Source organism: Haemaphysalis longicornis, unplaced genomic scaffold (genome assembly GCF_048455015.1).
Source record: "Haemaphysalis longicornis isolate Haplotype H1 unplaced genomic scaffold, Haemaphysalis longicornis Haplotype H1 scaffold_1, whole genome shotgun sequence".
Taxonomy (NCBI): Eukaryota; Metazoa; Arthropoda; class Arachnida; order Ixodida; family Ixodidae; genus Haemaphysalis; species Haemaphysalis longicornis.
In genome coordinates, this window is record NW_027526203.1 from 131,064,607 (window position 1) to 131,351,371 (window position 286,765).

At 48.1% G+C, this 286,765-nt stretch overlaps 2 protein-coding genes and 1 long non-coding RNA gene across 3 annotated transcripts; all 3 read left to right on the forward strand.

The window, feature by feature from the left end:
• Positions 1-47,610: 47,610 nt before the first annotated feature.
• On the forward strand, positions 47,611-188,320 carry LOC144165882 (uncharacterized). Its single transcript, XM_077695637.1, has 2 exons — positions 47,611-47,696; positions 187,334-188,320. The coding sequence occupies exon 2, from the start codon at positions 187,366-187,368 to the stop codon at positions 188,299-188,301; it is 936 nt and encodes a 311-aa protein (XP_077551763.1). The 5' UTR covers positions 47,611-47,696; positions 187,334-187,365; the 3' UTR covers positions 188,302-188,320.
• Positions 188,321-194,500: 6,180 nt separating this feature from the next.
• On the forward strand, positions 194,501-223,450 carry LOC144165894 (uncharacterized). Its single transcript, XM_077695639.1, has 2 exons — positions 194,501-194,958; positions 223,354-223,450. Exon 1 carries the CDS (start codon positions 194,504-194,506, stop codon positions 194,936-194,938), a length of 435 nt encoding a protein of 144 aa, XP_077551765.1. The 5' UTR covers positions 194,501-194,503; the 3' UTR covers positions 194,939-194,958; positions 223,354-223,450.
• A 14,008-nt stretch (positions 223,451-237,458) lies between these two features.
• On the forward strand, positions 237,459-238,156 carry LOC144165910 (uncharacterized). Its single transcript, XR_013321536.1, has 3 exons — positions 237,459-237,583; positions 237,665-237,739; positions 237,939-238,156. It is a non-coding gene; the product is annotated as an uncharacterized LOC144165910 (long non-coding RNA).
• Positions 238,157-286,765: the final 48,609 nt, after the last annotated feature.

Sequence of the window (286,765 nt, forward strand, 5' to 3'; positions counted from 1 at the left end):
GCGAACAAAATCTTGCACGCGCGCGGAGCATTAAATTTGTATTCTAGTGACGTTATGAAATTGCCCCTGGCACGGGCCCGGGGCAATATTTTATTGTAGTGACGCTATGGGAAGTTGATGCAATTTGTTGATTTCAGAAGAGCAGCGTGCCCCTAAAGGGCGGCGGAGGGAACAGCCCAGAACGCAACCTGATGTGAAAGGCGACCTGGGCAGCGGGTGCGGGACACTCCTGTAATTGTCGCCGTTGGCTGCAAAGTGTACGCCTGCAACCCAGTCAAGAAGCGGTCGGTTGACATTGGGTTGGAGGAGTGGTTCGCACCAGTCGTGCGTACACTTGACCATTACCCCGAAATGAGCAGCCATTTCTCTCCGGGTGCTGGACAAGCACAGGAAAGGGTACATGTGTTTATCGTACCAGCTGGTAATAGCGACGACAGGTGCACGATTATTAGAGGCCGGGTTTTTAGGCGTTAAAAAGCCCGTTTTAGGCTCACAAAATAGGCAGGACAAGCAAGCTTTTGGACTTTAACGTCGTGATATAGGGAACAAATTTTTATAAATTCATATTATTTCAAATGAAGACGTGCGCGAACTCTATCTACAACCGAAAACTCAGAAATGTTATTGTTTATGATGACGCAAAGGCGCTAGAAGTTAAGCGCAGTCATTGAATTGTCCCATAAAACTGCTGGACTAATGCAATCCATTGGCTTAATTCACCAAAAAGCACTGTCCACATTCGTGTTGAATGGCCTCAGTCGCTTTCTTGAGCGTCGCCTATAGTGAAACATGCATGAATACGAATACTTGAGAGCTTGGAATACTGATTAAAAAGGGGCTACTTTATCTCTGCCTCACGCAATTTAGGTACGGCACAACAAAAACAGACAAAAGTAATGAACAAGAAAGGCGATGATTTATCAAGAAATTAACAGGCTCTTACATGAGGACTTTCGGGTACAAGTCTAGCAGTTTTATAATACAGTGATATTATCCGAATTTTTCAGGCAACACATCCCAGCACTGCCAAATACACATCCACACATTTGAAGAGCCTTTTCAAGAAGGTGTTCAGCAGCCTAACATATTTTTGATGGAAAAGCGTGCTTTAGAGCCTGTCTCCGAAGAAGTGTGAATTTCAAGGCGTAGGGAAATGCAGCTGCACAGTTACGTTTAGTCGTTGGCTCTTCAGTACACGGGTCTTTCCATGCCAAACGTTCCAGCCGTAAAGCCGACTATCGCGGATTTCTTCAGCAAAAAGTTTCACTTATCCTTGCATAGCCCACAATGTTCCCTTAAAGTATTTTTGTCGCATAACATCTATTTCTTTTTGTAGCCGCTCTTTTGCCCCAGCATTTAAAGCAAACTTAGGTCGGCCAAAAAGTTCATAAAAAATCGCTTCTTTTTTTCAATTGCCACCATTTTTTGAGGATATCATGTTGAGGCCCTGTGCTGCCCTATGCCGCATTTTGAAGTATTTTTGCTTTTTGTTGCTCTAGTTACGCCATGCTGAAAATACACGAGGTTGCGAATTCTCAAGCTATTTTAATAAATACAAGCGGACTCTGTCGGCCAAGGAAGCATATTTTTCTGAATGTCACCATTGTGGAAAATTCGCAAAAAATATGTTGACACTCAAAAAAAAGGAGAAATGTGCGAGAAAACATTTGTCAAATTTGAAAATTTCTGCTTTCCGGCCCTTATGCACCCCTAAATTGCGCATTGCTGTGCTGGTAGTAAAAATGTCACATACAAGGCATTCACTAGTACAAATAATCGCAGTTTATTTCAAGAAGTTTAATTTGAACAGTTTTTGTTTCACCAGAGAAAAAAAATTCAGAATTTGTACACTGGCAGTTCACCATGTTGTCCCACAGAGCGTCTTCTCTGCACGGCATGAGCCTGTCTTCATAAAAGACGCGCGAGCCAGCGGCTTCGCGCTGCAAGATTACCTTTCCCTGCAATTGCATTTCGTATCATCAGAACGGGAAAAAGACATAGTTCGCGTGTTGGCGGGAAAAGTGCAACGTGGAGATAGTGGTGGTGCGCCCATTCTATGAGTACTGTCGGACTACTGTCGAGCCGACTCTTGACCGCATCGACCGGCGCCCCCTAAGGCGGTCTGCGCCCGCTCTGACAATTGCTGCCTGTGGCAAAAGCCCAATAGCAGAAGCGGAGCGTCCGTTTGATCAAGACGGGTGGTTGACAAAGAACGGGCACCAATGTTACGGACAGAGACCAAAGAAGGCGCTGCACATTGCTAAAGCCTTGGCGCCGGGTGCCATTTGCATGCGTTCAAAAGTCCGCGCAGGCATTTCTTGGGACAGCCGAAGCCAACAGCACTTGCGCTGTTGATTGACAGACCATTGTTTTTAATTAATTGTCTACTCAGCGGCGTGATAACGGACCCCCGCTGAATTCTTACGTCACGCCTGTGCCTGAGAACCCTAAAGCCTGCACGAGAAAGGGCGCCGAGGGACGAATGAACGACGTGAAAGAGGCGGTTGTGTCGGACGTCGGACATCTCGGGTTGGACATCTCAACTGTAACCAATTGGACTTGCGACGGAGGGGAATTTCGACACGCTGGGAATAGCAGCGGAGTAGACGCATTAAACGCAGTGCAGTCTTATGATGCCGGAGCTGCCGCCACTTCAAGGTGCCAGCGGATAGAAAGAGGTGGTCTTGGATCGTAATGCTGCAGCATTCAACCCGTGCGCCTCCTGTAGCAAGGCGACGGACCCGATGTTCTGACGGGCAGCAGCATGCCGCGATCTGCTACAGACGGCAGAGACACGAGTCACTCAGCAGTCTTTGCCCGAATGACCTCGGTGCAGGAACCCACCTGGTCCCATCAATCGCCGGACACAGTTTCGTCCTCTGTGGCGTAACAACAGGGAAGGCGAATTCTACAGCAGCGCTGAAAGAAACGCGGCGTTTTTTTCCCGCGCCGCCAAGACGAAGCCGCGTAGAATGGGTGTGAAGAGGGTGACATCATCTGGCTCCTGCAGAGCGCTGCCAGAGCAGGCCAAACGGGGGGCACCTCGGTTCGTGAGAGCGTGGGCGCTGCCAACTGTTGCTGGCCCCTCAGGGCTTCGAAAATAACCAGGGAGCACGCACGCGTGAGCAAAAATGAGAAAAAGGCAAGAAGGGCAGGAGCCAGCTGCATCCGCTCCCGTTTGAACGAGGCTGACTGCCGCGACCCCCGTTAGGTAACAAAGCCCGGCGAGTCTCTTCCCGCCGTCAGTGTTTCACTAGTCCCCTGTGTAATTTAGTTACCTGCTATTCGTTATTGATTCCGCCGTAGCAGGCCGTGGGTGGCCCAAGCAGGAGTGGTTTACATCAATGAGGTGAACCAGTTGAAAGCAAGAAAAAAAGAAGGGAAGAATTGAAAACAACAATATTTAAGCAATAAACAATCGAAGGAAACAAAAGAGCAAACTAGAACAGGCCTATCAGTCAATAATTCAAATATAATGCGAATAAGATAGGAAACAAGACGCAAAAAAGCGACTCAATGAAGCACCGATCTTAACAACGGAAGTTTACGCAGTCACAGAGAACATGGGTCTACAGTAGCCCAGCGCGGAATGTTGGCGAGTTGCATTTTGTTCGAGGAGCTCATTTTCTGAAATAACTGAAGAACATTATTTGTGAAGGTTTCAGCCGGCAAGGCATTCCGTGCACTTATTGTACGGGGGAAGAAAGAATATTTCATGTTGTTCTTGCTTGCCAAAATCAGACCAACTTTAAGAGGGTGATAGTTCCTCGCAGGTCCGCGAGTCAACAGTTGCAGATAAGGTGCAGGGTCAAGTGCAAGTTTACGGTTCCAAGTTGATGTAGAAATTTCAGCCCAGTTATTTTTCGGTGGTTCTGTAATGGTATGACGTTGTTGGCGAGTCATGTCGGCGATAATGATTATATATGAACCGGACGGGCAGTCTCTGAATTTGTTGAATTTGTTAATGGCGTTTTTAGTGGGGGGATCCCAAAAGATTCACACGTATTCTAGACGAGGCCTGATTGGCGTATTATATGCAAAAAGTTTAATACGAGAGGGGAATTTTTTTAAGTTTGCGTTCTAAAAGTCAGAGTTGACGCGCAAATTTTATCGATATGCGATGACCAGGTTAGTGCATTTGTGAAAATTATGCCGATATGTTTAAACCTAATGGTGCGCAAAATTTCCACACCCTTTACTGTGCAACTGAACACAAGTAGACATTTTTTATTATGGGCATACACACTGTTTTGGTTCGGTTAATCTGCATTACCGTACGTTGCACCAATTAGATATAGAATTTAGACTGCCATTGACGGTAATTTGGTCATCAGTTGATTCAATAGCTCTGTACAAAAGACAATCATCCACAAATGGGCGGATACCAACACTTTCATGGTCGTAAGAAGTAATGTCACTGATGTATACAAGAAATAATAAGGGCCCCAGGACACTTCCTTGAGGCACCCCGGAGATAACAGATCCAAGATCTGAAACGTGACCACCTACATCAACAAATTGTTTGCTATGCTGAAGATAGGAGGCAATACACTTTACCAGTACACGTGGAACATTGAGTGCATTGAGTTTAAAAAGAAGACCTGAATGTGATACGCTGTCGAATGCTTTGCTGAGATCTAATACTGCATCAACATGGCCCGACTTTTCAAGAACTGAAGAAAATGTATGCACAATAGAAATGAGTCGGGTGGTAGTGGATAGACCCACACGGGAATCGCGCTGGAAAGGTGTTCAAATATTACGGGAATGTAAAAAGTCGACCAACTAGTTTGAATAATTATGGTCCATGAGATTTCTGCATGGGTTGAGAACCAAAATTTGGCGATAGTTGGTAACCATGGCTCGATGTCCAATTCTAAAGATAAGAACTGTACGTGCTATACGCCACTTAGCGTGGGCAACCCCTTCAGAAAAGGATAGGCGAAATATAACAACGAGAAATTTAGCTATGGATTCGGCGTACCAATAAAGAAGCATTTTGGGAATCTTATGAGCACCTGCGGAGGATTTCAGTTTAAGATTAAGTTACATAGAAACGATTCCTTCCTAAACGATGAAATCAGAGTTCACTTCTGTGGGACTGCGTATCTCCGATGTTATGACGAGGAACTGAACCAGAATAAACGGATTGGAAGAAACAATTAAATTTAGTGGCAATCACCTGCTTATCGGTTATGGTTTACCTCTTTATGCTACTAGTGCCGTGACATCCCCTCGCATTCCGGCACCGCCAAAACTTTGAAGGATTAGTTTTAATAAAAGTAGACATGGTGGTGCAGTATGCACTGGTGGTAGATTTTTCTTTTGAGTCACAGAAGTAGCTTACTTTTCATTATTTGGGAGTGCTTGCCGAGTGCTCCCCAACCTATGACAATTCTGCGCCCAATTTCTCTCTCCCGGTTGGGGTCAGCACTAACCATTTGTTACAGGCGGGTATATTCTTTTACTACTTCTAGCGTTTCGCTTCCTAAGCTGAAGAGGACGTTTTTGGCAGGCTTATCCCACATTACTTTTAATTTATTCATGTCTATTTTTATCCCCACGGCCGTGCGTTCTGATCCTAGTTCCTCAAGCATTGTTTGAAGGTGTTCTGCAGTCTTTACTCCGCAATACTATGTCGTCCGCGAACCTCGATCAAATGGCTGAAGTATTGCCCGTTTATCCTCAATCCTATGTTTTCCCAGTGAAGCTTTCTAAATACCCCCCTCCAGACATGCCGTGAATGGTTTTGGAGAGATGGTATCGCCCTCTCTTGCTCCCTTCCGAATCGGGAATTAATCGCTTTGCTTCTGGAAGGTTATCCTGCCCGCGCATCCCTTATATATCGATACGGTCTTTTAGAAGTCTTATGTAGGTCTTCTCTACTGCCTGGTCTTGTAGGCTGCGGTGTATGAGTACGGAATCGAACGCTTTCGCGTAGTGCCACGCAAAGGAGTTTAGTGTATACTCTGCGGATTTTTCTACCACTTCATTGACGACATGAATATGATCCATAGTAGAGTATCCTTTTGTAAATCCAGATTGCTCTATGGGTTGTTATACTCCAGGCTGTCCCCTATGCGGCTAACTATTACCTTGGTAAACAGCTTGTAAACAACTGAGAGTAGGCTGATGGGTCTGTAATTCTTGAGGTCTTTTGGTCTACTTGAGGTCTACTTATGAATTCTTGAGGTCTACTTATGAATCAGAATAATGTTGGCGTTTTTCCAGTCTATGGGCACTTTTTGAGTGTTCAAGCATTCCGAAAAAAGTACTGCAAGCGTACTTGACACTTTCATGTTCTTCTCCTTCCTTCAATGGTCTACGATGATGCCGTCGTCACCAGCAGCTTTTCATATTTTCATGCCTTTGAGAGCCTTTCGAACTTCCTCTTTCGTTACTAGTGAGACATCTCAACTTCAGCTTTTACTCTGAGTAGTTCGCCCTGGTATAAGGTCGCTGGCATACAGCCTGGTGTAGAATCGTTCTGCTACCTTTATTATCTTGTCCAAGTTGTTCGTAATGTTACCCTGATCGTCTTCGTCTACGTACGACCTGCCTTTTCCGATTGCCAGCTTTGTCTTAGTTTCTTTCAAGTTTCCCTTTTTTTGCAGCGTTTCTTTGATGTCTGCCATGTTATATGCACGAATGTCGTTTGTTTTACTTCTGGTAATCAGTTTCGACAGCTCGGCTAGTTCAATTCGATCCGCCTTACTTAACACTTTCATGTTCTTGCGTTTGGCAATTAGTTCCTTCGTTTTCTCAGCTTTTCAGTTTGTTCTTAGATGTTGCTTTTCCCACAGCTGCGGCTGATTCACTGAGTGCCAATGTTAGGTTGACATTTAGTCTTTATGCACTGAACTCGTTCTGCTTGTCTGTATATCAGCGCGATTTTGTTTGGAACAGTTATTTTAAACTCGTGTGATGTGGCTCTGAATGATTTCATGCTGTCGTGATTTCCTTCGTGATTTCCGGTCTTAGGTTTCAAGAGTTTCCTCCTTTCTATTTTGAGATTCAGCCTTAGCTTACATTTAACCATCTTATGATTGCTGCTCTGAATCTTACTTAGCACCTGTACGTTTTGGAAAATACCTGGGTTGTCACTTAAAGGGAAGCTGAAGCGCTTTCCGAAAAAATTGAGTTAGAGGCCCGTTTATATAGTTTCTTGCACACTGAATCTGAATATCACATTGGATTTTATCGCACATGAGCCCAACCAGCATATATTTTGATTTTGATTGATTGTAGGGTTTAACGCGCCGACGCAACGTAGGCGATGAGGCGCGCCGTAGTGGAGGCCTCCGGATTAATTTTGACCACCTGGGGATCTTTAACGTGCGTCGAAATCTCTAACACAAGGGCGCTTTTGCTTTTCGCCTCCATCAGAAAAGCGGCCGCAGCGGCCGGGAATCGAACCCACGACCTCGTGCTCAGCAGCTCAACGCCTTAGCCACTGAGCCACCGCGGCGGGTAGCATTTATTTTGCAAAACGCGCGGTCCTGTTTGAAAGACGCGCGCTTTTTGTCTTTTGATGCCCCTGATTGGTTGCGCCCGTCATGAGTCAAAGGAGGACACCCTTCGGTCGCGCTGGTTGTCGGAAGCATTGGGAACGATCGCAGGGCAGCGGCGCTTGCCTTTTTGCCAATTTAGCTTGCAGTTTAGTGATCGCACATGACTGCAAGTTTATTTTCCAACTTCCCGTGCTGTTGGTTCAATTATTTTGTAGCTTAAATTTGCTTTACACGACCGAGAAGCCCAAAGCAGTGACTGTGGCATCGGCTAGAGGGTTCCGTAAAAATATCTATGAATTAGGCAACCAGCATAGGGGGTTTCTATTCCTTATGTTAATATTAGGTACTGGCTGAACTGTTTGTTACTATATACGAAACCATTTATGCCAAAGATTAAGTGGCGTTTTATAAACAATCTACCAGCAAAAAGCACGTACGTGCACTGCGCGAAAAAATAGCGTTCATGCGCTGTAAACACATATGCGAGACATATGTTGCCTGTACACGCACAAACCAACAAGCGGACTTTACTTCCGAATTTCCTTTGTTCGTTGTCGCCCACCCCAGCCCCGTTGCTCATCCCCATACGCAGACCCACATGCGCGCGCGCGCGCGCGTGCCATTTGGGCAGCGGCGCTAAGGAGCCTCCGCGATCGTAGCTGCATTTCGATGAGTGGTGTCTTACTGCTTGAGTTCCATTTATTCTGAAAACATTGTAGCATACTGGTGCCTCCGCAGCATTATCGGCTTGGGTTTTTGAACACTGTTCTAAGCCCATAGGGAAAGAAAACCAACGCGTTTAACAAAACAGGTATTTCCTGAACAAATGTGACTTGGGTTCTGGAACTGAACGAAACAGAAACATCCCGGGACAAATTACAGCAGTATTCACCATCCTTCCTAAATCTAGCATCTAATTTGAACAGTCACTTCCATCGCATAAAAAAAGAGAAGAAAAGAATAAGAAACATGCACTGGAGCGTTTTACAAAGTATCTAACGTAGTGTATACATATAGTATATTCTCTGTCATCAAGCACAGCCATCTCGGTTGTCGCTTCCGTGTGTTATCAAACATCCCGGCGTGGCATTATCCTGCTTAGGAATACGGCATGGTAACGTATGCCTCGTTTGGCGTTCGTGTATACTTTTTGAACACGAAAGTTCTACAAATAAGTGCTATCAAGTTCAACCACACCAACAACAAGTATCATTCACAAGGAAACACGGCGAAAAGAGCATGGCAGAGGCGGCCGATCCGGCCGGAAGTCCAGGTATGACGTTTTTCAGCCGGTTTTCGCCCGCTTCTTCGGTCTTCCGGCATCGCGCGGCGAGATGGGGGCGGGGCATCGGGCCACTTTTGTTTGCGCGTTGCGCCGCTTCTATTGCATGTATTGCGAAAATATTTCGTACACGGGAACTATTCCATGTGTACTTGCTACTAGTCAACTTTTCTTTTAATTCTAAAATCGCTTCACCTTCACTTTAAAATAAAGTCAGTTTCGGTATTTGCTGTACCATAGGGACTTTTTCATGTCCCTTTCATATTATTTCGTTAGTGGAAGAATGTGCTCATCGACCTAAGGTAACGCGAAGCCATAGCTTTCATGCCCTGACTGATGACTGTACGTTGTGCTGGTGGTAGGCTTACACGTGGACGTCGACCAGACGAATGCGACCTTTCCGGTGTCCTCAACGGTAAAGCTGATTTGTGTGGTGTGCTTGATAGTAAGATGCCTACGACGCGTGAGGGCAACAGCCAGCCCCATGCTCGTTCGCTTGAACATAGCTCGCGTTCTTCCATGTTTCATTCAGATTTAGGGCTAGTAAGTATGATCAATCGGAAATTAAAAACAAACCTGGTTTGTTTCGTGCACTCCGTCGACTGCGTCCAGCTTCGCAGGTCATCCATCTTCACAGAATGGAAGGGCAATAATTTTTTTACACAACTGCTTCCCCACTAACAGTAACTCTAGCCGTAAGTTTCCCTGAATGCTGACGCTGTCATCGTTAATCTCCAGTCCCTCAACCCAAGCCTCACAAGACGCGGCAGCGCTGTAAGCATGCGGATCAATATTCCGGTCATCTTTTTTGTCCAAATTATCGTCGCCTTGCTACCGTTACCAATGAACTACGGATGACCTTAGCAGGCACAAAAAGTCAACCCGAAAGGGCTGATTTACGATTACTGCGGAAATGCCACTTCGTAACTGGGAACCTTCGACAACTGCTGGCTTCACCAACCTACTAGGACAACACGGCATGCTTGCGCGGGTTACAACGCTACCCTGGGGGCCTTCCGGGCGCATACGGGCATAAAGCCAGGACCTAGCCACCAAAGCTTGAAAGGACTCGCCAGCACTGTAAGCATGTAGACCAATAATCCACCCATTTTTTTCGTAAAGGTGAACTTACGCGCAAATGTTTCCGATTTGGAGATCTTTGATTGTTGTGCTGCCGTGCGCAAAGCTGCTTTGTCCTATGCTTTCCGACATGGCCTTGTGCGCTTTCGATTTACTGCTTTTATGTGGTGACGCATATGCTAACCAAGGACCGGAATTAGTTAAGATTGCGAAGCAGCTACAATTTATAGCTGATGACATAAAACAGATGGAGGAGGAACGGTTCAGTTCTATTGATTCGATGTTGAAAAACCGGACCGTTCTTGACAGCAATATAACAAGTTTTACATACCAAGTATCTTATATACAGAAGGAAATCACAACTCTTGAATTAAAATTAGACCCCATTGTAAAACTGCTGGAGCAGATCTAATCTCATATTGGACTGACTTGAGGAGGACAAAAAATAACGAGTCTTTTGAGCAAATATTAATGAAAAAATTCTGAAGGATGTTCTGTAGGTAGACCCTGCAGCCATCGAACCAATACACCGTTTGGGATGAGCCACCGAAGGAAAAAAAAGAGACCCGTAATTGTGAACTTTTAAGTTCCCCACATAAGGCGAAGGTGTTTAAAACTGGCACAAATTTAAAGGAACGCACTGTTAAGGGAAGCAGAAGTGGACACTGGCACATAGCTCAGGGGACCCACGCTGACGTCGATGAAGCATTGGGTGGCACGGTCTCAGCTCGAGCTCCCACGGTTGCATTGTAAATAGATTCTGTCTCTTTGTGAATAGATTGTTCACCAATAATCATTGCTCGTCTTGTTAGTCCTGCCGCCACGTAACATCTTTGGAGGAAGGTGCGGTCTTCATCCCCTCCTCACTTGGCGTGCGCCTCGTGAGGAGCTCGCAAAAGCAGCAAGGAAAAATGCTGGTAAGTTGAAGGAGCACGCATAATGAAAAATACGACGTAAGTACGCCATCAGTTTTTTATCTCCCCGGATGGTAGACGATAAACTGAAGCCACCAGTTTGTTAGGCACTTCACAGCAATTGACTCATAATGTGTACAGAGGTATCAAATCTACGGGCATAAAGCCAGGACCGAGCCACCAAAGCTTGACAAGACACGCCATCACTGCAAGCAGGTAGACCAATAATCCACCCATTTTTTTCGTAAAGGTGAACATACGCGCAAATGTTTACGATCTGGAGATCTTTGCTTGTTTGTGCTGCCGTGCGCAAAGCGGCTTTGTCCCATGCTTTCCGACATGGCCTTGTGCGCTTTGGATTTACTGCTTTTATGTGCTGACGCATATGCTAACCAAGGACCAGAATTAGTTAAGATTGCGAAGCAGCTACAATTTATAGCTGGTGACGTAAAAGAGATGGAGGAGGAACGGTTCGCTTCTATTGACGCGAAGTTGGCAAACCTGACCGTTTCTTCTTTCCTTCTACACCGTTTCATCCTCCGTCACGGAGCACCACGTGAACTTCTGACAGAGGGCGTGTCATTGTCCGAAGTGATGGAAGCTCTCCTGAAAGAATGCAACGGGACTCAGCGCACCACTACTGCCTACCACCCGCAGACGAATGGGCTGACGGAGAAGTTTAACCGCACTCTTGGCGACATGCTCACCAAATACATCTGTTCCGACTACTCCAACTGGGACACAATTCTTCCCTTTGTGACGTACGCATATAACACCGTGGCGCAGTCCACCACGGGATTCTCTCCTTTTTTCCTCCTCTACGGTCGTGAACCATCCTGCCCTCTGGACACAATTCTCCCGCATCGACCTGACGTTTCTGAGCACACGACCATTTCTCGACTCTGCAGCAACGCCGAAGAATGCCGCCAGGTTGCATGCGCTTTCACTTCTGAAGACCAGTCCCACCAAAAACATCGTCGTGATGGTGACCGCCCAAAAGAGACTTTTTCTCCCGGCTCCCTGGTATGGCTTTGTATACTGACTACTAGCCTTGGTCTCTCCAGCAAGCTGAAATCCAAGAGCCCCGGCACATACCGCGTCGTAGAACGCACGTCACCTGTCAATTACGTTGTCGAGCCGCTGACCCCGTCATCAGACCTCCGCCGTCGAGGCCGCGAGACAGTCCACGTGCAGCGCCTCAAGCGTTATTATGACCCTGTTGTTGTAGCGTGCCCATAAGTCGCCAGGGTGGCTCCCTTCGCCGCGGGGGAAGGGGGGTGATTGTAGTGCGGAAGAGATACAAGTACACCGTAGCCGCCAGGCCAGCCATCCGTCCATACTTGCACTCGTGGTAACAGCGGTCAACAGTTCTTTATTAACTATTTCCTATCCACTGAAGGAGATTGACCAACAACAAAGGATGACAACAAAGGAAAACGAAGAACCAATGGACCGGACAGGGATGATCATCGGCGTGGATCACGAGAAGAGCGCGTAGAGCCGGCTGTGTGTTCCTCTTGCTTTGGACTGCCTTCGCTGAGGATCCTGCTGCATTTTCTTCGGCAATAAACGCACGTAAGCGTGCGCCTCGTGAGGAGCAGATGGCGTCGGCCAGCTCAATCTTCCAGAACACTCTGCCCAGCGTTTGTGACGTGATCTCTGGCGTGCTGTGCTTGCCAATTCACGTGCGTGCGCATCTGAAGTGGGGAGCACAGACGCCGAGTTCGCGCTACAGACGCCGAGTTCGCGAAGCCTGTTGGAGCGAGTTCTAGCGCGTGCTAATAAAGTCCACTTAGAGAGAGATGTGAAAGCCTACGGACCTTTTAAAATGATCCAGCGCTGCCAGTCGTGCAGAACGTTAAGCGACAAGTTCGGAAGTCCATGTAAATTGCAACAACAGCCGGGTCTTCGACGAAGGGAGAGGGGCCTCTACCTCTGCCATTTCTCCAGCCTTACACCAATAGTGAAAGCTGCGGTAATATTTTTTCTTCTTAAGATATGGTGAAAAAAATAGACATTGGGCTTTAGAGAATAACAGGAGCCCTTGCATGTATTCCCATTAATTTCATTTCATTTCATTTCATTTATTTAAACAAACCATGTCTCGGGAGGAGAGGCAAAAGGCAGATTAACTCTGCCTGACGGCGGCCATCAACCCCGGACATGTAAAATTGCAACATTGCGCAGCACCGGTAAGAAACAAAACATGACAACTAGCTATACAAAGGTGATGTAGAAAAAACAAGATTATACATTTTTTTTAAATAATATAGTAGCAATTACAATAGGCGCAGAACACAAATAATTACGAACTACACAGCGTAACGCTACACAATTCCACACTTACTTCCAATAAAATACAGGACAAGCCAAAGTTGTACATTTATCAAAAGATTTATAGCAGCAAGCACAACAGGCGCACAACAAAAATTATAACAAACTACGCAGAGTAGCGCTATACAAACTACACGGAGTAGCGCTGCAGAATTCCCGACATTAAGAATTGTTTAATTTTTTTCTTTAGCGCGAGCCAAGACGTGGTGTGTTGCAGTAATTCTACAACAGCTGGGCTTTTATTTAGATAGGTGGGAATTTGGTGGTGTAATTTTTGCATACCATAGTTTTTTCGGATCATTGCGTTCTAAAACAAACTCGGCCGAAGATCGTAATGCACATTCACTGGTATATATTGTTCTAAAAATAATAAGTTTTTTTTATATTTCCCTACGAATATAAAGACTAAGCTTAAGGTCAAACAACTGATGTGTTGTCAGAATACCGTGCTGCAAAAATAACGGGGCAGAGTGGTGCGTACTAGGTACATTCTCAATGCAGGGAAGAGCTCTTTTTTGTAGTACTAGAAGTCTGTTTAAATTAGTTGCCGTCGTGCTTCCCCATACTAAAAGACAGTAATGAAGATGAGACTGCACTAGCGCGTAGAACATTTGGCGCATGAGCCAGATCGGGACCAGACGTCTAATTTTATAAAGCAAACCAACAGACAGTTACACAACGGCGTGTACCTTACTAATATGAAGAGTCCAACTGAGGTTTTCATCAAAAAGAATTCCTAGAAATTTAAAAGCGGGCACCCGTTCGATAGAATCAAGGCAATGTGTGTCTAAAGTGGTACTCATTGCCAGTAAAGCCCCACAGGCGAGACCACTTGGTCCTGAACACCTAGCACAGCGGACACGGACCATGCAACACTGTGGGCGACTGCTGCTGAGCAAAGTGGGTAGCAGAGGCTTTTGAGGAGTTGGAGCCATTCAGCCAGCACGAGATGGGCTGCAACCCAAAGTGAAAGGGTAATCATATCTTACTGATGACCACAGATGGCAAAAATAATCCTTATTGTTTAGCTTCCTGGTGAGTGCATGGCAATGTAAGTGTGGAAAATTGTTTTTAAACACTCATCTTGTATAGTTTGCTGTACATTTCGAAGCACAAAAAAGGTTTAATATTACAACCTAAATAAGTTGCTCTCAAGCACCATTGTACTCGGGTTCCAAAATGATTAGATACCCCCAAGGAGGTAGTACATGGCACAAATTGCATTGGCAAACAATTTCTAATTTAAAACATCATACACCTTTTGTAAACCTGTGCACGGCTTTTCTGCACTTGCATTCTTGTGCGAAAAGCTGCTGTTCGCCTTCCCCTTGCCCTGGCATGACGTTATATACACGCCGATAAAAGGACGAAGACCGGCTGGAGTGGACGCATTTGACCATCGGCGGTGGTGGCAGACAGCGGCCTGCAAGTAACCCTTACATACAAAATTTCAGGTTGGTTGTAGTTAGGTATCTGTCCTCACTGTCTCTGTCAGTTGACACCACCACCACCACCTCCACCGCTGCTGTTGTTATTGTTGCTAAAGCCGGTTTGGGATTGCTGAGAATGTTCGCAATCAGTGACAGTGAACCATGTTGGGCTTGTAACTAACCCATTCCTGACAAAAGCGGATGTCCAACTTGCTTAGAATTTCACTATTACCCTCATTTCAGCACATGTTCGGGAATCACGCAGACGGCTTAAGGCAATGCGGTAGAAAATTCTGGAAGGGCAAAACCTGCACTGTTTCTGCAGCTCGAGGGTCAGAAGCTCCGAACATGCGAAAGGAGGAACACGAAACTGCATTCGAGTCCGTGTTGATCGAAATCAACAAACAGGAACTCGCAGCAATACCTGGAATTATGAGCTAAGTCGATGACATTATTCTGGTAAAGCAGACGGTTGAAAAAGTAGCGCACTCGGTTCAGCGCCTCTAGGACCAGGAAATGCTACGTCAGTCCCACGAAATGGACACCTTGAAAAAATATGACAGAAGATGAAGCACACAGGTGGGGCAAAGCCTGCAGCGGCAAGTCAGCAACCTTGAGGAGTAGATGCGGTGACAGAACTTGTAAATTCATGGGCTCTCGCAAGTCGCGAACGAAAACTTGCAAGTACATTGCATGAGTTTGCGGGTAAAGTTAAATTGCCATAAGTGAAGGAAACAGACATTGACAATTCACCGGCTTGCTCCGAAACCCGGGAATATTCCTGCTGTATTGTTTGATCTGTGTCGCGGAGACCAACTGAAAGCTAACAATTCTGAAGCGTACTTTCCAGATAATCTAACCCCTCAAACAAAAAAAAAAAAAGAACTGCTGTGGATGATGGAAGCTATAGCCGCCGATAGGCGTTACGAACACGTCTGGGAAAGAAATAGAAAGCTGTTAGGGCTAGAGGCAGACAGCGAGCCGGTCATTTGAGTTGAATCCGACCTTGATAAGATCTTCTGGAATGGCACCGTGTGCTAACGATTTTGTTGCTCCTTTTTTTTTTTGGCTTGATGGCAGAGCCTCATGCAATTAAGTGCTACAACAAAGTGTAGATTAATAACCTTGTTTGCAATTCCTCCTTAAGTGCGAACAATACTATGCCTATTTTTTTACGTAAATATCAGAATTATGCAAAATAAATTGTTTGAGATTGATGCCGCTTTGAAATTCCTTAATCGCAAATTTGACGTTTTAACTTTTACTATAACTTGAAAATCGTGTGAACAAGACTTAGTTGCTCCATTCGGTTATAAGACGGAGGGTGGTTACCGATCACAAAAGAAAGGACGCGGTACTTCTCTTTACTTAAAGGGAAGGTGAAGCGGTTTCAGAAATAAAAGAAAAGTTGACTAGCAGCAAGTACACATTCAAAAGCTCCCGTGTACGAAATATTTTCGCAATACATGCAATAGAAGCGGCGCAATGCGCAAACAAATGTGGCCCGATGCCCCGCCCCCATCTCGCCGCGTGATGCCGGAAGACCAAAAAGCGCGGGCGAAAACCGGCTGAAAAACGTCATACCTAGACTTCCGGCCGCATCGGCCGCCTCTGCCATGCTCTTTTCGCCGTGTTTCCTTGTGAATGATACTTGTTGTTGGTGTGGTTGAACTTGATAGCACTTATTTGTAGAACTTTCGTGTTCAAAAAGTATACACGAACGCCAAACGAGGCATACGTTATTATGCCGTATTCCTAAGCAGGATAATGCCACGCCGGGATGTTTAATAACATACGGAAGCGACAACCGAGATGGCTGTGCTTGGTGACAGAGAATATACTACACTACGTTAGATACTTTGTAAAACGCTCCAGTGCGTTTTTCTTATTTTTTCTTCTCTTTTTTTCATGCGACGGACGTGAATGTTCAAATTAGATGCTAGATTTAGGAAGGATGGTGAATACTGCTGTAATTTGTCCCGGGATGTTTCTGTTTCGTTCAGTTCCAGAACCAAAGTCACATTTGTTCAGGAAATACCTGTTTTGTTAAACGCGTTGGTTTTCTTTCCCTATGGGCTTAGAACAGTGTTCAAAAACCCAAGCCGATAATGCTGCGGATGCACCAGTATGCTACGATGTTTTCAGAATAAATGCAACTCAAGCAGTAAGACGCCACTCATCGAAATGCAGCTACGATCGCGGAGGCGCCTTATCGCCGCTGCCCAAATGGCGCGCGCGCGCGCGGGCGCGCATGTGGGTCTGTGTATGGGTATGAGTAACGGGGCTGGGGTGGGCGACAACGAACAAAAGAAATTCGGAAGCAGAGTCCGCTTGTTGGTTTATGCGTGTACCGGCAACATATGTCTCGCGTATACGTTTACAGCGCATGAACGCTATTTTTTCGCGCAGTGCACGTACGTGCTTTTTGCTGGTAGATTGTTTATAAAACGCCGCTTATTCTTCGGCATAAATGGTTTTGTATATAGTAACAAACAGTTCAGGCAGTACCTAATATTAACCTAAGGAATAGAAACCCCCTATGCTGGTTGCCTAATTCTTAAATATTTTACAGAACCCTCTAGCCGACGCCATAGTCACTGCTTCGGGGTTCTCAGTCGTGTAAAGCAAATTTAAGCTACAAGATAATTCGACCAACAGCACGGGAAGTTATAAAATAAACTTGCAGTCATGTGCGAACATTAAAATGTAAGATAAATTGGCGAAAAGGCAAGCACCGCTGCCGTGCGATCGTTCCCAATGCTTCCGACGACCCGCGCGGCCGAAGGATGTCCTCCTTTGACGTCATGACGGGCGCAACCATTCAGGGGCGTCAAAAGACAAAAAGCGCGCGTCTTTCAAACGGGACCGCGCGTTTTGCCAAATAAATGCTGGTTGGACTCATGTGAGGTAAAATTCAATGTGATATTCGGATTCAGCGCGCAAGAAACTATATAAACGTGCCTCTAACTCAATTTTTTTGGAAAGTGCTTCAGTTTCCCTTTAAAATATAATTTCCCATATGATGTGTTATCAGACATTTCATACCTCTGTACACATTATGAGTCAATTGCTGTGAAGTGCCTAACACACTGGTGGCTTCAGTTTATCGTCCGCCATACGGTGAGGTAAAAAAATGATGGCGTACTTACGTGGTATTTTCCTTCAACTTACTAGTTGTCTTAGTCGGAGGTGTTATATTGATGTCTTTTCACCCAACACACAACACCAAGGTTCTTATGATGTTTTTGAATTTTTTCCTCTAGGAATGTTATCCACTCCCCAACCCGGATAACGACGAATCTATCTATGTATCACTAGCCATGATGTAAATGATATGGTTTCTGGTACTTCGACATTCAACCTTAGTAATTCCTTGACCATATTTTGTTTTGTCCCCACAGCTAAACAGAAAATGACATATCCCCAAATGCACCAAGCATTCCATCGCACAATCAGCGAAAACGCCTTGACTAATTTTCGGTCCTTCATCAAATCCACAGGTTGTGATGATGGGTATACCGAAACAGTTGCTTGTCTAGCATTCTACGTATGCTTTCGGGTGATGTTGAGTGAAACCCCGGGCCGATGGGCAAAACCAAGGCTTTTTCTGCAGCTCTGGAGGCTACCCGCAGGCTGGAAGAGACAAATGATACCATCACCGCTGAACTTAGTCAAATGCATCCTAGCTGGCATTCATAAAACCTCGACGCTGAAAGCGAAATTTGTATTACCCGAATCGAACGTTGCATCCCACAGTACAGCTGACACTACGACAGCCGAAAAGCAATTCTTGAACTTTCCGATGAAACAAAACATATTTTGAACTCATGCATCGATTAGGCAAATACACAGAAGAAATAACCGGGCCCGTAACAGCAAAATGTTCATTCTTCAAAAACAAACAGCAAGTACCCTCGTCACTGCGAAAATTATAATGAACAGGATTTTCTACCAGTAAAGACTTCTCTTTAGCTACCAGACAAATAAGGAAAAAGTTATAGACTTTGCTAGCGCCCATGGAACACCAAATTCTACCTACCCGTCGGCACTTTACGCACGGACAAAAAACTAATGCCGTCGATAGTGCTAAAAACCAAGTGGTACTGTCCACGAAATAGCTCTTGCGTGCCCCTTAAGAAGCGTGCTATCACCAGTCGTAGCAACACGTGCGTTCCCGAGCGCCCCATGGTAAGCTCCTTTCTAACCTAACTCCATTATTATTTACTTTACAAACATACGTAGCCCACTGACTAAGAGAGATGAAATAGGTTCCCGGCTTGATGACAACGAATCTGACGTCCTCGCGCTTATCGAGCGTGACACTGAAAATGTCTTTTTTGTAGTCTTGAACTTCCGTAGATTGATTGGAACCTTTTATTCTCCAATTGTAACACATCAGCCCATTTTGTTAGCCTAAGTCTTGACTTAAATTTTGTGCACGTCGTCAACGAGCCCACCCATGGAAACACTATTTTAGATTTAATACTTACCTCAGCTCCTGAAACTGTCGAGGAAGTTATTTACCAAGCAGGTCTTAGCGAACAGAGACTTCTTGAAGTATAACTTTTGTTCTTCCTATAACTTTTTCCGGGAGAACTACCAAAACATCTTGTAACTATATTGAAGCCAACTATGCTGAAATCAACAATGAACTTAAGATATTCTTTAGCCAGCTCCTCTTGCCCTCCTTTAATAACCCTTCGGTTCACAACAGCGGGGTACTTTTCCATGACAAAACAACAGTCCTGATTAATCAATGCATTGCATTGATTCCCATCTTCAAAAGCGAATTCAATGCCTGGTTCTCTCAATCCCTTATCCAACTCAAAAATATGAAGACTCGTCTCTACTGAAAAGCTAAGCCCCTACGCAGCGCCAGTGCTTGGGAGAAGTATAAGGCGCATTTAGGTGCGCACTTGCCCTCTATAGGTTCTGCTAAACTTAAATATTATTCAGCCGACCTGGGTTCCCTTCTAAAAACTAATTGAAGAATAATGGCGTCAAATATCTTGTAATTGTGATGATAACCGCATTATTTACACGATAAAAATCCCTAACCCCTTTTTGATTGATTGTAGGGTTTAACGCGCCGACGCAGCGCAGGCGATGAGACGCGCCGTAGTGGAGGGCTACGGATTCATTTTGACCACCTGGGGCTCTTTACCGTGCGCTGAAATCTCGTACACATGGGTGTTTTTGCTTTTCGCCTCCAACAGAAACGCGGCCGGCGCGGCCGGGAATCGAACCCGCGTCCTCGTGCTCAGCAGGACAACGCCTTAGCCATTGAGCCACTGCGGCGGGTCTAACCACTTTTTAACAGCCAGTGTTGTTCTGCATTGAATACGTTTTTTGCCTTAATATTATTTCGGGAAGACAAATGCACTACACCTAACGTGCCAGAGTATGATTACCAGTATATACAACTCATTTAAGTTACGGCCGAAGGTATTGCATGCCTCATAACCAAGATGAAGTTGCCCAGCTAAGCTGGCGCTGATAATATTAATTCAAAAGTACTAATACATTCCATTTCCATTATAAGTAGAATTATATGCTATATTTTTTTAACAATCTTTTGAATCTGGAAAATTACCAGTTACTTCATTGTTTAAATCAGGAGACAAACATTTACCCCAAAATTACGTCCAATCACACTTACATTGATTTGCTGCATACTTCTGAACATACTATCGCTTCCCAAATTTACAACCGTCTTGATTCTAGCCAGTTCGTTTCCGCAACCAACATGGTTTGAGGAAAGGTTGGTCATGTGAGACGCAACTGCTAGAGTTGACGACTGACCTTCACCCGAACATGTACAATAATCTTCAAACAGAATACAATTTTCTAGAGTTTTCGAAAGCCTTTGACCCTGTGCCCCACTAATATCAAAATTATGTGGTTTTCAATTACACGAACTAATTTTATCTTGGCTTTGAAATTTTTCTTCCCTCCGGCAACAATTCACTATGATCTAAAATGATTCGTCACCAATGTGTCATCTATCTTCCGGGGTGCGGGAAGACAGCGTGCTCGCCCCGCTGCTATTTCTTATTAATTATGACTTGACACAAGGCATTACGTTATTCATACCAATATTTGCCTACGACTGTATATTCTACAATCCCACCAAAAGCGTTAACGATTATTATGCACTGAAGCAGCTCTGTATTGTTTTCCAACCCTTCCAAGCGTAAAGATCAAATCCTGGACTACTCGGGATGGCGTTCTATGAATTGAAGTAAATTACTCTTATTCTCTTGTCCTAGACTAAGAAACCGGCCCACTAATGAGCTAGATTTTACTGTTAAATCCTTACTCAGAGCAATAGGCGTATACGTACTAGAGAGTGGTCTCTACAAAGCAGTACAGAGCGGGCCTGACCATGTGTTTTTTAGGCGGCACACAAGAACGAAGACGCCCAAGGAGGAACCTCTGATCCCACAATGAACTTTAGTGGTGGCCCCCATCATATCCTCCATTCTTTCCTCCGCCCCCTCCAAAGGGCTTCGTGCCCCCATTATAATAAAGCATACTCAATCATTCATTCCTCCTACTACTCCTCCGCCTCGTCGTCCTCCTCCTCCTCTTGAGTGCAGTTTTCCTATAACGCATATCTGAATCACGGCCCCTCGATCGAGCGCACGCAAGGTGCGCTTGATCGAGGGCCGTGTCTGAATAGTGGGAAGATATGACTGCGGGAAATGCACCGAAATATCCCTCCCGGTCTGAACAAACATAGTGTTACTGTATGTTTACCGTAGACGTGACTCGTTTTGTTCAATAAACCTCCATACTGGTTAGAAGCCTGGTATAAACTAGCACGCGCCTGTACACACTGTGGGTTATTTGGAACTCAACCTACAGTTTTTGCAGCCCATAGTGCATGTCGGCCTACTTTCACGCCATGACAACGTAGAGTGATGTGATATAATACTTTCGAGCGTTCGGCAAGGTTGCAAAAACTGTTTTGCCTTACATATGATTATCCGGAATCGTAATGCCTTCTGCCAAAGCCGACAGCCCCGAAGGTCTGGAATTCGTTTTGGTCTGTATTTTCGCGTTGTCGGTTACTAGCAGCTGGCTGTTGCCTTCGTTCGAAAGATTGCTTAATACAGACGCTGACGCCTGGCTCCGACTCTTCGCGCTCCGCACAGGACCGGCTTCGCAAGTAATGGGGCGACGCCGGCAGTGTTTCTCCCGTAGCGGTATCAAAAACTGTACTTCAACTTACGCCTTGAGCTAGCGTATGCGCTACGCACACCAAAGTTCCGCACACCAAAAATCTGGTGCGGACAAGCATCAGACATCAACCGAGCGCAAAGAAACAGCAGGGGGAGCGAGCCCGAGTTAAGCAGACGACAAATGCGAGAATCCCAAAGGCGACGTCACGGAGGGGTACGGAGGGGCGCTTCGCAGCGCCGCCCGTGGTCGCGCTCACCGCCAATAGTCGGCAGTACGCAAAACGAAACGCACACAGCAAGAAAAAACACAGAACCTATGCGTAAGCGCAAAAAAAAAAAAACATTTTCAGTATACAACATTCATAATCGGGCACAAAATGCGACACTGAAAAAAGGAAAGAAAAACAAATAAAAAAGCACATGCTGTGGTATAGAGACGACAGGTTATTATGGTGTACAAGCAAAAAAAAATCAGAAATACATAAGAGGTATACAGGACATGGCAGAAGAAAAAAAATGAGGGAAACAGGGGTAAGATCTTATTGCGAAAAGAGAGTGCGCAGAAATTGACCGAAAGTATTATTGAATGATAGAGATTCGATGTTGTCTGAAAGATTATTCCTATACTTTTGGCGCGAGGAATAGCAGACAAGTTGAATGCATCACAAGACCCATATAACCGCGTGAAACTGGAGTGAGGATGCAACCTACGTGAACTAATGGAAGCAACGTCAAGGTACAGTGGGAAAGGTCTGTTGCTGCACACGTATTTATGAAAGAGGCAAAGAAGGGAAATGTCGCGACGGGTAATAAGGGGTTGAAGCGTAATGCTGTGCTTAATTTGCCTTACGCTGCAGTGATAGCCACGACCGCGTGAAATGAAACGGGCCGCCCTATTTGAATCGCTTCAAGCATGGTTGTGGTAAGGGGACCAGATAGGATTGATTGATTTGATTGATTGATTGATTGTAGGGTTTAACGCGCCGACGCAACGCAGGCGACGAGGCCCGCCGTAGTGGAGGGCTCCGGATTAATGTTGGCCACCTGGGGATCTTTAACGTGCGCCGAAATCTCGTACACACGGGCGTTCTTGCTTTTCGCCTCCATCAGAAAAGCGGCCGCCGCGGCGGAGAATCGAACCCCCGTTCTCGTGCTCAGCAGCACAACGCCTTAGCCACTGAGCCACCGCGGCGCGAGGCTAGATAGGAGCCGAAAATTCAAGCTTTGGGCGAACGAAGGTTGGATAAGCTTTTTTAAGGACGTGAGTGGGGCAGCTATGTAAATTGCGGCGGAGAAAGATTTTGAAGCTTTCGCGCTTGTGGTGGCAATGTGGGGAGAGCAGGAGACACTGGGTGTAAAATCCATTCAGAGGTACTTATAGGAAGATGTTTGTAGCCGCGGGGAGTTATTGATAGTTCAGCGATAGGTGTAAACTTTTGTAAATGTTTCATTTAATGCCTCAAATACGTCTATATTGTATGTGTCTCCGGAGTTCCCCAGGGTTCGGTCGGGCCACTTTCGGGCTTATTATGCATAAATGATCTGCCGAATTGCCCGGATGGGGCGACAGCTTTTACGATGGAGGAGAAAAGCAAAAACGACCGTGTGTAGGACATTTCGGCGCACATTAAAGATCTCAACTTGGTCAAAATTACTCTGGATGCCTCTGATACGGCTCACCTCATGGCCTGATTTGCGTCGATGCGTTAAACCCTACAATCAATCTAAAATATGCCTCCTTGCGTCTTCCCAAAAATCCGCCTCTATGCAGACGATTAGGGACGTAATTAACACTGATGAGGACCATATATCACTAAATGATTATTTTGTCCAATTTTACAGGAGGTGCGACAAATGGCAAATGAATATTAACTTCACAAAAGCCCAAAAGCAGTCACTGTATGTTCCAGTATGCGCAGTTCTGTTTCTTTGTTTAATTATTCGTTTAACGGCCCTTCCCTACAGCGCATGTCTGAAAATAAGTTCCTGGACGTCATCTTCACTCGTACCTTGTCGTGGTCAGAGGACAGTAAATATACACGCAAAAAAGCACTAAAAAAATGAGGCTACTTAAATTGTACATTGCGAGCAGCTCCACTCGAAACAAAAGTGCTTACGTATAAATCGCTCATCACACCCATCCTAGAATGCGCCTGTACAATATGGAACCCTTACAAAGTATCCGAAATTCACAAGCTTGAATCGGTTTAGAAGAAATCAATTCGTTCCATTTTCTCCCTTTTCGAACGATCTTTGCACCGTAATCCCACCTGGCTACACTAGAATTACAACCTTTGTCCGAGCACCGTGATCGCGAATGCATCAAAAGTTTGCATCTTCTTACGAATATTCCACGCTACTCCTCAGAGAACGACTCTTTGTCAGCTCATAAACTGAAATCCACTAGAAATAGCCACAAACTTAACCTTGCACATTTTCATCCACGTACTAGTCTATTCAAGTACAGCTCCTTCCCCGAAATAATTGAGAAATAGAATTTACTACCAGAAGAAATTAGGTCATTGCCTTTGGAAATTTTTTGTATAATTTAAATAGACTGTGTAGAGTGAATGTTTGCATCATTTCATTGTTTTTGCTGTATTTAGTATTACCTGCTATGTCTAAACTTCGCGAAACGTACGTGAGTTTCACTGTATCGTTAATTATCTTGGTGTTATTCTGTGAAGAAGTGTATTTTTGCATTTTGTGTACTACCGCAATGAATTGAAATACGAACAACTATGTGCATGGTTTTAAGTATACATACTGCCCTCCTCCCTGGCGACGGGCCGTGTATGCACAGCACGCATAAGGTTGGGAAAGCCCTCTCATTACTTATTGATACTGCGCAGGCGCAGCCCCTCGCTTAGAAGGCGGATCATATACTAAAAACCCCGCGCACCGTTGTTCGTATTTAAATTTATCTCGATTGTAGCTACCCGCTCCGGCGATAGCACAATTTGGCTGAAGTAAGTAGAAATAAATAAATAATAAATAAACGTCACCCGATGCACCCTGCACGGAAGTGACTCCTTCATCCAGACTGCCATCATCAACATCATCGCCTAAATAATCTTGCATAGAGTTGAATCGTGCGAAGATGGCACCCCGAAACAGAAACGATGACTCGCAAGAACTTGATTAAAATTGGCCTCGTATCTGCTCGTTTCGCGGTGAATATCGTTGAAAGACGATAACCTTCTTCCGCCCCTACCGCGTAACTTCCTCTCCTCTCGATCCCGCCCACCTCTCCCGCTGTTCTCCGTTCTGTTCCGGTCCTCCCGTGATCAATACAATAAAAGTTTGCGCATTTAATTCAATTTTTCAGCTTTTGCACTACGGCCGCGCCATCTGCTGGCTCCTATGTTACTATTGTCAGCCATGAGCCCGAGGCTGCAGTATTAGAACTTTTGTATTTTGGTTAAAGGATGATTTTACTTAAAATCACATTTTTATATAACTTATGTATTACTGTTTGGCCTCACGTACCCCCGATGGTTTCTTTTTGCTGAACAATGTTGACAAGCATGAATTAATATTGTAAACGTAGTTCGGAAATTGTACTTCCTATATAAACGTATTGTACAAAATGTCTGTCAACTTTTGGCCGGCCGGCTGAATCGAGAGGCGGACGGACGGGCGGACGGATGGACGGAACTACAGGCAGACAGGCCAAAATTTTTGCGTTCATGTACCCCAAGAAAGACTCACTTGAAGCGTAGCAGGGAGAAGTGATTTGATCCAAGGCTATCGAGCTGCAAAAGCCAGTATTGAGATCACGTGGCTACGAGCATCGCGCTGGCGGCGAGCCGCTCCCAACGTGCACACTGGTGAAACGGGCACGGGGACAGTACACAGGGGATAAAATAAGGTCAAACGACGACGGGCCTCCTAGACATCGCAACACTTCGCAACGGGAGGCAATGCTGACGAGGCAACAGGGGCCGACGCTCACAACAAACCCGCTGCGAACACGAGCCTGCCGTAGAGGGACAAGTCAACGCTGACAGGACAGTCACGGGTGGGCCCACTCAGCGACTAGCTTTTGGTAACACCGGCATAGGGGTCCCCAACAAAAGCATCCCGCCGACCCTACTGGGAGTGCAGAAACGTGAGCCATCCCCACCTACAACTTCCTTCGCCTCAACACTCGACGTGTTCTTGATATTTCCGGGAACCATGCATTCCGTTTGCACACTTCTGTTTTGTTTTCACCATCCCCCGGCGTCTGGCTGGGCTATCAGTGTTTCAATCAAAGTTCATGTATCCTTTCCTTTCTTGTTAATGCCGCGAGGGCTATCCTATTTAGATAGGGACAGTGTTTGGCCCTGACGTAACTAGCCTACAATAATCTTCTGCATCTCCTGTGTTCCCGTTGTAATTGAACGTTTCGAGAAACAATCGCGGCGAAAGATAAATACTCCCAATGAAGCCGCCGCGGCATTCGATTCACTGATTCTTGCCTGCGCACGTTACTTTGTTGAGTGCTGCTTCGGCGCCTGTGTATTCTTTGAGTTATTAGGGGAACACAATTTCGCTCCAATAAACTTGTTTTTCCTTCAAGACAGCTGCGTCATCGTTGGCTATGTGACATCTGACAGGGTGCGCGGTACATGCATCCTAAACCCTCTACAAGTCGCCAAGGAAGCCCAGATCGTACCAGCCGCCAACAGCAAGGCCTCCCACCCGAGTTCTGTCTACTACCGAAGAAAGTGAAGAAAAAAGACGTCGCAACCAGCACCATGGTCGTCCTAGCCAATTAATCCTCCCGTCGTTCTGCAGCAACCTCGGGAGCCCCCATCCTTCCGAGGATCCAATGGTGAAGACCCATAAGAATGGCTAGAGAAGCTGGAGCACGTACAAATTTTCAACCGGTGGGATGACGAAGAAACCCTGACGAAATGTTTTATGGTTGAAGCCCCTTCGGCGCCCGGGCTGTCGGTGTCTCCTGTCGTCGTCGTCATTTTATGTAGTCATGGCACTAAAACACCATGACACTCGTTTTCCAACGTTTCGCGCTAGAACGCTTCGTGATTCAGAGACACGAGTCTTTTACAGCAAAGCAGTATACTACCCCCAACGGTTACATCTCCGGGGTCCAAAACGCCCAGGCACCACGAATACCCTTGTACATTGCATGATTCGATCTTCCCCAGCCTTCACGTTAGTGAAGATGGCCCGGTTTTTTCTTCCTCGAGGGTTCGGCTCGAGGCTGTTTTGAAAATCGCGAGACTTCGTTAGCATCATGGAGCATCTTCAACACAGAATGTTTGAAAACGTTCACATCTGTCGTGCGTAAAGAATGAGCTATGGTGTTGTTGCAGACGCAAATCCAACACCCAAACGAAGGTGTTGTAGTGTTCGTTGAAAAGATGAAGATAATGTTCCGACGAGCTAACCCCGAAATGGCAGAAGAAAAGAAGTTGCGGTTTCTGATGCGGTGCCTTAAACATGAGCTCTTCGATGGAATCATTCGGAACCCCCCGAAAACCGTCGCTGAATTCGTGACCGAGGCTTGCATGGTCGAGAGGACCCTCGACATGCGCTCGAGGAAGTGATGATCGACCACTCAACGCGTTTTTACTGAACCCCGTCAACGCCCTTGATTTCGCGACGGGAGACTTACGGGAAACACCCTCGCCGTCGTTCGCGAAGAACTGCACAAACCCAACAGCGCCGCAACTCTAAGTCCTGACCAACGTGATCCGAGATGAACTTCAACACGCAGCGGGAACTTGTACGCCATCGTAAGCGCCCAGTGAGCCACAAGCTATGGCCTACCCGGAAGCTGTTCGTCGACCCCGCCAGGCTCCAAATCGTCGTCAGGTGGCTCCGCTATACCGCCGTCCACGGCCGCCCGCCCGACCCCCTGTACCCCAAAACCGGACGCCGAGGAAGACAGACGTATGGTGGACCCCCGATAATCTGATGATGATGATGATGATTGGTGCTTAATGGCGCAAGGCAAAGAGCGCCAAAGAAGTTACTGAATTTTTGATGAGACCGTAAATACTAAAACATGTGAGTAAAAGTAAAAGTGACGCAAAACAAAAGACAAGGTAGATGGCTGGTGTATAGGCCCAGGATGATTACAGGTGATATGACAAGGGCTGCGGAAATTTTACCTCAGCTAAAAACTTAAAAACACGTTGACTAGAAAACATTGGTTCGTCGACTAAAAAGTATGATGGGAGCAGTGGAATGTGTCGTCTGTATAATTCAGGGAAATGTTTATGTCGTGATGTGTCAATTGCCTTGCATGTGATTAGTATGTGGGCTATGGATAGGCCCTTTCCACACCTGCTACACATGGGTCCTGAAGTTCCAGTGAGCAGGTGGGAGTGCGTTACATGTGTGTGGCCTATCCGCAGCCTAGAAAGGGCGACCTCAATGTATCTGTTGTCTGAATCAGTTGTGTAGCCTCCCAATTGTGGTTTTATTACATGTAATTTGTTGTCTGTTTGTTGATTCCAGTGTAATTGCCATGTGTTACGAAGCTGTCGTCTGATGTGTGTCTTTAGGTCGGTGTAAGGTACTATTGTAATGTCAACTGTACTCATGAGAGCAGCAGCACCAGCCATTTGATCGGCGGCCTATTGCATGGAATTCCGTAGTGCCCTGGTACCCAGCATGTAGTTATTTGAAGATTTGAGGCAATGCAGTCATTAGTACCTTGAAAAGAGCATTGATAACATAGTTTTTAGATGATCTTCCTGATGACAGTGCCTGTAAAAAGCTTAGGGAATCCGTGTACACGAAGGACTTGGGTATTTTATGTTTGATGATGTGATTTGAAACGAGTAAGATGTCATACGCTTCTGCCGTGTAAATACTGTTATGAAAATTCAGTGTTTTTCTAACTCTAAAATTTGGTTCATGCGCTGCATAAGAGACAGTAGAAGCAGCTTTGGACGCGTCGCTGAAGAATTCTGCGCACCTGTACTTGTCCTGCAGGAACAGGAAGGGCTGCAAAATCGCCCTCCTGGGTACCCTATTTTTTTCTGCTAGTACTATTCTAGCCACTGTACTACTTGTGTGAATGACAGGTCGCATAGTTTAGGACGTAGATTCCATGGTGGAATTACATCATGGGTGGGTGTCTTGTGCGTGTCTGACAGAGGGACGTTGAATGCAGAAGCTTCCTCCCTAATTCTGAGAGAGAAAGATAAGGAGATAGATGGCCGGTTTAAAAAGAGTTGTAATTGTAAACTTGATGTAGCGTTCATGATAAGATTAAAAGAGTGGTTGGTGATAATCACCCGATAATCGCCCGTTATGCGAACACTTCGGAGAGGCCGACCACATGTACCATCTCTGCCCCTACAAGAAGCTGGGTTTGCGAAGTCTCTCCGTCGACGCACCACGCCCTCTTCCCGGCCAGTGCCCTACGGAGATCGAAAAATGCCTGTCCAACATCATTCGAGGCTCAGCGTGCTCAACCTTTCTCCGTCGCCCTACCCATACCGATCGCCAAGCCGTCGAAGAAACGCAGACTTCTTGCGTGGGAGATCCCCCAGCTCACGTAGGGGAAACTAAAACAGCAACTCCTGGAGTCGAAGTTGCTCTACGGCGAAAAACCGGAAACACTCCAAAGGCACATATCACCGCAATTCACAAGATGGCCTCAGCCCGAAAACCCCACCTAACCTTGACGTGACTCGCGAACACGACGAAAGCTACACGGAGCGACGCGTTTCCGATATGACCCAGCCTTGCGCCGAGAAGATGACGACAACGACGACGCATAGTTCCCGACTGACAATACGCACAAGCCGAGATGCGACTCTCCGCCGCACCCGCAACTCGAGGAACGCAGCATCCGACGTCCAGTTGTTCATCGATGGCTTTGATGTAGTCGCCGTCATAGACACGGGAACCGACTACTCAGTAATGAGCGGATCCTTCGCGTCTGAGCTGAAGAACGTCACGTTCAGATGAGATGGTCCGCACATACGTACAGAAGGAGGCCACCTCGTAACCCCAAGTGGAACGTGCACATCGCGCGTCACAATTAGACGGCGCGAAGTACACCCCTGCGTTCGCCATTTTGCGGAACCGCTCCCGCGAAGTTATTCTTGGAATGTATTTCTTGACGGACAACGGCGCAATAATTGATCTTCAAAGCAAGTGCATAATTTTTTTCTCCGATCACTCCATGACGCCGGGACCGAACCCCGCACACCCTGCTGCTGTAAGGATCGCCGATCATCATGTCACCCTGCCACATCGCGCAAGCTTGATGATCACCGTTTACTGTGAAGAGGATGTCTTGACGTTGACGCTATCGTAGAGAATGTGCAAAGTTTGCTTCTCCACCGCGGGGTCTCCGTCGCCAAAGGCATCGCGCGTTTAAAGCAACGCAAATCCCACGTTTTGGTCATTGATTTCCCCGAGGAGTACCAGCATTTAAACACGGGCGCTGCAATTCGAAGGCACGCAAGAAGCAAGTGACGTGTTCGCGGTCGCCGACTTTGAACGCGCAGCTGAAGATGCCTTCAAGCTTCCGCATCCCTTCGACGTGTACCCGGCGCTACCACAAAAAAAAAAAAAAAAAAACGAAGAAATTATTGGCTTTGCTGCGTCCCTACATAGACCATTCTCCGTCGAAATCAAAATTACGGCAGACACCTATAGCGAAGCACCAAATTATAACCAGAGATAGAGCCCGATCTACCCGACAGTCAGCGTACCGCGTGTCTTCACATGAGCGAGAAGCCATCCGCACGCAAGTCGAAGACATACTCAGCGACTACATTAGAAAGCCATCAAAACCCCCTTGGCTGCGCCGTGCGTATTCGTGAAAAAAAAAAAATAGTGCCCTTCACCTCTATGAAGAAGTTATGACCTGCGAAGCTTGACGACGTCCACGGAGTGCACGAAAGGAAACACGTTTGTTCGTAATTTGCGATTGAGCATACTTCCTAGCCAATTGGCTGAATGAAACTTGGAAGGACCCGAGCTTGAGTCTCGCGGGCAAACGTGGAGCTGTCTGTTTTACCCCCGCGTGGTAGGCATCTTAGTGTTTGTGTCACGCAGCCACCCAGTCCGCTCGACCACTGAGAGGGCACCGGACAAGTTGCAGTGGGCCGTTTGACGTCTACGTTTAAATCCCCCGCGCGCACAACGGACATGTCATCAGTAAGGGCATGAAAGCGATAGCTCCGTGTGCACGCCCCCGCTCGCAACCGGTGCATGCCGGAAATCGGTCATGTGCGGGGGCATAGAAGGGAAAGAAACCGTCAAAAATGTAGCTCTAAAAGCCCTTTAATCTGAACAAGTAATATTACCCCACGTCAGTGTTCCAAGCGCGCAAGCTGCCATTCATCCGCGAGGGATTCGAAGCTACTCGACGGGCTAGAACTAAGAGGCCGCAACGGCGGAGGCAGCGGGTTTCTATTGTTTTCGCGCCTATTCGCGCTTCTGTTCGGGCCGATGCTTCTTCAATTCCCGCTCTTCCAAGCGAACGCAATGCGTCCGTCCCATAGCGAGTTAAAGCTTGAAGGTCTCGAGCTTTATTCTAGCGGACAAACTTGTGGCTGTCAGTTTCCATTCCCCTTCGTAGACATCTTACTGTCTGCGTAACACACCAACCCTGACCCTAACCGCTCGATTACGGAGGACAGCTGACAGGATGCATTGAGCCATGAGAATGCCAGGTTTAAATCTCTAAACAGCACAACGGGCATTATCGGTAGCGGCATGGAGCCCAGCTGTGCGTGCACGCCCAACTTTTCTCCACGCCCCGCAACCCGTGCACGCATATAAACCGGCAACCAAGGATGGGCGCGTACTTAGGCGTGAACTATCCGGTGAAAATGTCGATCGGAAAGTCCTTCAAGTCTAAAAATAATTATGGGCTCACGGCGGCGTTCCATCGGGACAAATGGCTTTTCAATTCACACCTATTATAAAGTCGGCGAGGTGGAATTCGAGGTGGCCTCGGCGGCGGCGGCTTTCGGTCATCTTTACGCCCATTCGCGCTTCTGTGTGTTGTCCGCAATAATCTGATCACAGCGCCACCGCCGTTGTCAGACGATAGCGCAATTTGTGAGAGAGGCATTGTAGGTGGAGACTGGCTTAACAGTTGTGAAAGAGGGTTCGAGGAGGAGCCCCGGACCGGCGCCGAGTAAAGCAGCTTTACCGGAATGAAAGGTGGGGGAGGAGGGGGGAGGGGCTAGACATATACTGCTTGGCATAACATTGATCAACCGGTATGTGCAGGCGCTGAGCTATGGCTGACCGCATATGCATGCGCCTGCAGAATTCACGCGAAACAGCACGCCGTCGTCTGCTATTCTGGCGTTCACGAGCAGTTGTCGCTACCTTAGTTTAGAATGCGTTGTTTTGTCAGCAGCCCCTCGCGCCGGCATGCTCACTGAGCCGAGGTCACGGTGCAAGATGTTCTCTTTGACGTGGCCGCTTTCTGAGCAGCAAGAGAATCTGCTGTGCTAAGGCCTCCGCTTATAACTTTGGATTGCCAGCGCAGCAGGGACGCTTCGAATAAAAATTTGACGGAAAAAACAAAACTCTATCGATTCATTTGAGTTACTTTGGATCTGGATGCGGAACTGCGATAAAACCGTTTTTTTTGCGATTTCCACTGGTGCATAGCGCTGCAGGGGAGCGGTTTAAATATCAACTTCATAATTTTTTTATGCTAAGCATCTGCCAACGGACTTTGCGCCACCCGTGAAGCCGTACCCACGTTCGTGGTGTTTCGACCCTGAAGCTACTGTTCGCGTTTGTCGACAACTCAACTTTCCACTCTGTCTGTGTTGTACCCTGCGTGGTACAAAATGTTACAACTTGTATCTAGGCCAGCGGTAGCCACTTCTGGATTGTTGTTTTTGTGTGTTTCCCTTTTGAAATGTGTATTTGTTACCTGATGCATAGTTCCATCGAGGCGTGTTATGTATCTGCTTCGATGGACAAATAAACCCTTCACCCCCCCCTCCCCCCCCCCTCCATCGAGGCATGTTATGTATCTGCTTCGACGAACAAATAAACCTCTTCACCGGGCTGCCAAGCAGCAGTAGCAGCGTTTTTCATAGCCGTTCCACATGGTCCTCACGTGGCTGCGTGTGGCAGACTTTGGGTGCTGCTGCCTGCTACTGCTGCAACATCGCAATCACCTGAATCAGACATCTTTACTCACCGTCCTACAAGGGAAACAACATATGCTCGATGCTGCGTGGTCTCAACCACTCAGGAATTCCCTCCGAAAAGTGGTGCAGAGAAAAGACGGGTGTGGGATTTTCCGAAAGAATGCCTGCCTCGTTTAGGAGCAAGGTACAGTGTAACCATGCAGCTAGTGTACGCTGTTCCTTTCAGTCTTTTGAACTCAACATTCGCAGTACGCAACGCTGGTTTAGGGCACAGCGAGCGTGTGACCGGCGCACGCTATTAAAGGCGAAGATGCGGGTCCTGTGCGGGACTATTTCCAAGAGGCCGTAATCTCCTTCATTGAAGTTGTAAAGGCACAAGTTGATGAACCAGAGTGGTTGTAATAGGTGGAAAAGCTAACACAGATGAAAATATTTTAGCCACTAGCGATATGCCTCAAAGTGGGTATTGTGATATTATAATTTAGTTCTACTTTGTTTCATTTGTACTCTGCTGCTTTTGTTTGTACCATCGGGACATGTTTGGAAATGAAGAAAAAAAAGCGAAGCTCTTCAGCAAATCGTAACTTTTGGTGTCCGCAGTTAAAAATAGCAAGAAATAGCCAAGCGTGCGCCCGTGAGAGCGGCCTCGCGGCGATCGCCCATCGTCCCCTCCGCATGTTTCTCAAGCCGACCATACCAACTTATGGAGATCGGCCAAGATAAGAAAAAAAAAAAAAAAAAAAACTCCAGCGTTCGCCGTAATCGGGGCAACACTGGCTCGGAATGAAAACGACACTTCATAGTATACGCCCCTAAAATGAAAAAAAGCTGAAGCGTAGACAAACAATTAAAAAGTGAAGGTCGTTGCGGCAGCGAAGATGAAGCAAAATCGGCGGAAATCATGGACAAACCAGGGGCCGGACGCTTCGGCTAGTTTCGGTATCGCAAAGTAAAGTGCCGCCATGACGCTGGTAGCCAAGCGAAAATTCAGCAACTTTTGCATATGTGGCTTTATCTTTTCAACATACGCAGCACTGAAGTAAAGTGATTCCATTATGTGTAGAAATAAAATGTGTTCTTGGCTGTTTCCTTTTCTGGCGCCCTATTTATTTATTTAGTCGCTTTATTCGTTGCGCCGACGAACGGCGCTTTCGCTCTTATCTCTTCTGCTGCCATCCTGTTCGTCTGCTTCTGCCTATGACAGTATGTGCACGTGAAGAAGTTTTGTAGTATGCCTTGAACCATCGCCTCCTGTATTTTTACAATGCCAAACGCATCAGCCCGGACCGGCCAACCAAACCCACTCCTTCTACTCCGGCCACTCTCCCCCACCAGATAAAAGCTTGGAAATTATGTTCGCCTAATGTGCCTAAATGCTTCTTCGACGAACTGGTTTGGCTTTAGATCGTTCCCACGATCAGTTTCTTACAGTGCATTACCACCTTTGAATGCTTATTAACACGAAAGAAGTCCCCAAAATTATTCACGTGGCAGCTCACCGCTTGTATTCCGTGTTACGAGAAGTTCGAGCTACCTGCGCGACGGCCGAGCTGCGCTTCCCATTTCTACCTGTGCTAGGACACATTTTTGATACCTTTTGTACTTTCAATATTTGTTTCGGTTTTACGTGTTTATTGGTATCCATGGTTGTATTTCTACCATTTACTAGGTGGGACGTATGGCGAAATTACGCAGAAAATTCGCTAGCTATAAAAGGTTTTTTGGGCTAGTAAGTTTACGAGAATAAGAATATGGAGCGGTTGTTAATGGTGGCAAAATGAGCTGGTAACCTCACTTCATAATCATTTTATTATTCACAAACGCGTGCTTTATGAAACATCGTTTCAGTAGAATTGTATTGTGTACAGCAGATGAACGTGGTGACCTCTCCAGCAATTTTCTGTATACGATGAATTAATTGTACGAATGTTCTTTATGTTTGTGTAACCTATGTTCTGTATTTACTATTTACTGTATTTACTGTATGTTCTGTATTTACTATACGAGAGTGACCGCTCTGTGCTAATGTGGCATGTATTGAACTTCGCTTCCGATACATTGCTAATAAAATCAGTGAATAAACCACATTTCCCGCCTACTACTTTTTCTGCCCCAATCAAAATTGTCGCGCTTCAGGGCGTTCTGGCTCGTGCGTATTCAACTAAGAAAGATTTCCGAACAAATGTTTTGTGCATGTGCTGAGAGTCCAAGTAAATTAGCAACTGAAAGCTGTCGAAAACAAGATGTGCAGCAGCAACACAATCTGAAAAGCAAAATTGTCACAAACTGCAGGCCAGACCCTCCATTTTTTTTATTTTCGGACGGCCTCCCGGACGGAGTCGGCCATTTTGCGCCGCGCGAGGGAATTCGGGGTACCCCCTTCAGCTTTGTGCGCACCTCCTTTGTTTCGTCCTGCCTGCTACCAGGACAATGCGAGCTGCCGCATTCCAGCGCTGTTGTCCGAGGGTGACGTCACGGTCGCTGGCGTGGACGTGCGCTTGCGATCGTAGCGAAGGAAGCAAGGGCCCCCAGGAGGGGGAAAAGAGGAACAATGGGAATACTTCGAAGTGGGGCTACGGGACGGCCGGCGGAGGTTATTTAAGCGGACGCAAGCGATTGCTTGGGGCAGTCGGCGAAGATTTCAGAACGTGCTACGCGGGGAAAGGCCCGGGGGTGACGCGCTTTAGCAGAAGCACATCGGTAGGCTCGCGACGGACCGGTCCACGCCTCGGCTCAGCGCTCGAGTTCGCCCGTCGCCGCGAGTCCCATGGCCGACCAGCTTCTGCACCCCGGAGCCCCGAAACACGTGAGCTGCTGCCCGGCGAGGCCGTCTCCACCTCGCCGTGACTTTCTGCCGTTCAGCCGGCGGGTTCTACTTGCCTCGTAGAGACTTTCTCTTCCCGCGCCCCCTCCTTCGTAATTGTTTGTCGTATCGGACTAAGATATCCGCCTTCGGTTTTTTTTTTCTTTCTAGCGTCACTCGTAACTAACAATGTTTGTCCCCTAGAGGGTTTTGCGTGTTGTGAATTTGTTAGTATTTTTTTGGTAGTTGCGTTGTTGAGGGTTAAACAAGTGTTTGCCTCTAGAGTGTTTTGCGTACTTGTTAGTACTTTTGTTGTAGTTGCGTTGTCGAGGTTAAAACAAGTGTTTGCCTCTAGAGTGTGTCGCGTACGGCTGTCTGAGTATGTTTTCGAGGTAGAAGGTTAAGTCGTAGGCCACGGCGGATTAGTGCCTGCGCGCACAGGCCGATGGCATTGTGAAGGTTTTTTTTCTCTTCTTGTGTCGGGCGTTGCCCTGTAGTCTTTTTGTTTGTACAGTAAACCTATATAGTTCAAAACTTAGCCGAGCCTCTCCGTTGTGATTTCCTTCACCCCAGCAATCTCGGCACACGTGAAAACTCACGGGCCGGCCACCCTGCTAAAATATAAATAACTGTTGTCTCGCGCCCCTCCTTTGGTATTTGCAAGCGGACGCAATTACTCGGGGGAGGAGTTTGTGACAAAAATGCAAGCGGTGTCTGTTCACGTTTGCGGCACACACAGAAAGTCGCGCTCGTTCAGTCCATAGCAGACGATAAGCGGCACGGCGTTTCTTCCTCGCGCATCAACGAAAGCATTGCCATAGCAGCATCAGTGGTTTTTTGTTGTTTTTTGGTTTGACAGTTTGCACGACCAAGCACCAGAGGACAAATTGGCGCCAGTGGCGCAATTATCGGTTACCTGGGGGGTATATCAGCTGACCTAGTCGTGCTTAAACCGTCGTGATGGTCGTGAAGGTTGTCGATAGCTTCACTACCTTCGCCTCACGTGCTAGTGTGAGCTTCCTTCATTTCTTTTTATCAAAGTAGCATGTCTGCGCTTGAGTGCCGGAATACCTTTCTGCTTACAACATCGCGGCAATCAGCAATGTGTCCCTCCAAGCTTCTGAACTTCTGTGGACAGCAATTTGTATTTCGTCTTTTAAAGCAATTGCTTCTTACCTCAGCCCCCCAAGGGTTCTTTCGTGACCGTTAGTGTCAACAGAAAACTCCCGCGAACAAATAAAAGAAGTTACTGGCACCGCCAGGATTCGAACCTTGAACTAATAGAGCAGCAAAGCGAGAGCCCGTTGTCTTACAAGATGGAGCTTCGAGCCCACGCGGAGACGGGAAGACGGGTGGTGTACTCACCAAGCACATCTCCGAGTTTACACCATGCATTCTCGCTGAATGCCACGTGGTAGCGTCACGCGACCTCTCGCGCCGATGTGCGCTCCGCGCACGGCACGTGTAGCGGCCGTGTGCACGCCTTGCACATGCGCAAGGAGTTACAAAAAAATCGCGCCAATCCACGCTTCGATCGGGGTTGAAAAGCAAAGCTGTAAACGGCACCCACAACGATTACCCATGCGCCGTCACTTAAATTCACTCTCGTGGCTCTACAAATACTGAAACCAGAGACAAGTGAAATGCACTTAATTACACCCTTCATTACTTCAAAGAGATATTCTTTGCTAAGGTTAAATCAATGCATGATGCACGAACGGTGGTTGGTTGAGTTGTATTGGCGTAGCACGAGTGGAAACGTTTTTATATAAAATTAAAGGAAGCTCAAACCCGCTGTTACACGATGTCACTTCTAGGTCTCAGCCGCCGCCGACGGAAGCGACGAGATTCGGCGCCACAGACGGGGGAGGAGGAGGAGGAGGAGGACGAGAAATACTTTTATTCCGATTTCTGAACGGCCCAGAGGGCGGCGTAGGGGACTGGTTCCTTCACTGGAGCCCATATGCAGACCGCGCCGCTTGTGCTCTGTCCACCAGCTGAAGCTGGGTAGGAAGAGAGGGACTGGACAGCAGCCTTTCCCATTGCTCTTGTTGGGTAGCTGACGGGAAGAGAGGAGGGTGCTATGGGCTAAAGTCGCACATCCCGATTATGTGGCGGAGTGTTCCTACTTTTGAGCAAAATTTACATTCGGCGTCGTAGCAATTCGGGTGCATTAACTAAAGACGCGTCGGGTGTGGGAAGGAGCCGCGTTGTGTGAGCCGTAAGGTGGGTAGTTGTTCTCTGGAAAGGTCAGGGTAAGGCGAAGGTAGGGTCTGTCTCTGAAGGCGATAATGCTGGGTTATGTCTCTGAACGTAACAAGCGGTTGACTGTCTTCGTGCAGCTCCATAGCCTTGGGGGTAAAAGCGCTGGCTCCTTGGTGGGCGTATTCATTCGTTGCCCTACATGGAAGCGTGAGAGGGCGTCCAGATGAGCTGACTGGAACCGGTTGGGGAGGGTTTTTTTAGCACACGCAGTGCAGCTCAGGGACACCCACCCCGACTTGTAATTCCGGCAGGATTGTTGGAAGCGGTGACTACTTTTCGAACCCCTAGTTGAGTGAGAGCCAAGGCGACGGGTGTCCCTTCTACTGCTGTTATGTCTTGGGTCTTGAGTGAGGCACACTCAAGGAGGTTGGTTCTGGAGGTAGCCACGATGATAGCCTATTGCTACCCTCGATGTTGGGAGGCGTCTGTGTAGATAACTGCATGATCCCCACCTAGGGTGGTGTTGATCGCTGGAGCCCGTGCTTGTCGGCCACCCTCGCTGTGTGACGGGTTCATATTTCGAAGCAAAAGGAGCCTCTTTAGTTCTTGTCGCCAAGAGTTCGGGAGTAGATCACGCGGTGTCACATTCTGTGCTGCCCAGCCAATCTGGTGAAGGATACCGCGACCCACTACAGGTCTGCTTAATCGGAGCTTTTGGTTAGAAAGATGGCCCTCTATCAGCTCTTCCACCGTGTTGTGAAGCCCCATCCTAAGCAGCCGCTTCGTTGACGCACTCATGGGAAGACCAATGGCCTGGTCAACCGCCTTTCTAATCATTATATCAAGCATCTTTAGGTCCTTCTTGCCGAGAAGAAGACAGGGGGTTGACGTAAGTGATTCTCAAGAGGACAAAAGCTTGAATTATTCGTAATGTATCTGCTTCCTTGAGGACTCGCTTCTTGGTGGCAACTCGCCTGATCATGTGTATGATTTGATTAATGCTGTGTTTAAGACGCTGCAAGGATACGTTACTCTTGGTGTTGGCGTGGAGATGTAGGGCCAGGATCTTGATGCTGGGGCTTGGAATGATGGCCTGGACATCAAGGAGTATTTGAATGTCTTCCTTGATGTGACATTTGGCGTAAGGGAGGACGACAAGGATCTCTGGTTTTTGTGAACACTGGAGGCCATAGGCTTTAGCACATTGGCGTGCTAGAAGTGATATGCCATGAGTTGGTGTGAGCTTCCTTTAATTTTTGTAACTCCTTGTGCATGCGCCAGGCGTGCGCACGGCCGCTACACGTGCCGGGGGTGGAGCGCACAGCGGCGCGAAAGGTCGCGTTACGCTATCACGTGGCATTCAGCGAGAATGCATGGGGTAAACCCGGAGATGTGCTTGGTGAGTACACCACCCGTTTTCCCCGTCTCCGCGTGGCCTCGAAGCTCCATCGGTAAGACAACGGGCTCTCGCTTTGCTGCTCTATTAGTTCCAGGTTCGATTCCTGGCGGTGCCAGTAGCTTCTTTTATTTGTTCATGGGAGTTTTCTGTTGACACCCACGGTCACGAAAGAATCCTTGGGGGGTAGAGGTAAAAATCTTTGCTTTAAAATTAAATGAAGCTCACACCAACGCATGGCATCTCACTTCTTGTACGCGAATGTGCTAAAGCTTGTGGCCTCCAGTGTTCACAAAAATCAGAGATCCTTGTCGTCCGCCCTCACGCCAAATGTTTGATTGATTGACTGTAGGGTTTAACGCGCCGACGCAACGCAGACGATGAGGCGCGCCGTAGTGGAGGGCTCCGGATTAATTTTGACCACCTGGGTTATCTTTAACGTGCGCGGAAATCTCGTACACACGGGCGATTTTGCTTTTCGCCTCCATCAGAAATCACGCCAAATGTGACTGAAGGAAGACATTCAAATACTCCTTGATGGCCAGGCCATCATTCCAAGCCCCAGCATCAAGATCCTGGGCCCACATCTCCAGGCCAACACCAAGAGTGACGTATCCTTGCAGCGCCTCAAACAAAGCATCAATCAAATCACACATGATCAGGCGAGTTGCCACCAAGAAGCGAGTCCTCAAATAAGCAGATACCTTCCGAATAATTTAAGCTTTTGTCCTCTCGAGAATGACTTACGTCACCCCCTGTCTTCTTCTCGGTAAGGAGGACATAAAGATGATTGATATAATGATTAGAAAGGCGGTTGAGCAGGCCACTGGTCTTCGCATGAGTGCGTCCATGGAGTGGCTGCTTAGGATGGGGCTCCACAACACGGTGGAAGAGATGATAGAGGGCCATCTTTCTAACCAAAAGCTCCGATTGAGCAGACCTGCAGTGGGTCGCGGCATCGTTCACCAGATTGGCTGGGCAGCACAGAATGTCACACCGCGTGATGTACTCCCGAACTCTTGGCGATAAGAACTAAAGAGGCTCCTTTTGCTTAGAAATATGAACCCGTCACATGACGAGGGTGGCCGACAGGCACGAGCTCAAGTGGTCAACACCACCCTCGGCGGGGATCATGCAGTTATCTACACAGACGCCTCCCAACATCGAGGGTAGCAATAGGCCATCCTCGTGGCTACCTCCAGAACCAACCTCCTTGACTGTGCCTCACTCAAGACCCAAGACATGACGGCAGCCAAAGATGCAGCCATCGCCTTGGCTCTCACTCAACTAGGGGTTCCAAATGTAGTCACTGATTCCCAACAATCACCCGCCGCGGTGGCTCAGTGGCTAAGGCGTTGCGCTGCTGAGCCCGGGGTCGCGGGTTCGATTCCCGGCCGCGGTGGCCGCTTTTCTGATGGAGGCGAAAAGCAAAAACGCCCGTGTGTACGAGATTTCGGCGCACGATAAAGATCCCCAGGTGGTCAAAATTAATCCGGAGCCCTCCACTACGGCGCGCCTCATCGCCTGCGTTGCGTCGGCGCGTTAAACCCCACAATCAGAATCAGATTCCCAACAATCCTACCGGAATTACCAGTCGGGGTGGGTGTCCCTGAGCTGCACTGCGTGTGCTAAAAAAACCCTCCCCAACCGGTTCCAGTCAGCTCATCTGGACGCCCTCTCACGCTTACATGTAGGGCAACGAATACGCCCACCAAGAAGCCAGCGCTTTTACCCCCAAGGCTATGGAGCTGCACGTAGACAGTCGACAGCTCGTCACGTTCAGAGACATAACGCAGCATTATCGCCTTCAGAGACAGACCCTACCCTCGCCTTACCCTGACCTTTCCAGAGAACAACTACCTTACGGCTCATACAACGCGGCTCCTTCCCACACCCGACGCGTCTTTAGTTAATGCACCCGAATCGCTACGACGCTGAATGCAAATTTTGCTCAGAAGTAGGAACACTGCGCCACATAATCGGGGTGTGCGACTTTAGCCAAGCGCACCCTCCTCTCTTCCCGTCAGCTACCCAACAAAAGCAATGGGAAAGGCTGCTGTCCAGTCCCTCTCTTCCTACCCAGTTCAGCTGGTCGACAGAGCACAGGCGGCGCGGTCTAGATATGGGCTCCAGGGAAGTAATCAGTCCCTTGCGTCGCCCTCTGGGCCGTTCAAAAATCTGAGAAGTATTTCCCCTCCTCCTTATACCCCTCCTCCTCTTCCGTCTGTGCCGCTGAATCTCGTCGCTTCCGTCGGCGGCGGCAGAGACCGAGAAGTGACATTGTGTAACAGCGGGTTTGAGCTTCCTTTAATTTTATATAAAAAACGTTTCCACTCATGTGCTACGCCAATACAACTCAACCAACCACCCTTCATGCATCAAGCATTGATTTAACCTTAGCAAAGAATATCTCTTTGAAGTAATGAAGGGTGTAATTAAGTGCATTTTACTTGTCTCTGGTTTCTCTATTTGTAGAGCCACGAGAGTGAATTTAAGTGACGTCGCATGGGCAATCGTTGTGGGTGCCGTTTACAGCTTTGCTTTCCAACCACATTCGCAGGGTGGATTGGCGCGATTTTCTCTTTGCTCCTATCTTTTTAAATACGTCGCGTGGCGTGACCTGCATACGGGCGGGACATCTATGGTGGCATAGCCGGAACAAAGCCTTTGCAGCCGGACCAAAGCGGTGTGCGATGTGGACACATTCGCTTCACGACAATGCGTTTTGGGGGGAGGAGTGTGCTTATCGCATTTGGAATAAATTTTCGTAAGTGGTGACTCAACCCCGTAGGGGAATTCTACAGCGCGCAAGCTAAAAGAATTCTAGGCTAGCGGCGGCTGCCACTTTTCCTGCTAGTGCGCAATTTTCAAGTGAAGTATATTTATATGGCTAGGGTTCCATGTATGAAGAGCCATGGAACCAGCTAGGGTTCCATGGCCCTTCAATTCACACCTACTCGGCGAGGTGGACTTTATGGCGGCCAGGGCGGCAGCGGCTTTCGGTCAGTTTTACGCCCATTCGCGCTTCTCTGTGTTCTCCGCAATCATCTGATAACGGCCCTACCGCCGTGTTCAGCCGATAGCACAACTTGTGAAAGAGGATTCGGAGGTGGCGAGCATAGAGTTTCCTAGTAAGTATAAACTAGAGAGGAAACTGCGCCTCAATCCATGTCGTCGTGGGAGTGTATGGGAAGATCCCCCCTTTTGGCTTGGGCTTGGCATGACAATACGATTCTTAAGCGGTTTTTTGGATTTGCTTTCTTCACTGTGCACAACACGTCTACGAGAGACGAGGCAGCCGAAATCCTCTCTCTTCTGTGGTAGCCGTGTTAGGTAAAACAGCGGGCAGTGCGTGATCGTACCTGACGTTTGTGATGCCGTAATCGAAGGACGTATGACTCAGCGGGCAATATGCCGCCGCGAAATTTGTAGCTGACGAAAAAAACAAAAAACAAAACGTACATACTTCTATGAAGACAAGATACGACAGATACGGGCGCCTATATCCGTCCTATCTTGTCATCGCCGCCCACGACTGTTTAACGCCACGTTTTCTTTTTCTTGTTAAACTGTAGCTGACGGTCGGTACACCGGTTCACCACGAAGGCGACGTTTTCAAAGGCACGCTCAAAAAACTGTCCAAACTCTTCAAACAATTCATTATCTGAAATATAGGTAAAATAATAAAATGAGTCTTTAATGAGTTTACCTCCAAATATTAACATTGTTCGTAGCTACCACCTTGGCCTGTAGAATAGCAGGCACAACTGTTCCGGCAAAAATACGGTTTACTTCTTTTTCCTTAGTTTGAAAACAGCCTGTTGTATTTTCCATGTACATAATTGCACACGATTCTTCGCGTTCTTGCGGCACTTTGTTTAAATTTGCAGTCACTAAAACGTTTCGATCCAAGCCAATGATGAAACTAAGGCGAGCGCATGATGTAAGGACCGCCCATGACGACACAAACGGCCTTGATGTGAGCCGCATGCTGCTATGTATAATCGTAGTGTTGGTAGGGGGATTGGTGGGGAAGGGGAAAGTGGGAAAGGATAATTATTATGCCATTTACTGCATTAGCAGCGTGGATGCAACACTGTGGTCGCCTGGAGTCGTAGCCGTCGTATAGTGTCCTGCGCGTCGCCGCAAAGCCGGCCACCAACGACTGGTGCTGCGGGGTCCAAGAGAGAAAGCAGCAGCGCGGGCCAGAAGCTAGTAGCGTACCCAGCATGAGCTTTCGGCGGTGGACAGGACCAGGACTGGAGAGACGTGTGCCACGGTCCAAGTGGCCTGTTGGTGAGGACATGGTACCGAGGAATACTGTAGCGGGGGCAGCACCACACTAGATGTTGTAGGTCTGCCATGGTATGGAAAGTGCCAGCATACTGCAGCTGCCTCGAAAAGGAGATAGTGCACCGACTAGAACGCGCGCATTTACTCTCCGACTCACTCGGAGCCCTTCCCCAGACGTGACGGCGGCGTTCTTGCCAGTCCCTCAAGAAGCCGACCCCACCATAGAGTTTCATACTGTAAGAAACTCTATGGACCCCACGGCTGAACGACAGCTAAGTCAAGCCCGCCGGACATCTCGCGGCGGGAACCTGGTCGTTCGGCGGGTTCAGACGGGAATACTGCTCACAATGTTTTTGCTTCACCGTTTTCAGAGACGGGGGAGACAGACGGTGTACTCATTAAGCACATCTGCGGGTTTTACCCCTGCATTTTCACGGAAAGCCACATGATAGCATCACGCTACCTCGCGCCGCTGTGCGCTCCGACCACGACAGGTGTGGCGGCCGTGTGCGCGCCTTGCGCGTTCGCTAGAGGTCAGTAAAAATAAAACTAAGCTAACACCTACGCATGGCATCGAACTGCTCCTCCGTCTCTTCCGCCGATCTTGTCGCCTTCGAAGAGACGGAGAAGTGGGTAGCGATGGAAGAGAAGTGAGATCGTCTATCACCGGGTTTGAACTTCCTTTAATTTTACAAAAAGCGTTTCCCTTCATGTCTTGACGGATACAACTCAACCAACCCCACATTCTTGCTTGGATAATGCATTGATATAAGCTTAGCAAAGAATATATCTTTGAAGTAATAAGGGGTGTGGCTAAGTGCATTTCAATTGCCTCTGGTTTTACTCTTCGTGGAGCCACGTGTGTGAATTCAAGTGACTTCGTATGGGTAATCGTGGGTGTCGTTCACAGCTTCGCTTTCCAATCACCTTCACAGGGTGGATTGGTCCGCATTTTTTTTTTTTGGACTGTCGTTTTCTTTAGTATTGGGTCGATGCACTCTGAAGAAGGGGGGGGGGTAATGCCGCGAACCATGCATTCTATTTGTATACTACTGTTTTGTTTTCACCATCTGGCGGCACGTGCTAGGTTATCAGTGTTTCAAGCAAAGTGTATGTCTCCTTTCCTTCCTTTTGGATGCCGCACAGGCTATGTTATTTTTAGATAGATTCAAATTAGATATGTCTGTTCTAGGGCATCACGCGGTTTAGGGTTTTTGCGGCGCAAAACCAAACATTTTCAGTTAGACAGAAAGGCATTGTTATACAAGACTTACATCCGCCCTATTCTCGAATACGCGTGCACAGTCTGGGACCCTTGGGCGGCCACAGATACAGAGCGGATTGAAAGGATTCAAAATTTGTATGTTCCTTTTGTTTGCAATGATTATTCTAGGAATTTCAGTGTGTCCCTGGCAAAAAGTTCTCTGGGATGGCAATCTTTGCATGGCCGCAGAAAAATGCTCCGATTGAAGCTTTTTCACAGCATATTTCACTCAAAAACTGGAATAAACCGCGACAATTACTTACAAAATCCAGATTACATCTCGTCCAGAAGGGATCATTCACTCAAAGTAAAAGAAATTTCATGCAGAACAAATCTGGTTAAAATGTCCTTTTTTCCGAGGTCTATATCGGAGTGGAATAGTCTAACTCAGCAGGAGGTGTCTTTTACGTCGAGTGAAACTTTCGCCGCATGCCTGCAGATGAGGTGATTCATTTCAATTGTATGCTGTCTTTGCTCGCCGTTGTACAATCACTTTGTGTTGTTTTGGTTGTTACTGTTCGATTTTGCTTTGTAAAAACCTGTACTCAGTATTTTCTTTGATTGTATGTCCCCCCCCCCCCACTGTAATGCCAACATTGGCGCTGTGGGTATCATGATAAATAAATAAATAAATAGGGAGAGTGTTTGGCCCGGACCTCACTACCCCAGAAAAATCTTCTTTGATCTCCAGTGTTCTCGCTGTAATTCGACGTTTCGAGAAACCATCGCGGCAAAATATAATTACTCCCAAGGCAGCCGCTGCGGTATTCGATTTTCTGACACTCGCCGGCGCACGTCCCTTTGTTAAGTGCTGCTTCGCCGCCTGTGTATTCTTTGAGTTGTTAGGGGATCAGAAGTTCCCTGCAATAAACTTGTTTTTCCTTCAAAAAAGGAGCGTCGTGTTTGGCTACTTTAAAATATCTAAAACTCGCTTCACTGTTAAAAGAACTTGCGAACCGCCCATGGTTGCAGGTAGGGTGCACACAAAGGAACAAGCGATCCGTTGCCATAGATTAGCGATTCATCTTTCGCTCTTTAGAATGCAGAGGTGAGTTTTTCGAAGGGCTCATGGAGAGAAGCGCCGTTTTCAAGACAGGCCCGTCTTGCTCTTGAGGCAAGGTGCTCCCTTCGGCCACTGGGCGCATCCACACTGAATGCCTCTGCGAACTGGAACAGCTTTGTTCTAGGTTGTGTTGCGTTATCGGCGCTACAGTGCAGGCTGTGCGCCTTGTTGCGGGAAAGTGCCAGCCCTCCTTGCTGACGCCACGCACAGGTCGATGAGACAGGGTGAGTGGGCGGGCAGAGGGAAGGTGCTGCTATTTTGGGCCAACCGGGGGAAGGCGACTAACGACAACAATGCGGAGAGCCTATTTTCTCCACCCGCCTCACCGGAAGTGCACATCCGCTGCACTTTTTCCTCGCACGAAGGGCTGTCCCGCCTGCGACATCGTCAAGCCTTTCACCCATGGAGGAAAAAGAAAGTTAGGAAACAGCATGATGTCATGCAGCCAGCCTTGGCAAGTCCACCTCCGTTGAAGCTGCTCCGTCGCTGTTTCCCTCCCCCGCGCCGTCCGAGTCCGCACTAGCACGTGACCAAGGATACGTCTTTGCTTGTAGCTTCACGCCGGCGTTTGTTCGGTTGGAGCCGGCGCGCTCTCACACTGCAGGGTCACGTGGCACAGTGATGCCCGCGGCTGAATTCGATTTTACTTTTTATGACTAGGCTACACGCTCCTCCAGTGGCGCCGTCTCCTAACTTGTTTCTTCCTCTATACTTTCCCCGATTTATGGGTACTCCCGGCATCGATGAGCAATTAATGGCTCAAGGTTCACTTGTCATAAAGCTAATGTCTGTCTTGTTCATTGACAACTGGTATTAATTATTGGTTAACTGATTCGGTTAATTGGTTAATTAATTCGTTCTCGGCCAAAGCCTCCCGGGGGAATGGGTCATGTACTGAGAAGCACGGGATGACCTGTGCCCTGTTGACACCAGCTACCTGCGCGCATGTAGCCAATTCCCCCTACAAGTATGTATCTTGCGGGAGGATTGAACGTAAGCTTTTTAATGGGAGATTTTAGACGTTCTGGTTTCAGTGGAACCAAATTCTAAGCCGCATTGTGAATTATTCTTCAGAAAGCAAATGGGGAATTTCGTTCTGAGGCGTCTTCCTCCGCTGTGCCCAAAGGGAATATGTGCCGCGTGAAAGCGGGCATTCTATTAAAGGGACACTGAAGAAAAAAAAACGAAGTCGGCCTAGATAGATTGACATACGCAGAAAACGAACACACCAATCTTGAGGCAGTACCTTGAAAACAATCGCGTAAATAATTGTAAAATGAATCTATCAGCCGCCCAGTAGAGATGACGCAAACAGCGACTGAGCGAACGTGCCAAGAGTCACGTGACGAACAACAGAACGACTCCGCGCACACAAGCCCTCAAAGAAACACAAAACCTTTCTTCACAGGTTAACCTTCATAAGACATAAACAATTATCCATGTACAGGCATAAGTCAAGCCGTGGCGACGTCCACAAGCTGCCAAGCAGCGCCTCCAGTGGCGTTTGCTATGGTTGTTATTGCAGGTTCAGCACAGTCACATGCCTGTTATCTCGTTGTTTACATCATGGCGGCAAATAGTGCGTCGGCCTTCCAGTGTTCCACACTTCCGTGGACAGTGGCGAAGAGCATCTTCCGCCAGCGAGCGCCACGTAATCTCAATATTTGCTTTTGGCAGCTCGGACGCCTTGGATCAAATCACTTCTCGCTGCTACGCTTCAATTGAGTCTTTCTTGGGGTACATAAACGCAAAGCATTTGGGCTGTCTGCCTGTATGTCCGTCCCTCCGTCTGTCCGCCCGTCCGCCCCTCGATCCAGCTGCCCGGCCAAAAGGTAAGAGAAATTTTGAACAAGACGTTTATATAGACACTACAAGTTCCTAACTACTACATCTGGAGGAATACTTCAGGTATGGAACATTGTTCGGCAAAAAGAAACCATTAGGGGTACGTGAGGCCAAACAGTAATACACAACTTATATAAAAGTGTTATTTTAAAAAATTATTCCTTAACCAAAATACAAAAACGCTAACACTGCAGCCTCGGGCTCATGGCTGACAATAGTAACATAGGAGCCAGCAGATGGCGCGGCCACAGTGCAAAAGCTGAAAAAATGAAATTAAATCCGCAAACTTTTATTGTGTTGATCACGGGAGGACCGGAACAGAAAGGAGAACAGCGGGAGAGGTGGGCGGGATCGAGAGGAGAGGAAGTTACGCGGTGCGAATAAACTGTAATAACACGGATAGGCGGGCTAGTTGGTTTGACGTCTTAACGGTAACTTTTGCGCACTCGATACGGGGACACAGAAAAAGGTGACACGAAGACAAGGGCAGTTTTTTTTTTACCACAATGCAAATAGCGAGCTATCGAAACAACACCAGTTGCTTCTTACACCTGCCCTTGGCATTGGCTACTACTTCCACACAGTCTTTGATGCAAAAATCGCTCTCCTCTTCACTCACCTTCCTTGCCAGAGTCAGTCTCTCCGGCTTCTGAAGCAGCGGTTCAACGCAGAACTTAGGTCCCAGTCGTACGATCTTTTTCCGATCTTCATCCCCAAGGGTGTCACCGAGAATCAACACCTTCCCCGGCTCAGCGTTTGTCTTCTCTTTCCTTGGTAGAGAGGCCCACACCTGACGGTGTGGGCCTCTGCGCTTGTCTCCGTGGAAGACTGCGCTTGTCTTCGTGTCACCTTTTTCTGTGTCCCCGTATCGAGTGCGCAAAAGTTACCGTTAATACGCGGTAGGGGCGGAAGAAGGTTATCGTCTTTCAACGATATTCACCGTGAAGCGACCAGATACGAGGCCAATTTTGATCAAGTTCTTGCGAGTCATCGTTTCTGTTTCGGGGTGCCATCTTTAATCGCACGATTTAAGTCTATGCAAGATTATTTAGACGATGATGTCGATGATGGCAGTCTGGATGAAGGAGTCGCTTCCGTGCAGGGTGCATCGGGTGACATTTATTTATTATTAGATGCAGAGCATCTGATTCACTCGCCTTGTCCCTCCGGCGTCGTCGTCGTCGTCGTCGTCGGCGTTGTCCACCCCTCCCCCATTCTCCTCGCCGCGCCAGCTGCGCTCTCCGCCGCTCACCCCCTCTCCTCTCCGATAGCGAACACTCTCTCGCGAGGGGCATTGGATTCGATTGGCTTGGCTTGGCTTGGCTTGGCTTGACTTGGCTTGGATTTGGATTGGATTAAAGTGGATTGTGTTGGATTGTGTTGCGTCATAGCCGCGGCAGACGCGCTGGGGCCGGCGCATGTGCAGTACTCTCTCGTCCGCGGTTTCCTCTCCTTCGGGCGCGCTGCGCATATAACCGGTGTGCCGTTCTCCGGCGAAGCAACATCCACGCTTGGCTCAAACACTTAGAGTCCACGCCGCTTTACAAGTACGCCAACGTCGTCATCGACTGGGACCTGCTTACGCAGTCCCCTCAACGTTATGCGCGCTATAAAACGCGGTCCCTTCGCCGCTCCGCCTATGCGTCGCATCTACACAGGGGTTCCCGCGAGGGGAGGTGGGAGTTTCTATTTATTTTTACTTACTGCAGCCAAATTGGGCTATCGCCGGAGCGGGTAGCTACAATCGAGATAAATTTAAATACGAACAGCGGTGCGCGGGGTTTTTAGTATATGACCCGCCTTCTAAGCGAGGGGCTGCGCCTGCGCAGTATCAATAAGTTATGAGAGGGCTTTCCCAACCTTATGCGTGCTGTGCATACACGGCCCGTCGCCAGGGAGGAGGGCAGTATGTATACTTAAAACCATGCACATAGTTGTTCGTATTTCAATTCATTGCGATAGTACACAAAATGCAAAAACACACTTCTTCACAGAATAACACCGACATAATTAACGATACAGTGAAACTCACGTACGTTTCGCGAAGTTTAGACATAGCAGGTAATACTAAATACAGCAAAGACAATGAAATTATGCAAACATTTACTCTACACAGTCTATTTAAATTATACAAAAAATTTCTAAAGGCAATGACCTTATTTCTTCTGGTAGTAAATTCCATCTTTCAATTATTTCGGGGAAGGAAGGAGCTGTACTTGAATAGACTAGTACGTGGATGAAAAGGTGCAAGGTTAAGTTTGTGGCTATTTCTAGTGGATTTCAGTTTATGAGCTGACAAAGAGTCGTTCTCTGAGGAGTAGCGCAGAGTATTCGTAAGAAGATGCAAACGTTTGATGCATTCGCGATCACGGTGCTGGGACAAAGGTTGTAATTCTAGTGTAGCCAGGTGGGATTACGGTGAAAAGCTCCAGTCGAAACGGCGGAAAATGAAACGGATTGATTTGTTCTTAACCGATTCAAGCGTGTTAATTTCAGATACTTTATAGGATTCCAGATTGTACAGGCGTATTCTAGGATGGGTCTGATGAGCGATTTATATGTAAGCACTTTTTTTCGAGTGGAGCTTCTCGCAATGTACAATTTAAGTGGCCTAGTTTTTTAGTGATTTTTTGAATTTACCTTTATTAACCTTTGACCTCGACAAGGTAGGAGTGAAGACGACGCCCAGGTACTTATATTCAGGCATGCGCTGTAGGGAAGGGCCGTTAAACGAATTATTATGCAAAGAAACGGAACTGCGCATACTGAAACATAAAGTGACTGCTTTCGTGAAGTTAATATTCCTTCCCATTGGTCGCACCTCCTGCGAAATCGTGCAAAAGAATTATTTAGGGAAATAGGATCCTCATACATGCTCTCTCCTTGCGTCTCTTCGCGAAACGGGGGTTAATCTATACCTGTGACGTAGTATTTACGCCAACGCGCATACTATCGCAATAAAAAAAATGTTAATTATGTTTGATAATACACAGTCGCTAGCATCCAAGCGGATTTCTGCGGATACGCAATTAGGCAGATCATATCAGGGTTCGCACAGGTCCTTGAAAACCTTGAAAAGCCTTGAATTTAGAAGTGTCAATTTCAAGGCCTGGAAAGTCCTGGAATTTTTAAATGGTCCTTGAAAACCCTTGATTTTTCCGGAGAGAACCAATGGCCCTGTCTTTTCACAAGAATTTAAACTGTTTGTCGTGGATTTTAGGTGTTAAAAATGTAAAGAAACATTGTAACAATCAAGTTTCAGTGTATTGCGTGAAATTACAAGTTTGGTGGATTTTCATTATTACAAGACAACATTGGGAGCTGGCACTTGTCAATCCAATCCATATCACGATACAATCCAGTGAAAGCCTTTTCTCTATTTGGCATCTTCCATCTAGTCTGTGCCTCATACGCTCCATCTACGTTTGCTTTTACGTACAAATGGTAGACGTGCACATAGTTCCTCCTGCCTTGAAGCAACACTTGCTCGACTTAATTCCAGCTGATTCTCTTGCTGACAAAGCAGGAGATGCAGGCAACATGAACTAAGTTTTGAAAATCAAACAGCCTCAGAAAAACACAAAGAAAAAAGAAAAACCTGTAAATACCTGCCATGAAATACAAAAAAAATAAAGCTGGGGGAGCATTTACGAACACTTTAGCCCCTATCTAAATGTGCACTAATGTGATTAGGTATTGTGCAATAAAAACGTTTGCATTGTGTTGGAAAGGTTATAAATAATCCCAGATAAAACATTAGATGGAGACCTTGAAAATGTGTTTTCTGGTCCTTGAAAGTCCTTGAATTTTTGCTTTTGGAACCTGTACGAACCCTGCATATATATATATATATATATATATATATATATATATATATATATATATATATATATATATATATATATATATATATATATATATATATATATATATAATATAAACAAAAGTGGCCCCAGGACCGAACCCGGGATGACTCATTCACTATAGAAGAATTTCAGGAATTAAACGAAACATTTACACAAGGTTTACAAAAGATTTAAAGACTTTATTGTTACCAAGGCTTCCGTGTGGAAGCCGAAACATTATTTTCCTTTAAACTCGAAATAACTTGTGGTCGGCGTGCTGGCCTTTCTTCTTCAAAATGTATCCCGACCAGACAGGCTTCCTTGATTTCAACCACCGATCGCTACACTATCAATAATTCCGAATGGTCACATGCACCTTTCTATAAGTACCTTGGAATCTATTTCACACCCAATCTCTGCTGGTCTCACCATATCGCCTCCACAAGCACGAAAGATTTCATCGAAAGCACGAAATCGAACCTGGAACTGAAAGAGTACCAAAGCGAGAGCCCGTTGTCTTACCGATTTAGCTACGAGCCCAAGCGAAAACGGGGAAGGCAGGTGGTGTACTCACCGAGCGCATATACGGGTCTACCACCTGCATTCTCGCTGAATTCCACGTGATAGCGTCACGCGACCTCTCGCGCTGCTGTGCGCTCCACCCACGGCACGTCTAGCGGCCCTGCGCGTGCCTTGCGGGTGGGCTAGAAATTACAAAAATTAAAGGACGCTCTCACCAACCCACGTCAGCTCACTTCTAGTACGCCAATTTCCTAAAGCCTGTGGCCTTCAGTGTTCACGCAAGAAATCACAGCTCCTTGTCGTCCGCCCTCACACCTAACGACACATCAAGGAACACATTCAAATACTCCTTGATGGCCAGCACAGAATGTAACTCCGCGTGATGTACTCCCGGACTCTTGGCGATGAGAACTAAAGATTCTCCCTTTGCTTAAAGGAGCCATGAAGAGAAAATGCAAGTTGGTTTTATTCGAAAGATTTCGTGTTTTATAGTGCCCCCAGCGCTTGTCCGGATACAAACGGTGCTTTATTCACTGAGAAATTAAACAATTTAGGTTAAAATTTTAATTTTCCCGCTCAATCGTGCGTTTTCGTGGTCCCAAATGACATCACAGGAACCGACCGCTCTGCAGCCTAGAGTACCTTCATTCACGCATCCGCCGTACAGGGTAGACACGTATACGCTGGCGCCGCCATTTTCGGTTGCTCGCTCGCCGCCGAAGCAAGTCATTGTGTCAAAACCGCGCTAAAATTATCGCCGCAACGCGGTTTACTGAAGAAGTTTGAATCATATTGTCTGTTTCGCGTTGCTAGGTCTCGTGGGAAACGAAAAGAATACGCTTTGAGCCCGTTGGCCCATTTGCGGCGGCACGGGACCGTTCAAAGGTTGTCTCCACCCTGTACAGCGGTGTTGGTTTGTTCCCACGTTTCTTTACGTTACCCGAACCTAGATGGCGCCACCATACCGTGGCAAGCGTTTGGTTTGTTTTTGCCCGTATTTAAACCTGGCTTGTTTTTGTTCTGGGAGAAAATATTCGTTCCCTGAAACAGTGCTCGCTCGACAAATGTGGTCACGTAAGACACCGTTGCTTGCGTCAATCGGCCAGTGTCGTCTGAGACAACCCCAAGCCCCGTAGTGCCGTGCAGCTAAACCAAGCGTGCTGTGCGCAGTACGAACAGCAGTACGCATAAGTACTTCTATGTTTACATGTGCTTTCGTAACTTCCACTGTTTGTCCCATCATTCTTATTGCTTTGTAAAGAATGTGCCCTAAATTTAAGCGCAAATCGCTCGTTCGTCTAGTTTGTAAGCTCTACCTAATTTGCGTCTGCTTCTGCCAGCCTCCGCCAATTGCAGAGCTTAGCTCATGTGAAATCATAGGTTCTGTTGCGGGAAATGAGCTGGTGGGTCACATGACCATTCCCGTTTTCCCTAATTATGTAGCTTATTTGAGCGTAGTTTACGTTAAAAGTGGTGTCAGTATGATTCTAACGAGACAATCTTTTGAATGAACCAAACTTGTGTTTTCTCTTCATGGCTCCTTTAAAAATATGAACCCCTCACACGACGGGGGTCGCCAACAAGGACGGGCTCATGCGCTCGACCCCATCCAGGGTTGCGATCATGAAGTCGTCTACACAGACGGCTCCCAACATCGAGAGCAGCAGTACGCCATCATCGTGGCTACCTCCAGAACTAACCTCCATGCGTGTGCCTCACTCAAGAACCAAGACATGACGGCAGCAGAAGAGGCAGCCATCGCCTTGGCTTTCACTCAACCAGGGGATCGGAAGGTAGTCACCGCTTCCCAAAGCCAACCAAACTTGCCAGTCGGGTTGGGTGTCCCGACCTGCACTGCGAGTACTAGAAAAACACTCTCCAAATGGTTCCATTCAGCTCATCTGGACACGCGCTCACGCTCCAATGGAGGGCACCGAACACGCCCAACGCCAAGCCTGCGCTTTAACCCCCCCCCCCCCCCCCCCCTCCCCGGCTATGGAGCTGCACGAGGACAGTCACCCGCTCGCCACGTTCAGGGACAGAACCCAGCATTATCGCCTTCAGAGACAGACCCTACCTTCGCCTTACCCTGACCTTTCCAGAGAACAACAAACTACCCTAGGGCTCATATATTCCGGCTCCTTCCCACACCCGACGTGTCTTCCCTTAATGCACCCGAATCGCTGCGACGCTGAATGTAAATTTTGCTCAGCAGTAGGAACACCCCGCCACATACGCTGGGTGTACGAGTTTAGCCCTGAGCACCCTCCTCTCTTTCCGTCAACAACCCAACAAAAGAGATGCTGCGGCCCAGCCCCTCTCCGCCTACCCAGCTTCAGCTGGTGGACAGGCGGCGCGCACTGTGGAGAAGGAACCACTCCCCTGGACCCCACTCGGGGCCGTTCAGAAATCTGAATACGTAGAAGTATTTCTTCCTCCTCATCCTGCTCCTCCTTTATACTATGCCGCCGACCTCTTCGCCTCCGTCTGCGGCGGCAGAAACGGAGAAGTGAGATCGTCTAACACCGGGTTTGAGCTTCCTTTAGTTTTGTAAAAAAAGTTTCCGCTCATGTGCTACACCAATACAACTCAACCAACCACCGTTCATACACCATGCATTGATTTAATACTTCCCAAGAACATGTCTTTGAAGTAACAACGGGTGTGGATAAGTGCATTTCACTTCTCTCTGGTTTCACTATTTGTAGAGCGACGTGAGGGAATATAAGTGACGCCTCATGGGTAATCGTTGTGGGTGCCGTTTACAGCTTTGCTTTCGAACCACATTCACATGGTGGATTGGCCTGAATTTGTTTTCTTGCTGTGTGCTTTTTCATTGGGCTTACTGCAGACCATAGCAACTGATTGGTGCGCATCAAATCCGTATAGCTGGCTATCCTTGGTTGTCACCTTTCGTCGCTGCCCTGATTGTATTCCGTACACTTTCTAATTTTTGTGTGCACATCACGTGTGTGCGTTATGCTATCTACTTTTATTTTTTCTTGTTATCGTCTTCCGAACTTGTATTGCAAACCTCGCCGCCATTAGTAGTTCTTCTATGTTTTGTAACTGGCAAATTTGTGCTGTATGATCTGTAAGACCTGCCTTTATTACCCCCCTTACTCAATGCCCTCTAAAGGGGCCTTAAGGCATTTTACACAAATAAATATATAAATACTAGGAGCGGCCATGTAATAAACTAGTATACAATCAACAATGGAAGAATAATAAAGTATAGCGCGAAGTTTATGAAGAACTTTTGAGTGGGCAACCATGTCGAACGCGTTAGATAAGTCTATAAAATTGCATTAATTTGGTTTCCTTGGTCAAGATCGTGAGCAGTGTCGTGATAAAATTAAATAAGCTGAGTGATTGTACGAAAAGCGTGAGGGCAGCCATGCGGGACATCACACAAATTAATATTACATCCTAGAAACTTCATAATATGACTAAACATTGTATGTTCAAGAAATTTACATGATTGACACGTTGGTGAAATCGGACGACAGTTCAATGGTGTCTGCTTGCTACCGGATTTAAACATGGGAAACGTTTTGCCAATTTCCACACTAACGGGACTGTCGAAGTGAATAAGAATTTTTATAAACTACGGTCAAGTAGCGGCTGGTACAAACGCAATAGGTAACCAAAAAAGCATGGTTAATTCCACCAGGACCACAGGATTTCTCATTACCCAAATGCAAAGCAAATTCAGGACCCCCTCTTGAGATACGGCTATCGCCAGTTGAGTAAAGCGACTCGCGTTGAAAATCTGGTATTTTGAAGTTGGCAGCTATGAATACTGACTGAAAGTACTCATTGAAGGCAGAGTCGATATTTATTGGGTCACTAGAAGGGTCATTGCTTACTAAGATAGTGTTAGTAGAGGCCGAAGAGGGTAAAAGGGAACTTTAAAATTTTTAAGGGTTACTTTTCAGTAAACCTCGTAACGTAACCTTAAAGTAGAACTCTTCAGATGAATTCATTTGGAGGCAGACCTCTTCTGTAGCATCATTAAATTCGGCTTTTTTAAGGGGTTCGCCATTTCGTTTGGCGTGCCTTGCCATCGCAACACGATGCGACAGATGAAGTATATACCACGCGAGATCCAATTGGAGGCGAGGATATTCCTTTTGATTTTAAGGGGGATAGAGCGGTGGAGACAAATTGCAACAAAATTTTCGAAAGGAGCCACCAAGGAATTGACGTCATGCAATTCACTAAGTTGTCCGAAATCGTCAAGAGAATCGCTGAAATAATCGATAATGGAAGAATCGTCGGCGAGTGAAAAATTAGGAAATGAAGAGTAAACAAACCGATTATTGCGAACAGGATCCGGTATGGTAACCAGAAGGGCCTTGTTATCTGAAATGCTATCAGTAACCTTGCATTCGTAGCCGTTATCTAATAAATGGGGACTAACATAAATCCAAAACTTCGGCACCTCTTGTATTTGCATCGACGATTTTTTTCAACCAAACGATAATGAGAAATTAACAGCATTTTGCTTGGCTCTACATCATAGTCGGTGAGCGATAAAAAAGGCCACAGAATACCGGGAGCGTTGAAATCACAGAGGCAGATCAAATTTGAAGAAGTCAAGATACGCTCGGGCATGAATGTAGTTGAAGCGAGTAGCTGAGATATGTTCGATGCCGGCGGACGGCAGATGACGCCAAATACAATGGAGATGTTTCATAAAAAATATTAGTGCCCTTCCACTCTGTGAAGAAGGATGACCTGCAAAGATGGAAGCACACACAACATACGAAACAAAACACGTTTGTTTGTAATTTGGATGGAGCAATTAGAACTTAGCCCGCTGAAATGTTGAAGGACGCAAGTTTTATTGTAACGGACAAACACGAAGCTGCTTGTTTCCCTCTCGCATCGCCGGCATCTTACTGTCTGCCTAGCACCCCAACCCAATCCGCTCGACCACTGAGGACACTGGACAGTTCGCATTGGGCGGTGGACGCACGCGTTTAAAACTCCCGCCAGCAGACCGGCCAGGTCATTAGTGAGGGCATGAAACCTATATCTGCGGATGCACGTCCCCCCCCCCCCCCCCCCCCCGTTCTCTCCGCCCCCAAATCGTGCCTGATGAACCGGCAGCCAGTTATGTGCGCGTGCTTAGAAGTGAAAGGCACCGCCAAAATTGTCCTTTCAAAAGCCCTTCAAGCTGAACTAGAAATATTGGCTCAATTAGACGTTGCTGTTAATGAGGGAGAGATTCCCAGGTACTCGGCGAGCTGGAACCTGCTCTTGAAACGGCGGCGGGAGCAGCTTTTTGTTGTTTTGGCACCCATTCGTGCTTCTCTTCCGGCGAATTCTCCTTCGATTCCCGCTGTTATTCCTCCCATCGAACGCCACGCGTCTGTCCATAGGAAGTTAAAACCTGGAAGGACTCGAGGTTTATTGCAGTGGGCACGTATGTGGCTGTCCATTCCTGTCCCGCGTCGTGGGCATATCACTGTCTCTAACACACCGATTAAAACGCTAACCGCTCGATCATTGAGGACAGCTGACAGGTCGCATTGACCCGTGAGACTCCAATGTTTAAATTTCCCGTCAGCTCAACGCGCATGCCATCGGTAGCAGCATGAAGACTAGTTATGCGTGAACGCCTCCCTACTTCCACCCCCAACCAGTGCACGCATAAACCGGCAGCGGCTGATGGGCGCGTGCTTAGGCGTGGTATACACGGGCGAAGATGTCGCGCACAAAGCCTTTCATGCTGGAAAAAAACTATAGGCTCACGTCGGTGTTCAAAGCGGGCAAGTTGCTATGGTAACGCCTGATAAGGGCGCTACCGCCGTTATCAGCCGATTGCTCAGTTTGTGAAAACTTAGTGCCCTTGCACACTGTGAAGAAGGAGGACGTGCGAAGCTGCACACAGTCGACGTTGTCCACGAAACAAAACAAGTTTGTACGTTTCCATTGAGCACACTTTCTAGCCAATTAACCGAATTAAACTTGGAATGACCCGATCTTTACTCTAGCGGACAAACCCGGAGCTGTCTCTTTTCCTCCCGTGTCATCGGTGTAATACACCAGGCTAACACACTCGACCACTGAGGACACCGGTGAAATCGGTCGCATTGGGGCGAACTGTCCAATCAAGGTGATCAAGGAGAAGCGTCGTCACGCGCTTCACCCGCTCAATTAGCGGCGGCGGCAGCAGGGAGGACGCGCGTGCGCGCGAGAAATGCATTCCTGTGCGCCACTTTCTCTTTCTCAGACGCGCGTGCGGGTCTAGGTGCTTGCCCTTCGTCGATAACGATGCGGTTTCTGGATCGACATATGAGCCGTAGCGGACAAGGAAGGAACGAAAGTCAGGCGTTACAGGCTGCCACACACTCCCCCGTGCGGAAGCAAAACTTGAATGCACTGCAACGGATTACGATATTTCGAGAACTTTCAACCTGTCTCTCTTCGCCGCGTGCAAGCTCGTCTGCTTAACAGAACAAAGGTTAAAAGGTCAACAGCGCGGCTAACATACTACACTTTTGTTGTCGCGGGGTTTTAGAAAGCGCGGCGGTATGCGGCAAGAAACAAGTTGGATACTCTCAACACGCGCGTAAAATGACTCGACCAAAGAAAAACATAAATACAGTGCAAAGGATTACGATATTTCGAGAACTTTCCACCTGTCTCCCTTCGTCTACTTTTACAAGATCGTCTGCATCAATGTAATCATTAGTAGCAGTCCCAAATGCGTGTGGTGTTAGATGACAAGTGCGTTCTCCCTTTCCCACCAGTCGGTGGGGTCATGGCAATCTCATCTGCGACCTTGTGTGGGCGGAGGGACAAAACTATCAAGGCGTGACAGCGTCAAAGGGCGATGGAAGTGGGCGCACCCAGAGCTCTCCATCCCGGCCTGGCCCAGCTATACCTGGCCCCTGCCCGCGAACGCCGTGACACGGGCGCACGTGTTTGCCGAGCACGGTGGAGCTGGCAGTTCGCACGGGAGAAGGGTGCGAACAGCTGGCGGTGGCAGCGCCCTCCTTCTGCGCGGGGGTGCATCTATATTTATAAACGCCACCCCAGAGACACGCTGTCGGCAACCTGGCTGAAGGAGAACAGATCACGGGCCACATTTGGGCGCAGCCTCCGCGGGAAATGCCTAAAGCCGTAATTTAGTATGTCGAAACCTTCAAAAAGTGCAACACTGAAAACGAGACACAAACAGAACCACAGGACGAGCGCTTATCCTGTCGTTCAAGCGCTCGTCCTGTGGCTCTGTTTGTGTCACGTTTTCAGTGTTTCGCTTTTTGAAGGCTTCGACATGAGATTTTACCAACTATCCCAACTCGCCATCCTGCTGCAGCGATAAATTCGACTTACAAAGAAATCCAGTTCTTGCAACCGAAGATGATATTATCGTGGCGTCATGCGCTGCCGGTCGGAAATAGTTACTCACGAGTTCGTTAACAACTTGCAGTAAGAGACGATGGTACTTATGTCGACACATTTCTATGTTGAAGCCTTTCTCTGCAGTTGTCAGATGTCGAGTCGTGGCTATAACAGACCATATGCTTGCCACCAGCGACTCATCATAATCGTCATCATCATCAACCCATTAGAACCCCTGAAGGACGGCGGCCTCACCCATCCACCTCCACCCGCTCCTATTTGCGCTGCCCGAGTACATCCCTCGCGTCGACAATTCGCTGCCTTCCTCTGTTTCCAGACCCGCCTCTCGGTAGCCACTTGCTGTCCCTGTGGTCCACCGGTTGTCATTTCGTCTCACTGCATGGCCAGCCAGAGTCCCGTTTTTTTCTTATTTTGCGCTATGATATTTTCTACTTGAGCTTTCTCCCACTTCCAGGATGCTTGTTTCCCGTTCCTGAGCGTTACTGCTATCATCCTTCGTTCCATGGTTTGTTGAGCCGACCTACGTTTTCTCGCCGGTTGTTTCGTAAGGCTAAAAAATGCAGGTCAGGTGTCCTGTTTGCACGAAACAAAGGCAACTAAACGCGAGGTATGTGACCGATACATGTGGGATGCACGTGCAGGCACAACGTAAGTTCGCTTTCAGCTATGGACAATGAGGGACCAAAAAAAAAAACATGTACACAAAAGGGTTATCAACGGGAGACAGGTGTCGGCTGGCACGTCCAGGCAATAAAAGAAGTTTGGAGTATGTGTGCGCTCCTCCGGGAGCAATGTGAAAGAAAAGGTAGATGTCAGCAGCAGGGATGCCAGGTTGGGCTATAAATAACCAAAGTGGGCTACTTGTTTTTATGGTTGGCTGAGGAATTTGCTGGTGGGCTATTTTTGGGCTCTTCTGTATTTTTGTTTGAGAGATCCTTAAGATCTAGACAAAATGCCACTTTTAGGCTGGCTCGCAAAAAAATAAATGAATCAATCAAAATTTTATGTTGTAACCATAACAATGGAAAAAAGCTCAAGAAGATGTGAAGCTTTGAATGGTTCGTAGTAGCTATTACGCTGAGCAGCAAGTTAAAAAAAAAACGTCCGAAAATTTTATCTCTTTGTCGAACATTGACAGTGCCGGTGGGAGCCGACGACTTTCAGTACGCAGCAATTTAGGAGGCCACGTGGTTGATATAAATCTGTGGTGTAGGCTAAAAAATGAAAAGAAACGTTACCTAACAGGCTCGGATAAGAGCGAGAATGAGATTATAGCCATTTAATGCATGTTCGAGCCTGCCAACTGAATCAGCGGGGACATCAGTGGGAAACCGGCATTGGCGCTATCCTCCCGCAGCGTGATGATCACTTAAGGGAGTGTCCCGTTGATGATGCCAGTCGATCTCTCACGCCAGCCGAAAGAACTGTGTGTGCCCTGAGGTAGTTAGGGCTGTCCAAAAATTTCGTCTATATTTATACGGCCGCCATTTCACGATTGTGACAGACTCCCACGCCCTGTGTTGGTTGTCGACTTGAAAGAACATTTCTGGGCGCCTTGGGCGATTAATTCTTTGTTTTTAAGAATACGACTTCTCTGTCGCATACGAGTCGGGAAATAAGAACCTTGATGTCGACGCTCTATTACCTTGCCCGCTATCACATTCATATACCGCTTGCCTAACGGTACGTGTGCACTTACATTGAGCTTTCCGTGCGGCGTGGCAGCGCGCCTTTGGTGGAGGGCACATCCACTTGCCGTCACGGTGGTCGCGTGGTACACCCGAGGAGGTTGTATAAAACTTCCTCGGTACACCCGTTCTGCGGGCATGTGCAGCTTTCCCGCTCATGGCAGTCCTTTCAACAGTGATTACTCTGCAATTTCTTAGCGAAATGAAATCTTGTTTTGCACAGCTCATATTTGGGGTGAATACTTGCTTTGTGCACAGTTTCAAGTCGCGCACGTTGCGCGACTGGGTTCCTGAGCCATGGGAACTATCCCATAGAAATGCATGGCGAGTTAGATTTGACAGCGAATTACACAAAAAAAATATTCAGAAACCTGAAATCTTCTTTTAGCGTTTTCATCTGAACGTTGATTGATTGATTGTGGGGTTTAACGCGCCGACGCAACGCAGGCGATGAGGCGCGCCGTAGTGGAGGGCTCCGGATTAATTTTGACCACCTGGGGATCTTTATCGTGCGCCGAAATCTCGTACACACGGGCGTTTTGGCTTTTCGCCTCCATCAGAAAAGCGGCCGCCGCGGCCGGGAATCGAACCCGCGAACTCGTGCTCAGCAGCGCAACGCCTTAGCCACTGAGCCACCGCGGCGGGTAATCTGAACGTTGACTTCTAGCTTTATGCCAAATATCATTTTCCTAAAGTGGTTTTTCTAGGTTCCCGAGAGGTTGTAATTTTGAGCGAGAAAGCTGGGTATGAGTGTTCTCGAGCCAGAGTCCTCCCCCACCCCCTCCCCCCGCTTTTCTGGGCAGCTCTCAGAAGAAATGCATTCTTGTCGAGACGGCGCGCGCTGGCGGAAGCGGCGACGGACGAGGAAGCGGGAACCGGTTGGCACGCCCGTGACCAGCGCGTCATCCCCTCCCTATCGCTCTTTGGCCTTTCCGCTCTGCGGCACGGCAGAAATGGGTCTCGGATCCATTTGCTCTGCGGCAAGAAAAACGCACCGTTCTCCGCGAAAAGAGGTTCCCACCGGCTGCCGACGTCGGCAAACGGCGCGCGGCACGGCACGGCGCCGCTAGTGTGCACGTACCTTAAATCCACCGGCAAACATTTTTCGGCTCGCACCTGTCGGCCCCATTGCGGCCGGCGACCGCTCTGAACTTGAGAAACTCCAACGAGAAGATCAGTACTGCAAAAGCATACAAAAGCACCGACTAGCCGGCACAACACAGCCCCCAAGCAGTCGCCTACGTCGCCAGCAAAACAAATTTCCGCTTGTAGATAGAGTGTTGTATCACCCCAATTACCAGCCTACTGAAAATGAGTGAGTTCCCGTTGCACCCCGGGCATTGCAGCGGCAAATTTTAGAAGCCTTTCATGACGATGCGACCACTGGCCACCTCAGATATCAGATATCAGATACCTATGACCGCATACGAGCCTGTTTTTTTTTTTTTTTTGGCCTGGTATATCCACAAGTGTCTCCAAGTACGTTGCGTCCAGTACCACGTGCCAGCGTCGAAAGTGCCCTACATAACCTTCTGCTGGACAGCTACAGCCAATCCCGTGCCCGTTACCTCCTACTCCTACCGGTTACCGCTGGATTACGACAGCTGTAGACAATTAGACACGCTATGCTCAAACGGCTCCTCTAGGTACTTGATGTGCTGAAAAGGTCGCCAGCTTCTTCTTGCATAGCATCGTCTTCCGGCACAACACCCCTCGTGTTCTGTTCAGTGACCTTGGGAGAATGTTTCTATCGAACATCGTTCCACGATTCCTGAATGCCTCGCGAACTGTACACAAAGTGACCACCGCATGTCATCCTCAGACGGACCCAATCACTGAGAGATTCCATCGCACGCTTGCAGGCATGATTTCAATGCACATCACACCTGATCATAGTAATTGGAACCACATACTTCCATTCGTAACATTCGCTAGCAATTCAACTACAGTGGTTATTCGGGTACAGTGGTTATTCCCCATTCTTCCTGGTATACGGCCGCCAACCGCCTTCTCCCGTCAATACCTGTTTCATTGCCAGCCCTGAGTCACTCCCTGCGTAGAGCACTGAACAGTTCATCTCTCGCCCAAGCACTGCCACCAGCTTTCCCCTGAACACACTACTGAGTGTCAATAGAACCGAAAAGAGCGTTGCGACGCATCACACAGCACCGTTCATTTCCGTCCCGGCGATGAAGTCATGCTATGGGCTCCTATCCGTGTTCCTGGACTTTGCGAAAGTTATCTTACCGTTTTAACAAAACTTGTTGCTGAGCTAGTTGGTACATACTTAAAGAAGTATTTCAAGGTCTTCTTGGACCATACACCGTCCTAGAGCAGACCGTACACCGTCCTAGAGCAAACCCCACTGGTCAACTTTCGCATAACCCCCGTTACTCCACCTGCGGATCGCTGGTTCCGACTAAAGCCGCTCTACCGTCGCTCATCCCTGTGATTGAGCGTGAATCTACGAAGCCCGGAAATTCATTTATTTCAGTTCCACATTATCTTCACCATCAAACTCTGGTACGGCGGAACACTTCATCTACTTCCTCGGCTGATCGTTATCATCGTCGCTTCTTGGATCGGTGCTCGGACATAACTGCATCGCATAATCAACGTCTTGCTTCACCAGTTACTCAAGGGCCTCACAATATTAGGATAATATGAGGATTACGACAGATTGAGGATGGTAAAATAGCGTGGCTTCTGTGTCGGCGGGTAGACATATATATAAAAGACAACCTCTCATAATAGCACTCAAGGCTCTCGCCTGCAAGAGAGATTTTTATCGAAGTCTTGTGCGCGATGTCTGCAGTCTTCCCAGAGAAAAAGTATATCGTGAATTGGAATGTCGAATTCAGAAGTTGATTTTAGTGCGAAGCTGTTGGTGGCTAGGCTTCCGTCCAATTTAGTTCTGCTTGTGCAAAAACTCAGGTCCCGAATTCCATGCAAAGTCATTTGATTATTGACAAAGTTTATGTGTCTCACCATTTGGATATGCATTATCAATAGACACTTTCAATTTTGACTTTTCAATTCAAATTTCATCAATTTTTTTTCAAATTAGCAGTATCTCCAACCCGCCGCGGTGGCTCAGTGGCTAAGGCGTTGCGCTGCTGAGCACGAGGTCGCGGGTTCGATTCCCGGCCGCGGCGGCCGCTTTTCTGATGGAGGCGAAAAGCAAAAACGCCCGTGTGTGCGAGATTTCGGCGCACGATAAAGATCCCCAGGTGGTCAAAATTAATCCGGCGCCATCCACTACGGCGCGCCTCATCGCCTGCGTTGCGTCGGCGCGTTAAACCCCACAATCAATCAATCAATCAATCAATCAATCAATCAATCAATCAATCAATCAATCAATCAATCAATCAATCAATCAATCAATCAATCAATCAATCAATCAGCAGTATCTCCAGCAGATAATAAAGGTTTCTCAGAGGCTAGCCGCTGGGCGACTGCCGTTGGCCATATCTTCGTTCGCACCACCCTGTATAACGGTAGTCCAAGTGCATGCATATCCAGTTTCCTCTGGCTCCTCGGAGCGGCAGTCTACGTTCGCAACGCCCGCTTTTTGTTGAAGACAAGTTGCGTTCTTCATTTCAAAATTCACTTTTTGTGTGTGTAATCGCAATGGGGAAGCCGCTTAGTCCGGATTCCAGTTTGGCCGGTCACGCGCAGCTTAGGAACCTTTATTTCATCGTAAAAAGTAATTTCGACAAAAAACGCCATGCTTCTTCTTCCCTGAAACAAATTCGTAAGGTGCCGCCAGTTGTATTGGGGCTGATGGGCCACAGCAGCTCTGCAAGAGCTGCGGGTGCGACAAAACGAGTTCCTTCTGCGAACTTAAAAAGACTGCTGTATAAAACCGTGGTCTTCAAGAGGCACCCACAGAAATTAGGCGAAGTGCTATTTAGAGCTGAATTGGGCTGTTCAACCCATGTGATTCACTATTTGACGATTAGGCGCAAACGTCGAGCCTTGGATTATATGGCGGGCATCAGGCGGTGTTTGCATCTGTAGCGATGTCAAACGTCATTGCGGCTCTGCGGACTTGGCAGTGTGCGCTCGTAGCGCACCTAAGCCCATCGGCGGGGAGGGAAAGGCGCATTTTCCCCCACGCAATGGCCGCTAAACATTGGCCCGAAAAATAGCTCAGTGTTCCTTAGATTGCACCTCTTGGCGCTAGCACGAAACTAACCGTATAAAGGGGCACTGAAGTGAATTTGTCAAGCTCCCGTTTTTGCTTGCACTGCGTAGACTGGCTCAAATTAGCACACTTTTCATCGTTTTTCCGGCTGACAAATCGGTAATTATTTTACAAAGCGCGAAAGAAGAAAAACTACCATGCGCGGTTCGCGGCGGCCGCACCAACTAAGGCTGTGACGTTGGGAGGAGGGGCACCGTGATTGGACGATACCCAAGGTTAGCAATCAAACAAGTTTCGGTTTTGGTTTCGGTTTCGTAAAACACAACCGATGGCGTTGTTGGATGGACATTCTCAATATCTCAGTAATCATCGTACCGCGCTTCTGCCATGTTGTCGGCTGTAAAATGCATAAGATAAGCCTCCCAGAACGGCTTGGAATCGTAGCATTCACTAGCCGAGGCCTACGCAGTGCATGAACGCCCTCCGCGTCCCCGCAGACGCTCAAATGCCATGCGCTTTTCCCCCATATTTGGAGCTTGCCTCGCTCATGCCTGTATCGTAAAAAGCGTGTTCGCACCAGGCCAAGGGTCTGTTGATTCTGGCCTGTGCCCACTGCCCGCATCCAGTCGGTGCTTATGGCAACAGCACGCCAACGAGAACTCGCTAGCGCGCCAGTGCCAGCCTGCGCGCGTTCTGTGAACTAGTTCGTGAAGCAATGGACGTTGCGGCCCAAAAAAAGGTGAACTCAGTATAGAAAACATAGGCGGAAAACGAAAAAGTTAACTTATAAAAAAAAAGCAGGTATCCGCGGAGATTCGAACTTGTGATTTGCAAAACACTTGCGATGACATACTAGCGCTCCAACCTACTCAGCCACAAGCGAGCGCGACCGGCCTTCGAAATATAAGGTATATAATGTATAACCAATTTACACTTTTATTTAGTTTTAGCATTCCAAGCAGCTTAGGTGACTATTTGTTGTTTTGCGCTCGTGCAGTAAGCATCCCCCAAGTTTCCACAATATCTCACGTCTAGCAATTGCATTTCTTAGACGGAAAAGCGTTCGCAGATGCGTAGTCGTGCTGCTGGCCGCTGCGCGTGTTCGCCCAGCGCAAAAAAGTGCTTCCCGCACCCTAGTTTTACGCTTTACGGTAAAAATATCAGTTGATTTTATTTCCTTAGTACCTATATTGACTTCGCTGACTCCTCTCCCGCCTTCAAGAGGCCTTATATTTTCCTACTGGCGTACCAGTCAGCGAAGCGTCGTGCGCTTGTGCAGCGCTTGTGTGAAGCGACCTTGACTTGGAGCTAGATACAGTATACAAACTAACCAAGTAAAGAAAGGCACATTCTTCCATTCACAAACGTGTCCTGGCTTCGTTTCAACTGAGCGAACGAATTGCGACGACCCGTCGGCGGCCGGCGGACGTAACGCTGGGCTGACTGACTCTGTCTGAAGGCCGGGGAGCCGTGCAGTAGCGCAGCCAATTGCGAGCTCGGCTCCTCCCGACGTCACACGAAAACGCCACAGAAAATGGGCGAGCGTAAAGAGAGGAGGACAGCATTTTCGAATTAATTTTTCTAGTAAATAAAATCGCGTAAACGCGCCCAGAGTGGTCGAAACATGGCCTGGGGACTCCGGACTACAGTTTGCGCTAGTAATCCCGCATTGTTTACATATCACTTCAGTGTCTTAACATGATCGGCTGCAGCATCTTTCTGGGGTCGTCACTCTAGCGGTCCCTGAGAGTCAGCCGTGGTTCCACAAATGATCCCTGTTGGTGGGGGTGTTCGCACTGCGAATTTTGCTTTCGAAGCGAATAATGATTTAATTCGAATAGTTGCGAACTGAAGGTAGTATTTTTGAACCGAGGCAAACATTAGCGATTTCTGATAAGAAAAGTGAAATTTACAATTTTCTTCACCATGCTTCAGTAACTATACTCTGAAGAAATTTAAGTGGATCATTTCAAAGTTTTAAAAGCACGAAGAAGCTACCGTGCTGCTTTTAGTTTCGTTTATGAGCTATATTCTATATGGTAGAACGTTAACCTCGTATGGTGACATTAACAAGTGTCTCAGTGCAATTAGAGCATACCTCTACATTCTGACCAGCTATACGATTAGCAAAACTCCATTGTGTAAAAATATAGATGGCAGTTTCATGCACCTCCATATGAGCTGTAGAAAAGAAAACTCACTCAGTGTATCTCGCATCAAAATTTAGTTGGATTTACCATAAACCCTGCTGGCTCTCCGACCCTCTTCGCTTTCTCAAGCTTTCGCTCACGTGTTCTACTATCAACGCATGAATTCTACTTTCAAATCAGACGTGCACCTTCCCCACAGGGGTTCCTGGAATTAAGGCCTGCCATTTTATGCCTTGCATAAACGCAGGCAAGGTGTTCAAACCAAAATTGACCCAAGTGCGTAATAATAGGCCCTTACTGTTCGCAAATTCTCTTAGCCAGTGCACAGTGTCAAAGCCATTTTGTTAAAGGGGTCCTGAAATACCTTCCGCCGATGCACGGATGTACATGTACCCAAATAAAGCAATGTATTTGCAATCTCCTCCCGCAAGAATTTTGTTAAAGCGATGAGTATTAGCTGAGAAATCGTAAATAAAAAACCGCGCATTATCGTCGCTCCGCGTTTCCTCCTCCTTTCGACTTACTCTCCGCTGTTGACGGCGCGCGAGCCTTGCCTCCCATGATGCTGCGCTCCGCAGCGGTGACGTACTTCCGCTATTGCTCTGCTACGGGCAAGCTTTGTTGACTCCATGAATCCCTCAAGGCTGAAAAAGCGAACGAAAAATCTGGCCGCATGTATGCGGCGGCCTGGCCTTGCCCTTTTGCGGTGTACGTTGCTGGCGGCACATGACTTTTTGGCGGCCTGGCCTTGCCCTTTTGCGGTGTACGTTGCTGGCGGCACATGACTTTTTATCGCCGGCGAACTCGCAGCCGCACGGGGAGGGTCGTGCGCTCGTTCCCTTGATGCACCGCGCACTGTTTATCCAAAAAGCGCCGTATCATATGTGGCCCCGCTGGTGCCGGGTCTTATTTTGCGGCGGTGGTAATTCCTGCCGGCGGCATGTGAAAAAGAAATATTAAACCGATACAGAACCCGTGCACAAAACGCTTCAATCATGTGACCAGTTTAAGGTCCCTGAAATTAGACCAGTTCAGCTTGGGGCGACGCGTGGTGGAGAGCGGCAACGTTGGCAAAACATGCTCCGCCGTGGCTCTGAGCTTTCTAGCGCTGGAGCGAGCGCCATTTCTTTGACAATCTTAAACATCGGTTGCCTTGGCAACAAGGCACAAACCGCTCCAGAAGTCAGTTATGGTTGCGCGATCCCGGTTCAGCTTGGGGCCCCACTTCGCGACATGTGGGCACTGCAGGCGTACCACTCACTCCCATTAGGAAGTGCGAGATGCGTTTGGCATTACAGGAGGCGGTGGTGTGTGTGTTGTGGACGCCTTTGTTTCGCGGTGAAATGCGACGTTGTGCTTCTGCGGGTGGATAGTGCTTCCCATGGTCTGAATTATCTTTCTCGAGCGACGTGCGACTCAACCTCGCATGGGGTATGTGCAGTGTGCGTGGCTAAAAGCCATCGGCTTGTGCGCCATAGTTAAGTGACTTGCTGTTCGTCCCCGCAAAGCGCGCGCGAGGTGAGTACCGAATTTACGACGGGCAGGAGGCAACCCATCCTCTGTCAATCGTGGTTCAGACTTTCAACGCATGTTGTGACGTTGTGTTCGTTAGAAACGCATCTCTGGATTGTTTTGAAGTTGAATAAAATGTATGCGTCAATTTAAACCAGGGCATTCGGCTCAGGGCGTTCTCTGCGATTGCACGAAAGAAGTGCCACGGGGTTTCAACGCTTTCTTTATGGAACGTACTCAGGTAACAGAATATCCATATCGTGTTATGGCCGTATTGCATTCAATACAAACAGTTAGCGTTTGTTTTACACTTGTTTCGTTTGTCGTAAAATGCACAAGCACTCCGGCACTCCGCTGGCAGTTCAGCCGGCGAGCCGACTCTGAGCAGACGACTCATCTCTTTGCCGGAAGTGCATGAAAAAGCCGCCCAATAGCAGGATGTCTAGCTCATGACGAACATCTGGGAATCGATGATGTAGACATGTGAAGATGGCGGCGTCCAAAAACACGAAGGAAAGGGTGAGAAAAAAACGACAAACATTGCAACAAAAGTGTGAGCTTTCCGCAGCGCGTAAAAGTGTAATACTCGGCACAGAGGACGTTGACGACCCAATCTAACGGTTGCGCTAGTTCATTTAGTGTGCTCAAAATGCCTTTCAGGGCCCCTTTAAAGCTATGATCGCTGTTTCTCGGGGTAGCGATCCGTCCTGCTTCTTGAGAATCCTAGTAACATCACCGCGCTGAGGTTTCGCCAGTGTTACTTTTCTTTGGTGTCATTGAACGGACACGTTTACCCAAACAGTATATCTCTGTTTCTTTGGTCAACCGCGTGATGGCGCTGTGCTAGACCGCTTTTGGGCTTTCCCTCATTTATTCCCGGTTTTTATGCTTATATTTTTTGTTCACGCGCGTGAGGGTGATGGATTATTATAATACTGCATGTGAATTAAATTCTTTACTTCTATGGTCCAACTTCATTTTCGATTTCATCTTTTGACCCGCCGCAGTGGCTCAGTGGCTAAGGCGTTGTGCTGCTGAGCACGAGCTCGTGGGTTCGATTCCCGGCCGCGGCGGCCGCTTTTCTGATGGAGGCGAAAATCAAAAATGCCCGTGTGTTCGAGATTTCGGCGCACGTTAAAGATCCCCAGGCGGTCAAAATTAATGCGGAGCCCTCTACTACGGCGCGCCTCATCGCCTGCGTTGCGTCGGCGCGTTAAACTCTACAATGAATCAATCAATTTCGTCTTTTGGAAGGCCTCTTGTATTTTTTTTTCGTTTTCTGGTTAGTCGCGGGAGGGCGGTGGATTAAGTACCCTCTTGCTACTTGATTACTTTATTTTCAGTTTTTGATTTTTAATTTCGTATTTAACGAAGTTTTTATGAGAGTTAGCTTTCAATAGCCAAATTACCGAAAAGCAAAATAGGCCCCTTTGTTTCAGAATGAGTAATGTTCACTATTACAGGGATTAAACGTTCCCAATTACCTATATATGTCCAGTTATAAGGCGTTACTCTGCTCGAGTTGTGTAAGCGGAAAACAACGCTTACGAATTAATATGCAAAAAATCAAAATGGTCAACGGGAAACTTTCTGTGCGGGGATCGAAGCGGGCAGGCCGAAGCGCCGCGAAGGGACACTGGCCTTGGGAGAACGTCGCCATCTGTTGGATAAGCAATGAAACAGGCACGCACGACCCTTCTGGAGCGCTGGCGGGGGGAGGGGTAGCCGTGTAAGGGGAAAGTCTTGCAGGTCTCGTCGTTCAGCCTACCTTAGAGAAGAACGGTCGCTACCACTCGCATAAAAAAAATTTGGTGAGGTATACTGGTAGTTAGAGAGGACCAAAGCTTGAATGGGCATGCGTGGATAACACAGTGAATTAAGGAGGATTTCAAATTGATTAAAAATTTATGAAAGGGAATAGACAGGAAAAACACATTAAGACGAATCGAAGTGACTTTAGCGTAATCGAAGGGAATAAAAGTGGATAACTAAGATATAAACGTATACATAAGGCGGCTCAAAGTGAATTTACGCGAATTCATCATGATTTTTACCATAATCATCCACAGTGCATTAGTGTGACGCGTCCACTGCAAAGCAAAGGCAGAAAATCTCCACCAGAGATTTTAAACCTCTCCTGTCGCGTGCCTTCTGTGTCACTGCATGCCCCACATTTCTCTATTCCATCCCCCAATCGGGCCTTCTGTCTTCCCCTATTGCGTTTGTCGTCTCTAGGTATCCACTGCGTTATACGAATGGTAGGCTGGTCGTTTGTCATTCGCATCACACGGCCTGCACAGTCCCACTTTCCAAGCTTAATTTGAGCTAAAATGTTTTCTCCCGCATTAGTTGCACAACCCATGACCTAGTTTTTTTGCGCACCAGTGTTAATGCCATCACCCTTTTTGTATGGCTCATTGGGCCGACCTAAGCTTAGTTTCAACTTCCCTAGTAAGACCCCAATTTTCTGCCTCATATATGCCATCAACGGGAGCGCGCAATGACTGCACACCGATATTTTAATCCATAGCATTCTTTGCCGAGTACCCCCACAGGCAGCACCGTGTAACGCCCTGCATTTCCACAATAATGCAGATATCGCGGAAGTTCTACTTCTACTCGTTATAATAGCTTAAATGGAGATAACTGGTCGTAAAAAATTTCGTAAAACTTAAAAATAACAAAAATATAAAAAAATTACGGAAAAGGAGAAAACGTGTAACGCCCTGCATTTCCACAATAATGCAGATTTTCCGGAAGTTACTCCTGTAATTATAGGCATAAATGAGATGATTGGTCGAAATAAATTATGAAACACCAGAAAACAAGAAGAATTTAAAGAAATTAATGAAAACAGCTCACCGTGTAGCGCCCTGCATTTGCACAGTAATTCCAATTTCGCGAAAGTTAAAATAGGAAAAATACAAAAAAATACGGAAAATGGCAAACCGTACAACGCACTGCATTTGCACAATAATGCAGATTTTGCAGAAGTTCCACCTGTAGTCGTTGTATTAGCGTAAATGGAGATATTTGGTCGAGCAAAATTTTGCACAGTAAAAGTAAGAAAAATACCCAAAGATTACGAAAAATGGCGAACCGTGTAACGCCCTGCATTTCCACAATAATGCAGATGTCGCGAAAGTTCCAAATTCAATGTTCATAATAGCGAAAATGGAAATAATTGGTCGAACGCAATTTTGCAAATAAAAAATAACAGATACAAAAAATACGGAAGATGGGAAACCGCATAACGCCCTGCATTTCCACAATAATGCGGATTTCACGAAAGTTCCACTTGTGACCATTTAAGTAGCGTAAATGGAGACAATTGTTCGACCTAAATTTATAAATAAAAAAAATAAGAAAAATATAAAACGCAACTACAGAAATTGGCGAACCGTGTTACGCCCTGCATGCTCACAATAATGCAGATTCCGCGAAAGTTCCAAATGTAATCGTTATAACAGCGTAAATGGAGATAATTGGTTGAACAAAATTTTGAAAAACTAAAAAATAGGAAAAATATTAAAAAGACCGTACCACCGCAAACCATACAACGCCCTGCATTTTACAATAATGCAGACTGTGTGGAAGTTCCACCTGTAATCGTTATATAATCGTAAATGGAGATAATTAGTGGAACGAAATTTTGAAACGCGCAAAATAAAGACAAATATAAGAAAAAATTACGGAAATTGGCGATTCGTGCAACGCCCTGCATTTCCACAATAATATAGATTTCGCGAAACTTGTAAATGTAATCGTTATAGTAGCGTAAATGGAGATAATTGGCCTGCCATGAGTTAGAAAAACTGAATATCTTGGCAGTAAAGAAATCACGCTCAAGACCATCGACATAAGAATGCTACGCATTATTGGACAATTCTCTGAATTTCTGCGGAATATTTTTTGACAGAGGTAGCCCAGTAAAGCTTGATGTTGGGCTAGTTGGTGTAACATGCTTTTGAAGGTAAGTTGCGCTTGTTGTGAACACAGAGACTGACACAGGGAAAAAAACGTAGACTTTCACGAGAAGACGGCGCCTTCTTCTCGTGAAAGTCTACGTTTTTTTCCCGTGTCACTCGCTGTGTTCACAACAAGCGCAACTTACCTTCAAAAGAGGCAGCCCATAATTTCTGAATGCTTCCCCTATGCAATTTTGCCCATTCATATTCTGCATTTACACCATAGAAATTCCGAATATATCATAACAATAGCGAGTACAACACAAAAAATAAACAGCGGGCGTAAAACACCTTTCCACATTGTCATAGCAATGCGCTGGAAATTTCGCAAAATCTAACCTCGACGAGCTTCTACGCCAAGAAGGAATATGCTAGATTCTGATTTGAAGTGTCTAGCCCCGATCTGTTATCTACTATTTGCCCTTAAAATGGAACACACGAAGAAGGCACACAAAGAACACTGCTGTTTATTCAGAAGAACCCTCACGTTTACATACTTTTTCCACACGCGCGCACACTTTGGCGGCGTGAAGAAAGGAACGGACAAAACTAAAAACTGGTATTATTTGTTGGTTGAGACCGCCGAAGGTTCGCTTACACAAACCTGTGTTTTTTATTAAAAGCGCATCCAGCAGCTCGCGCATACACGTTGATTTTCTGCTACCAGTAGTGCTAATGAGATAAAACCGGAGTACACAATTCTGGAAATCTCTTTCATGCAAAGCTAAATTGCTTTCAGTGCCCAAGCCCAAAGTTGCATTCTCTTCTTGTCCTGTGTCCTTTTCGCTGGTTCTATTGTAAGTACTATGAACAAAGTAGCACAGCAATTTACATTGCCTTACACATCTGTACTATGTGAATATTTATTTCTATGCGTCTATTACCTCACTTGGTGTGTTTTGTGCATTGTGGGAGTAGCCGCACAACTATATACATTGACATGCCGCTTAAGCCCGCTTGGCTGCTTTGCAGATTCTGCCGCCCATCGTCAGCAGTGCGGTGCCGGGTTCGGCAGCGATTTCCGATCCCTGAGTCAGCCAATGCAATCTTGCAGCATATGCGCGATATCGGTAGCGGGCACGAAGTCGAAACCTATATATACGACGAGAGTGCAAAGTTGGGCTTGTTGGTGATGCATTCTTGTAGGCAAAGCGCAAGGCAGACACAGGACGAGAGCGTGGAGTTAGAGCCATCGTTGAACCTTCTGCTCTTCAAAGGGACTGTCGGTGACGACGGTGCGTAGCAGCTAATGGCTGGCTTTCCAGGTTGGTTATTTTCTCGCGTATCGCCACTGTGGTCGAATTGCTCGTTTCTTGCAAGGCGTTTCAAGCCTTAGCAGGCGGGAATCTGGTGGGAAGACATGCTTTCCCGCGGCGTGGGAACAAACCCTGGCCCACCTATGGAAGTATTTCGTGAAACTGCAGCTCCGAACGCAAATTCAGGTTGTCGGTACAAATTTGTCACACAACCGGAGTCGCATTGTCAGCGACTCTTGGCGGAGAGGGCAAGCGACGCCGACGGTGTCCGCACTGGATCCAGTAATACATGTTGTCGCTGGCGAGCTGGAGGCCTTTCTTTTTGTGTTAGCGGCTGTGATTTTGAGATCTTCCGCAGGTTTAGCTCCATCTGGAATTAAACAGCAAGGTTTACATAGATCTGTCATAACTTGGCAATCTTTAAGCCTCAGATTTCTATTGAACCCAAAGATGTGATGTACAGGCACGTCCAAAGCGGATACCCGCAGTCAAAAATGCCGGCCGCCTGGAAATTCACCACGTAACATATATTCGAAGTGCAGCACTACGAGGCAAAACCGACTGACTTGATGTATGATCTGGGTATGATGTGAGTAGGAGTGTGAATTGTGTCTGACCTTAATATAGAATCCATTTCCACGCTTTCCAGCGTCTCCAGCCAGTCAATAAAATCCCCAAGAAGCTGAAGTAGCCTGTGAGTCACCTCTAACTGACCTTAAAATTATGTCCTTGATCGGCCACCCGGGCCTTTGACCTCGCTTTTCCATTCACGATGCGCCACCCATGGTGAATTAACTCGATGAAGCGTAAATTAACTTAAGCTCTGTTCCAAGCGCTCTTAACGCGTCCGCAACAAATGGACGTATTGCCTCTAGTGCCAGGTCCATGTTTCGTCCTTCAAGATTCGAGGAGTTTAATGTTTCGAACGTCAACCCGTGCTCAAACCTTCAAAACCTGTTTTGTTCTGGCGTGTGGGCGTCTTTGAGTGTTAGAGAATGAAGCTTCGTTCATGCCAACCGCTTAACTAGTGCTGTTGAATTGAGGTGAGGATAGAAAATGCAGGTCTCCAGGTTATGTCACTGCGCCAATAATTCTGACCTACATTAATAAGGGTACCAATCTACAACGTAACAGGGGTTGTGAACAGTCTGGGATACACTACATCTACTGTTCTTGCTTTGAAAAGTGAAACGTTACCTTTCTTTTCACAGAACTGTCAGTACTAACTGCCCTCACATGATGTTTAGAAGTACTTCGTGCAACTAGTTGGCATCAATGCCGAATACACTAAGAATGTGGGTTACACCCTTGTCTGCTGACAGTAGGCACCGAGTCATGAACGCGTGGGCCGTTTTGGCTGCATTCGAGGAGTGCAATGACAGGCCAGTAAGTGAGCCGTATTTGAATGTAAAATACTACGGAATGTGGGTTTCACCTATCATCAGCGTAATATATCTTTCGTGTGGCTTCAAACAGCATTGCTTGTTTATGTATGTTTGTTAAGAAGCTTTCATCATTTTATTCATATATGAGACTTGTATTGTGCTCAATGCAAAGCCGCATAATTGGACACTGAAGAGGCAAGGTCAACTTCCCAGTACAAATTTGTAATCAAAAGGTGAGATCGTATATAACAAGCTGCCAAGGGCTGTAAGGTCTGGTAATACCTTAAGACTCCTCCTTCCACCCAGTACGCCTTAACTACACCTCCACCGGCAGGGCATTTTTACCCATCTGTTCCTGCGCGCACCGCTTCAACACCCCCCCCCCCCTTCCCCCCAGGCCGATGCTACTCAGCTTCGGCATGAGATTCGCCAGTTGGCCCCACTGCCCCGCAACATGCATCCGACACACCACCAGGACCGCACAGACGCCACAGCGAGAGCAATCTTCAACCAGTACAGCCACACCACAGTATACACGGACGCAGCCTCCTATCCTGGTAGGAGAGCTATGACCGCTGTTTTCACTACAACTCAAGCCCTATTCACAAGCGCATTCATTCCTACCCCCCATGCACTACTGGAAGACGTGGCCATCGCCGTTGCAATTGCACTAACCCCGGCGGAGTTTATTATCGCGGACTGCCAACAAGCATGTAGAACATTCTCGAGCGGCTTCATCTCACAGCCCTCCACAAAAATTAGTATGACGTCACAGAAGTAGTCAGTATGACGTCGCAGTGGTAGTTAGTGGGGTGTTTCCTCTTCCTGCTAGCCGCTGAAAGTTCCACAGGGAAATGCCGAACAGTGCGGCCAGACTCGATCACGGGATTAACGTAGATGTACGCGTATCACTCTTTGGCCCCATTTCAAACACAAGTCCGCTAGAAAAACCTCAATGGCGAGGCACCGGAGTTTTTAAGGATGCTTCAATGCTATACAATGTTCCTGATTCATATGCACCATGCAGTCTAATTCTGGCTTCCCTTTACAGGCTCACCTTGGGGACCAAACGAATTTCCCCCCTATTCATTGCTTCCCTGTAAACGGAGTCACCTCTAGATATCGGTGGATAGCCCGCCGCGGATGCTCAGTGACTGAGCCCAAACACGTGGGCTCTATCCTGGCCACAGCGGGGATTGTCTCATGGAGGTGACAAACAAAATGTGGCGTGTGTCGAGATTTCAGCGCGCGTTAGAGAGACCCCACGTGGTATAAATTAATCCGGATCCTCCCCTACGGCACGCATCGCAGCCCAGGTGTACCTTCGACGCGTAAAACCACCTGAATTCTGAAATGTGCGGTTAGCTGTGCGTACGCTTTCTTTACTTTAATTAAAGACCTAATTATCTCCCTATACGCCGGTGATGTATGCGGCGCTACAGGCATGTATGTGAGCAACGTTCGACAAACGTCTTGACACATGCAGCTATTTCTCCGGACAATTCCAATATATTAAGGCTGAAAACAAGCAAAAACGACAGTGGGGCCGTTTAAAAATCCGAGTTTGAAGTCGAGGTCACATTCTTGCCAGCTGTTTTAACTCGTAGCCCAGAATTCTGCGCATGCTGTGGCGTCTCGAAGGCCCGTGTTTATTTGGGCTGCTCGAGAACCATTGCCGCAACACCATCAACAAACCGGAACACTCAAATGACTTGGCAAGCGGGGTTTACGGTACGGCCCATTGCCCTAGTTCTCAAAGCAGCCGCCATGGCTGCTGATATGGCCGATGCAGCGCAACCCCTGCCGACGGCAGGAGCTGGCTTTCTGAAATCCCCGCGTTAGGAAATGAATTCTTCACTAGTGGAGAGGGAGTGTACGGGCAAAATAATTCCGGTAGTTTGAGTCATCATCTTGGATGGCTCCCTTTGAACGAAGCTGCAAAAAAGAATAGAAAGAAACCTCCCTCCCTAAAGTGCGCTATGAGCACGGGCCATGCAACGTGTTCTGCGGAAATTAAAGGTAGCGTGGATGGGGGAGAGATCGCCGTGTGCACCTCTGTCAGGTACGCGATGTTTGCAGTTTCCCTTTGGCGTTCATCAGCAGCCGTACAGAGCGTCAATGTGCACCGATTGAACTAAACGAGACTTGCATGTTCGCCAGTTTCCGTGATTCTATCTCTGGCCTACCGAATATTGCGGTAGTCGCCACCTTGATGCGAACAAAGTACTATATGCTATATCCCTCCGATTATCAATCAATTGGCGCGTAACGGTGCTTGCCGTGGGTGTGAGGAAGCGAGTCTGATTCCACCGGCAGGTGGAAAGCGGGGCGTCAAACGAACCCGGCCGAAGCCACAAGGCCGGCGAATGCTGGCACGTACTACTGGGCGCGTCCAAGCAAAGCCGAAGAAGCCCCTCTTCTGTAATCTTTGTTTCGCAAGCTGTGCCGGCCACACGTATACGAACGTCAAAGGGCGTACGTGGCCGCGCTTCCCTGTTTTCTGTTACGGCAGAGTCGTTTTTGCAGAAGTATACCTACCCTCAACCAGATAAGAGAAAAATGCTTTGAGTATAATAATATATCCCTATAAGGCAGGCAGTCAGGCAAGGAGACACAATATTATCGCAATGGACCTCCCCGGGGTACGTCACTCGGCGGCCGTGACGTCCGGCGAGCGCACGTGCTGGGGGTGGCCGGGAGGGTGGTTGGACCGGCGCGCGAAGCGTATGCAATGAGGCTGCATTAGACGCGCGCAAAAATGGAGTTTTTGTTTATGTGTTGGCTTTTCTGATGCCGGTGGGCTCCTGTGCTCTCGGCTACGCAAATGGTGCGATCAAAATCAGCAGCATCAGACTTTTCCGAGTCCCCAAAGGGGTAAATTCGGCGTGTATTGCATGGGGATGCGCGCAATGTGCCAAAGAGGCTGGCAGCCAAAGCAGCGACATGGTCTGCTCTTACACATAGCAACATTTCCCATTCTCGAACGTCTGCTGTTCTTCAAAGCGCAGTCATACCGTCCACATTGGCAGTCCGCGCTGATTCGTGCCATGAAATGATGCTGTTTATCAACCATCTGCTATCATGCAGCACCAGCAGAAATTTGGTCTAGTGAAATAGTGCTGGGGTAGAAGGGGGGGGGGGGGGGGGGGCGGGGGCAGCGGGAAATTTTCTTGCTGCGAAATATTGTCATGTTTCGACGAGTTAGAGTAATGTATTAAAAAGACAATGAACGCCTAACCTGCGTAGGCGACGAGAAATAAATGTTTCGAAGGGGGATCCGCGATAGCCGCCTGCCGCCAGATCGACGACGACAAGTTTGGTCGTATGGAGGTATCTGTTCAAAACGAACGAAATTCATTGCTTGTAAGTGCAATAAATTTTTACCTTGATCAATTATAATATGCCTTGAGGATGCGACAAAACAAAGATGGTTGCCGTGCTTAAATGTAGCATCGTGCCTTCGGCGCGAGATGGGCCGCTCACGAAACTCCAAAAATCTGTTTTCCCTAAGCGAACGACTCAGTGAGTGTATTCTTTTGTTGCACACTCCCGACGCTGACGTATGCAGCGGGCGTACAAGGACACTAACTTTAACTATCATGAAATAATGACGACCGATAATTATTTCAGTGCCCCTGTCGCAAGCTATACGCACTAACCATATGTGGCTGCTATGTTACTTTCGAAATGACGATGAACCGTTTCGCGATTTCACTGGGGAAAAAGGTAACAAAGCAATCGGTCGATTTACGTAGAGCACGACATCATCGCGATATTTTTATTGGAATGATTTTTGGCTTTTGCTCTTTATATTTTTGTTTCGTTGCTGCTTATTTTACTTTTTAATCCTGTCATGCTTTACCTTTCCTTTTTCCCCTTCACATGAAATCGTGCGTACGCCTGTCTCCGGACGACGCAAGGAAGCCAAGAACAAGGAGCGTATGCGCTGCCTGAGGCATCGCTCTCGGCTTAAGTGGACGTCGAAAGCAACAATGAATGTGCTTTCCTTGGTATGTGATCGAATACAAAGCACCCTAATAAAAAACTTTCTTGGAATGCGTCGCAACAGCACCAACCTTCAGAATGCCTCGTTTAGGCTGCTCTGTCGCGCACTGATTATCCGAAAGCGTCACCCGTCAGTTGACCGTAGGGTCAGTTGACCGTAGGGAAAGTGTTGCAGAGGTTGTAGATGCGGAAAGCTACATGAAGGTGCGGCGGCCGCAGCTAGGATAGCTAGACCCCCACCTGCAATGTAGGCGGCCAGTAACGGCCCGAACCAACGGCAAATCATTCCTTTCGGGCGCCGCGCGGCCAGGCCGGGTGGTCGACGCAGGCGCGTTCTGGCAACCGCCGCCGCACTTCGCTGCCGCCAGCAGGCGCCACCCGTCGCGCACGTGCCCTTCGTGACGTCACAGTGTTTACATACAGGGAGAGGTCCATTATCAGTTTCAGCCTGTCTGGACGGTGTGTTCAGGAAGCTTAAAGGGGGGGGGGGGGGGCAGGGATACGAATAAACGAAGAATATCTGACCCACGTAACGTTTGCGGACGACATTGTCTTATACTGCCAAACGAGCTGTAAATTACAGAACACGCTTCGACAATTGCGCTCAATAAGTTTCGTTGCAGGGTTAAAAATGAACAAAAAAAATCAACAGTATATATGCTTAATAAGCACACCGACGAACGAGCCATCAAGGTGGGTAAAGAAATCATGGAAAGAGTGAGCGATTACGTCAAAATTGGGTAATGTGCACATAAGTGCTGATCCCACTCACTAGTGCTAAGGGTGATCCCACTCCTGAAAAGGAAATTAAACGGAGAATACGTATACGGTGCGCTGCGTTCTGTAGAAACAATGATTTGCTGAATAGTAAACTTCCTCTGTCACTTAAAAAGCTGGTGTACAACTAAGGCCGGGTTCAGACTGTTGCCGCAACTGTCATAACATCTTTAAAGAATGACGTCATTTGACGTCCAGCCAACCGAACTGCGGGAAACGCCATTTTTTTACGTCCACAGCGCACGATATGGCTGCTATGTCGGTAGTCGGAACATAGCCAAATGCGTTCTTCCAGTAATGACGTACGAGACAGGAACTAGCGCTCTCATTACGCCATTTGAAAGGAAGCTTACATCGGTCCAACAGGCTATGGAAAAAAGAATTCTAGTGTTCACACTTACAGATAATGAATGACTTTATCTCTCGCAAAGTTTACAAAAACAGTACGACGGACAATTTGGGAAAAAGTTGCTCGCAGGCAACTTGACCAGCCCAAAAGCCCGGTAGGCACACAGGGCCGCAAGACAGCGGGACGAGAGAGAAAAAGAAAGAAGAAAAGAGGAAAAAGAAAAGATAATTAAAATACAAACAATAATCACCACAACAATCTAATGAAAACCAATTGACGAATTTGTCACCACGGAAATAAAATGCAAACAAGCATCTATAGTACAAGGTAGTCAAATAAAATTGACATCTTTGTCACCACATAACACAGGAAAAAGTGAAAAAGTGTGAGATATCAAGAAATACACATGAAAAAATACAATCGCAGGCGCAGTATGCATCATTGCTGAAGGTAAAATGCCAGTAGGTTTGATTACGATGCAGGATTTACGTTTTGATCAAGGAGGAGAAATAAACATTTAATTGAGCAGTCAATGTTGGGTTGACCGACAGGTGGGGGACCTCCTTAGTCCAGGAAGCCCTGGGTCTTGGCGGCCTGTCTCACCCGGTCTACCAGATCTTGTTGGTGATCCGGGTCAACCGACCCTCCCACTGCTCAGCTGAGGGATTTGAATATGGAGAAAGGGATGGTGTGTGGCGGCACTTCCATACCATGTGGTAGAGAGTGCATGGCTCCATGCAGAATTTACAAGTGTATGTGTACAATGTCGGATGCATTGAGTGTAGTAATGTACCATGTGGAAATGTGTTAGCTGTCTGTAGATGACCGTGTCTTCGCGAAACATGTTGAGATGTGGAGGTGGAAAGGTTCTTCGTCCCAAGCGGTAGTGGGCCAGGATGTCACTGTACCTTCTGGAGATTATTTCTCTTGTTGGGCTTTTGGAAGGGACTGGCTGACATCCCAGAAGGAGGCACCCGGAGAGTATGAGCTCGGGCTGCGGCATGACACGCCTCATTCCCCTCCAGTGATGGATGAGCCGGTGTCCATACGATGGAAATTTCGGGTAAATCAGGGTAGGTCGAGATAATTTTTGCTACTGTCGATGAAATGCGTCCTATTTGGAGGTTTCGACACGCTTTCTGGGAGTGTGATGTGATGGTGACATGTTCTTTGCCAGTGTTAGCTGCTAGGGTAACGGCTGCTTCTTCGGCGGTGTCAATGTTCTTGGCAGGTATAGAAGCAGAAGCTAGCTCCAGTCCCTGATTACTGACTATGCTGATGGCGTGGGCTGATCGACTGGTGTATAGTGATGCGTTTGCGTACCTAACGTCACGCCGTTTCCCGTATGCAGTTCGAAGAGCTTGAAGTCTTGCCTTGGGTTTGGCTTTGTTGTGGATCGTACGTATATTTCTTGGGACCGGGGCGACATTGATGTTCTGTCTGACATATAGTGGAATGTAGATAATTTAACAAGGCTGGTAATCTGTGGCGTAGCATTTGTACTCCATAGTTAGTTTTGAATGGGGTATTTGCCAGAAGTCAGGAGATGGCGTGTCGTAGCAAGTATTATGACGTTCCAGGGAAGCTGTATTGCAAATATAATTTAGATTATTCTTTTGTTCCCTATTGTACAGTAATGTCAAAAGACAAAAAAAAACTAGGCGTAGAATTTTTAATGCCCTGAGCTCATTGAAAAGTTTTAGATGCAAAGCATCTCTTAGTCGACCCTCCGTCATCCGTCGTCCAGCGTCCGCACCTCTCCTCCTCTCCACGCCACCTGTGATAACACCACTCTCTCCCCTCCTCCTGTCCAAATCACCTGTGCGCTAGCGCGCGCTGCTCCTCCTCTCCACACCACCTGTGCGCTACGCGCGCTGCTCCTCCTCTCCCCTCTCCACACCCACTGTCCAATCACGCGCGTGCGCGCTGCTCCTCCTCTCCACTCCCTCTGCTCTGAAAATAAACCCGGTCCGCGCTCCGCTCAGTTGCTTCTGCGGTACTGCGCCGTCCATTAACTGGAAATGGAAGCCAACGATTCCGTCAGCGAACTGGCTGGCACACCTTCAACTAGTGCCAGCCAGCACACTGTCAGAACCGCGAGCACTTCCGAAGACAAGGCTGCACAGAGGAGAGCTCACGACGCCGCACGTAAACGGCAGCGTCGAGCAGCGGATTCCTCGCTTCGAGAACGAGAAGCCGCTTTGAAACGCCAGCGGCGAGAAGCTGATCCAGATTGCATGGCTTTGCATCCCCTCAGGATTCCCCCGTGGGAAGATGGGGTAATTTTTTTCTGTAGGGCAATCGTAGGGCTCATCGCAAATTATTCGAATTGTTTTTTTCAGAAGTAGGAAGAGACAATTTAAGTTTGTTGCTGATGATGTACCCCATACAAGTTTGCAGCAACTTAGTGAACTGAAAATAAAGGGATTTTAATTGAGTAGTTTGATTTTGCGACAGAGGTATCGAAGACCAAAAACTGTGCCCACAATGTGGGAAAGGCAGTGTACGTGATGACTTCAGGTCACATGTTCATCAAACCAAACGCCTAATGTTTTCACTGAACTCACGATTTCAATTTTTGAGGAGGCCAAAGTTACACCTGCTTCAATTGTGATGATTTTGTTTGAAATAATACTGCAGTAGTTTTGTCTGTGTTTATTTTCAAGCCATTTTCAGCACGCTATTCATCGATGCTCTTTAACAGAGAGTTAGCATTTTGTATTACGGTAATCACATTGTTTGATAAATTACACAGTTGTTTCATCTGCATAAATAACGTATTTAGTGTCACAATCTATGATGTATATGTTAAAAAGAAGAGGGCCTAATATACGTCTTTGACGAACAACTGCGTGGATTAGGCCACAGACTCGTGTGGAAGACAGACTAGTTCACATTAAGCGATAGAAGTGTGCACGGCCGCGCACGTCCGGCAAATGAGCGACAACAGACGGACCATTCGTTCAACAAGGCGGCTGCCAGCAGACCGTAAGGGCAATAGAGGTTGACCGAGGACTCGATTGAGCTAAAAAAAAAAAAACTGTATGTGTGGACGCAATCAAACTGTATTGGAATTAATCCTCAGAAAGTAGAAATAATATTTTCCGCGCCAGGAATAAGGAAGTTCGGCTTGATAAAAATTTTAGCTATGCTGTAGAGTAATATTGTTGTAGACGCACAAAACATGTTTGGGCTTACATTTTCTTTCCCATTTTGTGTGGATCTGATCGACAAACTTGGTTGTAAGCTCTCCGCAGCCACCGGTGTCCTTTCGCGTTGCCGATGTTTACTTTAAGTGCAACTGTAACTTGCTGTTTAATATGCTTTGTTTGCTTCCTATATTAACTAGTGCAGTTTGGTTTGGATGGCTACAGCAAAAAAAAAAAAACACTTACAAAATGTTCCTTCTGCAAGAGAAAATCATTCGCCACATTCATTCGTCCCCCACCCATAAGTTCTTTCCCTTATATAATAATGTTAACGTCCAAAACTTGTACAACTTCCGCTTACTGCGCATGTTTAGTTTTTCACCCAGTACGCATAAATGTTTTTTGTCTTGAGTTGCCTCCTTGACAGCCAATATCAAATGTGTTTGAGAACCGATTTCAAGATTAAAATGCGGCACCACAATCATCCATTCAATCTAAATAGTGTGAGAACAATGTTGCGAGAACTTATCCGTCCAGCCCCCGGGTCGTCTTCTGCATTCTGTGCGCATACTAATCACCATTGCACGCATTAGTAGATTCTTAATCCGGTATCATCATCATCGTGGATTGTCTTGGCTTCTCTGTCGGGGAAACTAGATTAAAACCGTTCTCTGCCTTAGCCTGCCTTTGTCTCTCAATGGCTAAAATTTCCCGACATTCAAAGAAATGCAAAAATATTTTGTCAACCGGTAAGTTGCTCTTGCTCGCGTTTGTAGCTGGTGTAATATGATCGTTTTCTTGCTTATACATCTGTGTGCGTTGTCTTAGTTCTATTTGCAGCAAGTATGGTTCATACAAATAAACTTGTTCCTTAGTTTTCTTTACCATGGGTGTGTATGAAAACCGCAGCCGCACACGAGGTAACCCGAAGCTGGTAGGTGTGCCGACGACCATGAGTCAACAGGTTTGTCCATGGAGATGCAAGAATCGATAAACATGCACAGTGTGTGTTGCGGCGCAGCAGCGGTTGTCCCGGCCGACGATTGCGTCTCGGTGGACACAAGGTCCTTGTTTGCTCTGGCCTGACAACTGACGACTACGACATCGTGTAAGCCATCATAGAGAAAGGGACACCACAAATGATCAAGTGAGCAGTGATGAAGCGCTTGCAGAGAAGCCAATCGTTATGACTACCCGCGTAGCTGACGCGCTGCAGGTTTTAGCAAATCTCTCTCTTACCGAATCACGGCCTGTTACTCGCCAGCATCAGGTCAAAGGTGGTTACGTATTCAGTACGGCGTAAATTGTAGACTTTTTTCGCCTACTGCAGTTTAAATGTGATGATTGTTTCTCTCGGTATGCTTATATGCTTTATAAGGGTCAGTGAGGAGCATGACGGATATAACAAAGTGACGTGTATAACGAACAATTGTCACGGTCCCACACGCTTCGTTATACAGGCGGTTGACAGCCACTGTAAACAAGGTAATCTGCTTTTACAAATTCCTTCCGTAGACTTCACAGCTACCAGGTAGGAAAGGTCTGCGCCTTGGTAGCCACGAAAGCTGGCCTGCAAAACGTGACGATGTGCTTGATGCGACTAATGACGCTTGGAGAAACGTGCGCGCGAGAACGTTGCTGAATCATCCATACTTCAAGCACAGCAGCGGAATCGCCAGGGCCGTTGATAAGGCCCACAAAGTGTCGGATCATGCGAATAGAGATGAGTTCAGTCCACGGAGAAGTTTTTATGGCACAAAAACCATACACCACTTTCTTCTATAAGATTCTAAGACGCATTTAATATATGCATTTTCAATAGCATGTGAGATGTCGCGTGCTTTCTCGCTCACGTGTCTCGAACTGTTGCTCTCATGTGTACGCAGTACACCCGTTGCTACGTAATTTTATTCCCAGGGCAGGTACGGAGTGCAACAACACTCCGCACATGGCATACCAGAGCAGCTAGATAAAACGGAGCTTCAGGACATTCGCAGCAATCATCGTGCACTTATTATTTAGCACCTACACATAGCCTCCTCTGCTATACGTGCACGAAGTACGATCAAGGGTGACAACGGCAAGTCATTGAAGGGGTGGGATTGGGACTACGGGACCGATAGACTTCAAACTTGACTATCTGGAATGAGAGGTAGGAGCGGCGGGGTAAGGGGCGGCGTTCGTATTCGTTCCCCCATTTCTGTGCCAGGTACCAGGAACGCCTCCGAGTACATTCCATGACTTCGCCCCTGCTTCTAATGGTAACTAAATTCGTCTCATGGAAGCTGTGTTCGTTGCGCTGCAAATAGACTCCACCAGTGCTTATTTAAACAACGTTTTCATTGAACAGGGAAGCAGAGTGTTAAAATATTTTGGCACTATTAAGGCACATCGTGTTGTCCAACTTTCGTCAGCATGTGTTTCTTTAATTGTCCCATTGTCGTGGATTAGAGTTGATTTTAATATCGTGAAGAAACTTTATTTCTTGTGGCAACAAGAACTTTTCATGGGTTTTACGAGGTCAAACGAAGTGCGAAAAAGCCCTGTCTGAAATTAACGGTGTCTGCCTTGCAGCGGAAGACGAGGATATCGAAAATTTCCGCGATGGAGGATTTTTTTTTTTTGTTCAGGGGGGGGGAGTGCGGGGTAATGACTTTTTTTAACGCCAAAACAGCCGCCTTGGGGATCGCGCATGAACACCCCTTCCCTCGCCTTCGCTTGCGTTTCCAGAGATGATGAATGTAGAAGGTATATATACTGGTTTATTTTCTGCACCGAACAGGACAGAGCAGAGTGTTGCCCTCATAAGCGCATTTGCACATCTGCGGTTAGCATGTGAGGGTTAGTAACCAATCCAGATGTGGGATAATAAAAAATATAGATGGCAAGTAACATAAATAATAGTAAGGCCGGGTTCAGACTGTTGCCGCAACAATCGCAATAACCTTAAAGAATGACGTCATTTCACGTCTCAGCCAAACGAACTGCGTGACACGCCGTTTTTTTACGTCCATAGATCCCGATACGGCTTTTGCGTCGGTAGTCTGAACAATAGCATAAGTGTTACTTAGTCATTTTAGAGGCAAATTCAATTAGTTTTTACCCAGAGTGTGATATCTGCCCAGCAAATACGTCACAAAAAATTCCTCGGCCCACTTCAGTCTGATTACGTGCTTTGACGGCAAAACTTGGCCATAGTTATTGCAACTGCTTACTACTTCATCGTATTTGCATCGCCTCGCTTTCATTGCGCTGTGTTCTGGCGCGCGCTAATTCGACCGACTTCTCTCCTGCTACATCAACTACGAGTACATTTCTTCGCTATCGTTTCTTTGTCTTACGGCGCGAATGACGTTAGCAAGCTGGCTGGAACACTCCCCAGCAGGGATCTGCGCGGCTGGTGACTTCATTTTATTTAATTTATTATCACCTTAAAAGCCCGAAGGCATTACATAAGGGGGGGCAATAATAACAGGTTGAATAAAGCACACAGTGAACACCGACGAATACAAGGCACACCAAAAATGGCAACAAAATTTCAAAAGAAAACAACAACAAAAAAAAATCCGCGTGCAGGGTACACAGAGGCGAGCTGAAAGACAAAGTAAGCATACACAAAGGCGAACATATACAATAAAAGAGGAGCTAGGGCAGCAGGGCAGACACATATGCATTCGTTCACTAGATTGAGTAACAGAAGGATAATTTACGGAGTCCATAATTTTGGATGGCGGAGTGTCGAGGTGATTGGCGAGTGATGAAATAAGGAAAGGAATTACTGTATGTAGAGATTAAGTTTTTCGCGAAAAGTTGAGCGGTTTGAACAGGTAGCGACTTCATTAGGCAACGTGTTTCAAACTATGATAGAATGTGGAACAAAGGAGTTATTCATAGCTGAAGTGCGACCAGAAATGCGTGCTATTGGATGGCTGTGGTTTAGGCGGGATGCCGTACTCGGTGGAGGTTTTAGCAAAGGGTCCATCAGTCGTGGGTGATAAAAGAAACAATGGAGGAAGCAAAGACGGGAGGTGTTTCGACGCGAAGCTAGCGAAGGGAGGTATAATGAGTGTGTAAGGGCACTCACTCTAATGTTGCTAGAATATTGATTACATATAAAGCGGGCAGCTCGGTTCTGGACAGCTTCTAATTTGTTTGTAAGGTTGGCTTGTGAAGGGTTCCAAATGGAAGAAGCGTATTCGAGCTTGGGTCTGATGAATGTGAGGTAAGCTAGTTTTTTTATGTCCGGAGATGCCGGTTTTAAGTTCCTACGTAAGTAGCCGAGAGCCCTTGTGGCGTCTGCGCAGAGTGTTTCCACATGTGTAGTACAGGACAGAGGGGAGGTCATGTGGACACCGAGATATTTGTAAGTTGAGGTCCGGTCGACAGGAAAAGAATTAATTTTGTAAGGGTAAGAAGAAAGGCTCTTTTTGTGTGTGAATGACAATAGCCTGCATTTAGCTAAATTTAGAGGCACGAGTGAGGATTCGCACCAAGATGGAATCGTATTAAGATCTTGCTGGAGGTTTTCGCACTCTTCCGGGCTGTCGATGGCCGAATAAACAACGCAGCCGTCCGCAAAAAGCCCTAATTTTATTATTCTGTTACGTGGAAGGTAATATATGTAGACAAGGAAGAGGAGAGGGGATAGACATGCACCCTGGGGGACGCCCGACAAAACATCGGCGAGTGGAGAGTGGCAGTTATTGGCGGTGGTTAATTGTTTCCTGTTTTCTAAGAAATGTTTGATCCAAGAGATAAGGTTAGGGGGGAGACCCAGGACGGATAGCTTAGCTAGTAGTAGATCATATGGGACACGGTCAAATGCTTTGGCGAAGTCCAGAAAGATGGCATCCACTTGGAGATTGCATTTGTTATCCATTTTGTAGAGCACGTCATGGGTGAACTCTGCTAGCTGGGTTTCGCAAGTTAGTAGTTTGCGGAAGCCATGTTGATGCGGGTAAAAGAAGTTAATAGAGTCTAGGTGAGTCATAATACTAGTTGCTATGATATGCTCAAGTGGCTTGCATGGAATGCATGTCAGTGAATTCGGACGATAATTTGAGGGAATTGCACGATCACCTGATTTGTAGATAGGTATAATTTGGGCTTTTGTCCAGTCTGGTATGTCACCTGTTTTTAATGATTGAGTGAATAGTATCAGAGGATCTCGCTAGACAATACTATGGTATACTCACGTGTCATCACACTCAGGTGTCATGCAGACATACAGAAGAGCGACCCAAGAGACACATAGTCACACTGTTTAGCGACGCCCGCACAGAACATGAGCACATCGCACACGAAACATTCTCCTAAGGCGAATAATTTAGTGATCACTTAGCCAGCTAAATCTTTTAACCAGCACATTTGTGCGGTTGTTACGTCGGCTGTACAAAAGTTGCAGGTCACATCTGCGTCTAGTAAGATGTATGACGCGAAAGCGTTACTTCAGCGACGACGGAGCGTTTAAGACGGGGGTTGCTGCATTTAGCATTTATGCTTTCCAAGCACTGAAGTGTAGTGATGGAGCCTGGCTAGCCGCAACTGTCTTCAATCCCCGCGGCATAGAGGAGGCTAATGCCATCTACGCTTCTGAGGCTTAAGATCCGGGCGTGAAAACTTTAATTGATATGAGGTTTACCTCGCGGACGCTGCACAGGCGATGAGGCGCGACGTAGTGAAGGGCTCCAGATTAATTTCCCCCCCCTGGGTATCTTTAACGTGCGCCTAAATCTTGAACACACGGGCGTCTTCTCTTTTTGCCTCCGTCAGAATAGCGGCCGCCGCGGCCGGGAATCGAACCCCCGTCCTGGGGCTCAGTATCACAAGGCGTGAAAAGTTGCGGCTGCGTGCTATTGGCCGGTTTGAGCGAGAGAAGGCCAGTGGGCCAGTTCTTAAAAGTGTGTATTAAATCAAAGCTTTAGTGTTATCACTGATGAATCTGTAGCGCAAGAACGCCCTGCAGAAAAGCCAACTTTCTCTGACGATGATGATGAATGTTGGCGGGTGAAGTGAAAGAAAAAATTGACCACGTATCTGCTCCTTTCGTTGCAAATGCCGTCAAAAGACGATAGTCTTTATCGGCTTTTGCGAAGTAAATGCCTCCCTTCGCTTTCCCGCTCACCTCTCATGTTGTTCCTTTTGCGTCGTGATCCTCCCAAGGTAAAGACGCCAAAGGTTTGCTTAAATCATTTTAAATTTCCCGCGTTCCACTGCTACCAACCGGGTGTCTCGATGCGAACACTGCCGCACGGCGAAGACGCGCGTTAATCAAGGCGCCCTACTTCAACGTTTATAGAACCGCGTTTCCCTACTCCACGTGCGTTGCAAGCAAGCAGAATGTGGAACCTATCTAGTGGAACCTTGTGTAACTGTTGCCGGTTGATTTATTAAAATGACCCGCCGCGGTGGCTCAGTGGCGAAGGCGTTGCGCTGCTGAGCACGAGGTCGCGGGTTCGATTCCCGGCCGCGGCGGCCCCTTTTCTGATGGAGGCGTAAAGCAAAAACGCCCGTGTGTACGAGATTTCGGCGCACGATAAAGATCCCCAGGTGGTCAAAATTAATCCGGAGCCCTCCACTACGGCACGCCTCATCGCCTGCGTTGCGTCGGCGCGTTAAACCCTACAATCAATCAATTTATTAAAATGGCGCCAGAAGCTATAGTGGCGCGGGCGACAGCAGGCGACGGCGGAGTGAATTCTTTTTCTGCAGTTGATGAAGTATTTAATTTCGCAAAAGTCAAGCATGTTTGATTTTTTTTATAAAGGAACACTGCAAATATCACTTCTGTATTGATTTGTTATCTCATATTTGCGTAATGTCTTGTTCTTCTTCAACAATGTTGACAAGTATGAACATTACACCGGACATAGACGGGTAGATTTAGCTGTGACTATATAAGATTATTGCGCAGGCATTGTTTCGCTTTGGCCGGGTGGCTGAATCGAGTCACAGAAAGACAGACGGACAGACAGACAGACAGACAGACAGACATACAGACAGACCAAAATTTCGGGGTTTAAGTAGCCCAAGAAAGACTATCGTCTTTAAAAAAACGCTTGCGGTGGCCGGAATGAAACCTGGTGTCCCTTGCCTTATGAATCCGGCGTCTATCCCATCGCTCTATTTCGACATGGTCGAAACGGTATCGGAAACTCAGATGACAATCAAAGAACACGTCACGAGAAAGCTTCGCGTTCAACCATCGTCGCCGTTAGACTGAGGGGTGCATGATTTTATTGAGCGTCGTGGCCGGACTGAACGTTTTGGTATTGTAGCGCAAGCTACACTACGCTACCTCGGGCAGTCTTCGCGGGGTGACCAGTTTTGCCTTTAAGACGTAGTGGTCAAACCACACCCCTTCCGCAAGCACCCGGCACGGCGCAGCGGCCCAATGTGACGGAGGAAGGCGAGGAGGCCGCCGCCGGAGCGACAAGCGCGCGCAACGAATGAAGGTCACGAGGCCACGTGCGGCGGAGAACCGTGTGCGATAGAGGAAGACGAACATCCAGCTGTAGTCCCTCGTACAGCGGCAAGGCTTAGACAACGCATTGAGGCGAAAAAGAGGAAAAACGTTACTGTTGCGTACAGCTTCGCTACCTTCCAGCCTTAGGCATTAGTGTAAGCTTCCTCCATTTCTTTATAAGACAGCGCGAGACAAACACCCTTGTTGAGAATGATTTGATGAAAGTTTGGAAAGGGGTATAAAGAGATGGTAGCCCCGAACTGTGAATCCGGAGTCCAAGGCACGAAGTCCAGGAATTATCTCACGCTGACATTAAGTTCACAAGCTAGACAAGGCAGCCTGCCATGGATTGATATAATTGGAATATGTAATGTTTGAATTCTTCCCCGTAGATAGGATGAGCTTTCGTAGGAGAGAGTGGCACTTCCCGGAATTTAGCACAGCTTTAAGTTCTGGTCGATTAACACCTGTCCTTCACTTCGAGTTGTTGATCAGTTCGCTCGCACGCTACAAACGACTAGCCTCCTGCTTAGTTCAGTTGGTAGAGCGACTGCTCCGGTTAAGCGGTGGTCCTGGGTTCGAATCCTGGGCCAGGACGAATTTTTCTTCAACTGCGAAGTTTCCGAGAAAGCTGTATAGCTTTCTTTTGTAGCCGTTCGGCTGTATTCAGGTGGATGTCACACTTTCCTCTGCAGAAACTTACGCCACCTTGGGGATTTCCCCTAAATCTGGTCGATTAGCTTTTAGTTAATTTCAGACGTTTTCTACCAAACGTTTTCGCTTATCTAGATTTTGGTTTGTATGCGGCGCAAAATTACCGATTCTTGGGTGGTGAGACTCCAGTGTGCAACGAGGAGAGAGAGAGAGAGAAAAAAACATTATTAGGAACAGATGGGTTTTGGAGACGGGGTAGCGACCAGGCTGGTGGCTACGAAAGCAGTTCGTTCAACCAAGAGCTCTTGGGTGGCCAAATCGGAGCGGTCCAGCACCTCCTCCCTCTGCTCGCTGCTGGTGATTCGGAGGAAAGCATCTTGAGGACATTCCCACATGCAATGGGTGAGTGTTGCATAGGCACCACAAAGGGGACATTCAGGAGAGGGGAATTCTGACGGATGAATGTGATGGAGAAGGGATCTCGTTGGGAAGGCTCCCGTTTGAAGGAGTCTCCATGTTCGTTCTTTATGACTTGGAAGAGATGCATGGGCCAGTGGGTAGAGACGACGGGAGAGACTGTAGTGCTCTGTGATGTCGTTAAAAGTTATTAGTTCGTCTCTGGTTGACCTGGCGCCATGGTGGGCGAAGGGGTTCTAGCCGGCCCGGTGTGTAAGCTCTCGGACAGCCATGTGTGCCGCCTCATTCCCCTCTAGCCCTGCATGGGCAGGGGCCCAGACGAGTTCCACCGACATAGTGGCTGGATTTTTATGGAGAATTCGGAGTGCATCCGAGGCGATATTGTCTCGTGCAAAATTGCGAATGGCCAGTTTCGAATCTGAGATTATGATTCAAGGTTGTAGCCGACAAATAAGAGCCAGAGCGATTGCCATCTCTTCCGCCTTAGTGGGGGAGTCAGTGCGAATGGTGAGTGCATTAACTGGGGTAGAGTGCAGGTGGTTGATAACTGCACCGCGTAAGCATTTTGATGCCTATATTCTGCAGCATCTGTGTAGACGATATCGGGCCGGATGGGTAGCTGTCGGTCGAGGGCTCGAGCCCTTGAGAGTCGTCGTGGTGCGTTGTATATCGGATGCATTAGCCTGGGCAGAGGCCGAACGATAAGTTGTTCTCGGATATTTGTCGGGATGGAACATGCCTCCTGCACCAGGTCTGAGAGAGGGATATTCTGCGTCTTCAGTACTTCTCGACCTGATGGTGAATGCTCTAGGCGTTTTCGCTGTGAGGAGAGGTGCGCATCGATGAGCTCCTGAGCAGTATTGTAGACATCAAGAAAATTAGGCCGGGCAGTGTAAGCATGCTGAGGTAGCTGCAGAGCCACCCTATATGCTTTCCGAATGAGGCACTTGATTTTACAGAGCTCCAGTTTGCTTGCGCGAACATTGGGCAAGGTAAACAGGAGCCTACTAATGAAACATGCATGTACGAGGCTGAGTCTGTCTTTGTCGCCCAGACCTCGGTTTTTATTGGACACTCTTCTGATGAGTGCTGTCCGTAGGTCTACTTGGGAACTTAATTGTCTGATGAGTTCCGAATTGGTTCGATTCTGTTGAATAATAAGGCCTAACACCTTGAGTTTTGGGACCTGAAGAACGGGGTGACCTTGTACCAGAATTTCGAACTTAGGGGATGCGGAGGCCATTTTTTGGGAGGGAGAAGTAGAAGCCCTGATTTTGTGGGCGAGCACATGAGACATGCTTTATTAGCCTGAGTTGAGACCACGTCTGCTCCAGCCTGAAGGGTGCTGTCGATGTGCGCGTCGCTACCCCCCGCGACGTCGAGCGTAATGTCGTCGGCATACAGACTAAAACAGAGATTCGAGTTTTGTTTCAATCCGTGTGCTAGTGGAAGGAGAGAAAGATTGAAAAGGAGGGGTGCTATAACAGCTCCTTGAGGCATGCCTGTGTTCGCGAGATTAAGTGGACCATCCTCACTGTGACCTATCCGTATTGTAGCGGTACGCGCCGTCAAAAATGCTTTGACATAGTTATACGTTCTGTGTCCAGGACTAATAGACGCCAGTCCAGTAAGGATAGCAACATGTGTCACTGTGTCGAAGGCCTTTTTTAGGTCTAAAGCCAGCAGTGCTGTAGTGTCTACCTTGCTAGTCGGCTGGATGACCTCGTTCGATAACTGCAGCAAGATATCTTGAGTAGAAAGTTCTGGGCGAAACCCTACCACTTCACACGATAGCGCAATGGTTTATATGTTGAGTAATGCGAGCTAATATGATATGTTCGGGCACTTTGTCAACACAGGATGTTAATGAAATTGGCCTAAGGTTTTCTCAGGCGACGGGCTTGCGTGGTAGAGGGATAAAAAAGATTCTTGCTGACTTGCATTCAGAATGCCAGGAATGTCTTCTTTTGGTAGTTCGCCCTAAGATGTTGTTTCTATAGGCGTACAATGAGGAGACGTTCTCATTTTTTTAGGAAGGGTACTGTGGTAGTGGTGGTCAACAGGCAGTACAGTATGCGAGTTCGCGTATACCGTGGTCAGCTGCATCGTTCTTTTCCAGACCCTTGTTGTGTCCGAGTGCAATGTAATGCTAACTTTCATCATTGTCGTTTCTACTATCTTTCTCAGGCGTTTAAGTACTTCAGGTAGCCTGCCTGCAGCCAAAACACTAATGGCTTTTTGAGCGTGTGTAATGATGGTTAAGCATCTATTTTTTTTTTGTTCCGGTAGGCGGATCGCCACAAGGATGGGTCATATTTAACTTTCTTTTTCGTTCCTATGTGTAGGAGGGTAATGACGTCAGAGCCATTGCCATGGTAGTCCACTACATTATTGCCTTCGTACTTTCGAACGTACCGGCTTCGGCATGTGCTGTATTTTCACGATTTTGGAATTTTCCTAGAAATACTGGCTTGTCGCCTGTCTTTGCGTGCGTTTGTATCTATGTTTATCGGTAGGGGTAGGGCTTTAATGGAAAGGCACTGGATCGGCGTTATATGTCATAGCGTCCAGCTGTTTTAGGGGCGAAGCCCCTTAGGGGCTTGGGCTGTTGGAGTATCCTGTTGTCGTCGTCATCGTAATCGTCGCCGGAACCGTCGTCTCATGTAGTCACGGTACTAAAACACCGGGAAACGTTTACGCCTCGCACTAGAACGCAACGCGTGCTAAAAAAACACCGGAACACTCGGTTACTCCCCGCGCTGCAGCGCTTCGTAACGCTTACTAAAAAAACACCACGGCGCTCGTTTACGCCTCGTGCTACAGAGTTTCGTGCTTCAAAGACAAGATACTTTTACAGCAAAGCTGTATACCTGTACCCCGAACGTTTTTATCTCTGTTGGCAAAAACGCCAAGGCGCCAAGAATATTTATACACTGCATGCTTCGCTCCTCCCCAGCTTTCACTTGAGTGGAGATGGCTCGGGATTTTGTAATTCCACGAGGATAGCTCTGCTGCAAAATCTTCATTTTTTTTCGAATTCCTGCGTGTCCAAATACTCACACGCAGTTTTACGTACCCCAACAAGTTCATACATTCGCAAGCGCTTTCCAAAAGAGTTTAAGATTTGTGTGGGTCACAGAATTCACACAATGTTGTGCAGCAAAACACTTAGAGTAGCTTTATTTTTGCAGAGTATACACGATACTATTGGTTACCCCTTCTTTCTGCTCGTAACCTGGCGGCCGTCGCGAGAATCGCTCTAATGAGGTCCGGTTGTGGAGTTCCCCGTGGCGCAGCACGCTTGTTCAGAGTCGCAACTGCGTAGTTGTTCTGATAGCGCCGAAAGTAAACCCGAATACGAAAAAGCTGAGGTGTAAGGAGCTTTATTTCGTCCACTTCGGTGGGACGGCAGGATTGAAGTTCAGCAGTGCATATTTTTACTGCTTCCCGCGAGAAGCAGACGACGCGTCTCGCAAGGCGTTGTGGACATGGAACTAACGGATTGGAAGAAAAGTGGCGCCCAACATGCAGGTTTGCCCAAAGCACTTCGCTCAAAACGACTACTGCCTTCCTGGTCAGCAGCCACTTGTTTCTTCATTGTGATGAAGCAGCCTTGCATGTGCGCGGCGTACCTTCTGTCGGCGCGCTTCCGCCGTCTGTAAAGTTAAGATATCTGTTAAGTGCTGATTGTGTCAGGAGACATGTTTGATATGAAGCCTTGGTTTTATTTAGCTTGTAACATCGTTTTTCACTACGCGCTTGAAGCCGTGCCTCAAATGCGCATCTTCGCGGCCGCCCCGCCCGCAGCTCGGCGTACTTGATGCTCAAGTCGGTGAATGGCAGGACTCCCGCAGCTTCGGCTGCTCCAAGCAGAGAGCGCACGACGTTATGTTATCGGCGCACGCTGTGTTGCCTTTTTGTTTTCGGTTATATTCTAGTTGAGTCGTTTCCGGGAAGCAAGTTGTGCATTTTCCAAACACCCGCAGTGATCCTCGCGCCTGTTAGCCAACTAGTACCTAGTACGACTTTGTACTTATTATTAATTAGCAAACGTCACGGGCGGCTGCGAATCACAATAGTGAAAATTGGATCTCAAAGCGGAGAATCACGAAATTGCGAAAAAAAATGTACCGAAAATTCAACGTCCGCCCCGAATGTAGAACCCGGCCGCGGCGGCCGCTTTTCTGATGGAGGCGAAAAGCAAAAACGCCCGTGTGTACGAGATTTCGGCGCACGTTAAAGATCCCCAGGTGGTCAAAATTAATCCGGAGCCCTCCACTACGGCGCGCCTCATCGCCTGCGTTGCGTCGGCGCGTTAAACCCTACAATCAATCAATCAATCAACCGAATGTAGAACAATTTAAAACAAAGCCTGATTGTATAGAACCTGACTTCACCCGCAGCTATCCAACGCCCTAGGCATTACACCACGGGGTAAGATGTTCGCTTTACAAGTTTACCCAGCACCTGTAAGTTGCATGCTGTCATCGCTGACATGACAAGCCAAATATTGCGTGTGTGCGCGCGTGTGTGCGCGTGTGTGTGCGTGTGCGCGTGTGTGCGCGTGTGTGCGTGTGTGTGCGCGCGTGTGCGTGCGTGTGTGCGTGTGTGTGTGTGTGTGTGTGTGTGTGTGTGTGTGTGTGTGTGTGTGTGTGTGTGTGTGTGTGTGTGTGTGTGTGTGTGTGTGTGTGTGTGTGTGTGTGTGTGTGTGTGTGTAAAGAATAGCGAAAAAAATAATGAAAGCTCCACTGGTGGCTTGAGACTTCAGACTTGGCCCGATGCGCACTCCATGCTCCGGTTTCAGGAGTCCGTTACGCATCGCTTCTCGTACGCCCCTCGTACAACATGCCAACCGTGCTTCGCGTAATAACCACCTTAGTGATCACGTTTTCTAGCTTTAACAACCGCAATGACTGTCGCTCCTTTTGTTGTCCACCAGTAATGACCTTTCGTCGCTGTCGTTCCCATTCGTTCACCTTTCACCGCCCTGCACTGGCTGCACACTCCATGTTACAACGTACGCACTGAAAAAGAGGCGGGAGTCACGGGGCCCGCCGAAACAGCGAGCGATGAGAGCGTCGGCAGAGGCAGGTGGCGAGCCCCGCTTCCACTCGGCGTCTCCGCAGCAACCAGGGCTGAGGTAGCGACACTGCAGCCACGCAATCTCTCTTTCTCTGTTCTCTATTTCGAAGGATTGACGGCTAACACTTCTGCTTACACTACTGTCCTGGCAATAATACTTGTGGAAGACTGAGCAGGTTGAACTTTACGATTAACTGAGGCATAACGGCTAATTGTAGGCAACTATATTTTCACCGAAAGGTGGTAGGGAGCTTGTAGAAATTGACTTAGCACAAACTCATTCCGGACGGTACGAGTAATGGGCAATGAGAGGTGGTACATGGCAGGAGGCCCTAATAAGAGTGTGAATCTCACTTTGGAATTTCAATAGGAAATGCGAACACATCACTGAAAAAAGAATTTATTACAAAACCACATATCAGCGCGCAGCGACTAGTGGTAACAACGCTTCCTTAAAAAATAGAAAAAACCCAATCAGTTTCCAAGTACTCCGGACAATCAATTGCACTTCGCACAACAAATGTCTGTCGGGAAAAAAACAAGCTACTTCAAATTAACTCACAAAAGCTCGCATCACTCTTCAAGAAGATTTATTAATCGCCGATACAAAGACGCGCTGTGCTAAATACTACACGGGTCGCCTAAACCATACACACTGCATGTATCACTTCACTCACTACACCACTCACTACACACACAGTTCACTCCACAGTTCTCCATAGTTCACCAGTACACACACTATTAAAAGCACAAGTACTCTGAAACGTCACTGTAGATCACATCATCGAAAGTTCAGGACAATACGTCAAGATCAATACAACAGTCAATAGGGTAGAATAAACACTTCTATTTGTTTGTTTACCACACGGATAAACTGAGTGGACCACCGCTGAAGGAACTGCTCTTCCCCCAGAGCGGCGAGCTCAGCCTCCAGGTGATCGAATAGACACGAGCGCATTTTTGGAAGGATTGGAAACATGTACTTTTGTGGCCGCGCTCTGAGAGCCGCAAAACCGCGCCTTTTCCAGATGATCTGGGCACCAACGCACAGTAAAAACAGAACAAATGCGTCGCCCGCCTTTGTGCGTGCGTAGAGTTTGTGTCCAAACATCCGAGATAACAATTTCCAGTAGGTCTTTACAAGCTGGCAATCGAACATCGCATGCTGCATGGTTTCACGCTGCCCGCACTGTGGGCACCTGTTGGAGGGCGCCACACCCCATGCTGCGATGCGGTCTGCCGTGGGCAGGACCCCCCAGCCGCGTTGCCAGCTGAAAGGAGCCATGAAGAGAAAACACATGTTTGGTTCATTCGAAAGATGCCTCGTTAGAACCATACTGACACCACTTTTAACACAAACTTCGCTCAAATAAGCTACATAATTAGGAAAAAAGGGAATGACCATGCGACCCACCAGCTCATTTCCCGCAACAGAACCTATGATGTCACACGAGAATGTTCTGCGATTGGCGGAGGCCGGCAAAAGCAAACGCAAGTTAGGCAGGGCTTACCAGTTTGCATAGTGAGCTATATGCCCGTTAAACATACTGCACATTCTTTTTATGACACTAAGAACGGTGGAGTCAACGGTTGAAGTTCCGAATAAAAACGCAAGCGTGTGTGCCAATGCGTACGAAACTACCGCCAGCCGAACTCGACATCTGGCCGTCGCCACCGTCGCGCGGACGAATTTTCGGGTTCGAGGCTCTTCGGGGCCAACGAACCGTTCCAGCACGTACAGCCGCGATATTGCTTGGTATCGTAATCCCTTCACAGGAGGTATCGCCAGCCAGCAAAGGTAAAAATAGAAACGAGGGGAGTAAGGAACAGCAAGCAGCGACGAGATAGTGACAGTCGTCGCAGAAGTTTCGGAATGGTGTTGGCTTGCTGCTGTTGTTAGGAGCTCGTTTCCAGTTTACAACCACTGAAAACTTCCGTTTGTTCGAGTACATTACAATAAAATTTTGTTGCTGCGTTTTGAAATGCCCATGTAGTACGGGCAAATCGTCGAGGGAGTGCGACATCCCCGCCGGTGAGGAGATCTCCTTTCATGTGCTGCCCAACGACGAACCTCGGCGAAGCAAGTGGCTACGTTTTGTGAACTTTGCAAACGGAGGAGAAAGAGAGCTAAAGGAAGTACGAGTGTGCTCGCTTCATTCCCAAGGAAGTGATCACGGCAGGGGCTCTTACGTTAGCTCACTCCTGGGACATGCTGGCGCTCGTAGCCGACTTCGTCAAATCGCCGTCGAAGCGCTCTGACCTTGGGGGAAAAAATTGCCGTACACACCGCGCATTGACGCTCGTATCTTTCTGGTCGGAGCAGAGAGCTCGTGCGAACGGCTTTCCATACACGACACCGGCCAACTGGCATAAGCGATAGTGCTACTGAAATTGAAATATTATTAACCGTAATAAAAATACGGCACATACGTACCAGTCTGTATTCGTCCGTCGCGACGGGGCTGACGAGGCAGCGGTGCCGACGGCTGGGCGTTCGTCTGTTGTGGCTATCACGGAATGGTCGCTTTCCGGTCCATCCGCGTATCCCACAACTCCTGCCGCTGGTGCACTTAGAAGCATTGAGCGCTCAAGTGGTGTGAGGTTGTTAAATGCAAGCCCGAGCTTCTCGGAGAGAGTTTTGTTCTCCTGATCAGGCGATTCCATTACTAGGGCTGCGGGTGCACTAGGTTTTACTAGTATTTTTAAAACGGCCGCCGTCTCGGTTTCGGCACGAGTTCCGGTTCTTGTTTGATTCCCGCGTGTGGGTGCTATATGGAGTCGACATACTAAGTATCGGTTTCATGGACCGGCTCGTATGACACCATTGTTCACGTCACGAAATGTGCAATTTAGCGGGAGATTTAAAAATTTTGGCTTAAATTGCCTTATTTCTCAGTGAATAAAGCATCATTTGCTTCCGGGAAAGCGCTTAGGGTACTATGAAACACCTAATCTTTCGAATAAAACCAACTTTTGTTTTCTCTTCATGGCTCCTTGAAATCTCTGACGTCGGCCGGTAAAAATGAGGCCGTCAGCTGCTTCCACCTTACCGCCCTGCTCTTTCGGAGCTGGTCCTGAGTGAGCTGCGTCACTGCGAGGATTTCGCATATTTTACTCGGCGGTGTGTTGAGGACGTCAATGTCAGGGAGTTGCGTTCTCAAATTTCTGAACGACTTTATGACGTGCTTATAAAACGGGGGTGGCTGCTCGGCTGACGGTCCTACCCGCACACCATCGAAAAACAATGCTCGGTCAGTGCCAAGGAAGAACTCACAGAGCTTTGCCCCGGGTATTCCGCATCACTTGCTACGTTGAACAAGTTCCTTATTGCGAGGAGACTACTCATAGTTTCTAAACAGGGGATACTGAAACCGCCCATGCTGCTTGGAAGTCGCAAGCATGTGCGGGCCACTTTTTCAGTTTTCCCACCCCAGAAAAAGGAGCCGAACATAGTTCCCAGTTTCCTGAGTACATGCCGTGGGGGCCGTGCCACCCTCGCCACGTAGTAGTAGGCTGCCGACACACAGGCTTTTATCACATAGCTGCGCTCCTGCAAACAAAGGTCGAAGGATGCAGCTACCGCTCACACTAAACTTTTTTACACCCTTTTCGACCGAAAAGGGTGTAAAAATCTTGTCCCATGGCTAACACCCTTAAAAGGTGTTTTGGCAAAAAAAGGGTGTACAGATGAAAAAAGGGTGTTGATCTCAACACCCTTAAAGGGTGTTGAGGACGCTCAACGCCCTATAAAAAGGGTGTTCAGCATCCGGCATGCGCAGTGGCAATGTGAATCGGCGAAGCGCGCAGCATTCAACACAAACAGTCAATACGCACAAGTTACAGTTTGAACACAAATGAATTGAGCAAGAAAACCAACGGGATGCAAGCGGTACAGGGAGACCATACTTACTTAGTAATACATGTGCTGTTCTTGCTTTTATATCCAGCAGAGGAAAATCCCCCAATCGAGTCGGTGGGCTTGTCGCAAAAAACAGATATTTTAGCGCTAATTTTGGAAGTATGGATTTTACTATCAGAATAAACAAATCAACACGCGGATTTGCAGAAACGTTTTAATTACGACGTGGTTTTTGTGTTCCATAACTTATAGAATTTAATTAAATACCAAACAAATCTTCCCCACCACCTCAACACCCTTCAAAAAGGGTGTTCGTTATTTCAACACCCTTTTTCCCAGCAGGGCGTAAAGCTACAAATTAGGGTGTTCGAAACTAAGAAAAAGGGCGTGAAGAAAAAGGGTGTAAGAAAAAGGGTGGAAGAAAAGACCACCAACTAAGAAAAAAGGTGAAGAGACCTCCAACTTTGGAGGCCCTTTGTACCTGTTTACATGGGTGGACTGAACATTTTCTACAAGCGGTGGGTGTTTTGTACCTCACGATGTTTAAAGCAATATGAATTGGCATAATCTATAACCAGTGGAGCTCTTTAAGCTTGAGCTATTTTCGGTGGCGTTAGCAAAAAAATACAAAGGAAAAGAACTGCAGCACCTGTAAATGATGCACCACCACAGATAGGGTATTATAAGAGTGAAGTCGGCTTTCGAGCTTGTTAGAGTGTGAGCACAAGGGGCGTATGGGTATGCGCACCTCTTACTATACCATTTCAAAGGTACTAGTCCTTTTTGGATTCTAAAATGCAAACAAATTGGCGCAGCTTGCAGTAGTGGTGCAAGGCTGGAGAAACAGCATAGCTGGGGGCCGACCTAGCTTGTTTCCCCCTTGGATCCCCTGCAGTGGGGGGGGGGGACACACTGGAACAGCCTTGTAAAATCCAGTTAAACTTGGCCTCACCCCTCAGCGGTCTTCCTAGCTTAGCAAGACCATTGCAAAGCTTAGCAAAAGCAAACATAACAAAACTTAGCAACACCGGAAGAAACAAGGCCGACCCCCAGCTTCGCTGTTCTTTTTTTGCAACTGAACACCTATTTCACACCCTTTCAACAACCTACATTAAGCCAAGCGTGTTGCATTCGGTAAACACCCTTTTCGTCACACGACTATAGTCTTTTTTAATTGTGAAGGTAGAAATTGGTGTTTCACGGGCCAAAGCTAAACTTGAGGAATGAGGTTCACCGCATATAGAAACGAGCGATAATTGCATACGAGCAATTATTTTTTTTGCGTTTAAACATTTTTTGCGAGTAGAGGAGTATATGAGGGGATGTCTTGTTTTTTACAGTGCTGTTATGCATCCAAGCATGGACTTATTAAATGAACAGCTGAACACCTTTTCCACACCCTTTCAACACCCTAAGAAAAACCAAGAGTGTTGAAGTTTATCAACACCCTTTTTTTCACACAAAAAGGGTGTAGAGCTAGGAAAAGGTTTTGATATTCAAGAAAAATGGTGTACAGGCCTCCCAACACCCTTTTTCCACTTATGCTACACCCTTTTTTCGCTAAAAGGGTGTAAAAAAGTTTAGTGTGCTAGCCGCGCCTCCGCCTTTCCTTTCAACTGCCTCCATGTCTCATTCGCTACTTCGCTCAACGCGCGAAAGACAACCCCCAACACTTCCACTCGTGCAACCCAATCAATGCCGCACGTCTGACGCGAACGCGCCAAAGCGGAGCGCTTTGCTTTCCCCCCTGTTCAGCTGGGCAACAGACAACTCGCTGTACTCCGTGAAAAGCCGTAAAAACGCTGCTTAACTGTCGTCGTCTCTTAAGAACAGGGAAACGTCGTCCGCGTACGCCAAGACCTTGACCTGGCCCTGGCAAGGCAACGGGAAGCCGCATATTGTAGGGGAGTCAATTATTTGACGCAAAAGCGAACCAAGGCATAGGGCGAAGAGGAGGGGCAACAGCAGGCAACCCTGTGGAAGGGTTCAGTGAGCTGCCCGTTCACAAAAAGCTGCGATGTCACGTCCGTGTACAGTGCCCCCAACCTTGCCACGCAGTCCCGAGGAAAGCCGAAGTTTTCCAGAACGGCGAGTAAGTACTGGTGCTCGACCCGATCGAAGGCTTTCGCGTGATCAACCGAGACAAAACAGCCGGAGATGCCCGTCCGCGTGGCGAAGGTGAAGAGGTCTCAGGTAGTGTCAGCACCGAGAATATAGTGCGGCCGGGGACGCTACACGTCTGCGCTAAGCTAACTATTTCCGGGAGCGCCATGCCGATGCGTTTAACCAGCACGGACGCTACCAGCTTGTAGTCCGCATTAAGCAGAGTTAATGGCCGGTAGGCATGCGGTTCTGAAGGATCGCCGCCGGGCTTAGCTATTAGAACTACCCTCCCCGCACGAAACGAGTCGGGTTTCCTTCCTTCGGTCAAGAATGCGTTCACCATTCTTAGCATCTGCTCTTTGAGGACCGGGAAAAACACTTTGTAAAACCCCGCCGGGATTCCGTCAGGACCAGGAGCGGAAGAGTCACGCATATCTTTCAGTACTTTCCATAGCTCCTTCGCCGTGACCGGGCTCGCATCACATTGCGTCGAAATTTTTAGGAAGAGCGGATTGCATATATTGAATAAAGAATGACTTGAGAACGTTCCTCTCCCCAGGTCATCGTTAAGCGACAATGGTAGGTTTAAATAAGATAACTTCAATATGCTTGAGTTTGACAAATTTCAATATACTTTATAATGGCGCACTGTACTGTTATTTTACTTATGCTAAAAATTGTGTTCAAACGCCTTTTTATAGATATTTATATACGATTTCAAATGCCCTGACACCGCTTGGTACACGTGGAAATGCTTGAAGCAACGCGGGCAGACCAGAGTGCGAGCGCCTCAACCCTAGAATATGGGTATAGTTCAGTCAACCGCAGAACGCGCGCAACTGGCCTAACAACATGCAAAATAAACCGAGTAAACTGGGCGCGCTTTCTGAACACCCACTGACCAGTTCGACCGCTACGACGCTATTCGCTGAGCTGAACGATCAATTAGATGAACGTGGAACAACCATATACCTGATTAGCGTGTTTATCTTGGAATATTGATCTTGCTATTGATCTTGGTCTGTTTGAAAGTTATGTTGGGCGTCGTGGCGATATCCGCGAACGTCAGTTTTCCAGTTATCACCAATAGCGTTAAAAATTGTGTTGTCAAGTGTACAGTTTCCTACGTACGCACTTAACGCTTCGCTAACATATTACCATGCCACATCTTTGGATTTGGACTAGTGTTTTGGATAATGCTTTAGTGATGTATCCTGACTACTTTTTTCCCTAGGGGCACGTTTTGTTCATTGCAGGTGACGTTTAATGAGACCTTCTAAAACTACTTGTAGGAGATTTCTTCTCATCCAAGGCCACGGGGGCGTTTGCCCACTTCCCGCAAGCAGTTGATGCTTATGGCAACAGCACGCCAACGAGAACTCGCTAGCGCGTCAGTGTCAGTCTGCGCAAGTTCCGCGAACTCACTCGTGCATGGAGCTGTGGAGATTACGGCCCAAAAATGGTAAACTCAGTATACAAAACATCCACCGAAAACAAAAAAAACTTAAAAAAGAAAAAAATGTACCCTCGGGGATTCGAACTTGCGACTTGCAAAACAACATACCTAGCACTCCAGACCACTCGGCCACGGATCTGCTTTTTTTTCTTTAATGCATGGAAATTTTGGAAAAAATCTCAGACAAGACAATTAACACACAATATAAACACTAACAGACAGCAAAGGGTAAGCACGTCAGTCTAACAAAGGTCGTCACCATTTCAAAACTCAGGCAAGCAAACGCACGCATCCGAAAGATGCAGCGACTCCAGTGGATCACTCTGCGCCGCATAAACGCTCCGTACCAACGCCGCCTGTTCCCGAAAAATGCACTTGGTCGGCCTGGGGGGTTCAGCATGCCGGTCAGTCATGCGGCACTTCCACAAGCTAAACAATCCTAAGTTAACAAAAACGTCATATGGCACCCGATTAACGTCCTCAAATGGCAAGAAGTGAATGGTGTAGGGGGTGACGTCAATGTCCTTTTTTAGTGTCCGTTGCAAAACGCCCAGAAAAATACCGCGTCCCGGCACAGCACAAAACAATCGTCATGGTTGCACAAGCGGCAATTGTCTGACCACGGCATCGACATTCCTTTTTCGCGAAGCCATGTTTTAACTGGAACCGTTTGCGAATGAAGCTTAAAGAAAAACGTTTTGGTATTTGGCGGCACGCACATACGCTTGACACGGTCTAAAACATTATTATTCTTATGGTCCCGCATGTATGGCTGGCGATAAAGAGGCACGGGGAATAGATTATGAATTAAAGTGTTCGTCATAGCCTTTCTTGAAAGACGAAACAGGTACTCCAGAGAAAACCGCACAGTAAGGAAATGAAAAGTATCCACAACTTCTTTTAGAAAACCCCATGGCGGCTTCTTGTTCACCAGTAGAAACAAGGAGAAACGGTAAATGGTAACTTATGCGCTCTTGAAGTATAGTAAGTAAAAGGGGATTCTCCGCCAACTTGTAGAAGAAAAACCGAGGCACAAGTTGGTGCACAAACAAATGAATTAACCCAACACCACCAGACCATAAAGGAAGAAACACATTATCCCTGCGCATTGGCTCCCATTCAGATCCCCACACGAAGGTAGCAAATACTCTGTGTAGAGCCTGGACTTTCGCCCGCGCACAGTGCAGTACCTGAAGCACATAAACAAGCTTTGCTACCAGGAAGACATTGCAGACTTGCGCACGGGCAAATACAGAAAGTTCTCGGCCAATCCATGCCTGCGAGGCGCGCTTGACATGCGTGAGTGCTGAAGACCAGTGTGGCCCTGAGTTCCTTATTTGGTGCAAAGGCACGCCAAGGTACTCAAGCGGCGTGTTGTCGCAATTAATACCTGCAAATATGGAAGGTTTGGTTCCCCACTGGCCAAACCAAAACCCCTTAGTTTTCTCCATATTCATAGCCGCTCTAGACACGTCACAAAACTCCTTAGTCAATATAAGGGCTTCATGAACACTACGCTTGTCAGCACAAAAATAGGCGATGTCATCAGCATACGCAAAGTTCACATGGCGCTAACGAGAAACGACGTACCATTTGGCTCTGTTGTATGCTAAGGCAAAGACGCTCTATGTACAGTGCAAACAGTAGAGGCCGTAGAGGACAGCCCTGTCTAACAGACGACCTGATCTGAACTGGCTTCAAAAGAACGTGATTGACGGCAAATTGTGTAGTACAATTCTTGTAGCAAAGCTGAATGCCTCGATACAGCATATCACCCACATTAGCCGCTTCCAAAAGTGCGAATAAAAAATCGTGCGACACCCGATCAAACGCTTTAGCAAGGTCAATTTGGATAAGGGTCACCTGTTCAACCGAATCAGACACACATTCCAATATAGAACGAGCAATGTGTATATTCTTTTGAATACTTCTGTTCCGAATACCGCACGTTTGATGAGGCCGAGGCCGAGACCGTTCGTTCTCGGCCACGGATCAGCGCTAGATACGTTGGAAATATAAGGTATATGATGTATAACAAGTTTACACCTTTATTTAGTTTTAGCATTTCAAGCAGCTTAGGGGACTATTTGTTTTATAGCGCTCGTGCAGTTAGCGTCCCCCAAATTTTCATCATATCTCACGTCAGCAATTGCATTTCTTAGACGGAAAAGCGTTCGCAGATGTGTGGTCGTGTTGCTGACCGCAGTGCGTGTTAACCCAGCGCAAAAAAGTGCTTCCTGCACCCTAGTTTTACGCTGTAAGGTAAAAGTTTCAGTTGATTTTATTTCCTTAGTACCTATATTGACTTCGCTGACTCTTCTCCCGCCTTCAATTGGCCTTAGATTTTCATACTATACTTAGATACAACTCAAGAAAAATGCGGCTTTTCCTCATCAAAGGACCCCATCCAGCCAATGTTGTCGCTGTATCAACGTGACGTCGCGGTAGACCGCATCCACGCCGCGCTCAAGGAACAAATCACAGAGCGTTTCCTTCCGCGCTTACGGACTTCTACCAAAATGGCCGCCTCCGCTGATCGCGTCAATCCATCGGCGTTGTCGGGCTCTCTGAGGGCGATTTTTAGTGCCTTTCAGTAGTATTCCTTGTTTTCGTGTTGTGTGCAGTGTCCTTAACATGCTCGGTAACGACAATCACTATATATGGTGTTATTTCTTCTGCTTTGTGAGCGCTCGGCGTTGCCGGGAAACAGCCGCCGCTGCAGGTACTGGAATGTGTGTACGCTGTGTGATAAAAAGCGGTCGTCATCATCCTGTGCGGGCGTTTGATCTTGAGCGTGAAGTGCTTCTCGTTTTACCGTTTAGTCCCTCCTGTGTCTGTGCTAACGTTATCGCACCAGTGACTGCGACTGCTACAGGGGCCGATAACTCCTTGTTAATTTCTCGAAGATTATGCCAGTTTTAAATATTACTGTTGTGCCTAGGGCTCCAGCGCTGGAGTTTTGGGGTATGCAGCGCCCCCTCGTGTCCAATGCGTCTGGGTAGTACAAAAGCAGACGACCCTCTCCGCCCTCCATGTGTTTTCAATAACTACCCAGGGTGAAAGTTGGTTGTAATTATTTTAGTCACCTTGCGGCGCGTTTACATGACTACATACTGAATAGAACAGCACTTAAAGTAGTTGCAGAGGCTAAACAAAATAATATCCGCGACAACGAGCCGATTTATCGGCGTTTTTTTGAGCGAGCTGTCGCGATCGTCGCCGCGTGGGGCCGTATCGCTGAGTCGGGTGGTCTAACTTCCTGACAATAATTATCGTTCGTTCCTCGTGCGTGCGGACGACAAAGGAAAGTTCACAAGTAGCATAGCCAGAACGTTGCTGATCCTGAGGTAACTGCAAATGGTTGCTCCAGCGGGATCATGCCAGCGGACGCGAGGAGCGCAGCCGATTCAGCGGACGCTGCTGGCCTGGCAACGCCTTGAAAACGAGTAGAAAATGTGTTTTGTATTTTGGCAAAATAAATGATTCTTTCTTAACATTTTACGCCACAAGGTTTACGAACGGCAGGGTACACGTATACTAGTGAGTAGGGGAGACAATACCGTCAAATAAACAAATTGAGCGCAATTAAAGGACGCGAATCAAGCACCGGATCGCAAGCCCGTTCCTGCTTAGATGTGTAACATAACGCAGCTTCATACACGGTGCATGGCCCAAATATTTACATAAGATCGTCACTGACTGTGTTGGTTATCTTCTAGGGCAGGGGTCGTCGCTAACAATATGAATGCCGACACGCCAGTTTTGTCCTCATAGGGGGTTTGACGGGGAGACAAGAACAGATCAGAATTCATCGCTTCCAGTTGCATTGTCCCCCATCTTCACACTACGCCAGATTGTCAAATATTATTGGCAATTCGCTGAATTTTTTCTCGTTGCCTTCAAAGCCACCCCCCCTCCTCCCACCCGAGTATCCGTCCAGCCCTCCGCCGTGTCGGCTTCATGCAACTCGGACCTTCACCTGAAAATGTTGCTGAACCTTAGCTAGTCTATTAAGTGCGAACTTGGCATATATGATGCAAGAGCATAATTAAATAAAGTGAGAGTATCAAGGAAACGGAACGGGAACTCAGTTCGCCCGATCCCTTTGTTTTACGGCCACTACTTTCGGAATCACATACATATTTCACGCTTCTGAAGCTCGCTGCATTTTGTGACTGAGCCACGGAAAAAACGGCAAGCTAGCGCTGCAGTATGTATTCGTAACGATGACGCAAATCAGCAGTGTTTATTGAAAATGCACGCATGACTGCGCAGGTGCGCAAAAGTACGGCTCACCGGAGCGGACGAGCCTGCGGTGGGCGAGACTCGCTGGCTTTTAGGCGCGATCATCGCCGATTGCATTACTCTTCTTGTTTGATCGGCTGTTGCTGAAAAGTCCTTGTGACTAAGTGTATTCGTATAAACAAGAAGCTTTCACTTCAAATTTAACTTCATACGACTATCGATCGGTGAATCTGCGAGTGGCAGAGCGCCGTCATTATCCCAGAACTTTCGTCGACGCTGCACGTATTTAGCGCTGCAAAGCTTTTTTCCCTAATGCCAAGTTGATCGCCGGACGAGATCGGACGAGACGGGAAAGGGCTGGAGACCGTGTAGCAAAACAATCGGGAGTATCGAGCTCATTTTGCTTCTGTCAACACGGGTTCCTGGGGGACCTCCGCAGCTTTGTACTACCCGGAAGTACGGCCCAGAAGCCGGTTTCGCAGCTCCCCTTGGACAGCGCAGGAGCCCTATAGCGCACGACATTAACGCCAAGGAGAGTTCTGCACGGGGCGAAACGCAAACAGAGCGACGTCGCGCGCTGCATATTGTTAGAGCATATGTCGAGCCGTGGGTCCCAAGTCCATGCCGGGCGCAAGCGCATTCGCCCAAATTGTGATCAAGTCGCCAAATATAGGAAGCTGAATTTTCGCGTTTTTTGACCGTGAATGCGTACGAGCTGTGGGTTACCTGCGTGATGTGATTTAATATGCCACATTTTTTATTTGGATTTTCGTTTACGCTGAGATTACATTGTTAAATGTATTATTTGCAACTGGTATGTTTTCGTCGCCTGTTTCTTGTTGGAGTGCTTTAAGTTGTTTTTGCGGACGAAAACCTTTGTCAATTAAATACGAACAGCGATCTGCGTTGAGTTTGCGTTGTCTATGATAATAACAAAGATTGCACATGAGTATTACCACTGTAAGTTCAATTTCATTGTCCCGCTTATGCTTCGTGAATGAGCTATGCTTCGCAATTGTGACATTTCATGAGCTAGATTTCACCGATATGACCAGGTGCAACAATGCATGTGAAGACGTGAAACGCAGCACTGAAATGAAATAAACCCCCAGTCAGCTTTTCCTACACATGCGCATGCATATTGTTTGCTAAATCAAATTCTTGCCTCAGAGATGTGCATTATTGAAGCTATACAGGCACTGCTCGCCTTGTGTTTATGTCCTTAAGAAGCTGCTGCTGCAATGGTCATCTGCATGCATGTGCTGTAAATTCGAAATAGAACATTCAGGATGGAAAACACGTCAGCATTTCACCCATTCTCGCTGTTGCGTCAGCAGTGCTCAACATCGTGGATGAAAAGTCGAATAGTAAGCTGCTGCTTGCCGCAGCTCTGTTTACAACTAAACACGTGCACTGTCTACACATATATTAGGAGTGTAAATCACAATGACAGCACATCAACTGATACCCAATTGATAACACAGACGATGAAGTATATTTGAAGGGTTACTTAGCGATCTGTAGCATAAAAAGTTATCTGCACTGGTTGATGCATGATATATTGGTAGAGTGGATGCATGGAAACACGTGGCACACATCGCTGCGCTGAAACTTGTCAATGCATGTTATACTTTTCTTGTTACGCAAGATCCAGAATCGGATCATATGTTCAGGAAGAAATTTATTATTATGTCAAAGATGCACTACATGAAATTATTCCCATACATGGGAGGATAGATTGCAGCCAACATTGTTTTTCCTTCCCAAAGCTTTGGGAATTGTTTGTATTAACGTTGTGCTTCTACATTTGATCCAGTGGAGTAGAGAACAGATAAAACCTATTTATCCAAATTCCTGCGTAAGACAGCAGATAGCCAGGTAGAAGCTAAACAGAATTAAATTAGAAATAAAACACTGAAGCAACTTTTCTTGTCCTCACTGCTGTTATAAATCAGATTTGGCTCAGACAGCTAAACAGACACACTGTTAAATTATGCAGAGCGAATGAAATGAGCAATGAGACAGTGAAGCAGATTCATTTGTTCTTAACGCTCTATAACAAGACAACTTGCTCAGCCAGCCACAAGGGCACACAATGTTCAGTTACATGCTTTAACGTAGGCATTTAATTTGCAAATTTGTTTCTGCATTCCATACGTGTATAAGTGTCCAAGCAATGCAAAAAGCTTGCGGTGAAAACTCAAACTAGCGTCTTGTCCTGTAGGTGAAACTTGCCTTTATCGCCATTTACATAGTGTCGCATAAGAAAACCTAGCACCACACACGGGAGAAGTGATTCTGCTCGAAGTGAATTTGTGAACTCGCTTGAGTCGGCTTGCACACATCTCATGCTATACAAGCGAATAGTCATCCTCGACGTGCAGCGAAAAACCATCGCGCAATGCAAGCGTGGCCTTGCTTCCAGAAAATAGTTTGGAACAGTGCGGGCTTTCTCTTGCTCGCGATGTAAGATTTCCTTTTATGGATACATCTGCCACGCATTGCCCTGTCAGGACTGCATTCATTCGGCTTAATTTCTGCCCCACACTTGCAAGAAATGAGATCAGAAACCAAGCACTGCAACAGCCTTTTCTAATTCTCATAGCTACATATCAAAGCAATCAACCCTTGGCCAGCACCACACAACACACCGCTCGGTTCACCACAGCAAATGAGATCATATATCGATTGTTGAAGTAACTTCTGCAACCCTCGCTCTTATAGTGGAAGATCCTTGTTGACTCTACGACACAGCGCACAACATTCACTTATGGCAAATAAAATAACAAACCAAACACTGCAATGGCCTCTTCTGATTTTCACAGCTACATATGAAAGCAATCAACCATGAGCAAGTTACGCACCATACACAGTTAACTCCAGAAATAAGTCTTAATAAAGCACACAAACAGCATGTCTGGTCTGCGGACTTCTTGCCCAGACGTCATCCCAAATGTAACTCTCCACCCAAGTCTCTGTCATCACAATCTACTCCACATTTCTATCGCGTAACCTCTAATAAAGAAAACACGAAGAAATAGTTCGGAATGCAAAAGTGAAAATTTTGAAGCAATAAATACGGAGCTTGCTCACATTTTTGGAGAACTTCAAAACATGAACTTAATCCACTCTGTCAACGCTAATTGGCAGCTTTGCAACACCAGGCGGATTAACGTTAAGAATCGTTGAGAATTAACGTTAAGAATCCTTAAGAATACCTGCCATACTCATTTCAAAAGATTCCAAAAACGCATGGTTAAGAAAACCCCTGACATCCCTGCTTAACTGAAAGACATTTTTATAGGCGAGCCAAATGTAATAACCGTCCTTAATAATGATATAAATTCGAGACTTGTTCTAAACAATACCTTAACAAAATGCCTGCTGCCAGACGCGTTTTTTTCCCCAAAGGCCCGATCTCAATGCTCCAGCATAATCCAAAGAAATTTTGGCGTACCTTGTCCTCAAAATCTCAACCCATCCAAGTCGAACTAATCAATTCAGATGGCAATTTAGTAGACCCCGACCACTTTGTTTCAAATTTTAAGAACTATTTCGCATCGATTGTCTCGGACCATCATACCGTTACCCCTTTACCAGTATTGAACCATTTATTCCAACCAATGCCTCGAATACTAATCATTACAGAGGGCATACCCAAATTTATTAACTCTCTCAAGCTCTCCTTCGGCGGTTGTGACCTTATAAAAAACAAACTACTGGAGGGTACTACTTTATTGTCTATTAAAATCCTATGCGTAATATTTAATCAGTCATCAAGAACTGGTGATCCCACATGACTGCAAAAATGCCTAAATTATTCCCTCCTTTAAATCCGGTAATCACGCATTTCCATTTAACTATCGCCAAACTTCAGTAAACCGCATTCAGTGCAATTTACTTGAATCCGTCATAGCCACTAGTATTATGTCACAACTACAATTTACTAACTTCTTTTACGCTCATCAACATGTCTTTCGCAAACTAGTATCATGTGAAGCACAACTGGCCGAGTTCACCTACGACGTCCTGCACGGAATAGATGACAACCTTCAAGTAGATGCCATCTTTCTACACTTTGCCAAAGCATTTGACCGCGTCCCACATAATCTACTACTAGCTATTCTATCCGCACTGGGCCTCCGTCCTAAAGGAATCACCTGGATAAAATATTTCCTAGAAAACCACAAACAATTCACCAGCGCCAATAACTGCCACTCTCCGCTCGTCAATGTAGCTTCAGGCGTCCCCCGGGGCGCGTGTTTATCCCTCATTCGGTTCCTGATCTTTATAACGTAAAACAAAAACTACTTTAAAGCTTGTTGACAATGGCCACGTAATTTATTTATTTTTAATTTATTTATTTATTTATTTATTTATTTATTTATTTATTTTTATTTATTTATTTATTTATTTATTTATTTATTTATTTATTTATTTATTTATTTATTTATTTATTTATTGCGCTTAATATCAATCGCTCATGCATTGTAGAGAGGAGCGGTGTTACAGAGTATAGAAAAAAGGACAAATGCGGCAAAACACCCGCAATCTCTTATAAAGCATGATTTGTAAAGGCAAATATATGCACATAAAAAAGGCAAAAATGCAAAGGTATATACATCGTAAAGGGAACAAAAAACGCAAGGTGGCATAACTACATATCACAAAGGAAACTCCTAAAAAACGCAGAGCGGTATATACGTAGCAAAGCATAGAAACTAAAGAAAAGAACGCACATACAAAAATGCAGCTGTGCACCGGAATCAAAAGCAGTGATTATTGACGGTTCATCTCGAACCAAACACGCATATAATGAACGTCGAAAAAGTACACGATCTGTTATTGAAACTAGGTTTACTAGATGGTGCTTTTAATAGTTTGATGTGCTGGGTAGTAACGAGTAAAAAAAAAAATGTGTTAGATTGGCAATAAGCAATTCCAACTTTATGCATGTGATCAGCACACAATGAGCGATAAAATGGCTGTGAAACGCCAACATTGCGTAGGAAGTTATGATTGCATATGTTGTGGAACAGCCAATCACGGAAAAGCCTTCTGCAGAGGTAGAGAAGTGGCAATGGTAAACATTCGGCCGCCCATAGCCCGAAAGATTGTGAAGACCTGTAGCGCGACTTTAATAAGATTTCACCCTGTTGAGAAGCTTCATTCATGACTCTAAATATAAAAAAATGCAAGCTTTTATCCTAAAGGGACAGCCAACCGATGTTTGTGAAGTGCATGTCCTCTAGCTCATATGAAAGCCAGCATTTTATATACTGGGGTAACCGTTAGGCATTTCTAAATAAACAGGCGGATATACTTTCATTTTGCACTAAAATTTCTGAAGTCTGAAAGGTGGCTCCACGTAGTGTCTAAATGTGACGTGACACTACCGTACGTGTCCGCACAACTCCGTCTGTCTCGGGCGTCTTTCAAAAACCCCATACAGGAATAGGACATGTTGCACACAGGAATAGGACAGGTTGTTGTTTCAACCGGAGACAAGTTGTTACATACCTCTGTAAATCTCATATGCAGTTACATGTATGTTGCCGCACGGCTCACTGTCATATTTGCCAGCATTCTTTTCGGCAGCCGACGCATAGTTGGTACATCTAAGAACTTCGATTTCCAAAGTTCTCGAGCACTATCAGCAAACACGTTTTGGGTTAAGGTGTTTCAAGTGATGCCCTTTCATTTGGGATACATAATATATAGTCTAAAAAATAGGTTCCCTGTGCCTTCAAGAAGAACTTGCTCTTGCTGCTGGATGATTTAGTGTAAGCTTTGCGACATGATTGAAGTGCTAAACAATGAGCGGACACAAGACAGATGACAGAACAGGCGCTATTAACTGGCTTAATTTCCATGACGCGCAACGACATATATAGGAAATGAAAGAAGAGAGATCCGCAGGTGAGCTGTGCTCTGAACTTCACTAGACAATTTACGAGGCTACGGGCGGGCGGTGTCAAACCACCTCGTTTCGCCGACGTGAAGAGACATAGACGTGTCGCTGGCACAATCCCGTTCTTTTTAACTCGATAACACTATGGAGTTCGTTTTCCCATTTTTCCGCGGCGGCTAGCTGTCCGCTTTCACCTGTGCTCATCAAGCCTCCCATCAAATGCTTTATCCCTGCCATATGGAAGTTATTACTGAGGAAGCCACATCCGAGGGCACGCCTGAAACTCGAATATGATGCAGTAGAAACTGAAGTGTGGAAAGGGCGCTAACGATACCACGCCTGAGACTGAAGAAAGGATGCGCATTTTCAGCATGTGCCGCGCTGCGCAGTGAAGTTCGTTCTAAGCCCTGTCAGTGGGGGCATGCTCGGCAGACACGGTCGCCAGCGGGGCCCGCTTCTAACGCCGTCACACCGAAGTGCCTCTCCAGCGGAAGGCAACAAATTAAATTAAAATTAAAGCCATCACTTAGCTATTAGGCAAGCCTACTCTCGGGCCCCGGAATAATTTCGACCAAGTAGGGATCTTTGTAGGGCGCCGAGATCTCCACACACGGGCGTTTTCGCTTTCTGCTTACATCAAGAAAACGGCAGCCACGGTGGGAATCGGTCCGCGTCCTTCGGCTCCGCCGCGCAGCGCCATGCCCACAGAGCCACCACGGCATGCTTTCCACCGAAACTGATGCCGGCCCCAAACACTGAGTCGCCAGACAAAACAGGGGCAAGAGATTAACGCCAGTCTTAAAAATCAAGAAAGGCATAGATCATGGGCCGCAACGAAATAAATAAATCCCAGTATATATAATCTAATTGCACAAAATTTAAAACAACTTTTCAATATTACCGCTGTTCTGCCCCCGCCGCAAGCTCTGTTTAGCAAACGATGGATGCCGCCACACGGCCAAGTTAAAAATCAAATAGGCTCGAATTTGCTCTTCGAGAACAGTCACGTAAAAATGCTCGGCATGGCTCTGGGGTCAATCGGCAGAGTATATCTCACAATCACCATAATAGGGAAAATCTTTAACCAATTGGCTGCATTATAGAACGAACAACGAAGAGAAGAGCAGGGATGAAAGAGGAAGAAAGGAGAAGACACGTGCAGCCACCAATTATGAGCCGGGTATCGCAGAGCCTAGCCTACCGCTAACTTAAGCACGGAAGCAAGAAAAAAAAAACACCATCAAAAGGACCCCATATAACGCAGCCCTCAATAACCTCACAACTTTTACAGTGAGACAAACTGACAACCGTTGGGCCACCAGGGTAACAACAGAGATACCGAGAGTCGGGTCTAGAACAAGGAAAGGGCCATTAAGTCGATGTAGGGACGAAAAAGGAAAATTTGGAGGCAAACAATGTACTCGGTCAGCGCTGGACAGGAGAGAGGTCAATGGGCGGGCCCTTCGTGCTACAGTGTAACTATATAGGCTGATAATGGTGATGATCACGAAAAGGTCCTCAAATTTGGTCTTAGAACGCGTTTGAAGACATCAGAGAAATCACTCGCTTGGCACCAACGCAGCGGCTGGTAAAAGAAAGTCGGGATGGTCACACCCCCGCCCCCCATCCCCTCCCCCTCTTCCCCCAGAGAAAGAATGACTGGACTTCATAATGGAGGACATGTCACCAATCCAGCGACTCCACATAAACGTTCTCCCCTAACAAAAACATGGGTCCAAACTTACACGAGGACAGGTGATGTGGCAGGATTAAGTGCGTTCGAGGAAAGTTCCAAAATCATGGTGACACAGTATACACCGATTACAAGATGTACGAATGTACGAAACATCAATTGTCGTAGTTAACTAATCTGACAATCTTTGGGACTGAATGACACTGCTGCATACAGGAACGCAGAAGCCGACGTTGCAGCCACTTTCTTGGCAATCCGACTAGCGGTAGTGCCGAATAGAAGCGTGAACATCATTACATACTCTCAAAGGGCATCAGCCTGTTGGCTGCAAGCAGGGTACGCAAACACTTTGCTAAGATACTCCCATCAACTACGAACAAAGTTGACAGCGTCACCTGGTCCCGCGGGCACAAGGGTGTGGAAGAGAACGAGGCACAAACGAAGAGGAACGTGAACTCACATGCCACGCTCCTTGCGACCACGGCTAGCGCTCTATACTCCCGAAAAACGTTATGAACGTCTCGTCATTTCTGCCCAGGAACACGATTCCTCCACGTGCCACAAGAGGTCTCAATGCCGAAGAATCGCAAACTCTGCGGAGGATAAGACAACACAAGTAACTACAAATCTGTTTGGGCGTAGGTGTTTAGTGGGAACAGCAGACGTTAACTTGGGCTAAATTGGGCGAACATCCACCGTCTTCCACGCAGCCTAGCCATGTTCAAGATACTCTGAGGGGAGAACAACTCAATCACTGCGTATTCCACTTCTATGGAGACATGAGAGGCAGCTTTGACCAGCTCATTACCTCAAGATAAGGTGAGCTGATTGAGATGGAAAGGAAAGCAGCTTCTGCTTCTGGGGCCCCAGACTTCAGGTGTTTACCCCGTTTTCCTGAACACCAATTACTTCTTTATCAACCAAAATCTTCTCTCTCTCTCTCCTTCTCTCTCTCTCTCTCTTACAAAAGAGCATAAACATTCAGTCCGACAAAGACAGAATGAACACTTTGAAACAATGAAACGGCCTTTTTCTGGCTCAATGAGACCAACACTCCGCAGGCTGCACCTTTCCCGGTCACATTTCAAGCCAGATAAGCGCAGAGGGCCTCCTCAGCCAGGGCGATTAAAAAATATTGCTGCGTAGTCTTTCATCTCTGACCTTCAGTGATCGTGAAGCATAGATCCTAAATGCGGCAACTACGTTCCAAAACACTCCCTGGGCGTCTAGTAACGTTTTTTTTTCAATCGCAACTTTTTATTTATTGAATATTATTTATAGTGCAATACGCTATTGGGATACATATACCTTTATTCCAGGTTACGATTCTTACGAGAAGGATGTGCCGACGAGTGGATTGTCGACTCCACAAAGGCCTTTGTAGGAGCAAATGCCTTTCCGGACGAGGATATAAAACAAGTGAAATGTCAATACAAATATATGACCCCTCATACAGAAAGCGGGTTCGCTAACCAGAAATTCATATAATTTGAGCGCGATCGTCAGAATTCTGCAAAGGGTTACTGTAACCAGGCGGCGTTTGTTCGGACGCATAGCGTATGGTGCGCGGCGAGAAATGTCTTCGCCGTAGCAGGTGACTGCGAGCTCCTGTCGTAAACAGAAATATCTCGTTCAGAACTGAACAGTCTTCGATCACTGCAGAATTTTCCCTCCCATAACTGAGGCATCGACAACCCATAGAGGTATCCCCATGAACAGAAAACCTCCTCAGCTGAATGGTGCTGGCCTTGACAATGAGCGTCCGCGCGCGGCATTCCTCCTTGTAGGCATTCTTTCCTTTGTTTATTCGTTGGTTACTTCGTCCCCAAAATAACCTCGAGCGCTCGAAGGGAGCATCCTCAAAAAAAAAAAAAAAAGACAGAAACGATGGTTGATTTGCAAGTAAGAGGGGTACGTACAAAAGTAGATCGTACCATTTAGCATAGAAGGAGTGCCCTATATTTAGGCGTAAATAGGGCGCTTCCTCGGGAATAAAGGAAATGATTTCTTTCAACTTATTTCTTCTCATTTAAGTCCTTATATGTAGCGAGTTACACATGTTTAGCAAAGCATTCCGATACACTTCATTCATCATAAAACGGTTTAATTGCAGATATCTTTTCAAAAACGTATTTGGACGCAGGAATGCAGATGGTGAAAAGTATCTTGAAGATAGCGATGCTGCTCGATGCACCCACACATTCGACTAGCGTCGGAATACGTTTCTACTACTCACCGACAACTGAACTGCGCGGAACAGTGTAAATAGTTTCGACCAAGAAGTACCCGCTTATCAATCCGTTCAAAAGTTTAGGGTCTAACGGTTACATTTGGGGGGCTTTTCCGTAGAGGCGTCGGCAGCGCCCCCTCCCGTCTTGCAGGCACGATTTGGGAACTATCATCTCTCGAGGCCTGCGTTTACCTTGCTGGTGTTCTCGGCGAAAGTACAGACGGGCGTTGGCTGCTATGGGTGGCTTCCGGTTCTTAAGCCGCGTACGCTCGTATCAGCAGTAAATAAAACATAGTCAAGCTGCTGTGAATCCTGGGGAGGGTAGAGAACTAGGAACCAAGCATTCGCCAAGCGGCGCTTCAGGCGACGACGGCGTCCTCTTACGAGTGACGAGGCGTACGTGCGAGTCTTTATGCGCGTTCTCGGACAACTAGCTCCGGTGGTTGTCCGAGCACACGTCTGCGATCGTCCGTTGCCTGGTAGGGCGACGGGGAGAAAGCGGATGTGTCTAAAGAACTTGCCTTGCGAAGCTCGTCCCGCTCGATGGCCTAGTCGAGGGGTAATCCGCTCGTTGGACGACGGGGTCAGTACAGGGCAGATGCACGTGAGCGCACACTGGCGATACTCGGCGGACACTTGTGCCGTCGGTGAGCGGCGTCTGCAAAAGCGGGCGAAAGGAGAGCCTTCTGGAAATCGTCGCTTGCCGCTCAGTCGAGAAAGGGGCAGTCGCAGCCGTGGGCGCGAGCAAGTTTGCGTCACGGTTTCGAAAGAGACCTCCCGACCCCGTTCTCGGAGGCTGTTTTGGCGTGGCGTGGCCCAGGCCGCGGGTGCAGCCGCCTTGGCCCAATGCCCGAACCGGGCCGGGCCGCGTGCAGCGCTCGCTTGGACCGCCATCCGGTTGCCGTTGACAGCTCTCGGCTCAGGCATGTTGTGCACGCCACTTGTTTACACAGACATTTCGGCCGTTCGGGTAAACGCAAAGGAAGGCCGGCCTGCCTCGAAATCCTTTTACGATCGCAAACAGTCGAGGGTCAATCAACCGACCTTACAAAACTGACCAACTCGAAAAGTCTGGATTGTTGTTGAGTTGTTTTGTCGCGCCACGATGTATGCCAATGAAGTTGCCAACATTTTGATATCGGTACAGAAGAAAGGCGTGCGTAGGTCGAGAAGCTGAAGCTTGTCAATCACCGTTGGCAGCCGGTTCAGTAAGCGACATTGTGCACATGGCCTGGAAAGAGTAACGCGGTGTATTCTGTTCTTCGAATGAAACAGTGCAAAACACCGGACAAGGTGAAGAAAAGACGTACACATGCGTGAATAAAAACTGTTTACTTCATCAGAAAGAACGAAACATATAGGCAAAATGTTTTAAAGGAGCCGTGCGCATGAGCAGTGAACAAATTAAGTTATTTGCAAACACAGGCAATGTTAAAATCAACGGAAGAGTCTGTCTCGGCAAGTAGGCTATTTCTTTTTCCAGGAGCGCTAATTCTGTTCCCCGTCCGCACAGCTGCCACCACGAACCTATTTCCTTGCAAGTGCTTTTTTTGAACAAGGAGAAACAATATATTTAGTGAATCCGCGTGCGCACACTTCTCACAGATTGTAACAGCTCCATCCCACCGTTTCAACTGAACCGATGAGCGTTAAAGGAATGCGCGGTGTTTCGGGTGTTGATATACTCCTTGCTTCGTTTTATGAAAGTATTAAGTATGTCAAAGCTTTAAAAAGTGCCATTCGTTTAATTTGTACAAACATTTCTGTTGACGCGTAGCGCGAAATAGGTCGCCGCCATTTGTTTATACAGCTGCCAAAACAACAGTAATGACAACTTAACAAAGCCATTTACAAAGTCATTGCACAGTGCCCCACGACGGTGCGCACGGGCACGGAGCGTTGATTGAGGACAAACTGAGCGGTTCTACCCAAGCGCCATCTCTCGGTCTATGAGAGCAACTTATAAAAGACACCGTAAGTGACACTAGCCACCTACAGGCTGCTCATCTTCTGAGAGCACGGAGGAATCACAGCCACACAACGCGCGTGCCTATGACTATACGTTCCGCCTTTCCGCTAGGTTCATGTTCATATTCGAGACACTTAAGGGACTGTTCCTGATAATTCAATTAAACAAAACGAATGCAATGCAGCTTTGTTTCCAGTAAGCGAAATTCCTCACATTATGTTTGCGCGCTCATTTGCAATCTCTGGCCGTATACTGGCGCCCGTTCTGAGCCCGTCGCGTCGGCGTGTGATGAATACGCAAGCAACTCGTGCTTGTCAGCAACAATACGCAGCCGTTTCTGCCTTCACGCGAGTGCACCGATGCGCCGTCGCTGCAGCACACGGAGGAGAAAGCCGCTTCTCCGGCGCTGTTCGCGGTGCATCTTGAGATAGCACCCCGGCCATAGTCGGTTATACAGGAGGCTATGCCCCGGCGCTCCGTCCCCCCTATTCGTGCGCGACGGGGCAACTAAAAATTGCCCTGCAACAGTGCGCCTTGGTTTATCGAGGACAGGTGGTGCGCACCGGTGCGGTTTGTCGAGGATACTAATATAAACATACCGGACATGACGGCAAGGCGGTCACGTGGTGTGCGTCTAGACGGTGTTACACCGTGGCCTCCGCGATCGCGGAGGCCACGGTTACACATAGAGTTTCCTACTAATATACGCTAGAGGAGATACTGGCGCTAGTGTATATGCGAGCCACCGAATGGCGGCTTCGACCCCACAGGAGGCAGCCATGCCTGGAGGATGCGTGATTTTCGAACTTGGCTTGACCCAGCCGTCATATTCACTTAACTCAAACTACTTCTTGGAAATACAAAAGCTATAACTACTGTTGATTACTGTATAAGTTATAAATTGTGAAAACAAATTGTTCTTCCTGTTCATTTTATATTGAGGTTTAAAAGGTTGGGGTTAAAGATATTGTTTAAAAGATATTGAGGTTAACGCGTTTTCAGCCGAAAACGCGTTAACTTTAATTTTTCGTACTTCCTAAACAACCATTTAATTACTGACGCTTTAAATTATAAATACCTAGGCGTGCTCTTAACGGCTAACCTTTCGTGGTCCACCCACATTAACGCCGTATGCGCAAAAGCTTCGCGATCACTGGCATACTTACGTCGAAATCTGCATGCTGCGCCCTCTAACATTCGTCAACTAGCCTATAAAACTTATGTACTACCACAGTTAGAGTTCACTTCTTCCGTTTGGTACCCCTACCAAAATTACTTAATTGAAAAAATAGAAGCAGTGCAGAATCAGGCTGCATGGTTTATAACCAAGTCATATAACTTCAGCTCTAGCATAACAAAAATAAAACACGATCTTTCACTAGAAACACTGCATATGCGCCGGCAAATCGCTCTCCTGTGCATTTTTCACAAATACATTCATAGCACCAGATATTCCCCTTTGCGCATTATAACCCCTGTTTCCACATCACACAGATTATTTAATCAACGTAGCTTCGCACACATGTACGGCACCACCAACGCATTTAATTCATCCGCTCTTCCACGTGCTATCCGCTTGTGGAATGATCTTCCTGATACCATCGCGTCACTGACTAACCCGGAAACATTCCGTCATCACTTGCAGATCCATTTTTCAGATTGAACAGGAATGATTCCGTTCGCATCGGTTTTTTCTTAGTTTCGCATTGTGTTTTACTTGCTCATGTTCTTATTTTTTGTATAATTCTTTTGCCGTTTTGACGATGATGTGATGAAGCTCTTTTTTTTTTACTGCTTACTTGATTTGTTGATATCTGTATATGACATGACTAATTATTGTATAACTTTTGTTCGTTATTTTGGTGTGATTTCCTCCACAAGCCCCCCTTACTCAATGCCCTGCTGGGCCTGTAAGGTACCTTGAATAAATAAATAAAAAGTAATGTATATACATGGCTGAGCTTAGCGAAGCCGACGATCAGGCCGATTAGGCGGCAAAGCGTTTGTTTTTTTTTTGCGTGCGAGCCGGCGATGGCGGGCTTCTGAAGCAGGGCGGTTGTACTGTATTCCACAAGTTCGCATTGTTACTGGTGGTCACAGGGATTGTGCGTGCGCCTTGTTCACGCCAATAATTACGGGCAGCTAGCTGATTACCGGCGGAAAACGGCAGCCTAGCAGGTGACGTTTGAATTGGCGGAATATTTCTGTGCATGCGACATACCCTCGCTGTTTCACCGCTTTCTACGTGATAAGATGCGAACCACGATCAACTTGGTGGTGACCCGCCCGCCGGACGAAGCTCTGTCAATATTGTTTTGAGAAGAAAAATTATGCGGCTGCACGTGTACTTACTGCTGGTAAAGTTTTTTATTTGGCTTAACCACTGCCGCACTCGTTTTGTTCTCGCAAGCGTCGTCATGAACGGGACTATAGGATGGAACAGCGTGTTCTTACCATCTACCTTGTGCGTAATCTCGAGTTCGCGTCCGTTTTCGGAAATGCCGTAGAACATGACGAGTTCTAGCGTAGGGGCTACACGGCGATGCTACTGCTTTCCGCATCCACTCTATTCCAGCCGAGCAGTGTTTGATAATTGCAGCCACTGGGAATCGGGCGTCAACAGCAATTCTGCCCCGGAACGAGCTCTCGACGTTTTCGACGCCGAAACCGACCCGGCACTGATGGCGCGGAAGAATCAGAAGCCAAATGCACATAACAACCGCCAAGCCTGAAGTTAAGTCAAGTTCGAAAATCATGAGTGTACGTCCCACAATGGTAGGGTGTAAGGAAGGAACGGCTGGAAACGCTGATTGGTGGACAGAAATAATCGCTCAAGAAGATGATCCGTCTCCCTAGGCGACCCAGGGTGCCTAGAGAACCAAAGAAGATCCCCTGAAAAATCCCTGGACGTACGATGGCGCCACTGGCGCCACCGCGCTACAACCATGGAGGAAGCTACAGCAGTAGGTTGTAAGGGAAGGAACGGCTCTAAACGCTGATTGGTTAAAAATCAACGCTCAAGAAGGCGGTCCGTCTCCCTAGGCGACCCAGGGTGCCTAGGGAACCAAAAAAAAGGTCCCCAGAAAGGTCCCTGGCCGTACGACGGCGCCACCGCGCTGGGGCCGAGCGGCCGAGCCTGCCGGTTCATTCATTCAGCTCCGGTGCTTGCGGCGGTTGGTTGCACGGCGTGCTGCTCGCCGGTGCCCCATTTTTTGGCGCGAAAATTGCTTTGTTATCGCCCGTCGGAACGAAATTATGGTTCTGCAGGAAACACAACAATCTCAAGGTATGCAGTACATCTTCCCAGTGAAAGGGTTTTGCCACTTTTATGTGTTTCTCTTTTCTTATTTTCAGCTGCAGCAGAACGTGCCATAATGGCACGCCGTGACGGTTTTCGCACGCTGAGCCTGAGCTGCAAGGACGGAGGTAAAGTAAAGCCTGCGCAGCAACGATCTGCTTAAAAATGGACGCTGTGCGTAAAGTTGGTAACGGTGATCTTTTGTTCTTTTCAAGGTGTAGCACGTGGCGTTCCATCGGCGGCCCCAGGGGACCGCAAGAATCTAAAAACCAAGGTAAGGCACGCTAGCGGTCCATGCTGCTGCAAACTGTCCATGGCATTGTGAACGAAGCATTTTTTTTGCGTGTGGAGCTGGTGGCGGTGATGGTTTTGTTCTTTTCAAGGTATCGCACGTGGCGTTCCCTGGGCAGCCCCAGCAGGGCCCGCAAAATCTGAAAATCAAGTTAAGCCACACAGCAGCCCGCGCTGCTGGAAACTGTCCTATGTGTACGAAATATTGTTTTTGTTTTATTGCTTTTCTTCCCTTTCAAGGTGCCACCTGGAGAAGGGCTAGCACCCCAGCGACTGGTAATACGCGTGACAAAATTCTGGAAAACAGGCCGAAAACTGGCGATTTGCGCGAAGTGGCACTTTTGTTTGGGGCGACCACCGAACAATTTGCGTTGTTGTTGTCCGGCCTGGCAAAATTTGGACCTGAAGAAAATCTGCAACAATTTTAGCAGGCAGCTAAAAGCCAGCGATTTACGTAAAGTGGCACCTCCTTTTGGCGCGATCACAGAACAAAAATTTGCTTTGTTTTTGCCCGTCGAGTAAAAATAATTGCATAACACGAGAATGTACGAACACGGTGTGCTGGCACAGGTCGAAATGAATTTTTGTGTTGGCTTGTTTGGTGTAGTTGAGAACAATAAATCTGTCAAGTGCTTATCTGTGGTCTTTCCTTCGTGGTATGGAGAGCCCCAGTGGGCAGTTCACTCCTGCAAAAACTTATGAGCTGCTGATATGCTTTTGTTTTTTTTTGTCTGGTATTTTATCTTATCACCAAACGAGCTATTGCACTTCCATTTCTGTCCCATGGCCACCGGCCGGCTTTATACGGGATAAACATGTCAAGGAAAAATAATACCAGCTGCACTTTATTCTGGCACAGAAGGATGTCGGCAGGCATGCTGTTATCGTGTGAACTTCACGCTAGCATTAAAGCAGAGCTATCAAATGAAACTAGATGCCCCACTGCAATCATGCAATCACTTTTGTTAGTGGTTTGCAACTTTACCTAGTCCCTGTGGTGTCCCGAACAGAGCATAAAAAAGTAGCTGGCAAGCCTCCCCTTTTTTATTTAAATTTTTATCTTGTTTAATAAGAGGTTTTCGTTGAACATGGCAATTCTCTTTAAAGACCTAAAAACATCATCTTGGTGCACAGCCTTGCGATACTTCAGTCGCAACACATACCTGATCGTACAAAGTGCATGCCACACAACCTCATAGCATTGGCGGCTTAAACACAACACAAACCCTTGGATCAATTAATTTAGCCAACTTTGATCAATACAAAATTGGCAATGTTTCATGACAGCACTGTTTGACATTGAGTTTGCAAGCTTTGTGTCATAACAAGCCTTTTTGGGAAGCTTTCCATTAATTGACCTACCATCAGATAAAAAAGTGCACGATGGTCTAGGAGAACTCGTCATAGGTGAGCTCATCATAGGCCATCTTGCACCAGGGAAACTCGTAATTTAGGGCAACTGGACGCTTGGCCAACTCGTCACAGTTTACCTCATCATCCAATTTACCTGCGACTTGGCCAACTCGTCACCTATATATGGGAGCGAAAGTCAAAGCTGGACTAAAAATTTGACCACGTCCACACACATACATGAAGAATATTTTTTTGGAAGGAGAAGAAAAGTAAAAAACGGAATTTGTGTTAAAACTGAAAATCAACTTTCAACCACCACCTGCAAACAAACAAGAGGCCTACACGGGAACCACGAGAGGTCAATGTGGGTCAAACTCTCAGGTTGAAGCCAGTCAACAGCCCCTCTCCCGTCCCCTCCGCGATATCCATCAAAACGGAACCACAGAAAATAAAGTGAAGTAAGAAAATAGGATCTCTGGGTCAAAAAACTACAACAATGAAAGCAGCGAAACTGAAGACCACACATTGCCTCGGATTGCCCATGGACAGGGCCAACTGCCCCCTTGGTGTGGTTTTCCTGAAGCATGTGGCTTCACACTGGCACGTCTTCAGGAGGGGCAGACAGCGCAAGAACGTGTTTTGCAGGAGTTTTTGGCACTGGACGAAAAATACAAGGACTGCACCTAGTTTTGCAAAGACAGTTCCGGGGCATCATGCTGTGTCGGGAGTGCAGTGGTGCGGGGGAGGAGGGGGTGATCGGGCTGCCCCAGTGCGCTTCGGTTTGCGCAGCTGAATGTTGTGCCATTGCTTTGGCGGTGGAGGGGATGGTGAGGAGTAGAACTTAACGCAGTATTGTGTATACAGACTCTCTCGGCGCAGTCGCGGCGGTGCATTGCGGGAATGCAGCTCGGCCTCTGGTAGGAGGGGTAGTGCACGGTTTGGTGGCGGTCGCGGCTGGGTTGTGCTGGGTCCCTGGCCATGTGGGGGTCGGGGGGGGGGGGGCGACGTGTGTGCCGCGCAGGCGGGTGGCGGAGCGGTGGAGGCAGTGCAGGTTCCTCGCAGCGACTGCATGAGATTTGTACAGGGCGGGCTGAGGGAGGCTTGGCAGTCCTCGTGGGATGGGGAGGTCGACAACGGGCTCCACCTTGTTGGACCCACGATGGAGGGGTGGGAGTCGGGCAGACGTGGGGAGCGCCTCGGGAAAGTGATTTTGTGCGGTCTCCGCGTTGGACACGCACATCTTGCGCATGGCTTTCTTCTTGTGAAGCGGGACAGGCCGGGATGTGAGGATTGTGACCAGGAACTTGCAGTAGGTCACATCTTGCTCTCGTGTACGAAATTTGGGGCAATGAGGAAGGGGCATTTTGGGCTGTTCTGCAGCGAGCAAATTCCATTTCGCCCGGCCTACTTCTGGGAGAGAGTGCTGTTGTCAAGCTTTCCTCTGTCTTTGGTTTTTTGGAAGAAGCTGCACTTCTAGACGGGCTGGGGCGAGATGGCGCAATCTGTTGTTATCTACAAAAAACACGAAACCTTTTGTTTGGCGCATGATAGCCTTAGTTGCTTATGTGCCATAAAACGCAAAACAACACGAAACTGAAGACAGTACAAAAAAGGTGGCCCCCTACCCCGTAAAAAAACTGAGATTTTTCTTTACGGCAAGAAGGGAAATGAGAAAGGGACAGAGGAACTTGTGTTAAAAAGCAAGAACCATTTCAACCACGACATGCAAGCAAACAAAAGGAGAGGACCCCGCAACCACTGCGAGGTCAACATTGGAGTAATTATCAGGGTCGAAGCCACTAACTTCCTCCCCGCTTCTGCTCGACATCTGCCAAAAACGTGACTGCGAGACTACACTTCCTTGAACGAGAAAGTCAGTGCGACCACTTTTCCTAGTACGGGATCACCTAGAACGAGATGCCCTCTTCGACCAGTTTCCCTATGACCAGTTTTCCTAGGGCGAGTTGGCTGCGACGAGTGGGCCTGTTCCCAATGCACGACTCAGTATGCAATAATTGCAGAGGAGCATTTCTAGCCAAAATGCTTGCACCTGCACCCTAACCTCAGACCTCCTCTTCGTTGTCATTCGTTTTTAATGCTAAGTAGTCAGCACTCTCCTTCATGTGTTGTGTTTTCATTCCTGCTGGCACATTGCCAGGCACCGTGCCCCAACAAGGGCAGATTCATGTTATCTTGCACACTCTGAAAAGGCCAACCTGTTACATTTACCGGCTCCACTATGAGAACTGAATGCTAGGCATCAATGTAAATTTTTTGCGGTATCACAAATTGGCTTCCTCGAACATTCACGGTTGAGCACTGCCTGCTGTTGGATGGTACTTTTAACAAAGCTAATAATAATGCATACTGAAACACAATGCTCCAGTTCTGCAGTAATTATTGAACAAGTAAGATGAGTTTTGGGTGATACAGAACGCCCAGGCTGACTCATCTTGTCACTGACAGTACAGTCATCTCTCAATAATTTGAAGTCACTTAATTGGAATTTTCAGTTAATTTGAAGTAATGTGCTGGTTTTGGCAATTTTACGTGCAATTCAACGGAAGAAATTGCTTGATAATTTGAAAATAGAACCCATTATATCGGGTAATTGGAAGTTATTTTGAATAAAAACATCAAGGTGACTCATTTATCGATAAAATTCAAAATTTTCAAGTGCCGAAACAGCGCCCTTATTGTTCTGTACTGATGTCGGTGCCATCAGTGCACTGTTGATAAAGCAACAGGCCAGTTCAGACTCACGCCAATGTACACATCTCTCTCTTGTTAGGCCCTCAACCTTTTTTGTTTCTCACAGCACTGTGTGAGCAGTTTGGTGAACATTTGAGGCTTTGATTTTAGTGATAAGTCTGCAGTATCACGACAACCCATGACATATAAGCTCGATTTACGACAAAAGTCAAGATTCGGAACGAAATGAAAAAGAGAACGAGTTGCAGACTAATGTCAATGCTGTGTGTGTTCTGGTGCTTTTTGTTCAATTTAAAGTTCAGTTGATTCAGTGTTCTTGTGGTCCCTGTGGACTTCGTATTATTGAGAGTCGACTGTACATTCAAGCGTGAAAGCAGTACTGAAGCTGGATGTTTGCTTCTAAATGTGCTCAGACAATAAAACATACAACAGATGCATTGTAAGAGACATATATATGCTCCTGGACTAGAGCTTCTTGAGTTGAATTATCAAATCTATGCTTTATAGGAGTGAAAGTGAGGGAACAGGAATCACGAGAAGGCACATTGACTTCTAATTTTTGTTCATGTCACAAGTATGTGATGCTTTCATCGTCAAGTTATTGGACATGCATTTTATGTGCATTTCTTTTTTTTCTGCATCTTGAACTGTGAGGAGACTGCATGACTGCTGTCTATGAGAACAAGAGTCACACACCCCTCAAGCCATCAATGAATGGGTTTTTTGCTTGGCTCCCTTTGTTTATATAGGGATGAACAAGTACAGAAGTGAAAGGAAATCCAGTTTTGGCCACGTAGACAGGAATCTTCGCATTTGTCTTTTACATCCTTTCAAGTCAATACAGCTGATTCTGGAACTTCCCCCGTGGAATCGTATGCCGGTAAAAAAAAACGCCTTCTCACACAGCTATCGACAGCTGAAACAGTCGAAGAGGCTTAAATGCCTAGTCTCAATGTAGCATACACAACTTAAAGGGGCCCTGAAAGGCATTTTGAGCACACTAAATGAAGTAACGCAATCGTTAGATTGGGTCGTCAAGGTCATCTGGGCCAAGTATTACTCTTTTACGCGCAGCGGAAAGCTCACACTTTTGTTTCAAAGTTTGTCGCTTTTTTCTCACCATTTCCTTCGTGTTTTTGGACGCCGCCATCTTCACATGTCTACATCATCGATTCCCAGATGTTCGTCACGAGCTAGACATCCTGCTATTGGGCGGCTTTTTCACGCACTTCCGGCAGAGATGAGTCGTCTGCTCAGCGTCGACTCGCCGGCTGATCTGCCAGGGGAGTGTCGGAGTGCTTGAACATTTTACGACAAACGAAACAAGTGTAAACAAACGCTTAACCGTTCGTATTGAATGCAACACGGCCATAGCACGACATGGATATTCTCTTACCGGAGTACGTTCCATAAAGAAAGCGTTGAAGCCCCGTGGCACTTCTTTCGTGCAATCGCAGAGAACGCCCTGAGCCGAATGCCCGGGTTTGACGGATACATTTTTTTCCACTTCAAAACAATCCAGAGATGCGTTTCGAACGAACACAACGTCATAACATGCGTTGCAAGTCTGAACCGCGATTGACAGACGATGGGTTGCCTCCTCCTGCCCGTCGTAAATTCGGCACTCACCTCGCGCGCGGTTTGCGGGGACGAACAGCAAGTCACTTAACTCTGGCGCGCAAGCAGAGATGGCTTTTAGCCACGCACACTGCACATACCCCATGCGAGGTTGAGTCGTACGTCGCTCGAGAAAGATAATCCAGACCATGGGAAGCACTATCCACCCGCAGAAGCACAACGTCGCATTTCATCGCGAAACAAAGGCGTCCACAACACACACACCATCGCCTCCTGTAATGCCAAACGCATCTCACACTTCCTAATGAGAGTGAGTGGTACGCCTGCAGTGCCCACATGTCGCGAGGTGGGGCCCCGAGCTGAACCGGGATCACGCAACCGTAACTGACTTCTGGGGCGGTTTGTGCCTTGTTGCCAAGGCAACCGATGTTTGAGATCGTCCAAGAAAGGCGCTCGCTCCAGCGCTAGAAAGCTCAGAGCCGCGCCGGAGTATGTTTTGCCAACGTTGCCGCTCTCCACCACGCGTCGCCCCAAGCTGAACTGGTCACATTTGAAGCGTTTTGTGCACGGGTTTATCGGTTTAAAATGTCTTTTTCGCATGGCGCCGGCAGGAATTACCACCACCGCAAAATAAGACCCGGCACCAGCGGGGCCACATCTGATACGGCGCTTTTTGGATAAACAGTGCGCGGTGCATGAAAGGGACCGAGCGCAAGATCCTCCCCAGCGGCTGCGAGTTCGCCGCCGATTAAAAGTCACGTGCTGCACTGCAGCAACGCACACCGCGAAAGGGCAAGGCCAGGCGACCGCACACATGCGGCCAGATTTTTCGTTCGCTTATCCATCCTTGAGCGGAGTGCGGAATTCACGGTGTCAACAAAACTTGCCCGTAGCAGACGGCAGTCGGAGGAGCGTTATGCGGAAGTACGTCACCGCTGACTAGCGCAGCATCATGGGAGGGAGTGCTCCCGCGCCGTCGACAGTTGAAAAGAGAAGGAAACGCGGCGCGACGATAATGCGCGGTTTTTGATTTACGATTTCTCAGCTAATACTCATCGCTTTAACAAAATTCTTGCGGGAGGAGATTGCTAATACATTGTCTTATTTGGTTACATGTACATCCATGCATCGGCGGAAGGTATTTCAGGACCCCTTTAAGGCTGTTTTTTCTTCCCTCTTGTGACGCTGAAGAATTTCTGGGTATCGTACTTATCAAAAGGTGAAATTTATGCCTCTGCATCCGCATGTATCTCTTGGTACCAAATCAGAAGGAAGATCATCCCATTCTTTACATGAGTATTCCACTCCACACCGAATGATCTTTGTGCCTCATAAGAGAAGGGTCATGATCTCTCTGCTCATTCAGTTCTTCACACTACCGATGAGCAATATCAAGAGAATTCCACTGTTCACATAAGTGAGGGACAAGATGAAGCACCATTGTCTACCACAAAAAGCAAGATCCTGCTCCTCAATTTTTTGCTTGATCATACTAGCAAGGAGCTGGGTAAAATGCAAAGTACATCATGAGGAGCAGTTCAACTCTTCAATGGTGAGCCTCGAATAACAAACACAAGGCAAGGAAATGAAGGGATGGTATGCACCAGGTCAACACCGTGCACTGAGTCTTCGGGCTGACTGTCGTAGAATTCAACGCGTAACAACTGGCTCAGATTGTTCCTATTTGATGTTGAGAAAGGAATCTCACTCATCACACGATAAATCATTGTTAAACACCACTGTTCGTCACATGAGAGTAGCATTATGATCCTGCTTTTTTATTATGGTCCTCAAGTTTTAATGTGCAGTAGTATGACACACGAATCTCAGAGCAACTAAAGATGTTCCTTACCTTCCTGCCTTTGTTTTATCCTTTATATATTACAATTTCTTATTTTTACCACCTAGTTCATTATACAATTGCTATGGTCCAAGACATGGTGCTTCACATAATTGAGTGGTTGCAGCTGTGGAACCATGCATCATTCACAATAAAAAATTCTTTGACAGAAGTGGAGTAAGAAAGTGGCGCAAGGTGTGCAAATGCTGTTTAATTGCCTATTGTGCGAGTGCTGCAAAGGTGCCTTCTGTTTGAACTCAAACTGGCTGGAAGTTTGTAATCTCACTGTTTCGAATTACTTCTAATGGATATAAGAATTAAAAAAAAATGTAAATATGCTAACAATGCTGGTAAAAAAATAGCCTGCTTTGTCTGAGCATGGCAATTCCTAAAGCTAATATTCGCAAAATTAAGAGGCCAGATTTTATCCCCCCAGCAAAATCTATCTGCTGGGACCACTTAAAACAAAACTAGTTCCAATTTAGGCCCATGTCCAGGGTGTCAAACCGGAACCGGAACCGAACCGAAAACCGGAACCGAACCCGAATTTTGGCCCGGAACCGGAACTGAACCGGAACCGTACTTTTTCCGCCATTTTGGAACTGAATCCGAACCGGAACGAATTGAAGGAACCGTTCCGAACTGGTTCCGGGGCTCATAACTGTAATTTCTAGTTTTCCATCCCGGTACCCTACCTTGCATCGGAAGATATTTTTACCATTCGCCAGACGGCACCACGCAATATTTTGCATAGTCTGCAGTTCCCAAGGCCCATGAGGTTCTCATCTTATTATTCCCCTAAATTTATTGTAAAGTCCGTATCCACTATTAGTTTGCTTCAGGTATTGCCCATCTCCCCAAATTATCTTTTTGCATTTACGATAACCTACGTTAGAACGCATATTCCGTGGCAACATATCATGGTGTATTCTTTATGGTTTCTATCTGCAGTGTGTTTAAAATCGTGTGAAGTTTTCATGTTGTTAATTCGAATGCACCCGTGTCCGCTTCGGAAGGCCTTCAGGGACACCATCAACAATAAATCAGTATCTTCCACTTATTTTAGTTTGAGTGGGCACTTATATAAAAACAGCACTGAGACACAAACACTCACAGTTCTCTACGTCGCCATCACTTTTTCTTGTACAGTGCCGTTGTGTCCTTTGGTTACTGCCCTAGGAGAACATGAGAATTAAAAAAAAATTGGGGCCTCATTTTCACTTTTAAAGTAAATGCGATAGCATTTCGATGCATGGATTTAAGTCGATTAACGCGGATTAGCGGGTAGTCTAGGGTGGTTTAGTGAGATGAGTGAATGAACTAATGTGAATTAGTGGGACTGCGGTGTTGATTAATATGGATTAGAGGAATTAGCGGGTCAGTTAAGGCGGATTAGAGGGTTGGACCAAACATGATAGATTTGGGGTCCTTGGCATTTGTAAATTTTGCAGCGTTCTCTTTCTCGACCAATCAGGAAATTTAGCACAAAATAGCCGGAAAGTTATGTGTCGACCACCTGAATGCTATAAAAGGCCTTTTTTATGCACGTATTACGCCCTAATGTTATTTCTCGCGTAAGAGTTACATCTCACAATGAAGTTAAAAACTAATTGCCTAATGCATGTCTTATATTCACCTAAAGGTTCTCAAAATGTGTATATATATGAGGTAAGACTAGGAAGCAACTAAACTGAAAGAAAAAAAAAGGAACGGTCAACTGGTTTGATGCGAAAGACATCAGATAGCATTCTCCGATACCTTCTCTTTCTTCGTGCTACCGTTCTGCAGCCTTCCACAGGTGTAGCATCTCAACCCCCGAACATAGCCCCTTCCAAGCTGAGGAAGAGGCGATAGCACGTGCGCTTAGCGAAAGGGCCGCCAAAAGTGTAATAACAGACTCTTATCAGGCGTGGCGTACTTTGCCAACAGTCTATTGCATGTTACATCACTTCGAATGAACAAGTAGAGACCACCAACGAGACCAGCCAGGATTGTATGGGCACTAGCTCATACTGGCATCGCCGGCAGACAAGATCACCAACCTCGTGGCTGGACATTTGACCCGCTTAGCCAGCGCTGATGAAGCCGAGCCCGAGCGCATGCATCCTGTATACATTCCAGGAAATTAATTAGCACTATAGGCTCTCCCGTAGAACGTATTCCTTCCCGCACAAATCGCTAGCGAATAGCCAGGAAAGATTATTCCGTGGACTGCGGATTAACACCTTCCCACACATCACCAGTCTTCACCTCTTTGACGGGACACAATTCTCCCCATTTCGTCGCTTCTGTGCAGAATCTGGGAACCTCATACACATAGTAGGCTGCGACAAGTCCACCCTAGATCCACCCGACCTACACGTTCCCATAGAGAATTGGGAGAAAGCCTTGGCCAGCTCCGGCCTGGAAGATCAGTTTCTCTTGATGGAAACGACTGTCGACTCTACCCCTTGAATGAGGACGCCTCTCTGAAACTTTTCCTCGATTTATTTAAAGTTCATTTTCCCTCTCTCTGCGAGGGATAATTACTGCTGCTTGTGACTTCACTCAGCTATTATCTTTCGTAGAGCCCAACCGCTCACCTGTCGCTGAAGTGCCATTTAGCAAGTTCCTATCTCCGGTGGTTCCCTATCCAATGCCGTCCTGTACACGGCGTCCAATGAGTCATTGAAGCCGTGCTTTCTTTCTAACTGGTACATTAGAATATGAAAGATGAGCAGAAGGAAATCGCTTTAAACGCCACCAGCCACGCTTGACAGTCGGAGGTTGACGCCGACGCGGGACTGTTTTCGACTTCTAGCAGTGCTCATGATTTCGTGTTAAAGCTAGAGCGCCGTTGAAACAAAGGGGTACACGAAAAGCGCAGCAGACCAATCGATTTATTTAATTGCAAAATTATTTGCCTCATTGTGCGAAAACAGGGGTGCATGCACGCGTGCGTGCCTAGACATTTGCTGGAACCAAAAAAGATGTTGGGCGCTCAGGCTCTCCTGCGCGCCAAAAAGACTTCCCGCTCGCCAGTAAACTACCTGCCTGCCTGGCTGACGGCCAGGCAGGCGATTCCTGCGAGGATGCGTGATTTCGGGACGAGGGGCGGCCCGCCACGAGACGCCCGGGCGGAGGGTGGAGGAGGCGGAGGCGCAAAAGACTGCCCCATAGCGGCACTCCAGGGTACTAAAAAAATTCTGCAGAAATTCAAACAATTATCTACTAATGCGTAGCATTCCTATGCCGCTTGTCCTCAGTGTGAGTTTCTACAGCCAATTTTTCGGTTTTTATAAATCCTGTCCGACCAATTATCTCAATTGACGCTGCTATAATTACAAATGGAATATTCGCGAAATCTCTATTATTGTGGAAATGCAGGCAGTTATACGGTTTCCCATTTTCCTTAATTGCTTAATATTTTTCTTATTTTATAGTTTTTCAAAATTTCGTTCGACCAATTATTTCCATTTGCGCTATGGGTGCTACACGGTTCGCCAGTTTCCGCAATTATTTTAGATTTTTTTTTTATTTTTTACATTTATAAATTTTGTTCGACTAATTATCTCCATTTACCCTATATAACGATTACAGGTGGAAATTTCCCGAAATCCTCATTATTGTGGAAATGCAGGGTGTCACACGGTTTGCCAGTTTCGGTGATTACTTTTTTTATTTTTTAGTTTTTCAGAAATTTTGTGCGACCAGTTATCTCCATTTACGCTATTATAGCGATTACAGGTGGAACTCCCGCGAAATCGGTATTTTTGTAGAAATGAAGGGGGTTACACGGTCCTTGCTCTGAGCAAAGAATGGTACGCATTACAACGATTGTGGACGGACGGGTCGTCTGCTTAGTAAGACGGGGCAATAGGCAGTCTAAAGGAAGGCTGCCCATTACCAGAAGATTCTGGCGAAGATGCACCGAGGGGGAGGCGTAGGAGGCACCCGTGTGCTCCCCACTGGTCAGGAGGCTACCTGTTTGCCTTCCAGAAGACTGTGGCGAGAACGCATTATTTGGAGACGATGTGCGGCCCGTCACTTGTCGGCGAAGGGAGTGGATCACATGGCTGCACAGCGGCTACGTAGAGCCATGCGTTAGAACGCAGCCCTTAAGCACCCGCTCCTGTAATTTCGCGTAGTCCCTCAGCGTTGGACTCGTTGTAACCGAGAGAACGAAGACGCCACTGAAGATAGAGCTGGCAGGAAAACGGAGGTTGCAAGTATGACGAAAGTGCAAGGGGGAGGACGTAATTCCGTGACCGTGCGAGACGTGCTTCACATGGTGACCCCTTACGAGATAACGACAGAGTATGCCGCGCGCTGTCGTGCATTAGCTGATGACACGATCACTTTCTGAGGCACAGCATCTATGAGCCGTCGCCGAGAAGACTACAGTTCGCGCTGCACTCAAATTTCGCATTAGCGAGTGTCGTAATCGTCCGTCATTTTCTACCTTAAGCAAACAACTGCGGGGTATAAAACTGCAGGGTTATGATCCAAGAATAAATTAAATTAAATTATAAAAATGAAAGAAACTAAATCAATAAAAATAAACTTGCGGCCATAAAAAGCAGGGCTTTCAAATTCATACAAATACGCAGTCTTATGTGTCCGAGCGAATTTTTCATTTCGCTTCAGTTAATGTTGTAATCGTGGACCTACTATAGACAACATTTTGCAGTACATTTTGCAGTTAAAGGAAATCTTCAACACTTTAGATCAACGCTCTCACTCTTATCTTCGCATCTGGAAGCACTGCAAAAGTTATAGCTATTGCCAGCACAGAGGAGCAGTGCGGGATTTGCTCGTCCCAGCAGATACGCCTTCCGTTTCTGCTTCGCTGTTGTGGTTTCATTTTAATGTCGCAACTTAAGGAAAGCCGGCAAATAGCCGCTGCATCGCTGTAATGACGTCATTCCAGCGGTAGAAGAACGCCAAGACTGGGGAAGAGAGAAAAATATTTCAAGCAAGTTTGTAAGTGGGGACAGAACAGTACTGATGGGGACAGAACAGTACTTTTTGTCTGAGGGACTTTCCGACTCCCTGATCTAAGTACTGCATGTGTTGGTTCACTACTTTCTGCAAGCATTCAAGATTTCGAACAAAGTATAAAAAAGTGTTGTGGGGTTGCTTATTTGTGGCCAAAACAAAACATTTGCACAAATAAACCTACATTATGGCTTCGTTTTTGACAAGGAAACCTGACAAGGAAACGAAAACCGAGGAGGAGGAGGAGGAGGAGGAAAACGCTTATTCAGAAAAAGGGAGAGGGGAGGGGGAGAAAAAGAGTTAGGAGCGGTGGGTGGCCATCCTATTCCGGTAGGCCGCGCAGGGTCGCCGCCGCCTTCGCCCGAGAACAGAAAAAAAATTAACAGAAAAAACACGCTTGCTTTTTTTTTTCTCCGAACCCGTTCGAACCTGTTTGAACCGGTTCGAACCGGTTGGAACCGGAACGGAATAGTGCGCCGGAACTGAACCCGAACCGAACCCGAAAGGCTTGAACTCGAACCCGAACCGAACCCGAAAAAATTTCGGTTCGACACCCTGCCCATGTCATTCAGAGGCTTGTTACTTTGACCTGGTGCCTGGACTCCCAGACGGGGCCACCTTTAGATGAAAAGAGAGCCGATGACTCCTAAATAGTTCGGACATCGAAAGAACCGAGAACAGGGACAGTTGGTAGCATACAACGATCACCGCTCCCACCAATTTTCATAAAGTCGGCTTCGCGTCATCCCCGAATGCATTGCTCGGAAGCTACCGCTCACTCATCGATCGCAACACTTATATGAATTAATAATGACACTGTAACCCACCAACCTAGCCTCCCCCGTCTCCCCTAGTCTGAACAGTGTGCAATGCAAGCTTTTTTAGAAATTTACAACGCGTTTTGACAGGATGATCGAGTTTCCTTTGTTCAGTTTACACTTCCTTGACTTCTTTTGAAACCCATGACCTTCACTGATCACCGTGCATCATAATTTCGAGAAGTATAAACAGTGTACAGAATACCGCCTTCATTCCTAGCTATTAGGTGAAGCAATAAACTATCGCCTCATACATTCTGTCAGGTACTGGAGGCGCTGGGTAAACACACGTGTTTTAAGACTAATGCAAAAAATAACTAATAACATTTCCGTTTCTGCATACATCCCACCCCAAAGGAGCGTCAAGCATGCTCTGCACATCGCTTTCCAAGTTTTGAAGTTGCTATGAGCTGACACGATACTTTTCATCAGCATTTCCGACTTTTTGTTCACAAGCACGGAGCTCACACGTGTTTGCTTTGTAATTCTTCAGTTGCATTTATTCGATTTCCTCAGCAAAAGAAGCCGCAGTTCTGCATAACATAATTAATCTATTTTTGGGGCGAAAGATGAGCCCGTACTACCGGCCGAACGTTATGAAAGGGCCACATGACGAAACATCAGCATTTCAAAACATACCTCAGTTACCAGAGTACATGGATGGTTGCGTATATATTCCTTAAAATCATGATACGAGAGTTGGTCCCATGATGCGCATAGTGGACTCAAGTGCAGTAAATAGAACTGCAGCAAAAAGAAAGCTCCGAAATCTTCTAGTCTTAAAAAGAAGGGCAAATACTGAACGGTAAGAGCTTAAAGATGCGTAGCCTGCATTCGGCGTTATGTTGGAAAATGAGTAGATTAATTGGCAAGCTACAACTTAAAAAGTATGCAATATATGCTTCTCGGAAGCTATTTTATAAGAGAATTCAGTTTCAGGCACAATCTGTGTGCTTTGTGGATGTGTATTGGACTGTTACCTCATCCTGTTTATCCCACTGATGTCAGCAAAATGTGATTCTCTATACATATGGAAAACAATGCAAACAATGTATGGCAAGGACGATTACATTACAATTCTTGCAAGATAAGTATAATTAAAAGCACCACAATGTAATTTGCTATATTATAGACAAGAGCAGCTACGTGCAAACGCTGCTGCTCTATGGAGGGAACCATCATAACCTGGGTCTCTCTCCACAGTAAATTGATCTCTGTCACCTATAGATACTTTGGATGCGAGTGAAAAAAGTGTGCAGGGGGGGGGGGCAAACCGAGAGGCACCAAACCCACCGCGTTACCAAAAATAAGACATGTAATAACATAAATTGCTTTCCTCTTCCCAGGGAACTGATACAGGTGCTCTGTACCACGAAAGCTACCACATTACATTTAAACAACACTACAGTTATCGCAATATTTTGCTTTTATTTAGAGGTTTACTCATTTAGACACCATTTATTTGAGGTAATATACATGTTCACATATGATGACATGCACGACCAGGTAATGCGTATGAAAATGTGATCGCAGTTTCGGGATCAAACTAACGGAGTTTTACGCGCTGAAGCCAGGTGCAGGCTACGAGGCATGCCACAGTAAAGTGCTAGAGATATCTCAGTATTGGATGACAACTGTACTGTTGACCATCATGCGTTGATTATGTCTTTGCTAAAATAGGTTCGCACTTTTTGCTGAGGTACTTTCAATTAGTCCATTAACTTTCAATTGGTCCGTTATCTGATCAGTCAACCGAACAAAAACTCAGGAGTTTACTGCCTTGAACATATAAGTAAACTGCAGAGATTTATTTTAAGTGTGTTACTTCACGCAGTATTTTTGATCAGGCCACTGCGTTCCTTTTGCGCAGATGTAAAATATACATTGAGATCATGACCTATGGAGCCACTCATGATGAAGTGTGCTATGAAACTGCACTGTTAAAATACGCCTTATATTTTATTTGCATACATTTTCCAATACGGGTACTCACAGCATCTGTACTTCTTTGGAGTATGCATTTGTTTGATATAGAAGCCATAATTTACAATTTGCCTTGTAAAGTCCCAAAGAAATTGGAACGCCGCCGATTTTCCTTAAAAATTCTTACAATCTCCTAGGAAGGCTATAACCACCATCATGGGGGTATTCTCAGTCACAGTAAGACCCCCAAAAATGGTACACCACAGAGTTTCCTTTAAAATTCTTACACTCTCTTAGGAAGGCCATGACCAGCATCACGGGGGTATTCTCAAAGGCAGTAAGACGTTTCTGCAGGGCAGTGCTATTTCTGAAGAATGCAACAGTACAGCAAAACTAGAAAAACAATAGTGCTACTTTAGAAAATACAAAGCTCACAATGCTTTTTATGGAAGTTTCCCTGAAGATGGCACTCCGTCAGCAGTTATGTTCTTTTAATTTTTCTCGACGACCTAAACTCTTCTGTGAAGCTGCAGTAAAACTTTTATGAAGTTACAGTTCAGCTTCCTCTCAGCAGGACATTTTACAATATCAAGCCCCCCTACTTTGAAGTGAAGCCAATTGCACTTTCCTTCTGGTCAGGCATGAAGAGAAAAGTATATAGTCATACACTTTTCATAATCAAGTGTGAAATACACTGCTATCTATTGTGTGTAAAAATGTGATTGTGGTCTTCGGATAAAAAGCCAAGGTAGTTTTACACATTGAAACTCGACATGGCTACAAGAATTGCCATAGTGGATGCTGGGAAACTGGACTCTTTGATGAGCTCCTTCTGACCATGTGTTGACGATGTCTTTGCTAAAATAGGTTTGCATTTTTTCTGCCAAGGTTTCAAGTTACTTTCACTTACACCATTTAGGTGTCAATGATGCTATTCAGAGTGTTCAAACAGTAAAAAATTCTGTATGAAGTTTTCCACTTGTGGCACACCATTCTTCAGTTGAATGCTTCCAAGGACACCGCAGGTCTTTTTCTAACCAATCAGTTGCAGTTGGCATTTTATTTTCACTTAGGCCAACAGAAACTTGAATAAAAGAATTCTATTTGTTCCAAGGGCTTGGCTTAAACACGTGTATCACCAGCCATTTATAGCATGGCGCAAACTGAAATTAATAACGAAAGTCAGCAGGTTCTTTAGAAGGAACAGTGCACTGAAAATTGCACTTAATAATGGGAACGAGCTGTGCGTCTTTTAGTCACAGTCATTTTCAGTGTAGTTTTCTTTTTTTGCTTCCATGCATGGCTACATATTCAGTGGTCGCAGGTTTGCACGAAAAGTAAACAGACACAGCTGTCAAAAGATGTCGACACACTTTATTTTGAGGGTACATAGGTGCTGGGTTCAGACCTTGAAATTTATTTATACTCTATAAAAAAGAATGATTTTGCGTGGTGTCATCCTCTTGCAGGCAATAGTTCATTGTACCCTTGTTTGCAAAACGCCAGCAATTGCAGCATAGGCCTCTCTGCACTTCTTCCCGTCATGCTGAAAACCTGTAATCTTGAAAGGAAACAAAATACAGGGTACCCACAAATGTTTTGTAACGACAAGCTTACCATTCATTGACAAGGAAACAGCGTGGGTTCCTAAGGCATTTTGCTACAAAAGGCACTGAAACAGGGCAGTTTTCATGCAGTATTATTGTGAACCATAGAGAACCTTTCCTAAGAAGAGCTCAGTAGTCGTGTATACGATGTACACCAACGGTGGGACCTGTCTGTGTACTCTTTCCAGACATGCCAGGCAGACAGGCCGAGGGATAATCGAAGCGTTTAACATTAGAAAACTGGGAGGCTATTGTGTTAGCCAAACGTCGCTAGCACTTTGTGACAAAGAGTTTACCTGCTTAATCTGTACTTGCCGCCAAACACAAGTGCGACATCGAACTTGATGTTCCTCCTTTATGCAACTCAGTTATCAGCTCGGCATTGGTCCGTAGTTAAACCATCGTGTGTCAAGTAAAAGGCTTTACCAGTGTTCGCTATGTGAGGGGTTGGAGGGGCAAGGAAGTACGTTCGAGTGGAATGCGCTCTCTCTCTTTTCTTCTGTTGATGCCAAAGTTTATGTTCAGTGCGCATTCCACAAATAAACTAGTTGTGAGTCAGCACTCATCTTGTCTGCTTCCTTCGTCCCTGTCTTTCTCGCTGGCACATACCAACTCACCCAGCTCACCACTGTGGATATGCTACGGTTGGCTATGCTACAGCTCGTAAAATGTGAGCAACCACATGTAAAGCCATACGATAAAAAAACTTTCAAGGTAGGACTTACTGCAATAACTTCTTGTGCAAGAAGTACTGCGGTAAACACTCAGAATGATAAAAACCAACTTTATGTTGTTAAGCTGAGTCCTATCGTAGTGCTGTTGCACGGGAAAAAGGGGTTTGGCAGGAGGCGCTCGGAATTGCAGAAACAAGGAATACATGTACAGTCAGGATCAATTTGAAGGTTATCGCGGGAGCAGCGACCAAGCAAGACGAAAGCGCCGTTCCATGGCAATTTTTTTCATTCGCGAAGACGAGATTATGCTACCCGCCCTCACCCTTGGCTGTTGCGTAAAAATCGCTCACCCCCTTCTGCAAAGGCCGACTGCCACATTATTTTTCTTCATTCCTTTTTGGATGACGTATCCGCGTTTCGTTTCTCGTCGATTTGATTACCTCGACATTTGCGGCATTGCGGAAGCAAATTACAATTTTATTTATACTAGAATGCTCCGTCATGCCGACATAGTTGCCCTGAGAAAGCTGCGTATCAGTGGGAGGTATATCGATTACGTGAGGAAAGAATAAAGAAAAAAGAAAAATTCCCGCGCCTTCCCGCGAGGGGAACACGAGTAAATGCAGAGCATTGGGGCCTCAGTACTGATTGAAGGCAGTGTTGCTTCCATCGCTTCTTCCGTGATGCTGGAGTAGCAGACACGAGTAAACGTGGGCACGAGCGTCAACCAAGGAAGGAAGGAGCAACGCAGTGACTGAAACACGAGCGTCCGCTAGCCGCTTTATATTTGCAGCGCGCGCAGTAGAGGGAGAGCTGTACGGGGGGAGAGCGCGCATGCGCAAGCAGCGCGCGCCCTTCCACGCGCCACCGCGCTGCTATCACGCACCTGTTACGCAGAGACCGCGACGGAGCGAACGGGCTGACTACGACGCATGCGCGCACCTGCTGCGGACGCGGAGCTGTGGACGCCGTCCGACGCAGGAACAGGCGAGGCTAAGAAATGCTCTGCATTTAAAATAAACGAGCGCGCCCGTTATGGCTTCTGATGGCAGTGCGCGCACTGCATGGAACAGCTAAGGGAGAAGCAAACGTAACATAATCTCGTTGTGGCTTATGCTAAAAAGTGTCACGTAACGGCACTGTCGTCTCGATCGGTCGGCGCTCCCGCGATAACCTTCAAATTGATCCCGACTGTACATCTCAGAGCAGCTCACGGGCTTCTGGCGGCACCAGGCTGCGATGGACTCCGTTTGCCGACATAATGACAGAGCTAGAGCACGCCCAGACTTCCAGGCAGGGGGCAGCCCATGTGCTACTTGATGTCAAGGGTGCCTTCAACAACTTCCAGCACCCTTCATTCTCCCTGGCCATGGAGGAGGTCGGCATTCCGGGCAAGCTGCGGGGCTCTGTCGAGGCATTGCTGACGGGCCTCATGGCACAAATGCAGGTGGGCGACGCCCTGTCGGTGCCTCAACCAGTAGATATGGGCACCCTGTAGGGCACAGTCATCAGCCCCTTTTTATTCTACATGGTCACAGCGGCACTATCAGACTGCCTGCCACCCCCCCCCCCCCGCACGGGACACCTTGAGCAATCTTGGTGACGGTATTGGCGACACCGCGGACCCCGAGCCCCCATACTCACGCTGTAACCGACCGTGGTAATGAGTCGTAAGGTGAAGAGCAGAAACCACAAACGGTGGCCGTCGGAGCCCAGGTCAAGCTCCGGCGGATGGGCTCCCAGTCTGTTTACCAGGCACGGAGCTCCGGGACCTCTTTAGCTATCAGGGTAAGGCTGACGAAGAAAGTACCCCAGTCCCTTGCTTTTATACATGCTGTATGTTTTTTTTTCTAAATTCCCCAAACCCAATGATCGAGTATCTTTTCCGCCCCTTCCGACCATGACAATCCGAAAACCTGATAACTACCCCCCTTCTTGGTAATTGAATCCCTTGAACTAGCCAGGACTATTGATTCACAGTCCATGTTCTTGATTTCGAAGTTTCTGGAAAGTATTGTAGGTGAATCATATAAAGCTATGAAACAAAGAACAGGTGAAATCTTGGTCGAGGTACATAGTGAGCTGCAGGCCTCAAAACTCTTGAAGCAGACCCGTATTGCCGATGTTGACATCAAGGTCACGCCCCACCATAGCCTCAAAAGCTCTCAGGGCGTGATCTCGGAGCCAGATCTTGCAAATGAGCAGAGGCCGATCTTCTTGAAGGCCTGAGAACTCAAGGTGTGACGGCAGTCAAGCGCATCACCATTAGGAGAGACGATAAGGTAGAACCAACTAGACATATCATCTTGACATTTGACCGTTCCATTCTTCCTGACCACATCAATGCCGGTTGCGTCCGGTGCTCCGTCCGAGCGTACATCCCGAATCCGCGGCGCTGTTTCAAGTGCCAATGGTTGGGGCATGGTACGAACTCGTGTCAGGGCCAAATAACCTGTGCCAAGTGCACCCAACACAACCATCCCACAGATAATTGTAGTTGACAACAACTCCTCTGCATTAACTGTCAGGGCCCACACGCGACATACTCCAGGAAATGGGAAACGTTCCAACTTCAAAAGAAAATAATAAACATCAAGGTCACAGAAAACATCACCTTCTCAGAAGCGCGGAAGAGGTTTGCCTCTTTCCCCCTGGGTAGGTACGCCGACGCAGTTCGCCGGGGGGCGGAGCGGCTTCTGGTTTCGGCGGGGACCCAGTACCGCGAGGCAGACTTGGTCCCGCCCTCGCCCCCCCCCCCCAGGGTTGCCCTGAGCAGCCCAACCCGCCTCTGTACCGCTCGCTCCGCCAGCAGCGGCTGTGGTGGCCACCACGTCTGTTGGGGATGCCGCTGCACCCACTGCTTCCTCTCCACTGGCCCAAAGCACACGCAAGGGCACGGAGGAGATGGAGACGGAGGCAGTCGCAGTGACCCCCTCTCCCGCCTCATTGCCTGTGCCATCTGTGGGGCTCCCCACCCCTTCGGCGCTGGCAGCGCAGGCACAGAACACCCGAAAGGGTACCAAGTCAAGGGGGCCCAGTCCGCTGTGCACCCCCTTGCCTTCAGATGGCGACATAGACGTCGAGCCCTTCCGGTTTTCATCGCAGCGAAAGGAACGGGCTGCGACGTCCAAGTCACTAGAGGAGGTCAAAAAACCCATTCTAAGAGTTCATGCCCTGAAAGCCTACACATAAACACGCACATATTCCAGTCGCTCTAAATTTATAATGGTAAGAGAAAATATTCTGCAATGGAACTGCAGAGGACTTAAAAATCTTGATGTCTATGAGTTATTGCACTCCAATCAGCCAAGTGTGATGTGTCTCCAAGACACCCATTTAAACTTCAGGCACACAAATTTCTTGAATAGTTACATTGTATTTAGGAAGGAATGAGATGGTGGTGGCACATCCTCAGGTGGTGTGGCCATCATTGCCCGAAAATCCTTGGCATGCCACACTGTCCAACTACAGACCATCCTAGAGGCTGTGGCTATTCTAACCACAATTTTTAATTGGCTTATAACGCTATGCTCTCTTTACATCCCTCCTGACTTCCAGCTCTCGAGCTCAGATTTCGAGGTTCTTTTAGATCATACCTGAACCTTTCATTCTAATAGGCGACCTTAATGCGCAGAGTTGTCTTTGGGGCTCTTCTCGTACGAATGCCCGAGGTCGCCTGATAGAGAAATTCCTAACATCTTCGGGAGCATGTCTGCTCAACAAAAATAGCCTACATAGGACACTTAGGACAAAATACATACTGAAATCTTGACTTGGCTATTGGTTCTGCAATTCTCTTTCCATGTCTTGAGTGGGGTGTGGGCACGGACCCATATTGTAGTGACCACTTCCCCACCTCACTAACATATATAGGTAAAGGCCCCAGCAGTCCATCTTCCCAGAACAGGTACAATAAAGCAAGAGCAAACTGGAGTACATTTACCTAGACATCCAAACTACACAACACATCCATAACACACCTACACGTAGATGAAGCCGCCCAACTCCTCACGGCGCACATCCTCGACGCTGCCGAGAAGTCCATTCCCCACACGTCTGGTGCCCCGCGCAACCAGAGGAGGCCGTGTTGGAATGAGGACTGTAGGCGAGCACGAGAGGCCCAGAACAAGGCGTGGGGTATCCTTCGTCGGTACCGAACGTCGGGTAACCTTATTTTGTTCAAACGGGTCAAGGCGTTCAGAAAACGTGTGCGCCGTGAGGCAAAAAGAGATAGGTGGCGCTCAGTCATAACATCCATAAACTTATACACACACACACGCAAGTTATAGAACCGTGTACGCAAATTCAAAGGACAACAGACACACAGCCTGCCCCTGGTCAGTACAACAGGGGACACACTGGAAGACCAGGGTAACACACTCGCACAACACTTCCAAAACGTGTCCAGTTCAGCACACCACACGAACACTTTCCTGAAGTATAAAGACTCTAGTGAAAAGAAGTCCCTACATGACAACAACAAATCACAGACTCCTTACTAAAGACTCTAGTGAAAAGAAGTCCCTACATGACAACAACAAATCACAGACTTCTTACAACTCCTTGTTTTCACTACATGAGCTGAGGGCTGCTCTGAGCACGTGTACACCCTCAGCTCCAGGCCCAGACAACATCACATACACAATGTTACAACATTTACGCACAGACACACTTGAAACACTTCTACATCTATATAATAAAATATGGCTTTCGGGGCACATTCAAAGTCTTGGAGGGAGGCCATAGTAGTGGCTTTCTTGAAGGAGGGAAAGGACTCCTCGTCCCCCTCAAGTTACCGTCCTATAGCCCTGACGAGCTGCCTGTCCAAGCTCTTCGAGACGATGATCAATCGCAGGCTCGTGTACTTCCTTGAGTACAACGGTCTTCTCGAGAGCTGCCAGGCAGGCTTCAGAGTGGGGCGATCGACGAACGATCAACTGGTAGCACTTGACTCGTACATCAAGGATGCCTTCGTGCATGAGCAGTATTGTTTAACTGTGTTTTTCGACCTCTAGAAGGCCTACGACACCGCTTGGCGTTATGGGATCCTCAGTGACCTTAAGTCATTCGGTGTTTCGGGTAACATGTTAAACACTCTTGTTAGTTACTTGTCAGACAGAACGTTTCGAGTGAAAGTTGGTTGTGCACTCTCCAAGGTTCACGTGCAAAAAAATGGCGTGCCGCAAGGTAGAGTGCTGAGCTGCACTCTCTTTATAATAGGATGAACTCTCTTGGAAAGGCATTGCCACCTACAATTTCTTATTCTATGTATGTAGATGACGTCCAGATATCCTATAAATCATGCAATATGTCAATCTGCGAACGTCAAGTCCAGCTTGGTGTCAACAAACTTGCCGGCTGGGCAGACAAGAATGGTTTTAAATTAAATCCTGCAAAAAGTTCCTGAGTTGTATTCAGGAAGCGCGGGGTCCATCCGGACCCAGACATTACTCTTAATGGCGTGTCGCTTCGTGTGAACAAGGTGCACAAGTTCTTGGGTGTTGTGTTTGACCACAAATTCACATTCATTCCCCACATCAAGGAACTTAAGCATAAATGTCTCGAAACAATGAATATCCTTAAGGTTATCTCCCACCGATCCTATGGTTCCGACAAAGAACTCCTGCTGCGCTTGTATACTGCTTTGGTTGGGTCTCGTTTGGACTATGGCAGTGTGGTGTATGGTTCGGCGACTACAACAGCGCTGCGAATGCTTGATCCAGTGATACACGTGGGGCTTCGTCTTGCATCGGGTGCTATGGTGTCGTGCGCTGCTTATGGTCCGAATGTCAATGCAGCCAAAACCATGAGTGTGCACACGACAATTTTTCAGCAGAAGTGTATGGAATTTTACTGATTGTGCGACATATTCTTGAAAATCAAATTCTCAATTCCATCATCTATACAGATTCCTTGAGGGTTGTTCGTACACTATCATCGCACAAGCCCCCCCAAAACCACAGTTAATCTTGCATTCAACACTATCATGTCTGTGTATGCGCAAAAGCATGAGCTGCCCCTCTGCTGGGTCCCAGGACACGCTGGGATCACTGGGAACGAGTTGGCAGACGAGAGGGCCGCTGCTGCTGCACTCAGGAACACTGTAGACATAACAACCGTGACATATACAGACCTCAAGCCACACATGACAACACTTGTGTAGAACATGGCAAACACATTGGAGTGAACTGACAGATAATAAGTTACGCGTTATAAAACCACGCTTTGGACCATAGACCACTGACACACGCAACAGACACGCGGAAGTCACTTTGGCTATAGGCTACGGATAGGGCCACCCATGCAACACACTCTTATCTGCTGACGGGATCTTTAAGACCCCAGTGCAGCAGGTGCGGAGAGGCCCTATCACTAGTTCACATACTCATTCAATGCACCGCACTTCACACAACGCGACGCAAACACTTCCCACAACTATACAGACTACACGTCCCACTACACCCATCGTTTTTCTTGTCTGACGATCCCATGTTTCCTATCAAGTGTGTTTTTAAATATTTAGAAGTTAAATTTTTAGACATCATTTCATACCACGCATGATCACTCCCTGGCTCTATACACCAGCCATGCGCATTGTCGTTTTCTGATTTTTCTTGGGGTTTCTACTGACTTATCTTAATGTTTACGGTTTCACCTCTGATATATAACCATTGTTTTTTGGCGATCTTAGCCCCAGTTGGCCTTGCGCCATTAACATACAACCATCATCATCATCAGACTGCCTGCCCAGTAGAGGGGCGCGCAGGGTGTACATATCTGTGTACGCCGACGATGCGGCCCTGTAGGCACTAGGCCCGAAGGCGGGTTGCCGAGGTGTCGTGCTGCAGCTGCAGGCAGCCCCGGATGCAGTGCGGACCAAGCTTGCCAATGTCAGCCTGCAGCTGTCGGGCACCGAGATGGAGGCGATGCTTGCTCACTGGGACACCCAGGCCTGCTGCAGGGTCACATTCCTGCATATCGACAGCGAGCAGCTCGTGTGGAAGACCAGGGTGCGCTACTTGGGGCTCATGCTGGACCACCGAGATGACTTCCGCCAGGCCGCCAAGCAGCTCCGTGCCAGGGCCAGGATGGCCACCTCGGCTGTGAGGAAGGTGGCCGCCCAAGACGGCGGCTGCTCCCAACAGACAGCCTTCGGCTCTGGGGATGCTGATGCATGCGCTGCCACTGGTCACCTTGTGGAAACCAAATTGGCGGAAGGTGGACGGTGACCACCGGATGGTGGTCACTGTCCGGTGGTCACCGGACGGTGGACCTGTACCTGCCTGGTCTTGCTTTGGAGGTCATAGTGCCACAAGTCACTGGCCAAGGCGGGGGTGTGGACGCTCGGGATGGCGGCAGAGCAGCAGGCCCTGGGTCACATCGACTGGCTGCAGCGCGCCGAAGGGGGAGGCCCCCTCTGCAGTGGCTGCGCATCCACCGGCACTCGTTCACTGCTCCACCACACCGCCTCAATTAAGGACTGTTGACACAACCAACGTGCTCCACCGCAAGGAATGGACAACGAAACTGGCCTGGAGGAACTTTCCATTGGTTGCCACATTTGATGAGCTCATGGCAAAAATGTCTGCATACAGCGCTGCAAACCACGTGCAGCCTTGGAAGAGAGACACTAGAACTATCACAGGAGCGAAAAAGCGTGATGGAAAGATTGCCAGCAGGATGCCCGAGACCCTGAAGTATTACCAGATACGTTAGTGCTGCATCCATGGGGGCATGAAGTTCGTGAGCAGCGACAAAGGCGGCGTGCACTTAAATTATCGCAAGTCCCTCCTTGAAAACGTTTTTGTCACATTTACCTGCGGCGTCTCATTCCTTGCTAGCCGTAACATAGCCAATCTCCAGGCTCGAGCCTTACTAGTTCACTATGCACATTGTTGTTCGGCTTGCCTGAGCACATTATCACAGAATGCGATGTATGCCTGGCTCCATTGAAACATAGTTTTATCGTTTGTGCATCAAGCAGGGCAGGTCTATCTGCCCTGCTGGAGGAAAAATCTCACTCTAGACAGCCAATGGGAGCCGACGGAAATTTTTAAAAGTAATTTTCACGGATGCCAGAAGAGTGGGTTCAAAAGAAATTATTTATTAATTTGTTGTCATGCGGTCCCATTCAGCCAACGGGAGACAACTGCCGCGAAAATTTTATACAAGTTATTATCACGGATGCAATGAGAATAGCCGCAGCTATAAAGTTTTGTGCTATGCCAGGTAATTAGGCAAGGCTTACGAGTTACTCTTGCCGTATTTGCTAGGAGCCTTGCACTTACCACCTGGCAGATGTACTATTAGGCAGGCTCTGTGAGGAACAAAAAACCATTCCGGCAAAGCCACAAGTAATCGTTTACTGCAACAGGGTTTTCCAAAGGCGCACGAAAATAGGAAGGTGTCATACATTTGCTCCATGTAAGCCCCTGCCGATTAGGTTCAGTTTTTGAATACAGCTCATTTTATTAGGCATAAAACATTGCATTTCATGGTGAATACAGGACAATTACATGACCTACATGTGTTTCTGGTGGGACGATGGTAGGCCCGTTCACACTTGCGACTGGAGCGGTAGAAGCGATGAGATTTGTGCCGCTTTCCTTTGTCGTTTGGTCTCGACCAATTTTTGTCGCCGCGGACAGAACTCTCGTCGCTTCCATCGCTCCAGTCGCAAGTGCGAACGGGCCTTCACACTTACGCTGCGTAGCCACGCCACATCGCAATCTAAACCCATTTTTCATGATTCACGCCGCCGTTAAAGCATGCACTGCCCATGTCAACACACATTTCAATCTGCTGTCAGGAATTTTCACGATAGGCACGCGCTTATTATATTGTGGAATGTTGGAAGCGGTCTCGAAATGTTACAGCAAATCCCGCTTATATTTAACACGGATATATCCAATTATTGCCTATATCGAACCCTTGTATAATTCTAATAAAAATTATAGCATTTTAAATTTTTTATATCGAACGCGATTTTGCTCACAATGGATATATCGATCTCTCCCGCGCCAAATTTTTCGCTCTCCTTAGGCATGCGGCAGGCTTTCCCGCAATACATCGGTGCTCAGCGGTGGCGCGGGTGCCGCTTGCGACTCCCGTGTTAGCTCGAGCGCGTCTAAACCGGCCGTGGCAGAGTGGACCAGCTCCACGCATGCATGCCGTTGGAGCCGAAAGCGCCACATTGGGCGCTGCGGGAGGTGTCACCGATCTTGAAGACCGCGCCACTCGCTGCCCGCACCTGCTCTGTTCGCTGGTTTCGCCGTTATTCGCTTGTATCCATGCTTGACTCCGCTCTGTCGAAGACGCCGATGACTCCGTACCGCTTCCGAGCACGAGCGAAGCCGTCGCTGCCATGGCCCTGCTACAGCGATACTGCAGTGTCATTGAGGGCAGCGGTCTTGTGTTTGTCGACTGTTTAGATACCGTGGAGCAAGCAGTCACCAGCAACGCACTCCGCTCAAAGAAGTAGGCTACACTCACGCAGTTCTTCCGCCCCAATAAATGTTTGTTTTCTTTCCGAGAAAGTGTCGTATCAATAGCGAACTGCAGGGTGGTAAGAGCTCAGCGTTAGTCCATGACTCCGTCGGCAGGTTTGCTCTCATGTAAGTTTTTTTTTTTTTGCTTCACTTTCTATATCGAATTTTTTGCTAATCGAACTACAGTAATCCCTCATTATAATGAAGTCAGCGGGACGGCGAAATATTTCGTTATAAGCGGTATGTCGATATAAGCGAACACTCGGAAAAAGCTAAAGTAGTTGAGCTTTAATGCTCCCACAACTGCAAGGAATCAAAAGAGAATGTATTCAGTGAAGCAAAGCTTTATTCCGGTGCAACAAAGGCAGCTAGCTTTGGCTGTTTCAAGTTCTTGCCGGGCGCGAGCATTCCTTGCTCCAATTTGACCAAGCATTGCATGAGGCTGTGGCCACGATCATAAAAGTGGCAGTGGATGTGGCCAATTTACAGGGGGGCGTGCGGACGTCACCGAACGCTACGCGAATTTCGCACTGGAAAGCAGCGCAAATGCCGTCGCTCGAGTCTGAGGTTGTGTTTGTTGCGCTAAAAAGACGCTTAACTGCTCATTTTGGGTGCACAGTGCAATCATGAAAACTGGCTGGTTTTTCACTAGTGGCTTTGGGGAAATTTTTCCTGGGAAATTTTTCCGAGGTGTGCAGCAGCGAAGTTTGCAAAACAAGAGTTTTTCGGCTCCCCGTTGTCGACGACACTGCTAATTATAAGGTTCGAGTGTGGGTTTTGGCGCAGCGTCGCGTCTAGTTTATTGACCAATGTCTAGGAACAAAAGTCAATTTCCATACCACGCATTCGGACCATTGGTGTAAAGTCGGATGGCGCGAATCGCGCATGACCGGCTCGAGAAAATCGCCAAGGAATGACCAGCTTGCGTTGACCCGCCATGTTGGAAGGATGTGCCGCCGCTGGGTCGCCGCCGCTCGGCGACGCCTTCGCTCGCCACTTTGCTCTAAGCGGGTCAAGCTCTTCCTGTACTTCGAGTAATGCGGCCTAAGATGCGTGGGTTTGGGTTGGGACCAGAATAAATTTCGAATTGAGCGATATTTCGAATAAAGCGATTATGTTATAACGAGGGATTACTGTATTTTACAACCCTTGCGCTGTTCGATATTGCCACGAACCATGCACTGGCTTGTTTATTTGTGTTTTGCTTTTGCGGCCCGGCTGGGCCGGTCTGTGTTATCGGTGTTGTCTGTGGGCCAAGGAAAGAGCGTGTTCCGTTCTTTCTGTGCCGCATGTGTTATCTCTTCTGATAGGGAGAGCGTTCCGAACTAACGTGAACCGCCTAGAATAATCTTCATTGATCTACAGTGTTCTGGATACGATTCGACGATTCGAGAAACCCTAGCGCCGAGTGATAAATTCCCGCAGAGCAGATGCCCCGGCATTCGAATAGTCGACGCTCGACTTCGCATGTCACTTTGTTGACTGCTGCTCCGCCACCTGTATTCTTTGAGTTGTTAGTGGAGCACAATTTCGCTCCAATAAACTTGTTTTCCTTGAAGACAACCGTTTCATTTTTGGCCACGTGACAATATAAGCGGGTTTACTGTAGTAAGTACGCCTTGCTGCCAAGGTTGAGGCTCTGAACAGGGTGGACAAAGGGCGATCGTCATTTCCTCAGGGTCGGTCGTCATTTCAGTGCACAGGCGTAACAATGTCTGCGCACGACACGCAGGAAAAATATGGAATACAATGCGATCGCTCCACGAACAAATCTGTCGTCAAAACTTGTTTTATCTCCCTTTTTTTCCCCTGAACACCGAGTTCATGGAATGACGCCCTAAGAGGGTGCAACTTCTGCGGAAGCAAAGCAACCGGGCCCAAAAAGTTTACCTAAAAGGAATGTTTAAAGTAAACAAGAAAGGCTAAATAAAAATAAGAGACCACTAATAACAGAGAGCATATGGATGCCTCACCTTTTCCACTGCGGCCAGTGGCATGTGCAGTGTGCTGAAACTCAGCACACCACACCATGATGAATAACCAGATTCTTCTCGCGTGAAAGCGACGATTGCATCGTTCGCATTTTAAGGTATATGCATGTCTAACACACATTTTCCCTTCCGTAGCTAACTTCTGAAACCGCAACACCAAAAAGCCCGCCTGAACAGCTGTCCGCCATTACTTGGCCAAGAGCGGGGACTAAGGGGACATTCTAGAGCTTTAGCAAAGACTAGGGAAAAATTTCTGGGGAGAAAAAACAACTAAACAAAATCTAACGCCAAACAGGCCGTCATAATTACTTTTGATGACGTCACACACGTTGACCAATCAGCGTTTCCAGCCATTTCTCCCCCTAAACGGATGTCACACAATCAGCCCCATGGTGGTTGAGCGATTGCAGCGCCAGTGTCCCCTCTAGCGTATATTAGTATGAAACTCTATGGCGTTACATTAGCGAAGGCGTCCCCGTACTCAGCTCCGTCGCGTCCGTTATGTAGTGGTAGCGTTTGGCGAGCAGGTGGCCAGCTGGAGAACTACCTTGGTGTTGAAGACAAAGAGCCGAGAGCAAAACTTAAGTGCTTTACTGCATGGCGAGACGTGAACAGCGACGGCACACGAACAGCTGCGGGCTTACAGCATGACTCGTGCCGGTGGACTTTCCTTGCGTAGGCCCGAAGCCATCCCACACGGATCACTGAAAGCGCGCGATACCACCTGGGCCGTGTTCTGCTGTGCGCCGGAAGGTCACCGGAAAAGATCCTGCGGCCTTCCCGCGAGGTTGCTCTCCGGTGGGGTCTCACGCGATTGGCTCGGAGCGAAAACGTCAGCCGGCCTGTGTCACACGGCTATATTTTGGCTATATTTTATTGACGTCACGTAGCCAAATGGCTCCCGCGAAAGAGGGGTGAAAGCCGGCGCGGTTGAGAGCCCACCGGAAAGCAAGACGGCTGAGCTTATGCCGCCTGTTGCAAGTTTAGCGTTGCCGACAGTTTTAGACGCGTAAGCGACCGTCAACAGTTTGCCCGAGTGACCGCGAGTTTAGGCGCTCATTACAACGCAGCAAGACCGCTGTGCGTATTTTGTGCCATGAATTGGAAGCCCTTATCGGCGATCCAGGTGCAGCGAAGTGTCAGCAGCAGATACGAAGGTGCTGTGCGTGCTGTGCCCTCTTCGCAACTACACTACAGTTTGCAAAGCGTTTTCTGCCACGATGAAACACTGTCGCACCCCGCCACCAGTCGCAGCGTTCACACTGTGGTGTCGGCACTGACGGAGCTCCGACATATGAGGGGTTTGGAAAGCACGGCGACGTAAGCACGGTGGTAAGTACTGACGTAAGCACGGTGGTAAGTACTGTAAAATCACGCCATATCCACGGAATGAATGATGATAAGTGGGGCGAAGCTCGAGAGGCGGAGATCATCGGTAACCGTAACTCTCCCTTGAAAGTTCGCCCATTACATCATTAAGAAAGCCGTTAGACTGTGTGCGTACATTGTACAAATCAACTTTTATTTTCGGAGTCAATGCTCCCAGGCCTAGACCTGGAGAAAGACCCCGCGCCATCGAGGACTACCCCGCACCTCCACCACAATTTGTCACATAGGATGGGACACAACGGTAAAGAAAGAACTTTTATTTAAGGCGAACTTGTGCCCGAACAAGACGAGAGGAAACGAGCAAAGGTCCTTGCGTCTCGTTCGATCTCCGAGAACGACTGCCTGCGTTCGTGGCGTGATCTCTTGCGTGATCTCCCCCTCACAGTGCACGTGCGCTCGCGCCTCCGTTGGCGAACACAGACAAGCTCGCGCTCCCGGTGCCGAGTTTGCGCTGCCGGTTGCAGCCGGTTCTTACGCGTGCAACGCGGCCCACTTTGCGACATCTCCGAAAGCATGCGGCGGTCACGTACCACGAGACACAAGGGATGGACAGACCCATGACTTAAGGAGCTTCGCCCCTAAAATGATGTAGCCCCATTGTTTTGATTCGAAGGGAAAAGAAGCGCGATGTCTGAAAAGCAGTCACACAAATGCGTTTGTTTTGAGCGGTGTCGTGTGGTGGCAGTGATCTCCCATAAAAGTACGCAATTGTGGATGATCAAATGGTATGTATGTAACTTAGCAGATGCATATGTAAATAAGCTTATAAAACTCCGGCGTATGTTCGCTTAAGTGAAATAACATCGAAAAGGTATGTCAGTAAATGTAGCTAAAATGAAAACGTTCAGCGGAATCACAATTGGGCGGAATCTCTAAAGAAAAAAGCTTATAAAGAAAGATAAACAGGTGTATCGTGTTCGGCGTGTAACTGACTTCATAACGAACCGTGTAATATACGCGTAGCGTATATCTCCCTCGTCCCCCCGCCTCATCGTGTGTCAACTGCTTCGGCGCCTTGCCATTTCGGCTGACATGTTTTCCCCTCCTTGAACACAGTGAGAAGGTGACAAGTTCAGCTTGTCGGCCCGTTTTAGTGGTTTATCGACTTTGAAATGCGGGGTGGGGAGGGGGTGTTGTGTTCCGCAGCTGTACCGCATAGATGGGTGGGAGGGCCCTTATGACTAGTTGTAAGTCCCCAATTTTCCTCTCAGGTCGCCTGCATGCTCTAATTCCCCTGCTACACGAAACAACGAAGATTAAAGGAAATGAACATACCACACGGCGACGTAGTTCATCGTTGCATGCAGTTGAGGAATGAATCAGTTCCAAGTAACCCAGTTCATTGTATTCTTGCTCTTGTTTGTTACCTGTTCCTTTCTTCAAACTGTGTACTTGTTCAATGCTTTAGTACATATTTCTGTTATGTATTTCTTTCAGGTGTTCGACACCAATATCATGGCCCTGGCCGTGACTGCCGACTACAGTGCCTTTGTGTGGCAGGCTGTTCACTATTGCCCGCCCTCTTGTCCACGTGTAAAGCCTGGTGAGTTCTGGGGTTGATAATGGCCACCTGCTCGAGTCGTGGCTCATGACACCCACTGCTCGTCTTGCTCGGCCCCAAACACCTGAAGAAAAGTACAATGCTGCACATGCTTCGATGTGGTCTGTCGTGAAGTGCAACATTGCAGTTCTCAAGAGCTCTTTTCCTTGCCTGCAGTAGCACCAGCTTTTTCTCACAGGCCTCTCCTGGCAGCCAACGTTGTCAGAGTGTGTTGTGTGGTGCCAACATCTGCCTGTTAGAACGACTGACGACAACAGCTGCTGCAGCAGCAAGTGGACGAGGGCAGTGAAACAGACGACGCGACTGATGCGATTCCTACTCCCGACACGTTGATTCTTGCTCCTGAATGACAGTCAGGTGCAGAGCACGGCAACCAACGCATCTTCAGGCAGCTTGGCGGCACCGAACATGTCATTTTTACTTTCGTTTCTGATTCCGTGTGGTGTGCGGTGTTTGTTTTGTCGGGAGAAAGTTGTTTTGTTGTTGTTTCAAGCAGCATATACTATGCCCTGACGCGGCATTCTTTGCTGTAGAGAAGCTTCTTGTGGTTTTGTGTTTGACATGGTTGTGTGAGGATAACATAGAAAGCTGCTTTTCTTTCGACCACTATATACTATGTCCTGACACTGTGTTGCTTGATCTGGGATAGCCAGTGACTACTGTTTTCATTTGTAGTCAGGCCTTCTTGTGAATATAGAGACCGGTCAAGATTCTCTTCGGAAAATTCTGTTTCTTACACTGTAACCGTCATTCTGCTATGAAGCAAAGAATGATGATGCATGTACCACACACAAACAAATAATGAGTGTACTGCGGACTCTTTTGGACGCATTTAGTTCAACACTGTCAAGAGGTATACTATGACCTAGAACAACCATTGCACGGGGACTTTGTTTGGCGATCTCTGATAGGTCATTTTACTTAAAAGAACACGATATGCAAGTATGTATCTCCACTGTTGATGCAAAACAATAAACATGCTTAAAATGTTGGAGGCTGTCTCTTATTAACACAGAGTTCACTGTCATGGCCAACTAATTTACTCTGACATTCTCATGATAAGTGGCAAAATGGTCACAAAAGTTTCATTTACCCCACCGTTGCCTAAATTGTAGCACTCAGTGCTTTGCTGACTTCTTGCTTAGATTTTTGAAGAGTGACGATGCTATTTTTTCCATCATAAAGGACGTCTGCTTGTAAAAAATAATTATAATGTGCCAACAGCAGCATCTACCCACGTGTATTGCATATTTCCTCAATAAATCAGAGTGCCACAAGTTATATTTAACTGTATCCTTTTCCCCGTGCATGCAGCAGCACCGTCCAAGAGTAACCAACACGGGAAAAAAATAATCATGGCAAAATCAACGATAGCATTTCTGTAGTGATGGTACGCAGCCTTATTTAAAGTGTACAGAAACCAATGCTATCTTCATTGCAAAAATAAGGAAGGTCACATTGATGTTTGTGAGGCAATGCCAAAGCTGCTTTCTCTACTCCAGTATGTTAAAGTGCTCCTAGTCAGCACTTATTCTTGCTGAGGCTCACAGTACTGCTTGTTCCGACGAGGTTCAACGTTCAGGGCCTTCCACGTCCAGCAGTTCTCCAGATACAGTGCATCTAAAAATGTGTGCATTATGAGCATAACGGCCAAAAAAACAACAAAAGGTTAAAAATGCGTTCTCTATGTTGGTTAACGAAGCGTATTGCGAGACTATTTAACCCTCAAGGATAGAGGCCTTAAAGGAGCCATGAAGAGAAAATACAACTTTGTTTAATTTGAAAGAACTAGGATTCATTATCTCACTCAGCTCCATTACAGCCACAAAATATGTTTTTTAACAAAAAAAAAGCAAGTATTTAAAAACTTTCAAAGTTTGCGCCACAGGGATGTGTTATGACCAAGAATGACGTCATACGGGCCAACAATAAAACATAATTTTCAGTACGTTAACTGCACGTTAGCATTCAAGTGATGCGGTCAAATGGAACTAGAGGCCCCATTACAGACGTCCAGTCATGTGTCGTCGCGACAGGTCAGTTAGGCGGCCGCCAATCGCACAAACAAGGTTCTGTGACGTCATAGAAAAGTTGCGGGAAATGGGCTAGGTGGTCGTGACTGCTTCCCACGTTTTCTTTCATATCTCCGTTATTTGTTCGAAGATTGCGATGATATTGGTATCATTGTTATTGGGACTAAGCAGTCTTTCTAATAAACCCAACTTGCATTTTGTGTTCATGACTCCTTTAAAGAGGGAAGCGGAATTACGAAATACGCTAACAATACAGTGCAGGTGCTGAATTCCAAAATTACATTTCATTGCACAGCTCTACCTATGCATTATCGCGGATGGAAATAGTATCTGCGGGAAGGCGGTTTGATTCTCGGGATGTTTTAAGCAAAGATTGAGCAAAGTGCTTCAGGTTACATTATTAAACGCCAAATTTGTGGGCGTGGTCAATGTGATGTGATACGTGCTGAGGCTGTTAGAGCAGCTTGTCACGCAGAGTAGCATGTTAATACAGCTCATGAAACAAAGCTAGGCGGGAAGCGTATCCTCGGGACGCAAAAGATTGGAGGTCAGTACAATTTTTAATTTTATTTATTTATTCAGGTACCCCTAAAGGCCCTCCGTAGGAGGGTAATACATAGGGGGGAGCATGCGCACACATCGAACATAACATGAATGAGTGCTAACAGAATGATAAATTACAAATGTAGCAAAAAATACAAGCAATAAGAATTTTCGAAACACATAACTGCAAAAATATATAACTACAAGGCAAGCACATCACAACAAAAATAAAAAATAAATAATAAAAAGGTCATTATAGGCAAGCAAGAAAAGAATTAGGTCACTTCATTTTTTAAAAAGTCTTGAAATTTCTTTAGGTTAGCTTCTGTGGCAATGTGCTGTGGTAGATTACTCCAGTGTATTATTGTGCGCGGAATGAATGAGTGTGCGAACGCAAATGAATGGCAATTGATGCGCTTAACTTGACAAGAATGATCGCGCCATGGAAATGTAACAGTGGGTGAGAGAAAAAAGTCGTCACGAAGACGCTCATGGTGATACAGTTTATTAAAAAGTGTTAGGCGAGCATGTCGGCGGCGAAGTGATAATGAAGCCAACTCGGCCCGATTCTTCAGCGCTGTGACAGCTGTGACGCTTGCGTATGGGGAATAATCAGAAAGAATAAAACGAACAGCACAGTTTTGCAGGAATTCAATATCACGCATAATGTATTCTTGACTTGGATCACAGATGGCAGATGGGTATTCAATTTTAGGGCGAATGAGAGTAAGATATGCAAGTTTTCTAATGTGTGGTGGTGCCTGCTTTAGGTTATGTTTTATTACGCTTAGTGTACGATTGGCAGATGCGATCGTTTGATTAATATGGTTATGCCATGTTAAATTTGATTGAAAATGCACTCCAAGGTATTTGTAAGTAGAAATCAGTTCAAGTGCATTGTTGTTCAGGAAATATGTAGTTGAAATACTAGTTGAGGAACGGGTGAATGACATGCACTTTGTTTTAAAAAGGTTAAGACTCATTAGCCAATTAGAACACCATGCGTTTAATGTGTCAAGATCAGCCTGAAGAGCCTGGCGGTCAGTGTCACTTGAAATGTTACGATATATTACGCAGTCATCGGCAAAGAGCCTTACTCTAGATGTTAGGCCGTTAGGTAAGTCATTAATATAAACTAGAAAGAGCAAAGGGCCAAGCACACTGCCCTGGGGACGGTGCACTTGCAGTCCTGCTTTCATTAGAAAATTAAAACGAGCCTACCATGATATAAGTACACGATCTAAGCATGCGCAAAACACGCACAGATACGTTTTGCAAAACGATTTTAATTCACTGCACAAGGGAGTGTGGCCCAACAATGACATCGTGTTAGAAAATCGATGAAAATATCATACTCCCGTCCCAGTCCTCTTATATTGTCATGAATCAAGCACAATCCCCGCAACTACGCCGAAGGAGATCAAGGAAGAGGAGGAGGAAAAAGAGAGATCGAGGTAGGGCGGAGGAAGACACCGGGCTCCTGAAGAGCGAAGTCTGGGGTGACCTCGACCCAAGGCACCGACGTCGCCACACAAGCCTCGGCGGGAGCGGGCCGACGACCCATCGGCTGCAGTCTCCCGACACTCCGCCAACCCACGCGTTGGCGGCTCCAGCGGTGACGGGCACGTACATTCGGGAAGCAGCATCCCATCGTCCTCCTGCGACACGACGGTAGGATGCCTCCACAACGGCGACGCTACCGAAACGAGTCGCACTACGCCAGTCCACCAACATCGTGACGACAGAACGCGGACGCCAGTTCTTCCCGGCCGTGCGGCGATTTCCGCCTGTTGTACCTATGACTTAAGTATAGCCTTACATTTAGTAGAACTTCTTCCTAGGACATCGTGAGGCTGTAAAGCAGACTCGTCTTAGGACATTGTATATATTCTTTTGGCGAGACTTTGATAGTTTGTTAGGGCGTGCGGTTTTCTTTACTGTGGTTTTGTATCGACGTACGTTTGCTGTGATAAATGTCGTTTACTAAGCTTGCCTCGCTTTCCCATGTCCTTCTTTGCCGGTCAGGACGCATGACATACATAACTCCCGCTTTGACAACAGCTTTTTCTCCCACTCTGGAGTGGGCGCTGAAGTATCGAAAAACAATGGAATGATCCTCTACGAGCTGCACGAGTAAGTGCACTACCGTTTACGTCGCTTTTGGTCCCAAGAGAACACCCTTGTGGGACGACATCTTTGTCCAGTGACTGTACTCAGCGTTCAAATATCCCTCCTTTAAAAATAGCGGCACCGCGCGCAGCGCTCCCTGGCGCCTCATTACTGAGCAAGAAAAAAAATAAATGCGTGTAAACACATTCAACTAGCATTAACAACGACGGCACTGCCTGTGGAAATACATAATCAGAAAAGGTTTTGTTATATTCAAACAATTTTATTATTGTAGCTCTAGCAGCATTTCAAAGTTATAAGATTGTTCCGGGAGGCGTTTAACACGTGCTTCTGGTAGAGTGAACTAGAATACTTCTGGGATGAGGGCCGCTTCATATTGGCTGGCTTCTCCATGACGTCCTACCCGCGATTTCCGAGGGCAGGGCGGGGCGGTGGCAATTTTTCACGTCATTTTGACGTCACAATCATTCGAAGCGCTTCGGATCAGCATTATACGGCCCCAGTACTGCCAGATGGCGAAAAGGGGCGCAGCCCAAATACAAGAGAATTGTAGCCATACATCGCCAACCATGCAGTGAACCGCAAAAATAAGCAGCCATATGTAGCCAACGGCTGCGTTTGGCTATTTGAATTGATACAAGAACATTTATATACACTGATATACACATGGAGGAAAGAATGATATACAGAAACATTGATATCCTACATTGCTATTGGCTGTAGGACATACTGTGGCGCCACCTACGAGTGACGTCACTTATTGTAGCACGCCGGGTTATGCAGTTGTCTGCTAGAACACATTTCCTGCAGCTTATGCGACCACACGTTTTTTGTTGTGGCCACCCTGTGCCCCCTCCTCGCGATTGTGATGCAAATTATAGAAGAAGGTTGTCTACAGACCAAATAATCTGGGCAAGAAATCAACGGCTCGCTCGTTCCCGACGATACCGGCGCGGCTGGGTAGTTGTTACCATCGCCGCCGACAGCTCGACGATACAATTGGTGCCGAGAAAAGTACGCTGTTAATTCATTATGAAATACTTGCAACGTGACATGTACGTGACTGTGTGTGCAAGAAAATAGACCTTGCAACAGCGACAGAAACGTGCCGCTCAGTTTTGATCTCACCACGCGTACTGCGCGCATTACCTGGTCAATGAATGACTACGTGAAAGTGGTGAGCGGATTGCTTCGCCGCACAGGCTTAAAAGTGATGGTACGTTCTGCACTTTGGCTTAAGCAGTGCCTATTTCCCCTCCAGCGTTTTTTTTATATATATAAATATTTATGCCCTGATTTGATTAACGATCACTTCTAGTACTGTGTACAGCTGATATGTTTACTTTTCGCGACAACTTGTCCGCAATGTGCGAATGGTATCAACGCGATTTTTTAACGCCTTCGAGCGGGTTTAGACGTGGATATATGGGTGTTTTTAATTAAGACGTCTGCAACACGGGCTTTTGTCTGTTTACAATGAGCCTCTGCCTTTATCCAGCATCAAGTTCGAGAACAAACGATCGCTCACAGAAGGCGCGGTTGAAGCGTTGAAGGCTCCCTAGAAGTTCGGGGAGCCTAATGCAACACGCTTGCGCGCGGCGAGTTTTAGAAGAGGGTCTTCTCCAACAGCTAGCTCGCTGCCGGTTTCGGATGTGCGGAGTCCGATGTTGGGAAATTTAGGCTTAGCGTCGCGGCAGATATTTCATCGCCGTTACCGTTACAGTCGCGAATGACAGTGCCCAACACAACTTTTCACCGCGCTGTCACCCCCTTTCTCGTATGTGGAAGTTTGTATCCGTGGTGACTGCCATTTAAGGGATCGATGATCAAGATACGTGCCACGGCCTCGGCCGATCGCCACCCTTCGGCCGCTCGCCGCACCGTGCGCGAACGGGCCGGCGGCGCGGGGCCCGACATCCGCGACAGGTCAGCGTAGATCGCGGCAGATATTTGAGCATCACCTTGAAAATCACAGCTGATGACACTACATAGCACAATTTTTTACCACACTAACATCCACTTTCACGAATGTGGAACTCCTTTTCCGCGATCAATGTGATTTTAAAAAGCGGGGTGTTGCTGTCGCGACCTACGTCGGTTCGAGCCGCTGGCGGGCAGGCACGGCGGACGTGTGTGCGGAGCGTTTCTGCGAGCAGTAAACGCTTCATGATTTCGTGCTTCACTTATTTCTTGAGAACGACAACCGAAATCTAGAAATTTAGCTCGGTGATCGTCGTAGCCGAGCTAAATCTTCATCGGGGAAACGAGCAGCAGCTTACGCTTACACCGGGTTCGGTCGCATACGTCCGTATACACCACCAGGCTGAAGTCGTTTGGGGGCAGCCTGCCGCGGTTATAAAGTCCCCATGAGGTCAAAATACGCTTCATGCACTGATTATTAAGGCCAAACGCCAAAAATTCGCGCGAAAATGCACTTAGAAGCGCGTCCTAAACGAAATGTCACGCGGTGCAAGCCAACTACGCAGCTTGGTAGGAACGGGGATCCTACAAGTGACGTCAAAACGATCGCAGCGCCGGCCTCTCCAGTGGTGGCCCTCGCGGCCAATACAGGAAGAATGCACTGCAAAGCGGCACAAACATTTTTTTTATTTACAAGAATTACTGTGACCCAGAAACATGTATTAGCAGGCTACGTATTCTGCTAATCATGGGCACTCACCTTTGAAAACTGCGTTCTTTTCCGTTCTTTCTGGAAATTTTCTAGCGTATTTCACCAACTTGCCCACGATGATCACAGTACTGCCAGCCCAGCAAGTACGGGGCAATTCATATGACTACCCCGCAAGGGTCACCTTGAGCATTCATGGTGACGGTATTGGCGACACCGTGGACCCCGGGCCCCCAAACATAAGCTGTAACCAATCGTAGCGATGTGTTTATAGGTGGAGGGTGAGAAACCACGAACAGTGGCAGTCGGAGCCTTCGTCAAGCTCCGGCCGCTGGGCTCCCTGTCTGTTTATCCAACAGGGAGCTCCGGGACATTCCTCGGTATCAGGGTAACCCGAGCGAAGAAATAGCCCCAGCCCCTGCTCTATACTATAGCGTATGGTATTTCCTTACCCAAAAAAAAAAAAAAAACACGATGGGCCCCTGGCAACGGGCCGCACCAAAGTATCTTTTCTTCCTTTGCCAACCCTGAGCTTACCTGAACCGGGCAATCATTCTTGATGTCTTGTTATGAAATCCCTCAATACGGCCCATCCTCTTGCATCGTAATCAGTTTTCTTGATCGCAAAATATTTTGACGCTATAATTGGAACATCTTACAATCTTACAAAAGCTCAAAAAAATCGCGCCAATCCACCCCGTGAATGTGGTTGGAAAGCAAAGCTGTAAACGGGACCTCTAACGATTACCCATGCGACGTCACTTAAATTCGCTCACATCGCTCTACAAACAGCAAAACCAGAGAGAAGTGAAATGCACTTGACCACACAATTTATTACTTTAAAGAGATATTCTTGGTAAGGTTAAATCAATGCATGATGCATGAACGGTGTTTGGTTGAGAATTGGTGTAGCACAAGAGTGGAAACTTTTTATATAAAATTAAAGTAAGCTCCAACCCGCTGTTAGACGATCTGACTTCTCCGTCTCTGCGCCACGGATGGAGGCGACGAGAGATTTGCGGCAGAGAAGGAGGAGGAGGAGGAAGAAATACTTCTGTTCAGATTTCTGAACGGCCCAGAGTGCAGCCCTGGGGAGTGATTCCTTCTTCTGTGGCGCCCATATGCAGTCCGCGCGGCCTGTGTTTGTCCACCCGCTGAAGCTGGGTATGTAGAGAGGGCCTGGACAGCAGCATCTCCCATTGCTCTTGTTGGGTAATCGACGGAAAGAGAGGAGGGTGCTCAGGGCTAAAGTCGCACACCCCGATTACGGGGCGGAGTGTTCCTACTTCTGAGCAAAATTTACATTCAACGTCGTAGCGATTCGGATACATTAAGTGAAGACGCGTAGGCTGTGGGAAGGAGCCCGGATTGTAGGAGCCGTAGGGTAGTTTGTTGTTCTCTGGAAAGGTCAGGGTAAGGCGAAGGAAAGGTCTGTCACAGAAGGCGATAATGCTGGGTTATCTATCTGAACGTGACAAGCGGGTGACTGTCCTCGTGCAGCTCCATAGCACGGGAGGTAAAAGCGCAGGCTTTTTGGGTGGGCGTATTTGTTGCCCTCCATTGAAGCGTGAGGGGGTGTCCAGATGAGCTGAATGGAACCGTTTGGGGAGTGGTTTTTTAGCATGCGCCGTGCAGGTCAGGACACCCAACCCGACTGGTAATTCCAGTAGGCTTGCTGGGAATCGGTGACTACCCTCCGAACCCCTGGTTGAGCGAGAGCCAAGGTGATGGCTGCTTCTTCTGCTGCCGCCATTTCTTGGGTCCAAAGCGAGGTACACGCAAGGAGGTTGGTTCTGGAGGTAGTCACGATGATGGCGTATTGCTGCCCTCGATGTTTGGAGGCGTCTGTGTAGATAACTGCATGACTCCACCGAGGATGGTGTTTAGCGCTTGAGCCCGTGCTTTTCGGTGACCCTCGTCAAGTGAGGGGTTCATATTTCTAAGCAAAGGGAGCATCTTTAGTTTTAGTCGCCAAGAGTGTGGGAGTACGTCAAGCGGAGTGACATTCTGGGCTGCCCAACCAATCTGGTGAAGCATGCGGTTACCCACCGCAGTTCTGAGTCGGACCTTCTGGTTAGAAATATGGCCTTCTATCAGTTCTTCCACCGTGTTGTGGAGCCCCGTGCTAAGCAGCCTCTGTGTGGACGCACTCATGAGAAGACCAATGGCCTGCTCGACCGCCTTTCTAATCATTATATAAAGCATCTCTATGTCTTCTTTGTCGAGAAGAAGACAGGGGGTTGACGTAAGTGACTCTCGAGAGGACAAAACCTTTAATTAATCGAAAGGTACCGGATTCCTTCAGGCCTCGCTTCTTAGTGGCAACTCGCCTGATTATGTGTATGATTTGATTAATGCTGTTTTTGAGGCGTTGCAAGGAGACGTCACTCTTGGTGTTAGCCTCAAGATGTAGGCCCAGGATCTTGATGCTGGGGCTTGGAGTGATGGCCTGGCCATCAAGGAGTATTTGAATGTATTCCTTGGTTTGGCGTGAGGGCGGACGACAAGGAGCAGTGATTGTTTACGTGAACGCTGGAGGCCACAGGCTTTAGCACATTGGCGTACTAGAAGTGAGATGCCATGCATTGGTGTGAGCTTCCTTTAATTGTTGTAACTCGTAGCACATGAGCAAGGTGCGCATAGGGCCGCTAGACGGGCGTGAGTGGTCGCGTGACGCTTTCACGTGGCATTCAGCGAGAACGCTGGGGGTACACCCGTAGATGTGCTTGGTGAGTACACCACCTGTCTTCCCCGTCTTCGCGTGGGCTCGTAGCTAGATCGGTAGGACAAAGGGCTCTCGCTTTGTTAGTCTATTAGTTCCAGGTTCGATTCCCGGCGGTGCCAGTAAATTCTTTTATTTGTTCGCTGGAGTTTTCTGGTGACACCAACGGTCGCGAAAGAACCTTTGGGGGGTAGAGGTAAAAAGCTTTGCTTTAAAACGAAGGACTGGTAAAGTCCGTGTCGAGGAAAACAACAATCAGCAGGGCACAAAGCCTCTAGCTCAGACTCCAATGGTTGATGTGGGCTTCAGGGTCACGCCCCACCGGAGCCTCAATAGCTAGCAGGGCGTGGTCTCTAAGCCCGATCTGCTGATTGAAACTGTGGATCTCCTTGAGGGCCTGAAGGATCAGAACGTCACGGCCGTGAGGCGCATCACCATCCGAAGACACAGTAAGGAACTTCCTACCCAGCACATCATCCGGACCTTTGAGCACTCGGCACTGCCACAATAAATAAATGCAGGCTTTATACGCTGCTTCACCCCTCCTTACATCCCGAACCCACGGGGCTGTTTTAAGCGCCAGCGGTTGGGGCATGCAACCAACCCTTGCAGTGGTCGACGTATATGTTCACTCAACCACTCAACCGAAACCTGGAAAAAGACAGAATTCACCTGCAACAACTGCCCGGGTCCGCACATGGCGTATTCCCTCACCTGCGAAAAATTTCAACTTGAGAAGAAGATAATAAACGTCAAAATCACAGAGAACATTTCCTTCCCAGAGGGTCGAAAGAGGTTCACCACTTTCCTCGTGGGGAGGAGCGCCGACGCAGCTCGCCGTGGGGCAGAGCGGCGTCTGGTGTCGGCAGCGACGCAGTAGGCGTTTCGTCATAGGTTGATTGATTGATCGCCTGCGCCGACGCAGCGCAGGCGATGAGGCGCGCCGTAGTGGAGGGCTCCGGATTAATTTTGACCACCTCGGGATCTTTAACGTGCGCCGAAATCTCGTACACACGGGTGTTTTTGCTTTTCGCCTCCATCAGAAAAGCGGCCGCCACGACCGGGAATCGAACCCGCGACCTCGTGCTCAGCAGCAGAACGCCTTAGCCACTGAGCCACCACGGCGGGTCCGTTTTGTCATAGGCCAGTTCGTAATACGCCGTTTGGTCACATAGAATCATTCGTCATAGGACATTTTGTCACTTAGGAAAGTTCGTCCCAGGAACGGTGCAACAAAATTTGCGGTGTGTTTTTAGACGTAAGTGGTGATAAGGCACCACTCATCATCGTTTGTACATGTTGCATAATGGTTGCTGAGTATGAAAGTGTACTTATAAATAATTTGCACACTTTTTTCTCACAAACTACGTGATTCTCGCAATCCTTTTTCAGCAATGTGGAGGTAAGAAGATTTTTGTACTATATCTTTCCCCACCCGTGTTATACATTTCTTTTGGAAGGAGAAGTAAGACAAAAAAGAGACAGCGTGTAAAACCAACAAATTAATTTCAACCACCACCTGCAAAACAGCAAAAGGAAAGGCCAACCCACCAACTGGAAAAGGTTCAACCTGGTACGAATTATCAGAGTTGAAGCCAATAACATCCCCCCCCCCTTCTCGACATCCGCCCAAAATGAAACTTCCAGACGAAATTTCCAAGAAAGAGAAGGACCACTTTTTCTATGACGGGACTACTTAGAACCAGATGCCTCTTTGACCAGTTTTCCCATGACGAGACAGCTGTGACGAGTGGGCCTGTTCCCATGGAGGGTGCCCAAGCCGTCCGCAACACTGAAATGGGGGGCGCGCGTTCTTCTTTGTAGCCGATCTTCCCAAAACTTTATTGGGCTACGTCCCTAGCTCAGTTTTCTGTCTAGGGTTGTTGAACTGGTTTCGATGTTCTTGATCAACCCTGGTCACCCTACTTTCCCGCTCTGGCTTGCTTTCTTTGCTGAACTTTCCCAGATGTACAGCCGAAAAGAGAAAAAAAGAAAACATGTGCCTCGCTTCTCTCTTTTGAGTCGAACCATCCTACCTACTTCACTGAGACCCACGTGCGTACAAAAAAGAGGCACGTGGACATTCGTTTTGTGCACCTATGACGAACTTTCCCATTTGTCGAACCGGCCTACGACGAATGACCCTATGCGACCAAACGGCCTATTACGAACCGGCCAATAACGAAACGCCATGAGACGAACGGGCCGTATCCCGTTGAGCGTAAAGAAAAAGTACTATAAGGTCAGATGAACCAATCACAATACGTGATTCAAGTGACGTGTTTGGCCCCACACTGCTGTCGGGGTCCTGCTCCCGAATGCAAAAGAAAACTATCGCCCGACACGGCCTCGCGTGTCGGCCCGACATGTTTGAGTCGACTTGTCGGACGAAGAAGAACCCTTTCTTGGTGACCGCGGGCTAAAAGTCAAGTGCGATTCTGGCGTGTGACACGCGCTCGCGCTTGGGCTGGCACTTCGTCGTCTTCTGCATGTTCCAACAAAGGAAGAATGATTCTGACCTTTTCATGCCACAATATTTTATTTTAGAGAACGCAATCGTCAAAAAAATTATTTTTTCGTGTGTTTGGGAAGTTGTAGGCAAACGTTGAGGTATCCATTTTCTGCGTGTTTTGTACGCTGGCCTCTAGCTGAATGCGTCTGAATTAGAAAGTTAATTATTTTTATTATTACCATCACTACTATCGAACACCGGTTCGCTAAGGAGATGGCCGGTTCATCAAGCAGTGTATTTTTTAACTATGTTTTAACACGCGCTTTATTTACCTTTTCGTAGAGCTAAACCGCATGTTTCCATTTCATAATGTTTTTCTTGTCATTCTGCACTGCACAAGTGTCTTTTCGTACCGGTGAATGCACCCGCTTACTTTTTTTCTGTTCGCACTTTGTGTTTTTCGAGGAGTTTTTTGTTTTGGTGTTTCGTTTCTTGCTTTCCTTCTATCGCTTCGTATCCATGTATCCAAACTGTTGTTCACCAGCTGCTAGTTTTCGCCACCTAGTTTTCGCCTGTATAATATCCGAAGCTTTATAATGTTTGTAATGTTTATTTGACAGCACACATATATATACACGACATAATAGGGACCTTACGACATAACAGATAACAGCGCCATCTCTGATGGAGTCACTGAACCAATCCGAATATACAACACTGTGTTCTCAGCAAAAACGCAAACTGCAAGTTAGCATTTTCCCCTCCAGCCAGTAAACAATTATGCGTTCCTCTTTTTTCTTTGCTGCTTTCCTTATTGTTTGATGTGTTTAGCGAACGCTGGAACATGTACGCAACGAAGATAACCTCTTATGCGGTCAATGTCCAGTGAAAACGAAACTGGAGCAGAAAGAGTCACGATTTTTTTTTTCTTGCCAGAGTTTTAGTCGCATACCCGAAGTGCACATTGCAAAAGCTACTCCCGGCTGCAAAGGGTAGGTATTTTCGGTTCAGGGCTTTTCGGCACGGTCTTTGCGGTACACGGGCCTTTCGGTACTGGACATGTCGGTACAGGGCGGTTCGGTACAGATTGGTTCGGTACAACAAGAATTCGGGCAAGCGTTTGAGGCAGCAAAATTCACGCGGATTGTTAACATTGGAGTTGCAATCACGCAAATCGAACCTGTTTATTACAACTGTTGTTGCTGGCATTTCTGCGTTATTTTAGGACACTAAACATTTATGCGGCCTTGCCAAAAAATGCCTATTTTTATCATGAACGAGAATTTTATACAAGCAAAACCTTTGTTAAACTACTCAATCTGTAAACACACTTCATATTTCTCAATATTGTAGAGCAAAAAGAAAGTACTAGGTATATTTGCGACAATACATCAAAACATAATAGGTAGTGAAAGTGTCCTTTTAATTGAACGTAGATGTTCAAGCTCAAGTTTATTTCATTTTTTTGTATAACATAGGCCAGTACAGAAACAAAAGAGGTTCCGAAGTTGAGAACTGTCGGAGGGACCTCGTAACAACAGCCAGAAAATGTATAGCTTCTTCATTACTTCGTTTCTTTAGCTACCAACCGTCACCAGTATTTTAAAAAACAGAACAGCGGCAGTGTCATCATGTCTTTTCTCTCGTTTTTTATCAAAATTCAGCGACAGTTAACTATTTTTTTCCACTTTACAGAAACTACAATAACAGCTGCGTAATTGAGCGCCACCGCAGGGGCAAAGGAACCTGTGTCTTTCTAACGTAATCACCCGCCGCGGTGGCTCAGTGGCTAAGGCGTTGCGCTGCTGAGCACAAGGTTGCGGGTTCAATTCCCGGCCGCGGCGGCCGCTTTTCTGATGGAGGCGAAAAGCAAAAACGCCCATGTGTACGAGATTTCGGCGCACGTGAAAGATCCCAAGATGTTCAAAATTAATCCGGAGCCCTCCACTACGGAGCGCCTCATCGCCTGCGTTGCGTCGGCGCGTTAAACCCTAAAATCAATCTATGGTAATGGCGAAGAAGATCTTGTAATATTTTGGCATTCTGTATTTGTGGGCGCTGCCTTCTCCGGATAACACAGTACACATACCGCGGCATCATCAATGCAACCGAAGGCGCCTGTTGTACCCTGTCGCACGCTTCCGTCCATATATGGTCGTTAGCGGTTACTATGCTGGGTTTACTGGGTTTGCGAATTGGAGGAGTCATTCAACCAGGCCTCCCAAGCTTGGACGTTCCCTGGTTTCCCTATAGGCGGCGTAAAAATCGACGCCCCACGTGACCAACCTACAGCGTAGTTTTCGATCATCAAGTCCACCAGACGGCGCAACCGAGAGGCTACTTTTGGTAGAGAATACAAAACATTCATTCCGTGACTCAGAGAGCCAGCAAAGTTCGCTTACAATGTGTTGTTTAAAAAGATTATTAGCAAGTTCCGCATCAAACATCTGTTGAGCAAAATGTACGCAATTTTTGCGAACAGCCGACTGGTGCACCACCTCGCTTCTGAATTCGCAACCACAAAGCCGCCAATTCGCAACCACAAAGCCAAGCCAAGCCAAGCTGGATTGCGGTTAACTTATTCTATGTGGTCTTGTCAAATCTAGTTTTCTTGAGTATTTCTGCGCTGTGAACATGCAGGAAGTGTGATACGGGCCACCGGGAAAGCTCAGCGACCCGCGTGAGCCTGTTGGAGCCCGTGTTAGCGGGGCCGCTGTACCGCCGCATCGACTTGTTGTGATGGCGCATCTAGGCCTATAGCCAGGCTGCGACTCATCTTGCTATTGGCATCACTCTTCGTTTTACGGACTCGCCTCGGTCCAGACCTCGCCAAACGTACGTGTTGCTCCTCACGACGGATGCGCCCGTCCGAACGTGCTCGCCACTACAAGTCTGTCTCGCGCGCTGTGCACGGAGTTGGTTCCCACCACCTCGCTGAAGCATCGCCCCAAGGTATGCCGCCACATGTGCGCACCCCTTCCTGGCCACCCGACAGTCACGTTGTGCCTCTTGCTCGCCGGAGACATTGCGATCAATCCCGGCCCCAAGCGCACGTCGTCACGTCCTACTTGCAGCCGCTGCGAAAAGGTTGTGTATGACAACGTAGCCGCTCTCCAATGTGATGGATGCGGAAGGTGGGCACATCGCACGTGCGAACTTATGACGCTCGCTGTATACCGCCGCCTTTCATCGTCGACTGAGTGCTGGTTGTGTGCCCTTCGTTCGAAATCTTAGCGCAAGTGAACGAGTTGTTATGGCAAAAAAAAATGTCACGAAAGCGACGTACAATTCTCAAGGGGCACGCCCTATAGGAGGCGCGCAAAGCGATCCAAGATGGCTGTCCTAAGGAGGAGCGGGTGTTCCCTCTACCGCTTGTGTGCGCATTGAAATCAAAGGGGTTAGCTCTACTTTTAAACGTCGTTAGGTGGCGGTGACGCCAGATTTTAATGGATGTCCTTAACTAAGATATTACGCGCCCATTAGAACTAAAGACGAACATTTCGCCCCACAAGCCAAGGTGAAGAGATACGGCAAAAGCCGCTCAAGTCGCTTGCTGCGGTGGTAGGGCTGCCAGCGCTCGATCTGTGACGCTACAACGTTAAGTTTCTGTCTACAAATATCGCTGGTTCACTAGCCACCACCACAATTAGTAGAGTTCGCTCATTAGCGGTTCAGATTTATCAGAGTACGCGCGCTTAATTACTTGACAAATCCTGCCTGTGTAAGGCATTTTCATAGTATACCGCTCGGAAGTACGTTGTGTCGCTCCGTGCAGAACACGCAAGTCAATCGCCTGGCCATCGTGAATAGTAATAGTTTCCCACTAGGTCTGTTTTACCACCAGCGAAGGCAAGGATATAAACGTTTCCAATCAAACTACCTAAATGTGACATGTTCTTTCTGTTTAAAACAATACCGAGCGGTCGACGCCGTGGCAGTCTTAGTCGCATTGCTCCCTACTAAAACCAATACTTTGATAAGATGCACCATTAGTAGAGCGTTGGATGCTGCTTACAACAAAGAAAACACTCCCAAACCAGCCAAACAATTTTGTGGCTCCAGATTGGAGCTGATTAAACGCTTGAAGCTTCTATGCAGAATGTTAACCTGCAAACCAGCTTGAGCTGCTTTCTTACTATCACCTAACGTTTTCTGCATTGCTAGAAGCGGCTCCCTGAAACAAGGACAATCAAAGAAGAAACACAAAGCTATTCACACGTAAATCATTAATTGTAATATGCTGGTTCTAAACTATCGCGCCTGGGCAAGCCTGTTGTCTGTGAAATGTGAGGTGATGGCCAAGGTGTCCCCAAATTAAAAACTGCCTCGCGGTGTCGTACGTGCAAACAGCTTTGTTAATATGAGCCTATATCTAAAAACGCGTCCGCACAACGCACGATGCGCAAAGCAAACAAACGGTCAACAGCCGTTGGTTTTGAAAACAGATTATGGTTCAGCGTAACATCTCACTTGTAAAATGTGTCATGCCTGCACTCTCACACCCTTGCTTTTCTATGTAAGCACATGATCACGAAGAAAAAAAATTATAGCAACGCATTGTTATCGTGCCTTGCACGATTAGGGTGACGGACATATCGGCGACCTGGATCGAACTTGTCATCTGCATACAAGCGTCAAGTAAGGGCGACGGAAACTAAAGGCGTCCACCCTGTAACAGCAGAGTTGTTGCTTAGACGAGTTGGTACATAATTGCAAGGATTGAAAAGCATTGCACGAAGATGAGGGACTAAAACATCCCAATACACACCATGCGCACTGTGTTCGGTTCGTGTTTCGGTTCCTAGTTTTCGTGCAGCGCGTCGTAATCTCTTGCACGCGGTATATCAAGCACGAGACCTTTTAAAACATAACATGCATCCGGTGAATGCTGTGCTTGTTATCACGTGAAAAGGCGTCAAAATCCACGTCATAATACGCTGCGGGCCAACGTGCGGGCGTGCGGGCTCCGACGTTTCCGTCGCTCGCCGATCCTCCATGGAGTGATTTCTCCTCCTGCCACCGCGCGCCGCCACCGTCTGTGCGCCTTGCGGATGTCCTGGCCTCTGTAAACTTGCGGATGTCAATAAACGATTTGTTCTCACTTGCTGCTCACTGTGGTCTGTGCCAGTCGTGGCCATCTGGTCACCTGGCGTAACACCACTTCACTAGCGCGGCGCAAGTAAACGCACGGCCAGCGTGCCAGCCAGGAACCAGTAGGAGCAGCGAGCCGGCGGCCGCCGTGCGAGGGCAGCCATGTTATTAAGGAGCTCAAGCGGCCTGTGCAAAAAGCATCCGCCATGTTTACAAAGCCTTGTTTACAGCGCCACCAAGCGGGCGTCCTCGGTAGTTCACGACGGCGCCACTACGCTTTTTCAGGCAGTACAGGCAAAGCTAGACTAAGCTAGACCCTTGCTTCTCTAAATTCCGCCCTGTTCTGTGATTCAACTTCCGGGCGCCGCTGTGAAGGGTCGTGTAATCATGAGCTCGCACTGAGCGGTGATAGCGGCCGAAGCCAGCCGCGGAAACAGGAGCGAGGGAAATGAAGAACACGACTATCAGATTATCTTGCCGATGCTGCCTATCAGATTATCTTGCCGACGCTGCCTACCGGAAGCATTGTGTTAAACACAGTTTTAAAGCAAAGCTTTTTACCTCTATCCCCCAAGGGGTCTTTCGCGACCGTTGGTGTCACCAGAAAACTCCAGCGAACAAATAAAAGAATTCACTGGCACCGCCCGGAATCGAACCTGGAACTAATAGACTAACAAAGCGAGAGCCCGTTGTCTTACCGATTTAGCCACGAGCCCACGTGAAGACAGGAAGACAGGTGGTGTACTCACCAAGCACATCTACGGGTTTACCCCCTGCGTTCTCGCTGAATGCCAAGTGAAAGTGTCACGCGACCACTCATGCCCGTCTAGCGGCCCTGTGCGCACCTTGCTCATGTGCTAAGAGTTACAAAAATTAAAGGAAGCTCACACCAATGCATCGCATCTCACTTCTAGTACGCCAATGTGCTAAAGCCTGTGGCCTCCAGTGTTCACGTAAACAATCGCAGCTCCTTGTCGTCCGCCCTCATGCCAAACCAAGGAATACATTCAAATACTCTTTGATGGCGAGGCCATCACTCCAAGCCCCAGCATCAAGATACTGGGCCTACATGTCGAGGCTAACACCAAGAGTGACGTCTCCTTGCAGCACGTCAAACACAGCATCAATCAAATCGTACACATGATCAGGCGAGTTGCCACGAAGAAGCAAGGCCTCAAGGAATCCGATACCTTTCGATCAATTGAAGTTTTTGTACTCTCGAGAATCACTTACGTCAGCCCCTTTCTTCTTCTCGACAAGGAAGACATAGAGATGCTTTATATAATGATTAGAAAGGCGGTCGAGCAGGCCATTGATCTTCCCATGAGTGCGTTCATACAGAGGCTGCTTAGCACGCGGCTCCACAACACGGTGCAAGAGCTGATAGAAGGCCATCTTTCTAAACAGAAGGTCCAACTCAGAACTGCGATGGGTAACCGCATGCATCACCAGATTGGCTGGGCAGCCCAGAATGTCACTCCGCTTGACGTACTCCCAGACTCTTGGCGACTAAAACTAAAGATGCTCCCTTTGCTTAGAAATATGAACCCCTCACATGACGAGGGTCACCAAAAAGCACGGGCTCAAGCGCTAAACACCACCCTCGGTGGGGATCATGCAGTTATCTACACAGACGCCTCCAAACATCGAGGGCAGCAATACGCCATCATCGTGGCTTCTTCCAGAATCAACCTCCTTGCGTGTACCTCGCTTAGGACCCAAGAAATGACGGCTGCAGAAAAGGCAGCCATCACCTTGGCTCTCGCTCAACCAGGGGTTCGGAGGGTACTCATCGATTCCCAGCAAGCCTACTGGAATTACCAGTAGGGTTGGGTGCCCTGACCTGCACTGCGTGTCCGAAAAAGCCATTCTCCAAACGGTTCCATTCAGCTCATCTGGACACCCCCTCACGCTTCAATGGAGGGCAAAAAATACGCCCACCCAACAGGCCTGCGCTTTTACCTCCCGTGCTATGCAGCTGCACGAGTACAGTCACCCACTTGTCACGTTCAGGGAGATAACCCAGCATTATAGCCTTCTGAAACAGACCATACCTTCGCCTTACCCTGACCTTTCCATAGAACAACAACCGACCCTACGGCTCATACAATCCGGGCTCCTTTCCACGGTTTACGCGTCTTCACATAATGTATCCGAATCGCTACGACGCTGAATCTAAATTTTGCTCAGAAGTAGGAACACTCCGCCCCGTAATCGGGGTGTGCGACTTTAGCCCTGAGCACACTCCTCTCTTTCCGTCAACTACCCAACAAGAGCAATGGGAGATGCTGCTGTCCAGGCCCTCTTCACCTACCCAGCTTCAGCGGGTGGACAGAACACAGGCCGCGCGGACTGCATATGGGCCCCACAGAAGAAGGAATCAATCTCCAGGGCTGCACTCTGGGCCGTTCAGAAATCTGGTTGGTTGGTTGGTTGGTTGGATCCGGAACGAGAATGGCGCGTACCCACTCTGGGGGATTGGCCAAGTCTTATTGTGATTTCACTGCTAAATAAGAATCAATCTCCAGGGCTGCACTCTGGGCCGTTCAGAAATCTGAAAATAAGTATTTCTTCCTCCTCCTCCTTCTCTGCCGCAAATCTCGTCGATTGTCCGCGGCGCAGAGCGGGAGAAGACAGATCGTCTAACACCGGGTTGGAGCTTAATTTAATTTTATAAAAAAAGTTTCCACTCTTGTGCTACACGAATACAACTCAACCAAACACCGTTCATGCTTCATGCATTGATTTAACCTTAACAAGAATATCTCTTTGAAGTAATGATCCCCAGGTGGTCAAAATTAATCCGGAGCCCTCCACTACGGCGCGCCTCATCGCCTGCGTTGCGTCGGCGCGTTAAACCCTACAATCAATCAATCAAAAATCTTTGAAGTAATAAATGGTGTGGTTAAGTGAATTTCACTTCTCTCTAATTTTGCTATATGTAGAGCGATGTGAGTGAATATTAGTGACGTCGCATGGGTAATCGTTATGGGTGCCGTTTACAGCTTTGCTTTCGAACCACATTCACGGGGTGGATTGGCGCGATTTTTTTTCTTCAAGCCGACGTAAAGCGAAGACCATACCGCGTCGAAGACTTCAGGGACGCCCTGGCCCAGCATGGTGCGCTGCCCGAGATTTTTGGCTGACCGTCTTTCACGGTCCGCTCCGCTCCGATAGCAAGCAGAAGCGCCCTTGCGCATGCATGGCGCGCTTGGCCGCGAACGGCATTGGCTTCGGTTGCGCTGAGCGGGCCGCCGATATCGGAGCGGAGCGTCGAAAACGGTCAGCTAAAACTCTCTAATTTCCTTGGAAGCGTACCAAATCAATCACGTCTGGGCAGTCACCTTCAAGAGCGCCGCCGCAACTAGGAAGATGCTGGCCGCTACCGAGATGGTGGTGAAGGGGCGTCGCTGCCTTGTGATTGACCCGCAGAACCAGGAGGTGAAGCTCAACCTACACTGGCTGTTGCACGGGGTGGCGGACGAAGACATTCGCTCCGCGATTTCACCCTATGGCTGTGTCAGCGATGTGACCAGAGAGCGGTGGCGTGTTGCGGGTGTCAACGAGAAAACGTCGACGACGAGGATTGTGCTATTCAAGCTCAAGTCCGGGCTCAAACTAGGGGACCTGCCCCACCAAATTCGCGTCGCCGGGGAGCTAGCCCTCTTCGTGGCACCCGGGCGGCCTTTGCAGTGCCTTCGCTGTCACGGTGAAGGCCCCGTCAGACGTGAATGTAAGGTGCCGAGGTGCTCCCGGTGTAGACGGTTCGGCCACACTGACACCCACTGTGAGCGCTCGTACAGTGGTGATCTCGCTAAGGGCGAAGACGGGAGCGCGTGGCCACCGTTACTCTCAGAGCAGCCTACCGTGCCCATCGCGAACCATCACGCATGCGCTATGCGTGCAGAGCGAGACTGCTTTCAGCCCGCGCACAGCGTCATCGGACCGTCTGCTATGTTTATTGCGCGTGTAGCGGTGGAGCTATCAGCCACTGTATGAATGAGTGGAAACTAGAATCCACATGAAAAATGTTTCCGTGTGAGCGTGTGGGGATCCCTGTGCCCCCATGCCTTGTCCGCACACGTGGTGGGTCGAGCTGATAGCCGCCATTTTGGGTAGCCGGCGCGTCACGTAGGTCGTGCTCTCTTCACGACTCCGCGCGACGCGCCGAACCGGCTCGCCGCGAACGTGTGCGGGGGGCGAGGGGGAGGGACGACCGGTTCGTCGCCTTCTCCCTCGCCGCCCTCTTCTCGATCACCGGAGGAGACCTCCTCTCCTCCACCCAAGCTGACGAGCGGCCCGCGAGAGCGTGCCGCGGGGACTCTGCCGAGAGATTCTGCCCTGATCGGTCGCCTCGGGATGCCTCCCCTGCTCCCGCGGCCGTGATGACGGATATCGAGGTCTGAGCCCAGCGGCTTGAGCGAGCGACAGGAGCCACTGTCTCCCCGCGAGCGATAGTCGTGTTGTCTGGTGTATGCACTGTATCTGCCAGGCAATAAAGCCTCACTTTGGATTGCCGGAGCCTGTCTACCGCATGTGAGTACTCGAACCCGTGCGTGAGTCTTCGGATTCCGCAGGGCTAGTGTACGGCGCGTAGCGTTCTCTAGCAAAGCTAGCCGGGGTCCTCTGCTATCCCGTACGTTAGCCCACATTGGCGCCCAACCAAGGTTTTTTGCGATGACAGGGCGGCACCCCCGCTTCTCGTTGCTTGATTCCGAAGTTGAAGGCTGGTTGTCGGACGAGATTGCTCGTGGTAACGGCTTGCGGGACGCCTCTGTCGACCCGCTGCTGCCCGCCACCGCGCTTACGCCAGAGCTTTGTCGAGGCGGCGCCGATCTCCCCGATAACCGACGCGCCGCGCAGGAGAGTTACGGGAGCCATCCCACTTCTGCCGGCGTGAGGCATTCCGACAGCCCGAGGGATGATTACCTAGTCCCGCGCCTGTCGGCCGCCACCACTACGCCCAGGCCCCTCAGGGGCCCATGCAGCGCTATCCTAGCAGGCAACCAAAGCGCCGCGCGGGAGAGTCACTGGAGCTATCATCCCACTCCTGCCGGCGTGCCGCACGGTGTCGGCGGGCGGAACGCTTCTTGCGACCACCTGCCGTAACCACGGGCCGCAACGAGATCATGCCCTCCGGGCCTTGGTCGTAGCAACCTAGCGGATATGTTTGCAAAGGAGGAGCTGCGCCGCAGCTCTAGCGCACCCGACCCCGCCGTGTACGAGCCTGACGGCTCTAGCGGTGCGGCGGTCGCATCGTTCGCCGGCGCGTTTGCGCCACGAACGTACCCCACCACGCAGACCTCGCAAGCGGTTACGGCTAGGGCGCACGTCGCCTGCCTTACGCCAGCGTTGTCTCGCGAGGAACCACCCCTGCCTTCGGCAGCAGTCGATCTCGCACAAGCCCTGATCAACGCGGTGCGCGCACAACCGAGCGTCAGGCCTAACAGCTCGCTAATAGGCCTCCTGCGCTGGAGTTTTGGCGACATGCAGCGCCCCTAGCGGCCGACGCCTCTGGGTAGTACAAAAGCAGACGACCCTCGCCGCCCTCCATGTGTTTTCAATTACAAGCCAGAGTGAAAGTTGGTTGTGACGCTTTGCGGCGTGTTTAAATGACTGCATACTGTATGAAATAGCCTTTAAAGTAGCTGCAGAGGCTAAACAAAATAATATCCGCTAAAAGAAGCCGATTTGTCGGCTTTCTTTTGAGCGAGCTGACGCGGTGGTCGCGGCGTGGGACAGTATCGCTAGGTCGGTGGTTTAACTGTTTGACGACAGTTAATTTTTTTCTTCTTGCGTGCGGTCGACAAAGGAAAGTTCACGAGTAGCATAAACACGGAACGCTGCTCATCTTACATCCTGAGGTAACTGCAAAAGGTTGCTTCATCGGGAGCTTTAAGCGAACGCAAGAATTGCGCAGACGACTCAGTTGACACTGCTGGCCTGGCACCACCTCTGAAACGAGCGGAAATTTTGTTTCGTATTTTCGCAAACTAAATGATTCTTGCGTAACGTTTTACGCCACACGATTTACGAACGGCAGGGTTCATGTATACTAGCGAGTAGGTGGCGGCAATAGCGCCAAATAAATAAACAAATTAAGCGCTATTAAAGGACGCAAAACACGCACCAAATCACGCGCACAGCTTAACATAACACAGCCGCATACACGGCGCGGGGCCCCGAATATTTACATACGATCATCCCTGACTGTGTTGGTTTTCTAGTGCAGGGGTCGTCGAATCTGAACGCCGACACGACAGTTTTGACTTCAAATGGATGTTAGACAGCGAGACAAGAACAGAGAATTGGCGTCCTCCAGTTGAATTGCCCCCATCCCCCGATGTTCACACTTCGCCAGAATATTGTCAAATGTTATTAGAAATTCGCTGAATTTTTTCTCTTTGCATTCAAAGCCCCCTCCTCCTCCTCCCCCCCCCCCCCCCCCGATTTGCCGTCCAGCCCTCCGCCGTTGCTGACCCTCATTCTAGGCTATTAAGTGCGAACTGGGAATGTATGCTGCAAGAGCATAATTAAGTAAAGTGAGAGCAAACAAGGAAAGCGAGCGGCCTCTTAGTTCGCCCGACCACTTTGTTTTACGGCCACTAATTTCGTAATCGCAAAACAGATTTCACGCTTCTGACGGTCGCGGCAATTTGTCACTGAGACACGCAACAAAACGGCAAGCTAACGCTGCACCATGTATTCGTAACGGCGACGCAAACGAGCACTGTTTAATTATAGCGCACGCATAGCAGGTACGCAAAAGAGCGGCGCACCGCAGCAGGCGAGCCCTGCGGTCCACCGGACTCGCTGGCTTTTTAAAGCGCGATCATCGCCGATTGCGGCACTCTTGTTTTTTGATCGGCTGTTTTTGAGAAGTCTTTGTCACCTAGAGTATTAGTTTAAACTAGAAATTTCACTTAAAATTTCACTTCGAACGACCATCGATCGGTGAACCTGCGAGTTGCAGACGCCGTCACGGTACCGGCACTTTCGTCGGCGCTGTAAACGTGTTTAGCGCTGGAAAGCTTTTTCCCCTAATGCCAAGTTGATCGCTGAAATTGATCGGACGCGTCGGGGATGAGCTGGTGACCACGTCGCAAAATAATCGGGAGCGTCGAGCTCATTTTGCTTCTGTCAACACGGGATCCTATGGGACCCACGCAGCTTTGTACTACCCGGAAGTACTGCCCGGAAGCCGCTTGCGCAGCGCCCCCTGGGCAGCGCAGGAGGCCTATACCCGAGTACGGCGGTTACTCTGACCGCATGAGTGCTACGGAGTACCTCGAGGCGCTGCACCGCTATCAGGAGGCGTCGGGTATGGACGACAGCGTGATTAAACGACGTGTTCTGCCTATATCGCTGACCGCCCAGGCTGCACGGTGGTACCGGCTGGTGGGGCGCGACGCTCGTACGATGGGCGAATTTGAAGCGCTCTTTCGCAGCGAATTCCTGCCCCCAGATTACGAGCGCCGCATGTTGAACGAGCTAGAGATGCGAACTCAACACCGAGATGAGTCTCTGCTCGAATACGTCAGGGCAATGCAGGAGTTGTTTTTGCTTGCAAAGCCCATGGCGTCTGAGGCGGAAAAAGTTGAGAGGATGACGAGACTAGGGTGCCTCGATGCGCTCCCGCTCCGGGCGCGCATCGAGGCACCCTAGACGAGACAAGCCCACCCAACTTTTGCAGCGTACCTTCGAGGCAGTCAGTTTGCCAACATCAACGAACTGGCCAGCGAAGCAAAACGCATCCAAGCCGATATTCTAGCTGCTCGCAGCTATCGGCCGCCTCCCCCAGCCCACGCCACGCTGGAGCCAAGGTGCGCATGGCAGGGTGCGTCCCCACCGCCCATGCCGCGCGCCGCGGCAACAGCAGCGTACGCGGAGAGCACGGAAATAGAGCCGCGCGATGTGTCGGAGCGCGCCTCGACCCGTACTCGTACGCCATGCGGGCGCGTTCTGACGCCCAGCAAGGCATGCCGCGGCGCGGCTACGGCCGGGGACAAAACGCGCATGAGGAACCCAACAGCTACGCCCGTGTGGAAAGCTCGAGGGGACCGAACGCGCAGCGCGACTGTCAGGGAGCAGTAGCGCACTCGGAACCCAACCGCTACGCCCGTGTGGCAAGCCAAGGGAACCCGCCAGCGTTGCGCGGACAGCGGCCTCCGGCTGCGCAGTCGCATCGCGGCATCGTCTGCTACAAGTGCCGCGCAACGGGCCACTATGCCCGCGCGTGCACCGCTCCCTGCCCGGCGCCGGAAAGGCAGCGCAATTCGGGAAACGCCAGCCGCCGTCGGTGAGCACTTCGTCGCCGACGGCTATGGCTACATTAGGTGGTGAGCCTGAGCCCCTAATCCCGATGGCGTGCAGGGTGAAACGCCCCAACGCACTAGCGCCTTCCATCGCCCTTACGATCGCTGGTCGAAAGTGTGCGGCGTTGTTGGACAGCGGAGCGTCTGCTACGCTGTTCGGCGATGATGTCCTCGCTCATTTGCATCGGAGAGCTATTCGATTGCGAGCTTGCGACATCACTTTCCACCTAGCGAGCGGGAAAGCCAACTCAGGCGGCTCGGCGAGGTTGGCGGTCCGATGGGAGAAACGAGTGCGACGCCACAGATTCGTACATCTCCCGGACCTCACAGTGCCTGTAATTCTCGGCCGTGATTTTCTGGCTCGTACAGGCATTGTGATTGACATTGCCAACGGCGGGTATAGGCAAGGCGTTCATGCAGCCCTGCTCCCGTTTGCAAAACTTGCCGATGTATCGGAAGCGCCCCCCGCTCCGAATACCTCGAGCGAGCGCGGCAACAACGCAACGCTGTCGGAGACGCTTTGCGCTCCTGAAGCTGCGCGAGCGGGCAGGGAAGCCATGTCTCCCAACCGCGCAGCCGCCGCCGCGACGGCAGCCCCCCGAGCGCCTCGAGCTTCCGGGAACGCGCGCGGGCGCTCACCGCATCTTGCGGCGCCCCGCGCGCCTCCCGAGCGGCGCGCGCGCGGCCTTCACCCGAAAGGGACGTTAGGCCGCCCGCGTCCCGCGCCGTCCGGCAGCCCCCTGCTGCCCGGCGAAGCGCTCGAACGCTGGAGCGGAGAAAGCGATTATGAACCCGATGATCGCTACTGCTTCTGGCGACACGAACCACAGTTTGCCGCCCCTGTCGGCCGATCTGTCGGAACGTGAGCAGGTGTGCATATTGGCGTTGTTGAATCGGTTCAGCGCCATGTTCACCGAGAAACCGAGTTGTACGAACTTAGTACAGCATCGGATTGATACTGGTGATGCACTGCCCTGGAAATGCAATCCTCGGCCGGTCAGTGAGGCCAAAAGGAGAGCAATCGACCTCGCAGTGGATGAGTTGCTCGAGACTGGTGCAATCCAGCGCTCCGACAGTCCATGGGGGTTCCCAGTCGTGCTAGTCGAAAAGAAAGATGGCACCTTCCGTCTTTGTGTTGACTATCGCCGGCTGAATGAGCTTACTCGGAAGGACGCCTATCCCATGCCGAGTATTGACTCTATCGTGGCTAGCCTAGGTGGTTCTCGATACTTTACCATCCTAGACGCTAGTCGCGGGTGCCTGCAGGTACAGATGAGTGCGGGTGACGTAGCCAAAACTGCGTTCACCTGCCACCGCGGGCTGTTTGAGTTCACTCGAATGCCTTTCGGTTGTTCTGGAGCTGCAGCTACCTTTCAGAGGTTGATCGATCGTGTTCTCGGGGAGGCAAAGTGGCGACATGCCATGGCGTACCTTGACGACATTGTCGTCTATTCTCGCACCTTTGAGGAACACATTCGACATCTGGAGGATGTTCTCACTAGGTTGCAGGATGCGGGTATTACCCTCAATCCAAAGAAAGCTCAGATTGCGGAGACTCGCGTCTCTTTGCTGGGCTTCACCATCGACAGTGGTCGCGTATTGCCGTGCGAGGAAAAGGTCCGAGCTTTGCTCGAGTATCCCTCGCCGACAGACATTAAGGCGTTGAGACGCTTCTTGGGAATGGTAAACTACTACCGGCAGTTTATCCCCAATTGCGCGGCTCTGCAGGCGCCTCTGACCGCACTGGTGAGGAAAAATGCTCGTTGGAGCTGGGGTCAGGAGCAGGAGGAGGCCGTTCGCACCCTCATTAAAGCTCTCGTTGACACAGCCGAGCTGCGGCTGCCCGACCTGAACAAAGAGTTCGTGATTCAGTCTGATGCGAGCGATCTCGGTTTGGGCGCGGTGCTGCTGCAGGAGCATGAAGGTGTTCTTCGGCCGGTCGCCTTTGTCAGCCGGTCGTTGACACCCGCAGAGCGAAACTACTTCGTGACGGAAAGGGAGTGTCTCGCGATAGTTTTCGCTCTGCGCAAGTTCGACTTATACGTCGACGGTGTTGGGTTCGTGGTGGAGACGGACCATATGGCGCTAACCTGGCTGAAGCGCCTGGGCGAGCCGTCTGGCCGCCTGGCGCGCTGGGCTCTGACGCTGCAGCGCTACAACTTCACTGTGCGCTACCGGAAGGGAAGCACGAACGTGGTGGCGGACGCTCTGTCACGAGCCCCCGTTTCTGCTCCACATACTTCCGAAGCAACGCACGCGTGCGAGCACGGAGCTTTTTGCGCCGACCGCTCAAACGAAACCAGCCCCGAAGGGACGGCTGCCGTTTTGCAGCAAAACCCGGGCGATTCCGCATACCTGGTAGCCCCTGTCTACTCATCCGGTATTGGGTTCAGCAGAGAAGAGCTCCTCGAAGCTCAGCAGAACGATCCATTTTGTCAGTCAGTCATTGACGGGCTCAGGGAAGAGCCGTGTCTGAGATGGAGCAAGGTGGCGCGGCCACCGGGCGTCCGGTAACAGCTGGTATTGCTGTCGGCGCCGAGCACAATGCAGCTGGTACTGCTGCTGGTGCGTTGGATACGTATCTGCTTGATGCGGACGGACTCCTGCTGCGATACATACCATCGGAGGAGGCCTCTGACCCCTTCAAGGTGGTTATCCCGCGCAGTCTGCGAAGAGCGACTCTGAGCTATTTCCATGACTCGCGGATGGCCGGTCACGCGTGCGGCCCTAAGACTTATTTTAAGTTGTGCAACTCCGTGACCTGGCCAGGCATGAAACGGGACGCTCTCCACTTTGCCCGCTCATGCCGCGTGTGCCAAAGCGTGAAGCCCAGGGGTGGCAAAGCCCCGGGCCTCGTGCAGTCGATCAACAGCCAGCAACCCTGGCAGATCGCGGCCTGTGACGTGATGGGCCCCTTTCCGAGGTCCAGCAGAGGTCATACGTATCTCTTAGCCGTCACAGACCACTTTACGAAATGGGGCAAGTTGTTTCCCCTACGTAAACTCACGGCACGCGCAATATGGGACAAGTTGTCGGAAGTATTCACTCGGTTTGGCTACCCCGCCGAGTTGATAACTGACAACGCGTCCTATTTCACGGCTAAGGTGTTCGTCGAAGCCTGTGCGGCCCTGGGCATTAAGCACCGAAAAACGACGACGTATCACCGCACAAGCCAACCCCACCGAGCGGTTGAATCGGAACGTGAAGCATATGCTAGCGGCGTTTGCCGAACAGCACCGGGACTGGGATGCATATCTCCCCGAGCTGAGCTGAGCTTTGCGTACAACCGTTAACCGCTCGACTGGGTTCACGCCCGCATTTCTCACTTTCGGGAGAGAGCTGCCCAACCCACTGGAAACCGTTCTGCGGGCTGGTGGGGGGGGCGGCCGCCGCTTCCTCGGCCCCGAGTCAGTACGCGGCGCAACTGAGCTCTAGGATGGAGCAGGCGATTTCGTTAGCCCGCAGAAACCTAGGCAAAGCGCGCGCTGGACAGAAGGCCCAGTACGACAAGGCACACAGGGAGGTCCGCTACAAAGCGGGTGACCTGGTCCTCAGACGCAAACACGTCTTGAGCGACGCAATCAAGGGCATCTCTGCTTCCCTGTCGGCCAAGTGGTCGGGCCCGTACCGAGTCGGGGATGCGCTCACCCCGCTCGTGTATCAGCTGGTAGATCCGAAAGGGAAACCAGTTGGCGGTCCAGTCAACGTCGCAGATCTGAAACCTTTCGTTGCGCGCAGCGACGATTGGAATGATGAGGAGGCAGCTCCCAGTCTGCGAAAGCAGCCGAAGCGCGGGGCGGCGGCCCAACGGCCGAACACCTATCGCTACTGGTTGCGCAAGCGCGCGTAACCACCTCCGCAACCCCTCCGAGGTAAACAACGCTCTGCCTCTGGCACCTTCCCCGCGAGGAGAAGCGCAGGTGGTTCGCTTTCCTCGCTACTCGCGCGGTCCGGCGGAGGGTCCTCGCCCTCCATTTGCCTCCGAAGCGGTAGGGGGAAAGGGGTATCTGCACGACAGGGAGAAGGGAGAACGGGGGAACCTTCTTGACCCCTTCACCTACTTGCGGTCAGCCGATTCCCCAGCGGGAAGTGGGGCGCCACTGCGCCTCCGCCAGGTAGCGTACGCTCGTTTTTGTTGCGTGGCCCTTCCTCGAGGTTAAATTAAGGTGGGAACGCGGGGTAGGCCATTCCGTATCTTAAAAATCCAACTGCGCGCAAATTAACGAGGACGTGAACACCCTGACGACACCACAAGCGCAGACTCACAACTGGTTTATTGTTAGAAAAATCAGAACATTAAATACCCAGGCGCCCCACATACGTCACATTCTCAGCGCTATCGGCTGCACACACAAATAAATAAAAATAAATCAAAACTCAGAAGCACACGACTGTGCTTCTGAGTTTTTATTTATTTTTATTTATTTCGAAAGAAAAACGGGACCTGAGCCACATGTCTTCCCATTGCCGCGCATGCGTTCCTGAATGTACCCCTGAATGTACCCCTGTGTTTGAGCGCACAACCATTTTATTCAGGCATAAGAATCAGCAGACAAGAGAAATTGTCGTGGCCAGACACATTTTAAAAGCTGGTTCAGATTGTATTAGTCACCCATCTATTGTCTTGCTTAGTCGCGAAGTCGCCTACATAGATGGACACTAAACATGAATTTGAAGCCTCTTCAGGGCATGCGTGGTGAAGAGGGGGAGGATATTTCATGTGTGATGGTGTTATCGTCGCGGAATTATCTGTCATTCGTGTGCTTCTGAGTTTTTTATTTATTTTTATTTATTTGTGTGTGCAGCCGATAGCGCTGAGAATGTGACGTATGTGGGGCGCCTGGGTATTTAATGTTCTGATTTTTCTAACAATAAACCAGTTGTGAGTCTGCGCTTGTGGTGTCTTCAGGGTGGTCACGTCCTCGTTAATTTGCGCGCAGTTGGATTTTTAAGATGCGTCAATACCAACTTGCCCAACTTTCGACTCTTTTACAGGCCATTCCGTCCTGCGCCTCCGACCCACCGACATGGCCCCTGCTCAACCTCCTGCTCGCCCGGACCGGCCGGCACCCAAGAAGCTGCGCCCGGTCGTGTCGTCGGCGAAGCCCTCAAGACCGGCCGGCGTCCCGGGCGATCCCGGCTCCTCCTCGAGGCCTTCCTCACAGCCCGGGCCTTCCCTCCTGCCCGGGGCCTCTACCCAGCCTGGCGTTCCGGCGAGGTCCGGGGCTGCCAGACCGAAGCCGACGAAGAGAACGGTAACCACCTGGACGTTCCAGGAGGGCAAGGAGCCGCTGGTCAGCTTTTTCTCCGCCCGCCCTTGGAAGCGGCAGCGGCGGCCGCCGGTACGGCAGTCCCGCTCCCTCGGCATGTTCGAGGGGCGGACGGTATCCGCGGCGGCGGCGGCGGCGGGCGGCGCGTCCCTGGCACCGTCTCCAGGGGCGCAGTACTGCGCGGGCTGCGGCGGGCTACGCCTGACGGGCAGCCACGACCAGTCCAAGTTCCACCAAGTTCACGCCCCGCCGCCGCCCTCGAGCTCCGCTCCCTGCAAGGCGGCACCGGAGGCTCCCCCGGGGCCCCTCCAACCTGGTCCTGCGGCGACTTCGGTCCCGGCGGCGCCTCCTGCCCTGTTCCCGGCTCCTGTGGTGGCCGCTCCACTGCCAGCGGCCCCCCAAGGTCCCTCCTGCTACTTTGGCCCCGGCGTTGGCCGAACAGGTCGTGAGGGCCGCCCTGCCGAGCCTGATGAACTCGGTGGTGGAGGCCCTTGCGACCGACCTGTCCTTCACCACGGCCATCACGGCGGAGGTCCGGAGGACGACATCCAGGGTGGCCGAGGCGGTGTTGTTCGGAGAGGACGTACCTCTGCCCCCGGCCCTCTGCGCAACCCTAGAAGCGGCCGCGGCGGGAACGCCGGAATACATGGAGGTGGCCGACGACGCCACTTCCAGTTCGAGCGCCGACAGTGAGAACCTCCTAAAGTTCTAAATAAAAAAGGTCAGAGGAAGCGGCCGCGTACGCCTTTATTTTTTTGGGTGGGTTGTCCGTCGGCGGGCTCGGTCGTGAGGAGGGGGGGGGGGGGTTGTGGGGATCCCTGTGCCCCCATGCCTTGTCCGCACACGTGGTGGGGCGAGCTGGTAGCCGCCATTTTGGGTAACCAGCGCGTCACGTTGGTCGTGCTCTCTTCACGACTCCGCGCGACGCGCCGAACCGGCTCGCCGCGAACGTGTGCGGGGGGCGAGGGGGAGGGACGACCGGTTCGTCGCCTTCTCCCTCGCCGCCCTCTTCTCGATCGCCGGAGGAGACCTCCTCTCCTCCACCCATGCTGACGAGCGGCCCGCGAGAGCGTGCCGCGGGGACTCTGCCGAGAGATTCTGCCCTGATCGGTCGCCTCGGGATGCCTCCCCTGCTCCCGCGGCCGTTATGACGGATATCGAGGTCTGAGCCCAGCGGCTTGAGCGAGCGACAGGAGCCACTGTCTCCCCGCGAGCGATAGTCGTGTTGTCTGGTGTATGCACTGTATCTGCCAGGCAATAAAGCCTCACTTTGGATTGCCGGAGCCTGTCTACCGCATGTGAGTACTCGAACCCGTGCGTGAGTCTTCGGATTCCGCAGGGCTAGTGTACGACGCGTAGCGTTCTCTAGCAAAGCTAGCCGGGGTCCTCTGCTATCCCGTACGTTAGCCCACAAGCGGTAATTCCTCCTTTAGTTCAAATGCAATGATTTCGGCACAGCAGCGTAACTCGCCCACTTTTTTCAAACCGACCCAATCAAAATATCACGCAGATTTTAACAGCACTTTATTTTTGCAAGTGCTTACAAAAAGTATTTTAAATGCACGTAGAAGCACGCAATTCAAGGCTTCGAATTCCTGCATGCAGGTTGGGATACAGGACAGCATTGTTCTCAGTATAGGGTCATCTCCCCGTCCCCGACATTGACTGCTTCTATGCGAGATGGCAAGGACTGGTAGAGGGCCGAAACAAAAGCCTGATCAGCCCAAAGTTGCTCCCACTCGTCACTAATCGCGGTCCACATCTGGCCTGCAGTGGCCCGATGAGTCGGCCTGCGCACCATGGCAGCTGTGAGACGATGCCCCACATTTTCGATATGTTAAGGTCCGCCCCTTTTGGACACCATTCCGTTAGCGGTATTTGTTGCTGTACCAAGTAATCATTTACCGCCCTGGAGGAGTGAAGCGGTGAAAGGTCCTGCTGAAACTGGTAATTGCCATCGGGGAACAAACCTTGGGCATAAGGTGACAGAACACCGCCAAGGATGTTGCAGCACTGCACGAAGTCAGTGTGCCTGTAATACGGCAGAGCGGACCAAGGCCATGTCGTGACAGCGCGCCCCATACGCTGACGCTTGCTCTACCGCTGGCCGAGACACGTTTCACGTTGTCTGGATGGCTACTGCATGATAAAAATATAATAATCAGTCAGTGCACCTCTTACACGACAACGAATGCATGAGTAAATATTTCTTACCGAAATCCTTGGAGTCGCCAAACGCGCTCTATTTGGTCCAGTCGAGTGCAGAACGTGGACTCGTCGGAAAAAATCCCTCTGCCCCAGTCCTCTGTGGTCCAGGAGGCATGCTGTGTTGCGAAGTGCAGCCTGGCGTTCTTGTTCCCAGTTGTGAGAAGTAGCTTCTGCGATGCAATACGACTGCGGAGGCCTGCGCTTCTGAGCCGACGGCGAACACTAATGTCGGAAACATCCAGATCGAACGTATGTCTGATGGCTCCCTTCTGATTGGACTGCTGCGGCGATGATGCAGGCATCTTCGTCCTCTGTAGTTACTTGAGGCGGAGGCGCCCTGGGGGCATCGCGGGCGCTACCTTCCTACTTAAAGGCTTGTATTATTCGGTTCAGTTTTTAAAGGTCTCCTACTAAAGAACCAATATGCCGTTGTTGCGAGCTGAATGCGAGCCGAATAATTTCTCGTCGTTGGTCCTCCGGCACTCGTGCCATGACGATCTGCAGCAGTCTGGCATGCTTTACCAAGACGGCTCACCTTTATTACAGCCCCTTCCGATGGGCATGCTGGGAACCAGTAATCTGTTGATAGAATTATATGCCAACTAGCGCAACACGTATGTGACGTACTTCCAGTTGTTACAACCCTGAAATCATTTTGCTTATGGCCAGTGAAACTGAAGGAGCACATATGCGCAAAGTTTATCAGGAATAACTTTGTCACTCGAAGTTGGCGCAGGCGCTACGACCTTCATTCAATATACGGGAGAAAACTATCATCCTTTACATTTTTATATTTGGCCGTTTTCATCCAAGAATCCAGGAACCGCGGATCAAAGCAAGGTACCATTAGCAGACGAGACGAAACATAGCAGACGACACGGAGACGCTCCGATGACGCGATGCGCGCGCTGAAGGCAAAACATCGCTCGGCACGCACAGCGCATGTGTGATGTTTTGCGCTGGGCACGGTAGTCTGCTCTGATAGTACCGGCAGCCACGCGCTCCCGTGTTCACTCTCAGCGAGATCACCACTGTACGCGAGCGTTGTGGGACCCGCTGGCACTGATGCGGTCACCGAGTACAGTCATGGACAATTCAAATACGAACCGCGGATACCGGTGCCGTCACATGGCAGCGGCCGTGAAAAACGCACGATGCGCAGTTGAGAGCCACCTTAGTTGAGATGAAGGGAGCGAAGCTGCGTGTCCCGCTGCGATACGTTGCCCTCTGATCGCTCGCGTGCTTTTGTCACCGCGCCGCAAGAGCGCTGAAAGCTGAGCCAACTGAGCTGTTAGCGAGGCGGCGCGAGATAGTAGCCAACTGCAGGCCACTCAGCGCTCGGCGCCCACGCTCGGCCGCTCCCCGTCTGTGCCGGCGTCACATAGCTGTGCGTGCGTGGCGGATCGACTCGAACAAACGACGACCACATGGGACTGGCCCAAAGCCATGTTTAGTGGTCAGGGGTTGATCCTGAGACATCGCATGCATGCCACAAGACCAAAAGAAAATAAATTAGCCCCTTGGCAACGACGTCGTAACTTATTTCGGCCAGGTAGCAGCCGCAGAGTACCAATGCATACAGATCGAAGCAAGTGCTTTGTGCCAACAACAACACAAAGAAATGAGATGACGGTGAGCGACAACCCGAAAACCGCCAATTATCCGTGACATTCTGCGAAAAATAATCGTACAAATGCAACTGTCACGGCAAACAGTCGCCGGGATGGGCAGCAGCCCCTGGACAACAAAGTCAGTGGCGGGAGCCTTTTTGCGACACTTCAATACTTGGTGAAGTCCCCCTTGGCAGACACAATAGCCACCACACGTCGAGGAATGCTCTCGAAAAGGCGCGCCGCGAAGTCGGTAACCCGGAGGCGCTGCCACTCCTTTTCGATAGCTTGCCACAACGAGTCACGCGAGCCGCCCTGTAGCTGTCGGCTTCTAAGGGACTTCTTCATTATTTTCTCACACGTTTTCAATTATATTCATGTCCACCCCCTGCGGTGGCCACTCGATCACCATCACGCCTCGCTCGTCCATAGCTGTTTTGGTTGGTTATAGAATTTAACGCGCCGACGCAACGCAGGCGATGAGGCGCGCCGTAGTGGAGGGCTCCGGCTTAATTTTGACCACCTGGGGATCTTTAACGTGCGCCAAAATCTCGTACACACGGGCGTTTTTGCTTTTCCCCTCCATCAGAAAAGCGGCCACCGCGGCCGGGAATCGAACCCGTGACCTCGTGCTCAGCAGCGACACGCCTTAGCCACTGAGCCACCGCGGCGGGTTCTAGTAGCTGTTTTACTGATCGAGCCGTGTGTATGGTGCTTCGGTCGTGCTGCAAATAATACAGTGTGCATCCGCGAATGGTACATCTAGGGCGTAGGGTATCACCACGCTGTCAGCGATCTCCTCGTAGGCAGCCGCGTTGAAGCAGCCCTCGATACGAACTAACAGACCGAGGTGTCGCTTTTGTGTCAACAAAACTGTATAAAATGCGAAGAGGCCGTCAGCAATGCCCTCACTTGAAGCCAAGTATGCCAAGCGTTCCGGAGAAAAACTGACTGCGCATGATCCACCTCTTCGAAGTAGGCATTAGGGAGCGCGATATTGCGAGAGCCACAGGACAACCACTATCCACCGTGAATCGCATCCTGCAAGCGTTCTGCGATGAGGACCGGATCGAGAATCTTCCACGAGGACGCAGACCACGGGCTACCAGAAGTGAACAAGACATGCTAATCGTGGCCGCCGCGGCACTAAAGCCGTCCCTGACGTCTGTACAAATCAAATCTGAGCTCGACCTTTCGGCAAGCACGAAAACTGTTCGACGCCGCTTACATGATGTGCGGCTACGAAACTGTGTCCCTGCATGCTAGAAAGCCCAAGCTATCCGAAGCGAACAAGCTTGCAAGACTGCTTTTCGCAGAAGACCACGCAACCTGGACGGTGGTAGACTGGAGCTGTGTTCTCTTCACGGACGAATCCACATTGCCAAGCCGTTGAGACCAGCGCCAACGCATTTGGAGGGCCGTGAACACCAGCTGTGAGTGATGTAAATATTTTCCCTTTTCTTTTAAAAACAAATTGTAATAGAATACACAGCGCTAGTACGAATAGAATGTAAAGATAGACCAGGCAAAACGAGCCCACGACAAGCTTTCGTGCTGCTTGCACGTTCGTTTACGTGAAGGTTTGATGCCACTCACCACGCGTTTTGTAATGCAGTTATTTCATATCTTTGTTCGGCGTAGCCCTTGCCAGCAATCAGAACTATTGCGCTGCCAAGCTTGGGCGCCAAGTTTCTTTTGTGACACACAATAGGGAAAATGACGGCGGAGCATATGCAGTCATTTAGCTGCCCACAGCAGTGCCTTTCCCGGAGCGAATTTATGCGTCGGGTGCATCTGTCGACAGTGGCCCAGAGATAAACAAACGTCCAAACGATTTCGGCACTAACCTACTGCGATTTCTTTCTTCCTCGGAATCGAGTCGTGCAACCTACAGCGGATTTCAAGTAGCGGCCGGTGCGCCGTTAGCGTGTGGGCTGCGATTTCAAGCCAGGGCTTCGGTCCGTTAGTTCGTATCGAGGGCCGCTTCAACGCGGCTGCCTACGAGGACATCGTTGACAGCGTGGTGATACCCTACGCCCTGGATGGACCATTCGCGGATGCACTGTATTATTTGCAGCACGACCGAAGCCCGATACACAGGGCTCGATCAGTAAAACACCTACTGGACGAGCGAGGCGTGATGGTGATCGAGTGGCCACCGCAGGGGGCGGACATGAATTATTTGAAAACGTGTGGGGAGCAATGAAGTCCCTTAGAAGCCGACAGCTACAGGGCGGCTCGCGTGACTCGTTGTGGCAAGCTATCGAAGAGGAGTGGCAGCGCCTTCGGGCTACCGACTTCGCGGCGCGCCTTTTCGAGAGCATTCCTCGACGTGTGGCGGCATTTGTGTCTGCCAAGGGGGACTTCACCAAGTATTGAAGTGTCGCAAAAAGTCTCCCGCCACTGCCTTTGTTGTCCAGGCGCTGCTGCCTATCCCGGCTACTGTTTGCCATGACAGTTGCATTTGTACCATTTTTTTCGAAGAATGCCACGGCTAATTGGCAGTTTTCGGGTTGTCGCTCATCGTCATCTCATTTCTTTTGTTTTGACACAAATCACATCCTTCTATCTGTATGCCTCGCACTCTGCTGCTGCTACCTGGACGAAATAAACCGAGTTACGACGTCGTTGCCAATGGGCTAATTTATTTTCTTTTGGTCTTGTGGCATGCATGCGATGCCTCAGGATCAACTCCTGATTGCACTAAGCATGGCTTTGGGCCAGTGCCAAGTGGTCGTCGTTTGTTCCAATCACTGCGCCACGCACGCTCAGCTATGTGACGCCGGCACAGACGGGCAGCGGCCGATCGTGGGCGCCGAGCGCTGAGTGGCCGCAGTTGCCTACTATCTCGCGCCGCCTCGCTAACAGCTCAGCTTTCAGCGCCCTTGCGGCGCAGCGACAAAGAAGGCATGCGAGCGAGCAGAGGGAAACGTATCGCAGTGGGACACGCAGCCTCGCTCCCTTGATCTCAACTGCGCATGTCCGTGTGTTTTCCACGGCCGCTGCCAGGTGACGGCACCAGTATCTTCGGCCGTGCGCTCCGCGGTTCGTATTTGAATTGTCCATGACTCTACATCATGGACGCGGCGGAGACTGCGGAAGCTGCCAAAGGGTCCGGGAACCTGGTGCCGGTGGAGGCGGCCGCTGGGGCAACGGACGAGGCCACCGCGGCAGCCGGGGGCGGCGACAGCGGAGCCACGGGGAAGCCTGGTGATTCGGGGGACCTGTCCAAAAACGGCGTCACCGGAACGGACGACCACCTAACGGCAAGTGGGAACCCCGATTCAATGGAAGTGACCTGGATTCCTGTAGCCAAGCGGGCCCATGTCGACGTTTCCGAGGGTGGCACAAACGACCACACAGCCCAGGCCGACGAGCAGCCAATGCCGGCGACGCCAAGGCGTCGTTCGACAACGCCGAGCAAGACAAATGTATCTGAGCGCAGACCGACAGGGGCGGCGGTAATGGCACCAAAGCACCTAGACGGCCCGGGGCCCAAAGGCGTCTTCTAACGACGCACTGGACTTGAGAGGTAAGCACCACGTCCCCGGTTTCTAGTCGGTGAGAGTGGAAACGGAGCCTTGTGAGTCACTGAACCTTGCAACCATGGAGGAAGAAAAAGTTAGGAGACGGCGCAGCCGGAGAAACGTGAAGCCTATACATAAAAAGTAAAATCGAAGTCGGCCCAGGCGTCACTGCACCACGTGACCCCACCGCACCGCCTCTGTATGGGCCGCCGCGCTCTTCAATTTCGTCTGCTCGAAACTGCTCTGCGGCCCGTTGTCGCGAAGCCTGCTATATGTTGGTTTTTTTTCCCACGGCTTTTGTCTTCCGCACGTACGCGGCACTCCTGCCCGCACACGGGCATGAGATCGCCGAGCAGACAAATGCAGGAAGGACGGGAACAGCTACCGCCAACGAAACACGAGAGATGCCCCGGAGTCGGAGACCGCCGCCGCCGCCGGCCCACCCGACCTTGGAGGGCCGACTGCGGCGGCTTGAGAAAGGGAAACGGCGGAGGGAGCGGCTTCAACGGACCTGGGCTTGCGAAGGCTAGCTGCGTGACGTCATGCCGTCTCCTAACTTTTTTTTTCCTCCATGCTTGCAACCCTAAACGTCAAAGGTCTTTCGGGTAAGCGACGGCAGAGGCAGGTATACTACCTGTTGACTGACCTGGACGTAGATGTACTAGGGGTTCAGGAGACGGAAGTGGAGGGTTATGATGAGACCGCGGGCATGGTGCGACGTTTCACGTCGCGGAATTTTGTATGTGTAAGCCATGCAGTTGGCCTGTCCGCTGCCTGCCTTTTGTTTGTCAAAAAGCTGCGGGGCCTTGTCGTTCAACATGTCTTCTCCGGTTTATCGGGCAGGCTTGGGATTGGTGATGTGGCGTTTGCTGAACTGCAGTGGCGATTTATCTGTTTGTATGCGCCGAAATACGCTAAAGAAAGAACTGCATTTTTTCAGCAACGTACGCCCTTATCTTACGGCAGAAAAGCGACTAGACGTGTTAGGTGACTTTAACTGCTTCTTGTCATTGCGCGAAAAGGCTAGCGCCACGCGTTTTCGAGATGAGTACTGCACTATTGTCTGACATAATAGATTATTTTGGATTAGTGGACGTGGGTGAATGCTTAGAAGGCGAACGTGATGTGAAATTCACGCATTTTCATGGAGTTAGCCACACCAGACTGGATAGGGTGTATATAACCGACTTGGTTGGGATATGCGAAGGGTACACTGTAAACCTTTTCTGACCACTGCTTGGTTGTGTGCAATCTAGGATTTAAAAATGGACCAACTCCATTTAACTGGGAGCTAGGAAAGTTAAACGACAAGCTGCTTCTAGGCGGAGACTTTGTGGAAACAGTGAATGGTAAAATACGGGATAGAGGTGGGTAAAAGCTGCGAACAGTAGGAGGAGTGTAAACAGGACGTCAAACTAAGGGCCATAGAGAGGTCCACTGTCGTTAAATACGAACAAACAATTATTGATAAAACGCTAAGATCTAACCCAGAGAAACTAACCCGCGAAGAGTGCAAAGAGCCCGGGGGGCACAAACAAGATATTACAAAAATTAACCAAACTTGAAGTGCTGGACGCCGAACGCTATCGGGGAGCTCTCGTGCGTGCGAGAGTAGACCAGTTAGCGTCCGGAGAGACACCTACTAAGCGTGCGATGGGTTTAGTGCGGGCGAACGCGGGACTCAACGAGATAAGACAAACAGTTTGTGGGAAGGGGGACGGACGATAAGCATGAAATCACGCCGGCGTTTTTCCACTACTACAAAGGATTCTTGCATTTCGCAGGGTTGATTTGGAGGCTTTTAAAACAGAGCTCCTCGGCGCAATGCCGAGATTCGATGAACACAGTAAAGAAACTTTAGAACAGCCCATAACACCTACAGAACTTGAAAGTACCATCGACAACCTCAACCAGGGAAAATCGCCAGCACCTGACGCGTTTTACAAGGCGTTTAAAACCGAGCTTGCGCCACTCTTGGGCGTACTTTTTAAAGAGGCTCTGGAACGTAAGGCATTACCACTATCTCACGCACAGGCACACACGATACTAAGGTTAACATTTTCTGGCTAAGGTTTACATTTTCAGGTTTACATTTTCTGCAAACAAGGTTTACATTTTCTGGCTATTGTTGCGCAACACTTTTTTTTCAAGGCCGCGGGGGAAAGCGAGGGGATGGCTTGAGGGAGGAGTTCTAAGGACAAAACAGCTGCCTAACAGCGCACCACGTGGAAGAGTACCCGGGGCTCTTCAACTTAACGACGAAGCGTACTTTACTGCGTTAAGAGGACAGCCCCATGCCTATGCGCGTTACGTTACGCATATCCAATGGACGATGCAAGAAAGCAGGTAAGATTCTGCGTGCATCGCTATACAGCAAATAAAATAAATCAGTTCTCTTTTCTTCCCGTTGTCTTTGGGACGCTAGGAACAGTGGCTTCATGTTATTTGTATTAAAACTGCGACTGGTAATTACCCGTGATATCACCTAAGTTGAAACTCTCCACGATTGTGTAGCCGCCTTAGCAGTCAAACGTCGTTTGTATGCTTCGGGGTCTTTTCAGCCAAACAAGAGTCACAGCCATTTTCTGTAACCATTCTCCTCCTTCTCTTCTCGTAGATATCCACATGTTGACAACACACGGGAATTGCTCAACTCTTACCACTCCACTGTAGACTACATAATTAAGACAAGTAAATGAACTCGCACTAATAAAAATATGTTTAGATTTAGAGCTACAGCAGTTTCCCTAATGAATTGGTTTTCTCCTGTAAATATTTGTGCAACAGTTCCTCGACCCTCTTTCATTTGTTTACTTTTTTCATAAATCTTCATTGAATTGATTATTTAATTACTTATACATTCCTTTCATTTTTTTCTGAGTAGCGAAGTCCTTTTTCACAAAAGTGCCGAATGTGAGCCTCATTGATACCGATGAGCCGCGATCAAACATCGCTCCTATTCGGGACGCTGCTTTGGCGTGCATGATAAAAGGATATCGCCACACTTGCCTTGGAACTGATCTTTCAAAAATACAGGGCCCACACCCATCTATACACTGATGGATCTGTGACAGCCAGCTCATCGGCTATAGGAATCTGGTTTCCGTCCTCCTGTACCGCCTTCAGCGCAACGCTTAGCCACAGGACGACGTCCATGGTCACCGAACTTGCCGCTCTGCGTGCTGCTTTCGCCTACATCATCGACCAACCAGCACATCAGTGGGCAATCTTCACCTGTTTCTCGGGCGGCCCTTCAGTGTTTAAAATTGTACCAGAAAGATCAGCTTGTTTTCGACATCCATGCATTGCACTTGCAAGCTCTAAATGCACACCATCATGTAGAGCTTCAGTGGATTCCTACCCACTGCGGTATAACTGGGAACGTCAAGGTGGACACTGCGGCATCGATAGCGCATGATATGCTCGGGCCAGTGATACCGATACCGTTCTCCAGAAAAGATGCTGCTGCCCTAGCCCACAAGGCTGCCTGGAGATTTCAGCGATCTATGTGGGCTGTTGCGCCGCAACATTAGGCGCCGCTTCACTCCATAGACCCGCACGGGACCTTTAGGATGCCTGACGGACTTTCCAAGCATGACGAAGCGGTTCTTCACCGCGTGCGGCTAAATGTCGCTTACACAAGTTATTTTCGATTCAAGATGAAACAGGCCGCTTCCCCCTTCTGCACTCTTTGTGACGTGCGCGAGGACTTGAAGTTTGTAGGTGATGCGGTCGTGCCCCGGGTCGGTGTTGCGAGTGAGGTTTTGCAAGAGTACAATTTTCGAAATCAATGTTGGTAGGCAAAACAAATTCACGCTTTCCAGATGTGGTGGTGGTTGTAATGTTGTTGGTTAATGGATCAACTTAGCCTTGCGTGGTATGCCGGCAATTTCTCTCCCGGTAAACACCTTTTTGCCGCTATGCGCGGGGAATCGCCAGGAGTCACTGAGGCTTGTGACCCTTAAAAACCGGGGAATCAGGTTTAAAATGTCGCTCCTTGTGATCCAATGGCCTGTAGGGAAAATAACATCGTCCAAAGAGGCAAGTAAAGCGGCTCTCCTTCGATGTTCTTTAAACAAAGCTAACCGCTCCATCGCATGTTCTCGGCAGTCCATAAGAAAATGTCCGATGTCATTTGTTACATGCACTACACGTTGCGCACAAACGGGAGGAGATAAGGTTCATCTTATGAAGCCACGCCGGTATCCGCACTTATACATGACATGAGATGCTATTACGTGTTCGATAAGCTTGGACGAAATGCGGGTAAGAGAAATAGGGTGGATATTAGTTGGGGAAGAGCAACTGCCTGATTTGCAGGTAGAAGATATTCTTGCTTTTTTCCAGTCACCTGGAACCTGACCTGTGCATAAGGATTGATCAGATATTAGACATTGCATTTCACTTGAAACAAGGGTATTATTGTTACTTAGGTAACTTTTTGTTAATTTCATTACAACCGGCAGAGGAGGTTACCTGAGTTTACGGATTAATTCAGCGATTCCGTTGGGACTAAATTGAATTTCGTTCTATGCACGGGATGTAGGGAATGGTTGAACTGTGATGGAGGCGTTATGGACGGGATTGAATACATAGGTAAAGTATTTAGTGAGAAAGTTAGCACATTTGTCACTGTGTACACATTGTTCGTCTGTGTTTGTGAGTTCAGATTGATTGCTCTTTGACTTAGGGGAGAGTAAGCGCCAGAACTTGTGGTTAGTTTCCAGTATATATTGTAGGTCCGTGGAAAGAACCTTCACTTTGGCATAGGCTGTTTTCTTTTTTTTATGCATTGGGTTGCACAGAGATGGTAATGATCTCAGGCTAGTGGTTCCTTTTTTCATTTAACTGATCTGTAAAGGCATCTTATCGTATTCCGAAGGAGTTGTAGGCATTTAGTCAACCACGGGTTATTATACTGAGATTTAACAAGTAGGTTAGGAATAAATTTTGTTTTTATATTTATTAGCTCATTTTTGGACCGTTCTCAGTTAGCATTGACTGTGCGTGTTTCTTAGGTTTTACAGAAGTGAGAAAAAAATCCCATAAGCTCATTATTAATGGCATCGTAATTACCATGCTTGTAATCAGTGATGTGTGCCTGTGGATTTTCTTGCAAACGGAAGGGCTATGGAAATGTTTAGCAAGCTGGTGTCACTAATTCTGCGCAAAACGTTTACACTTGTAATGTCATCACGACAGGTGGTTAGTAACAGGTCCAGTGTGTCGTTGCCCCGTGTTGGACACTGTAACTTGGTGAAGGTTAAAGTCTAAAACGAGATCAATACATTTGTTGGCTTCATTCGTAGCTATTCTGTTTGGGGTTGAGAGCAGGAAGGACCAGCTCACCTTAGGAAAGTTGAAATTGGCAAATAAAAAAACAAGAGTGCCAGGATGTTTTGTTTTCAAGTTTGTCACGGCATGTGTGAGTGGAGCACAGAGGGACCGGTGGCTAGTACCAGACGCTGAAAATCGCCTTGACCGCAGCGTTTTGTATGAGGACGCACACTAATTCAAGGGTATCGTCCTGTAATGGGAGGAATGATGATAGCGGGTTTTTGATAGCAATGAGGACACAACCTCCTCTGCGACCAATATAATCCTGGTGATAGATATTATAGTTTAAGTTGGCAGGGAGATGAACAATGTGAGCAGGTTTCGGTCACTACTACGACGTCGGCTTCAGCGTCTTCAATAGAACTGTTAAGTTTGGTGCACTCTGGAATCGCACTTCGGACGTTAGTGAGCATGATGTTCAACTGTAAGAGCGACAATGTTCGCCGTTGAGATAAAAAGTTGGTGGAACGATCTGATCTATGTCATTCGGTGCTTTTGTTAGTTTGAAGAGGTGGTTCAGCACATCCCCAAGCTAAGTGAAGTCTTTGCGCATTTGCTGATGCTATCGGTGGCAAGGCTGTAGGAGTAGTACTAGCATTTATTCCGACTTTCCTCTGTCATATCCAAGCTGCCTGACCAAAAAATAACACAAGAGAACCCTGCGGAAAAACAATTACGATTAGAAGTGCTTAGAGGCAGAAACTGCCTGTTAAGATGGGGAAGCTGAGAAGATTCGTTGCACAAAAAAATTTATCGCGTGCGTCAGAACCATGCAGTTTAATTTCCGGCTCGCTATCGAAAACAACAGCTGCATAATTTTGCTGCACATTAGTGACGATGAAGTGCCCAACATCAAATACTCGGTTATCATGAAGCCAGAGCTGAGAGTCTACATACCACAGACGACTGCGGTATAACTTGCTTGTGCAGTGATTACGCGGCAGGCTACGCAGTTCACGTTGCACTTAAGAGGCTGAAGTGCGAAATCTGCCTAGATGCTTTTACCATAAAGAGTAGCTGTACGGTTTCATCAACAGATGCCTAGTGCAGCCTCTTTAAGGAGATTGACGGGTGTGAACGCTGTGGCCCACAACTAAATGTTGTCGTTCAGGAACATTCTGAACTAGCCGAATATTTTAAGGGGCTGTGCAGGCAAAATATAAGTTTTTTTTTTCGAAAGATTTAGTGTTTTATAAGGCCCTAAGCACTTGTTCGGCAGGAAACGATGCTTTGTTTAATGAGAAATTAAATATTTTCAGCGAAATTTTTATTCTACCGCTAAATCTTGTTTTCGTGGCGTCGAGAATGACGTATTAGGAGCAGGGCCAAAACATTCTTAAACATCCGTATATTGGGAGAAATGGCTGGAAACGCTCATTTATCAATGCGCGTGACTTCGCAAAAATGACGTCACTCAATGAAGTCATTGTTTGCAATCACGTCATCAATTGGCAATTATTTTGACATCATGTCCGGTTGTGTTTTTTTTTGCGCGTTTTCCCTAGTTTCCCTAGCATGCTTTGCCCGCACCCTGTCGGCGGCCGTCCCCATCCCACAGCCGCGAACACTCGGTGCGGTTACTGCACGTACTGCTTCAGAATGGTGCGCTTGGATGCGGACAGAAAACTTGTAGAAAACTACGGAAACGATGAGGATCGTCGCTGTCACTATTGCAAAAAACGTTTCACGCGGCGAAAAAACATGTACCAATATTTGAGGAACTGCGATGGCTGGAAATGCGAATGGTGCAGTGACGGCTTTCAAACTCTGGAAAAGCTAATTAATCACCATAGCGCAGCGCACGGATTCCAGGCGGAACCCGTGCAAGAGACGTTTGGCAGTAAAAAGGTAAGAGATCATTTATTTCAAACTGCGCTACCTTTTTAATGGCACTTTGAGAAGTCTTTCTTGCTATATGGGTTGCCTTTTGCTAGCAGACGATATGTTCCGCAAATTTGTCAAAGCTTGCAACATTTCCGGAAATATGCACGTCGGGTTACTCTTTCCATATTTTTCCTCTTCGGAGCTTGAAGTCCCATGGCCTACGGAATTTTATAATGCATATTCAAGAATTTTGACCACGAATTGCGGTCGGTCCGGGCAATCCTTTATTAACAATTAATATTTTGGCAGTTTGTAACATTTCATCAGCAGATAATAACTGCCCAATATTTCTAGATGTGGCTATCTAGATCAAGTAGTAGTAGTAGTAGTAGTAAGTATTGCGGAATGAGGCGGACTTAGACTTCCATAGCTGCCCGCAATTGCTCCGCCTAATCGTCCCCAATACAATATCAGAGACTCTCAAAGTCATCACACCTCACTTAGTCCTAAAATAAGAGACACCCAATGTCACCACCCCTCACTTAGTCATGTGGACTGCAAGAATCCGAGTAGGACATGAGACATCTCTCTTCGCACAAATGTCCTTCGATGTAGCATGGGGCACTCCTAACTTCTGGAGATCACGAAAAAAGTTCGTCCGCTCAGGGTTGGTTTTGGAGCAGTTCATAATGAAGTGATCAATGTCACCAGTCACACTGCACAAGGGGAACAAAGGGGATGAAACAACGTTGATTTTATGTAGCCAAGCTGGTGTACGGGCTGAGTCTGTTCTTACTCGGTGGAGCAGGCAGGCTTCGGCTCTCTTCAGGCCTTTCGTCACGACTGGTTGATGTACTGGTCGCCACAGCTGCCTAAAGTGCTCGCGAACGGTCTGTTTCTGTATGCGTTGGAAATCGCCGCGCGTTTGCACCGTCCTTGTAGATGATAAGGCGTCCTTGGCTAAGCTGTCGGGATGTTCGTTTCCCGCTACACCGACGTGCGACGAGATCCACTGGAATTTCACGGTGAAGCCTTCATGCTTGAGCCGCTTTAGTAGAACTAGGGATCGCTGACAGGTCTTTTCAACAGGTATACCCCGCTGCAACAGGTGAAGGGCTGACTTTGAATCGCTGAATATTGCGGTCCAATTTCCAGTGGATGTGTTCTTGTTTTCGCAATTTTGTTTGTGCCTTAAATTACGCAACGCACCCACTTGTTTGTACAATTGTAGCTGTGCTGCAGCCCGCTCCCTCCCTAATATATGTATGCAGTTTGGATATGATATGAAAGTTACAGCCGTTTGCGCTATGCGTTGTTTCTCCTAGAAGACGGGGGAAAGAAAATGGAGTGTGAAAAATATGTGCATATTGCATTGCAATTTTTTTATTTTCGGACTTCAGGCCTGTCTCCCAAATTTCGTTAACAGGTTTAATGTGAAATGCCCGATACTGGCAATAATTAGTCATATAGCTATTGCGATTACTAGCCAGGCGGCCTGAAGCGTGGCGCCCGTTTTCTCCTTTCGTTCTGTTTGCTTTTTTTCGCCATGAGTTACGTACGACGGAACCCAAAACAAAAAAAAAATAAAGTGATGTTAGACGTAGCTTTACCCCATAGCTGTGAGTTCCGTCCGGGTAACCTGAAAAAAAATTGAAGTTACGCCCGATCCAGTAAAAGATGAGTCACGTCCGACGGAACCCGAGAAAAAGAAAGCATGACGGAAAGAAAGCACAGTGCATGCCTTATGTTATTCTACGCGTCCGTTTCACTATACGCGACGTTAATTCGAAAAAATTACGCCCATCTTCCCGCGAGGGAACCCTGATGTGATGCAACGCATCAGGGGGGAGCGTTCGGACTGACGCTGGTATTGGATTGCGTCAGTCCACTCGCTGAAGGGACTGTCGCTTCCATCACGTCTTCATCGGAAGATCTTGCACGGAGGTATCGTCAAGAAAAGTCAAGTCAAGTGCGAGAGCGAGCGCTGGACTGATCCGGCGCCGTGCGCTCCCCCACTTATATTCCCGCTTTTGAAAGGAGAGGAGCCGGGGGGGGAGAGTCGCGCACATGCGCACACATGCGCGCACCCAGAGCAGCGAAGCGCACACGCGCAGCTGTTATGATAATGAGACGGAGTGAGAGTGTTGCGCACAGCTGTCGGAGAGAAGAACGGAGGAGAGTTGCGCAGGTGCAGTGAGCGTGCGGACAACGCCGCGACGACGCAGGAGGGACATGCCTGAGAGCAAGAGATGCGTCGCATCTAAAAGATGTTGCCGTGTTGTCCACTCCTTGGGTTGTACAGTCTGGAGCGTGGTGCGCGCACTTGCACGCGGATTTCTGTAGCGAGGTGGGTTCGAATCACTTTCGGTATTCTAATTGTTTTTTAATCACATAATACTGAAGTCCTGTTAAACAAATGTACGTGCACTTTTTCCTATATGCGACGCAAGAAAGAAAAGGAACGACGAACATAACGTTAGCAAAATAAAACCTCTTGCCCCATGCGCTAGTCCAGTTTGTATCTTAATTCCTGCCGAGAACGCGTAGTTGACATGACTGAGTGCCAAGAGTTTAACGTGCCGAACCTACACATATGAGGCGCGTGGTGTGGAGGGCTCCGGATTTTGACCACGGGGGGCCTTTAACGCGCGCAGAAATCTGGAACACTAGAGTGTACGTTTTTGCTTTCCGCCTCCATAAAAGCGGCCACCGTGGCCGGGACTCGAACCCGTGCCCTTGGGTTCAGCAGCACAACGCCATCCACTGATCAGCCACCGCGGCGGGTCAGTGCCAAGGGCTAGTCTTATAACAAATAAAATTAATAATTTGTTAGGGGTAGTAAAAATTGCCCTGAGACTCTTTTCTTTTCGTAAGAAAATATATCGATAAATTTATTACGAGATTGATGTCCAAGCCCACAAAACATCCTCGAAAATTACATTTAAAAATCTCACGAAATATGAAGCGTGCAAAATCAGTTGGGGTAGTTTCGGGGACATTTTTTTAGGCTGAAGTTTTGGTGCGTTGATTTAACATGACTCGTACTGAATCCGGTACCATGCATAACATTTGGTGGACCTTGCAGTAGCGGTCTCCTTTCGCCACTTGAGCCATGTCAATTCTCGGTAGAGGCGTAGCTTATACGCTACAAACTGGCGTAGCGCAGGCGGCTGTAGGTTCAGTTTTGTGAAATCTAGTCTTTTCCTTTCCTTTTGTGTACCGCATCAAAGCGCATGCGCACTCGTACAACAGAATGTCTTGTTTGATAAAAAAAATGGCGCAGCTGGCACTAGTGGTATTCCAGACACCATACTAGTGGTGCAAGGTTGAATGAAGGAACAGCAGACTGGCGGCCCCTCTCCCTTCGTGGGAGACCCCGCTGCTGCACTTCACAACGATTTCCGAACTTGCCGCTCAAAACTCTCCCTGACTGGCAGGCCGGGATTGTTTCGTCCGCAGGCTTTCACATCTCTCCCAAAGTGGACGGTATTAGCACGCGCTAGAACCGGTAGCGACTGGCTTCGCGAACTCGGTGTCTGTAGCGCGAATAACTGGCGCCTGTGCTTCCGTGCACTTGAAGCGTGAACGCAGGTGAACTGGCGAGTTAGAAGAGCACGCGATACCACGCCACGAACGCTGAGCAGGGTGTTCTCAAGGCGCACAGTCACGTGCGCTCGGAATTTTTTTTCTTTTCTTTTTTTGCGAGCTCATCACGTCGCGCAAGCCCACGCGCAAACCTGGCCGACGCCGGGCGCTGCTTACGAGGCACACGCTCACGTGTGCTCCGTCTTTTTTTATTGATTGATTGAGTGAACGACTTTTATTTGCCCAGATTTGTCGCTTAGCCGTCGGTCAGGTGCCCCATGGTCCCTGGCGGCGGTCGTGGCCATCTGGACGAGCCGGGTCTGGACACCCGGGTTGGAGCTGAGTAGCGCGGTCTCCCCTGCTCCTTCGAACTTATGTTGAGTGCAGGCTGTCCTGCCTTTCTGTTTTGCGGGTCATTTCTCCGGAAAGGGCAGGACCATACCATGTGATGTAGGTCATCCCTGTCACCGCACGTCTTGGATTTATCTGATTAGAGCCCTGGGTAACATCGGCTGTAAGCAAATGGACTGGAGAGCAATCGGTGGAGAGCAATGCCATTTGCTCAGTGTCCTGTTCGGGGGATGGGTATTTTGCCCTTTCTAGCCTATGGTGGTCAACTATATCTCTGTAGTACACAAGTCTGTCCCTGCCTGACCGTCGTATCGAGTGAGCGTCTGCGTTAGGAGTTCCGACATCGGCTCGGTCAACGAAACCTCGAGCTGCGTCGTGCGCACACTCGTTCCCGGCCAGGCCAGAGTGGGCCGGTGTCCATATCAGTTGTATTTTGCCGTCTCGCTCCATCCTTATGCCGGATTTTAAAATTAGGAACACGTCGGGTGAGATGCATCCTCTCGCATAGTTTAGAATGGCCGACTTGGAGTCGCTTACTATAACTTTGGTCTTGGGGGACGCGACCATTGCCAGGGCAATGGCCACCTCCTCACCAACCTCCGGTTTCGCCGTCCGGACCAAGCCGAGGTGATGCAATCGCCCTGTCGATTCACTGCCGCTAAGGCCATTGCGTTGTGGCTGGTATGTTCGGCGGCATCCACGTACATCACGTCCTCGGATTTCGCGAATCTTATTTTGGTACAGAGCCCTGGCTCTGGCCTGCCGTCACTCCGCGTTATTTACCGGATGCATGTTTTTGGGGAGTGGCGGGATATATACGTGGGTCCGTATATCCGCTGGTATTGAAACTTTCGCGCCTTGCGCACGTCTGTAATTTATTTTAAGAAAATATAGAATTTCCCTCCCTGTCTGGCTCTTAGAAAGCCGTTCCTTTTGGGTGTTTGCGGGACTTCTATAAGCTCACTGAGGGTGCTATGGAGGCCGAGAGCTTCAAAGCATTCGTTCGATGCTGTTATAGGTATACCGAGGGTTTGTTTGTGCGCTCTCCTATCATTGCGTTTATTTTGTTGTCTTCAGCTCGCTTTAGGTTCAGGTAAGGGGTAACGTATGTCATCCTACTTAGAACGAAAGCCTGTACCAATCTCATTAGGTTATGCTCTTTCATTCTATGGTGCCTGTTTGAGATGCGCGAGATGAGCCAAATTGTTTTATGGACATTTTTCCAGCGCGCGTATAGTTTCTACATGTTGTGCCCGTTGGCTTGAATTCTGAGGCCCAGAACTCTGGTGCTCTGAACTGTCGGGATACGCTGCGTACCACATGCAAAAAGTTGAATGTGGGGGTAGATTTTGTTTTGATTGATTGCTATTGGTTTCCCCTTTGTATCGGGGTGATGACATGTCATCTTACTAAAAAGGACTAATATACCTATGTTTTACACTCATGGTTTAATACTAGCGCTGCTTAGGGCAGGCACAAAAAGCCTATTAGGCACAAAATACTTTTTTTTTCTGTTACAGGTTGTAACTGTCCTAGGCAATAATCCCCTCTCTGCTTTTCGTCCACCAGCATTCTAATCTTTTCGTCGCCTCGACAGGCTTGAAGTTAACTTCCTCTCTGCTACCATTAACTCCTAGGGTTTCTGAAAGCCGAATATTTCCCTCATGTAGATTTGGATGGATACCCTCACATTCTAACACAATGTGCCACATAGTTTGTGTTTCTTTTCCGCAGACCACGCATACCCCATCATTTTGTGAATACTTCCCACACAAAGCTCTCAGTTCGCAAGCAACCTGCTCTAGCCTAAAAAAGCAAAGCACTGCCCTGGGAATTATCATAGAAATTTTCCTTTCTGATGTTCAATTTATCAGCAGTGTACATCTCTAACGACGTTTTAGCTTCCATTTTTTCTCTGCATTTATTGGTTTCAATCTGCCTTGCCTCTTTTTTTGTTACCTTGGCTGTTTTGGATTCTCCACTGTTTTTTCCGTATTTCATCGTTAGCCTTCTAGTCTTCCTTAACCACTGCGTGTCCACGGTTTTCAAGTATAGGTGCCTAAAAACCATAGCTGCCCACCTTCGTTGATTCATTGCTCTCAACCTCATCTCAAAGCATATTTTACTCTGTGCTTCTCTAACTTCAAACGACGTCCAGCCCATATCTCCCTGTACTGCTCCGTTAGTTGTTTTTCCATGCGCGCCTAAGGCCAAACGGCCTACCATTCTCTGGTTCACTTCAAGGCCTGTTAGAACGCCTGATTTTAAGCAGAATACAGCATTCGCAAATGTGAAACCCGGAACCATTACTCCTTTCCACATTCCTCTTACTACTTCATATTTGTTATACCCCCACAGAGCTCTATGCTTCATTATAGTTGCGTTTCGCTTTCCCTTAACCGTAAGTTGCTCCTCGTGAGTTCTTAAGTAGTTATCCCCTTCGTTTATCCACACTCCCAAATATTTATATTCCTTCACTCTAGGTTATTCGCCTTGCTGGATAGACACTGCGTCAGTGGTAGCGTCATTGAAAACCATTATTCCTGGTTTTTCTGCACTAAAATTTAACCCGAGGTCGATGGCTTCCTGGCCGCTAATATTTATTAGCTGTTGCATATCGGTCTGGTTATCAGCTAAAAGAACAATGTCGTCTGCGTATAACATTCCCGGAATACGCTGTTGTACCACTTCGCCTTGCAGAATATGGGTTAGGCTAAACCCTACTTGACTTTCTTCCAGTTTCTTTTCTAACCATGCCATGTAAAGCATGAACAGTATTGGGCTCAAAGGGCATCCCTGTTTCAGTCACCGATGGATGTTGACCTGCTGGGCGCATTTATGTCCTTCCCATGTAATGTGCACTCTATTGTCTTTATAGATTGATATAAGGAACTGTATTAACTCGTCATCTAATCCCTGGAGTTTGAGCATCCTCCACAGCCGTCCTCGGTTTACGTTGTCATAGGCCCCTTTAATCTTTTTACTTTGTCCTATGCCCCTTTAGGTCTAGTCAGTTTTGCGCCCTCTGCTGGTGGGACGGTATATTGATAGCTCTGATTTTTGTGGGGAGCAACTTAAGCCTCTCGGTCTTACGTGCTCTTCCACAGGCTCGATCGCCCATTGTAGGGTGTCCTGTACATGCCCGTCGCTACCCCTGGCCACCCAGAGCGTGACATCATCGGCGTACAGGCTGTGATGTAGTCCCTTTATGTCGTCTAGGATTTTGGGAAGTCCCATCATGGCCAGGCCACATTGAAAAGGAAGGGTGAGAGGAGCGATCCCTGAGGCGTCCCTCTGCTCCCGAGCTCCAACTTCGCCGATTCCAGCCCCCCTATAGGGACCGGGCAGCGTATTTCCAAACGCTTCGCTGCACAGAGCACCCACGTGACATGTCTGTTCTCGCGATGTAAAACGGTAATTCAACGTGGTCATTGGCTGCGCCCAAGCCTAAAGCGACCTAAAACATACCAAATCACCATTATTAACAAAAACAAAGCGTAGATTTGAGATTTAAAAAAATTATATTTAGGAAAATATCCGCAATTAAAAAAAGATAACCCACGAGATAGACCTGCCTGGGCTCGAACCCAAGCCATCAGCGCCAGCACTCAGTGCTTTACGTCAAGGCTACAGAGCCAGAACGGTGGGTTTGTTTTAGCAGGAGCCTAAAAGAATAGCGCGCGCAGTGACATCACACCTGTCACGTGCGTGCTCTGTGCAGCGAAGCGTTTGGAAACACGCGACCGGGCAGCTGGACGGGTGGCGCTCCCCTCGTCAGTGGAATGAGCCGGTGCATTGGACTAAACAGCCTCCCGTTGTTTTTGTCGTGTTTGTTTCGGTGCTTTGAATGCTTTGGTGGTGTTGTGAGCGTATATGTGCGGTGAAACAAAATCAAGACAGATGTGTTGGGTTCTCAGATGCAGTAATGACTACGTAAACTTGTCGGATGCTTTTAAAGTAGGGTATCGGCTGCAATGGCATGAGCGCTTTTTGCAGCGATCTGCGCTTGGCTACACCCGTTCTGAGCACGAATATAACTACTATTAGTAGAATTATTTTCTTCTTAAATGCACTAACGGCTACGCAAACTTATTGGAAGCTTGTAAGGTTGGGAATGGGCTACATTGACACGAGCGCTTTTTGCAGCGCTCTGCGCCTGGCTCCGCGCGATCTGAGTAGGAATACAGCTATTAGCAATATTATGATTCATTTCTACCACTTTAAATTATCTTCACTGGTTTCGATGACTACAGTTTCCACGCCAGCCTTAGCGCTGGGATACCTCGATACGTGTGCTTTAAATAGAAAGGCACCTGCATACGAGATGGATTACCGTGTAGCCGTAGAAATGTTGCGGTAGTTTACACTTTCTGTAACCGTGAGCTTTGTGCCTTCGGTTTTGGTGAGCGACACTCTGACAGCATGAAAGCCTTAAAGCCGAAGTGTAAATCCCACATTTGTGGTGGTCGTTTTATCAAGAGCCAAAGTTACTCACCAACTCAACAGCCCAAGCTACAAACCATCCACCATCCCTCATCCCCTTCCCGTTTTACCACCTGCGTATAATAAAGGCTGGCACCGATAGTTAAAAAATGTGGCAGTGCTAACGTGAGCCGGTGTTTTTTAATGCTGAAGTATTCTTTACAGAGTACCTAAAAAATCGTGTAATGCTTGGTGAAGACACCAAAAACGCGCGATTAGTTGCCTCAAATATGGGCGCATCAGCCCCAGTCCTCCAGCACAGACACATTTCCGACACGCTGGACAAAGTTTATATTTGGATAGGGGGGCACGTAAGTTCAAAATTAAACAGCAAAATCATCTAGCCCTCCGTGTAATGATTATGATGGTTGAACGCAAAGCTTTCTTCCTGCGAAATCGAATGGGAAATGGTCAAAGTCAAAGACGCTGCGATCAAAAGACCAAACTGCGTGCTGGTCAAATTCGACGCTCAACTAGTCAAAGTTTAAATCAAGAAGGCAACCAAGGAAACCCATACAATAGAGCTTTGCGATAAACCCTCATCGTCGTTAGACGAAGGTGTGCATGATTTTTCAAGCGTAGGTGGCAGCTTGTAAACCGACCGCAGCATTCAGTTGTGAAGCTGAGTACAGGTTTCGGGCACCCTCCTGTCTTGCGTCCTTCAGCAGGAATTGGTTTCTGAAAAACCATTTACCAACTAGCCAGCAACCATTGCAATTCTTGTAAATCAATGCATCACCACGACAAGAAAGAACGTTCTGCTATCATGCGGTATTTATTGTATCAACGATTACCGATGACTGTAGTAAGAGCATTTCTGTGAAATTAAACACGTTTCAGCCGTAGGTAATGAAGTTACGGAAGCGTCGTCCATCACAATTTCTGTTTTGAGGTAAATCTTAGAAGACACACCCAGTTTTGTCTTTCGCTTGTGCACGACGTCGACGCCGTTTCGTCATCAACTGCCCAAGGCCAGCGCCGCAGCATTCCTAGATTGGTTGCACACACCGGCTTCGTGGGAGCATTTAGCTGCAGTATACTCCTCGATACGCGACACTGCATGCAGGCATCAAAACATTGCATGAAGCAACGAACTTTCACTTCCAGCTTTACTTCCAGCTTGTCGCATTGAGCGTCGTCTGCTATTTGTAAATACTGAGTATGGGCGTAAATCACACACACGGCATGCCTCGTAAACGTCACATTCACGCTCAAGATTTAACGATCTGAATAATGCACGTGGCGTTACGTACGCTTTGCAAGCCGCACCGCAGAAAAACGAGAGAAAGCCATGCACAGTTACGCTCCGCTGACCGCCACCAGCATTCCACTGACGAGCGTGTCGCCACGGGCGGCGCTGTTCGCTGAAGCGACGGTGGTGCCATACAACGGCCGCCGGGTCCCTATGGCAAGTGCATAGCCGGTCGATCCGTAACAAAGTTTTTGACGTAATCGTACGTCCTGCGGCCTATTCCTAGCTTGTTTATGTTCTCCAAGATCGCTGTGTGTTTTACGTTGTCGAATGCTTTGGTTAGGTCGAGCCCTAGGATTGCCCTAGTGTCTAAAGGAGAACAGTTCTCTCCGTCAATGATTTTGTGCTTAAGCCAGAGCTTAACGTCTTGCGTCGACAATTTTGGGCGAAAACCTATCATCGCTACCGGAAAGAGTCTTTCCACTTCTGCGAGCTTTCAAGTCTTTGCAGGATCGCATGTTCGATAAGTTTACCTACGCATGACGTAAGTTATATTGGTCTTAGGTTATCTACATGCAACGTTTTGCCGGTTTTCGCGATCATCGCCACCTTGGCTGTTTTCCACTGCCCTAGGATTTGGCCTCGTTGCCAGCACACTTTTATGTACCGGGTTAAGGCCATGACAGAGCTGTCGTCCAGGTTTCGCAGCATCTTGTCCGTTATGCCGCCTGGGCTCGGGGAAGATCTTGTCCGCGATGGTCCTGAATAGCACCTCGTACTTCACCCACCGTGATGGGACGGTCCATGTGTTCATTCTCCTTGCCCGTGTATAGTTTTAGCTCCTCTTTTGTGTTCGTCCCTTTATATTTCACAAATTGCTTTAATTAGGTCGTCGTCCGACCCTTCGAGTCGGTGCAGTAAAATGCTCATGGTTGTGCTTTTGAGTGATTTTGCTATTTTACGGGTCAATTAGGCAGCGAAGAATGCTCCAAGGTTTTGCAAGGCCAATCTGGGGTTCCATGCTGTCGCTTGTACTGTGCCAATTTTGCCGCGTAAGTTGGTTCGCATAGTCATCAATCTCCCGGTTCAGGGCTGCAAGACGTCTGCGTAAATTACGGTTTAACGTCTGGCTTTGTTGTCGCCTTTGTAAACTTTGCTTGGCCTCCCACATGTGTAGTAGCCTAGCATCGGCCTGACCCAGGTTGGCCTCTTTCGGTATGTCTTTAGTTGCTTGCTCCATGCTACTGCGTAGTTGTGCTGCCCATTCCTCGATATCTTTAATATCCTTCTGTGGGGGGCTGGCGTTTTCGATTGAGTCAAATTCGGCTGTTCTGATTTGATGGAAAGTATCCCAGTCTACAATTTTGAGTTGTCTACCCCATTTGTGATTTGCGACCCCTGCCTACAATGTGGTCGCAATTATGAAGTGGTCGCTGCCGAAGTTTTCTTGTGTATCTAGCAACATGGCTTCTGTTCGTGTGCTGTTTGTGAATGTGAGGGCTGGTGATGTGTCTCCGCTCACACTGTTTCCTGTCCGAGTAGGGTGCGCGGGATCTGTCATCAGAGTAAGGCCCTCCTGTTGCGCGTCAAGATATGCGCGCCAATATGTTTCCTTTGACTATTTCTAGAATTTTGCGGAACAGCTTTGCAAATCTGTGGTTTTTACGAGGGGAGCTGTTTATGTTAAGTATGAAGACACTGCCCACCTAGTGTTGCCTGTCTGGTATTATTTCTACGAGTACGTGATCCGCGGACGTTGTGCCATCATCAATGTCGCTATTCGTGCGGCCGGCAAGTCACGCTTGACGAGGGCCGCCACAATCGATTTCTTTTTTGGCTCATTATCCGAGGCGTCATTTCCTAGCTGACAGTAGGACTTATAGCGTGATAATTTTGCTGGGCCACCCGTCTCCTGGAGACAGATGACGTCCGGCGTATCATCTCGAGTTTTGGTTTTAACAAATTTGCTCTAGGTTACCCCTTTTGCGCTGGAAGCCCTGACAGTTCCACTGCCAAACGACAAGCTTGTTGATCTTATTCCGCGCCATAGTACCTTAGCTGAGCGTTAAATGGGTCTGGAGTAGGGTTTTGTATGTTTTATTGGGCCCGCGCCTCCCCCCCCCCCTCCCACGCTGAGGCGCGGGGTGGCAGTTTCAAGTAATGTCGCTCTCGAATTGAGGGCTTCAATTTTGGCGCCAATGCTCTCGGCGAATTTTTCCAGCATGGCTTCAAATTTTTCGCTGAGTATACCGCTCAGCCTTTCCCCGAATTGAGTAATCATTTCTTCTTTTACGTATTCCCTTGCCCCGGATACCCCAGGGTTTCTCGAGATGATGATGATGGTTGCATTTTAATGGCGCAAGGCCAGCTGGGGCAAAGAGCGCCAAAAACAGATGGTTAGCTACAACAGATTAAATGTGTATACTAAAATTGAATAGCAACAGAGTTAAAAACAAAGACAATGGAGATGGCTGGTGTAGAGGGCCAGGTTGTGATTATGCATGATATGATATGAGTTTCAGAAATTGAACTTCTGATAAATACTTAAAAACACGTTTGACTGTAAACATTGGTTCATCGCCTAAGAAGTACGATGGGTGGAGTGGGATTTGTTGTCTGTAGATTTCTGGAAAGTGTTTGCGTCGTGTGGTGTGGAGTGCCTTGCATGTGATTAGTATGTGAACTACGGATAGGCCTTCTCCACACCTGCTGCACACGGGTCTCTGAGACCCAGTGAGCAAGTGTGAATGTGTTACATAAGTGTGGCCTATCCGCAGCCTGGCTAAGGCTACTTCCGTGTGTCTGTCTTGTTTGTCTGTTATGTATCTACCTAGGTGTGGCTTTATAGTGTAGAGTTTGTTGTCTGTTTGTGTGTCCCATGTTTCCTGCCAAGATTTGCGCAAGGCTGTCCGTACCAGTGGCTTCAGGTCGAGGTAGGGAACACACGGTACATCTATGCTACTACGGAGAGCAGCCACAGCGGCACCCTGGTCAGCAATTTCGTTCCCCGGAATGCCACTGTGACCTGGAACCCAGCAAACAATTATTTTTAGTTTTGCGTGATCAGCAAATGTTAGAGCTTTAATTAGATGCTGGAGCACAATGTTTTTCGTAGGTCTGAAGCAATGCAAGGCTGTTGCCACACTTAGAGAGTCTGTAAAGATAATGGAGTGTTCTGTTCTGGTTTGTGTAATGTGTTGTACTGCTAATAGGATACCATGCGCTTCTGCCGTAAAAATGCTGCTATTTCTGTGTAATGTCTTCGTACTGGTAAAGTTGGGGCCATATGCAGCACATGCGACGGCCGAAGAAGACTTTGAAGCATCGGTGTAGAAGGCGGTGTGCGGGTATTTGTGTTGTAACTGTAGGAAGTGCTGTAGTATAAGTTCTCTGGGCGCATTTCGTTTGTCGATGTGTTTGAAAGAAATATCACACGAAATTGCTGACCTCTCCCAAGGCGAAACGAGGTCAGCAATGGAAGACTTTATGCTCTCCTCAAATGAAATCCCTAGTTCCTCAGCGAGGGCTCTCACTCGTATAGAGAAAGGAACGGGTATCGACGGCCGTGCTGCAAACAACGGATCGGATGAAATGCTGTTTATGATAAAGCTACATGGGTGATTTTTTACAGAAGTCGCCTTAATAGCATACAGCAAGGAAGTGTAAGAACGCTGGTGTTCAAGGCTCCACCTATCACACTCTGCATACAGGCTTTCAATGGGACTCGTCCGGAACGCTCCAGATGCAAGACGGAGACCCAAGTGCAGGACTGGGTCCAACATTTTCAGAGCAGTTTTACAGGCGGACCCATAGACGACACTCCCGTAGTCCAACCGTGAGCCAATAAGGCTGGTAAAAACGCGGAGGAGTATTTGTTTGTCCGCTCCGTAGGAGCAATGCGAGAGGACCTTCAGGATATTCATGGTTTTCAGGCATTTCTGTTTCAGCTGTTTTATATGCGGAATGAATGTCAGTTTTTCATCAAGTACCACGCCTAAAAATTTGTGTTTCTTTTTGAGAGGGATTGAGACACCTTTAAGCTTAATATCAGGATCAGCATGAATCCCTCGCCTCCTTGAAAATAGAAGAGAAGTACACTTTTCAGGATTCAGCTTAAATCCATTCCTGTCTGCCCAGTCAGCGACTTTGTTGACCCCAAGCTGGACTTGCCTCTCACAAACCGACAGATTACAGGATTTGAAGGAGATTTGAACATCATCTACATAGAGAGAGTAAGAAATGGTTGGTGGCAAGCCTTTCCCAAGAGAGTTCATTTTTATAATAAACAGCGTGCAGCTCAAAACACCCCCTTGAGGCACACCGTTTTCCTGAACGTGAGCTCGAGAATATGTATTGCCCACTCTTACACGAAAAGTTCTTTCTGACATGTAACTTGCAAGCGTATTTAACATGTTGCCTGACACACCAAAAGACTTAAGGTCGCTAAGAATTCCATAGCGCCATGCAGTATCATACGCTTTTTCAATATCGAAAAATACTGTCATACAATACTGTTTATGAATAAATGCATCTTTGATGTAGGATTCTAAGGCAACGAGTTGATCATTTGTAGATCGACCTGCCCTGAAGCCTGCCTGGCAGCTCTCGAGAAGTCCGTTGTACTCCAAAAAGTACACAAGCCTTCTGTTAATCATCTTCTCGAGAAGCTTACACAGGCAGCTTGTCAGGGCGATAGGGCGATAACTGGCGGGGGAGGATGGGTCCTTCCCCTCCTTCAGAAAAGCAATAACTATAGCCTCCCTCCAAGACCTCGGGATGTGCCCCGAGAGCCATATTTTGTTGTATAGGTGAAGGAGTGTAACAAGAGTGTCTGTGTGCAGGTGTTGTATCATTGTATATGTTATGTTGTCTGGGCCCGGAGCTGAAGGCTTACAGCCGCTCAGAGCAGCCCTTAGTTCATGAAGCGAGAACTCGGAGTTATATGAAGTGGCTGATCTGTTGTTATCACATAATGGCTTCTTTTCAGCGGCCGTTTTATGCTTCAGGAAAGTGTGTAATGTGCGGAACTGGACACGTGTTGGAAATGTTGTGCGAGTGTGTTAGCCTGGTCTTCGAGCGTGTCTCCTGTTGGGCTAACCAGGGGCAGGCTGTGTGTCTGTTGCGCTTTAAGTTTCCGTATTCTTGTCCAGACTTTGTGGGTGTCAGTGTACGAGTTTATGGATGTGAGGAAGGCACGCCAACTCTCCCTCTTAGCCTCACGGCGCACGCGCTTCCCCCGGGCCTTCGCTCGTTTGAAAGATATCAGGTTATCTGAAGTAGGGTATCGACGAAGGATACCCCACGCCTTGTTCTGGGCCTCTCGTGCCTGCCTACAGTCCTGGTTCCACCAGGGCCTCCTTTGGTTGCGTGGGGCACTGGAGACCTGGGGAATGGACTTTTCAGCGGCGTCAAGAATGTGCGCCGTGACCAGTTGGGTTGCTTCCTCTATGTGTAGGTGTGTTATGGATGTGTGGTGTAGTTTAGATGTTTCTGTGAATGTGTTCCAATTAGCTCTCACTTCATTGAATTTCTTGTGGGAAGCGGAACTGTTTCGGCCTATATATGACAGGGAGGTAGGGAAGTGGTCACTACCGTACGGGTTGGTGTCCACCTCCCATTCTAGGGAAGGGAAGAGAACTGCTGAGCCGATAGCTAAGTCTAGGTGTGAATAAGTGTTGTGTGCTATGTTATGGTATGTAGGCTGTTTCTTGTTAAATAGGCATGCTCCTGATGATGTTAAGAACCTTTCAATGAGGCGCCCCCGCGCATCTGTTCGAGAAGAGCCCCAGAGTGAGTTGTGTGCATTCAGGTCACCTAATAGTAGATAAGGTTCAGGTAACTGATCTATCAGAGTTTCGAAATCAGAACTTGTTAGCCGATGATCAGGAGGGATGTATATGGAGCATATTGTTACTAGCCTGTGAAAGATTATCGTTCGGATAGCAACAGCCTCGAGGTTAGTGCTCAGAATGACCGGATGACATGCTAAGGATTTTTGTGCGATTATAGCCACACCACCAGAAGAGGTTGGGCACCCATCTCTGTCCTTTCTGAAAACCAGATAATTGTTGAGGAAGTTGGCATGTTTTCTGTTTAAATGTGTTTCTTGTATGCACATGACACTTGTTTGGTTAGCATGCAGTAACTCGTATACATCATCAAGATTTTTAAGAAGGCCTCTACAGTTCCATTGGATGATATTTTGTCTTCCCATTATAGCCATTTAAGAGCAACTGGAGTTGTGTATGAGTGTGTATTCATGTGTTATCTCTCGGGGCTTGTACTCTTGGGAGGGGCTTTTTGGGCCTGTCTGTTGGCTTGGACGTCAAGGCCGTTCTTTGCGCTGCGATGCAGGCAGATACGGCCCGACGTCCATCTCATCTCCAGATGTCCTGGGTGTGCCCGACAGACTGGGCTCCCTGGACCTGGATGTAGCACCCTTTAGGGCGGTTTTCTCTTCAACCACCACTGCCAAGGGCGTAGTGGGCACCACGCGCGGGACAGGTGGTGGGGCGAGATTTGGGGAGGGTGTGGTTTCCTCCGTGTCCATTTCCACAGGGCTCTCGGGTGTGCTCGAGACCTGTGAGGCAGGAACAGGAGCGACTACGCTCCCATCAGCATGAGTGGCCACCTCAACCACTGCTGGTCCAGCAAGTGGCGTGGTGACCGGGGCGGCTGCCACAGGCAGCCTCGTGGGGGGCGGAGGCGGGAGCAAGTCAGCTGAGCTGTATTGCGTCGCCGCCGAAACCAGGCGCCGCTCCGCCCCCCGGCGAGCAGCGTCGGCGTACCTTCCGGAGCTGAAGAGTGCAAACCTCTTCCGGGCCTCCGGAAAGCTGATGTTTTCATTGACCTTCAATGTGATGATTTGTTTTTCTTGTTTGAATGTTTCACACGATCTTGAATATGCTGCGTGAGGTCCACGGCAGTTAGGGCAGGTGAAGTTGCTTGCGTCGCAGTTGTCTGTGAGATGGTCAGGTTGACCACACTTTGCACATTTTGGTCTCCCCCGGCAAGAGTTCGTACCGTGCCCATACCGCTGGCATTTGTAGCAGCGGCGTGGGTTTGGCATATACGGGCGCGTGGGACATCGCAAGTAACCTGCCGTCACGAATTCTGGTAGTGGGGTTCTTTCAAAGGTCAAAATTACGTGCTTTGTTTTAATCTCTTTGCTATCTCGTCGTATTGTGATGCGCCGGACTGCTGTGACCCCTTGGTCACGCAGTCCTTCAAGGATGTCGGTTTCGGTTTCGTTGATTAGATCGAGTTCGGAGATGACGCCTTGAGAAGAGTTTAAGGTTCTGTGAGGTGTGATCGTAATTTCTAGACCATCGATGTTAGTTTGTTGAAGGAGCTTATTGGCCTGCTCTTTGTGGCTGACTTCAATGAGCACATCACCAGAAGTAAGTTTTTTCGCCTTGTAGTTTTTTCCAGCAACACTTTCAAGAAACTTTGCAACAAGGAAGACTGATTTTCCACTTACAGGGGTTTCTTTGTCACGAGATTGCATAATGAGGAAGCGAGGAAAGATGTCATTGCTTCGGAGGTCAATGTTCAGAAGAGGTTTGGAAGTTACTTCGGTGCGGGCCCTTTTGAGGACCCGATCATTTGGTTTGGGGGGTTTAGATAATACCATAAGCTATAGTATAAAAGCAGGGGACGGAGGTACTTTCTTCGCTCGGGTTACCCTGATACCGAGAGAGGTCCCGGAGCTCCCTGCCTGGTAAACAGACAGGGAGCCCATCCGCCGGAGCTTGACCTGGGCTCCGACGGCCACCGTTCGTGGTTTCTAACCCTCCACCTATAAACACATCGCCACGGTTGGATCCAGCTTATGTTTGGGGGCTCGGGGTCCGCGGTATCGCCAGTACCGTCACCAAGATTGCTCAAGGTGCCCCGTGCGGGGAGGGTTTCTCGAGAGACCTTGTTCTTTGTTGGTCACCTTGCGCTTCGGAGGGGGGGGGACTCAGGCGACTCAGGCGTCGACTCCTCCATCTCGTCACAAGACGAAGGTTCAGATAGGGGGATCTGTGACGGCTCTTTTGTCAGCAGCGATTTTGGATATTGTTCCTGTTACCCGCTGCCGCGGGGCTGCAATGGGGTGGGCCTACATGTTTCGGCGTGGCCACTTGATTACAGTTTGCGCTCTTGCCTTTGACAATTTCTGCTTTAAGGACCTTATTTCACTAAGTACTATCTCCAGCATCTTACTTATTTGAGTGATTTCCGATAGTTCTGCTTTTAGCTTTGCTACTGTCTTCCGCTCTAGTCCGCGGAGCTGCGCTGTGGGAGACAGCGCTAGCCCAGCTCACCTTGCTGTCCGCTGCGAGACGTGGACCTTGATTGGTGTTTCGAGTCCTGGCAGCCCGCGGCGCTGGGGCTTCGGCGTCGAGACGTCGATCTCTACGGGTGTTTTCTCCCGGTGGAACCGTCTCGGGCACCAGCTGCGCGGCATGAGTCCTTCCTACTCTGGCGCTCTTGAAGAAGGAGGCGGGGGAAGGAGCTAGAACGATCACGCCTCTCGCCTTCCTCGTCCCGCTTCTCGCTGTGCTTTAGTATGGACGACACGTCCCCACGTCGGCCGCCATGCTTTTCCTTGTCGTCTTCCTCTTGCCTTTGTTTCTTCTCCCACTGTCATTTTTTAATCAGGTAGGGAGTACGGAAACCTTGCCGGCATTTTTTGTCGCCAGTTGGGTGATCCCGTCCGTACAGAGCGCATTTTGGCTCGCACGGATGGTTTTCTGGCGGGTTTTTACTGCCACAGATCTTGCATACCTTGCTGTCTGGTGTGGGGCATACATCGGACCGATGTCCCACTCTGCCGCATTCATCGCATACCTCATGCTGCTTCTTGTGCAGAAGGCATCTATACTCGGCTCCGCGATAATCGACGTAGTGGGGTACCTTGTTGCCTTCGAAAACGATTATGACCGAGTTGGTCCGGCCCATTCCTTCTCGCTTGTAGAATCGTGGGGTTTTACTTGTAGACGAGACTATTCGTTATAGCTTCGTCACTCTCATACTCAGGGATGTTGTGTATCACCCCTTTGACGGTGTCTTCTGGCGATGCCACTTACGCGGACACCTCATAGGTCTTCTCTCCAATGCGGAGCACTTTGATGGCGTTGTACTTGTCTGCCCGCTTCATGCTGGGGGTACTTGCAACGATGGTGTTCTTGGCTGCGTGGATGCGGAGGACGTTTTCTTCCGCTTCCTCGCATGCGAGGCTGGTCGCGTCCAGCGCGCCGTTGCGCAGTCCAACGAGACTGATCTTGGTGACGTCCAGGCCCTCTCTCGGCCGCAGCACAATCTTTAAGTCTTCTTTGGGCAGGTGCGGTTGCCGAGTCGTCCGCCGTTGCCTGCGCAGTTGCTGTTGTGCACGTGGCCTCCGGTTCGGTTACCCATACTCCCCAAGCGCTTTGCCCGTGAGGGAGCCCCTTTGTCGCGCTCATGTTAGCGATGGCGCGAGCGCCACGTCGACGATGGCTTGTGAGCCAGCCGGCCTCCTCCGTAACTTCTTCACGCGAGATGAGCTCACCTTCTACTTCAACGTCCTCCATTTTGCGACTCCGATCCTTGGGGGAAGGTCACCTGTGAGTCTAGGCGTCTTTTTTCTGGTATTTTTTCTGGTAACTCTATGCGGCGGAACAAAACGCTTATACAGCCGCTATTAATAATGTGCGCCTGACGGAATTTGAACCTGTCAGCGAGCCAGTAACACCGTCGCCAGGCGATGGTGTTCCAGACAGCTCGAAGAAAGCGGAACAATATGTTCTCACTAGCTATTTCAAGTTTAATTTACCCAGGATGCACCGGATCGAACGTAACGCAAAAACATGTGGGCCCCCCAATTTGCAAGTCGTGGACGATCTTCGGACACGGCGTAAAAAAACATGAAAAAATCAAGTGCCGGATAGCTTACGGGCAGCCGGAGGATGATCCGGGACCATCGCAATAACCTTGCGTAAATTACATTGGGCGCGACTAATTTACTTACTGTAATTTTACTTAACCTTAATTGTTGAATTCAACTTTCAATTCTATTTGGGGTTCTGTAGGGTCGTGACGCTAATTAACTTTGTAATACGTCTGATGTAACTTCAACTTATTGTCACGTTGGACGAAACTTTAGTCTTCAACTTGGGATTACGTCGGGCATAACTCGAGGCATTGGGTTACATGTACACAGTGTGTTTTTTTTTTTGTTTATTGCTGGTCAGCATGGTAACGTACTTGTTCGTAAAACTGTGCTGCTGGGCGTTGCCCTACAACTTTTACCTGAGAGCTTTGGCTTTGGTTTATTCGCACACAATTGGGTGATAGAAAGTAGCTGGCGCACCCGTGTAGTTGGTGCAGAACGCTTTGGCAGATATGGCGCTTTGTTTACTTTGTTTTCCCTGAGTTGCTGGCAAGCATTCACGTAGCGGGGGATCTTGGTTGCCCACATGCTTGCTTGGACATGCCTGAATTAGATTTCGCAGGCAAGCTTGCACGGGTCAGAATCGTCCTTTTTTTAATCAGTTAAAAAGTTCACTTTTTCGTTGGTCTTTCTTTTTTTTATGCAGATGCACACAGGTCAAGAGTCCTAGCATACGATGTAACAGGCAACGTTACTTGGTAGCACGGTACAGGTGATACGCTAAGAGTAACTGAGTGCGGCGCCAAATTATCCTACAATTTCTTTTCGCTTTTACTGAACGTGAGTTCATCATCTTTACGGATTGTCTAGGAGCCTAAATGGTGGAAAAGTTCTTAGCCTGCAGGCCATTTTGCACTGTGAGCCACACCCGGGCTATGAGGCGCACTGGCGGCTACGGATTAATTTATATTGCGTGGAAATATTTAACCTGCGCCAATTACCTCGTCACACAGGCATTTTTGCTGTTCCCCCTACTCGATCGAATTACCCGCCACTGCAGCGAGTAACGGCGTCTAAAATTACGACCGGCCCGATAGCGCGATATTTTCAGCACAGGCACATTCAATATTCCCAGTTTATATTAAACTCAGAAATCCATAAAGTTCCCCAGGTGGTCAAAATTAATCCGGAGCCCTCCACTACGGCGCGCCTCATCGCCTGCGTTGCGTCGGCGCGTTAAACCCTACAATCAAATCTATATTAAACTCAGATGGCATACATTTTCCCAAATCAAAGTGTAGTTGTTGCGCCGCAGTTGTGTGGCGGATAGTTTTAGCGTGTTTTAGTTGCTGGCCTCGAGCATTTTTCTGGCAGAAACCAAGTAGTTTCACATGGTTGAATTATTCCACAAGACCTTACATAGTGCTACGCATATAAGCTAGTTTGCAACACATAATGAATTATTATTTGCATAATTTTTGTGTTTCTTTTAGACTTATTCGCAGCTATCTATTACCCTCTTTTTTTTCCTGCAGTATGTCTTCGTTTAGAGAATTCGTTTCACCCTAATGTGCTATCTAATTATATTGTCGCACTATTTTCTGCATTACATGGCGATGTGATTTTTAGGAAATTTTGTCTAAATGCACATGTGAGACAAACTAATTTGTGGGGTGATACTGTACAAGCGAATGTGGAGCGCCTGCCCAATAAGGAATGCTACTTACCTATTGCTGTTTGTGTCATCCTAACGTCTCCGTGTCCGTTTTTTAGAATTTGCAGAATGGAGAAAGCTGGAGGAGGCAAGCCAGTACTGCCAATTCGTAGCACGCGCAGGGGCTAACCAGCTTGCCCGTGGCCAGACGCGGACGTACTACATCTGCCACAGATCAGGAAAGGCTAGGCCAAGAGGGGTAAGCGGCTTCAGCTTCTTAAGAGCCAGGGGAGCTGCAAAACAGGTAGGACGTGTCTGTCTTACATGTTTCTTACCGCGGACAGTACTGCTGAAAGCACCGTCAGTGTTGACTACAAGAGGAACCACTTTGGGCATGCACCGAATGTGGCCCACTTAAGGATGACTGAGGAACAGCGTGCAGAAATAGCAGAGGACCTGGCTAGGGGCGTGCCTATGTCTACTGTTCTGAAGAAGATCAGTTTCTAGACAGGGCGCAGTGAGGCCGATAGCTGAAATAAAGCGATGGCGCTTGCATATTAAAAGGCAGTTCTTCCTGCATGGTTCAGAATGGTGGCACAATAATGACATAAGCAGTGTGCACATCTGGGTGAGAGCCATGGCCGACAAAAAAGAGACAGTGGTTCATCTCTATAAGCAGCAGGGAAGCGACATGCCAGGCAGCACATTTGACAAAGATTTTGCTCTTGTTCTTGTGACAGAAGCACAGGAAGATGTTTTAAAGGAACTTTGGTCGGGCACTGTGTGCATTGACTCAACCCATGGAACCATTGGCTATGATTTCCAGTTAACGACGCTTCTGGTACTTGACGAGTGTGGGTCGGCCTTCCTGTAGCCTATTTCATTAGAAACCGACCTAATACACCAATCTTGAAAGCTTTCTTTGAGAGCCTGAAGTCGTCTACTGGTCAGGTGCCAGCTACAAACTTCATGTCTGGTGATGCACCTGAGTTCTACAATGCTTGGTCATCAGTCATGGGCAAGCCAAGAAAAAATTGCTGTGCACCTGGCATGTGTAAAAAACTGGCGCAGAATGTACCGCGGCTGATAAAAGGATGGCAGCAGCAGGTCGATGTCTACATCGAGCTTTGTGCGATCATGGACCGCACCAGCAAAGGTGAAGTAGATGAGCTCAATAACCTCTTTTTAAGTTCTGGTGATTCTAGTCATCCTGGGCTACAGGACTTCCTTACATACTTCAAGGAGTATTATGCTGGTCGTCGAGAAGAGTGGGCCTTGAGCTACAGGATACAGGATGGTGTAAACACCAGCATGCACCTTGGAAGTATGTACAGAACGTTGAAGTACACCAATCTGGAAGGAAAGAAAAATCAGCGTGTGGACAAGCTGACCTCTGCCCTCTTCGACCTGACGCGCCACTACTTGATGAACAGAGTAACCCGCATAATGAAGGGCACGAGGACGAGCAACATGACCAGGATTGAAAAAAACCACCAGCGTGCCAAGGCCACCATAAAATTTGTTACGTCAAATGAGGATGGGACCTGGAGTGTTGAGTCCTAGAGCACCCCAGGGCTGTCACGTTAGGTCTCAAAGGGGGCTGATGGTGCTTGCTGTACTCTAGTCTGCAGCAAGTGTGCAGTATGCATTCATACGTACATGTGCACTTGCTACGAGTACATGTTTCATCATACCATTTGCAAGCACATTCACGCTGTGCAAATGGCCCAGGCACCAGAAAAGCAAGAAAATATGCCTGTTGACAGTCCTAGTGAAGAGGAGGCAAAAACAAGCCGGGCATAGAGCCTTCTAGACAGCATTGGAAAGATGTAGGCATCCACAAGCACAACACGTTCAGATGAAGTGTTTGCCTGCGTCGACACCATTGAAGAATATGAAGCAGAGGGCGCAGTAGATCCCGAGGTGACTAAAAGGGCCTCAAGAATGTGGCAAAAAGTTGTTGGGCTCCATGAGCGTGAGAAAAAGAGAATTTGCCGATAAAACAAAGGAACCGACAAATAAAAATATCCAACATCAAGTCAGGTTCTATTCAAAAAAAAAAGCCTAGGCTGTCATGTCCAACAGATACCTTGTCCAAGCCAACCGAGCAGCAGAAAGAGATGCTAAAAGCACGACTTCTAGGGAGGAATGGGGAAAGCATCGAGATAATTACTACTTCAGATTACGAATACGGCTAACAGATTGACCCCTTACTCAACAGGTGCGCATATATCTTGCCTCGGCAGCATCATAACATCACTATAGTCCACTTATGTCCCTGCAATAGTTACTGTACGTCAGCTCAGTACGGCTTGGGTACAAAGCTGTAAGGCAGTCTTGGTTGGTGCTTGTGCTCCGTCACATAGAGGCATCTCCAATGCCTGCCGTACAGCGTTAAGTATGTTGTCAGCTGCTATGGCAGTTTCTTAAATGGCGCATTTTTTTTACAGCACTGGGTTAACACGTTTTCATTGCTAGCATGTAAATAGGCACCTGTAAATAGTGTATATAGGCTCGAAATAGTGCAAATAGTAGTGTAAATAGGCACTAAATAGTGTAAATAGTATTGGAAGTAGGCACTAAATAGTGTAAGTAGGCACATGTTCTTGTTTATCCACTTTCGTCTACATGTGTAAATATTATGTGATTTTGTGTTTCACTTTGGCTTATGCAGGTATTACGAATCATTTCTTTGGTGTGTTTTGTCCGATTTAAACTGCTTTACCATTCCAGGTGGGTCACAGGCCTCTTACCATGTCGCACCCTACGACAAACACTGCCCCAAACATAAAATACATGCTAAGGCTAGCTGGATGATGAAGGGTGGTTGAGATATGTTGCCATATGTCCCTGGTATGCACTTACGAGGCTTCCCATCTGACACTGGCCCTATCACTCCACAATGGCAGCCAGTAAAACATTACACCTGGCTTTGCCAAAACCCTTTTAAATGCAGAGCATTTCAGTAACTCACGATGTCACCCGCGTTAACGTCCGTAGTCCGCACCGCACCCCTCCCTACTATATAAAAAAAATACTATCCGGCGCCCGGTTTCGATCCCTCGACCCGGCGGGCGGAACGCAATGTACATGGTGTTCTACCCACTGCGCCACAAAGCCGACACAGAATGGGGCGCTATGAACGCGCCTTATATCGTTGACTCATTCAAATGACTGCTGACGACCGCTCTCTCGTCAGCAGTTGCCACAAGTGCAACAACATTAACGTAACGCAAACTACTTAACGTCGTGCGCCCCCGGAAATGCTCTGCATTTGATCGTGCTCCTCGCGAGGGGGATGTTTCACTGCGTCTTCTCTCGGTCGCGGGACCCGTGGCGCCATCTGGCGGAGGCGCGGCACAACTCGTAGCACTTTCTTTGAAAAAGCGCCTCGAAAGCGCGGCAAATATGAAATAGGGATGACGCGCTTTCGAGGCAATCCGCCGACGCGGCTTTCTTTCTGAAATGTAACCCCACCACCCCACCTCAGAAACATAATACAACCGAAAAAATACAAACGAAAACAAGCACGACATCTTTTTTTTTTCTCTCGGCACAGCCTGCCTGCTACAGAGCGCGTCTTCCAGGTGGCAGATAGGAAGGCTCTCATCAAAGTAATTAAGGCCAGAGCAGCTAATTAGGCCTTCACCATTACGCACTGCAAATTACAGCCAACGGTCTCATTCGTCTTGTTGTCCAAGTCAAAGACATTGTCTACAGCCAAATTGCCATGCCTGTACTGCTTGGTAAGACTGGTGCTAGCACCCGCGGGCCAACAGGTTTTCTTCGACAATTCTTCATTTCTCATGCTGCACTGGCTGGACTGATGAACTCTGTTTTTGGGTAAAAATTGCTCGTATTTGACCCTAATTTTGCATCTTCACATTCCAGGCTCACAGCAATGCAAAGGAGGGCAAAAAGGGGCCAATGTAATCATGACTGCAGTTGTTGAGCAGACAAGTACACCGTGGATTTGGAGTGAAAAAGGAACACTCAATGAACCTTGGTGTACTCTCATTGCAAATATAACAAGCTGATTTATATGACTTGTGCGAATAAACAGTTTATTCATAAGAGAACTTTGTAGCCTGTCTCTCGGTGGGGGCAGAGGGGAGGCTGTGTACGGCTGCTCAGTTAGGATAAACAAACAGGAGAGCTGGCGGCCCCTCTCCCTTCGTCGGAGACCATGCTGTTGCACCTCACATGCATTTCCGAATTTGCCGCTGAAAGTTCTCCATGACTGGCAGGCCCGGATCGTCTTGCCCGCAGGCTTTCACGTCTCTCCCGAAGTGGGCCGTTTCTTTCTGTGTCCTGGTATATATCCGCGCTGTAGCTATTTTTAAAAAGAATTACCAACTCACCCAGCAGTACACTTTGTCAACGGGATGGAACCCGCGTGCTCTTGGCTTTAGGCGAGAACGTGAACTGGCGAGGAGAACACGGACGCGCGGCAGAGTGCTGGCAGAGAAGGTTGAGCTGGCCGACGTCGGGCGTTACTCACGAGGCGCACGCTCCCGCACGCTCGGTAATTTTAACAGCAGAGCTGCTTATGCTTTTAGCTCCGCCGTCAAGCGTTACCAGAAAAAAATAGAAAGAAAAATGCCGAGCGAATATATATATATATATATATATATATATATATATATATGTGTGTGTGTGTGTGTGTGAAGTAGAGTCCTTAGTTGCTGCAGGAATACGCACCAAGTAAAAGTACGCTCTTCGGAGACTTTATTTCCAACGTTTCGACCTGAGACAGACGTCTTCTTCAGGAATGAAAGCTTTGGGAAAATATCGTACGGACTGAGGGTGGGGACGGCGCTCCGAAACAAGCCACATGGAAAACAAACACACAAACGACCACACACACCATACAGAGCTTATTCTGCTAAAGTCAAGCGGAAATGACCCTCAAAACAAACAAACAAGCGGAAAAAAGGGGGGGGGGGCGAGGAGGAACATACTGCATGAACGCGAGTGGTGAGAATGACAGGAAATACGACAAGTTCATGGGTGGCGAAAGGCCGAAAAACATCCGGTGCCTCCAAGAGGGGAAAAGATAGATTACCTCATTCGCGATATACCCCCTCAATTTCCATCACACTTACGGGACACAAACCATTTTCTCCAAGAAATTGAGGGCAGGGCTCTGCCTGACGGTGCATTTCTCGTAACATTGGACGTGACCTCCCTTTATACCAACATTCCGCACAGCGATGGCATCAATGCCCTCATTCAGTCGTGCAACCAACACCGCGAAGCCGACTCTCCCAGCCCGAGGGTTATTGAGGTATTGACGCGTCTCGTATTGGAACTCAACAGTTTTGAATTTGAAAACAAATACTTTCTCCAAACAAGTGGCACTGCGATGGGAAGAAAAATGGCACCCAGTTATGTCACCATATTCATGCACAATATCGAAACAAAATGCCTCTCTACTTCAGACAGTTCACCTGCACTGTACAAGGGATTCCTTGACGACATTTTCATGATCTAGACAGACACTGAGCAACGACTTCTTGCCTTTATAGAAGAATTCAACACAGTTCATCCTAATATTTCATTCACCTACGACTACTCTCGCACCGAAATTAGTTTCTTGGACGTGCAGGTTCAAGTACGGGCGGGCTCCCTGGAGACGAGTGTGTACAGGAAACCTACAGACCGCCAACCGTACCTGTACTTCGACAGCTGCCACCCACGTCATTGCAGGACGGCCATCCCTTATTCCCAGGCACATAGATTTAGGAGAATTTGCTCCAGGGATGAAGACTTTCGTTCGAACGCCAGCCGAATGCGGGGCGTCCTCGTAAAACAGCATTACCCGCCGGCCCTTGTTGACGATGCCATATCTAGGGCGGCAAGTTTAAGTCGTAACACACTGCTACAGGGATCACACGTGAATGATGGGAATAATTCCCGCGCTAATTTAGTCTTAACTTTCCCTAGTAGCCCGCCAAACGTGAATCAAAGTTTAAAAAAGCACTTCAACATGTTTCTCCAGCAGAGCGAGCGACTTTCCAGAATTTTCAGTGATCCTCCGCGTGTAGTATACAGGCACGCAAAAAGCATAGGGGAATATCTTGTCCACTCCAAAGACAGGTACACCCAGTTTGGTATGTAAACACATGCAGACCGCGAGGGTGGCAATCAGCACACATTCGGACTTCCGTTATTCTGTACGTGGTTCATTTGATTGTGACTCGTCTAATTTGGTTTACCTATTGGAGTGTGGCGGATGTAATATGCAGTACATCGGACAGACTGATGGACCTTCTCGAATGCGGTTTAACAATCACCGCTATCACACCAAAGCACTCTCAAACCTTCCCTTGTCCAGACACCTGGCGATGCAAAATCACTCTTTCGATGACATTAAAGTCACACTTCTACAGAGCAGTTTTTCTAGCGGTAGGGAGCGAGAACAATGTGAGTCTTACTTAATCTATAAATTTAATACCCTGAAGGGGGGTCTTAATGAGAGTCCTGAAACGATTACTGTAATTCGTACGCTGCTTACCATTGAGGCATTGTGACCCCGGGACATACGAGACCTTGTAGTTTTTTCCTTTTGCTATGCCTACATTAAGCCCTTCGTGTGCATCGGCCTTTCCCGCGCAGGGTATTGCACGGTCTGAGGTGCACAGGCAGCCTGTTGATCCTGGTGTGACGTTGCGCATTGAAACGCCAACAACCTACCGCTACGTTCCGCGGTCACTATAATTGTCTAGTCCTCTTCCGACCCCCCTACCAACACCTCCCTTCCCGCCCCCGCTGTTTTTGATTTTTTTTCTCTCTCATTTTCTTGTCTCAGCGCTTAGCAAGTGCACGCCTCATTAATAGCCAGATTGTACCCATTGCCTGTTTATGTCACCATGTGTCATAGCCATTTTATCCTTGGGAAATGTGAAATCGAATGTTCAAGCTTCCGATTTCAACCTAGCGTGTAATAAGTTTATTTTGGTGTCTGTTGTGGCTTCTGCCTCGGGTGTCTTTTATTCACATTGTGACCCCCAATGCTAGTGCTCACTGGGTGCGCGCGCCCTTCCTGTCTGTTCGCTCATGTTTTGCTTCGCTTCTCTTTTCCCTTTCTTTTTCTTCTTTTTCTTTTCTTATCTATTTTTGGTTGCCCCGGAGGCACGGCACACACCGACTGTCGCCTCTCTCTTCTTGTTTTCATGTTTTTACAAATTGCCACGCTCCGCCATATTTTCGCGGAATAAGCCCGGGGGCCACGCGTGCCGGCGACAGGCCGAGCGCTAACAGTTAATACGCAGTGCACTGACCTTCCGCAACACGACGCGACGCCGTGTACAGAGGGAGGCGAAGGAGGAGAAAGGGACGCCTCAAATGGGCTCCCCAATTGGCTTTTATAGGACCCCCCCAAAGTCGCGGAAGCTGCCTGGGCTCCAAATACAGTAAAGGGCCCCGCTTGCATTGTTTACCTTGCCGCTGCAGACGGTCGGTAGTTAATCCTTGTTACCGGCGGCGCGCAAGTACACAGTCAGGGTTGCCAGATCCTCGAAGAAAAAAGGAGCCAGAAAATTGACCAAAGTAGCCAGAAAAGGAGCCAACTGGCCGAGGTGGATTTATTTCGGAGCCAGAAAAGTAGCCAAGTGTAATTTAAGCTTGTTTGCGCATCGCCACAGAAAAAAAAACAATCAAACACATCAGCTTGACCTTTGTCACATCAAAAAAAACCATAAAAAACATAATCTCCACTTTTCTCACATCACATTAGACTAGAGAGTCGACTAGACCAGAAAACTCAGGTGTACATACTCGAGTTGACTTTCTCCAGCATTTCCCGCGGCACCGAAAATGTGGAGCTTGTGACTTCTTTCAGCCGCAGTCCAAACTTGATTCTGAGGATCGCGAGGAGTAGGTCGTGGGACATTCTATTCCGCAAGTCACTTTTTGTGAGAGCGACGGCTGACTAGAGAGTTGACTAGACCAGAAAAATCAGGTGTACATACTCGAGTTGACTTTCTCCAGCATTTCCCGCGGCACCGAAAATGTGGAGCTTGTGACTCCTTTCAGCCGCAGTCCAAACTTGATTCTGAGGATCGCGAGGAGTAGGTCGTGGGACATTCTATTCCGCAAGTCACTTTTTGTGAGAGCGACGGCTGAAAACACCCTTTCTGCTTCGGCGTTCGATATAGGTAGAACAAGGAGCTTCATTGCGCTGTCTGCAATGTCTTGCATTGGATTAGCACCTGACACATCCCGGTAGGCGTATATTTTGGTCCAGAATTCAATAGCTGGCATGTCTGCATTCACATCGTCAACTTGTCGAAGGTGCCGTACTTGTTCCTCAATGCGGTGCTCAGGACAACTAAACACGTCTTTTGGGAAGGTTTTCAAAGCCTTCATCGCATTTGGTCCTAAAACAGATGATGGGCTAATGGCTCTAAGCTTCCTGACCAATGATGTAGTGTTCGCAAGACGTTTCTGAAGATCAGAGGCACAAGCCTTGAGGAAGGCAAAACAACGCTGTTTCAACAACATTCGCTCTTCACTGGCGAGATGCAGTTCATTGATATGGTCATTGAAGCTGCTACCGAAATCTGCATCATCAACGCTTAAATATATTGACTCGAGGTTCACCAGGTCCAGGTCGCACAGGCTCGCTTCGTCATGCTGTCGAAGCACGGATGGCTTCAAGATTCTTGCGAGAAGGCGGTTGTACAGCTTCTGCAGCTCTTCGAAAATTCCAAGTGGGTCCACGTCCTCACCTTGGAACATTTTGTTCACTCTTTTGAAGTCAGTGAGAAGCGGCTCCAGAAACAGAAGATACGCGCGGTTCTTCTCGTCATTGTACATCTCTTTTAGCAGCCGCACGCTGTAGGCCTTGTCGGGCACATTCGTGAAATGCATCTTTAGAACATCATACTGGCTTAGTATCCGCTCTATGCAGTCAGCAATTGCTAGCCACCGTGTGGCAGAAGGTGAAAGAATCTTCAAAGGTTCAGTTTGTTCCTGAGCTGCGTTGCTGTACAGGTTTCTGTACGCGGCCTGCCGTGAGCTGCTGTGGGCGAAGTAATTATGCGTTTCTTGCACCATAAACTGCAGGCACCCTGGCATTGCCTCCATTGCTTTTGAAGCAACAAGGTCCAATGAGTGGCATGCACACTTCACAAGCGTTATCGAAGGATTCTCATCCTTCATTTTCTTCCAGAGAGAATTATTGCGGCCACACATGGCGTTTGCGCCATCCGTTGCAAGTCCAACGCAGTCTTTGGGGCTTAGCCCGCCCTCCCGCAGTGCCAGATGCACAGCATTGTAAATGGTATCAGCTTTTCCATCTTCCGTCTCCACCAAGTGCAGAAAAGTAGTGGTTATTTTCTTTGCAGTTGGGCTGTAGTAGCGTACTGACACACACACAAGCTTTCTGACTGAAATATCTGTCGACTCATCGACCAGTAGCGAATATGGCTTCGTTGAAATGTCTTTGCGCAAATATTCGGCAAAACATGGTCCTAGGACTCCTGTAATAAGTGCTGTACACTTGGTTCGGTGCATCACGAGGTTGTACTTGAGCTCTCCTTTCAGTAAATCCGAAAGCTCATCCACACATCTTATTGACATATGGCAAGCGGTGAAAAGGGCAATTTTCAGAGCGCATCTTTTTTGCTCTTCCTCAACCGCGAGAACAGGCGCGACGACATCTCGCAACCGGTGCTGGTTCTTAGGTGCAACTCTTGTGCGGTGCTTCCTTGTTTCAGCATGCTTAGTCAGGTCGGCGCAGTGTGCCCGTATGTCGCAGGAACAAATCTTGCACCGCACGAATGCTTCACCCTTTTCTGAAGGGGCAACCCAGTCTGCACAAAAGGTAAAGTACGCACTTTCACCACAATGCTAGCGTTTCAGTAAATCACTCAATCAGTTTATTTTCCTTTTCTATACAAGAACCTTGCTGGAAAGTCACGTCAATTCGAGCTATGTTTGAATAAAGATAAGCGTTAGGAGTATGTTTACGTGTGTCTGGTCTCTCTTGTATGCCTGAATTTACAGGTAAATAAACTTGGTGTACCCATGCAGCTCATAAAACGAAGTGCCAAACATTGCAATGCTCGTTGCTATCGCAATATATATTCGGAACCACAGAAGCCATCACGACGAAAAGTTCTCGTTAATTTTTAATCACCCACCTCCAACTAACCGCCAGCTCCCCACAAAGCTCCTGCCGCCAGCCTTTCTGTGCACCATAAAACGTTTTAAACATTGGCACCCAACTGATTTTCGAGTATAGACGTACGGAAATTTCCACTGAGCCTCCTCAGAGAGAAGCCCGACAACAACGGCAGACAGGAACAGCATAAGGAGCAGGAGAAAACGCTTCGCGATAAAATACCGACCTGTTGCACAACTGAAAAGCGACATTAACCTTTCCAAAACATTCTTACCTTTTAGGTTGGGGTCCTGCAGCCACTGCTGCCGAAACATCATCCGTGCAGTGGCATTCTTGCCCATGGAGAAGCCGTCACCAGTGTATGGTGTATGCCAGTGTATAACTTCCAGCTGCACGTGCACGCCGCAACCGGCATTGGTCCGGCAAAACAAAACGAGGCCAGAAAGAAACACAAAGAAACTGCACAAACTGTGTTACAATGTTGCCGAACCTTGCTGTCATGCCGCCAAATGCTTTAGGAATAAAGAGAGCACAGTCATCAGTACTCCGATGAAGCCGTTGCTTGCAGAATAAATAGACGCCACTTGTTTTGTGAATGTTTTCACGTATTTTAGCGTATACGGTAGCTGTTGACACTAGCGCCAGAACAATAGCCAAAAACTAGCCAAGTAGCCAGCGCTTTTTTTTGTCGCTGCGGCCTGCTAAAAGTAGCCAGTTTGGCGTAAAGTAGCCACATCTGGCAACCCTGCCGCCAAATGCTTTAGGAATAAAGAGAGCACAGACATCAGTACTCCGATGAAGCCGTTGCTTGCAGAATAAATTGACGCCACTTGTTTTGTGAATGTTTTCACGTATTTTAGCGTATACGGTAGCTGTTGACACTAGCGCCAGAACAATAGCCAAAAACTAGCCAAGTAGCCAGCGCTTTTTTTTTTGTCGCTGCGGCCTGCTAAAAGTAGCCAGTTTGGCGTAAAGTAGCCACATCTGGCAACCCTGACACTCACTGCTCGTGGCGGCATGCGCTTTGTAGTTTTCCCCTCTTGGAGACACCGGATGTTTTTCGGCCTTTCGCCACCAATGAACTTGTCGTATTTCCTGTCATTCCCACCACTCGCGTTCATGCAGTCTGTTCCTCCTCGCCCCCCCCCCCCTCCGCCCCTTTTTTTTCGCTTGTTTGTTTGTTTGTTTTTGAGGGTCTTTCTCGCTTGCCTTTAGCAGAATAAGCTCTGTGTGGTGTGTGTGGTCGTTTGTGTGTTTGTTTCCCATGTGGCTTGTGCTTCGGAGCGCCGCCCCCACCCTGAGTCCGTACGATATTTTCCCAAAGCTTTCATTCCTGAAGAAGACGTCTGTCTCAGGTCGAAACGTTGGAAATAAAGTCTCCGAACAGCGTACTTTTACTTTGTATATATATATATATATATATATATATACATGGGGGCGGCGCCCCGAAGGACAAGCCACATGAGAGTGTGTGTATATATATATATATATATATATATATATATTGATTGTATGGTTTTAACGCGCCGACGCGACGCAGGCGATGAGGCGCGCCGTAGTGGAGGGCTCCGGATTAATTTTGACCACCTGGGGATCTTTATCGTGCGCCGAAATCTCGTACCATGTATATATATATATATATATATATATATATATAAAGAGGGAGTGAGAGAGGGTGCTGCTGCGACCGCTGCAGCCACGCTTGTTAATTGCCTTGCTTTAGAATTGATTCGAGTTCCCGAAGGGCATTCCAAAAATTGGAATTGGCGAATTTGGCTCAAATATGGCTAATTTTTTTGCCTACTTCATGAAATGAGAGAAAGCGGTTTTTTGACAATGCTTGAATATTTTATTTTACTTTTTCATACACAACGGGTAAACCACAAACATGTATTTTTAATTTAAAACTTTTCTATGTAAGCGTTTGTGAGATCTTTGTTTAGAAAAAGCCGGGAGCTAGAAGAACTTACGTCAATAGCAACTCTATTTTTATTTTTATTTTCAACAAGATTACGTCATCCACTTTGTTCGATCCAAAAGTTGTAGAGCAACGAAATGGTGACGCACGTCATTCAAGCAAGACCACACAAAGCATTGTTAAATTTTTAATTAATGTAAAAATTGTCTTTTTGGTTAATATTTATTCTTACTTTCCGAAACAAAAAAACGTAGTTTTCAAACTTTGCTAATGTTTTTATTTCATTTTAATTGTATATAGAACGTTCAGATAAAGAAATTGTATTTATACCGCAAAAATTGTTTACGCGTGTCAATTTTTATAATCGTTTGTTATGGGCGCGCACATAGAGTTTCTCAATATAAGCTAGTGAGAAACACTATGGGCGCGCATGCTTGGCGCTTAAAACTGCCGGTGCTTAAGCCGATTTGCGGATCAATAAAATTCACCCGCTGACATCGTTTACCTGTGCGTCACTTGGAAATGGTTCTCTTTCTTACCCGTGTGATCAGAACTTTCCCTGTAGCAATTTTTAAAAATTGTATTTACACAGCCAAATCAAAATTATTTATGTAAATATGTTGTATTTCACTATTGTGCAACATGTTAACACGAAAATGAGCTTCTTTAAAAAATTTTTTGAGCTAACCGCTTCTCGGTTCGCTTTGGCGTCATCTTGAGATAAAGATGGCGATGGGCGGGACGAAATTTCCGTTGTTTCGGCAGTTTCGGTTTGGTATCCGATTCTAACGCGCATGCGGTTTTTCGACCTATTTTTCCGGAAAAAAAGTGCGCGTTAGAATCGGGTAATTACGGTACATAGGCTCAACTAGAGACAAATTTCAACAATTTTAACTACTCAATGAGCTACCTACATCGAACACAGACAAAAACCAACTATGGCCAGGATGCCATGCCCGTAACAGCTATGAAACGTAGTGAGCATTGCTGCCTGTATGTAAAGGAGGCGAAAATCGTGGAGCGGTAGAAGGCAAGCAGAAGCTGCTTACGCAATGGAATATTGCCTGCAATATACTGGCAAGCATATCCTAGGCATTGTAGCTATGGTTTGAGCGACCTTGAAGATACCGGGACCTTAGCCGAGATGCGTCTCCCAGCGAACGTATTTTTGTGGGTGCCGTACGTTGCCTTATGCGACTCACCTATACGGGGTATTCATTGACGCGCAGCGAGCGGTGCATTGTGGGAGAGTTCGCCATTTTGAAGTCCTCTGTCAGTCGGCGGAGCACGGGAAAAACGTTGACGGGAGCACTTTGGCGAACCCATCGTGATCGCGTATTCTGCTACTACGGGCGACAATGGTTTATGTGCGATAGTCGGTTGCAGCAGCCGTACGAAAACCAAAAAGAAGAAAATGGAAAGCAACAGCAAAGATCCAGGCTTCTTCAAAGTCCCGAAAGTGCGCACATCGGAGTGCGAGAAGACAAAGCTCCTGTCGGAAAAGCGTCGTCGCGAGTGGCTCGCGCGGATCAACCGGCCGGGAACCATGAACCCCGACAAGTACCGAGTGTGTTCAAGACATTTTCTATCGGGTACGTAAGCGTCATTTCATCAATTTAACACCGTGTGCGACAAAGAAAAATGAGCGAGTGGCAACACCACTGTGCTCGCGGTATGGCGAAATCGCGAAGCTTTTCAGGAAGGCGCCTTTAAGCTGTGTCGAGGTCGTAGCGGGGAAGAAAAATATATATTGAGGAGCTAATTTGTGGGAGCTTACGTTCGCGACAGCTAATGGGCAGTGGAACTATAAAAATCGTCAGGGTAGCCGCTTTTGAAACAGCGACGCATTAATCGTAGAATGGCATGCGAAAAAAAAGGAGAGGAAAGAAACGTTTCCGTGGTGGCTCGCGGGCGAGCTGTCGTTCAGGCTGCACGTCAAAACCACGAAACTTCCGAGGACATTTCGAACCTAGACCGAAAAATGCTGTTGGAGTTGGAGTAAGTCACACCCAAGTGAAACATTGAGAATGAACAGCTGTGCATGTGTGTGCTGAAATCAACGCCCCCTTTTCCCGTACGCAGGTTCACTTGCCAAGCTCTGTGACGAGTGTAGCCATCCATTTGTGTGCATCTAAACGCCCATTTTTCTGACACGCAGGTGCACCTGCCAAACTGTTTGATGAATGTAGCCCAGACTGGGCTCCTTCGCTTCACCTGGGCTATGAAGCAAAGCCTGCCAACGAGGGCAGGTACAATCGCCTGAAAACGCGACGCACTCGGAGCCAGCAAGAAGTTTTTGCAGGTGAAAATTGTCTAATATTTTACATCCAATTTCATTTCACTGTAGAAACAAGGTACTAGAATGACTTTCTTTCAAATGCAGTTGCAAGTGTGGACATCCCAGCTGGGACATCCGTTGACGAGGAGCCAGCTGTGCCCGCCTTGGAACTCTGCCACAGTAAAAATTTTCTTCAGAGGCCTCTCGCAGCCCATAACCTGATTCTATCAAGTTACATTTACGAAGTGTAGTCTGAATAACATACTATATTATCAGCTAATGCGCTCTTTTCTGGCATGTGAAAATAGCCGCTCATTTTGAATTCTACCTAATGAGCTTCTCAAACTGATTGTCTGTTATGCATTTCTTTTCTTGCTAGGCTTCAGCTGCCAAACGGATCTGACAGGCAACGACATCCAGCAGCTTCAAGACGTGGCGGCCAATCTGCAGAACGAGCTTACAGATGTCAAGATGGAATTGTTAGCATCCAAGTTTACGGAAAACAGTCTTAAAGATGATGATCAAAAAGTGGCATTCTACACCGGTTTGCCTTCCTTTCTAATGTTGTTTTCGTTGTTCAACCTTTTGAAAGATCACGCCTCGCACTGCTCTAGGAATTCCCTCACACAGTTCGAGGAAATGATGTTATTTCTTATAAGGCTGAGGTTGGGACTCCACACCCAGGATCTTGCATATCGTTTTAATGTGTCACAGCCCACTGCGCGCATAATCCTTGAGGTAGTGGCTAGATGTTAGCTATGACCGGCTTGGTCCACTTGTGTATTGGCCAGAGAAAGAAGACATTATGAAAACTATGCCAGTGGCTTTTTTTGAGAATTTTGGCTTAAAAGTACGGGTAATCTTGGATTGCTTTGAAATTTTCATTCAGAGACCAAGTTCACTAATTACAAGGGCAGAGACGTGGTCCCAATATAAGCACCACAACACCGTCAAATTTCTTATAGGCATCTGTCCACAAGGCATGATTACATTCATTTCGAAATCCTTTGGCGGACGTGCCAGTGACAAAATGATCACAGAGGATTGTGGGGTACTACAGCTTCTGGGCAGAGGCGATGTTGTCTTAGCAGACAGGGGTTTCCTGATAGCTGAGAGTGTTGGGATGTGCTGTGCCACACTGGCCATTCCCGCTTTTACGAAAGGAAAAAAGCAGTTGTCCAGCACAGAGGTCGAATGGACAAAAGAAATTGCCAATGTCCGAATTCACGTGGAGCGAGTCATTGGCATGGTACGAAATAAGTATAGCTTACTGAAGCACACATTGCCTGTCGAAATGCTAAGGAATTTCGGCACGAATGAATGCCAAATCGACAGGATTGTTAAGGTATGCTGTGCCCTAACGAACTTGTACAACTCCGTCGTGCCATTTAATTAAACCTCTCGGAAGATGACTGTGGTATTCAGGATCGCAGCAATCAAGGGACCTTACTTGCAAATGCTCAATGTATACTGTGTAAAGGTCTTGTGAGCATTTATGCTATGTGGACCCTTTTGTTAGGTGTATGTGCAAGAATTTTGGTTTTGTGCAGTTATGTTGTGTTATCTCTTCTGTTGTGCGTGAACATTTATATATATTTGAGTACTGTGCCTGATCACCCCAAAATTCACTTTGCCAGTAGAGTTTGTGAACAGAAGTGACAGCGGTGTGTGGACTACTGACAAGATTGAAAAAGTTTGCTTTGCACTAATTAACCTGTGTAACTCGGTGGTCCCACTTAACTAGGTATCGTTTGTGTGCTGTGGAATTTGACTTCACAGATATGCATTGGCCTGTTGCTTTTTCCATTTGTTGCTGCTGTAGTGGTATTGAATACAAATTTTGTCACTGTTTTTTTTCTTTTTGTGTATCTCTGTTCTTTTAGAGTTTGCTTTTCATTGTGTTGTGCCGCCACCTGTAAGGGCTTGTGTAAAGATTACCGCTTTGATGAAGAAACAAGTAACGGTTCTTCAGTAAACACGCATTGGCAATGTTTTTGCACTTGTTTTGCACCACAGCTGTGTAACTGCACTTAATTTTGAGCTTTCTGCTGGGAGCACGATTTGCAAAACCAGTGTTTCCGTTTTGGCGCTCTCTGCAGCCCGACACAGTCAAAATGGAACCACTTGACTTCACAACTGGCACCGTCGCAGGCAATCATTTTTCTTTCTTCCGGCCCCTTGCATACACAAAAGGTTTCAGGATCCTCATTGTTGCCATGAGAACTGCTTGTTTGGGCATTCTGACCATCACGCGTGTGTAAGACTCCAGCCGAGCTGGTGTTCACATCAGTTGTCACAATGGCTGTCTTGTTCAAGTCATTCTCTTTATGGTCAGTGAACCACTGTGCAACTAACTGTGGCAATAAAACACTCTTGAAGTACTTCCTGGCAGTGTCAACTTGTGAAGTTATGAAGGCTTCATCCATGTGAATGCGCTGAACGTTGATCTCATTCTTGTTCTAGAGGACAAAGTCAGCATAATTTTTCTTGCACACAAACATTTGTAACTGAACTTGGTAGTAGTAGCGGTGAGTTTTTTTCAACTCAAGCTCGCCGTCCACTTCGGTCACGCAGCCATTTTTGTCGCTTAGCAGGTCGCTGAGTTGCCCATCTTTTACTTTCCATGGGCACTTTACCTCCACAACACCTGCCCCACAACAGGTGCACTCGACCAGCAAGTCTGGTGTGGCACCCAGGTAGACGTGCTCAGTTGCGACAAAAAGCCCTGCTTCTTTGAAATTAACATCTTCATGCTGTTTCTCACTTAGGCTTTTGTACTTCAAAAGTGCCTCTGCTTCCTTCTCCCGCCCATATTTCATTGGGGGAGTAGAGGGCTTGTCTGCGTGAGGCATGCAGATGCTCTTGAGAAGACCCACCGATGGTGACTCTAACCGTGTGTAACACACGTCGTACAACTTTGATGCAGTGACGCAGCCAGTGCGGTATGCATACCAGTTGGCACTCACTGCCTGACTCCTTGTCCTGCTCTCGATGCTCTCACATGCTTGTTCTGTGATGATGAGGCTGTGGAAGATCTGCTCACACAGCTGCATAAGACCCTCGTAATCCAAGTTCTTTGCAGTGCAGTCGTAGATGAGGCGAAGGTCTGAGCCGTTGCAGGCCCTGATTGCCGGCACAAACATGTCGCTGTAGTCAGGATGGGTGCTCAGAACTGCTGGACGAAGCCCTGAAGCAACTACAGCGTCAGATTGTACCTTCCATTCTGCTTTTGTTGGGGGAGGTGCCGCAGGCTTCGGCCGACCATTCGGCGTGTTCTTTGGGCGGCACTCGTAATCAAGAATCTTCTTTTTCATCGTAGACGACGAAAAGTCCATTTCTGCCACTGGCCGCGCTACGATCTTGCGTACGTGCGGCGGGAGCCAGCTGTTGGCGACATCGGTGCACGAGTCGCCGATTCGCGCGCGCACGCGGTACTCTAAATAAAACGGCAGGCCGCGACATGGGAACCCGCCTCGCCGTTGCCGGCCATACATAAGGAGTGGGCTGCGACCACTTCGCCATCGCTTTTTGCCGAAATCCATGTCTTGACTGGAGGTGCTGACAAGCTCTGGGAGTGGTTGATCTGCGTACAAAATAAAACAGCGAGGAAATAAAATTAACGCCCTCCGCGACTGGCTGCATACAACACGGCGGCGAAAAAAGCAAAATTAAGCTACTCGTGGCCGCGTAGTCAATAAAACTGGCAATTCAGAAAGTTGGTGTTTTTCATAAGGACGTAAAATGCGACAAAACCTGACAATTTGAGAACGAGCGCTTACTTGTGCGATTACGATGACGGTGTCCGCAGAGACTTGTTTCAGCAGTGGCTCCTGCACCCAGCCGCTGGTCACGTAGTTGTGGCCCTCCATGGATTTATACGCCTTGAGCTGCTTTCGACTACCGAAACTTGTCCTCAAAACGAGAAAGTCCATGATATCACATTTGTCCACGCGTGGCCAAAGGTCGACGTTCGTAACGTATCGCACGCCGGGATCGAAGGCGTCCACGCCACACAGTTCAGTTTTGTCCTCACAACGCTGCCTGTCAGAGCCGCACAAGTTACTTAAGTACGAAGCGCCGCATGGTGCCCCCATCCCACTCGCGTAATTAACGCATAAAGCGCCGAAAACACAACAGAATCCGCTGATTTCAGAGCACTGCCACAATGGTTACACAGCGTTGATGGTTGAACCGCCGCTGTCGACGCCGATCCCAGGACGCCAAAATGGCGGAGTGCACTTTGTGACGTCAGGACGACGTCACATGAATACCCCGTATTGCCAGTGCCTGCCAGCCTGCATCCACTGATTGCTGCACTCGGGTCCAGGTCGACACCCCCGACAAAAGGCGCTGTCTGTCACGAGCGTCACCGATCACAGTCCAAAGTTCTTATCAAGCGCTCTCATCCTTTTCGACCACCTTGTTAGTTCGCACGTATTGCTGTGTGCAGAAGCGTTGGGCGAGCTACGTTTGTTCCAGGTAGGCGAATCAATCTCTTCTCGTGTTCCACTTTCGCCACCGCTTCTCTCGCTACAAATGTGGACCAGCCCATGTTCCCCTGAATCGTCTTTGTTGTGCGTTACCCACGCGTCCGCATACAATGTCAACCGCACAACCCGCCCTCGACGCCGCTACAGGTGTCCGACTGTCCCCGAGGAGACATAAAGCGTGGAACGTCCTTGTTTAATGCCGTGAACTACCACTATAGTGCTGTGGTCACTTGCTACCGTAGGTCTAGAATCCGTGCGGTCGGAACTGCAAGCAGCACTGATTTCACGTCCAGATGTAGCCCTTCGTAAAGTTACGACAGTACATTCTTAGTTATTAACAGTAATTGTTAATTGGAGTGACGGGCGGTTCAGTGAGAGGTAGCGGGTTGGCGGTTTGGTAAAAAGAAAGGGGTACTGCTCTTACTAGTGTTAGTTCAGACCATCTGTGGTTGTTAGTAGTAATTCATATTTAATGGTGACTCTGCCTGCACACTGACCAGAAGCCCTTGTGTCAGCCGTGTAAAAATCAAGACAATATATGAAGCGGGTGTGGAGTGTGCTCCGGATAGGAGGCGTAAACTGGAACATCTGGACGTATTTTTGCGCCATCATTAGATTGACGTCTGGAGGAAACGCTAGCCACAGCCAATGTTGATCGACCACAGGACCTGCCAGACCAGCATGCTCTTTCTGAATTAGCCTTGAGTTCTATCTCGTGTCAGAAAGGTAGTAGTTTGTCCCTATGGTCAGCCTTACTCCCAGGTACAGGCAGCGGGGCACAATTTTCTGCACCACCGATGGTGTGGCGACACCACACCTGCGCTTTTTGGAGGCACGGCTACCGCCGTCGAGACCGACACAGCGTGCTTGTGTGTTCTCGCGTACTGGAAGGAACGCAAATTCTCATGCTAAAAAAGCCGTGCTTCGATGGCCAGTAAAGCACCGCAGGCAATGTCTTTTTAGTAATCTTTTATTTCAATGTTACATGCATTGTGGCGGGCCGATTCTTCTGGCATTTTTGCATGTACGGCTCGCATATGAATCGTGAGTGCGAAAGGTTCTTTTGATGTTTTCACACTCTCCGTTCTGCTAATTCTATCTTATTTAAATGATAGAGCAAACGCGCCATTTCAAAAGAATGATGCCAAGCAATGATATGTGCAAACGCCGGTGCTGTCGACAGGTACATCCTGCTCAGATATATCACTGCGGTACAATTAATGCTGCAAAGGTTGACCTATGGTGCTTTATTGACAAATGGAGCATTGTTACCTGCGTCCCTGACAGTGCACAAAATATGCGTCCCGGCGACTGCACAAGGACACATATCAGCTCCGCGTCCGGATTATAGTAACCGGAACCAGCTACCCACAGTGCGCAGCTAGCGTGCCGTGTGCTCGCGCGATTGGGAAAATTATGTCCCCGTTTGTGCTTCGCTGTGGTGACTCTGGTAATTGTGCCAACCTGTAGGTACCAACAAGGAGTTGCATATGGTCGACCAATCCCCACACCATGGCAGCACACTTGTACCGGTTAAAAGCTAGGCAACGCTCATTCACGTCAATGGCGCCGATGTCCAGAAACTGTTGCAATTCCTAAAGAAAGCCAGCAAGGATGGCAAAGTTGTCTACGCAGACAAGCACAGGAATATGGACTATCCTGTTGAGCCAAGGCGTTGCGGGAACCGCGAAATGAAGCTCTGCGTGGTACAAACAGAAGAGGATTTATTTGCGTGGCACCCACGACGGGCGTTTGACGTTCCATTGCGCGAGGGGCGAGCCTCGTGCCGGTAGAAGCGAGCCGGGAGCGCGAGCTATGCCCTCAGCATCTCCGTCGCATCTAGGTGTCGTCTTCGTCGTCTTCCTGCATGCTCCGGAGAACCGTGGCGATGATACTGCCGCGAAAAGATTGCCAGGTGCGAAATTCAAAGGACACAGTCTGCCTGGGTCCATCTTGCAACTTGGTCTCGCAAAAGCGGATGAAGTTACTGGCGCTTTTGTCTCTTTTCTTCGGGTGTCTTGTTTCGATAGACAAGACCACGTTCGTGAAACTGGCAGTCCCGTAGCTGCGCAGCCTTGAGCCGCATAAATCTCGTTGAAGCTCCAACTGCAGTAAGGTGATTTTCTTTGATGAGACCGGGAGCGGGGGTCTTCGCCACACACAGTCCACCACGCGGTCTTACTATAATTTTGCCGTCTTCTCTCGGTAGGTTAGTGTTAAGCCTAGCTGCCACACACACACACACAGAGAGAGAGAGAGAAACGTTTATTCGAGCTTTCTAAACTGGGAGGGGTTCCCTAGTCCGGGAATCCATCAGATGAGCAAAGAGCCTTCGCTCTGGATGCCAGGAGCTGCTGTACGTCCAGATGGTCGCTGGTCACCAGGTTCTCCCACAGCTCAGGGGTGGGAAGAGGGGATCGGGGAGGTGGAAGTTTGTGATTGCACACACACTGTATTATAATATGAGCCAGAGTTCCGGGTTGTGAACAAAACTTGCATACAGCAGAGTATTGAGATGGAAACATACGATGCAGGCGAACTGGGTGAGGAAAGGTATGTTTGCAGACTGCGGAGCAGCGATTCTTCTTCCTTGGATAGTGCAGGGTGAGGGGGATGGAAGTATTGTCTGTCGGACCGGTAATATTGCGTGATGTCTTGATACGTTACGAGCGGGATTGACGATGTTTTCTCCTCAGAAGCCTGGAGAGAGAGGGCGCAGGCTTCTGATGAGCAAAGTTGTTGCCCGTCAGGGAGGAATGGCCAGGAGTCCAGATTATATTAACTTTCCGGCGGGGTTGATCTGGTTATAGCAGCTTTAAAGTAGAAGGGGCCACCCTCCTGGCTAAGAAGCTTCGGCAGGCAGCTTGGGAATCCGTGATAATGATTGGGTACTTTGTGTGTATGAGGGCTAAGGCGATAGCTAGCTCCTCGGCAATCCAGGTTGGTGATGTCTTGATTGATGCACAGGTAATTAGGGCGCCCTTTGTGGTGGCTGCGGCTACTAGGGTAGGTACTAGCATCCGGTAGGCTACTAGGGTAGGTACTAGCATCCGTATAGGCTACATCTGTCCTTTTTCCATAAATATTCTCATGTGCTTGGCTTCGGGCTTGTCGGCGGCCGGGATGGAGGTCAGGGGGCCTATTTTTGGGTAAAGGGCGAACCTGGATGTTACTTCTCCAATGGTCAGGGAGGGGCTGACAGACAGTAGATTGCGGGCATGGGATATGGAGGCTGTTTAGGAGGGCTAGCCCTGCAGGTGTTTATGTTAAACGGAGCCGTTGGCTTGATAGGTCGCCTTCAATAAGCTCGGATGACTGTATTGTGGAGGCCAAGTTGTAGGAGACGGGCCGTCGAAGTTTTCATGGGTAGATTTAATACTTGCTTAAAAGCTTTGCGGATTAATCGATCAATGGTTTCTGTGTCACTTTTAGTAAGGGTGAGGTAAGGTGTTACATAGGATACTCTCGAAATCAGGAAAGCTTGAACCAGTCGAATAACATCTTTCTCCTTCATGCCCCGGCAGCGGTTCCAAACGCGTCGAAGCATGTTGGAGACTTGCTGAAACGCCTTGGAGAGCTTCAATAAAGTTTCATCATCACGCCTGTTGGTTTGGATGATAAGGCCTAAAATTCGAAGTGAGTAGCTGGGTCGTATGGTATGGCCGTCGAGGTGGATACACATCGGTTCTATGCATGAAGCAGGGGGATGTTTACGTAGGACGATAAGTTCCGATTTTTGTGGTGAGCATTGAAGCCCGACTGATGAGGCATATTTGTTAACGACATCCGTAGCCTGTTGAAGTGAGTCTTGTATTTTTCCTATGGAGTCAGTGTCTGTCCATATTGTGATGTCATCGGTGTAAAGCGCGTGATGAACGTGCGGGATGGCGGCGTCGAGTTGATGGGGTAAGTCCAGGAGGGCCAGACTGAAAAGTAATGGAGAGAGGACGGAACCTTGAGGCGTGCCCCGATCGCCCAGTGCAATAGGATGAGATTGAACGTGCCCTACCCGGATAATAGCGTGGCGTTGAGTTAGAAAGTCAGCAATGTATGAGTACGTGCGGTGGCCGAAGCCTGTTTGATTTAGACGGGATAGTATGGATGAATGCTAGACATTGTCGAATGCGCCTTTCAAATCTAAGGCAAGAACGGCTCGAAGGGAGTGACGGGTAGCCGGGGCAAGGACCTCTTCTTTAATTTGAAGGAGAATATCCTGAGTGCTCAAATGCTTCCTGAACCCATAGATGGTGTTGGGAATGAGACCCTTGTTTTCAAGGAAGGTTTGAAGGATCTTCAGTAATAATCATTCAACCAATTTACCCACACAGGATGTTAGAGAAATGGGCCGAAGGTTATCTAGGTGAGGGGACTTATTAGGCTTGGGTATGAACCGGATCTCAGCTGTCTTCCACTGGGGAGGGAGTTGGCCTGAGCCCCAGCATAAATTGATGTGGTGGAGCAGATGATCGAGAGAGTCGCCATCCAGATTGGCAAGAAGCCAGTAAGTGGCTTGGTCTGGACCGGGAGCGCTATGTTTGTTGCACTCGGAAAGAGCTGCTTCTAGTTCGTACAGTAGAAAGTCCTTATCCAGGTCATTGTTTGTCGACCCCGTGCAGGGGGGTGGGGTGAAGTGGCGGGAGGTGTTGAGGTATTTAGCCGTGAACGCTTCTATGAGGTCGTGGGCCAATCCGTTGAATGAGTGTAGGGTGCGGGTAATAGAGCGCTGAGTTTGATTCTTGCTGGAAAGCGGGTCCCTAAGATACCTTAGCAAATACCATGTTCGGCGAGTGGTTAGGGTACCTTGGAGGCTGTCGCATAACTGAAGCCAATTTTCTTTGGAGAGGTGTTTGGCGTATTCAGTGGCTTTGTTAAGTGTTGCAATTCTGAGGATGAGTTTGCAGTTATGTCCTTGCCGTTTCCATCGTTTTGTTAACCTTCGACGGGTCTCCCAGAGATGTAGAAGTTTAGCATCCACGCTAGGGGTCTAGAAAGAAGTGGCTATGGTTTTTGTGTTCATTCGGACTGTTTGAATTATGTCATCAATCCAGTCGGCCAAAGGTTGGTCCGGGTCTATGGGGCGCGACGAATTGGCCTTGCAGAAAGCATCCCAGTTGGTGAGCGAGATGACCCCTGTCTTGATGTTGTAATTATGATTGCGAATGGTGAGTTGGATAATGTCACGGTCAGATCCAAGGTTCTCGTAAGTTGATGACCACAGTACATCCAAGGTGGCCTTGAGGAAAGAGACGAATGGAGAAGTGTCCCTTCCTGTGCTGGTTGCGGTTTTGGTGGTTAGCCGGGCTGATTAAGCAGCAGGAGTTGAAAATAATCAACTGCTTGCACCAGCAGGACGCCCTTTCTTGTTTTGTGCGTGTAGCCCCATTGCGGATGGGGAGCATTGAAATCGCCGAGAATAAGGAGGGGCCCGGTTTTAGTGATAGCGATGGCATCGCGTATTGTGCATGAAATATCGGGGCATTTTGGGTAGGGCGGCAATCATCGTAGCTGCTGCCGATGCCTTCCTTTCAAATGTCTTGGCTTCCGTTCGCGATGCTGGCACGCAGTCCAAAGCTCGTTCCTCCCTTGGCTTTTAATTGCGGCCGACCCGGGCCATCGAGACAGCTATCACCAAGGCAGCAGGCATACCCATAACCGATACGGAGCAAGACGCTTTCGTGGCAAACAAGGAGCAGAATATTATCATCTTGAGTACACAAAACCATGCCCGGGAATGCAAATATTCTATGATTAAGTAGATCGAGATCAGTGTAGCTTCTGTGGGCAATTGAGCACGCTCCAGCACGTCATCATAGAGTGAGACTTAACCAGAACCATCCCCCAACCCTTACCCAACCCTCCACCACCCTTCCTACACCCCTTAACGAGCGATGGGAGACCTTGCTAACCAGCGCCGCCTTGGAAGACCAGCTCGTTCTAATCTACAGGGGCCAGGCAGCCGAGGAAGCATATGGGTCCCGTGAAGAGGGAACCACCCCATCCGGCACGTAGTCGCCGCAATTTTGTTCATTAAATAAAGTTGTTCTCTCTCTCTCAGAGGAAAAAAAGTACGAGGTGAGAGCGTACGCGATGGTACCCGAGGGCAGCACGGAGGGCGTTATACGAAACACGCCGCTAGACCACTCGCGAGAGACGATTGTAGCCAAGCTGATCACGGATAGGAACCCAATGGTTATAGGAGCTAGTAGGATTGGCAACACCCCAGCCATCATTGTCGCCTTCGAAGGAGAACAGGTACGAAGACAAGTTTACTACGGTTCCAGGGTTCCAGTATCCTACAGTGCAGCTTATACCGGAAGCACTTTGATTTCTGCACGACGTGTGGTGAAGTCAGGCACCGGAGAGATGTCTGCCCAACACCGAACGTGCGGGTGTGTTCCGACAGCGGGATGAAGAATCCAAAGGAGGGACACGACGAGGTATGTCAGCCAAAGTGCAAGTTGTGTAACGGCCCCCACCCCACCGGGAGCAACGGTTGCAAGAACAGATACAAGACACCTTACGTGGTGACCAAAAGAAGATGGGCAATGAAGGAAGCTGAAGAAGAACGGCGCAGGAAAGAGCAGGAGGACCTTGCGCCTAACAGTTTCCCAGAACTTGAAAGTGCTTCAACTAAGAATCAGGGAATGCAACCACGCTCGTTGAGCAGACGTTTGAAACGAGGTACAAGTAACAGGAGAGTCCTAAGATAGGGCAGATTTGAATCGAGGGACAGAGTCTGCTGGAGGCAGGTCGTCCAAAACGATGCTAGAAAAGGGCAATCTACGAAGCGGTCCGCCACACCGAAAACCACAAGATAAGTCAAGACAAGGCGACACAAAATGAAGTGGATGTACTCCGCAAAGAGAACGCGCAGTTACGCAGAACAATCGAAAGCATGGCTGAACAGATCAAAATGATCAGTCAGCAGCTACAAGCTCAGCAATTACAACAGGCCAAAGTCATGCTTGAACAACATTCGAACGTGCCCGGCATCAGATTTGTGGATGCAGCCTAGTACAGTGACCGTAGATGCTTCACGGCTGTGGTCATTGGCGCAAAGACAGGGGAAACAATAACATCAGCCAGCATGGCAACACGCGAAGCACAGAATGCCGAGGAGCTGGCCATCGCCATGGCCATCGCCGACCCGGAAACGACAGTGCTGTGTGACTCAATGGGTGCAATGCGTAACTTTTCCAAAGGCCGAATATGCAGTGGAGCAGTGCGGGTGCTCACCGCGGTGAACCTTAACAAACGAAGGAAAACAGTGAAGTGGTTCCCCGCCCATGCAGGGAACGATGTGTCAGAGACAATGGCCAACCGCAACGAGACGGCTAATACTGTAGCGCGAGAATTAGCAGACCGCGCCACTGTAATGGATTTTTCTGCAGAGTGGTGGATCGAGACCAAAGAAAGGTTCGACACCTTTCAAGGTGTAGCCAAGTATTACAGAAACAATAGAAGGGTGATGGCACCGCCACACCCCGAGCTAACAAGGGAGCAAGCATCAATATTCAGACAACTGCAGACCAATTCATTACTGACCCCGGTCATAATGCGGCACATATCACCAGAACTGTCCCCAGACGACAAGTGTGTGTTGTGCAACAACGCCAGAGCGGCTGCTGCCCATTTATTGTGGGACTGTGAGGTGAGACCAGTAGAGGCTTCAACCAGGACCGACCTACCGCCGTGGTATCAAGACATCACGCGAAGTTACAGCAAGGAGGACCAACGTTCAGCTGTCCAGCTGATCCTGTCGGCTCTCGAACGGCAGCACCGGAGTGAAAGCTGCAGGGTGTCATCCTCCCTCCGGGGAACAGGGCGACCACCACCGCAGTTAGTAGCGACGGTGACTGTCTAGTAGAGTGGCTAAAGGACCGACGAGTGGCTCCGTCCGGGCGTAGTGGCAACACTACGTCTGTTGCAGGGATTTAATGAACTGTTTTTCACTCATTCACTCACTCGATGAGGCCACAAACAGCTAGTAGATCAGCAGGCGACACTTTCTGAAATTCTCCGTGAGAACCTACACCGCTGCTCTATACGCTTGCGGGCTTGCATCGCAAAAGATGTTCCCTTACCTTCTCCTATTAGGCACCGAAGAACCGCGATTTCCTCCAGGTTGCGAAGCTGGAGTACCCACTGGTCCTATTCATTCTGTTGATCTTGAGGTGGCTGCTCGTTCCAGCCTATTCCTCGAGGCCAACGCTTTTGAAAGAGCACCCTTGCCGACATGGTGTACGGTCCAAAGAAACCTAGTAGATCAAATATCTTTGATGTCGCTGTGAGAATGAATCTCTTAGTGTTAGTCTTCCCTTTTGGGAAGGCTAGAGGATCAGATATCTGGAACAGAAACATTTCTCTTTGAGGGTCCCAAGCGGTGCCTAGCACTTTCACCGTGGGCTCGTGAAGTACGACCATTCCTTTGCAGACAGCAAGATCTTCACGCTCCAAATGCTGCGTTAACTCGTCTGAGTCTTAGGTACACTTTCCCAAGGCCATGCCTCTGGCCTTCATGAGTCCGCATGCTTCAGAGAACAATCTTGTCGCTTCTTCTACGAATTCGGCATCCCGGACACGGTTGTTGGCATACAACGGATTGCTCGGAAGCTTAGACGGGTGTGCTTTCCAGGCTAACGCCACTTCGCGTCGTCGGTGTCGGGCGGAGACGTTCTGGAGGTGCTCTAACGCTGCGATCTTTGCGGTACCACTCTTCGTCGGATCCAAGATGTCTGTGCTCACAACTTCCCAAAACGAACGAAGGATATCGTCGCATTGGGTTACGTCGGCCCTCAAAACGCAGACCATCATGCGCGAAGCATTTGCTGTGGCTGTCCCCTCTGTGCTGCTACCTTGAAACGTCCATCCAAGTTTCGTGTTTATGGCAATCAGAGCCTGGTTTTCGTGGGACCTCACCAATTCGCCAGACATTATGGTCCACATCTGGTCCGATCCAATGAGGATGGTTATGCCACCGCGAGTGATGACGTCAGGGTGAAGCAGTTCATCAGCAATGTCCTTTCCCGATGTTTTGCAAGCCAGAACGAACGACGAATCCATCGTCGAGCCCTCAATGTCCTGGCAGATGTGCGGTATTTACATGGCACTCAGGACAACTTTGATGTCTGAAAATTGGCTTTTCAATCGAAGCTCGACGACCCGACGCCCCGCGACTGGTTGACTTTTGGCGCTGGCGAACGTGTTCAGAGCAATATCGATGAATCCGCTGCATTTCAACTTGAGGTGGCTGCAAAGTTCTTCGGTCACGAATGTCCGCTGGCTGCCACCGTCGAATATGCCTCTGATGTAGTGGCAGGCGCTGTCAGTCACTGCCCAGGCTCGAAAAGTTTGGAGGAGAACGCAGCCAATTCAATTTTCAACTCGTGACTTCCTTCCGACTAATGCGCAGGCCCGTTGTGTGTGGGTTTGGACTTCCTTCAGAACGAAAATCCCCTGGATTGCTTATTCTCGTGTTGCACATGCTTGATGCATGTCTACCGGCACATGCATTGCAAGTGATCTTCCGGCGACAGTCGCGTGCTCGGTGTCCTTTCAGTGTGCAGCGGAAGCATCGCATCTCCTTCGATAATATTTGCTTTTTCTTCTCCAAGGGTATATCCGCAGGACAATACTCCGTAATGTGACCTTCGGACTTGCAGAATGCGCATCCGTCACCAGACTTGGTGAATTGCTGTGGAGAACACACTACGTGGGCTTGGAGTCACCAATGCAGAAGTTCTTGTCTGTCTCATATTGAGGCCTGGTGTCTCACCCTCTCTGTCTCTTGAAGTCGCTCTTTTCAAGGTTCTCCAGCTCGGTGCTCAGGAACTTCAGAAGACGGTCTAAGCCTGTCGGCACTTCCTGAGGTGCGTCTGCTTGCGGTGTAGGCGTTTCAGCAGCGAGCGTACGGTGATACTGGAGAACGATGTCGTGTGGTAGAACAGGATGTCTGAGAGCATCGACGAAAAGGAGGACCGTTTCACGCCGAGGGTTCCGAGGCCACGGATGTTGACTAAAAGCTGGTCGTTGAGCTTGCGAAGGCCACTTGTGTCACTTGAGGACCTGATCGGGTTGATCATTCGGAGCCTGGCGAAATACTCTTGCTCGAGTCGTGTGCGATCACCGAAACGCTTCTTCAGCATTGCAAGAACATCCTGGTAGCAAGCCTCCGTCGTAGGTAGCCCACCGATTGCCGCAGCGACATCTCCTTTCCGAAAGAGTCGTAGGTAGTGGAATTTCTCACAAGCTGAAAGGCCGCTATCCTTGTTTATCATTTGGACGAATTGCTCCCAAAATTCATTCCATCGGGACAGGTCACCATAGAAAGGAGTTATGGTCAGTTTCGGTAAGCTTGGCCCGGTTCTCTCCAAAGTCGTAGCAGCGACTGGGGGCGTGACGTTCGTTACGGGTCCTGTCATAGGTGCAGCTGCCTGGGAAAGGCGGTTGCTCTTGCATTTTAGCTCAGCGAGGAGACGTGTCGCGTTATCTTGATACTCGATCACGCTCGCATATTCGGCCTCAAATGCCCCCTGATCCTCAATGTAAGCTTCGAGCTCTTCGTCGATCTTATTTAGCTCATCTTTATTCGCCTTGAGCCTCTCGTAAAGCGGCGCTAGCAGGAAAGTCGTTGCGCAAGGATCGGCCATGGCGGCACTTGCCTCGTTGATGATTCTTATGTTCTGCGCCTGCCTCGATGTCCTCTCTAACTTGAGCTTCTCGATGGTGGCTCCGCCACCTCGATGTTCTCGGCAGGTCCCGGCTGTGGGTCCCGGGTTTCGGTACCAAAAAGATGTTGAGCCAAGGTGTTGCGGGAACCGAGAAATAAAGCTCTCCGTGGTACAAACAGAAGAAGAGGATATATTTGCGTGGCACCCGGGACGGGCGTTCGACGTTCCATTGCGCAAGGGGCGAGCCTCGTGCCGGGAGAAGCGAGCCGGGAGCGTGAGCTATGCCCTCAGCATCTCCTTCGCATCTAGGTATCGTCTCCGTAGCCTTCCTGCATAATCCGGAGAACCGTGGTGATGATATTTTCCACAACCCCGCTCTTGCCTCGTTTCGTGCGCTCAAAACTGATGCTCTGGGCCCATTCCTCGAGGAACTGTATCACTCCCCTCCCAAAACATCCATCATGAGCAGTAGGGAAGCCATCCGTGTCTTGGTCCCCGTGTATCTTCAAAATGTGACGTTCCCAGACCACCCGTGCAGTTACGTTGGCGTAGTTGGCCAAAAGCAAACAAATTTGACTTTCCCCCGGACGATACGCGCCCAGGATACTACTCGATTCCCCAGTCAGAGCTCGTAGTTTTTGCGTATTTAGATGAATGTGACATGCAGGGGGTTCTGGCTATGCTGAGCGGTTTCCACACACTCGATGAACACGTGGAAGGAGCCCTTGATTGGTCTGTCCATACACAAACATTCCTGTAGCGCTACCAGTTTCCGCCCAACGATCAACTCCCCCCGCCCTCGAGTCGTACATCAAGGATGCTTTCATCTATAAACAGTTTTGTCGAACGGTGTTTTTTTTTATCCTAAGAAGGCTTATGACACCGCTTGGCGATACAGGATCCTCAGTGACCTGAAGGTATTGGGTGTTTCCAGCAATACATTAAACACCCTTGCTAGTTACTTGACGGAAAGCCCGCAGGGGCACCTTGTCTTTTTAAGGTGACGGAAATGGCGACACCGCGGACCCCGAGCCCATGTGGGTTGGACCCACCCACGCATCGGCTGTGCGTGGTTTAGCCGTGTCCAGGGAAAAGGACATCCTGGTGGCTGAGCCAAAGCCAGGGTTGTTTTGGACCTTTACGGCCCACTGGCTGCGGCAACACGCCACTTTGGCCCCTGCTTCCTGCAGACGGTACCCCAGGATTGACCCGCCCTGGGGAAAGCAGCCAGTCGCCTTTTCCTATCTCCCTCACTCTCTCTCTTTCTCTGCCTGTCATCTTTCCATGCCTGTCCTGTCACCTACTCTTTTCCTGTTTTTTCCCTTTTCCCCTTAGGCGGCAAGGGTTAACTTTGTGTAAAATGGCCTTCCTAGACCACTTTTCATAAAGTTATAGTGGCCACGTATGGCTAGCGTGTCTACCTGCACGCTCCCCTGGTTGGACTCCGTGGTGGGCGGCCAGCGTGGCCACCGAATCAGCAGCGAAATTCATGGCTAAAAGTAAAACACCTCTAGATCGGTCCCTGAAAAGGGCCCGGACCGAAGCCACTGCTCAGTACATCGCACAAAAGAACAGCGACAACTTCTCACGATTTTTTCTCGTTCAAGGAGTACAGGAGCCAATGCAGACAAAGTCTCCCTTTGCAATTGCCAAGGCCCTCAATCAACTAGTGGGGACAAACTACAACGCCAGGAAACTCCAGAATGGAGATGTACTGGTAGAAGTGCACACCAAAGAACAGAGCGCAAAAATCATGGAACTCACAAAAATCAACGACACGAACGTGACAGTGACTACGCACCGCTCACTAAATTTCTCTAAAGGCGTGGTCTCCGTGTCCGAGCTGTTTCACTGCTCTGACGCGGAGATAGAAAACGAACTTGCAGGCACAAGGGGTGGTTGCAGCACGCAGAATACTGATCAGGAAAACTGGAGAAGAAATTAAGACCAAACATGTTGCCTTAACCTTCAACTGTACTACGCCACCAGACTCGGTAAATGCAGCGTATCTGCGTTGCAAAGTGCGGCCCTACATTCCAAACCCAAGGCGCTGCTTTCAGTGCCAACGGTTTGGGCACGGGTCTGGATCCTGTCGCGGCAAACCCACATGTGCTAGGTGTGGAGGAAAAGCGCACGAAAACGAAAGATGCGAAAAAGAACCCCACTGCGTTAACTGTTCTGGCAACCATGGTGCGTGCTCCAGATCCTGTCCGGTCTTGAAGAATGAGAAAGAAGTAATGACCATCAAGACAACACAGAATCTATCTTACCCTGAGGCTAAGAGAAAGCTAAGTTTCCAACAAAAAGGAACCTTTGCGGAGGTGGTGCGGCGGGGGCCGGCGCCAGCTCTGGTGTCTGTAGGCACGCAGGTCGAGCTGAGGGACCTGGTGTCAGCGGTACGGCCCCCTCCTGTCCCAGAGGCTGGGCTGCCCCAACGCCCGGCACTGACTCGGTCCAAGCAGGTGGACCGAGTGGACCACTCAGTGGACTGCTTAGTCCCGCAGCCCTCTACACAAGTCGGGCCAGAAGCCGGTGTACCGACTACCGATGGGGTGGAGGAGGCTTCGGGGCTAACACGCAGCTCAGCGGGTTCTGCCCCGGCTGCACGGTCGGCTCCCCCTTCTCGGGGGACGGTTGACACGCCCCAGAAGAAGGTGCCGCCGGGAAGTGGCACTGCTGCAGGTGCGGCTCCTGCACGTCAACGGCCTGGGGAACCCCCCGACCCTCGAAGGGTACCGAAGGGCTGCGGGAAGCCTGGGCGTCCTGCAGGCGACAGTAGGAAAGAGGGAGAGGAGGAGATGGACGTTACCTCACCCACACCTCCTTGAATACAAAAGAGCAAACCCAAAAAGACTGGTATGGTGCGAATAATGCAGTGGAACTGTCGTGGGCTATTGTGTAACATAGATGGCATTCACGAATTGTTGGAGAAGTCCCAACCATCTATTATCTGTCTTCAGGAAACCCATTTATCCTCTGTGCACAATAATCCTTTCAGAAAATACAATCTTCACCGCAAAGACAGGACAAATTCACTTGTATCTGCTGGAGGAGTGGCAATCGTCACTCCCCAGTCGATCCCAACAAATGAACTGAAGCTTCAAACCACTTTGGAGGCAGTAGCCATAAGAACACACATTGGAATAGCCCTCACGATTTGCTCCCTGTATATTCCACCAACCGTTCCACTCACCCAGAACGATCTGTTCAGACTCATAGATGAGTTGCCTGAGCCTTTCCTATTGCTGGGGGATCTCAATGCGCACAATGTACTGTGGGGAAGTGCAAGAAGTGACACACGAGGCCGACTCATCGAGGCTGTAGTGTCCGCAACTCCTCTGCATTTATTCAATAATGGGAGTCCCACTTACATATGCTCATCAACCCGCACCGAATCATGCATTCACATCTCTCTTGCAACGCCATCCCTAAGTGCCTTTTTCACTTGGTCAACACTTCAAAATCCTCTCGGCAGTGACCACTACCCAGTTTTTCTGGACTCCACACCGGCAGTACCCATGCTACCAGAGCGCACCAAAAGGTGGAAGTTAGAGGAGGCCAACTGGTCTCTCTTTGAACAAGCATGTCAAATAGAATTGCACGAAATACAGGACTTGAGTGCAGATGAAGCTTGCAGCCCAATAACTTCACGGCTCTTAAGCTGCAAAAGCGTCTATTCCCGAATCCTCCGGGACACTCCCCAGGAGGTCAAAGCCGTGGTGGAACTCTGATTGCAGGGACGCCCGTAGGAAGCAAAACTGCGCATGGTCCCGTTTGAGACGCTACCCCACTGCCGAATGTCTAATAAACTTCAAACGACTCAGAGCAGAGGCGCGCAAGATAAGACGGCAGTCGAAAAAGGCTTCATGGCAGGACTTTGTAAGTTCCATAAGTAGTAACGTAAGCTCAAAAACGGTCTGGGATAGGGTCAGGAAAGTGAGTGGAACTTACAGTGCATTTACCATGGCACTTTTTGATGGTAACAAAGGCCTTGCCGAGCAGGCAAACATTCTAGCCGAATATTTTGCCAAAGTGTCCAGTTCAGCCCAGTACTCCGAATCATTCCTCAGGTATAAGGAACGGGCTGAAAGAGGAATAAGTAAGATAAACTTAAGTAATGAAGAAGCATATAATGCACCTTTTCCCATGGCTGAACTACACCTGGCGATTGCTCAGGGAAAAAGTAGGGCTGCAGGACCAGACCGAATTCACTATGAAATGTTAAGACATCTGACCCCAGGACCTTTAAAAACCATACTGCATTTCTTCAATCAAATATGGTTTGAAGCCTACTTTCCAGTAGCGTGGCAGGAAACCCTTATGCTCCCACTACTGAAGCCAGGTAAAGACCGTAGTGAGCCAGCAAGCTACAGGCCGATTGCCTTGACAAGCTGCCTTGGGAAATGTTTTGAACGGATGATTAACAAGCGGCTCACACACTTTCTGGAAGAAAATCACATTATTGATGCCCTTCAGTTTGGTTTCCGGGCAAGGCACTCAACAACTGACCACCTTCTCCGTTTAGAAACTAAAATTAGGGAGTCCTTTGTTCAACGACAACACTGCGTCTCTGTATTTTTTTACTTGTCAAAGGCTTATGACACCACATGGAAACATGGTATAATGCTAGATCTACAGGGATATGGTGTAAAAGGCAGAATGCTTGGGATGTTGAAAAGTTACCTTTCAATCGCTCCTTTCGAGTGAAATTCGGAACAGTATTATCGTATGTGTACACTCAGAAAAATGGCGTACCTCAGGGAGGTGTTCTCAGTGTTACGTTAATCCTAATCAAACTAAACTCAATTGCACATGTAATACCGAAATCTTTGATGTATTCGCTTTATGCGGACGATATTCAGATCAGCTTTTCCTCGTGCAACTTAGCATCCTGCGAAAGGCAACTCCAACTTGGCATAAACGGTCTGGTGCAGTGGGCCGAGGAAAATGGATATGTGCAGAAAAAACAGTCTGTGTGCCTTTCAGTCTGCACCGAGGAATTGTGTTAGATCCTGAGCTGCACATTAAATCAGCCCAAATCCCTGTTCGAATTGAGCACAAATTTCTTGGTTTAATATTTGACCAAAAGTTAACATTTAAAAGCCATGTTAATTATTTAAAACAAAAATGTCTGAAATCAATGAATGTTTTAAAATATTTATCTTACAGAAACTGGGGCTCAGATCGTACCTGTCTTTTGCGGCTGTACAACAGTCTAATTCGTTCCCAGTTGGATTATGGCTGCTTTATCTATGGATCTGGTCGTGAATCTGTACTCAAAGCACTCGACACCATTCACCATTCGGGCTTGAGAATAAGAACCGGAGCTTTCCGGACATCTCCGGTACAAAGCCTGTATGCAGAAACCAATCAATGGTCACTTAACAAACGGAGAGTACTCCTCGGAAACATGTACATAATGAGAATTCTTTCAAATCAAATCAAATCACTTTATTCAAGCATCCTAGGATGCTTAGAGGCACGGACAAAAAGCCCAAAAAAGGCTTGACAGGGTCCGTGCCCCCTACAAGGCATACAGTAAAAAGCGGAGCACAAACAACAGTGGATTTGAATTTGCAGACGCAGCTGCTTGTGGTCACAAATGTACACATAAAAATTGCGATAACAGAGTTACACAATATCAAGATGACAGAACAAGAATAATCTGATGTCCATAATATGCGTAAGATTAAAAGAAGCATAAAAGAAAACACTAGGACAATGCCCGTTACACCAAAACACAGCATGCGCCAGCACAAAATGTGCGCGATAAGAAGCACTGGAACGATACAGATGACGCAAAACAGAAAATGAACTCAGGATTTTGCTACCTGCACTTTCTTTCGGTTTACAGAAATGTTTTCCGTAAATCTTTAAATTATTTATTTATCACATCGGGAGTATGTTTTTGGTACAGTTCGTTCAGGGTTGGCGGCAAGCGAAATTTTAACATCTGTTTTCCGTAATTAGTGCGGCAAACATTAACTTTCCATTTTTCGGGATTTCTTGTACAATACGCAGGATTGTGCGTCGTAAGCCCGGCTAATTCAGCTAGTGAGTTGTCGTGCTTAACTATTTCCGACTTGTAATAACGGGTCAGTCTATAGGTGTATAAAGAGTGCACACGGATAATGTTAAATCTTCTAAACAGTTCTGCTGTGTGAGAATAGTAATGTGCCTTTGCTATTATGCGGATTACACGTTTCTGTAAACGTGATAGTTTATCAATGTTTTCAGCTGTTATCGTTTCCCAAACCAGGGCGCCATAATTCATGATCGAAGAAAACAGAGAATTGTAGAGAAGAGTATTCACTGAAACGGGAGAAGATGAACAATAGCGACGCAAGTATCCAGCCACACGCGAAAGTTTTTACATAAGGTAGGTAACGTGGTCGTCCCACGACATACTTTCTGCGAAAATGATTCCAAGAGTTTTAAAATGGCGAACGACTTCAATTGCACTGTTATTCATTACAAGCAACGGAAGATCAAACACTTTTTGACGTGGGTGAAACATCACAGCCTTAGTCTTATTAATGTTGATTGTTAGATCATTTTCACTTGCCCAGTTGTTTATTTGCTCCAATGCCCTATTCGCTCGCTCAGCTAAAACAACGCTTGTCTGCCCAGCGAAAAACACACTTGTGTCGTCTGCGTATAAAATATACTCAGCAGATTTGTCAACATTAACTATATCATTAATATAAATTAAAAACAAGAACGGCCCTAAAATATTCCCCTGAGGAACCCCTGAAGTTACTTGCTTTACGGCTGAGCAATATCCGTGAATGTCGACATATTGTGTCCAATATTGTAAGTAAGATATTAACAAAGAGAGCGCTTTTCCGCGGAAGCCATAGTATTCAAGCTTCTGAATGGGGATATGGTGGTTGATGAGGTCGAAAGCTTTCGTGAAATCTAAAAAAAGGCCTAACACCATATTTTGTTTTTCAATATTGTCTAGAATCAGTTCCTTTTGAGCAAGCAAGGCTAGTTCGGTCGATTTATTTCTTTGAAAGTCGTACTGCGCAGGCGTTATCAGTTTGTGCTTGCGGGAGAAATCTAGCAGACGTTGAAGAATCAATTTTTCGAAACCCTTGGAAAAGACGGGCAGGATAGAAATAGGGCGATAATTTGACAGATAGTCTTTGCTGCCTTTTTTATAGATTACGGTAACTCTTGCGGACTGCATGTTTCGCGGAAACACAGCGGACGACAAGCAAGCATTAAATATATGCGTCAAAAATGGTGCTATTACGTCGATGGCGTATTTAATTGGTGCGATTTGAAGGCCAAAAGCATCTTCCGTCTTACTGTTTCTGAGCGACACAAACGCTGCAATTACTTCATCATTAGTGACTGGCTTTAAAAACATAGTGTGACCCCTATTTGGTTCCATGTAAGAGTAATTGGCAGTTTTGTTTTGCGGTTGTGCAACGGAAAGAAAGTAATTGTTAAAGGCATCGGCCAGTTCGGTCCCGCTTACTTCCACGTTATTTATAGTTACTTTTGAAAGAGTTTCGGGTGGCTGCCTGGTTAGACGATTGACTACTTTCCACACGTCCTGCGATCGTCCTGGAGATGAATTAAAAAGTTTTGTGTGGTAATGCCTCTTGGCGTTACGAAATTCCTTATTTACGAAATTTCGGCATTCTTTATGCCTTTTTAATGTGTCAGGTTTTCTTGTTTGAAGAAACTTGGCGTAGAGTTTATCTCGCTTTTTAATAAGCCTTAGCATGTCAGACGTAACCCATGGCTTACGAGCCCTTTTAGGTCGTTTTAATAAAATTAGTGGAAAACACTCATGGTAGGCGCAAGAAACTTTTTCCATTAGCTTATCATAAGCTTTTTCGGGGTTTGTCAATTCAAGTACGTCGACCCAACTCAAGCTGGCTAAACGATCGTAAAAAGACGACAGCGTCTCTGGGTTAATTGTGCGGTAATGAAATGATCGTTCTGCGAGTTTGCTTCTGTTAATGATATGTTCAGCAGTGAAGAAAATGGGAAGGTGATCGCTTATCGCGTAATTAATGACTCCACATTTCACACAAGATGTATTAATATTGGTGATGAACAGGTCTAATAAAGTCTGTGACGTTTCTGTTATGCGTGTGGGTGATGCTATAACATTCTTACACAGGTGGGTGTTTAACAGTACTTCCAGATTTATTTTTACGCTGTTATCAGCTAGCCAGTTTATATTGAGGTCCCCGCCCAGAATTAACTGATATTTGTTCTTATTTACGAACTCAAGAATGGAATCTAGAAATGAAAAAAACTGGATAGTATCTCCAGAGGGTGGACGGTAGCAAACACAAAATATGGTTGAACTAGACTTTAGGACCAGTGTTTCGTAATCAGGCGTGACAATACTGAATTCTGGCAGTTCGCAGTTGAGATTGTCCGAAGTCAGGGCAGAAACGCCGCCTCCACGGCGGTCAGTGCGATTCATAAAATAGGATCGGTATCCAGGCATGCGAAACACATCATGTTCACAACTGAACCACGTCTCAGAAAGCATTATTACATCGAATATTACCACTGCTTCACGAAAAAAACATTCTACACTGCCGCATTTATTTCTTCCAGACTGCAGATTAAAATGAATGCAGTTTAACCTTGCCTCAGAGTGGGTGGGGGCGTATCTACTCATTCTGATACATCCAGATAATTACCATACAAAGAAGCCATGATGACGAGAACAAAAAGAGAAGGAAATATATTCCAGTTTTCGAACGTGTGTTGGATAGCTCGTTGAAGTAAAGATATTTTGATTGACACAGTCATTGATAGCCACCCATAACTGACGAAGCTGTGCTGCCGGCAAGCACGCATTCGTATTATCACGTATTTCTAAACCAGGCAATTAAACGGAGCGCCTACCATCACTATCAGTTGTGCTAATCGGCCAACGATTGTTCGGGTAATTTTCGCTGTTCCTAAACTTCAGTGTCAGCATTTGGCATTCAATAGAAGTTTCCTAATTCTGGGACTGTTTTTTGCTTTCGAGCACTGGCGGTAATCCATTTTTTCACCGAGCGGTGTACTTTGTGGGCGACGCAGGCAATCCGCGAGGTCTACTGGATCTTGCTAATATCGTTCTCGTTTTTTATCACAATTGTTCCTGAATCGTCGCACCGCTTGACATAGATCTTTCCACCTCTACTCCAGACGTATTTCCAACCAGCAGCTTTTTTCTTGGAAACGACCAAGCCCAAAAGGCGCCGGAGAACGGGACAAAGGTGATCATTAACGAAGACTGGTGAAGTAGATGTATTTCCAAAGTCTACATGTGTTGCTTAGTCGCAGTTTCCTCGCCTTTTCGAGCAACGCATCTCTTTTTTGCCGTCTACTGAACTGCACAACTATGTTGTAGGGCTTAGATTTTGACGGAACACGATGGCATGCTTCTATGTCCTCGGCAGTGACGGGTGCTCCGGTGAGTGTGCCCAGCTTACAAACAATGTCAGTTACGTTTTCATCCGGGCTTTCCTCAATTCCCTTGATTTCTATGTTTTTTTTTTCGCGAGTATTGCTCCGAAAACAGTAGGCGGGACTCGGCGTCAGTGAGGCGTTTTTGGGTGACCTGTAATTCAGCCTGTAACTCTCTGTTTTCATTTTTCAGAGCGGCATTTTCCATTGTGGCAGTGTCGAAGTTTTTACGCATTTCTTCAAAGACGCCGTTCATGAATTCCATGCTCCGAGTATGCTCAGAGAGCTCACTTTGAAGTTCAGTTCGGAGAGAGTTTAGCTGAGAGACTTCAGTTCGAAGAGCCCTAATTTCTGCGCGTAAGTCTCGCTCTACTGCCTCTCGTGCAGCTTTAATTTCAAGGCGGAGTTCTTCACGCAAATCTGCTTTTTCCTGTGACATGGCTTCTCAGTGAAAACTATCACAAGCACACGCAATACAACAAGGAATCGGCAGCAGCGGCAGCAGGCAGAACCTAAGACAGTTTTTCTAAAGGAACAAAAAAATGCTCTTGACCAACCTGCAAAGCATCACAGATATGCGTTAGGCTGTGTACGGTGCGCTGCCACTGCTGCCAAGAAAACGTGGAACGTCGGCTTGGTCCTTTTAAGCAGTCGCTGGTAGCCGGTGGCGCCGCGTAGGATGCGCAGAAGCAGAGTCTTTACACCCAGGGCGCAGCAGCACGGTCGCATCCAGAAACTGTACTTGCAGATGCGCGGTAGGACAGGCAGCTGCAAAGCATCACAGATATGCGTCAGGCTGTGTACGGTGCGCTGCCACTGCTGCCACTGATGTGGGAGCAGCTGCAATTGGACCTTATTACGAAGAATGCCAACGGCTCAGACCTGACGCTAGTATCTTCACTGCCGAACTGCATGCCATACAGCTCGTTTTAAACAAAGTATGCATTGAAAGGACACCACAGTCAGTCATCTTCTCTGACTCTCTCAGCGCGCTAGCAGCCCTGTGTTCAGGAAACAAAACCAAAAATCCGCTTGCCCAACAAGTGCTTAACCAACTGATGGACTGTAGCAAAAATCACTTAGACGTGAGCTTCTGTTGGGTACCGAGTCATGTAGGAATTCACGGCAATGAAAAGGCAGATTCCCTCGCAGCCGAGACAAAAGAGCTCGAGGTGACTGAAACTCGTTTACCCTACTAGGATTACAGACGGAGACTAAAATTATCAATAACGAAGAAGTGGCAGACTGAATGGACAGAACTCAATGAAAACAAGCTCCACCTTGTGAAGCCGCACCTGAGAGAGTGGCAGAGCTGGAGACATCAAGAAAGATTTGTAGAGGCGGTGTTATGTCGCCTAAGAATTGGGCTCACGCGCTTGACCCACAACTTCCTATTGCTGGGAGAAGACCCTCCAGAATATGAGCAATGTGGGAAGCGCCTTACAGTAATACACATACTTATCGAGTGTCCTAGTTACGAAAACAAGCGTCGTGAATTTTTTTCCCACTTTAAAAATTTCAAATTCCATTGCACCCTGCTTTACTGCTTGGCGATGAACCCCTGGTTCCCTTGGAAAAGGTTTTTAAATTTTTGAGTGCCATCAAGCTTTTAGAGAAATTTTGATTTTACCATGTTACGTCATTTTTACTTGAGCGGTGTTTAAATTTTGGAGTGCACTCAAGCTTTTACAGAAACTTTGAATTTACCACTTTACATGATTTTTACATGAGTCGCTTACCGTAGTGTGTTCAAAATATTTACCTTGTGTCTGGCGCACTATAGCCAAATTTGGCTGCTGCGCCAATAAAATTCAAATTCATTCATACTTGACGGAAAGAAAATTTCGCGTTAGAGTTGGAAGTGCACTTTCAAGGGTAACGTGCAAGAAAACCGCGTCCCACAAGGGGGAGTGTTAAGCTGCACTCTTTTCATAGTCAAGATGAACTCCCTTGGAAAGGCATTGCCACCTACAATTCCTTACTCTATGTGTGTAGATGATGTCCAGATAGCTTTTAAAACATGTAATATGTCAATCTGGGAACGTCAAATCCAGTGTCGCGTCAACAAACTTGCCGGCTGGGACGAGAAAAATGGTTTCAAACTGTATCCAGAAAAAACTACTTGCGTTTCGTTTTCCAGGATGCACGGGATTCATCCGGACGCAGACATTACTCTAAATGGCGTTTCGATTCCTGGTAAAGGAGCCGTGAAGAGAAAATGCAACTTCGTTTAATTTGAAAGAACTAGGATTCAGTCTCTCACTCACCTCCATTCCAGCAGCAAGAGATGCTTTTTAACGGAAAAAATGCAAAAAGTATTGAAAAACTTTCAAATTTATCGCCACAGTGACGTCTTATGGAGAAGAGTGACGTCATACGGGCCAGCACTAAAAACATAATTTTCAGTGCGTTAACTGCACGTTAGCAGTCAAGTGATGCTTTCAAATGGAACTAGATGCCCCATTACAGTGGTCCAGGCATTTGTCTTCGCGACCGGTCAGTTAGGCGGCCGCCAATCGCACAAACAAGGTTATGTGACGCCATAGAAAAGTTGCAGGAAATTGGCTAGGGAGTCGCCACGGCTTCACACGTTTTCTTTAATATATCCATTATTTTTTCGAAGATTGCGATGATATTGGTATCATTGTTATCGGGACTAAGCAGTATTTCTAATAAACCCAACTTGCATTTTGTCTTCATGGCTCCTTTAAAGAGAAGCACTAGTTTGTAGGTCTAATTTTCGATATTAAACTAACTTTTGTTCCACACCTGAAACAGCTTAAGAAAAAATGCCCCAAAACTGTGAACATTCCTACAGTCCTCTCCGACCAATGCTATGGTGCCGACAAGCAACTCCTTCGTGTTTATACTGCCCTAGTGGTATCTCGCTTGGACTGCGGCAATGTCGTGTATGGGTCTGCAACAAATAGGGCACTAAAATGCTCGACTCAGTGCGGCATTTGGGCCTTCGCCTTGCCTGGGGCGCCTTTTGCACTAGACCTGTCCAAAGCCTGTATGTAGAGTGAAATATATGGCCCCTATATCACCAGAGGGTGTACACAGACGTTTTTTTATGCCGCAAAATCATGTCCATGACAAACCATCCTGTTAATTCAAACTTTAGTGATGTATGCTCACAGCAACTCCTTTTATATACTTTATACTTTAATGCTGTTGCCTCTCAGAGTGAGAGAAGAATATTCTGAGGTAGCAGTTTCGTTTTCAGACATCCACAAGACACCCATCACTGATTCCATTCCACCATGGCATCTCCGCCCTGTATCGTGTGACCTGCCGTTACGCACTTTCACAAAAACAGGTCATCAAGAATTGAGATTCTGCAGCATTTCTTGTTTCTGCGGGATAACTACCGTTGTGCTGAGTTTTACAGCGACGCATTTAAGACTGCTTTTTATTGTACTGCGCATGGACCGAACTTTCATGTCATTAAAACAATAAACTTTTGTAACAGTATATTCACAACGGAAGCGTACGGTATTCTAATTATCGTAAATAATATCTTCCACCTTCAAATTTTAAAATTCATCGCGTACACGGACCCTCTTTTGTTATACGCGCAATAGCATTCGGAAACTCCTGCCACCATACTGTGAATGAGAGCTTCGAAGGTCAGTTAAAGAGGCTAGAGGCGGCAGGTTACCCTAGAGCAGCGCTGTGGAGTTGTGGTAACAAGTTGATTGATTGATTGATTGATTGATTGATTGATTGATTGATTGATTGATTGATTGTAGGGTTTAACGCGCCGACGCAACGCAGGCGATGAGGTGCGCCTTAGTGGACGGCTCCGGTTAATTTTGACCACCTGGGGACCTTTAACGTGGGTCTAAATCTCGCACACGCGGGTGTTTTTGCTTTTCGCCTCCATCAGAAAAGCGGCCGCCGCGGCCGGGAATCGAGCGCGCGACCTCGTGCTCAGCAGCGCAACGCCTTAGCCACTGAGCCACCGCGGCGGGTGGTAACAAGTTGATCAGGCATGTCTAGTCTCGTGGAGACCCCGATAAGGGAAGGAAAAAACCCGATGGAAGTAAACTGGCCGTGATTCCCATGTGCACCGTACGTCACTCGGTTTGAAGAATGTTGCCAGTCTGTATGGTGTCACGGTGGTTTTTGCCGCCCCGCGTAAACTGGGGGGATGTGCGCTGCCGTACAAAGAAAGGCTTCGTTGGCAGGAAGGGCAGCAAAATTAGGGTGTGGCAGAAACCACGAGCACAGATATGTGGACTGCCAAACCGGCGTTGTGTACCAAGCCCCTCTTTCGTGGGGTGCGTCATACATAGGGCAGACTGGTAGGTGTGATAATTTTAGATTGCGCTCTCCTTCGACAAACGTCCGCGACCGCCTTTGCCCTCACACTGCCACACGTGCGGCTGCCACCCGGTGTTTGAGGAAACTGATATTGTTACCAAGCGCCCGAAGCAGTTAGACCGACTGATAGTTGAAGACTACCACATTAGCAAGAGAGGCGAAAAGTGCGTGAGCCACCCTTCAGTGGCGCTTACTGATAAAGAGGTCCAGTTCATGGATAACGACAATTAGGACGTGTTCCCTTTGTTTCTTTTCTTTTCTTTTTTCTGGTTTTGTTTGTTCTTGTATGCTACTTTGACACGTGCGGCGTTGTTTGACTTCGGTATAAATGTTTGTGGCGGTTTTTTCAATAAATTCAGTTAAGAGTCAGCGCCTGTCCTGCGGTTTTTCTTCTGTCTGTCCCGTCTTTCGCGCTGTGATTAGTTATGGATACTGTTTTCGTTTGAACGTTGTCCCACTCGAAAACTTTCTTGTCAATCTTTATCTTATCGTAAACAAGCTGGACTTTCACACCAGTTTTGCGGATTTCAGCTTTGCTCTTCCGCAGCTGCTTCCTAACTTGTCTCGTGGCTGGAGCGAAATCTTCCGATACCGATATGTTTGCGGCTTTAAGTTTGAAGAAGTTTTTGAGCTCCAACATTTTTTTTTTCGGTAGTCCATTAGTTTTAGTATAACTGGTCGCTGTTTATCAGGTTTTTTCGTCCAAGTCGGGAATGCGCTCGACTGAGGATACCTTCACTTGTAGCACCATAGAAAAGACATTGTCCACGACTTTTTTAGTAAGCGATTCCACTGATTCGTCAGTTTTTTTTCTTCTGTACCATGTAAAATCAAATTATTTCGTCTGCTCCTATCCTCTAAGTGGACTATCTTTTTTTCCAGATTCTGTACAGTTTTGTCAAGGGTTGCAATTTTAGAGCTAAATTCTTTGACTACTAACACCACTTGGTTAAGTTTTTCTTCGATAGCGTCTAGTCTGTTTGCCACACTATTCTGACCACCCAGGAGCTGTTCAAACATTTGCTCAGAGGTAGGGCTAGGATTTTGTTCCCCATACAAAAATGCCTTATGGGCGTCTATAGAAAAATGTATGGTGAGCTATGGCCGGCTATGGGTCCCCTATGGTCACCTATAAAAATGCATAAATTAGGCTATAGCCAGCTATTGAAGTTTTTATGCATCCTGCAATAAAGAATGTAAACCATACAATTCTCTTTAGACGACTATAGAACATCCTATTGTGTTTAGTCTATAGAGTCACAGCTATTCAGGCTACTGTAGCCAGCTAAAGAAAAATCTATGGCTTTAGTTCTATAGGCCAGCCGCGACAAAGCTCTTTTGGCTGGCTATAGATGATTGTTTAGCTTTAAGTCTACAGACTTGAAACCATTCAGCTGTCTTTTACCAGCTATTGAAAAGAGTTCGTGCTAAAGCTAAAGAGAGAAAGCCATAAAAGCCCATTTGGCTGGCTATAGGCCGTTTTTTAGCTCTAACTCTACAGACTCAAAACCATTGAGCTGTCTTTTGCCAGCTATTGAAAATAATTCGTTCTAAAGCTAAAGAGAGAAAGCCATAAAAGCTCATTTGGCTGGATATAGGCCGTTGTCTAGCTCTAAGTCTACATAATTGGAACCATTCAGCTGTGTTCTGCCAGCTATTAGAGAGAATCTGCCCTACAGCTAAAGAGAGGCACCCATAAAAGTTTCTGCGGCTGGCTACAGTGCAATATATAACTGTAAACCTTTAGACGTGTGACAATTAAGCAACATTTAGCCGGAATTAGGAAAGCGTTTGGCGCAGAATTTAGAGGCTTGCATCCATAAAAGCTTCCTTAGCTAACTACATAGTGACATAAGCCTCTAAGTCTCCAGCCGCTAATAAAAAAGTGTTAGCCTATAAAGGTATAATTCGAACGCACCATTAAATTCTATTCCGCTGGTTCCAATATGACTTATGACGCGTAATTTATACACTCATGATTTACCTAGCTACATCTACAACACAGACTGAATAACGATGATGAGGTTCATCGGCCAGTTATATGAAAGTTTTTGTTCAGTAACGTTAGGTACCTAATATACCAACAATACGGGATAAGTACGATTAAAGGCAGCTACAGGCAGATCAATGCTCAAATTGAAGTTGCAACTTTGGATACTGTGCGTCGGCAAAGCTTGCGAATGAACGTCGACCGAAAGACGTATAACTTCGGAGAATTCTTCCTCTGCGGCCCTTCGCTGCCGCGGTCAAGTGAAAAAGCGGGCTTCCCTGAAAACGGCCTTATCAGCGTCGAAGCAAATTGGAAAGAACTTTCGCGGCCCCGTTCCTGCGGGCGCAGTCAGAAATATGGTGGCATCTGCGAACAACCGCATTCCTTCTCCCGCGGAGCTCACTTTGAAATTAGTCATTGAGAAAGGGGGAGAGCGACCCAAGCTCGAGTGAAGGAGGCAGGGAAAGGAAGTTCTGGGAAGCGTTGAAAAGGTAGAGGGGACCACGACCGGCCGGGGAGGTGCGGCGTGAGTGCCGCGCGCGTCGACGCTGTAGCCCGGTCGTGCGAAGGGAAGTTTTCGTGGAAAAGAGGGTCAGGCGTTCCGTGCTGTGTTAGTATTCGTGCGCGCAGCAATAATAGTGGCAGAAAATTTTCCCTGACTACTGATAACAGATATAGTTTTTTCGGATGAAGAAAACAAAAGGTTAAGCGATGTTGTACTTGCCAAATAAAATCATTACCACAAAACAAGTTAGAAAAAGGTCGAAAGATGGGCACGTATCTCCGCACTATTTGCTAGCGCGATGGACCTGCTTATACCAGGATGTACTCAGTCAGCCACATCTCGTGTCCTTGCTCATGTGCGCGGGCATGGCACGTGTTGGAAATTTACGACTCGACTGCAATGTGTTCGTGTTGATGGTGTGACGCCAAGCAAATGTGCCGCTTTTCGCTGTCGGAAATTTCGGTGTTTACGGTGACAGTGTTACGATTAATTCAACATCAACTCGAATTCATGCGAAAATGGATGCCTGCGATACCGCGACAGAAATTTCATCGTACGCAAAACACCAGGGTGAGTGATCTTACGAACTGAAGAGGCTGTATTGTGCGAGAAATGCAGGAATTTTTTTGGTGTTCAAGAATACGTTTCCAAGCTACCCTGCACCACCACTCTTTTTGGTGTTCAAGAATACCTTTCCAAGCTACCCTGCACCACATGGGCATTGCAATGTACACAGAAGTGAAGATTTCGCCGCGGTGATGAGACAAATATAATTATTTTTTCGCGAACTGAGAAAACGTACAAGGAACTAATTGAACCGACTTGGAAAACGTTTTTTATTATGGCATTATGTGCGACCATCTTAATTGTTTAATTAAGAGTGCATTTCCATTTTAGCCAGCATACTTGCAACTTCGTGCATTGAGTACTGAGTGAAATGAACGACTTCTGAGTGTTCTATTTTCTGTGGACTACCCAGCACCTGTAGGTATATGTGTCTCGGTGGGCATTCGTGGAAAATGGGCCGCGTAGTGTGGCTGTCGAGCGAATGACGTAAGCGTCAGCCAGAGTGTTGGAATGCATGTGCTGTATGTTTCGATCGGCGTATGTGAACAACAGTTTACTGGCGGCAAAGTAGCGTAGATAGTAGCCCTTTATGTAATGAATGGGATGAATAAACCCCTTGGTTTTGCTTTTCTTGTTTGCCTTTGTTTAAGCCTTTTGTGAATGAAAACTGGCGACGTGTTTGCAGTCGCAACCTTGCACTCCCCCTATATCGCTGAAGTGTTCATGGAGCATATATTACAGAATGCAGATAGCCACACAACCTAAGTGCAACACGAGAAGCTCTAGAGATCCGCAAGGCTATATGCCGGCATGGCAGCGTGTTAATAATTTCCCAGAGGCTGCTGCTGTCGCTGTGTTTCAAGTAGTGGCGATTCTCTTCTGGCTGCAGCCCATGCAAAAATATCGTATGGTCGGCTATTGAAAATCCTTCTTATGGTTGTCTTTAGCTATTTGGCCCAATTATCTTTAGACATTTCTATGGCTGTCTTTAGCCATTTCTATGGATATTCCTATGGGTGTCTTTAGCTTCTTCTATAGCCATAGCGATATCAAAAGAAGACCTAAAGAAAGCCATAGAACCGGCTATAGAAGAAGCTAAAGACACCCATAGAAATGTCCATACGAATATCTAAAGACAACCACAGAACCGGCTATAGAAGAACCTAAAGACACCCATAGGAATGGCGATACGAATCGCTAAAGACAACCATAGAACCGGCTATAGAAGAACCTAAAGACACCCATAGGAATGTCGATACGAATATCTAAAGACAACCACCGAACTGGCTATAGAAGAAGCTAAAGACACCCATAGGAATGGCGATACGATTCGCTAAAGACAGCCATAGAAACGTCTAAAGAATATTGGGCCAAATAGCTGAAGCCGACCATAAAAAGGATTTTCTATAGCCGACCATACAATATTTATGTATGGGTCAACACCTCCACAGAGTAACAGCAAAGATACAAAAACACTGCGGATATACAAGTACACATCAGACTGGTTGTGTGGGCACACCAGTTGTAGAAAACATCGATTACTAGATTTAACTGATGAATGTGCAGCACTAACCGGCATGAAAAATAAGCGGGTCCTCATGTTTGCAGCCAGAAGCCAGCCGGTGTGCCCACTGAAGAAGCGTCAGCAGTGAAGGCCTTTCATATGCTTGGTCGTCGATGTTCCAGTAGGTGGGGCGTGGTCCTCTTCGATGCGCGGTAGAAGGTCTGCGAAGTCTTGCCGATGAACCGGCTGTATGACGGTCGTCATTGGCTCTTGATAGGGGCCAGCAGCCCTGACTATGCCGAGAAGAGCGCTCTGCATAAAAAATAAGAGCGGGTTCCTCATGTTTGCAGCCAGATGCCAGCCGGCGTGCCCACTACACGAAAGAGATCCCCAGCACGCGATTCAGACATCATTATCAACAGGAACTCATACAAATGTACAAGTTCACGAAAGTCTGCAAGTTTCGAAGGCAAGCCACGTACGCTCCATTGAAAAATCATGCAGTCCCTGAGATGGGCATTTAGACACACTTTCGGAGGCATCACTGGTAGATGAGTCATCATTTTTGTGATCGGCCGGCACGCCGTTGCACCGTGAAGGTAGAATGCTACGAGTGGGTCCAAGGCTTGAACTGCCTCGACCTCAGGGAAGCGCTAAGAGGACGGGTTGACACGTAGCAGTGCCTTGATGGCCGTAAAAAGCGTCGGAATAAGCGTATTTGCACGTGTGTTCTCTATCCATAGCTTAGCAAAGGAAACTTGTGTGTATCTCTTGCGTGTGACAGTGGCGCATGGTCCCAAGTGTGATTTTACTACCTGCAATTTGTTGTCTGCCTGTTCACTCCACTCCTTTTGCCATGTCTTACGAAGGTGTTGTTAGATGTGTGGCTTGAGGTTAGTGTAGGGTACTATTGCTACGTGTGCTGCATTCAGAAGTGTAGCAGCAGCGGCCATTTGATAAGCGGTCTCATTCCCGCCAATACAGGTGTGTCCTAGAACCCTGCAGAAAGTTATTTTGAAGGTTTGATGCGTATGCAGACATGATAGCCTTAAAAAGAAGACTGATGACAGAGTTTTTAGAACGCTTTCCGAATGCTATTGCGCGTATAACAAAAGAGGGTCCATGTACGTGATGAATTTTAAAATTTGAAGGTGGACGATATTATTTACGATAATTAGAATACCGTACGCTTCCGTTGTGAATACACTGTAACAAAAGTGCATTGTTTTAATGACATGGAAGTTCGGTCCATGCGCAGTACAATACAAAGCAGTCTTAAATGCGTCGCTGTAAAACTCAGCACAACGGTACTTATCCTGCACAAACAAGAAAGGCCGCAGAATCTCAATTCTTGATGACCTGTTTTTGTGAAAGTGCGTAACGGCAGGTCACACGATAAAGGGCGGAGATGCCATGGTGGAATAGAATCAGTGATGGGTGTCGTGTGGATGTCTGAAAACGAAACTGCTATCTCAGAATCTTCTTCTCTCACTAAGAGAGGAAAAGGCATTAAAGTAGATGGAGTATTTAAAAAGAGTTGCTGTGAGCATGCATCACTAAAGGTTGAATTAACAGGATGGTTTCTCATGGACATGATTTTTTCGGCATGAAAAAAAACGTCTGTGTACACCCTCTGGTGATATTGGGGCCTTTATTTCACTCTACATACAGGCTTTGGACAGGTCTAGTGCAAAAGGCGCCCCCAGGCAAGGCGAAGGCCCAAATGCCGCACTGAGTCGAGCATTTTAGTGCCGTATTTGTTGCAGACCCATACACGACACTGCCTTAGTCCAAGCCAGATCCCACTAGGGCAGTATAAACACGAAGGAGTTGCTTGTCGGCACCATAGGATTGGTCGGAGAGGACTTTAGGAATGTTCACAGTTTTGAAGCATTTTTGCTTAAGCTGTTTCAGATGTGGAACAAAAGTTAGTTTAATGTCGAAAATTAGACCTACAAACTAGTGCTTCTCTTTAACAGGAATCGAAACGCCATTTAGAGTAATGTCTGGGTCCGGATGAATCCCGTGAATCCTGGAAAATGAAACGCAAGTAATTTTTTCTGGATACAGTTTGAAACCATTTTTCTCGCCCCAGCCTGCAAGTTTGTTGACGCGACGCTGGATTTGACGTTCCCAGATTGACATATTACATGTTTTAAAAGCTATCTGGGCATCATCTACATACATAGAGTAAGGAATTGTAGGTGGCAATGCCTTTCCAAGGGAGTTCATCTTGACTATGAAAAGAGTGCAGCTTAACACTCCCCCTTGTGGCATGCAATTTTCTTGCACGTTACCCTTGAAAGTGCACTTGAAACTCTAACGCGAAATTTTCTTTCCGTCAAGTAACTAGCAAGGGTGTTTAATGTATGGCTGGAAACACCCAATACCTTCACGTCACTTAGGGTCCGGTATCGCCAAGCGGTGTCATAGGCCTTCTTAGGATAAAAAAAAACACCGTTCGGCAAAACTGTTTATAGATCAAAGTATCCTTGATGTACGACTCGAGGGCGGGGGGAGTTGATCGTTGGTCGGAAACTGGTAGCGCTACAGGAATGTTTGCGTATGGACAAACCAATCAAGGGCTCCTTCCACGTGTTCATCGAGTGTGTGGAAACCGCTCAGCATAGCCAGAACCCCCTGCATGTCACATTCATCTAAATACGCAAAAACTACGAGCTCTGACTGGGGAATCGAGTAGTATCCTGGGCGCGTATCGTCCGGGGGAAAGTCACATTTGTTTGCTTTTGGCCAACTACGCCAACGTAACTGCACGGGTGGTCTGGGAACGTCACATTTTGAAGATACACGGGGACCAAGACACGGATGGCTTCCCTACTGCTCATGATGGATGTTTTGGGAGGGGAGTGATACAGTTCCTCGTGGAATGGGCCCAGAGCATCAGTTTTGAGCGCACGAAACGAGGCAAGAGCGGGGTTGTGGAAAATATCATCGCCACGGTTATCCGGATTATTCAGGAAGGCTACGGAGACGATATCTAGATGCGAAGGAGATGCTGAGGGCAGCTCACGCTCCCGGCTCGCTTCTCCCGGCACGAGGCTCGCCCCTCGCGCAATGGAACGTCGAACGCCCGTCCCGGGTGCCACGCAAATAAATCCTCTTCTTCTGTTTGTACCACGGAGAGCTTGATTTCTTGGTTCCCGCAACACCTTGGCTCAACATCTTTTTGGTGCCGAAACCCGGGTCCCACAGCCGGGACCTGCCGAGAACATCGAGGCGGCGGAGCCACCATGGAGAAGCTCAAGTTAGAGACGACATCGAGGCGGGCGCAGAACATAAGGATCATCAACGAGGCAAGTGCCGCCATGGCCGATCCTTGCGCAACGACTTTCCTGCTAGCGCCGCTTTACGAGAGGCTCAAGGCGAATAAAGATGAGCTAAATAATATCGACGAAGAGCTCGAAACTTACATTGAGGATCAGGGGGCATTTGAGGCCGAATATGCGAGCGTGATCGAGTATCAAGATAACGCGACACGCGTCCTCGCTGAGCTAAAATGCAAGAGCAACCGCCTTTCCCAGGCAACTGTACCTATGACAGGACCCGTAACGAACGTCACGCCCCAGTCGCTGCTACGACTTTGGAAAGAACCGGGCCAAGCTTACCGAAACTGACCATCACTCCTTTCTATGGGGACCTGTGCCGATGGAATGAAATTTGGGAGCAATTCGACCAAATGATAAACAAGGATAGCGGCCTTTCAGCTTGTGAGAAATTCCACTACCTACGACTCTTTCGGAAAGGAGATGCCGCTGCGGCAATCGGTGGGCTACATACGACGGGGGCTTGCTACCAGGATGCTCTTGCAATGCTGAAGAAGCGTTTCGGTGATCGCACACGACTAGAGCAAGAGTATTTCGCCAGGCTCCGAATGATAAACCCGATCAGGTCCTCAAGTGACACAAGTGGCCTTCGCAAGCTCAACGACCAGCTTTTAGTCAACATCCGTGGCCTCGGAACCCTCGGCGTGAAACGGTCCTCCTTTTCGTCGATGCTCTCAGACATCCTGTTGCCAGCTCTATTACACGACATCGTTCTCCAGTATCACTGTACGCGCGCAGCTGAAACGCCTACTCCGCAAGCAGACGCACCTGAGGAAGTGCCGACAGGCCTAGACCGTCTTCTGAAGTTCCTCAGCACCGAGCTGGAGAACCTTGAAAAGAGCGACTTCAAGAGACAGAGAGGGTGAGACACCAGGCCTGAATATTATACAGACAAGAACTTCTGCATTGGTGACTCCAAGCCCACGTCGTGTGTTCTCCACAGCAATTCATCAAGTCTGGTGACGGATGCGCATTCTGCAAGTCCGAAGGTCACATTACGGAGTCTTGTCCTGCGGATATACCCTTGGAGAAGAAAAAGCAAATTTTATCGAAGGAGATGCAATGCTTCCGCTGCACACTGAAAGGACACCGAGCACGCGACTGTCGCCGGAAGATTACTTGCAATGCATGGGCTGGTAGACATGCATCAAGCATGTGCAATCCGAGAATAAGCAATCCACGGGATTTTCGTTCTGAAGGAAGTCCAAACCCACACACAACGGTCTGCGCATCAGTCGGAAGGAAGTCACGAGTTGAAGATTGAAGTGGCTGCGTTCTCCTCCAAACTTTTCGAGCCTGGGCATTGAGTGACAACGCCTGCCGCTACATCAGAGGCATATTCGACGGTGGGAGCCAGCGGACATTCGTGACCGAAGAACTTTGCAGGCACCTCAAGTTGAAATGCAGCGGATTCATCGATATTGCTCTGAACATGTTCGCCAGCGCCAAAAGTCAACCGGTCGCGGGGCGTCGGGTCATCGAGCTTCGATTGAAAAGCCAATTTTCAGACACCAAAGTTGTCCTGAGTGCCATGTAAATACCGCACATCTGCCAGGACATTGAGGGCTCGACGATGGATTCGTCGTTCGTTCTGGCTTGCAAAACATCGGGAAAGGACATTGCTCATGAACTGCTTCACCCTGACGTCATCACTCGCGGTGGCATAACCATCCTCATTGGATCGGACCAGATGTGGACCATAATGTCTGGCGAATTGGTGAGGTCCCACGAAAACCAGGCTCTGATTGCCATAAACACGAAACTTGGATGGACGTTTCAAGGTAGCAGCACAGAGGGGACAGCCACAGCAACTGCTTCGCGCACGATGGTCTGCGTTTTGAGGGCCGACGTGACCCAATACGACGATATCCTTCGTTCGCTTTGGGAAGTTGGAAGCACAAGCATCTTGGATCCGACGAACAGTGGTACCTCAAAGGACGCAGCGTTAGAGCACCTCCAGAACGTCTCCGCCCGACACGGACGACACGAAGTGGCGTTACCATGGAAAGCAAACACGTCTAAGCTTCCGAGTGATCCATTGTATGTCAACAACCTGTCCGGGATGCCGAATTCGTAGAAGAAGCGACAATATTGTTCTCTGCAGCACGCGGACTCATGAAGGCCACAGGCATGACCTTCAGAAAGTGTACCTTGTGGGGACCCTTGTTTCCCTATGCCTCGCCTGCACATGTTCTTGCAAGCTGGGAGCCGCCATTTTGGGCAGCCGGCGCGTCACGTCAGTCGTGACCTCTTCATGACCCCGTGCGCGCGCCGATCCGGCTCGCCGCGAACGTGTGCGCGAGGGCGCGGGGGAAGGAGGACCAGTTTGCCACCTTCCTTCGCGCCACCCTCTCCCCGACCTGGGGAAGATCTCCTCTCCCCTCCGAGCTGACCTGCGGGACGAACGAGCGCTCCGGCGGGGAGTCGACTGGGCGATTTGGTCGGAGTCGGTTGGCTCGGCTGTGCCTACGCCGAATGCCCCGATGACGGCGAACCCAGTTGGCTCCACGGACTCTGCCGAGAGATTCTGCCCTGATCGGTCGCCTCGGGATGCCTCCCCTGCTCCCGCGGCCGTGATGACGGATATCGAGGTCTGAGCCCAGCGGCTTGAGCGAGCGACAGGAGCCACTGTCTCCGCGTGAGCGATAGTCGTGTTGTCTGGTGTATGCACTGTATCTGCCAGGCAATAAAGCCTCATTTTGGGATTGCCGGGGCCTGCCTACCACATGTGAGTACTCGAACCCGTGCGTGAGTCTTCGGATTCCGCAGGGCTAGTGTACGGCGCGTAGCGTTCTCTAGCAAAGCTAGCCGGGGTCCTCTGCTATCCCGTACGTTAGCCCACAACCTCAAACTCATACGAGTTAACGCAGCATTTGGAGCGCGAAGATCGAGCTGTCTGCAAAGGAATTGTACTTCACGAGCCCACGGTGAAAGTGCTAGGCACCGCTTGGGACCCTCAAAGAGAAATGTTTCTGTTCCAGATAACTGATCATCTAGCCTTCCCAAAAGGGAAGACTGACACTAAGAGATTCATTCTCCCAACGACATCAAAGGTATTTGATCCACTAGGTTTCGTTGGACCGTACACCATGTCGGCAAGGGTGCTCTTTCAAAAGCGTTGGCCTCGAGGAATAGGCTGGAACGAGCAGCCACCTCAAGATCAACAGAATGAATGGGACCAGTGGGTACTCCAGCTCCGCAACCTGGAGGAAATCGCGGTTCCTCGATGCCTAATAGGAGAAGGTAAGGGAACATCTTTTGCGATGCAAGCCCGCAAGCGTATAGAGCAGCGGTGTACGTTCTCACGGAGAATTTCAGAAAGTGTCGCCTGCTGATCTACTAGCTGCTTGTGGCCTCATCGAGTGAGTGAATGAGTGAAAAACACTTCATTAAATGCCTGCAACAGACGTAGTGTTGCCAATATGCCCGGACGGAGCCACTCGTCGGTCCTTTAGCCACTCTAGTAGACAGTCACCATCGCTACCAACTGCGGTGGTGGTCGCCCTGTTCCCCGGAGGGAGGATGACGCCCTGCAGCTTTCACTCCGGTCCTGCCGTTCGAGAGCCGACAGGATCAGCTGGACAGCTGAAAGTTGGTCCTCATTGCTGTAACTTTGCGTGACGTCTTGATACCACGGCGGGAGGTTGGTCCTGGTTGAAGCCTCTACTGGTCTCACCTCACAGTCCCACAATAAATGGGCAGCAGCCGCTCTGGCGTTGTTGCACAACACACACGTGTCGTCTGGGTACAGTTCTGGTGATATGTGCCGCATTATGACCGGGGTCAGTGATGAATTGGTCTGCAGTTGTCTGAATATTGATGCTTGCTCCCTAGTTAGCTCGGGGTGTGGCGGTGCCATCACCCTTCTATTGTTTCTGTAATACTTGGCTACACCTTGAAAGCTGTCGAACCTATCTTTGGTCTTCATCCACCACTCTGGAGAAGAATCCATTATTGTGGCGCGGTCTGCTAATTCTCGCGCTACAGTATTAGCCGTCTCGTTGTGGTTGGCCATTGTCTCTGACACATCGTTCTTGCATGGGCGGGGAACCACTTCACTGTTATCCTTGCTTTGTTAAGGTTCACCGCGGTGAGCACCCGCACTCCTCCACTGCACTTCTGTATTTGGAAAAGTTACGCACTGCACCAATTGAGTCACACAGCACTGTTGTTGTTTCCGGGTCGGCGATGGCCATGGCGATGGCCAGCAACTCGGCATTCTGTGCTTCGCGTGTTGCGATGCTGGCTGATGTTATTGTTTCCCCTGTCTTTGCGCCAATGACCACAGCCGTGAAGCATCTACGGTCACTGTCCTCGGCTGCATCCACAAATCTGATGCCGGGCACGTTCGAATATTGTTCAAGCATGACTTTCACCTGTTATAATTGCTGAGCTTGTAGCTGCTGACTGATCATTTTGATCTGTTCAGCCATGCTTTCGATTGTTCTGCGGAACTGCGCGTTCTCTTTGCGGAGTACGTCCACTTCATTTTATGTCGCTTTGTATTGACTTGCCTTGTGGTTGTTCGGTGTGGCGGACCGCTTCGTAGATTCCCCTTTTCTAGCGTCGTTTTGGACGACCTGGCTCCAGCAGACTCTGTCCTTCTATTTAGATCTGCCGTTGCTTAGGTCTCTCCGGTTACTTGTACCTCGTTCCGATCTTCTGCTCAACGAGCGTGGTTGCCTTCCCTGATTCTTAGTTGAAGCACTTTCAAGTTCTGGGAAACTGTTAGGCGCTAGGTCCTCCTGCTCTTTCCTGCGCCGTTCTTCTTCAGCTTCCTTCCTTGCCCATCTTCTTTTGGTCACCACGTAAGGTGTCTTGTATCTGTTCTTGCAACCGTTGCTCCCAGTGGGGTGGGGGCCATTACACAACTTGCACTTTGGCTGACATACATTGTCGTGTCCCTCCTTTGGATTCTTCATCCCGCAGTCGGAACACACCCGCACGTTCGGTGTTGGGCAGACATCTCTCCGGTGCCCGACATCACCACACCTCGTGCAGAAATCAAACTGCTTCGGGTATAAGCTGCACTATTGGATACTGGAACCGTAGTACACTTATCTTGGTACCCGTTCTCCTTCGAAGGCGACAATGATGGTTGGGGTGTTGCCAATCCTCCTAGGTCCTATAACCGTTGGGTTCCTATCCGTGATCAGCTTGGCTACAATCGTCTCTCGCAAGTGGTCTAGTGGCGTGTTTCGTACAACGCCCTTCGTCGTACGTTCGGGTACCGTCGCGTACACTCTCACCTCGTACTTCTTTCCACTGAGAGAGAGAGAACAACTTTATTTAGTAAACAAAATTGCGGCGACTACGTGCCGAATGCTGTGGTTCCCTCTTCACGGGACCCATGTGCTTCCTCGGCTGCCTGGCCCCTGTAGATCAGGACGAGCTGGTCTTCCAAGGCGGCGCTGGTTAGCAAGGTCTTCCATCGCTCGTTAAGGGGTGTGGGAAGGGTGGTGGAGGGTTTGGTAAGGGGTGGGAGATGGTCTCGCTGAACTCGCACTCTCCGATGACGTGCCGGAGCGTGCCCCATTGCCCCCAGAAGCTACACTGATCTCGATCTGCTTAATCATCGAATATTTGCATTCCCGGGCATGGTCTGGTGCACTCAAGATGATAATATTCTGCTCCTTGTTTGCCACGAAAGCGTCTTGCTCCGTATCGGTTATGGGAATGCCTGCTGCCTTGGTGATAGCTGTGTCGATGGCCCGGGTCGGCCTCAATAAAAAGCCAAGGGAGGAACGAGCTTTGGGCTCCGTGCCAGGATCGCGAACGGAAGCCAAGACATTTCCAAGGAAGGCAGCGGCAGCAGCTACGATGACAGCAAGGCTTAACACTAACCTAACTAACCTACCGAGAGAAGGCGGCAAAATTATAGTAAGACTGCGTGGTGGACTGTGCGTGGCGAAGACTCTGCTCCCGGCCTCATCGAAGAAAATCACCTTACTGCAGTTGGAGCCTCCACGAGATTTATTCGGCTCAAGGCTGTGCAGCTACGGGACTGCCAGTTTCACGAACGTGGTGTTGTTTATTAAAACAAGACACCCGAAGAAAAGAGACAAAAGTGCCAGTAAGTTCATCTGCTTTTGCGAGACCAAGTTGCAATGTGGACCCAGCCAGAGACTGTGTCCTTTGAATTTCGCACCTCGCCATCTTTTCGCGGCCCGGAATGTGTGGGAAATATCATCGCCGTGGTTCTCCGGAGCATGCAGGAAGACGACGAAGACGACACCTAGATGCGACGAAGATGCTGAGTGCATAGCTCGCGCTCCCGGCTCGCGTCTACCTGCACGAGGCTCGCCACTAGCACAATGGAACGTCAAACGCCCTTCCTGGGTGCCACGCAAATAAATCCTCTTCTTCTGTTTGTACCAAGGAGAGCTTCATATCTCGGTTCCCGCAACGCCTTGGCTCAGCAGGATAGTCCATATTCCTGTGCTTGTCTGCGTAGAGAACTTTGCCATCCTTGCTGGCTTTCTTTAGGAATTGCAACAGTTGCTGGACATCGGCGCCATTGACGTGAATGAGCGTTGCCTAGCTTTTAACCGGCACAAGTGTGCCATGGTGTGGGGATTGGTCGACCATATGCAACTCCTTGTTGGTACCTACAGGTTGGCACAATTACCAGAGTCACCACAGCGAAGCACAAACGGGGACATAATTTTCCCAATCGCGCGAGCGCACGGCACGCTAGCTGCGCACTCTGGGAAGCTGGTTCCGGTTACTATAATCCGGACGCGGAGCTGATATGTGTCCTTGTGCAGTCGCCGGGACGCATATTTTGTGCACTGTCAGGGACGCAGGTAACTATGCTCCATTTGTCAATAAAGCACCAGAGGTCAACCTTTGCAACATTAATTTTACCGCAGTGATATATCTGAGCAGGATGTACCTGTCGACAGCACCGGTTTTTGCGCATATCATTGCTTGTAATAGTTCTTTTGAAGTGACGCGTTTGCTCCATCACTTAAATAAGATAGAATTAGCAGAACGGAGACTGTGAAAACATCAAAAGAACCTTTCCCACTCACGATTCATATGCGAGCCGTACATGCAAAAATGCCAGAAGAATCGCCCTGCCACAATGCATGTAACATTGAAATAAAAGATTGCTATAAAGGCGTTGCCTGCGGTGCTTTAGTGGCAATCGAAGCACGGCTTTTTTAGCATGAGAATTTGCGTTCCTTCCAGTACGCGAGAACACACAAGCGCGCTGTGTCGGTCTCGACGGCTGTAGCCGTGCCTCCAAAAAGCGCAGGTGTGGTGTCGCCACACCATCGGTGGTCCAGAAAATTGTGCCCCGCTGCCTGTACCTGGGAGTAAGGCTGACCATAGGGACAAACTACTACCTTTCTGACACGAGATAGAACTCAAGGCTAATTCAGAAAGAGCATGCTGGTCTGGCAGGTCCTGTGGTCTATCAACATTGGCTGTGGCTAGCGTTTCCTCCAGACGTCAATTTAATGATGGCTCAAAATACGTCCACATGTTCCAGTTTACGCCTCCTGGCCGGAGCACACTCCACACCCGCTTCATACAGTGTGTCTTGATTTTTACACGGCTGACACAAGGGCTTCTGGTCAGTGTGCAGGCAGAGTCACCATAAAATATGAATTACTACCATCAACTACAGATGGTCTGAACTAACTGTAGTGAGAGCAGTCCCCCTTTATTTTTACCAAACCGCCAACCCGCTACCTCTCACTGAACCGCCCCTCACTCGAATTAACAATTACTGTTAATAGCTAAGAATGGACTGTCGTAACTTTACGAAGGGCTACGCCTGGACGTGAAATCAGTGATGGTTGCAGTTACGACCGGACGTATGCTTGACGCTCCCTACGTGCGGTACCAAGTGACCACAGCACTATAGTGGTAGTCCACGGCATTAAACAAGGACGTTCCACGCTCTATGTCTCCTCGGGGGCAGTCGGACACCTGCAGCGGCGTCGAGGGCGTGTTGTGCGGTTAACATTGTAAGAGGACGCGTGGGTAACGCACAACACAGACAATTCAGGGGAACATGGGCTGGTCCACATTTGTAGCGAGGGAAGCGGTGGGGAAATTGGGACACGAGTACAGATTGATTCGCCTATCTGGAACACACGTAGCACGCCCAACGCTTCTGCACCCAGCAATACGTGCTAACTAACAAGGTGGTCGAAAACGACTAGAGCGCTTCACAAGAACTTTGGACTGCGATCGGCGACGGTAGCGACAGCGTCTAGCAGGCAGTGGCAATAGCTGAGTTGCATAAGGCAACGTACGGCACCCACGAAAATACGTTCGCTGGGGGACGCATCTCGGCTAAGGTGCCGGCATCTTCAAGGTCGCTCAAACCATAACTACAGTGCCTAGGATATGCTTGCCAGTATATTGTAGGCAATATTCCATTGCGTAAGCAGCTTCTCCTTGCCTTCTACCGCTCCACGAGTTTCGCCTCCTTTACATACAGGCAGCTATGCTCCCTGCGTTGGATAGCTGTTATGGGCATGGCATCCTGGCCACAGTTGGTTTTGGTCTGTATTCGATGTAGGTAGCTCATTGAGTAGTTAAAATCGTTGAAAGTTGTCTCTCGTTGAGCATATGTATTTGTATTGTGGCTCCACCTACGGTATAAACAAAACGGTAAGCAAGCAAGTAAATAATTGTGACCTTGGCGTCTATGCTTCGCGTAAAGTTGAAAGCGAACCAAGAGCGGTTAGCTCAAGAAAATTTTTAAAGAAGCTCATTTCCGTCGTAACATGTTGCACAATAGGGAAATACAACATATTTACATAAATAATTTTGATTTGGCTGTGTAAATACAATATTTAAAAATTACTACAGGGAAAGTTCAGATCACAGGGGTAAGAAAGAGAACCATCTCCAAGTGACGCACAGGTAAACGATGTCAGCGGGTGAATTTTGTTGATCCGCAAGTTGGCTTAAGCACCGGCAGTTTTAGGCGCCAAGTATGCGCGCCCATAGTGTTTCTCACTAGCTTATATTGAGAAACTATGTGCGCGCCCATGGCGAACGATTATAAAAATGAACACACGTAAACGAATTTTGCGTTATAAATACAATTTTTTAATTTGAACGTTCTATATAAAACTATAGTAATATAAAAAAGTTAGCCACGTTAGAAAACTACGTTTTTTTTGTTTCGAAAAGTAAGAATAAATTATAACCAAGACAAAAAGTTTTACATTAATTAAAAATTTAACAATGATTTGTGTAAGCTTGCTTGAATGACGTGTGCCATCGTTTCGCTGCCTACTCAACTTTTAGATCGAACAAAGCGGGTCACGTAATTTTGTTGAAAAAAATGTAAGTAAAGCTGCTCTTTGTACTTGTAACTCCTCGCTGCTTCTAAACAAAGGTCATACAAACGCTCAAGTAGAAACATTTTAAAGTAAAAATACGTGTTTTTGGTTTACCCGTTGTGTATAAAAAGAGTAGAATAAAATATTTAAGCATTGTCAAAAAATCGCATTATCTCATTTCATAAAGTAGGCAAAAAATTAGCCAATTGCGAAATTTTGAAGTTACTTAAAATTTAACATTGTTTTGTAATGGCAGAGTTCTTTTTTTTAACGTTATTTTGTAATGGTTTGTTTGAGTGCGGCGAGGCGCTGTTTTGATGCAGCATTACCCTCTCTCTCACTCCCTCTTTATATGTATACGTATTTATATATTCAGGCTATATATATATATATATATATATATATATATATATATATATATATATATATATATATATATATATATTGTCACGAAGCCAGGGACGACGCAGTTGTTTTGGAAAAGAAACAAGTTTATTGGAGCGAATTTGTGCTCCCCTAACAACTCAAAAGAATACAGAGGCGGCGAAACAGCGGTCTACAAAGTGACGTGCGTCGGCGAACGTCGCAGAATCGAATACCCCGGCGTCTGCTCTGCAGGCTTTTTATCATTCGGCGCGCGTGGATCTCGAACCGTCGATTCGCATCGAGAACATTGTAGATCCAAGAAGATTATTCCGGGCTGTTCACGTTAGATCGGAATGCTCTCCCTATCAGAACAGATAACACATGCGGCAAAGAAAGAAAGAATGGAACACGCGCTTCCCTTGGCACAGAGATAACACAGACCGGCGCAGCCGGGCGGTAAAAGCAAAACACAAATAAACAAACCCAATGCATGGTTCGCGGCAATATATATATATATATATATATATATATATATATATATATATATATATATATATATATATATATATATATATATATATATATATATATATATATATATATAGAATAAGTGTTGGCAGTCAAGAAAACCTCGGAAAGCAAGGGGGGGGGATGCGGTAGGTCATAGAAACAGATGAAGAATTTTTTGGGTCAGAAAGAAAGCGGTGAAGAAATGCCCGCCGGGTGGGATCCGAACCCACGACCTCCAGAATACCGGTCTGGTGCGATAACCACTACCCTACCGGCGGAGCTACTTTAGCCTCCACTTTCTGGGGTATTTATGTTAAGGTATTTTTTGTTTCCTGCACTTGGGGGTGGTAGCCAGCGCCACTCGGACTACTCAGGGTGTAGGGGACCTTCTTTTTAACCCCCCGGGCCATGACTCGAGTGTCTACGACATGTCGAGAGTGGTCGACCAGCGTTGAACCCTGTTAAGCTACCTTTGGCACCAAGACTGCCTGAACAGAGGCCCTCGCTATGCATGTAGCGAATCAGAAATGGAAAATGAGGGGCTCGGTGAATTAAGACAAAATAAGGGTTGGCGGTCAAGAAATTCTGTTAATTCATGTATATATATATATCGCTCGGCATTTTTCTTTCTATTTTTTTCCGGTAACGCTTGACGGCGGAGCTAAAAGCATAAGCAGCTCTGCTGTTAAAATTACCGAGCATGCGGGAGCGTGCGCCTCGTGAGTAACGCCCGACGTCGGCCAGCTCAACCTTCTCTGCCAGCACTCTGCCGCGCGTCCGTGTTCTCCTCGCCAGTTCACGTTCTCGCCTAAAGCCAAGAGCACGCGGGTTCCATCCCGTTAGCAAAGTGTACTGCTGGGTGAGTTGGTAATTCTTTTTTAAAAATAGCTACGGCGCGGATATGTACAAGGACACAGAAAGAAACGGTCCACTTCGGAAGAGATGCGAATGCCTGCGGGCTAGACGATCCGGGCCTGCCAGTCATGGAGAAGTTTCAGCGGCAAATTCGGAAATGCATGTGAGGTGCAACAGCATGGTCTCCGACGAAGGGAGAGGGGCCGCCAGCTCTCCTGTTTCTCCAACCTTGCGCCACTAGTGCAAGTGCCGCCAATTTTTTTATTATAGTTGATAATAAACGTTTCGTGAAACATCGGGCATGAGAATCTACAAACAGGGTCTCGTAAATGGCGGGGTTGCTTATACCAGCTGGCCAGTGTCGTGTCAGACAAGCCCAGCACGCCCGATGGCTTCAATTTCATGAAAAACTTTAAAAACAAGCGGAGACATTAAAGAAAACATCGGAAGCAGTGGCGACTCCGCAGCCACAACTTAACTTTTATATCAGGTCACAAAATCTTTTTTTTTTTCCACAAGCGACCGCCGACCTCAGCCATCGCCGAGAAACACGAATGGGCGATTGTAGGGGTCCCTCCTGGTGCGTTTGATCGTACCACTTGCATGATAACGTGCAGTAATGCACTGACAATTATGGGCATCCTCGATTTGCCCGTCCCGTACGGTCCGCGGGCCGTCCGAGGACTGACGATCCGGGACTGATAATTGAGGAAGCCCTATGATTTTGTTGTGCGGGCCCGTAGTACGCCACTCGTGCCCGGATCCCGTCACTAGTCGCGAAATTTGAAAATTTTGTAGTACTCTGGCGTTTTGCGGCTGGAATGGATTTGACTTAGGTCCTGAAGGCTCCTTCTGTCCAATTAAACGGCGTTGTATTTCGTCTTCTCCGCCCCTTTAAACGAGCCATGAAGAGAAAATACAACTTCGTTAAATTTGAAAGAACTAGGATTCAGTATCTCACTCAGCTCCATTACAGCCACAAAAGATGTTTTTTAACGAAAAAAAAGCAAGACGTATTTAAAAACTTTCAAATTTTGCGCCACAGTGACGTGTTATGAGCAAGAAACACATCACACGGGCCAACAATAAAACATAATTTCCAGTGCGTTAACTGCACGTTAGCATTCAAGTGATGTGGTCAAATGGAACTAGAGGCCCCATTACAGACGTCCAGTCGTGTGTCGTCGCGACAGGTAGGTTACGCGGCCACCACTCGCACAAACAAGGTTCTGTGACGTCACAGAAAAGTTGCGGGAAATTGGCTAGGGGGTCGCGACTGCTTCACACGTTTTCTTTCATATCTCCGTTATTTGTTCGAAGATTGCGATGATATTGG

Coding starts and splice junctions, on each gene's coding strand:
- LOC144165882 (XM_077695637.1), top strand. CDS start 187,366: ATGGCCCCTGCTCAACCTCCTGCTCGCCCGGACCGGCCGGCACCCAAG.
- LOC144165894 (XM_077695639.1), top strand. CDS start 194,504: ATGGACGCGGCGGAGACTGCGGAAGCTGCCAAAGGGTCCGGGAACCTG.